Genomic DNA, 288,358 nt, shown 5'->3' with positions numbered 1-288,358 from the left:
GTCAAGGGATAAGGCCTCAATCACTGATTGCTGCTCCTGGATGATCTCTGTAAGTTCTGCATTTGTTGGTTCTGTATCTGTCTCATCATCATGGAGGAGAATGAATTTGGTCTCTCGTTCACCTGATGGCCCTTCCTCCTGCACTGGCTCCTTACCTCTGCCCTGCTCATGTGATGCCGATGTCGGAAGCGAGGCCCCTTCCACCCCGGGTGGAGATAACACTCGCTTTGCTACTGCAAACAAAGGTCTACTGCCTTTCTGATAGGTGATGTATACTGGCATAGTAGCAGTCTCATGTCGCTCATACTGATGAGATGGGCCACCTATCTCATGCTCTGCCTCTGATACTACCTGTGGAGTGCTAAAGAAGTCACGGGAGATGAAGTCCTCCCAAGCCATACCCTGCAATCCCAACTGATGATCTACCAAAATATGGATGAGAGCAAAGTGATAAACACTGTTAAGTTGCTGTCGAGGGGTCTCGTGTTGCATTCCGCAGATGAAAAATGGGAGGTTCATCATTCTCACCCTGGTAAAGTGCATGAGCAACCTGATGTGATAGGCATAAAGGCGAGAAAACCTCCCCTCACAACTGAAGTATTTCATGATCAGTTTCTAAGCGGATCATACTCATCTCTCAAAAATTTGAACAGGAAAACTATCGTGAGCTGACTCAAACAACTGGCCTTAATGTAAGGCTCATAATGATGCCTCTCCACCTTCTTCTTCTTATGCCACTATTCTCCAACTTTTGGTATGCATGTTGCCACTGATATGGCTTCGGGTGTCAATGTGAAAGTTACCCCAGCCAAGATAGACTGACCTCCATGTAGGTGAAGTGCAAAAAGACGGGCCAACTCATGATGAACTCTAACATTTGCAACCATTTGAAAAAATTCAAGACATGCTAAATGCTGGAAACATGACATAGCAAGAGGGCATGCCTGCAACTCGGTGAGGGTGTTTGGCTCATCTCTAACATGTTTGCCACTCCGGTGATGTCTCCTGGGGGCCTGTTCTCCTGAAGCTGTATCACTGTGGGTTTCCTCCTCATACTCTGATGAAACCTCGGATGCCATGACTACTGTTTTATAAACTAAATTTAGGCTGCCCCTTTGATGATGATGAAAGCTAGGTTGTTTTGATAATCTTGCAAATAGATGAGCTCCACAAAGATTTGAGGTGATTTGGTGAAGTTCTGGGCGTTTTGTCCCTGTGCGTCGCGCACAAAGACCAGTGCGCCGTGCCTGTGGAAAATTTGAACTACGGGCAGGCTCTGTGTGCGCCGCGCCCGGTGTGTGCGCCGCGCCCTTGTCTGTGTGCGCTGCGCACCTTCAAACTACCTCCAACTCTCTCAAACACTCACGATGCACACTCGCACCCTTTGCAATGTTTCTCCAAGGCTTGGATTAGCACAATGCCTTTGATTTTGATGAAAACTTGTATATATAGCCTTGAAGGTCATGTTTTAAATTTACTTTTTAAAAAACCCACTTTTCTAATGTCCTGTTCAACACTTTTTCACTGATTTTAATATAACCCTGATTTTCACTTTTCCTCTGAAATTTTGGCTCAAACGATGAAATTTTCGACACTTTTTGCAGGGATTTCATGACAGAGCATCTGGTAACGGGAACCATGACTGCACCTGAAGAAGTCAACTGTTGACTCTTTTCGAAAATTTTGTCACAAATGACACTATTTGACTTTTCTTTAAAACAGAGTTTTGAAGAATAGTCGAAGTCTGCCAATATGATGGTGAAACTCTGCGGATCATTACTTTGCAAGAGCATCCCTCTGGCTTGCATGGCTTTACTGGACATATTAAAGACCAAATTGGTCAATCCCTAGACCTAATGACCAAAAATGACTTTTGTCCATTAAAGGACCAGACCTTGACTGTTGTGGACTTTTTGATTGTTTGACACAAAGACATAAGCCAGCAGGAGCCAGACATGAGGGGAAATGACTAGCATGACTTTCTCTATCATATCATGGCATGCCCCTAGCGGAATGCAGCTGAATGAATGGAGCGGGACACCTAAACATGAAATGCATAAAGAGTTTTGATCTCTGATGGAGGACTGACCAGACCGACTCTAACATTGGCTCCAATGGGGGATGGTAGCTCCAGCTCCTTCGAGGTGCCAGGAACTGCAGATCTTTGGGTGCGCAGACAATGCCTTCATCCATTGGGCTATGGAGTTAAAACACGGAAACTGACATTATGTAGATAAACTCTGACTGAAGACTCAAACTGAAAACCATAATAAAACCAGACATCACTAAATCCTAACTAATAAACTGAAAATATGCTCATATTTGAGCTTATTCAGCAAACATACCCTAATTACTCTTTCCACCACTTGGTCAAGTGAGATGGAACAGCCAATGCAACTCGGTAAGCATTATGGCTTATATTTGATTTCTTCCCAAATGCTTTCTGATGCGCAGGAAAAGGGAAGAATCGAAAGGTAGCTCCCATGGAAACTTGGAATCAAGTTCACTGCTGACAAACTTGCAAAGCATGAATTGGCTGGATGACTTCAAGAATACTGCAAAAGGATCTTCATAAGCATCGCCATTGATTTCCATTAACACATTACTACTCTGGTCCAAGTAATCTTCATAGCTGGATATTATACTTTTCCTCACATCTGCATCGTCTTTCTCTGATGATTGCAGCAAGCGGTCAAAAGGATCCTGAATTTCGTGAAGAACCAAACTTTGTTGTTGATTCCAAACAGAACCAAAGCCTCCTTTATTAATCTCCTCATATGACTGCAAAATTTGTTATGGGCTATGAAACGAACAATCTTTTAAACAAGACAATGAAGGTGACCCTTGAAACAAATGATTATCAACATTCTCTTTTGTCTCCTGGTTGGCTGATGGAGAAGAAGTTTTACAACAAACAAAATATAACACATGAGCAGAAGGATCATCAAAAACTTTAGGAGACTGCTGCGATGTATCTATTGAAACTGTATGACATCCTATTGGCTGTTCATCCTTTTCTTTAGAGATATTACGAAGATTCTGCCTTATAAACTGAAATGCTTCATAACACAAGGGTACAGAATCCTCTTGCATCATTAAATCATGTATTTCGACTGCCTCACCTTCATTTGTAATATGATCTTGAATTGTGTTTGGTGGCTGCAAATATGGTTCCGTATCCAAAATGATTTCATAAATCATTTCAGGGGAAGATTTCTTATTAATGACCCGCTCAAAAATTTCGCCATCTATCTCATCTTCAACATTAAAACTGAGAGATTGTTGATTTCCTTCAAGCTTTTTATTTGAAGATTTACTATGCAATTCACCCCGCAAAAACTGAAATGATTCAAAACAGAGAGGTGAGGAATCTTCTCGTATCGTTTGATCATATAAGCCAGCTTCTATGTCTTCATGTGCAACCTGACTATTAATGGCATTTGGGGGCTGGAACTCTGAATATAAGAAGTCTGGGAAAAAGTTTTCATCGCCCTCAAGAGGATCCAAATCAAGATTTGTCAATAGCTGATGTCTGATTGCATGGAAATTATCTCTAATGAGCTGACATGAATCAAAGCACAAAGGCAAAGATCCTTCAGTTACTTCAAAATCTGCTGCACTTTCCTCATCGTTTCCATAGCTAATATGCCTTGGTTGATCACTGTACTCGAGCTGCTGTAAGCGAACTTCCTCGTCCCATAAACTAGCTGCTGATTTGTCTGCAAGATTAGCTTTTGTTTGGAGAGCATAATCATCATCATCATAATCATAATGATCAAACTGAGGCAAATCGTCAGTATAAAACACGTCATCAAGCATACATGTCATATCAACAGGTCTTTCTTCTCCAATATGATCTACAAAACAATCCTTATGACTACTGAGATAAGAAACAAAATGTTTTGGATCAGCCACTTGTTCATGAATGTCATTTTCATCTTTTGTAGTCATTTTCCTCACCATCTCTTCTACTGCACTCACCAAAATGTCAAGCGTTTCCTCTAAAGGTGTAGTTTTCTTTGGATCCACGTTTTTCATCTCTTCTTCTTTCAACCTTTCCCTTCTGATCAGCAAATGAGCCTCTACATTTATTGCATTGTTCTGCATCTCTTCAAGTGTTGCGACATTCTTTTCTCTCAGCTGAAACTCCATTTTCGGATCAAAGGCACTCGGGTAGTGCAAGAGAGCAGATCCAGGAGTGGGTCTTATATCAACCGACATTGAATAATAAACTTGATTAAATCTGGCTGAAAACTGTTGTACTGTCTCCCCTGGCAGTCTTTTCAACTGATTATACTCTTCTAGGATAAGGAAAATTTTCTATCCGATCCTCCATCTGTCAAGAAAAACTTTGATGAACTGTTGTAAATCTGTGATGCTCGCATTCGGCAGGGCTTTGAACCAACTCTTGACTTTGCCTTGCAAAGAAAGAGCAAAATGCCTTATACTGACATCTTCTTCATCAATTTCAAAAAGGTCTAGAAAAGTCTCAACATTCTGCACATGTTGCTCAGCATTGACATTCTTACATTCACCGTCAAATATTGGCAAGTATAGATCATAGTTTTTGGGGAAAGCATGAAGAACAGAAGGTAAAACAAGAGGTTTATACCTATCTGGGATTATAACAACTGTAGGGATATGTACAAGAGCTATGGGATCAGTTTTGTTTTCTTTAGGCTCATCACTTTGCAGAGAATCATCATAAGATGTAGGAAAAGTAAGGAGGCCAGGATCAAAGGGAAACTCACTATTTACACTTTTTGAATAGATTGAGTGAAGATTTTGATCACCTTTATCATACAACAAGTTCTGAAAACTTTTAGGGCAGCTTCAAGAACAGCGAAGAAGTAATTTACAAGAAATTAGAGTAGAACCTGAATACCATTCCACTTTGGATACCCGAACTTTGTGTAAGATCCTTCCATTTTCGCAGAGAAAGAGTTAGTCCTCCAGTGGAGTCACCATGAAGCACCGATTGCTGGGTTCTTCAGTGAATGGAGTTGCCAGGTGAATGATTTCAGCCATCTTCTGTCTGATCGTTGTCCACCATCAACCATCAGATCTGAACTTGAGATATGTCCTGGGGCAAGACAATCTACAAGCAAACCATTTTGTCCCCAGCGGAGTCGCCACTATGTTAGCACCTAAATCTTCCCTAGGCTGAAGGAAGGCAAGATTCAGGGTAACCACAAACCACGCTCAGTTTGGTAGCTAGCCCTACCAGAAAAGGAGAGGGCTCTCTCCGAGTCACGCTCAGTGAATAGGTAAGCAAAAAACGGTCTGAGATGACTTACAATAAAATATTGATCTTAGGCTAGTAAGTGAATATGGATACAAGAAACAATTTTTATGAATGACCAAGCTTCTGGGATGGTATGGGACCAATGGTCAGCAAAGAATAGAGAATTTAATACAAAGGCACAGATTACTTCGTGAGGCAAGGTAGGCAGAAAGTGTAGCAATTTATTTTGGAATAATGCGGAACGTAGAGATTGCTGAGGAGTGTGAAAAGGGCATAGGAACATGAATCCTTTTCAATAGAAGAAGAACACTGAACATGAAATTTTCCTACAGGCAGAGCAATAAAATTGAATTCTACCTAATCTCACTCAGAAAATTTCACTGGAAATGAACATGAATTGAATTATGAAACATAACGAAATACATATGAAAACATAAGAGACACATTTGCTACACTCACAACCACAAGAATCTCATGAAATAGAGCCATTGCCTTTCATTAATTCTCTGTCAAAAATACACAGTGAAGAAACAAAGTTTCTTTCCCACAGTTTCCCAGAAGTTACAAACCAACCAACCCTTTGCAAATAGCTTGCATACAATATATATAATGTGCCATGAAGAGATAGAACACCCAAGGGTTAGGGAATTACTCGAATCATTACAAAATGGAGATGAAGAGCCAACCATCAGCTACAGGTGCAGCGTTATAAACATGACAAATGGCTTGGGTGACCATTTGCCTTCCTTCGCCACTTGGATAGAAGCCAATATGGGGAAAAAATACTTTAAATGCTGCCTTAGGTGCGAAAAAACTGAAGTGTAGATGAGCGGGCCCACTTGAAGAAGTCGCGAATCGAAATTTCGCGAAACGGAAGAAAATTTGGCAATTTTTCCTCTGTGCGTCGCGCCATTTTCTCTGTGCGCGGTGCTACTTTGGGGCCTGTTTTGGCAAACTTGTAGGTTTCCAAAATGTGCCCAAGTGGGCTTGTTGGAAATCCTGTCCTGTCTACTTTCTAATCCAATTGGAATTTTTGAATTTGGTGCTCATTTGCCCCTCCAAATCTTCATTCTCCCACGACTGCTTCCTTTGTGTCAAAAAAGGGGCAGAGAGGCCATTTTTTGGGTGTTTTTGACCTCTAGGAGACTCAGATCTTGCCCAAATTTCTTGTCCGGGCACCATTAGTCATGATTTTCCATGTTGAATCCAAAAATGAAAACCATTCCTCATTTGGAGCTCTAGATTTTTAGAGGGACAAAAACCCTGTGTTTTGCCCAAAAATTTGTCCTCTGACCAAAAATTCCCCAAATTTCTTGAAATTTGGGCTGGGGGTTCTTTATGGAGTGTTATGATGGGCCAAGGAAACCTCAGCCAAGATTCGAAGCCGATCTTTCTCTTTTGCCTCTTTTGTCTCTTTTGTTACTTTGCTCAATTTTGCCTTCAAGCTCCTTATCCGGGCCTTTGCACTCATGTTTCGTGTTCTGTAACGATAAGCCATGTGTCTCAGCAAGGCAAGGTCCTGATCGGCCTTATCCAACAGCCTCTCCAAGTGCATGTTCACGCTCTCGAGATGGGCCTCCCGATCCTCATTTATCTCTTGCTCCAATGATGTGAGCTCAACTCTTCTCCTTTGAGCAGCTTGGCGATGCTCACGAATGTTTTGCAGCTCCATAATCGCTTGTTGGTCCTCAAGCTACTTGTTTCTCTGCTCCAGGTACTTCATGTTCCACTTGGCCCTCTCCAAGTCAAGGGATAAGGCCTCAATCACTGATTACTCCTCTTGGATGATCTCTGTAAGTTCTGCATTTGTTGGTTCTGTATCTGTCTCATCATCATGGAGGAGAACGAATTTGGTCTCTCGTTCACCTGATGGCCCTTCCTCCTACACTGGCTCCTTACCTCTGCCTTGCTCATGTGATGCCGATGTCGGAAGCGAGGCCCCTTCCACCCCGGGTGGAGATAACACTCGCTTTGCTGCTGCAAACAAAGGTCTACTGCCTTTCTGATAGGTGATGTATACTGGCATAGTAGCAGTCTCATGTCGCTCATACTGATGAGATGGGCCACCTATCTCATGCTCTGCCTCTGATACTACCTGTGGAGCGCTGGAGAAGTCACGGAGATGAGGTCCTCCCAAGCAATACCCTGCAATCCCAACTAATGATCTACTAAAATCCGGATAAGATCAAAGTGATAAACACTGTTAAGCTGCTATTGAGGGGTCTTGTGCTGCATGAAATTTTTCATCCTCTCTATGTTCCCGCAGATGAAAAATGGGAGGTTCATCATTCTCACCCTGGTAAAGTGCATGAGCAACCTGATGCGATAGGCATAAAGGTGAGAAAACCTCCCCTCACAACTGAAGTATTTCATGATCAGTTTCATGAGCGGAGCATACTCATCTCTCAAAAATCTGAATGGGAAACTCTCGTGAGCTGACTCAAACAATTGTCCTTAATGTAAGGCTCATAATGATGCCTCTCCACCTTCTTCTTCTTATGCCACTGTTCTCCAACATTTGGTATGCCTGTTGCCACTGATATGGCTTCGGGTGTCAATGTGAAAGTGACCCCAGCCAAGATAGACTGACCTCCATGTAGGTGAAGTGCAAAAAGACGGGCCAACTCATGACGAACTCTGACATTTGCCACCCTTTGAAAAAATTCAAGACATGCTAAATGCTGGAAACATGACATAGCAAGAGGGCATGCCTGCAACTCGGTGAGGGTGTTTGGCTCATCTTTAACATGTTTGCCACTCCGGTGATGTCTCCTGGGGGCCTGTTCTCCTGAAGCTGTATCACTGTGGGTTTCCTCCTCATACTCTCATGAAACCTCGGATGCCATGACTGCTGTTTTATAAACTGAATTTAGGCTACCCCTTTGATGATGATGAAAGCTAGGTTGTTTTGATAATCTTGCAAATAGATGAGCTCCACAAAGATTTGAGGTGATTTGGTGAAGTTCTGGGCGTTTTGTCCCTGTGCGTCATGCGCAAAGCCCAGTGCGCCACGCGCTGGGTATGCGTCGCGCCTGTGGAAAATTTGAACTACAGGTAGGCTTTGTGTGCGCCATGCCCGGTGTGTGCGCCGCCCCCATGTCTGTGTGCGCCGTGCGCCTTCAAACTGCCTCCAAACCCCTCAAACACTCACGATGCACACTCACACCCTTTGCAATGTTTCTCCAAGGCTTGGATTAGCACAATGCCTTTGATTTTGATGAAAACTTGTATATATAGCCTTGAAGGTCATGTTTTAAATTTACTTTTTAAAAAACCCACTTTTCTAATGTCCTGTTCAACACTTTTTCACTAATTTTAATATAACCCTGATTTTCACTTTTCCTTTGAAATTTTGGCTCAAACGATGAAATTTTCGACACTTTTTGCAGGGATTGCATGAAAGAGCATCTGGTCACGGGAACCATGACTGCACGTGAAGAAATCAACTGTTGACTCTTTTTGAAAATTTTGTCACAAATGACACTATTTGACTTTTCTTCAAAACTCATAGTCGAAGTCCGTCAATATGATGGTGAAACTCTGCAGATCATTACTTTACAAGAGCATCCCTCTAGCCTGCATGGCTTTACTGGACATATTAAAGACCAAATTGATTAATCCCTATAACTAATGACCAAAAATGACTTTTGTCCATTAAAGGACCAGACCTTGACTGTTGTGGACTCTTTGATTGTTTGACACAAAGACATAAGCCAGCAGGAGCCAGACATGAGGGGAAATGACTAGCATGACTTTCTCCGTCAGATCATGGAATGCCCCTAGCAGAATTCAGCTTAATGAATGGAGCAGGACACCTAAACATGAAATGCATAAAGATTTTTGATCTCTGACGGAGGACTGACCAGACTGACACTAACACCACTAATCGCACAATAGACACACAGTAGTAACTATTGCATTTTATAAATCTCTCTAGTCTCAGTTATTGGTGTCCCTGTCACACTCGACCAATACAATCTTGCAGATCTATTTTTTTTATCATATCTTTATTTTTTGTTATTTTGTGTATTTAACTTTAGCACCATCCAAGAGTAAAGAGTTAGTGTCCTTTGGATTTGATCTTTGATTGGAAATGAAGTTGGAATTGATGAAGCTAGGACCTATTTCTTTTCACATAGATAGTGTCCTAGTATTAAATGATAAATAACTAATTTAAGAAGTCTAACTCTAAGAAACAATAGGCTTATTCAGGTACATGAAATTGTGTTGATGTCTAGCTCTGATATCTTAGAATATTTTAGCGGTTTGTTCGCTGCTTATTTAGAGGATTTTGTCAAGTTTGAAATTTTTGGTTTTTTTTGGTCAGATTTTTTTAGTTGCTTGACTCGTTTCATGCATAGATCGACAGATCTAGTTTTATTTTTATAATTATTGTTGTTTTCTTTATATATTTGGTGGTTTTTGGAAATATATTTGATTTCCTTTCACTTTGTGGCATGATTTCAGCATCTTCACCTTTTATAATATAGTAAAATATTATTCTTATTTTATGTTTTCTTGGAAAAGAATTATTGATATTTGGAAAGGGAAATAAGCCCTAGGTAGCTAAGCGAAGAGAAAAATGGTCTATGTACTAGGTTCATGTGCACTCATCGTAGGAGACCTATTGGCATGAGACCGAAATTCCTTTTATGCAATTACACTTTATCAAGGCGGAGTTGAGTTCGTTGACTTGGGAAGAACACTAACAGCTGATCATAATGCTAAGGATATTATAATGTTGGTTTCAAAAGCAGGATTATGAAAATTGTTTGAACTAGTTCTTCTTTTAGTCATATTTAATACCAAATTTGTGTCTTGCTGATTTTTTACATTTGTAATGGCCTTGTGCAGAGTTGGTTTGAAGAGCCCAATGTTAGAGTGAGAAGACTCTCTACAAACCACAAGGACTACATTGTCTTATAGGGCACTCGAAGTTCTTGGTGTTGCTGAGTCTCTTCACTCGAAGTGTAAATGGATACAATGGTATGGTCATAACATCGCTTAATTTGATCCTCTTTACTAATCTCCTAATATCATTTCAATACATCAAATTGTTTTGTTTTCATGGAATTGAGAGATACATCAATAATGTTATTTTGTCTTGGAAATACTAAATTATTTTGTTTTGATATCACCCAGTTTGAGTTGTTCTAACTGCTCCATGTACCCACATATGATATAAAATTTTTCATTTTTGGCTCGTTGAATATACAAAGAGAAAATTGCTTAACAATATTGCTTAATTTGACAACAGCTTTACTTTTATCTGATACAAGAGTGGAGGTAGTCTTAGATTTTACCTATTTCTTAGTAGTTGCTCTCCTTCGGCAACAACATCATCCTTCAACAAATACATTCCAGCTTGTACAGAGGAAAGCTGATGTTTAGTAGAAGGCTCATAAGAGATCCTCTAATGGAGGTGCAGTTGTTTAGTAGGATCATTGGATAAGGCACATGTATGAATGTATTCTATTCAATTAGGAAGGCACAATTACCCATCTACTCTACTGGGTCTTGTATTTGAAGCAGTGTTGTCCACATGTGATGGTCATATCCACTAGGTTCATTAGGGTTAGGGTTAGCGATATCCGATGAAGCCAGATTCAATGGGCCAAGTCCTATAAAAGCTAGATTGACAAATTAGAAAGAAATGATTGGACACACATCTCACTCAAAAAAGAAGACTCAAAATCCCTATGGAACCTTGCGATATGTTGTTATGGATAGTGCTTACCTATGACTTTATACCTCTACAACCTTAGCCGAGTTCTATATGGGGGAATTATAATTTCCCCTAGTGCTAATTCCCCCTACTACTTGACCTCATGGAAGATCTGCTTAGATAGTGGAGCACGAGGCTTGAGGTGGGGTGAGGTACCTTTTATGCACACATGTGAACCCTTAAAAATGTCATTCCTTGGCTAGGGTGGAACATTGTATCTAGAATAGGTTTCTTGCTAGTTTTACACACTTACCTCATGCTATTCTCAGCCTGAGCTGCCATTCTAATTAAAACAAGAATCTCCCAAATATATTTCATTGCATGTATATCCTAATATTGGAAGGTTAACACTCCTCACAACCACCTAGTCTAGCCCCAATTTTCAATTTTTTTTGGAATATATATCTTGGCTCTTCCTCTCATTCTGAGGTTGGTATCCAGGGTAAACCCAAATTATTTGGGGCACGAGGAAATCAACAATACATTCATTAAGAGGTCAACACGTCACTTGTGAGAATTGGTCGTGGGTGTGGAGGGATAACATTCCCCCTTAATTCCTTGGGCTAGACCCATTTGACTAAAATGCTTTTTGCAAAATATATCCTGAGAAAACCCAGGGAACTTTGCCTCATTCTGAGGATGGCACCCGGGCTTAAGAAAATTCCTTAGGGCCAAAGGCCATATCAACATGTCATTGGTGGGAATAGAACCATTGTAGGGAGGATAACAATCATTCCACGTAACCAGTGGAGCTAGACCCAATTGACATCAGATGTGTTTGCAGTTAGACAAAGGTGTAGGAATTTTGGAAATGAGTTTTTTGATGTTTCTGGATGCATCACTGCTTGTATTGCTCAGGAGCAGGAGTATTTCAAAGATCTAAGTTTTGTACCCTGACCTGTATATTAGTTGTGGGGATAAAAAATATTATTGGCTTGTTGTAGCGTAGCTTGCATCATCTCACTAGTGATTTTCTCTTTGGATACTGGTAAAATAGATGGAAACATGTATAAGTAACATGATCAAGTATACCATGTTTAAAAAAAAACTATTTTGCCACATTTGCTAAGGATTTGCACCATTGGTGTAGCTGGATTGTGGTGGTTCTAATTCTTCAAGACTATTGAACAAAAATTTATTTGGAAATTAAGTTGTTTACGATTGTTAAATATGACCGATCATTTGAAATTCTTTGCCATCTGTTGTTACTGACAAGGTATTTTATAATATTGTGCAATATGGTTTTCTATGCTTTACAGTGCGAGTATTTACTTGTTATGTTGATGTGTAGAGGATATGATATTCAAGTGGTTTTTATGTTGGTTTTGATGATAACATCTCAATGGTGATGGAACCCTTGCTTTCAATCATGTAAGGTTCCAATGGTGAACTGTGAAAGAGAATGCTTATATTGGATTCTAACCACAAAAATTTTCTCAAAAGTCCGGCCCATAGAAAAAGGTGAAATGTTGTATATAAATGATGTTTGTTTTTGAGCAAGAAGTCTTGTTAAAATTTGCAATATGATATATACTAGTGACTCTGTTTTTGAAGCATGTTTTTTGATTGTGAGACATAGTTTTTTTCCAGTTATAATTCAAAATTTAAACCTGCTTGTTCTTGATGGTTTTACAAAGGCTTTTAGTGACATTGTATCCTTGTTGAATTAATGCTAGGGGTGCCTTGTTGAGAATAAGGGTATATTCTATGATATTGATGTCTTTTCTTTAATGGATTTCATGCACCATATGTTTGCATTGATGATGAAGTAACTCTATGATTATCTTGATCTACATAGATAGCTCATTGTTGGTGTTGTTTTCTCATGGGTAGCACTACGTTTTTGAGCTCTTTGGATTAACGATCGTGATGATCCATTCTCATTGCTTCATGTGATCATGTGCTTCTTCAGAAGAGGTTGGATAAGTAGTTGATCATTGTTTTTCCAAAATAGATTTAGCATTCTCTTGTTTGTGTAAGAAATTATGCCTGAATTTAGGTTCTTACATTGTTTCATTGGTGAATGACATGTCTTCTTGCTAAATTTGTTTTGGTTATGATCAAGTTTTGTGAAGTTTTAACAGCGTTGACCCTCTTATTTTCTTTGTGGTTAGGTGCATGTTCCAAGTCTTGAGCCAACAGGAATTGATCTTCTCTCGGTGAGCACAAATATTATCTTTTTTATCTTGAATATGATCAAAGGATGTCTGGTAACAATTTTTCTTAATGCTCAAAACTTTATTGTTTGTTTCTTTGTTTTTATGCCACAATGTTCCCTCCCAGAAAATGTTGTGCCTGGAGCCCAGTAGACGCATCACTGATCATAGCGCTCAGGAGCATGAGTATTTCAAAGATCTAGGTTTTGTACCTTGATCTGTATGTCACAGAATTTCAGGAGATGGTAGAAACCTTTTTCACATTTGGAGGATCCTAGAACTCATCAATTGCTGATACAGACCATGTAATCTTTGAATCAGTGGGTAATGGATTCATAAGCACCTTGTTCCTTGTTGCAGCAAGAGAATAAGAACGAGAATGGCCGCACAATGCAATCACCAATAAGATTCTCTGCAATAAATTCCTTAGGGAAACCTTGGTGGAACAATACCTAACACTAATAATCGTAAGGGTTTCATATAAATAGTCTCTCCTTTGTTTTTCCAGCACTGAGTTATGAGAATAGTAGCTCATGTGGGTGGATTATTTCCATCCCCCCCCCCGCCCCTCTTCCCCGCCCCACCCTACATTTGCACTTGGATATGCATATTAAAATGTACACAAATGAGAGACCCCTCTTGCAAAGTACATTAGCACCACGCTAAGAACTAGTTGAAACTTGATACACATAAGGAGAATGTTATTTTATTGTAGAAGAGAATTCAGATAAAACCTTTGTAAGATTTTTCTCTATCCATTTGTAATTCGGAATTTTGTCGAATGAAATAACTTCTGAGTAGAAAAGATCCAAACTTTTGGAAAAGGGGTTTTATGGTTTGTCTAAGTTACGATATATCGTACATACAAATTTGTATATGTGTGGAAAACATTTTTCTAGGTGCACCATTTTGAACTTTATTTGCAGGTTTATGGATGTCAAAGTCAATATAGGCCTATAGAAGAGCAATATTGCTCCATTGGAAAGGATTAACGTGTAGTTTTTCCCTCCATTTTCCAAATTCCATTTGTGTTAATTTCCTTCAAGATGAAAACATTAGGGTTATGACATCGCCTCATATAGTGCCTTTATAGATAGTCTTTGATAGGGGCCACCATAAGTTGTTCCCTTGAGTAGTGAATCTTAAGTAGTCACTCTCAACCATCAGACTTGTAAGTCTAGTAACCAAATTAGGGCTACTATAGATTGTGTTACCTTGTCTGCTTATAGCCCCTAATCCTTCTTTAGATTCTCCCTTTAACATAAAATTTGTGCTCCCATAGCCCAAACATGATAAGGTACTGATATTGCGTGTTATCCACTACCTCAAAACATAGAATCCAAAAACATTTTTCCTTTTTTGTTTTTGTTTCTATGCTTTCTCTTGTTCCCACTTCATACTACAGACATTGAGTTGAGTCAACCATAGGAAAGCTCCACTAGGTTTCACCTAGTCTGAAGTGAGAAAGGCAAGGTTATTAAAGTGGTAATGGATAGCTTGTGTAAGTTTCCCTTGGGGTCTCAGACTTGTGATTTAGACTTTTGTACCAAGTGAGAACTTGGGTGGTACTAGTAAATACTCCCTAGTTAATGTACCTTCTTGAGTACAATACATACCCTCCCTAGGTACATTACATAGGGAAACTTGGTATTTTGTGAAACCTGTGCCATTATGTGAACAATTTAAAATACTTATACAAGAAATCCTAAGGCTCATATGTCTAACTATATTTTAACATTTTTTTTTGGTATTAATGGAATTTTTTATTTAAAACAAGACAAGTTGTTGCTCCACATATTAAGACATACTACATTGTTAAAGTTAATCCTTTTTGTTGAGTAGGTTTGAGACTAGCCCTTGTTAATTAGAAGACAACTATTGTCCCTTTTTAAATCACATTAGTGACTCTTCCATTTGACCAACATATTCCATTAGGATCATTTTTCATCTTATCTGTTTGATCCTCTAATTTTTTTTTACAACATGGCAAGTCTTCTTTAACTAACAATAATCCATAACTTGATATCTAATTGCAAAAATTAGAGTCAGTTTGGCCACCTACCATCACTACAGAGAGTGCCATATTACAATATTTAGGTAAATATTTGAGTGGAATGCATTTACAGTTTCTTTTCATAGGGTCTATGTGGTTGAGTCTTAATTATTTGAACTTTGCAGATTGCATGACGAGAATATCCTCATCCAAGGCATCTTTATGAAAAATTTTCCTTCATAAGTACATTGCCTCACAGACATTGTGAAATGGTAGGTTTTTGTAGGATCTAGTTCAAAATTTTTGGCTTGTGCTTTTACTACATAACATGGAAGGTTAAGTCTAATTTTGTTAACCTATTTCATTTTATATGGTTTATTCCTAGCATAAAGACTATTTTCTCTGGATCTATTTTAAAGAGCATGCAAATGTAGAATGTTTCTGACATGTCAATGATGCAGTGCCACTATTATGTATGTAATATGCCTGCTCCATGTTCATCTTGGAATAGTCACTGCCATGCTTCAAACAAGGAATCCAGTTGGAGATATCTGAGGCAATATTTTAGGACGAAACATGTTCCTAAGGTTTGACTATCACTGAGTATGATTGGCTCCACGGTTAAGATCATCAGAAAAAATGGGTGCAATAATTTTTGCATTTATGATGCTCAACTGGATTATACTGTACTATAAGCCAGTTGGGATCCACTTGGATTCCAACGCACTTCTATGCTTATTGTTCAGGAGCTTACTTAACTCCCCTTATTATCTTAGACATGCCAGGATAAAACTGTGATGTGAATTTTAAAGGTTTACTTAAATTCTTCTGTTATACCACTATGTGCCATGCCAAAAAAAATTATTCACAGTGGAAATGGGATAATGCTATTATCTCACATTCAATTATGTATTTGAGTATATTTAGGAAGCGCCAAATTTTTTGTTAAATACTATTCTTTTTGGTGTCCTAGACATTTTTTTTCAAGGTAATGGCATTCTCCAAGTAACCTTGCATAAAGGGTTTGATGTTAATTGTCATTTCATATTCAATTTGTATTGGATATGCTTCATCCATCTCTGTTTGAAAATGTTAGATATTCTGTTACAATTATGAAATTTTATACAGAGTTTTTTTGTGAGTTTTCATCAGTTCTGCTAATTCTTGGACGCACAAATATTGAAATTGAAAATATGTTCCTGTATTATAGTTAGTTTTAACTTTGTTGGTTGTACATGTTTATCCTAGGAAATTGCAACTGATATAGGTATATTTTGGTTATTTTCAGCTTCACATATTAGACGTAATCAAATGAAAATGTAATATGAAAATTTAAGGTTTTTCTAGAAATCCATATTAGCAATATTGGTTTTAGAGAGATTTAATAATAAAGTGGTTGCTTCATCTATAGGAACTGATTATCTCTATGTATAATGTGAAAGCCTCATTCTAGGTGATAGGTAAGACTTTCAGAGGCTTTTGCATTATTGGACTTGCTATTCTAGAAGCCAACCATATATCTATGGAAATTTTGTATTCTCTCATTTACAAGTGGCATTAATTCTGAGTCTTATCAAGAAAGGTTCACAATATCAAAATCTTAGTTCATCATTCCTGTCAAAATAACAGAAAAATTGAAGAAAGGATTCATGTCTTGTTTCAAAGGCAGATGCAATCTAAGCATCTGAACTAGTTGAATTAGGTTTTAGGGCTATATAGATCTAATATACATTCTAGAATAGAGGAAGATATAAAGGATGGAAGACTAAAGAACATAAAAGTAGTGAAAAAGATTGGAAATATGGAAAATGGTTCAGGTAGAAAGAAATGTTTGGTGCAAAGTAACCAAACTCATCTCTTTGAATGATTTAGGTAGGTACAAGCATAAGAGTTGACTTGGACTTGGGAAAAAATCGAGAGATGAATTTAGAACTAAAACAATTAATGATACACTAAATTTAAGGGAAAATGATATTTTCATTAATATGAAAGATCTAAATTTTCACATAATGAAATTTTTTAATAATAACTTGTTTCAAAGTTCAAAGGTGACATTGCATACAACAAACACCACGGGCTTTGGATAACTGACAGGTCTGTTGGTTTCCTATTATAAACCTGGGCCAGGAAAACAAACAAACAAGTATTCCTTTTTTCTTTCTGTATCTGTTATAGAAATACGATTGACGTAGACTCATTAAGTCAATCTGACTTGTTTTATTTGGGATTTTGAATCATATTAAGGGATCAAAATCGTGAGTATAGACTCAGATATGCTAAGGTGATTCCATTTCCTCAAAGAGAGTCAAAGTCAAGAGTCAAATTAGACTCGGGAGAGTATGCTAAAAATGGTTTGGGGATAATCTCATCTAAGGGGTTCATTGAAAAGATTTCAGGGTCTCAAGGGATTGAAGATATATGAGATATATTCAAAGTTAGGAGTCAACTTGGACTTGGGAGAGTCTGACAAAACTAGTTTGGGGATAATCTCATCTAAGGTTTCTTTGAAAACATTTCAGGGCCTCAAGTGATTAAAGATATCTAAGATGTATTCTTGCCCTGGAGTTCAACAAAAAAGTGATCTGGTAGAAGAATGATTAAACTTTGTCCCTGTTTGTCATAAACCCTCCTAACATTGGCTAAAAGTTTAGAACATATTTTATACTTGTTGTGTATAGAATAAGCATGTTCTTTGTAGCTGGAATTCTGTATTGGTCCAAGTTATGCAAAAAAACAAGAAAAATACTATATGTACTAAATATAGATGTTATGGGCCGAGTCTCTGTTAAACAGGTTCTCAATTTCCTTAATTTTAATGGAGCAAGATTTTCCTTTATCCCATCCATGTGATTTTTCCCCTTTCATATATTTTTCCTCTGCTCCTTGTTATAGAGTTATGTTGGCTTCTAAGTCTGGTGCAATAGGGTTACAGTCGTATGCCAATTTCCTAAAATATGATTTGTTCCAGTATACAGAAATCTGGAAACTTGATTGAAACCTTTCTTGTACCACCTGTTTATTTCAATTCAGATGGATCTTCAAAGTTTTCGTACTCCACAGTTTTTTTATGTATGGGTCAACACAAGAAAGAAGCACCTTTCCCAGTATGAAAATTTAGTACAATGAAGTTCCTATGTTTCACATGCTTAGTCAGCCATTCTCTAACAAACGGAAGTGACTAGAGGTTATCCATTTCTCCAAATTCACCCAGGACTTGCAACTGAGATCAACTGCAAAAAACAACCCTCAAACACAAGCACACCAACCCATGTGGGGTGAGCATGTCTCTGGGAGGATTTGAACCTTGGTGGGAGGCATTGCAATTCCCTCACTTTATCAACCACAACCCAACACAAGCAGGCAACACTTTTACCATTATGAGAATTCAGTACAATGAAACACCTATGTCTCACATGCTTAGTAAGGTATTCTCTGACAAAGAGCAGCTGGGGATTATCTGTTTCTCCAAAGTCACTCGGAAGTTGCACCTGGGATCAACTGCAACAAACAACCCTCAAACACATGCATGCCAGCTCATGAGAGATGAGCATGTATCTTGGGGGATTTGAACGGTGATGGGAAGGATTTTAACGCCCCCAATTTACCAATCAAGCAAACTCACATTGACAAACTCAACACATTTTTGCAGTAGCTCTGAATTGTTTTTTCGAACTATCAATATAAACTACAGATTATTATGTATATATTGTCACTCTTTACACAACTTCAATATCCTTTTAATTACACTTCTTATGGTATTGTTGTTCAAAAAATTCAGTAAATTTTTCTGTTCAGTGAATTTTCCTATGAGGAATAGAGGCTTGTAGATCTATTTATCGATATTGCTTCTATCTCGCTTCATAGTTCATGGTAAAGTTATCTATAGATATCACAATAGCTAACTCTATAGACCAATTCCTCATTAGAGTTTGACTTATATAAGGATTGAATAGGAGAGTTTGGAAATATGCTTATTATTTCTTTTTCGATGCAACAGTTTAGAGGCCCAACCTGTTGTTGAAGCCATGAATCTGATCAGTAGGGTAGACGACATATATTAACCTTTTACCTTACCCCTTATGCTACATGTTAGACCAGCCAAACGTATCTTTATTTACTTAGCCTTCACCAAACAACCTTATTTATGGATGGAGTACTGGCCCTTACTAATCACTTACTTCACTTAGGAGAAAGTAGCTTCTATTTTATCATTGTTCAGAAGTGCAATTGTGCATTTTCGCAACTCTTCCAATTTACAGATTTTGATTTTTTCCTTTTTCATTTTTTTCTTAGATTTGGTATGAGACTGCTTTCAATATTTGGGTTCTTTTCTTGCCCCACCATTGCTATGAGGTTCAGATGTTCTGATAAGATAATCTTGGAATGCTACAATTTTCCTGTAAGCGTGCTTTGAAATAATGGTGTTTCTTTTCCATGTTGTTAATGCAAATAAACACTCCAACTAGTTCCATTATTTAGATTATGTATTGACATCCAAGTGGTCTTGTAATTATGTAGTCATTTCTTTCTAGTGTCAAGTATTAAGGAAATCTAAATGTTTCTTCCTTCTGTGTAGTTGTTTATTCTATATCGTTTCTTTTTCATTCACTATGTCTGGCATATAAAGTATGTATAAGGTAGTAGGAAGATGGGCAAGTCTGGTGATCCTTCAACTATGTTACCAGGAGGAGACCTAAGGGAGCAGGGTGGGTGCATCCCCACAAAGAGGTCACATATATCAAAACTTGTCCGGGCTAGTTCCTTCAGCTAGAAAATTTCTTTTACCTTTGTATTAACAGTGCACCTGGAGAGGAAGCTAGTCTTGGCTAGTGCCTTGAGCTACAAAATTTCCTTTACCAAGGAGCACAAGAACCCATAAAAAAATATATGTGTACAATAAAGAAATATAGTGACAACTTAAAGCAGTGAAACGAAACATTTTCATGAATATTCAAAAGCTCAACAAGAAATCATGCATAGCTTCAAGAGATTTTACAGTAAGGCATCAATGTTAGTAGAAAAACTAGTTGATCTAGAATTTATAGACTCGAAGAGGAGACAGAGCCACCAGAGGCTATATAGGTGGACTAGCATACTGATTAAATGTTGCTTGTAGTCACAATTGCCTTTTCTTGCACTTGTAGTTTTAGTTCTACTTTACATCATGAAGGAACTTAATCATTCATTATATGTAACTATTTTATAGTTTCATAATTGATAGCCTACATGATACTATTCATACTATTTTCCCGGCCTAAATCTTTTCCAGAGACTATATAGGTGGACTAGCATACTGATTAAATGTTGTTTGTAGTCACAATTGTCTTTTCTTGCACTCGTAGTTTTAGTTCAACTTTACATCATGAAGGAACTTAACCATTCATTATATGTAATTATTTTATAGTTTCATAATTGATAGGCTACATGATACTATTCATACTATTTTCTTGGCCTAAAGTTTTTTTCTGTGTTATTGCTTCGGTTCTCCAAATGAGCATAAATAAACCTCTATGTGCATCTTCATTGATATGAATTAATATATAGAATAGTCCTTGATATATATATATATATATATATATATATATATATATATATATTCCCTTGTATTAACAGTGCATCTGGAGAGGATTCTATATCTTTTTAGAATCTCTCGCAGGGACTTGTTGCTTTGCAACATTTCTTGTTCTTTAAAAAACTCAAAATGTAATTTTTTTTTAAGATGCCTAAATAAAAAGTTAATTTTAATCTTCTAAATTGGAGCTTATGAAGTTCTTATAGTACACTAACTTTGTTCGATTCTCAAACTATCAATTACACTACAACTTCACATTAATTTTAATTATTATAGTACTTTGGGTAGTCTCAATAGTTTAAAGAGACCTCCCATGACTATCATTTAATGTTTAAGCCAAGAATCAATGCCCCTACATCACCCTCTCTTATGTCTTGTTGATTTTCATTTCTATTTGAAGCAATGCTAGGAATCCTTTGTGTTTATGTTGATTTTTTTGTGCTTGTAATTAATTAGCTAAACATAGCCTTATTATTAATAGATGAAAGCCCATACTCTAAGATAATATTTCGGTATGGAATATTGTTTTATAATTTAAGATTTTATTAGTTATAAAAAAATTCTAGATTTGATTGATTTTATCTAAATTCAATCATGACAACTTCCAATGTTATAATGATATAAGATCAATGGATGAAAGGCCGACCTCTAAAAGAATATTTGGATATGGAATATTGTTTTATATTTAAGATTTTATTAATTATAAAAAAACGTCTAGATTTGATTGATTTTCTCCAAATTTCTTTGAAAATGTGACAACTTCCAACGCTATAATGATATAATATAAATATCATAACAAGCATATTAAAGAGGATACTTTTTTTCTTCCCAAAACCATAGATTTATTTTCCCACAATTGTTCTTAAGGCCAAATAAGAGATTTCAATCTCCATTAATCATTCTTTCCATATTATAGCTCAAATTGAGCTTGTCATATAGGTGAACTTCAATATATTTGTACAAAATAATTTCCTCCTTGATTTTATTGTTATACAAAAACTTAGGGTAGAGGATGTGCATGGATTTGTTGATCATGTTGTCAATTCACTAACATCACAAAACTAGCTTAAAAAATATTTAAGAATTCTTAGTTTTTTCCAAAATTGGAGGGGATCCTTTCTAAATGAATAAGTACATATGCATAAAGAACAATGATGATTATTCTACTGAAGGTAGCTCCAACACAACTTGATTTCTCTAAATACACTTATAACTCATCAATATTGAGGCCAAATGGAGTAAGGCATAAATAACATCCTTGATTAACCTCTAGATTACAATAGGTTTCTATTAATAAAAATTCACTATTCTTGAAATTAGAATACAACCTTACTACAAAAAATCCTAATCCAAAAAGAAACTTTATATCTTCCATTATCTTTCATATGTTAGGCACAATGTCAAATTTTTTCATAAAGTCAACAAAACAAAACAAAAAATAATTTTATTTTTTCCACATGCTTCTATGAAAATCGTAAGAGTAATCAAGTAGTTTAAAGTTAGATGATAGCTTTAAACACTTACTTGACCTTCATCCTCTTTGTGGCTTTCCAACCAAATTAGTATTATCAACACTAATTTCATACACATTGATTAAAAGAGAGATATTCATGTGATTTGACAATTAGATGGAGTTTTATAGTGACTTTTTAATCAAAAGATAACCCCATCTATTCTATACCATGATCCATGCATGTCCTTTACATAACAAACATAATGCCCGAAAAAGGAGGCATTTAAAATCTTGAAGTGCACAACAACAAAAACATCAAGCTTGTATATATGCAAGCCATTTCCCTTTCCACACACCTAAGGTGACAGATCTAGTGTTTCAAGGAATGTTACACTCTTGTTCAACTTGCCAAACCTCCCAATCTGAATATTCATAAAATGTTCTTGTAAGAACTAAAGATTAAAGTCCATAAAAAAGTTATGAATTGTATGAACCAGGATAACATTAGGACAATGTGCAAACATGGATTAAGTTATGGTGGAAAATAGAACCTGGAATCGTTTCAATGCAATTGTAAGAATATTATGAGCCTGATGGATAGTAAGTTTTTTTAATGCCTTCACGTAAGCATCACATTTGCAATCATAGTAAGTTAATAATCATTACCATTTTTCAATGAATAAAAGGATCTGTGTACGTTTCTTAGTTTCATAATCACAGTTGTAGGGGAAAATATCATACTATATCAATTTATAAAGGGTTGTTCATAAAAAAAACCTTAATGATAGAATAAGGTGAAGTTTTACAAAATGGCCTAATTTGTAAAACTAAGACTTGTTAACTAAGCCATGTATCATGTGTGTCTAGTGACAAAATAAATTACACAGATTTCACTACATCTCAAACCTCTTGCAATGAGATGTTAAGCATCCATGAAAACATGCAACATCCAAATGCTTCACTTTAAGCCCTACGACAGGGAAAGGACCATTGATGGTTTATGGAAATAAACTATGTTATTGACTAATTAAACTTAACATTCTAAATAAAGTCCCACAATTTACCTTTCCTATGTTCCCTAGAACTAAGATTTTTTTTTGTTTGTGGCCTTTCATTGTCATAGGCCATTTCCTAGTAGCTCCAGATTCAAAGCCAGTTTTTCTATGGCTAACATGACATAGTGTATTTTCCCAATTTATCTCCCCATTTTCCTTGATAGTGAACATAATTTCCCTCATTATCTTGTTGCCTGGCCTTTCCTATCCAATTTGTTAGCTACTTCATTGACGATAGCAAACATATCGACATCCTCTTTGTCCATTTTCCTTGATCCGTTAGGAAAATCAATAGTCTCGGTACTAAGCTCACAAACTATGAATGAAAAAAGGTGCGGGGCCATTAAGAGTTCACAATGTTAAGATTCACTAGGACTTTACAAATTTTTATTATTCAGTGAAAGATTCGCCAAGATCTTACAAGATTTTATAATTTAGTAAAATAAGTGCCATGATTTTAAAAGATAATATAATCTGGTGAGAGATTCGCCAAAAAAATTATATATACATATTATATTATTGATAAATCGCCTTCCATTTTTCATATATACCATGGGGATTTTCCCATTTATTATACATATAAATTCACGGGGGGTTCTTAAAATTTTCCCTGACAATGTCTGAACTGCTTGAACTTTTGTTGGATCAATCTTGACACCTTCAACAAAAACAATATGTCCTAGAAGCTTGCCTTATTCTAGAGAAAACTATGACTTCTTTGGGTTCACAGAAATTCCAAACTATCGGCACTTTAGAAACACCTTCTTCAAATGTTGCAAACCATCCTTGTGAGTGCTAGAAAATACTGTTACGTCATCAAGGTAAATAAGGACAAACTTGTCGTTCTCCCCCACAAAGGTTATGTCCATGGCCCTCTTAAAAGGAGCCCCAACATTCATCAATCCAAAAGGCATCTTGGAGTACATGAAAGTGCCCCAAGGAGTAGTGAAGGCGGTCTTTTCCTGATCTTCTGGATGTATAACCATCTGATTGTAACTTGAAAATCCATCTAAGAAAGACATGACTCTAGCCCCTGAAACTTTTTGTAGCAAGTGTTCCATCTTAAGTAGGGGGTAGTTGTCTTTTTTAGAACATTTGTTCAGATTCCTGAATTCAACACAAAGCCTGATTTCTCCATTCTTCTTTCTTACTACCGCAAGGTTAGCTATCCACTTTGAATACCTTAGGGGAACTATGATCTTGGCATCCAACAGCTTCTTGATTTCCTTCTCAATCAAAGGCAATAAGAGAGGGCTAATAGGTCTTAATTTCTACTTAAAAGGGATGGCGCTTTTCTCTAGCGGAATCTTATGCTAAATGATGTTTGTGTCATAGGTCTTAAGATCACTGTATTTCCAAGAAAAAATATCAGCAAATTGTTTCATTAGGGTGCAATACTTGAAACTCTGGGCATAAGACAAATGAGTGGACAGATTTATGTATTTTGGATGGGCTGGACTCCCTACGTTATGTTTATGAACAACATACTGTTTTCCTTTTTGGCAGGCTTATAAGGTACATCGTTATGATCAAACAACTTCCCTAGGGGCACCAATCCTTTAGGTTTATAGTTACTAGGTAGCTAGACAATGCTTTCGCGACCAATATTGTCCTTTAGCTTGGACTAGTTGCATTCTTACATGGTTTCGTTTTCTTGGTCGATGTGCGTTTCAGAAAATTCATCAACGACTTGTAAAAACCTGTTAATTTCATCATCGTCTTCAAAAACTTTCTAGTATTTGACATTGTTAGGAAAATATGGTTTATATTTCACCTGAATGTCATAAGTCAATTTAGGAGGCAAGGGAGGAATAAATATGCTAGCAGACACAGCAAGGGAATCAACGAGCTAGTTCTTCATTCTGGGGATGTAAGAAATGCTGAAAAATATTAAAAGCATCCTTAATCTTCCATACCTCATCTCTGTATGCTTTCAGCCTTGGATGCTTTTCTTGGAAAGTTTTGTTGGCCTGCTGAATGATAAGGTTTGCATCTCCACACACTTTCAGACCTTTGATGCCCATTTCTTTAGCAGTGTTTAAGCCCAATATCAAGGCTTCATACTCTGCTATGTTATTTGTGACCTAAACAGTTAATTTGAAAGATAAATGAATGCAATCCTATGTGGGGCACACAAGGACTACACCTACCCCTGCAGCTTCCTTAGAGCAAGTCGCATCAAAGAACATGTCCCAAATCTGTGGGCCTTCTTCCTCTGCGATCTGGAAAAATGGTTTCTTAAGCTTCGTGGAGGCCAACTGGGATTCTTCAATCTGAAGAATACAAGCCCCAGAATCAGTGTCGACTACATAGATGGGATGATTAGTGGGATTCTTCTCATCACTGATGATATAAGCCAACTAAGCCTCTTTGTATAATCTCTTACTCTCACATCCAAAAACTGGGACAGTAGCATAGGACAAATCATTTTGCAATGTTCCACTTAATCTCTTAACGAAGCCTCTGGAAAGCAACATGCTAAACTTGGATGGTGTATCTGCTACCACAATATCCATCATCATGCTCTTCATGGGCTGTTGAGACAAGGTGATGGCTAGGTCTTTGATTAATCCCAAACATTTCACTTTTCTAGAGTAAAAAGAAAACAGGTCATGATAATGCTTGGTAATGTCAAGACCCAACTCATCCATGACAGCCTTGGGCATTAGATTATGACTGGCGCCAGTGTCCAGAAGGTAGTTATGAAGAATTTTGTCATGAATAGTCAGTGAGACATAGAAATATGGGGAGTTGTCTTCACAATTTTCAATAATTGGGCTGAGAATAACAGTTGGTTTGTCACCTTGCAGATTTACATAGTTAGTGGAGGCTTGGATGGCTTTAGGTTCAAGGGCCTCGAGGATGGATTTTTTGAAGGAATCATTCTTCAATAGTTAAATCAGTGGTATAGGTATTCTTAGCTTCTGAATTTCTGATTGAAAACTAAAAGGAGAAGGAGACTTGTCAAGGCCTCTTACCTCATGAGCTGGAGCTTTGAGCATGATGGGACCAATTTCCGGTCGCTTATGCTTATTAGCTTTCTATACTGTAGGGACAACAACCCTTTGAACAAGAGTTTCCTTGGCATTATTCATCTTCGACCTTAGATCATATTTGTGTTGATCTTCAGTTTGCAGAACAACTTCACCATCCCATTCTTGGTTGATCTGGTCATTGAATAATGACTTTTCATAGGCAGCTGAGGTCAAAAAGGAGGCATTGCCTTTGTCTTCAAGACAATGGATATCATCATCTTCTTCAAAATGTTATTCTTCCATGACTACATTCTGGAAAGGGGTATTCACCCTTTGGTCTTCATTGGCATCTTTGCTTCTTTGCAAAATTTGCAACTGCTCATTAGCTCTTCTATAAGTATTTGGATTTGTAGGAGCAAAGGTATTAGGAACTCTTCCTTTTTCCAGGGTGCTGCTCAACCTTTAATTTGGAGATTTCATAGGCTAATGACTCTATCATCTTAGTCATTTTATCTATCTTGGGATTCAAAGATGATGACGACTCACCCCTCTGTTTCCTTCTATCAACATTTCCCTTGAGCTTCTCTGTAGCCCTGATGTTTGATTCTACTTCCAAGGCTACATCTTGCATATCAGCAAAAGTAGCACATCTCCTCTCCCTCAATAGTAGATAGAAGTCAGAATCAAAAGCACTAGCATAGGTGAGTTTAATAGAGGTAGTGGTGGGTTTTACTTCAGTTGGTATTTTGCTGTACATGCGGTTAAATCTCTTATTGAAATCAGACAATAACTCACCATTTTTCCTGTTGAAGTTCCGAAACTTGGTGTGGTAGTAGAGTAGATCCTTCTTATCCCCCCAATGCTTTACGAATGCATCATCTAAAGCCTCAATATATTCTATAGATCTTGGGGTCAGTTTTCTAAACCTAGCCTCTCCATCTAGGCTTTGGACAAAGACTCTCATCCACACATCATATTCACTAATGTCCAGGTTATCAACATAGCTATAGAATGATTTAAGATGTTCTTCAGTTGTAACACCTTGAGTCCCAGCGAACTTAGGCCTATACTTTTGATATTCTCCAGTAGGCATGGCATTTAAAGGAGTGGGCAGTACTAGAGGCCCATACCTAGCAGCTATGATTCTTTCCATTTTGGTAGGTGCTTGTGGACCTGGCATAGCTATGGTGGCTATAAGAGTACTGGAAGTCTGAATGACAGAGGGTTGAGGAGTGACTGATAGGACTAAAGGAGTATGACGGATAGGAGGTGAGGTTTCCTTGGGGCTTGCAACAAAAGGAGAACCTAAAGAATAAGGAGATTTATGAATCTCTAAGTTTTTTTCTTCACTGCTAGTATTAGATGCTATACTCTCAACATGTATTTATTCTATTACAGGATTTTCTTGAAGAGATATAGAATATTGTGTAGAGCTACCTGAACCAGATGCTCCTTTCTACAATGCCTTTGTTTCTTTGATGATTTTTTCAGGGTCAAATATTGGGTCAGCTTATGGCTTCTGAGGATTTATCTGAGTATGCATCACAAACTGAGCCAGAACTATGAAGTGGAGTCGCCAAAAGGTTCGGCCTCCAGTAGAGTCACCAGATAGATGATTGCAACTAAAAAAAGTGCCCAGACTTTGTCTACCATCAAAGCTGGATCTGTGTCATCTCCTAGGGAAGCTGAGCTTTAATTTCCTCTCCTCGGAAATGGTGCCAATTATGTTATCACTCCAGGAAGCTCTCCTAGGTTGTAGCTCAGAGATTCCTCGTAACATATAATCTTCAATGTTGTTCTCTGAACTGTTGGAATGGATGATGGTTTGGATCAAGTCATCTGACTATTTCAACTCTATTTTCACTCAAGACATGCATGAACACCCTCATCTTTACAAGGCTTTAGACCACTAATGCTCAATAGTTTATAGATTCAATGGATAAATGGATAATACTGACTGTACCAGCAGATGCATACATAAGCACATATGAATGGCTAGCTACAGGAAGTAAATGAAACTTGCAAATCTAATTTATCAATGTAGAGATAAGATGACAGTTATTTGGCATTAGACACAGAAGGAAACATGAATAACCTATTCAAGTGCAAGCTTAGAATAGAAGAAAACATGGGAATTGAACATGTAACAACAAAATAAGCTTATATTGCTGGAATGAAGATGAGAAGCTAGAGGAGCAGAGTCTCCACAGTCTCCAAAAGTTGAAACCCCTTTACTCTTAATTTTCAATTATTTATAGGCCCCTTACAATGCTCTCGAGCCTTTTGAGGTTTGAGAGGTCTTAATCTATCCCCTATGTCCTTTGTTTAACAACTTTATGCCATGACCAGACACACAGGAGCTCAGAGGCCTCTTTTTTCTAACAGCAGTAACCAATTTCTAGTAATTTTCTGCACTGTCAGGGAGCTCGCTCATGCCAGCGATGCTCCATGATCTCTTTGGGTTGATTAAGTTGCATCATGCTGGGACTTTTCCCCTTTTTGCCTCTGTCCGCCGGCAGTTGTCTCCCGGCCAAATCCTTCTTCCGGCGTCAGCAATCATCACTAGATGCTTCTAGAGATATGTTGGCCACTTGTACCTCTATTGGAATGGCTATTGGGCCTATGAAATCCTTGCAACGACCCCTTTTCTATTTTACACAGAGAAACGCTACCATACTGTGAAATTCCACCAAAACCTTGCTCATCTGGACTTCAAAAGTCCTTAAATATGGTTTATTCTCCCATCGGGTCCGCTTGTGATTGCTTATCGCAATTCGCAATGCCCCTTTCATGGCTTCCCTTTGGATTTAGAAAATAAGTTAAAGACGTTGAAAATATCACAAAGATGGATTTATGTGGACTTGAAATAATATGCATTAGCCTTAAGGACCCTTTTGGGTCCGGCTTATCGCATCGGCACTTCATCCCTTTGTATTTTGTTTAATAAATGAAATACGCAAGTACAAAGTAAAATGACTTTTCTGTGGATCTCAAAATCTATTCAATGAGGTTTATATAGCCATCGGGTCTGCCTGTGATCGCTTATGTATGACATCTTTTCTCTTTGCAATGTTCTGATGCGATATTGCGATGCGACTTGTCGCAACACATATCTCCCAAGCACGAGGTGTTTCCATATAACATGGCCTATGTCCCTGCCGATTGCGATCTGTCGATATTGGAGATTACGATATCACATCGGCCTGGTCCTATCGTGCGTCCGCCTCCGATATCCTCCGACTGCCTTAGCTGATTGTGATTTGCCGATCAGATCTAGACCGTTGATCGGCCAGATCTGATGGCTCCTGTTCATTGACTGTTGCCACCACCGATAGCTCTGGTTTTTCACTGTTTTCTTGGGTTTTTGCCTCCCGATAGTGTTTTTACGCCCTTCTAAGGGATCTTCTCATGTAGTTGTTTTGATCTTTTGAATGATACTTAAGAATATTTTGAAGACTTTGGAAGTGTTTTGGATCCATTTTGGGCCACATGCCAACAGGGCTAACAAGACCAACATAAATAAAATACTAAATCACCATGAAACATATACCAAGCCATCATAAGCAAATACCAAACTACCATATCAAGTTGCTTTGCCTCAACTGGAAAACAAGGAAGGATGCATATCCCACATCTGATCTACAATCTCCCATGTATCTTCATTGGGCCCAAAGTACGTCCATTTCACATTAAATTTCTCTATTGCCTGATTCTGGAGCATGAGCACCTTTTTCTTCAATAAACACTAAGGCTTCGGCTAGAATTCTCCATCTAGTTCCATTTGTAATGTAGACCATTCAATCACATGATCAACATCTTTAACATACTTCTTGATAAATGAGACATGCCAAACATCATTGAATTTCATTATCGTAGGCAATGTAGGACGATATGCTACTAGCCCAATCCTCTCGGTGATACTGAAGGGTCCACAAAACCGTGGTGCCAACTTGGCACATGATCCAATCTACAAGGAACTCTTCTTCAGTTTGATGCATAAGTACACATGTTCCCCAACCTAGAACTCCTTGAACAACCTATTGATATTAGCATAGCTCTTTTGCCTATCTCGTGCTTCCTTAAGGTTCTTCTTGATCACCTATGTCTCATTTTCCATGTCTGCCAACATATCTGGTCCATCAATATCCTGCTAACTGAATCACTCCAACTGGTGGGAGTGTTACAACTCCACCCATTGGAGAAAACTAATAATAAATCACTCATGCAATAAATAGCATAAATATAGAAAAACTATACATGGTGGAAAAGGCCTCAGCGTTACTGTATTCCTCACATTCTCATTCCTAATCAACAAAGAATGATAATAGTACAAATAAATACATGAGGAAGTTTGACTCAAGATAGTGCGTCTATCTTGAACAAACTTGGTTGAGATAATATCTCAACAACGCACTAATCTAGGAGAACTAGTTGGAGAGAATCTCTCATCCTAACTAAACTCCCTAGCTTGAGGAACTAACTCCTAATTCTCAAGATTTGATTTATTTAATTATGATTTTTGGATTTATAATTGTTTTATTATGAGAGTGAGGCTAACACCCATTCAATGCCTCAAAAGGACTCATCCTCAATGACTCTTGATAATCTTTGTAGTATGCAAACTCGACCAAAGGGAGATACTCTTCCCACTTTCATTGTTGATGCATCACATACATCCTCAATGTGTCCTCTAAAATCATGTTAACCCTCTTTGTCTGTCCATCTGTCTACGAATGATAAGTTGTGTTGAAAAACAACTATGTGCCTAGACCTACAAATAACTCCCAAAACTTGGAAGTGAACTTCGCATCCCTGTCTGACACAATCCTATTTGGAACACCATGTAGTCAAACCAAATCTCTAACAAATACATGTGCCACATCACTAGATGAGAATGTAGACTTTACTGGAATGAAGTGTGCAACCTTTGTTAACCTGTCCACAATGACCATGATGGAATCATGTTGCTTCATTTTCTTTGGCAACCTTGTGATGAAATCCATGGAAATGACCTCCCATTTCCACTAAGGGATAAAGATTGGTTGTAGCAGTCCACTTGGATTTTTTCACTCTACCTTCACTCGCTAACAATCAAAACATCTATACATAAACTTTGCTACATCCCTCTTCATATTCGACCAATAATAATATATATTCACCTCCGTGAGTGTGTTCTGATAACTTGGGTGACCTGAATATGGTTTCGCATGAAACTCCCTCAAGATCACCTTCTTGATCTCATTGTTATCTAACACATATCTATCTCAAAACCTAACCAATCCATCTACCGTAAGACAATAATCCAAGTCCTGTGCACCTACACCTGTAGCCATTCCTAAACCTGCACTGCCACCTATACCTGTACCACTACATGTACTTGTAATTGCACCTGAACTTGTACATGTACCATGACTTGTACTTGTACCTGTACTATCATCCTGCTGCAACCTGTCCACAATCTCCAAATATCTGACATCCTGCTTTCCTGCATGCAAGATCCTATCATGAAAATATGTCCCATAAGAGCTCATAGTTGCTAAGTGATTCACCCATACTTGCCTGCTAAGAGCATCTTCCACTCGGTTCTCCTTGCCTTTGATATATTTGATCTTGAAGTGAAACTCGCTGATCATGGCCAACCATCTAGCCTGCCCGGAATTCAGATTCTACTGGGGTTGTGCTATTCAACAACCCCCCATTTGTTAATAGTAGTAATCAATATTACATTAATAAATGTTGACCCCTAAAAAAAAAATCTTTCCAAAATAAGTTTAGCATTAAAGAATTTTCTTTATTAATTTTGGAATGAAACAAGATATCAATCAAACCCCTTTCCAAAAGAATTATTAAATTCTTGCCTTTCCCACATATCATATGATTAAGCATGATTGAAAGCTTTACTAACCAACGAAATCTAGTGAAAAGAAATCAAATAATGACTTTGTGCTAAAATGCTTTGAAACTACTAAGTTTCTTATATCAACTAGGTCCTTAAGTATTTCTCATCAAAACTAAGCACCGCATCACATCTTGAGCATTTCAAAGAACACCACAAACTTACTGCCCGTCGAAATTGCGAAATGCGATCAAAGCCCAAACCCACTCCTGACGTGCATTACCAACAAATGTTTAAGTCCACCACTTAGTAAAAAGGTATTTACGTCGAAAACCTAACAAATGAGCTTTCTCTTAGAAATAATAAACGAGCCTCTCGCATCTCGCAGAAACGTAAGAGACAATAAGAAAAGAAAAATGGCATAATGCGATAATGCGATCTACGATATTGCTTCGCAAATTGCAAAATTTGTATTATCGCAATTCGAAGGCTCGCCACCCTAGAAGCTCTTTTCTCGACTTATGATGCAGACATTTATGAGCATTAAAGCTAAGAGATAATGAACATTAGTGGGCATTTAGTGAAGGTTAATGGCATTTATGTGTGAAAAGCCATTTAACATGATATGATATCTTCTTATGTGCATTAAAATAAAACTCCTTTTATCACCTTTACAAGTTATTTATATCATTCCATTTCACATTCATTATTATCTCTGTATATCCGATCGTTGTTGTTTTTCTCTACTTTCAGGAACAATCCATAGAACAAATCTTTGGGAGAAATGGTGAAGAAAGGCAAGGCAGTCACACCTGAAAAATTAGAAATGACTCCCCTATTTTCAGATACTACATGCAGTAGAGTTTGAGGAACCTCTACATGGGAAACCATGTATAATATCTTGGAAGAAGAGGAACCAAGACTCCTGGAAACAAAGATCATAGTTGATGGTAGTGATTCCTCAGATGCCTCCATTTTTGAGACAACATGCTCATTTTTTCATCGCATAGTTGTGCGGCCAAAGATAATCCCTTATGAAGATATGGTTAAATGAGTTATTGATGAGGCCAATATCTCAGATAGAGAATTCAGGACCAGAAGCTAAGAGGTTATGGGATCTTTTTCGCTGAACAACCTACGGCTTATGTACCACCTACCAGAGGCACAAGTCATCTACAACAAGTAATTCATTGAGAAGTTTGCCAAAGAGAATGAGTAGCCAGTAGACTGCACCCAGACTTGGTCAAATAATGAGGGAAAAATAAAAAAAGATAAGAATGGTATGCACTCTACTGCGTCTATTTGTCACCCTGACAGTTTTGTAGCGGCCATGCTATGTAGGATGTTTGGCAAGCTCGATAGTACTAAATTTTCCCAAGAATGGCTACCATTCATAGATGCAGCCGTAAACACAAATATAATGAATTGGGCCCAAATTTTTTCTCATAATTTAGTGAAGGCAATAGTCGATTATAGAAGGAAAAGGAGTGTCTCGATGAGGGTTTACCTTCCATTTTTTATGAGTGCCTATGTAATGGATGTAATTTGTTTTGGTTTGAAATTTCCTGTCATGGGATGGAAGTGGATTGTCCAATATCCACTTCCCATTCATATATACCATAAAGACATGTGGGAATCTCAGTTTCAACCACATTTTTACAAAAAAATTCATGGAGTCACGCTCCCTATCCACAAACATATTTACAATCGAGATGCCCCCAGGTTTTCAAAGGAAGTCGAGGTATATATCCTCTTAGTGGCCAAATGGTTTGGGGAGGAAACATTCACGTATATCAGGGTATTTGGCAACATTACCCCACCACATGTCCTCCCATACTATGTCCCAAATAAATTGATGGCTAGAGAGATAGCCTATCAAACAACTAGTGAGGGTGGGCTGAGCAAAGCATTGAAGGAAGAAAAAAATGCCATTTGGCCTACATTCCCTTTGCAGTGTGGAGAATTTGCACTACATGATTTGGGGCATGCATTTAAAGAAGAAGAGATCATGTTATCTCTACAATTACCTAAATTCCCAGGTAGGTAGTATGACCCATTTGGCACTGCCAAAGACTTCACTACCATGGTAAAAGTGAAGGTATTCAGTCATGAGAAAGATCCATTTGATGACATCTTCCTACAGAAAGAGACATTCACAAAAGTGAAGCACATGTCATCACTACTTTTTGACCAAGAAGAGCTTGAGGCCTTTCATCAATATAGATAAAGGAGATTGTTAAAGGTCCCATTGGACCAATTGTGGATTGAACCAATAAGGGAGCCGACTCCTAGCGTAAGCCTAGAAGGTAGTTCTAGAGGAAACTCTAGAAATGATTCCCAAGCAGAATCCTAAGAGAAATCTACCAAGGAATCATAACATTCAGAACAACAATCACAGAATAGGAGAAGCAAAAGCAAGGAGTCAGAAAGAGATACAACCTAGTCTACGAAAAAGATAACTGAGTAAATTTCAGTTAAAAAATAGGCTGAAATTCATTCCACCTCCACTCAGCCAATAAAACCCTAGTGATTGATTTAGATGAAGAATGGGAGCACTTTAATAAAAATCTCGATGCTGAGAAACAAATGTTAGAGCTACAAACTCCATAGCACAGAACAACTCAAGAATTACGGTAGAGAAAACTGTAAATACTCAAGAGGTAGAGCACATTCACATCACTCCTACCTCTTAAATTGTTTTGAGGATTGATGAGATTCCTCCTTTATATGTATTCTATATTCCTACCCACAAAGCCGTTGTTAAAATACAAATGAATAAAATGAAGTTGGATTCTATAGCTACTACTACTCTTGATAATGAACTGATGGATATCATCTGGAAAGACTCACCCATCGACCCATCCGCCAACCATACTAGGCTGTCGCAGTTTTCTGGGGCCTATGCTACAACGACTATCGATAAAAGAACAGAGGTGCAAATGTTGGTAAAGGAAATGGAAAATAAAATCTTGCTGTTAGAACAACAGCTACAGCAAGAAAAGTCTAACAAGCAAGCAGAATCACAGTTTGATAAGCTCCAACAACAATTCGAGCAGATGCAAATAAAAAATCAAGCGATCTTAGCAGAGAAGGAAGCACAAATACAAGGAATAACTAATTTGCATAAAGATGATCTAAAAATTGATCAGTTTATTACTGAAGCGCTTAGCCTTAACTCCCAATTGATGCACCGAAAGGAACTATTATGCCAGAAGATCTCGCAATGGAATTCCTATTGCGAGACAAGTGACAAATTGACGAGTCAAGTCATTGAGATGAGATTCGAATATGATGAAATCTTCAAGAGAGTTTCTGACTTCATTACCTGGCATAATTCAGAAGATGGAGAAAGGCCGACTTTCCTAAACTGGAGGAATCATGCAAGGAAATTTTATTTGCAGACTGGGATGCTAGGCTTAGATAGGAAGAAAGGGCAATAGCAGATGCAACAGTGGCAGCAAATAGTGTTATCGAGAGCATCAATGAAAATTTACATAGTGCCAACCTAGTAGTAGAGTCCACTCCAGGTTTTCTTTTGAATGTCAAACAACTTGAACAACAGTGGTTGCAAGCAACAGAGGAAAAAGGAGAAGCAATTAGGAAAATGACCAGGTTAAACTGGGAAGCATACTGGCGACATTTAGTGAAGTCTCATAGCCATTGGATGACCCTGCGATACCTAAGCACTTCTATGGAGAAAATGGTGCCAGCACTGACCGATGTTGTGTTCACTGGGCAGTTGAAATCTGAAATTGCCCGACCATCATAGCTTAAGCTCATGACAGACATCTGCGATCTTAAGGATCAAGCACAAAGGAGTTAGTCACCATCTTCATTTCTATTTTTCCTTTATTTTTGCATAATTTGAGGAAGGTCGTTTAAACCTCCTCAACTATTTTTTTGTAATAATCTATTTTTAGTTTTATAGTTTAGTATTTAAACCCCTTTCATGCATTTAGAGAGGGGTCCAGAATTTTATCAGAAACAATCTTAAAAATATGCACTTCTATCCCTTTGAGTAATTTCTGGTGAAATGAATGGAACGAGATTTATTTTTATCTTATCTGGCATCTTCTACTGAAATTGCACTTTTGCACTCTAAGATGGTGTTGGATTGATTGGAAGTAGATCAATATTGCTGAATCACATGAGCAGGACTTATTACAAATGGTATTTTTATCTCGTAATTTTGTTTTACTTATGTATTAAGCAATAATTTCTCTTCAAGTTATTTACGTATGAAAGTTTAAATCTTGGTTATGATTTATTACACTTTTGTATGGTGATGGCCTAAATTTTATGCTGAATAAATGAATAATTTCTTATGCGATATATATTTCAAAATCGTTTCGTCTAACTATTTATCTGAAACGATTATTGTTAAATGATTTCATTTTTTATTGCAATTGAATGATCTTTATTACCAATTTCTTTTGGACATTATTGTAGATCGCATACTTCAAATTTATTCCCGGGTATAGTCATATATAGATAGTGTCTACATTAGGATATATACATGTGATTATAAGTTTAGATTAGATTAATTTTATCTTAAACATTACTCTAGATATCACATATCACCCCATCAACACTATCATAAATTAGATTGGGAAATGGGTCCCATTATCCCCAGTCCGAGCCACTACACCAAACAGAAAAGAAACTGCCAACCAAGGGCTGCACCAGGTGGGTTTCCCCCATGTTGTAAGCAACGATTTTCAAGGCTTCAACATTTTGGCACTAGAAGGAGGGCCTAACTATGAATGGCAAGTAATTCCAAATCAACAGGCCATTCTAAGAGTAAAACTCCCTCACCATCACCTCCAACTTCTCGATTGCATTCCAAATCTCTTGATCCTAAGCGAGAAGTTGCAAAGAAAACTACAGAACACACTGCTAAAATCCCAAAAAAGCCAGATCATTCTTCTTCTACTGAAGCCCTTGAAGTCCAATCTTTGATCCATAAATTACAGGGGATTTTGTTATCTCAAGAAGAACTTGAGTTATCCCAAGATAGTGTTGCCTCTCAGTTTCCCCATCTCAATGGTTAACTAGATCACATAGTGAAAAACTTTGAATCCCCCTATTTGAATTCCCTCTACCAAGCCGTAAGAAAGCTAAGAGAACACCATCCAAATCTCACAACGAGGTTCTCTCATCGACACAATCTTCATCTTCATTCATTTCGTTTATACCATCACAAGATCAATCATCCACCTTGCCACTCCAGATCGTGATTCACACAGGTATAGGAACTACATCCTCCTATACCCAATCACCTTCAACCACTGCCACACCTTCTCCTACTCACATACCAACAATGGTACAAAATCCTCCAAGGCAATGGACAACTGGTTATTTGGAGTGAATCGTGATATTAAACAACCCCCCATTTGTTAATAGTAGTAATCAGTATTACATTAATGAATGGGGACCCTTTAAAAAAATATCTTTCCAAAATAAGTTTAGCATTAAATCATTTTCTTTATTAATTTTGGAATAAAAAAAGATATCAACCAAACCCCTTTTCAAAAGAACTAGTAAATTCTTACCTTTCTCGCATATCATATGATTAAGCATGATTGAAAGCTTTACTAACCCACCAAATCTAGCGCAAAGAAATCAAAGAGCGAATTCGTGCTAAAATTCTTTGAAACTACTAAGTTTCTTATATAAACTAGGTCCTTAGGTATTTCTCATCAAAATTAAGCACCACATAGCGTCTCGAGCATTTAAAATAACACTGCAAACTTACTGCCTGTCGAAATTGCGAAATGCGATCAAAGCCTAGACCCACTCATGACAGACATTACCAACAAATGTTTAAGTCCGCCGCTTAGTAAAAAGGTCTTTACGTAGAAAACCTAACAAATGAGCCCTCTTAGAAATAATAAACGAGCGTCTCACATCTCGCATCTCGCATCTCCTAGAAACATAAGAGACAATAAGAAAAGAAAAAAGGTATAATGCGACCTGCGATATTGCTTCGCAACTCACAAAATTGGCATTATTGCAATTTGAAGGCTCGCCACCCTAGAAGCTCTTTTCCTGACTTACGATGCGGAGATTTATGAGCATTAAATATAAGAGATAATGAACGTTAGTGGGAATTTAGTGAAGGTTAATGGCATTTATGTGTGAAAATCCATTTAACGTGATATGATATCTTCTTACATGCGTTCAAATAAGACTCCTTTTATCACCTTTACAAGTTACTTGTATAATTCCATTTCATGTTCATTATTATCTCTGTATATCCAATAGCTGTTGCTTTTCTTCACTTCTAGGAACAATCCACAGAACAAATCTTTGGGAGCAATGGTGAAGAAAGGCAAGGCAGTCGCATTTGAGAAATCAGAATTGAATCCCCTATTTTCAGATACTACATGCAGCAGAGATGGAGGAATCTCTACGTGGGAAACCATGTATAATATCTTAGAATAAGAGGAACCAAGACTCCTGGAAACAATGATCACAATTGATGGTCCTGATTCCTCGGATGCCTTCATTTTTGAGACGACATGCTCATTTTTGCATCACATAGTTGTGCGCCCAAAGATAATCCCTTATACAGATATGGTTAAATGGGTTATTGATGAGGCACATATCTTAGAATGATAATTCAGGACCAGAAGCCAAGAGGTTATGGGATATTTTTGGCCGAACAACCTATAGCTTATGTACCACCTACCATAGCCACAAGTCATCTACAACAAGTAGTTCGTTGAGAATTTTTCCAAAGAGAACGAGGACCTAACAGACTACACCTGCACCTGGTCAAATAATGAGGGAAAAATAAAAAAGACAAGAACGGTATGTATTCTACTGCTTCTATTTGTCCCCCTCATAGTTTTGTAGCGGCCATGCTATGTAGGATGTTTGGCAGGCCCGACAGTATTAAATTTTCCCATGAATGGCTTCCATTAATAAATGTAGTCGTAAACGCAACTATAATGAATTGGGCCCAAATTTTGTCGCATAATTTAGTGAAGGCAATAACCTATTATAGAAGGAAAAGGAGTGTCTCAACGAGGGTTTACCCTCCATTTTTTACGAGTGCCTATGTAATGGATGCAATTTGTTTTGGTTAGAAATTTCTTGTCATGGGATGGAAGTGGACTATCAAAGATCCACTTCCCATTCATATATACCATAAAGACATGTGGGAATCTTATTTTCAACCACATTTTTACAAAATTTGTCATGGAGTCATGCTCCCTATGCACAAACATATTTACAACCGAGATGCCCACAGGTTTTCCAAGGAAGCGAGGTAGATATCCTCCTAGTGGCCAGATGGTTTGGGGAGGAAACATTCAAGTACATCAGGGTATTTGGTAGCATTACCCGACCACATGTCCTCCCATACTATGTCCCAGATAAATTGATGGCTAGAGATATAGCCAATCAAACAGCTAGTGAGGGTGGGCAGAGCAAAGCATTGAAGGAAGCAAAAAAGGCCATTTGTCCTACATTCCCTTTGCAGTGTGGAGCATTTGCACTACACGATTTGGGGCATGCATTTAAAGAAGAACAGATTATGTTATCTCTACAATGACTTAAATTCCAAGGTAGGCAGTATGACCCATTTGGCACTGCCAAAGACTTCACTACCATGGTAAAAGTGAAGGTATTCAGTCATGAGAAAGATCCATTTGATGACATATTCCTATAGAAAGAGACATTCACATAAGTGAAGCACGTGTCATCACTACGTTTTGACCAAGAAGAGCTTGAGGCCTTTCATAAATACAGACAAAGGAGATTGTTGAAGGTACCATTGGACCAATTGCAGATTGAACCAATAAGGTAGTCGACTCCCAACATAAGCCTAGAAAGTAGTTCTAGAGGAAAATCTAGAAATGACTCCCAAGCAGAATCCCAAGAGAAATCTACTAGGGAATCAGCAAATTCAGAAAAACAATCATAGAATGGGAGAAGAAAAAGTAAGGAGTCAGAAAGAGATACAACCCAGTGTACAGAAAAGACAATTGAGCAAACTTCAACTAAGAAAAAGGATGAAATTCATTTCACCTCCACTCAGCCAATAAAACCCCTGGTGATTGATTTAGATTAAGAATGGGAACACTTTAATAAAAATCTTCATGCTGAGAAACAAACGCTGGAGCTATAGACTTCACAACACAAAACAACTCAAGAAATTACAGCAGAGAAAACTATAAATACTCAAGTGGTGAAGCACATTCCCGTCACTCCTACCTCTGAAATTATTTTGAGGATTGAGGATATTCCTCCTTTAGATGTATTCTACAATCCTACCCACAAATCCACTGTTAAAAGACAAAGGAAGAAAAGGAAGTTGGATGCTACAACTGCTATTACTACCGATAATGAATTGATGGATATCGTCTGGAAAGACTCACCCATCGATCCATCCTCCAACCTTACTAGGTTGTCACAATTTGCAGGGGCCTATGCTACAACGACTATCAATAAAACAACAAAGGTGAAAATGTTGCTAAAGGAAAGGGAAATAAAATCTTGATGTTATAACAACAGCTACAGCAAGAAAAGTCTAACAAGCAAGCAGAATCGCAGTTCCCTAGGCTCCAACAAGAATTCGAGTAGATGAAAATAAAACATCAAGCCAGCGTAGTAGAAAAGGAAGCACATATACAAGGAATAACTGGTCTTCATAAATATGATCCAAAAATTTATCAGTTTATTACTGAAGTGCTTAGCCTTAACTCTTAGTTGATGCACCAAAAGGAACTATTATGACAGAAGATATTGCAATGAAATTCTTATTACGAGACAAGTGAAAAATTAATGAGTCAAGTCATTGAGATAAGACTCGAATATGATGAAATATTCAAGAGAGTTTCTGACTTCATTACCTGGCAGAATTCAGAAGATGGGAGAAAGGCCGACTTGCATAAACTAGAGGAATCACATAAGGAAATTTTATTTGCAGACTAGGATGCTAGGCTTAGACAGGCAGAAAGGGCAAAAGAAGACAACAGTGGCAGCAAACACTATTATCAAGAACATCAATCAAAATTTACATAGTGCCAACCAGGTAGAAGAGTCCATTCCAGGTTTTCTTCCGAATGTCAAACAACTTGAACAACAGTGGAGGGAGGCAACAAAGGAAAAAAGAGAAGAAATTAGGCAAATGACTAGGTTAAAATGGGAAGCACATTGGTGACATTTAGTGAAGCCTCATAGCTAGTGGATGACCCTGCAATGTCTAACCACTTCTATGGAGAAAATGGTGCCAACACTGACCGATGTCATGTTCACTGGGAAGTTGAAACCTGAAATCGGTCGACCATCACAGCTTAAGATCATGACAAACATCTACGATCTTAAGGATCAAAGACAAAGGAGTCAATCACCATTTTCATTTCTATTTTCACTTTATTTTGCATAATTTGAGGAAGGTCATTTAAACCTCCTCAACTATTTTTTGTAATAATCTATTTTTAGTTTTATAGTTTAGTATTTAAACCCCTCTCATGTATTTAGATAGGGGTCCAGAAATTTTATCTGAAACAATATTCAAAACATGAACTTCCATCCCTTTGAGGAAGTTCTGGTGAAATGAATGGAACAAGATTTATTTTTATCTTATTTGGCATCTTCTACTGAAATTGCACTTTTCTACTCTTAGATGGTGTTGGATTGACTTGAAGTAGATCAATATTGTTGAATCAAATGAGAAGGACTTATTACAAATGGTACTTTTATCTCGTAATTTTGTTTTACTTATGTATTAAGCAATAATTTCTTTTGAAGTTATTTATGTATGAAAGTTTTAATCTTGGTTATCATTTATTGCACTTTTGTATGGTGATGGCCTAAATTTTATGTTGAATATATGAATAATTTCTTATGTGGTATATCTTTCACAATCATTTTGGCTAACTATTTACCTGAAATGATTATTGTTAAACGATTTCATTTATTATTGCAATTGAATGATCTTTATTACCAATTACTTTTTGACATTATTGTAGATCTCATACTTCAAATTTATTTTTGGGTATAGTCATAGCTAGATAGTGTCTACATTAGGATACATACATGTGATTATTAGTTTAGATTAGATTGTTTTTAGCTTAAACATTACTCCATATATCACATATCACCCCATCAGCACTATCATAAATTAGATTGGGAAACTGGTCCCATTATCCCCAGTCGGAGCCACTACACCAAATGAAAAAGGAATTGCCAAGCAAGGGCCATACTGGGTGGTTTTCCCCCATGTTGTAAGAAGCAATTTTCGAGGCTTCAATAGCTGGTCAAACAAATACCTCAACCCAATGTTGTCACTCATAAGCACAAATCACCTTCCAAGAAGGTAGTGTCTCCACTTCTTCAATGCATGTATAATCGTTGCCAACTTGAGATCATGTGTGAGATAGTTTTTCTTGTGCTCGTTTAGTTTTCGAGACTCATAGTAGACCACCTGTCCATCCCTCACAAGGACTCCATCAAGCCATCTCTTGCAAAAATCTGCACATTCTACAAACCCTTTGTCTGGATCTGCAATTTTTAGTATTGGTGCATGTGTCAGAAACTACTTAAGCTGCTCAAATCTAGCCTCACACTCCTCAGTCCATTTGAACTTATAACCTTTCCTCTATAATGATGTAATGGGATAAGAAATCTATGAGAAGTTGCTGATGAACCTCCTATAGTAGCCTGTTAGACCCATGAGAGATCTCACCTCATCCACACTCTTAGGAGCTACCCACTCCATGATGGCCCTTATCTTCTTTGGATCCACTGTAATGCCCTCCTTGGAGACAACATGTTCCAAGTAGTGTATCTTGGTCTGAAAGAAACTAAATTTTTTGAGCTTAACATACAACTGGCATTCTCTCAATAACCTCAACATTGCTACTAAGTGATCGACATGCTCTTCCTCATTTTAAGAATATACTAGTCTTTCATCAATGAGCACAATAACAAAATTATCGAAAAATGGACGCAACATACTATTAATCAAACACATGAACTTAGCTGGAGCATTAGTTATGCAAAATGGAACCACAACAAACTCATAATTCCCATACCTGGTCCTGAATGTAGTCTTGTATATGTCGTCCTCTTTGAGGCATACCTGATGGTATCCAGATCTCAAGCCAATCTTCGAGAACACTACTACTCCCTTCAATTGATCGAAAAATTCATCAATCCTCGGCAAAGGCTACCTATTCGTGATAGTGACTTTGTTCAAATGCATATAATTAATGCATAATCTAAGGATACCATCTTTCTTCCTCACAAACAATATCAGTGCACCCCAAGGTGATACACTTGGCCTAATGTATCCCTTTTCCAAAATCTCCTTCAACGACACTTTTAACTCAACCAAATTAGGTGTGCTCATCCTGTAAGGTCGTTTCGATGTTCGCACTACCCTTAACACTAACTCAATAGAAAAGTATACCACCCTATGAGGTGGTAACAATGTAATGTCCTCAAGAAATACATCCCTGAACTATTGTAAAACTGGATACTTATTGAACACATCTGCATCCTCAACCTCCTCACCCTTTCCTGTAGCTATGCTTTGTTTGCATAGTTGTCACCATCCTAACTGATGTGTATTTCTTCTTACCTTGCAATACCCTTGGTTCTCCATTTTCATCAACACACTCAATAGATTTGTCATAGTAGTCAACCTTGGTTGCATGTAAATACAACCAACCCATGCCCAATAACATATTGTATGAACCCAACGGTAATATATTTAAATTTTCTAGGGTAGGCATGCCATTCAGATAAATTGAAAAATATCTTACCTAATGATCAACTCACTTCTTTGTACCTGTAGGAAACTGCACGAAGCAAGACTCTACATGCAACTCCTTATTCAAACCACACTTATCCACAAAGTCAGGACTAACATAGTTATAATTAGATCTAGGGTCAATCAAAATAGAAATAACTTTATCACAAAGCTTATTTCCCATCTCAATGATAGATGCTTGATGCTCACACTGCCTATTGTCCACAACTGCATAGATATGAGGAATACTCTGGCCTACATCTCCAATAGTCTGCGCCTCTTGTGCGCTATATATTTGAGGTCTACCACTATGATGATGCAGACAATCTCTCTAAGGTGGTCTTTGCCACAATTCCAATAACGCACAGGCTCCTTACTCCGCTCCTGAGTCTGATGTCCATGTCATCTATATAATGCAATGAACTTGTTAAGCGGTGCAAAATTCTCCTTGTTATCTGTACTCCGTCGCCTTGCTCGCTTTTATACCATTTTCCTTTGTTCTTTACATCACCTCTCCATTTTGACTTAGTCTCAATTCTGCGCTTCGATTGTTCATAGAAATGTCTTTGATTTCGAATGGCCTCCTCCAATGATATAGGGTCATCAAACTTGATAGTGTCTTTGAATGCAACCAGTAATCCACTAATGAACATATGAATCTTGGCCTTTTCCTCAGTAAGATAAGGCACATACCTCAGAAACTCTGAGTATCTATTAGTGTACTCATCATCTGTCATGGAACCCATCTTTAGTTCATAAAAATAATTTTCCTTGTCATCAAAGTACCTTTATGAAAATTACTTATTCCTAAATAGCCGCTCGAACTCACTCCAAGATAAATCTTGCTCATGAATATTGATGTGCTTCAGTATTGCAACAAGAATACTGCAACTCCCAAAGCTACTGACTTTAATTATCAACCAAGGGTGTGTACAGAATTTAGAGGTATCGACACTATATGTGCAGCATACAATGTGTCCTTCCTCTGCTTTTATGATGTAATGGAGTGCATGTACTGAAATCAAATCCTAAACTAATTGCAGAAAATGAACTGCTCGAAATGGAAACCCTAACCTATTGCAAGAAATAAAGTACAAGGAAAGAAACCTATTCTAACTACATAAAGATCATGAATTAAATGTAAAATAAACCTTAATTAACCCTACTTATCACATGTGATGATTTAAAGTAACTAAGAATGGAATCTGATCTAGGGAGTATTAATTGTTGCATGCATGTGCTAACTAAGAAATAAAAAGAACTATTTTTCTTTATATTTTCATTTTATAAATGCAAATGCTAATCTTTCCTTGTTCTTTGGCATGGGATACAGGTGTGGAGGAAGAGGTTTACAATGGTTTTGATGGCTTGGAGGTCAAGTAGAGGCCTAATCCTAGCCTAAATGATGATTTTTCTCAATTCGGGCCCAAAACATGCCACTACAAGATTTCCTACAGATGTACTAGTCCCTACAGGATGTCCACATGATCCCCTGTTTTATTATAAAAAATAGGCCGAAAGCTTAGGAAGTGGTCTAGAAGGTGGAATGGAGCTTGGGAAAGGTGGATACTAGAAGAATAAGGCATGGAGGTGGCAGAAACTACGTAGAACTCAAGAAAGGGCTTCAATATGGGTAGATTTGCTCAATGGAAATGGCAGTTTTTGCTTATAAAACAAGAATTCAGATTGAGATTTTAGTGGATTTTGGTGACATGGGTGGACAAGACTTGGATGAGATGAACGAGATGAGGTCTACCTGTAATGTAGAAGCTCCTGAAACAACACACATTATTGTATGCATATATCCACAAATTCATCTATACATGTGAAAGATTTATTAAATAACGAAAAATTACTAGTCTAAAAATCAGAAATTCGAGAACTAGTGAGCTAGTAAATCTATCAAATGCCTAACCTAATCAAGTGAAAATGAAATGGGGTAAATTTTGTTATTAAATAGTATTTTTTTTGTGATTTAATTCAAGTGGAGCAAACTTGATTGAATCTTTTTAGCATGCTCTAAAAAATAGCATAAATTTAATGTTCTTTGCTACAATGGAGTTCCAAAAATCTAGATTTGGGAATAAGAAGACTAATCCAAGTAACTCAATGATTAATATGACCCTCCAAATATTTTCCAAGGATGAAATGATTCTTGTGATCATGCAAAATAACTTACATCAACCATTTAACCCAATCCTACAACAAGAAATCATTAATACTAAACGAAGAAATAGAAAGAAACAAAAACAAGAGATGCATGTGAATAAGAAGTGAAAAGAAGGAAAGAAAATGACACAAAAGGCCTCTGAGGTTCCTGGGATGGCCAAGCCCAAGGAAACTCAGAGACCTATGGAGGAGAAGAACATTTATAAGCTGAACATGACACCAATCTTCATTATTTTCATCAATACAATTACATCCCTGCAAGAAAATACAATGGAGCTGCAAAAAGACGAGTTCTCCACAAGAAGACTAATAAAAATATATACCTAGAGGGAAATTAGACTTGGTACGTATACAAAATGATTAGGAATCATTCCCCATGAAAAGAGGAAGCTTTCCCCATCAAAATCCATTGATTAGTGGATCTCATTCCCAATACTAGGAATCTGCATTAGATGAGAAGGAACACATTCCTAGATTTTCTCAATCATAGGATATCCACAACCTATGCCATAATTCCACAATAACTTGTTGATTTATTATTTAATACTGATCTTTCTGTAGTAGTTGGATATCCACAGTCTATGCCGTAATTCCATAATATCTTGTTGATTTATTATTTAATATTGATCTTCCTGTAGTAGGGAGTAAGAACCTAAATTATCTCCTCCTCCAAATCTTCATAATCTACCCAATATTTTCATAATATTCCACAAAAATAAATAATATTAGGCACAAATATGCAATTATTCATAAACCTTCCTAATGAATATATTAAATTTAAAAGTACATCATCTAATGCAAAAAGAGAGGTTTAATGTGCTGAAGGATAGTCAGATGGGCTTTAATTTATGTTTAATTCAGAGGCATGGGCCTTAATTTATGTCTAATTTAGAGGCCCATCATCACCCCCTACTGAAAGTGTTGCTCATCCTCTGAGAAACTTAGTCACATCATTTTTCCTCATTCATGGCCCTGGTGGCCTCTCTCTTGTGAATTCCTTAGTCCTTGCTATTAAGAATTTTGTCTTTAAGTTCTACAAGGACAAGCCCAAAAATCTATTTGTGCATAGAAAAATCATTGTTTCTTGATACCATTAGCTTTCCTTCTTCTCCTTATTACAGATGGTTTCATGAATATTTTTCAATTTGTCAAGGTATTCCACATCCTTATCAACCTTCTACTACCTTGTTCCACCATTTGGACATCTATGAATCCTTCAAAATGCATTTAGACGAGAGCTAGGACCTCTTGTAGTAATTCCTATCAAAACTACATGAAACCCTGTTAAAACTATAGGAAACTTGATTTGAGCATAAATGATAGTCTGAGCCTAGGCTAGGCTCTCAACTTGACTTCCATGCCTTTCTCCCATTTCTATAACATATTTTAGGCCTTGGGAAAAAGCTAAAAAGAGATTAGAGACCTCTTGGAAAGCCTATTTTCATGACTACAGTTTGAGTTTTGTTTTGATGGTCAATACATTATTTCCTTTTGTTGCCTTCTTCTTTTGTTTTGTGGTGTAGATGATTTCCTATTAGCCTTTGGGTTCTCTGTTTTTATTAGGCCTCTCTTAGGCACTCCTGTTTTGGGGTTTAGCATAATTTGTTCATTTATTCCTTCTTGTAGCAACCTTTTTCCTTCCTTTAGCTGGCATGTCATTCCTCCTCTTTCAGGTTCTTCTAATTGTATGGGACTGATGACAAATGATGAAGAGGGCTTGGATGAAGATTATATGGATTAGAGGGAGTAGCGTAGTTATGTGAAAATGGAGAGGATGTTTTGTTTGTTTGTTTTTAAGAAATTTCAGGGTGAGACAAAGTGTAGGGTTTGTTCTTGAAATTATGAAATGGAATGGATGAATGATGGATAGATAGTGGATATGATGTGTATGGAGGGATTCGAGTGTTGTGGTGACTTGGACTTTGCAAAAATTTCTTCTTTTAACTGTTTTCCCAATTTCTTGAAATCATCACCCTTCATAATTTTGACTTTTTAACATTTCACGAGAAGGCAAGAGCTGCAATTAACTAGTTGAGGGAAACTAAGACTGTTGACCCATCCTTAGCTTATAAAACCTCATCTCTCATGTGTTGATTTTTTTTTATATACTTGTAATATTCTCAAGAGAAGTGGTCAATAATATTTCATACATGTACCTACCTGATGGTTGTTGGAGAGACATGCATCATTCTGCTAAGTTGATGTTGTTGTCCTGATAATGACTTAGGTACATCTTCTTAACTGCCTTTTTCTTTTTTGTTGATCTCATTTTGTTGATGGATTGTCTTATTGTTGATGTGTAGGTGTTGGGGGGCCTATATCAACCTTCCATAAATAATACCTGAACTTTTGACCCATTTTTCCATCATATTGCCTCTTGTAGCTTCTTCTCCGCCTTCCTGTAGAGATCCTGTAGTATTTCAAGACAACCTCTTATAGCAGACTTGTTTTGTCCATATCTCCCAGATTATAGAATGGATTGGCTGAAAATTTTTTGAGAATGTTTCCATCATCATTGTGCACCTCCCCATAAAAAATATTGACCAATGGATGCACGGACCTCCAGAAAAACCAAAAATGGCTGAAGGTGATGAAAGTCAATTTCTTGGAAACCGTGCACTAGAATTTGTTGAAATTTCTTGAGAATGTTACCATCATCCATATGAATATCCCCATGGAACATTTTGGAAAATGGATGCATGGTTTGCAAGATATGCCAAAAATATTTTTCTTCTCTATGTATTTATGTTTCCTCTAGAGACCTTTTAGTAATTCAAGACAATAAGGAAAATGAGTAGTAGAAGCTTGGAAATGATGAGTGGATGGTGAAAATAGATGAGGGTGATGGATTTGCATGGCCTTGGTCATGTTGGGGCATTTGATCATAGGAGGAGAATGTCAAAATTTGACTTCTTTTCACTAGGTTTGACCTATTTTTTCTTTTCTGGTACCAACCTGTTTTTGTTGCTTGTAGATGTTAGAGAGTACATGCATTCATCAGAGAGATACATGGAGCAAAGATTTTTTTTTTTTTTTTTTCTTCTAGGCTTACTAGCTACCTCAAGGAGGTTTTGAACTAGTAGGTCTGCCTAGGCACCTCAAAGGAAGTTTTCCCCTACGATCTTTTCTTTTTTCTCAACCCATTGACCACCTCCTGGAGGTTTTCAATCAATGAGACAATGTCAAGCGTATGAAAGGAGGTTTTTACCTAAGATTTTTTTTCCTCTTATTTTTCATTTTTTTTTTGTATTTTTTTACCCTACCCTACTCAAAAAACAAAAATACTTTCAAGTATAAGAATACTTCCAATGGAGCCATGTGCACATCAAGATGACAGATAAACTGATGTGTAGGTTTGCAATATATGATTTGACATGTACGTGGATTTCAGAGACCAAATGATTTGACTTTTAAAGGTTCAAGAACAGTTGAAGAAGAGAGTGTTGCTGCGAATTAATGACTATATGGAACCATATTTCAATGTAGTTGTGATGCTCATGGTCCACTTGCTGATTTGGATCATCTTGGATGTCTTCTTCTTCCATGACCTTCAAATCTTCCTCTTTTTGCTGATTGTTTTCTTCAACACATGGAGGATTTGATGGTAACCATGAGGGAGATTTCTCAATCATCAAGTGCAGTCCATGATTCTTTGATCATCTCTTTTGAATATTCTTTTTCTGCATGTTTTCCTTCAATGGAATCAAAAGAATCTATTTTTTTGAATATTCTTCCTGAGCTGGATGAATACCATTAACATCGAAAGGAGATATTTGGAAGGTTTGTACCTCAACATTGTGAGTGGGCTAAGCTACTTCATTATGTGGGTTTGGAAATGGTGGTATAAGTAGTTGAGTGGGAGTGGATATTTGAGATGGATGTGGTTGGGGTTGTGGTTGTGGTGGAGGTGAATGGTAGGGATAAAATGGAGGTGGGTATGGAGGATATTAAGGAAAATATTGAGAATATTGTGGATGGCTCCCATAAGTTCCTTGCCAACCTTGTTGCCAAGATTGGTTTTGGGGTTGAGATGGCCAATGTTTTCAAGGAAAGGGTGTGTTCCAATTACTTTGAGATGGATGTGCATAATCATGAAATTGTGAATTAGGTTCTTGCATATATTAGGTTCAATAGGTTGTGTTACACTGAATTTTGTTACTGTCCCCGTAATCCTCGTTCCTAAATCCTGGAGGACCTCTATAGTGCCCCTCATATGTTCCCCTACCATGAGGAACATGTCCTCACATCCCTCTTCATCTGCAGAACATTTCCCTCTTACATCATTTCCCAAGAATAATCCTTCAAACTCAGTTTTCAAGACCGACGCTAGCACTCAGTTTCTTCCCTGTGCCGATTTACATGGTCTAACACTAGGCCTAGCACCGAACGATGCTACTAAGCCATTCAAAACCCACACCGACCCTCTTTTTGAAAGTTTTTAAAAGTGGAGTTGAAGCTTCCAGGTCTAGAAGCTTCGTGAACGGAAGTCTAGTAAATGGTTGAGGAAGATAGAGCTGCAAGAGACCATTTGGGCTCCTTTCCCCTATTAATATGGAACAAACCAAAAGGGGTAAGGCCTCTCCTATTATAAGAGAATCCATTTCCCCTCTATCAAAGCTATATAGACTCCTCTTTTACCAAACGTCAGTTAGCTAATGAAAGGGGTAGAATAATCTGCAAATCTTGATAGCCATCTTGAGAACCTTAGCCTTCTAGTTTCTGTTTGTGAAGGGAGAATAAGCTTGTAGTGTTTGGTTTGGAGAAAAGAGGAAGAAGCCTTGAACTTCCATTGTTTTGAGGGTGAATCATGAGATGCTAATAGTGGTGCTAGAACCTGGACACGTCGAAGGAAACCTGCAATGCTAAGGCAAAGGTTGTACTTTCCTTTTTGTCTTATTAATAAAAAAAATGATATTTTGTTTCCTATATCAATTGCATATGTTAGTTGGTAGCTTAAGAATCCTTAGCCTCTTAAGTAGCTTGAATATTTTGTATTCTATCATGTGTGCTTTGGTTTCTTGTCTCATTGTTTCAGGTGCTTGATTGACATTAAGGAGCTGATCTCTGGAGCAAAGGAGCAAGGACTTCATCAAACAAGGATTAGAGATACAAGAGGCAGGATCTTAACAATCCTCAATCCAAGGTAAGTTATATTATATTGTCTTGTTTGTGGCTAGACCCTCTCCCCTGGGCTAGAGGGACTGTCTTTGTCTGAAGAGAGAATCTTCCTACTCCACAAATTGTCGTTCTTTGCCACGTTGGAACTACTATATGTTTCAAGGCTCACAAATGATCCTATCCTTCATTTGCCTTATGGGCCTCTAGTTCCAACGAGATTTCCGAGTGATTTCCTAGAATTTGAGGGAAAAGAAAAGGAGGATCCACAAGCCCATGTGATGACATATCACCTCTGGTGCTCCTCCAATTCGTCCGTTGATGATTCTATCCATTTACGACTTTTTCAAATAACTCTCACAGGGGATGCAGGGAAATGGTACATCGAGTTTCCTTGAGTTACCTATAGTGACTTCAACACTCTCACTATGGCTTTCCTCACTCATTTCCAGCTGCTGGTTCACTATGAAACTGGCACCTATATGCTTATATCACTTAAGAAAGGCACCACGACCCATATCTCCTATCACATCCACAAATGGAGAGGTCGATGTCGCCTGATCAAGATTGAAATTGTGATCAGTTGTTGACCAGAACGATTAACAAAATCATTTGCCAAAAAAATTGCTAAGGACATAGCCATGGGTGGATGTGTCACTGAGGATCAAGCCATTGCTCGTGCTCGGTATTTAGACCTCGTTTACTCGCAATCTGGCACATTGTATGAGATGTTACCCAATTTTCTAAGACCATCATCTGATTTGATAACATCGAAGTCTCCAGATACGCCACCTGTTGATGGAATGATTGGTTCTGTGTCTTAGACCCTCGTGAAATCTTCTTCCAAACAAAAATCAGTCTCGAACACTGGTTCCAATGGTCCCTCTCGAAATTCACTTGGTCATGGTAAAACCTCTGAGATTCACGTTGTTCAGTATACCACAGCGGACAAATCCTCTAAAGGTAAAAAGAATGGCAAAGGAAAGGCCAAAGATGATGCCCTGAAACAGGGCCCTCTTAAGTCGTCTACTCACGATGCTTCTCAAAGAAAGTTGAAGCATCCATGCCTCATCTGTGAGGAGGATCATTACACTAAAGATTGTCCCTGATGATCTCAAGTTAGTCACTTGATTAAACGGACCCCGACTGTCTTAAAAGAACCCTTTCCATCCTAGCAGACCCAAATGGTAGACCAGCCTCAATCTTCTGCTCCCTCGGGTTCCCAAGTGTTTATGATGAACATGCCTATAAATGTGTCTACCAGATCTAAAGATTATCAAACCTCGACGGTAGGGAAAGAGAAAGAAAGTACCCCTTCCTCCTCTATCCCGTCAACCTCCAGTCCTCTCCATATAGAGCAACCTAATCCTGATTCCACTATTTGACCATCCTCTCGAGGTGTGATGTGAAACTCCTCATATAATCCAAACACTCGAGCTGCTCATCAATATAATATTGTTGAGGACTTGGCTCAACCTCCATAATCTATGTCTACTCTCGAGGTCCTTCAAAGTTGTCCCTCTTAGCAGAAGGCATTACTGTTGGTCATCGAAGGTGTTGATCCATCTGATTCAAACCTTTTTTGCTTTGATCTAGAAAACCATGTTCCGCGCTTACCTCATCAAATTGCCTTTCTCATTCAAGTGATCATTAATGAAAAGACAATTCACAGGACCATCATTGATGAAGGTGCTTCTACCTACATCATGTCCATGTCTTGTTGGAAATAAATTGGTTCTCCTACCCTAAACCAATCAACTGACTTGTTGGAAGCCTTTAATGGATGTGATTCTCGACCATTCGGTCTCCTTCCTAATATTTCCATTACCTTGAAAGGTAAGACAATTAATTTCGAAGTAGAAATTGTTGATGCAAATATTAACTATAATATTCTACTCGAGTGGAGTTGGACCCATGACATGCATGCCGTAGCCTCCTCTCTATTCCGCGAGCTTTGATTTCCTCATCAAGGGAAAATCGTCATGGTTGACCAATTGTCTTTCTTTGCCTCATCTTCCTCGAATGATAATGTTCCTTACGTAAAGCATACCGATGCTCCATATGAGAGTGTGGGGGCTGGATTTTTCAAAGAACCCACCATAATGGGTATTTTTCCTCTCCCACCTCTACATGTTGCCTCAGTCAACATGATCTCGGTTAAGTATGATCCTTGGGTCATTCCTCGTCCTGATTAAGTTGATGCATAGGGTTATGTCATGCCATTAAGACTTACCGAGATTAATTATGTGGAGATTGTTTCTGCTTCGGCCTTGGTATCTACTAATCACACTACTTTGGGTACGTCTCTTGACGTGTATTCTCATTCCCCTTGGCTTGGATCTTTAGATTCTTCTGATCCCTTAATCGAGATGTTTCCTACTGATGAGAGTCTCATGGAAATTATGTCTCTTGAGGAAGCACATTGGAATTATACTCATCATCGTTCCTCGTTCTTACCCGGCCAGGGAGTCATGTCTAACTGTCTTGAGAAGTTCTCTTCTTGTTTCTCAACCCAGCCACTTCAGGCACCTATCATGACCTATGAAGTTTGGTCAGAAGGGAACATGGGTAACATTACCCAAACGATGCCTATTGACATTTCTGTTAAGTCTGGTATCATTGAAAACATTCATATTAGGGTAACTTGTTCTCTTGCTGAGATCAAGCTTTCTACTCGTCTTTTTCAATAGTTTCAAGATGTTTTTGCATGGTCGTATGAAGAAATGCCCGACATTGACCCAAGTATAGTCGTCCATTAAATTCTGACTTATCCTAATGGGAAGCCCGTTTGTCAACGGCTTCGTCCTATGCACCCTAGAAAAGCGAATGCCATTAAAGGGGAAGTTGAAAAACTTCTTAAAGCTAGATTTATTTATCCTATTCCTCTAATAGATTGGGTGTCCAATATTGTATCAGTGTCTAAGAAGTAAGGCACCATTCGGGTATGTGTTGATTACTGTGACATTAATCGTTCCTGTCTAAAGGAAAATTATCCCACTCCTTTATAGACCAGATTATAGATGAATGTGATGGGAGTGAGATTTTCTCCTTTATGGACGATTTCTATGGTTATAACTAGATAAAAATTACACCCACTGATCAAAACAAGACTGCCTTTATCTGTCTGTGGGGGACTTTTGCATATAAAAATCTCCCTTTTGGCCTTAAGAATTTTGGGGCTACTTTCGAACAAGCAATGTATTATGCTTTTCATGACATGAAAAACATTGTTCAATATTATTTGGATGATCTTCCTGCTCATTCACATAAGTGTTGTGACCATCTTGATCCCTTTAACAAATCTTTCTTCCCTGTCGACACTATAACATTTGGTTTAATCCGCATAAGTGTGTCTTCTGCGTTGAGTTCAAACAACTCCTTGGTTTTATTGTTTCGAAGGATAGTATTCATCTTGATCCTCTCAAAGTCGAGGCTATTGTTAATCTACGCCCTCCCTCTTCATTGCATCAATTACAGATTCTGCAAGGGAAAGAGAATTTCCTTCGTTGCTTTGTGCCTAACTATGATGAGATAGCTTTAGGATTCACTCGATTACTTAGAGCGTTTGTCCAACCAAGGCTCCAGGACTAGTAACTAAACCTAAGTTGTTATAGGCCTCAAGAGATTTTGTCCAACCAAGGCTCCCGAAACTTATAACTCAACCCAAGCTAAGGAATTATGAGAACCAACTAAAACAAAACAATGAAATAAACCCATAATCACCATGGCTATCCATGAAATGGAAAGGCTAGGTAATCCATTGTCAATCTAGGTAATCCTCCATGCCAATGACAGATCATGACCAAGAATTCACATGCATATGCCATGCATGTCCAAACTAGTGAAGAAATCATACATGCAACTCGACACCTGTAAGCAAATATGATGTAGTTGCTGATGGTGATGCCTTCTTGAACTTCCCTACTCTTCCTTTGCCTTCTTCCTCTAAGAATCCATGTATGCCACACCCTCCAAGACTGCTCCAAGAAAACTCGAAGTATCCAAGAGTATGAGAGAGCTCCAACACTGAACTAAAAAAAGGTTACCAACTAATCCTCAAAAGTATTTTCATGAATGAGACCTCTATTTTCTTCATTTTCCATTATTTTCCTTCATTTTCCTCCTCACATGAAACCTGTGACCTTTCACCTCCTTTTTCTCCTAATTTCCATTATTTTCATAAATAATTGTGCAAAAATGCCTTTTAATGCCTTAGCCTTTGCCTTTGCCAATTTCCTTAGCCATAAGCAACCAAATGAACACTCCCTAGGATGTCCTGCCCAACATTCAACTTGGAATAAGTGTTTGAGTCATCCATGGTTATTTTCTTTAACATTTGTTACATGGAATTTTCACATGGTTGTTACAGAACGCTCCCCCTTGGGGGACACCATCCTCGGTGTTCAATCAAACCTATACCTTAACAACCTGTTGAAAGAAGACATACTGCTTATGGAGCTTTATAAAATAGCTCAATGAAATATTTACAATAAAAGATCTACTCAAGACATAACATCATGACACCAGGACAACATACCGCATAGTGGAGCTTTATAACACAACTCGTTATGGTATTTACAATGAAAGTCCTGCTCAAGACAAACTCATATGACATCATAACATCATGATAACATAACCACATGATAGGATAATAACATATCACCCATACAGCATAGTGGAGCTTTATAACATAGCTCGTTATGGTGTTTACATCCATACATTGGTGTACATATCGAAACATCATCAAAATTTTATATACCAAACACATATGCCAAATCATATACCAAAACATATATCAAACATATACCAACATCATATATAAGCATATATCAAAAACATCATATAACATATATCAACCATCATAAAGCATATATCAATTTCCATAAAGCATATACTAGACCTGTTATCACTCTAGGAAGCTCTCCTAGGTTGTAGATTGGAGATGCTTGATAACATATAATCTTCAATGTTGTTCTCTGAACTATTTGAATGGATGATGGTTTGGATCAAGTCAGATAACTGTTTCAACTCTATTTTCACTCAAGACATGCATGAACACCCTTAGCTTTACATGGCTTTATACCACTACTGCTCAATAGTTTATAGATTCAATGGATAAATGGAGAATACTGATTGTACCAGTAGATACATACATAAGCACATATGAATGGCTAACTACAGGAAGTAAATGAAACTTGCAAATATAATTTATCAACGTAGAGATAAGATGACAATTATCTGGCATTAGACACATAAGGAAACATGAATAACCTATTCAAGTGCAAGCTTAGAACATAAGAAAAAATGGGAATTGAACATGTAACAACAAAAGAAGCTTATATTGCTGGAATGAAGATGAGAAGCTAGAGGAGCAGAGTCTCCATAGTCTCCAAAAGTTGAACCCTATTTACTATGACTTTTCAAATATTTATAGGCCCTTTACAAGAAGGTTCGAGAGGTCTTAATCTATCCTTTTTGTCCTTTATTTAACGACTTGATGCCATGACCATACACGAAGGAGCTCGAAGGCCTCTTTTTCTAACAACAGTAACCAATTTCTAATAATTTGATGTGTTGTCAGGTAGCTCGCTTGTGCTAGCAATGCTCCATGATCTCTTTGGGTTGATTTGGTTGCATCGTTCTGGGCTTTTTCCCCTTTCGGCCTCTATCCACCGGCAACTATCTCCTGGCCAAATCCTTCTTCCGGCATCAACAACCATCGCTAGATGCTTCTAGGGATTGTTGGCCACTTGTACCTGCAATGGAATGGATATCAGGCTTATGAAATCCCTTCAACGGCCCCTTTTCTGTTTTACATAGACAAACGCTGCCATACAGTGAAATTCTGCCAAAACCTTACTCATCTGGACTTCAAAAGTCCTTAAATATTCTTTATTCTCCCATTGGGTCTGCCTGTGATCACTTATCACAAGTCGCAATGCTCCTTTTGTGGCTTCCCTTTGGATTTAAAAAATATGTTAAAAAAGTTGAAAATATCACAAAGATGGCTTTATGCGGACTTGAAATAATATGCATTAGCCTTAAGGACCCTTTCGGGTTTGACTTATCGAATCGTTGCTTCATCCCTTTGTATTTCGTTTAATAAACGAAATATGCAAATACAAAGGAAAATTCTTTTTTTGCGGATCTCAAAATCTATGGAATGAGGTTTATATCACCATCGGGTCCACCTATGATCGCTTATGTATGACAATCTTTCTCCTTTGCATTGTTCTGATGTGATATTGCAATGCGACTTGTCGCAATCGCATATTGCCCAAGCTGGGGGTCTTTCCATATAACATGGCCTATGTCCCCGCCGATTGTGATCCACCGATATCGGAGATCGCAATATCACATCGACCTGGTCCTATCGCGCGTCTGTCTCCGATATCCTTTGACTGCCTTAGCCGATTGCAACTTTCCGATTAGATTTGGACCGTTGATTGGCCAGATCCGATGACTCCTATTCATTGACTATTGCCACCGCTGGTAGCTTTGTTTTTTCACTGTTTTTTTGGGTTTTTGCCTCCTGACAATGTTTCTACACCCTTCTAAGGGCTCTTATCATGCAGTTGTTTTGATATTTTGAATGATCCTTAAGAATATTTTGAAGACTTTGGGAGTGTTTTGGATCCATTTTGGGCCACATGGCAATAGGGCTAACACTCACTCCTTCTGGGGATGAAAGCCTCCCCGTGAGGTTTCAAGAACTGCAGAATAATGCCATTCCTGTAAAACCAAAATCAAATCTACCTCCTAGTGTTTCATTGGGCATGGAATCTATTTTGCATAAAAATTAAAACTGAAAAACATATTTACAGTATCAAGGCTTTAAAGCCTTAAATGAAATAAAGTTTTAAGAACCACCCATTGACTGGGCCACTGAAAACATCTCCTCCTTCCAGACAGTGCAGAATAAAGGTATTTTTCTGCTGAATTTGAGTGATGACAAACGGACCTGTCCATAAGGAGTCAAACCTACCATGATTACCTTTCTTTTCCTTCAATGCATCCCATTTAAGAACCCAGTCACCAACTTGGAAATTGTCCACTTTTTCCTTCCTGTCAAAGGTTTCTTTGATTTTCTTCTGATCAACTTTTGACTTCTCACCCAGCTGCTCTCTAATCCACTGTAATTCAACCAGGTTATTAATTCTCCTTACCATGTCATTTGTTTCATCCTTTTCTTCTTGAAAGAATTTGGCCACAGGGAGAATCAGTTGGATAGGAAAAACAACATCAGTGCCATAAACTAGCTTAAATGGAGAATTTCCTATGGACTCCTTGATGGTAACTCTGTTAGCCCACAATGCAAACTTCAACTTGGAATCCCAGCTCTTTTTGTTGTCCTCCAAAAGTTTTTTGATTATCCTTACAAGACTCTTGTTAGATGATTCTACCAGGCCATTGTCTTGAGGATAATATGAGGTAGAATGCACCAATTGAATGCCCATGGATTCAGTCATGTCCACCAATTCTTTTTCCTTGAATGTTGCTACATTATCAGTGACTAGTTTGGTTGGGAAACCAAATCTAGTGAAAATGTTCTCATTCAAGAACTTTATGACAACTTGATGATTAGCATTCTTAGTGGGTATAGCATCAATCCACTTAGTGAAATAATTAGTGGCTACCAAGATCCATTTGTGATGGTCACTGGAATATGGATTAATCTCACCTATGAAGTCTAGGCCCCACTGCTGGAAGGGACCGTTGATTTGTATTGGCTTTAAGGGCAGATATTTTAGCTGTTGTCTTCCTGCAAACCTCTGACTTTTGTCACAAGATTTCACAAAAGAAAACACATAAGAGAACAGAGAAGGCCAATAATACCCAGCTCTCAGGATCTTGTGGGCCGTAGTTTTCCAATAATGATGTCCTCCATAGATGCTAGAATGGAACTGGTGCATGAATTCCATAGATTTTCCTTTGTCTAGACATCTCAAGAGGATCTCTGATGGGTCTTTCCAATAGAGCAGGTTTTCATTAATGCAGAATTTGGCCGATATGAGGTTAGTGGCCCAGGCTTGACTTGAGCTAAGCCCTGGGGGGACTTCTAGCTTCTGCAAAAAATGAACTATGCTGGAATACCAATCACAGGTGGCTAGATTTTTAGCCAAGGACTGATTCTGCTCTTGCTCTTTTGCTGCTTCCTATGTATGCTCACCACCTGAATTTTCACCCACGCAATTTATGTCTAACAAGCTGTAATTTTCCTTAGCCATAAGCTTAGCCAAGCCCTGGCCTTTGACAAGCTTGGTGGGCTTCACCTCTGTGTTGAACTCTATGAATTTTGCAATCCATTTAGCTCTCTTTCCATCAATATCTGGTTGAGTTAGAATGTCTTTTACTGAGGTTGATGGTACATATGCAGTAACCTTGGAATGTAGAATATAAATTTTGAATGCCTTTAAAGATTTTATGAGAGCATAAGCTTGTTTTTCAATAAGGTCATATCTTAGTTCAGCGTCCCTCAAAGTTTTGCTGAAAAAGGCCACAGGGTGTTCTACGCCTTCATCATTTTTCTGCAGCAGAACTGCTGCAAGTGTATCATTTGAGGCAAAAGAGAAGATATAAAACTCATTGGTGTAATCTGAGCTAATTAGAGTGGGAGCTTCCATGATAGCTTGTTTGATGGCTTCAAAAGAGCTTCTTGTAGCATCTGTCCATTTTATTTATGATCCTTTCTTCAGCATGGAAGTGATGTGCTTCACTAGCTCTGCAAAGTTTGGAATGAACCTCCTTACAAAGTTAATCTTACCCAGGAAGGATTGAATGTCCCTTTTGATCTTGGGATAGACAATGTCCATGGTAAATTTTAGGGGTGCATTATAGCCCAAAGGTGAAATTTGAGGGTTTTTACATTTCAAGAGGGCGAATTTTTTATTAAAAACCCTTTTCATATAGTTAGCCCCAATTTTATTTAAAAAATAATTAATTTTTTGATTTTAGCCCAAAATAAAAAATCAGCGGATAAACTAACCAAACCTTCATTTGGCCCGATTTGCTGGTTTTGGGAAATTGTATTCCCTTACAATCACCAAATTTTGATATTTTCCCCTGATTTGGGAGATTAAAATCGCCATATTTCAGATTTACAGTTTGATTTTTCTAGTTTGGGAGTGGTTTGTGAGGGCCGATTTGGTCATGGGAGGTTAGATTTGTCTTCAAATGGAGGGTGGCTCCCTGTTTTCACGAATTCAGCCCCCTGTTTTCACGAATTCCGGATTCATCGTGTATACGGCTCCCTGTTTTCATGGATTCATGGTGTATATGGCTCCCTAGCTCCCTATTTTCACGAATTCATCCTGTATAAAATTGTTTTGAAATAGGGATTTTGATCATAGTTCACAAATCCTAATTTTCTAGTTTCGGCGCGAGCAACAGCAGTGTCTATATTGGCAGTGCTATTTTCGGTGTGAGCAACAGCAATTTCTATTTTGATTGTAATATTCTTGCATTTTCAATCCACTGATTCTTCTCTTGTTTTGATATCCATGGTTTCTTGGATCCAAACATCTCATGCCACTGCAGCAACAACAACAGCAACTGGTACTTGACAGAATTCTTGGTTGAGCACCAGAAATTAGGCCCCTTTATGTAGGTCCTGCCCATCTGTAGTCGGCTTTTGAATCAGGGTAAGTTGGCTTCATATTCCTTGTTTTTCTTCAAGTTTGTTGCCATTCTTCCATGTATATGTATTGGTTTTCCACAACACGCTTATGCGTTCGTATAGATTCTGTTTTTGGATTATTTCTTTCAAAATTTGCTGGAAAAATTCATTTTCTAATTTTGATGGTACAACGGAATTTATAATATGAAATATACATTAACGTGTTTAGAAATGGATAAATGAATCAATAAAAATTTGCTTTTATCTCGTGGTTCCGAGACTAGCAACACTCTTAATTTGGGTCAGTCCACTCGACTAGAGACTCGAGAGAACTGCTTGTACTAATGTGTTAACACATGTATGATGGTTCAAAATTTGCTCCCATTTATGGCATAAAACCTTACTGAATACATTTGCAGTCAATGAAGTTTAAATTGGTTCACTTTCATAATATGAAATTTGATCTTGTATGACAGCTTTAATTCTATTCATGCATAGATGAACTTGTTAGATCTTTTACTTGCCACTCAAGCACTGTCATATGATTTTAACAAGTGAATGTTTAGATTGATTTTGAGTAAACTTTCTTCACAATTCATGCTCTCTTATTGAACTTCACTCGAATTTAGAGGCACATTACACCTGTGGCTTTCTTTCTTTAAGGTTGTAATTATGGGCACCTGTGCTGAATGACTTTCTATCTTAATGTTCCAATAAACTGTTCATATTGTTACAACAGAAAGATGAATTGGATCTCGCATATGGTTTTATCTTCATGAATAGATGTTCAAATAACTCAGAAAGCATATGAAATAATTTTATCCTCTTGCTGCTATAATGAAGTCACATGCATTTCAACAGTGCTCTAATGGTTAGCATTTTACATGAGGATGATATCATTTCCTTGCTTCTGTAACAATTTTCAAATTATCTCTTGAATTAGTCTAATCCATTTTAAACTTGAGTAAGGGTTTTAAGTCTTTGATCATCAAATTGCATCCAAGTCACCATTTCGGTTTGGACCCACCCTTGGAGATCGTTCTCATTGTCAAAGACTTTAGGACTGGCATCTGTAGGCTTGGGATTAGTTCAGGGAATCCCCTTGGCTAGGATTTTCTAAAGCCTAAAGAGTGAATTGAATCACTAAGTGACAGATAGTGACCCACTTGATAGTTTCCTTAACCATTTCCATTGAAATGAAGTTAGGAATTTTCCTTAGGACGTGTGTAAGTGATAACAATATCTCTATCACAACTTTGGTTCTTATAATTCTATAAAGCAACCTTGCAAGATGCATATGGTGTTGGGAAAATATTCTGGATAATCTTGCTCTTTGGAAACCATGATACATGGTAGATACGGTTTTGTTTAATTTTTATTCTTAGGTTTTTTGGCTAAGGTACAAGATTTCTTTAGATATTTCTATTATAGATCTGCGTCATCACCATTTTCTAGGATTGGATTCTTGGTTCTAATTGTCTGGATCATCCAGGTTCAATGTGGATGATTATTGTTTTCATTTGTGCCATAGCTATGAGGTTATCAATAGTTATGGATGTATTCTGCTTATAGTTTCTAAGGCTCTAAGCATTGCCTTGTCTTTGACTATGGTGTACATAGTTGTGTATGTTGTAAGTTTTTCATCTTGAGTGCAATGATATTTTGGATATTCATTGATGAGACCAAGCTATCTCCATTTTCTTAATGCTGGATAAGATTTGATATATATTTGGGTTGTATAACCTATTCCAAGGGCTCAGAATATACTGGTCCTCTTTTGCCAACACACCATGTGAGCAACATTACTTTGATTAGATTGTGTTTGATTCTTCGGAAATAAGCTGGTGGGCTTTAGGTAGATATTCAATTATGCATTGCTAAAATTCTTCCTTTGTAGCTTCATTTTGTATGGTATAAATGTTAACTATCCCTAGAGTATTGCGATGCAGGCTTAACAAAATCCATCGTGGTCACTGTGTGGGATCATCATCCCAAATTATAACAAAAAAATGAAATTTGGGTGAAGGAAGGATGGCAATACCAACTTTACCCACCTCTGGGAAAGTACAGAAAGGATTTGCATTTGGTCAAATAAACAAAGTAGTAGTCTGTGAACCTGTAACTTTTATTTCTTGTAAACAAAGAATATCACCAAAGGGAGATAGACTACTAATTCTTCTAACTATACATTTTTTTCAAGCGTCTGTCCACCCTCTAAGTTCTAGGATCCAACTTTCTTGATCATGAAATGGAGAAGATTTCCACATTCACATTCATATTTTACATTCATATTCTCTCTCTTCAAGTCCTTTAGAACCCTAAATGGATTGGTGGATGTTAGGTTATTGGGTTTAATTAAGAAATATGGAAGCGATGAAGAATAACCTCTTTACATTTTGGGTTGTTAGGGCTCTTGTCAAGAGGGATTCCTTTGGGAATTTAGTAAGTTGGCGGCAATGGTTCAGAGCCAAGACACTACAACAACTAATATCTTGATAAAGGTTCAAATTGATGAGTGAATCATTTATGTGAAGCCATTGGTCCTATAATATAATACCTTTGTATAACAAATTTTGTTTGTTCATAGGGTATCTAGTTTTTTGTGTGATGCATTATTTTAGAATCATCACACTGTCTGCTTTATTTACCCAGAATATAAGTGATGTCCCAATAGGGGGCTTTATGAAAATTTGAAAGTAGGGGGTACTTAGTAGCCTCTTAGTTCCAGTACCATCCTTGAAACCGCAGGGCAAGACTGTTTCAGGTATGCCTTTCCCGGAGCTTTGATTGAACTGGAGGCAGGGAGCCTGTGACTTGACCACTGTTGAGCCGAGACAAATTTACCCGCCCATAGAAACCCACCTAGAAATGACCCTGCATATGTCTTTAACAAAAACTACTGCCAGAACAAGAGCAAACCAGGCCTGCACTCCTCTCTGGGAAGCAGAAGAAACAACCCCAAGATTCCCATTATGTAGAAAAAAATCGTGAGCCAAGAACAAGAACCCTAAGTCTGCACCATTAATGATCCAGGAATGTTTCTGGGGAGAAAAAACAAGTGTTTCCGCAGTAGGACCAAAACCCCCGTCATTGAGGAGCTCCCTGGTCTTCCGTTAAGGTAAAGATAGAGAAAAATATGCCTGAAATGGCATAATACTACCCCATCCATTACTCGGTCCACTCTGAAAGGCATTTTGGCCTTGGACACCATCCCTGCATGTCGTGGCAAGGAACCCTAGCCTCGCAGCGGCACCATTCGAGCAGAAGCCAGGGAGCAAAAACCTATTTCGTTCTCCGTCCTGAGACATTTTTTGTTCTGATTGCATAAGTGATGTTGTTTCAATGCTATACAAATGAATTATTATATTTTATGTTTTAAAATTTAGTAGTTTCCCATTATCATTGTTAAATAACTTTTGTGAAATTCCATTTTGCCTCAAAATTCAATTTCTGATATATGTTCTTTCAATGTTGACTCAACAATTCTTTTGCAAAGTACAATTCTATTTTCTATGAACAAGTGAATTTATATGAAGCATATCTCAACGCTTGGAAACTGTTGATGCAGGTTTGCAGATCGATTTCAAATTTTACTTGTGGAATATTCAGTGAGATGTCAAAAGATAATCATGGGAAGAAACCATCAAGGCAAACAGATGTATTATCATACTTTCAAAAGGCTCCATCCAAAAATACACATTCTCTTCATGATTCAAGCTCCTTTGAACAATCTGTTACTGAGAGAGAGGTTAACTCTTGTGGAAATGCATTTGATATCCATATGATGGATGAAATAATAGGTTGCTCAAGTGGTCAGGGTGAGATAAATGTAGTTTCAATAGAAATTGGTGATGAAAATATTAAATAATTTTCCTTGGAAAGTGATACAATCCATTCGCGAAAAAGGAAAAGAGGCCAGTGGACCATAGGGAGACGATTCCAAGAAAATTGGGTCTCAAGTTTTTCATTTATTGAAGAAATACCTCCTATAAATGAGAACGAGGTTTTCTGACAAGTTAGATGTATTGCATGTAGTTTGAAAACTAAAAAGGTAGTGAAATTTTAGATGAAGCTAGATACGGTACAAAAGCATGCAGGAAAGGTGTATGAAAAGAAAATTGTAAATGGTAAAGAGAAATATATTGTTAGATGGAAATATTATGAGGAGTGTAGACATGTTGAATATGCAGAAGAATATTAAAAATATTTAATAAATAAGAGGAAAACTGAGGCAGGTAGAGGAACCATCATATCTCTATTTGAAAGGATGATGGAAATAAGTTTTTTATCCAAGACGATACAATTGAGCACTGTATTTCACATCTTATATAAAAGTCGTCCTATGACAAATTATCCAGATCACATGAAACTTCTATCTTTTCTTCAAGTGCCAAACTTTGCATCTTCTCATTGGTCTATAACCAGTGATTGGGGATGGGTAGGACATGTAGCTCAAGTAGGAAAGGATGATTTCTAAAGAGAGGATTACAAATGCTATGTTTTTGGCATTGCCTTTAGATGAGGTTACGACTATAGATAATACTTCATGGATTTGCATGAACATTTATATGGTTAATGACCATATTAGGCATTCCTATCTACTTGGGATTAATAAGACGAGAGAGACTTCTACAACTGAAAATATTTATGAACTTGTTCTTAATGGATTGAAGGAAAGTGGTATGGATCAATTAATGATTGCAAAAAAGTTTGTATGTGTTGGAGCAGATGGAGCAGCGATAATGCAAGGACAAAGGAATGGCCTTTGTGTTAGGCTACAACTATCAACTTCACCATATATGCTTAATATTCATTGTATGGCTCATAGGATGAATCTTGCATTTAAAATAGTAAGCAAGTTTCAATTAGTTTCAAAAGTTGAAGATCTTGTACGTGAGACTCATGCATACTTTTCTCGTAGTCCCAAATGATATTTAGAGTTTCAACAATTTCCAAATGGTATTACGGATGGAAAAAAAAAATATTGAAAGATGTTGATACAAGATGGATCTCATTAAATGAACCAGCTCAAAGACTATTTAATGAGTTCAAATCTTTGGTAGGGTTGATGTATGAAAATCGCTATAATGTAGAAAAAGCTTAAGATCTTCTTTCTCGACTAACTAATATAGAGACATTATTGACATTGGCTGGAATTCTTCCTATGCTACATGAAATGAATGTCCTCATGAAAATGTCTCAGAATTACACAATGTATACTGCGGAATATACAAATGGGAGAAAGTCAGCATGTCTTGCATTGGATAATTTGTATATGATGCCAGACTCTTTTACTAGTCCAGAGTTTAAAAGTTGGACTCAGATCATCAACATAGAAAATATTGAAATTTTTTTGACGTTTGATGAAAAAGGGATACTATGTATCGCAGTGCATGGGTATATGGTTCCATTTCATTATATTAGTAAGACAGGACGAATCACCAAAGATTGCCCCGTGTCAAGAGACCAATTTGATAATATTGTGATTTCAGTGAGACAAAATTTGATAGAAACTGCAAGATCACTATCATTAGAGATAAAAGAATGATTTCCTTGAGATGAATTATTGGAGGCCATGTGTGTGGTATACCCTCAATATTGGAACAATTGTCAATGTCCAAGAACTTTAAAAGATGATTTTCAAAAAAGATTAAAAGTTTTAGTAGACCATTTTTGCAAGAAAGTCTCGATACATGGAGAACAAATTGAAGGTATTTTAGATTCATCAAAATTGTATCAACAAGGTGGATGCTCTGCTGAAACAATGTGGAAGAAATATCCTTTTTTGGATAACCCTAATGAAAATGGTGCTATAACAAGATTATGGACTACTTTAAGTGCTAGCCAATACCTGCAAGAAAACATATCAGAATATTTCAAATCAGCAGATTTGTGTCAAACCATGATTTTGGGATTAGTGGAGGATGAGAGAATGTTTAGTGCATTATCATTCTTGAAGTCGAAGTTGCAGAACAAGCTTGATAAACATGTGGATACATGTTTAAGATTATATGTAACAAAGTATGACATTGACAATTTTCCATATGAAAGAGCGCTAACTCTTTGGAAATCCGATTGTGATAGAGGGGGAGAAAACAATATAACAAATATCTCTAATGAACTTGATATAGAACATAATTTTTTGGAGGCTCATAATGATAGTTCATTTACAGAAGATCATGTTCACAATTTAGAAAATGAGGACCAAGATGAGAACTAGGAAATTGAAATACCCTAGGACTCTTATTTTTGTATACATGTTCCATTGATCATGCAAGATTACTATATGTCAACTTTAGGTAAAAATAGGTTCTATATTTGTATTTTTCATTGTAAAATTGCAGCAACATTACTTTTTTGTGTGTTATTTTAAGATTGATGTTTCATATTTAATCATTACATTGTTTGTTTCTTATTTGTGACAGGAAATAAAGTTGGATTTGGTGAGGTTGGGACCTATTTCTTTTCACATAGATAGTGTCTGACTATTATTAAATGATAAATAACAAATTTGACAAGACTTTCAAGTCATTTGTTAGCCATTTCTTGTCAGTCATTTGTCAGCCATGTTTTCAAGTCTTTCAGGTACTAAGTTGTTCGGGTCCCCACATGTCCTTAGGACCACTAAGGGATGAGATAACATGAGTCAGTCCAACTCATGCCCCGAATTTACTTTTTACCTATTGATGTAAGTGTTTTGTTATCACTTATCACCAAAAAAATTCTACCATAAAATAAACCAACTTGAAGACAACACTTCTCATCTTCTTTTTACAGGAATGCTCTATGGCTCTCCTTACTATACTTTCCTGAGACCAACGTCCCTTCTTGGTAGGTCTCTCCACCATACCACTTGTTAGCACCTAAATCTGCCCTAGGCTGAAGGAAGGCAAAATTCAGGGTAACCACAAACCACGCTCAGTCTGGTAGCTAGCCCTACCAGAACAGGAGAGGGCTCTCTCCGAGTCACGCTCAGTGAATAGGTAAGAAAAAAACGGTCTGAGATGACTTACAATGAAATATTGATCTTAGGCTAGTAAGTGAATATGGACACAAGAAACAATTTTTATGAATTACCGAGCTTCTTGGATGGTATGGGACCAACAGTAAGCAAAGAACAGAGAATTTAATACAAAGGCACATATTACCTCGTGAGGCAAGGCAGGCGGAAAGTGTAGCAATTTAGTTTGGAATAACGTGGAGCAGAGAGATTGCTGAGGAGTGTGAAAAGGGCATAGGAACATGAATCCTTTTCAACAGAACAAGAACACTGAACATGAAATTTTCCCACAGGCAGAGCAATAAAATTGAATTCTACCTAATCTCACTCAGAAAATTTCACTGGAAATGAACATGAATTGAATTATGAAACATAACAAAATACATATGAAAACATAAGAGACACATTTGCTACACTCACAACCACAAGAATCTCATGAAACAGAGCCACTGCCTTTCATTAATTCTCTGTCAAAAATACACAGTGAAGAAACAGAGTTTCTTTCCCACAGTCTCCTAGAACTTACAAACCAACCAACCCTTTGCAAATGGCTTGCATACAATATATAGAATGTGCCATGAAGAGATAGAAAGCCCAAGGGTTGGGGAGTTACTCGAATCATTACAAAATGGAGATGAAGAGCCAACCATCAGCTACAAGTGCAGCATTACAAACATGACAAATGGCTTGGGTGACCATTTGCTTTCCTTCACCACTTGGATAGAAGCCAATCTGGGGAAAAAATACTTTAAATTCCGCCTTAGGTGCCAGAAAACCGAAGTGTAGATGAGCGGGCCCACTTGAAGAAGTCGCAAATCGAAATTTCGCAAAACGGAAGCAAATTTGGCAATTTTTCCTCTGTGCGCCGCGCTACTTTGGGGCCTATTTTGGGGCACTTTCAGGTGTCCAAAATGTGCCCAAGTGGGCTTGTTAGAAATCTTGTCCTGACTGCTTTCTAACCCAATTGGAACTTTTGAATTTGGTGCTCATTTGTCCCTCCAAATCTTCATTCTCCCAAGACTACTTCCTGTGTGTCAAAAAAGGGGCAGAGAGGCCATTTTTTGGGTGTTTTTGACCTCTAGGATACTCAGATCTTGCCCAAATTTCTTTTCCAGGCACCAGTAGTCGTGATTTTCCATGCTGAATCAAAAAATCCAAACCATTCCTCATTTGGAGCTCTAGATTTTTAGAGGGAGAAAAACCCCGTGTTTTGCCCAAAAATTTGTCCTGTGACCAAAAATTCCCCAAATTTCTTGAAATTTGGGTTGGGGGTTCTTTATGGGGTGTTATGATGGGCCAAGGAAGCCTCAGCCAAGATTTGAAGCCAATATTTCTCTTTTGCCTCTTTTGCCTCTTTTGTTGCTTTGCTCAATTTTGCCTTCAAGATCCTTATCCGAGCCTTTCCACTCATGTTTTGTGTCCTGTAACGATAAGCCATGTGCCTCAGCAAGGCAAGGTCCTGATCGTCCTTGTCCAGCAGCCTCTCCAAGTTCATGTTCATGCTCTCGAGATGGGCCTCCCGATCCTCATTGATCTCTTGCTCCAATGATGTGAGCTCAACTCTTCTCCTTTGATCAGCTTCGCAATGCTCACGAATGTTTTGCAGCTCCATAATCGCCTGCTGATCCTCAATATGCTTGTTTTTGTGCTCCAGGTACTTCATGTTCCACTTGGCCCTCTCCAAGTCAAGGGATAAGGCCTCAATGACTGATTACTCCTCCTGGATGATCTCTGTAAGTTCAGCATTTGTTGGTTCTGTATCTGTCTCATCATCATGGAGGAGAACGAATTCGGTCTCTCGTTCACATGATGGCCCTTCCTCCTGCACTGGCTCCTTACCTCTGCCCTGCTCATGTGATGCCGATGTCAGAAGCGAGGCCCCTTCCACCCTGGGTGGAGATAACACTCGCTTTGCTACTGCAAACAAAGGTCTACTGCCTTTCTGATAGGTGATGTATACTGGCATAGTAGTAGTCTCATGTCGCTCATACTGATGAGATGGGCCATCTATCTCATGCTCTGCCTCTGATACTACCTGTGGAGCACTAAAGAAGTCACGGGAGATGAAGTCCTCCCAAGCAATACCCTACAATCCCAACTGATGATCTACCAAAATATGGATGAGAGCAAAGTGATAAACACTGTTAAGCTGCTGTCGAGGGGTCTCGTGTTGCATTCCGCAGATGAAAAATGGGAGGTTCATCATTCTCACCCTGGTAAAGTGCATGAGAAACCTGATGTGATAGGCATAAAGGCGAGAAAACCTCCCCTCACAACTGAAGTATTTCATGATCAGTTTCATGAGCGGAGCATACTCATCTCTCAAAAATCTGAACAGGAAAACTCTCGTGAGCTGACTCAAACAACTGGCCTTAATGTAAGGCTCATAATGATGCCTCCCCACCTTCTTCTTCTTATGCCACTGTTCTCCAACTTTTGGTATGCCTGTTGCCACTGATATGGCTTCGGGTGTCAATGTGAAAGTGACCCCAGCCAAGATAGACTGACCTCCATGTAGGTGAAGTGCAAAAAGACGGGCCAACTCATGATGAACTCTGACATTTGCCACCATTTGAAAAAATTCAAGACATGCTAAATGCTGGAAAGATGACATAGCAAGAGGGCATGCCTGCAACTCGGTGAGGGTGTTTGGCTCATCTCTAACATGTTTGCCACTCCGGTGATGTCTCTTGGTGGCCTGTTCTCCTGAAGCTGTATCACTGTGGGTTTCCTCCTCATACTCTGATGAAACCTCGGATTCCATGACTACTATTTTATAAACTAAATTTAGGTTGCCCCTTTGATGATGATGAAATCTAGGTTGTTTTGATAATCTTGCAAATAGATGAGCTCCACAAAGATTTGAGGTGATTTGGTGAAGTTCTGGGCATTTTGTCCCTGTGCGTCATGCACAAAGCCCAGTGTGCCGTGCCTGTGGAAAATTTGAACTACGGGCAGGCTCTGTGTGCGCCGCGCCCGGTGTGTGTGCCGTGCCCTTGTCTGTGTGCGCCGCGCGCCTTCAAACTGCCTCCAACTCCCTCAAACACTCACGATGCACACTCGCACCCTTTGCAATGTTTCTCCAAGGCTTGGATTAGCACAATGCCTTTGATTTTGATGAAAACTTGTATATATAGCCTTGAAGGTCATGTTTTAAATTTACTTTTTAAAAAACCCACTTTTCTAATGTCCTGTTCAACACTTTTTCACTGATTTTAATATAACCCTGATTTTCACTTTTCCTCTAAAATTTTGGCTCAAACGATGAAATTTTCGACACTTTTTGCAGGGATTGCATGACAGAGCATCTGGTCACAGGAACCATGACTGCACCTGAAGAAGTCAACTGTCAACGCTTTTCGAAAATTTTGTCACAAATGACACTATTTGACTTTTCTTTAAAAAAGAGTTTTGAAGAATAGTCGAAGTCTGTCAATATGATGGTGAAACTCTGCGGATCATTACTTTGCAAGAGCATCCCTCTGGCCTGCATGGCTTTACTAGACATATTAAAGACCAAATTGATCAATCCCTAGACCTAATGACCAAAAATGACTTTTGTCCATTAAAGGACCAGACCTTGACTGTTGTGGACTTTTTGATTGTTTAACACAAAGGCATAAGCCAGCAGGAGCCAGACATGAGGGGAAATGACTAGCATGACTTTCTCTATCATATCATGGCATGCCCCTAGCGGAATGCAGCTGAATGAATGGAGCGGGACACCTAAACATGAAATGCATAAAGAGTTTTGATCTCTGACGGAGGACTGACCAGACCGACTCTAACATTGGCTCCAATGGGGGATGGTAGCTCTAGCTCCTTCGAGGTGCCAAGAACTGCAGATCTTTGGGTGAGCTGACAGTGCCTTCGTCCATTGGGCTATGGAGTTAAAACACGGAAATTGACATTATGCATATGAACTCTGACTGAAGACTCTAACTGAAAACCATAATAAAACCAGACATCACTAAATACTAACTAACAAACTGAAAAGATGCTCATATTTGATCTTATTCAGCAAACATACCCTAATTACTCTTTCCACCACTCGGTCAAGTGAGATGGAACAGCCAATGCAACCAGGTAAGCATTATGGCTGATATTTGATTTCTTCCCAAATGCTTTTTGATGCGCAGGAAAAGGGAAGAATCGAAAGGTAGCTCCCATGGAAACTTGGAATCAAGTTCACTGCTGACAAACTTCCAAAGAATGAATTGGCTGGATGACTTCAAGAATACTGCAAAAGGATCTTCATAAGCATCGCCATTGATTTCCATTAACACATTACTGCTTTGGTCCAAGTAATCTTCATAGCTAGATTTTAAACTTTTCCTCACATCTGCACCGTCTTTCTCTGATGATTGCAGCAAGCGGTCAAAAGGATCCTGAATTTCGTGAAGAACCAAACTTTGTTGTTGATTCCAAACAGAACCAAAGCCTCCTTTATTAATCTCCTCATATGACTGCAAACTTTGTTATGGGCTATGAAACGAACAATATGTTAAACAAGACAATGAAGGTGACCCTTGAAACAAATGATTATCAACATTCTCTTTTGTCTCCTGGTTGGCTGATGGAGAAGAAGTTTTACAACAAACAAAATCTAACACATGAGCAGAAGGATCATCAAAAACTTGAGGAGACTGCTGCGATGTATCTATTGAAACTGTATGACACCCTATTGGCTGTTCATCCTTTTCTTTAGAGATATTACGAAGATTCTGCCTTATAAACTGAAATGCTTCATAACACAAGGGTACAGAATCCTCTTGCATCATTAAATCATGTATTTCGGCTGCCTCACCTTCATTTGTAATATGATCTTGAATTGTGTTTGGTGGCTGCAAATATGGTTCTGTATCCAAAATGATTTCATAAATCATTTCAGGGGAATATTTCTTATTAACGACCCGCTCAAAAATTTCGCCATCTATCTCATCTTCAACATTAAAACTGAGAGATTGTTGATTTCCTGCAAGCTTTTTATTTGAAGATTTACTATGCAATTCACCCCGCAAAAAATGAAATGATTCAAAACAGAGAGGTGAGGAATCTTCTCGTATCGTTTGATCATATAAGCCAGCTTCTATGTCTTCATGTGCAACCTGACTATTAATGGCATTTGGGGGCTGGAACTCTGAATATAAGAAGTCTGGGAAAAAGTTTTCATCGCCCTCAAGAGGATCCAAATCAAGATTTGTCGATAGCTGATGTCTGATTTGCATGGAAATTATCTCTAATGAGCTGACATGAATCAAAGCACAAAGGCAAAGATCCTTCACTTACTTCAAAATCTGCTGCACTTTCCTCATCGTTTCCATAGCTAATATGCCTCGGTTGATCACTGTACTCAAGCTGCTGTAAGCGAACTTCCTCATCCCATAAACTAGCTGCTGATTTGTCTGCAAGATTAGCTTTTGTTTGGAGAGCATAATCATCATCATCATAATCATAATGATCAAACTGAGGCAAATCGTCAGTATAAAACACGTCATCAAGCATACATGTCATATCAACAGGTCTTTCTTCTCCAATATGATCTACAAAACAATCCTTATGACTACTGAGATAAGAAACAAAATTTTTTGGATCAGCCACTTGTTCATGAATGTCATTTTCATCTTTTGTAGTCATTTTCCTCACCATCTCTTCTACTGCACTCACCAAAATGTCAAGCTTTTCCTCTAAAGGTGTAGTTTTCTTTGGATCCACGTTTTTCATCTCTTCTTCTTTCAACCTTGCCCTTCTGATCAACAAATGAGCCTCTACATTTATTGCATTGTTCTACATCTCTTCAAGTGTTGCGACATTCTTTTCTCTCAGCTGAAACTCCATTTTCGGATCAAAGGCACTCGGGTAGTGCAAGAGAGCAGATCCAGGAGTGGGTCTTATATCAACTGACATTGAATAATAAACTTGATTAAATCTGGCTGAAAACTGTTGTACTGTCTCCCCTGGCAGTCTTTTTAGCTGATTATACTCTTCTACGATAAGGAAAATTTTCTGTCCGATCCTCCATCTGTCAAGAACAACTTTGATGAACTGCTGTAAATCTGTGATGCTCGCATTCGGCAGGGCTTTGAACCAACTCTTGACTTTTCCTTGCAAAGAAAGAGCAAAATGCCTTATACTGACATCTTCTACATCAATTTCAAAACGGTCTAGAAAAGTCTCAACATTCTGCACATGTTGCTCAACATTGACATTCTTACATTGACCGTCAAATATTGGCAAGTATAGATCATAGTTTTTGGGGAAAGCATGAAGAACAGAAGGTAAAACAAGAGGTTTATACCTATCTTGGATTATAACAACTGTAGGGATATGTACAAGAACTATGGGATCAGTTTTGTTTTCTTTAGGCTCATCACTTTGCAGAGAATCATCATAAGATGTAGGAAAAGTAAGGAGGCCAGGATCAAAGGGAAACTCACTATTTACACTTTTTTAATAGATCGAGTGAAGATTTTGATCACCTTTATGATACAACAAGTTCTGAAAACTTTTAGGGCAGCTTCAAGAACAGCGAAGAAGTAATTTACAAGAAAGTAGAGTAGAACCTGAATACCATTCCACTTTGGATACCCGAACTTTGTGTAAGATCCTTCCATTTTCGCAGAGAAAGAGTTAGTCCTCCAGTGGAGTCACCATGAAGCACCGATTGCTGGGTTCTTCAGTGAATGGAGTTGCCAGGTGAATGATTTCAGTCGTCTTCTGTCTGATCGTTGTCCACCATCAACCATCAGATCTGAACTTGAGATATGTCCTGGGGCAAGACAATCTACAAGAAAACCATTTTGTCCCTAGCGGAGTCGCCACTATGTTAGCACCTAAATCTTCCCTAGGCTGAAGGAAGACAAGATTCAGGGTAACCACAAACCACGCTCAGTCTGGTAGCTAGCCCTACCAGAAAAGGAGAGGGCTCTCTCCGAGTCATGCTCAGTGAATAGGTAAGCAAAAAACGGTCTGAGATGACTTACAATAAAATATTGATCTTAGGCTAGTAAGTGAATATGGATACAAGAAACAATTTTTATGAATGACCAAGCTTCTGGGATGGTATGGGACCAATGGTCATCAAAGAATAGAGAATTTAATACAAAGGCACAGATTACTTTGTGAGGCAAGGTAGGCAGAAAGTGTAGCAATTTAGTTTGGAATAACGCGGAACAGAGAGATTGCTAAGGAGTGTGAAAAGGGCATAGGAACATGAATCCTTTTCAATAGAAGAAGAACACTGAACATGAAATTTTCCTACAGGCAGAGCAATAAAATTGAATTCTACCTAATCTCACTCAGAAAATTTCACTGTAAATGAACATGAATTTAATTATGAAACATAACGAAATACATATGAAAACATAAGAGACACATTTGCTACACTCACAACCACAAGAATCTCATGAAATAGAGCCATTGCCTTTCATTAATTCTCTGTCAAAAATACAAAGTGAAGAAACAGAGTTTCTTTCCCACAGTTTCCCAGAAGTTACAAACCAACCAACCCTTTGCAAATAGCTTGAATACAATATATAGAATGTGCCATGAAGAGATAGAACACCCAAGGGTTAGGGAATTACTCGAATCATTACAAAATGGAGATGAAGAGCCAACCATCAGCTACAGGTGCAGCGTTATAAACATGACAAATGGCTTGGGTGACCGTTTGCCTTCCTTCGCCACTTGGATAGAAGCCAAAATGGGGAAAAAATACTTGAAATGCTGCCTTAGGTGCCAAAAAACTGAAGTGTAGATGAGCGGGCGCACTTGAAGAAGTCGCGAATCGAAATTTCGCGAAACGGAAGTAAATTTGGCAATTTTTCCTCTGTGCGTTGCCCCATTTTCTTTGTGCACTGCGCTACTTTGGGGCCTGTTTTGGGGAACTTGTATGTTTCCAAAATGTGCCCAAGTGGGCTTGTTGGAAATCCTGTCCTGTCTACTTTCTAACCCAACTGGAATTTTTGAATTTGGTGCTCATTTGCCCCTCTAAATCTTCATTCTCCCACGACTGCTTCCTGTGTGTCAAAAAAGGGGCAGAGAGGCTATTTTTTGGGTGTTTTTGACCTCTAGGAGACTCAGATCTTGCCCAAATTTCTTGTCTGGGCACCATTAGTCATGATTTTCCATGCTGAATCCAAAAATGCAAACCATTCCTCATTTGGAGCTCTAGATTTTTAGAGGGAGAAAAACCCTGTGTTTTGCCCAAAAATTTGTCCTATGACAAAAAATTCCCCAAATTTCTTGAAATTTGGGCTGGGGGTTCTTTATGGAGTGTTATGATGGGCCAAGGAAACCTCAGCCAAGATTCGAAGCCAATCTTTCTCTTTTGCCTCTTTTGTCACTTTTGTTGCTTTGCTCAATTTTGCCTTCAAGCTCCTTATCCGGGCCTTTGCACTCATGTTTCGTGTTCTGTAACGATAAGCCATGTGTCTCAGCAAGGCAAGGTCCTGATCGACCTTGTCCAACAGCCTCTCCAAGTGCATGTTCACGCTCTCGAGATGGGCCTCCCGATCCTCATTTATCTCTTGCTCCAATGATGTGAGCTCAACTCTTCTCCTTTGAGCAGCTTGGCAATGCTCACGAATGTTTTGCAGCTCCATAATCGCTTGCTGGTCCTCAAGCTGCTTGTTTCTCTGCTCCAGGTACTTCATGTTCGACTTGGCCCTCTCCAAGTCAAGGGATAAGGCCTCAATCACTGATTACTCCTCCTGGATGATCTCTGTAAGTTCTGCATTTGTTGGTTCTGTATCTGTCTCATCATCATGGAGGAGAACGAATTCGGTCTCTCGTTCACCTGATGGCCCTTCCTCCTACACTGGCTCCTTACCTCTGCCCTGCTCATGTGATGCTGATGTCGGAAGCGAGGCCCCTTCCACCCCGGGTGGAGATAACACTCGCTTTGCTGCTGCAAACAAAGGTCTACTTCCTTTCTGATAGGTGATGTATACTGGCATAGTAGCAGTCTCATGTCACTCATACTCATGAGATGGGCCACCTATCTCATGCTCTGCCTCTGATACTACCTATGGAGCGCTGGAGAAGTCACGGATATGAGGTCCTCCCAATCAATACCCTGCAATCCCAACTGATGATCTACTAAAATCCGGATAAGAGCAAAGTGATAAACACTCTTATGCTGCTGTTGAGGGGTCTTGTGCTGCATGAAATTTTTCATCCTCTCTATGTTCCCGCAGATGAAAAATGGGAGGTTCATCATTCTCACCCTGGTAAAGTGCATGAGCAACCTGATGCGATAGGCATAAAGGCGAGAAACATCCCCTCACAACTGAAGTATTTCATGATCAGTTTCATGAGCGGAGCATACTCATCTCTCAAAAATCTGAATGGGAAAACTCTCGTGAGCTGACTCAAACAATTGGCCTTAATGTAAGGCTCATAATGATGCCTCTCCACCTTCTTCTTCTTATGCCACTGTTCTCCAAAATTTGGTATGCCTGTTGCCACTGATATGGCTTCGGGTGTCAATGTGAAAGTGACCCCAGCCAAGATAGACTGACCTCCATGTAGGTGAAGTGCAAAAAGACGGGCCAACTCATGATGAACTCTGACATTTGCCACCCTTTGACAAAATTCAAGACATGCTAAATGCTGGAAACATGACATAGCAAGAGGGCATGCCTGCAACTCGGTGAGGGTGTTTGGCTCATCTCTAACATGTTTGCCACTCCGGTGATGTCTCCTGGGGGCCTGTTCTCCTGAAGCTGTATCACTGTGGGTTTCCTCCTCATACTCTGATGAAACCTCAGATGCCATGACTGTTGTTTTATAAACTGAATTTAGGCTGCCCCTTTGATGATGATGAAAGCTAGGTTGTTTTGATAATATTGCAAATAGATGAGCTCCACAAAGATTTGAGGTGATTTGGTGAAGTTCTGGTCGTTTTGTCCTTGTGCGTCGTGCGCAAAGCCCAGTGCGCCACGCGCTGGGTATGCGCCGCGCCTGTGGAAAATTTGAACTACAGGTAGGCTTTGTGTGCGCCACGCCCGTGTGTGCGCCGCGCCCGTGTGTGCGCCGCGCCCCTGTTTGTGTGCGCCGTGCGCCTTCAAATTGCCTCCAACTCCCTCAAACACTCACGATGCACACTCACACCCTTTGCAATGTTTCTCCAAGGCTTGGATTAGCACAATGCCTTTGATTTTGATGAAAACTTGTATATATAGCCTTGAAGGTCATGTTTTAAATTTACTTTTTAAAAAACCCACTTTTCTAATGTCATGTTCAACACTTTTTCACTAATTTTAATATAACCCTGATTTTCACTTTTCCTTTGAAATTTTGGCTCAAACGATGAAATTTTCGACAATTTTTGTAGGGATTGCATGACAGAGCATCTGGTCACAGGAACCATGACTACACCTGAAGAAATCAACTGTCGACTCTTTTTGAAAATTTTGTCACAAATGACACTATTTGACTTTTCTTTAAAACTCATAGTCGAAGTCCATCAATATGATGGTGAAACTCTGCAGATCATTACTTTGCAAGAGCATCCCTCTAGCCTGCATGGCTTTACTGGACATATTAAAGACCAAATTGATTAATCCCTAGAACTAATGACCAAAAATGACTTTTGTCCATTAAAGGACCAGACCTTGACTGTTGTGGACTTTTTGATTGTTTGACACAAAGACATAAGCCAGCAGGAGCCAGACATGAGGGGAAATGACTAGCATGACTTTCTCCGTTAGATCATGGAATGCCCCTAGCAGAATTCAGCTGAATGAATGGAGTGGGACACCTAAACATGAAATGCATAAAGATTTTTGATCTCTGACGGAGGACTGACCAGACTGACACTAACACCACTAATCGCACAATAGACACACAGTAGTAACTACTGCATTTTATAAATCTCTCTAGTCTCAGTTATTGGTGTCCCTGTCACACTCGACCAATACAATCTTGCAGATCTATTTTTTTATCATATCTTTATTTTTTGTTATTTTGTGTATTTAACTTTAGCACCATCCAAGAGTAAAGAGTTAGTGTCCTTTGGATTTGATCTTTGATTGGAAATGAAGTTGGAATTGATGAAGCTAGGACCTATTTCTTTTCACATAGATAGTGTCCTAGTATTAAATGATAAATAACTAATTTAAGAAGTCTAACTCTAAGAAACAATAGGCTTATTCAGGTACATGAAATTGTGTTGATGTCTAGCTCTGATATCTTAGAAAATTTTAGCGGTTTGTTCGCTACTTATTTAGAGGATTTTGTCAAGTTTGAAATTTTTGGTTTTTTTTGGTCAGATTTTTTTAGTTGCTTGTCTCATTTCATGCATAGATCGATAGATCTAGTTTTATTTTTATAATTATTGTTGTTTTCTTTATATATTTGGTGGTTTTTGGAAATATATTTGATTTCCTTTCACTTTGTGGCATGATTTCAACATCTTCACCTTTTAGAATATAGTAAAATATTATTCTTATTTTATGTTTTCTTGGAGAAGAATTATTGATATTTGGAAAGGGAAATAAGCCCTAGGTAGCTAAGTGAAGAGAAAAATGGTCTATGTACTAGGTTCATGTGCAATCATCATAGGAGAACTATTGGCATGAGACCGAAATTCCTTTTATGCAATTACACTTTATCAAGGCGGAGTTGAGTTCGTTGACTTGGGAAGAACACTAACAGCTGATCATAATGCTAAGGATATTATAATGTTGGTTTCAAAAGCAGGATTATGAAAATTGTTTGAACTAGTTCTTCTTTTAGTCATATTTAATACCAAATTTGTGTCTTGCTGATTTTTTACATTTGTAATGGCCTTGTGCAGAGTTGGTTTGAAGAGCCCGATGTTAGAGTGAGAAGACTCTCTACAAACCACAAGGACTACATTGTCTTATAGGGCACTCGAAGTTCTTGGTGTTGCTGAGTCTCTTCACTCGAAGTGTAAATGGATACAATGGTATGGTCATAACATCGCTTAATTTGATCCTCTTTACTAATCTCCTAATATCATTTCAATACATCAAATTTTTTTGTTTTCATGGAATTGAGAGATACATCAATAATGTTATTCTGTCTTGGAAATACTAAATTATTTTGTTTTGATATCACCCAGTTTGAGTTGTTCTAACTGCTCCATGTACCCACATATGATATAAAATTTTTCATTTTTGGCTCGTTGAATAGACAAAGAGAAAATTGCTTAACAATATTGCTTAATTTGACAACAGTTTTACTTTTATCTGATACAAGAGTGGAGGTAGTCTTAGATTTTACCTATTTCTTAGTAGTTGTTCTCCTTCGGCAACAACATCATCCTTCAACAAATACATTCCAGCTTGTACAGAGGAAATTTGATGTTTAGTAGAAGGCCCATAAGAGATCCTCTAATGGAGGTGCAGTTGTTTAGTGGGATCATTGGATAAGGCACATGTATGAATGTATTGTATTCAATTAGGAAGGCACAATTACCCATCTAGGGGAGGGCATGTATGAATGTCTATTTTGTGAATGGTACAATTTTCTAAGTGTGTTGGGTGCATGAGTTCATGCGTTCAGTCTACTCTACTGGGTCTTGTATTTGAAGCAGTGTTGTCCACACGTGATGGTGATATCCACTAGGTTCATTAGGGTTAGGGTTAGCGATATCCGATGAAGCCAGATTCAATGGGTCAAGTCCTATAAAAGCTAAATTGACAAATTAGAAAGAAATGATTGGACACACATCTCACTCAAAAAAGACGACTCAAAATCCCTATGGAACCTTGCGATATGTTGTTATGGACAGTGCTTACCTATGACTTTATACCTCTACAACCTTAGCCGAGTTCTATAGGGGGGAATTATAATTTCCCCTAGTGCTAATTCCCCCTACTACTTGACCTCATGGAAGATCTGCTTAGATAGTGGAGCACGAGGCTTGAGGTGGGGTGAGGTACCTTTTATGCACACATGTGAACCCTTAAAAATGTCATTCCTTGGCTAGGGTGGAACACTGTATCTAGAATAGGTTTCTTGCTAGTTTTACACACTTACCTCATGTTATTCTCAGCCTGAGCTGCCATTCTAATTCAAACAAGAATCTCCCACATATATTTCATTGCATGTATATCCTAATATTGGAAGGTTAACACTCCTCACAACCACCTAGTCTAGTCCCAATTTTCAATTTTTTTTGGAATATATATCTTGGCTCTTCCTCTCATTCTAAGGTTGGTATCCAGGGTAAACCCAAATTATTTGGGGCAAGAGGAAATCAACAATACATTCATTAAGAGGTCAACATGTCACTTGTGAGAATTCGTCGTGGGTGTGCAGGGATAACATTCCCCCTTAATTCCTTGGGCTAGACCCATTTTTCTAAAATGCTTTTTGCAAAATATATCCTGAGAAAACCCAGGGAACTTTGCCTCATTGTGAGGATGGCACCCGGGCTTAAGAAAATTCCTCAGGGCCAAAGGCCATATCAACATGTCATTGGTGGGAATAGAACCATTGTAGGGAGGATAACAATCATTCCACCTAACTAGTGGAGCTAGACCCAATTGACATCAGATGTGTTTGCAGTTAGACAAAGGTGTAGGAATTTTGGAAATGAGTTTTTTGATGTTTCTGGATGCATCACTGCTTGTATTGCTCAGGAGCATGAGTATTTAAAAGATCTAAGTTTTGTACACTGACCTGTATATTAGCTGTGGGGATAAAAAATATTATTGGCTTGTTGTAGCATAGCTTGCATCATCTCACTAGTGATTTTCTCTTTGGATACTGGTAAACTAGATGGAAACCTGTATAAGTAACATGATCAAGTATACCATGTTTAAAAAAAAACTATTTTGCCACATTTGCTAAGGATTTGCACCATTGGTGTAGCTGGATTGTGGTGGTTCTAATTCTTCAAGACTATTGAACAAAACTTTATTTGGAAATTAAGTTGTTTACGATTGTTAAATATGACCGATCATTTGAAATTCTTTTCCATCTGTTGTTACTGACAAGGTATTTTATAATATTGTGCAATATGGTTTTCTATGCTTTACAGTGCGAGTATTTACTTGTTATGTTGATGTGTAGAGGATATGATATTCAAGTGGTTTTTATGTTGGTTTTGATGATAACATCTCAATGGTGATGGAACCCTTGCTTTCAATCATGTAAGGTTCCAATGGTGAACTGTGAAAGAGAATGCTTATTTTGGATTCTAACCACAAAAATTTTCTCAAAAGTCCGGCCCATAGAAAAAGGTGAAATGTTGTATATAAATGATGTTTGTTTTTGAGCAAGAAGTCTTGTTAAAATTTGCAATATGATATATACTAGTGACTCTGTTTTTGAAGCATGTTTTTTGATTGTGAGACAGTTTTTTTCCAGTTATAATTCAAAATTTAAACCTGCTTGTTCTTGATGGTTTTACAAAGGCTTTTAGTGACATTGTATCCTTGTTGAATTAATGCTAGGGGTGCCTTGTTGAGAATAAGGGTATATTCTATGATATTGATGTCTTTGCTTTAATGGATTTCATGCACCATATGTTTGCATTGATGATGAAGTAACTCTATGATTATCTTGATCTACATAGATAGCTCATTGTTGGTGTTGTTTTCTCATGGGTAGCACTACGTTTTTGAGCTCTTTGGATTAACGATGGTGATGATCCATTCTCATTGCTTCATGTGATCATGTGCTTCTTCAGAAGAGGTTGGATAAGTAGTTGATCATTGTTTTTACACCATAGATTTAGCATTCTCTTGTTTGTGTAAGAAATTATGCCTGAATTTAGGTTCTTACATTGTTTCATTGGTGAATGACATGTCTTCTTGCTAAATTTGTTTTGGTTATGATCAAGTTTTGTGAAGTTTTAACAGCGTTGACCCTCTTAGTTTCTTTGTGGTTAGGTGCATGTTCCAAGTCTTGAGCCAACAGGAATTGATTTTCTCTCGATGAGCACAAATATTATCTTTTTTATCTTGAATATGATCAAAGGATGTCTGGTAACAATTTTTCTTAATGCTCACAACTTTGTTGTTTGTTTCTTTTTTTTTATGCCACCATGTTCCCTCCTAGAAAATGTTGTTCCTGGAGCCCAGTAGACACATCACTGCTCATAGCGCTCAGGAGCATGAGTATTTCAAAGATCTAGGTTTTGTACCTTGATCTGTATGCCACAGAATTTCAGGAGATGGTAGAAACCTTTTTCACATTTGGAGGATCCTAGAACTCATCAATTGTTGATCCAGACCATGTAATCTTTGAATCAGTGGGTAATGGATTCATAAGCACCTTGTGCCTTGTTGCAACAAGAGAATAAGAACAAGAATGGCCACACAATGCAATCACCAATAAGATTCTATGCAATAAATTCCTTAGGGAAACCTTGGTGGAACAATACCTAACACTAATAATCGTAAGGGTTTCATATAAATAGTCTCTCCTTTGTTTTTCTAGCACTGAGTTATGAGAATAGTAGCTCATGTGGGTGGATTATTTCCATCCCCCCCCCGCCCCTCTTCCCCGCCCCACCCTACATTTGCACTTGGATATGCATATTCAAATGTACACAAATGAGAGACCTCTCTTGCAAAGTACATTAGCACCACGCTAAGAACTAGTTGAAACTTGATACACATAAGGAGAATGTTATTTTATTGTAGAAGAGAATTCAGATAAAACCTTTGTAAGATTTTGCTCTATCCATTTGTAATTGGGAATTTTGTTGAATGAAATAACTTCTGAGTAGAAAAGATCCAAACTTTTGGAAAAGGGGTTTTATGGTTTGTCTAAGTTACGATATATCATACAGACAAATTTGTATATGTGCAGAAAACATTTTTCTAGGTGCACCATTTTGAACTTTATTTGTAGGTTTATGGATGTTAAAGTCAATATAGGCCTATAGAAGAGCAATATTGCTCCATTGGAAAGGATTAACGTGTAGGTTTGCCCTCCATTTTCCAAATTCCTTTTGTGTTAATTTCCTTCAAGATGAAAACATTAGGGTTATGACATCGCCTCATATAGTGCCTTTATAGATAGTCTTTGATAGGGGCCACCATAAGTTATTCCCTTGAGTAGTGAATCTTAAGTAGTCACTTTAAACCATCAGACTTGTAAGTCTAGTAACCAAATTAGGGCTACTATAGATTGTGTTACCTTGTCTGCTTATAGCCCCTGATCCTGCTTTAGATTCTCCCTTTAACATAAAATTTGTGCTCCCATAGCCCAAACATGATAAGGCACTGATATTGCGTGTTATCCACTACCTCAAAACATAGAATCCAAACACATTTTTCCTTTTTTGTTTTTGTTTCTATGCTTTCTCTTGTTCCCACTTCATACTACAGACATTGAGTTGAGTCAACCATAGGAAAGCTCCACTAGGTTTCACCTAGTCTGAAGTGAGAAAGGCAAGGTTATTAAAGTGGTAATGGATAGCTTGTGTAAGTTTCCCTTGGGGTCTCACACTTGTGATTTAGACTTTTGTACCAAGTGAGAACTTGGGTGGTACTAGTAAATACTCCCTAGTTACTGTACCTTCTTGAGTACAATACATACCCTCCCTAGGTACATTACATGGGGAAAATTGGTATTTTGTGAAACCTGTGCCATTATGTGAACAATTTAAAATACTTATACAAGAAATCCTAAGGCTCATATGTCTAACTATATTTTAACATTTTTTTTTGGTATTAATGGAATTTTTTATTTAAAACAAGACCAGTTGTTGCTCCACATATTAAGACATACTACATTGGTAAAGTTAATCCTTTTTGTTGAATAGGTTTGAGACTAGCCCTTGTTAATTAGAAGATAACTATTGTCCCTTTTTAAATCACATTAGTGACTCTTCCATTTGACCAACATATTCCATTAGGATCATTTTTCATCTTATCTGTTTGATCCTCTAATTTTTTTTTACAACATGGCAAGTCTTCTTTAACTAACAATAATCCATAACTTGATATCTAATTGCAAAAATTAGAGTCAGTTTGGCCACCTACCATCACTAGAGAGTGCCATATTACAATATTTAGGTAAATATTTTAGTGGAATGCATTTACAGTTTCTTTTCATAGGGTCTATGTGGTTGAGTCTTAATTATTTGAACTTTGCAAATTGCATGATGAGAATATCCTCATCCAAGCCATCTTTATGAAAAATTTTCCTTCATAAGTACATTGCCTCACAGACATTGTGAAATGGTAGGTTTTTGTAGGATCTAGTTCAAAATTTTTGGCTTGTGCTTTTACTACATAACATGGAAGGTTAAGTCTAATTTTGTTAACCTATTTCATTTTATATGGTTTATTCCTAGCATAAAGACTATTTTCTTTGGATCTATTTTAAAGAGCATGCAAATGTAGAATGTTTTTGACATGTCAATGATGCAGTGCCACTATTATGTATGTGACATGCCTGCTCCATGTTCATCTTGGAATAGTCACTGCCATGCTTCAAACAAGGAATCGAGTTGGAGATATCTGAGGCAATATTTTAGGACGAAACATGTTCCGAAGGTTTGACTATCACTGAGTATGATTGGCTCCACGGTTAAGATCATCAGAAAAAATGGGTGCAATAATTGTTGCATTTATGATGCTCAACTGGATTATACTGTACTATAAGCCAGTTGGGATCCACTTGGATTCCAACGCACTTCTATGCTTATTGTTCAGGAGCTTACTTAACTCCCCTTATTATCTTAGACATTCCAGGATAAAACTGTGATGTGAATTTTAAAGGTTTACTTAAATTCTTCTGTTATACCACAATGTGCCATGCCAAAAAAAATTATGCACAGTGGAAGCGGGATAATGCTATTATCTCACATTCAATTATGTATTTGAGTATATTTAGGAAGCGCCAAATTTTTGGTTAAATACTATTCTTTTTGGTGTCCTAGACATTTTTTTTCAAGGTAATGGCATTCTCCAAGTAACCTTGCATAAAGGGTTTGATGTTAATTGTCATTTCATATTCAATTTGTATTGGATATGCTTCATCCATCTCTATTTGAAAATGTTAGATATTCTATTACAATTATGAAATTTTATATAGAGTTTTTTTGTGAGTTTTCATCAGTTCTGCTAATTCTTGGACGCACAAATATTGACATTGAAAATATGTTCCTGTATTATAGTTAGTTTTAACTTTGTTGGTTGTACATGTTTATCCTAGAAAAACTGCAACTGATATAGGTATATTTTGGTTATTTTCAGCTTCACATATTAGAAGTAATCAAATGAAAATGTAATATGAAAATTTAAGGTTTTTCTAGAAATCCATATTAGCAATATTGGTTTTAGATAGATTTAATAATAAAGTGGTTGCTTCATCTATAGGAACTGATTATCTCTATGTATAATGTGAAAGCCTCATTCTAGGGGATAGGTAAGACTTTCAGAGGCTTTTGCATTATTGGACTTGCTATTCTAGAAGCCAACCATATATCTATGGAAATTTTGTATTCTCTCATTTACAAGTGGCATTAATTCTGAGTCTTATCAAGAAAGGTTCACAATATCAAAATCTTAGTTCATCATTCCTGTCAAAATAACAGAAAAATTGAAGAAATGATTCATGTCTTGTTTCAAAGGCAGATGCAATCTAAGCATCTGAACTAGTTGAATTAGGTTTTAGGGCTATATAGATCTAATATACATTCTAGAATAGAGGAAGATATAAAGGATGGAAGACTAAAGAACATAAAAGTAGTGAAAAAGATTGGAAATATGGAAAATGGTTCAGGTAGAAAGAAATGTTTGGTGCAAAGTAACCAAACTCATCTCTCTGAATGATTTAGGTAGGTACAAGCATAAGAGTTGACTTGGACTTGGGAAAAACTCGAGAGATGAATTTAGAACTAAAACAATTAATGATACACTAAATTTAAGGGAAAATGATATTTTCATTAATATGAAAGATCTAAATTTGCACATAATGAAAATTTTTAATAATAACTTGTTTCAAAGTTCAAAGGTGACATTGCATACAACAAACACCACGGGCTTTGGATAACTGACAGGTCTGTTGGTTTCCTATTATAAACCTGGGCCAGGAAAACAAACAAACAAGTATTCCTTTTTTATTTTTGTATCTGTTATAGAAATACGATTGACGTAGACTCATTAAGTCAATCTGACTTGTTTGATTTGGGATTTTGAATCATATTAAGGGATCAAAATCGTGAGTATAGACTCAGATATGCTAAGGTGATTCCATTTCCTCAAAGAGAGTCAAAGTCAAGAGTCAAATTAGACTCGGGAGAGTATGATAAAAATGGTTTGGGGATAATCTCATCTAAGGGGTTCATTGAAAAGATTTCAGGGTCTCAAGGGATTGAAGATATATGAGATATATTCAAAGTTAGGAGTCAACTTGGACTTGGGAGAGTCAGACAAAACTAGTTTGGGGATAATCTCATCTAAGGTTTCTTTGAAAACATTTCAGGGCCTCAAGTGATTAAAGATATCTGAGATGTATTCTTTCCCTGGAGTTCAACAAAAAAGTGATCTGGTAGAAGAATGATTAAACTTTGTCCCTGTTTGTCATAAACCCTCCTAACATTGGCTAAAAGTTTAGAACATATTTTATACTTGTTGTGTATAGAATAAGCATGTTCTTTGTAGCTGGAATTCTGTATTGGTCCAAGTTACGCAAAAAAAACAAGAAAAATATTATATGTACTAAATATAGATGTTATGGGCCGAGTCTCTGTTAAACAGGTTCTCAATTTCCTTAATTTTAATAAAGAAAGATTTTCCTTTACCCCATCCATGTGATTTTTCCCCTTTCATATATTTTTCCTCTGCTCCTTGTTATAGAGTTATGTTGGCTTCTAAGTCTGGTGCAATAGGGTTACAGTCGTATGCCAATTTCCTAAAATATGATTTGTTCCAGTAAATAGAAATCTGGAAACTTGATTGAAACCTTTCTTGTACCACTTGTTTATTTCAATTCAGATGGATCTTCAAAGTTTTCGAACTCCACATTTTTTTTATGTATGGGTCAACACAAGAAAGAAGCACCTTTCCCAGTATGAAAATTTAGTACAATGAAGTTCCTATGTTTCACATGCTTAGTCAGCCATTCTCTAACAAACGACAATGACTAGAGGTTATCCATTTCTCCAAATTCACCCAGGACTTGCACCTGAGATCAACTGCAAAAAACAACCCTCAAACACAAGCACACCAACCCATGTGGGGTGAGCATGTCTCTGGGAGGATTTGAACCTTGGTGGGAGGCATTGCAATGCCCTCACTTTATCAACCACAACCCAACACAAGTAGGCAACACTTTTCCCATTATGAGAATTCAGTACAATGAAACACCTATGTCTCACATGCTTAGTAAGGTATTCTCTGACAAACAGCAGCTGGGGATTATCTGTTTCTCCAAAGTCACTTGGAAGTTGCATCTGGGATCAACTGCAACAAGCAACCCTCAAACACATGCATGCTAGCTCATGAGAGATGAGCATGTCTCTTGGGGGATTTGAACGGCGATGGGAAGGATTTTAACGCCCCCAAATTACCAATCAAGCAAACTCACATTGACAAACTCAACACATTTTTGCAGTAGCTCTAAATTGTTTTTTCGAACTATCAATATAAACTGCAGATTATTATGTATATATTGTCACTGTTTACACAACTTCAATATCCTTTTAATTACACTTCTTATGGTATTGTTGTTCAAAAAATTCAGTAAATTTTTCTGTTCAGTGAATTTTCCTATGAGGAATAGAGGCTTGTAGATCTATTTATCGATATTGCTTCTATCTCGCTTCATAGTTCATGGTAAAGTTATCTATAGATATCACAATAGCTAACTCTATAGACCAATTCCTCATTAGAGTTTGACTTATATAAGGATTGAATAGGAGAGTTTGGAAATATGCTTATTATTTCTTTTTCGATGCAACAGTTTAGAGGCCCAACCTGTTGTTGAAGCCATGAATCTGATCAGTAGGGTAGATGACATATATTAACCTTTTACCTTACCCCTTATGCTACATGTTAGACCAGCCAAACGTATCTTTATTTACTTAGCCTTCACCAAACAACCTTATTTATGGATGGAGTACTGGCCCTTACTAATCACTTACTTCACTTAGGAGAAAATAGCTTCTATTTTATCATTGTTCAGAAGTGCAATTGTGCATTTTCGCAACTCTTCCAATTTACAGATTTTGATTTTTTCCTTTTTCATTTTTTTCTTAGATTTGGTATGAGATTGCTTTCAATATTTGGGTTCTTTGCTTGCCCCACCATTGCTATGAGGTTCAGATGTTCTGATAAGATAATCTTGGAATGCTACAATTTTCCTGTAAGCGTGCTTTGAAATAATGGTGTTTCTTTTCCATATTGTTAATGCAAATAAACACTCCAACTAGTGCCATTATTTAGATTATGTATTGACATCCAAGTGGTCTTGTAATTATGTAGTCATTTCTTGCCAGTGTCAAGTATTAAGGAAATCTAAATGTTTCTTCCTTCTGTGTAGTTGTTTATTCTATATCGTTTATTTTTCATTCACTATGTCTGGCATATAAAGTATGTATAAGGTAGTAGGAAGATGGGCAAGTCTGGTGATCCTTCAACTATGTTACCAGGAGGAGACCTAAAGGAGCAGGGTGGGTGCATCCCCACAAAGAGGTCACATATATCAAAACTTGTTCGGGCTAGTTCCTTCAGCTAGAAAATTTCTTTTACCTTTGTATTAACAATGCACCTGGAGTGGAAGCTAGTCTTGGCTAGTGCCTTGAGCTACAAAATTTCCTTTACCAAGGAGCACAAGAACCCATAAAAAAATATATGTGTACAAAAAAGAAATATAGTGACAACTTAAAGCAGTGAAACGAAACATTTTCATGAAAATTCAAAAGCTCAACAAGAAATCATGCATAGCTTCAAGAGATTTTACAATAAGGGATCAATGTTAGTAGAAAAACTAGTTGATCTAGAATTTACAGACTCGAAGAGGAGACAGAGCCACCAGAGGCTATATTGGTGGACTAGCATACTGATTAAATGTTGCTTGTAGTCACAATTGTCTTTTCTTGCACTTGTAGTTTTAGTTCTACTTTACATCATGAAGGAACTAAATCATTCATTATATGTAACTATTTTATAGTTTCATAATTGATATCCTACATGATACTATTCATACTATTTTCCTGGCCTAAATCTTTTCCAGAGACTATATAGGTGGACTAGCATACTGATTAAATGTTGTTTGTAGTCACAATTGTCTTTTCTTGCACTCGTAGTTTTAGTTCAACTTTACATCATGAAGGAACTTAACCATTCATTATATGTAATTATTTTATAGTTTCATAATTGATAGGCTACATGATACTATTCATACTATTTTCTTGGCCTAAAGTTTTTTTCTATGTTATTGCTTTGGTTATCCAAATGAGCATAAATAAACCTCTATGTGCATCTTCATTGATATGAATTAATATATAGAATAGTCCTTGATATATATATATATATATATATATATATATATATATATATATATATATATATATATATATATATATATATATTCCCTTGTATTAACAGTGCATCTGGAGAGGATTCTATATCTTTTTAGAATCTCTGGCAGGGACTTGTTGCTTTGCAACATTTCTTGTTCTTTAAAAAACTCAAAATGTAATTTTTTTTTAAGATGCCTAAATAAAAAGTTAATTTTAATCTTCTAAATTGGAGCTTATGAAGTTCTTATAGTACACTAACTTTGTTCGATTCTCAAACTATCAATTACACTACAACTTCACATTAATTTTAATTATTATAGTACTTTGGGTAGTCTCAATAGTTTAAAGAGACCTCCCATGACTATCATTTAATGGCTAAGCCAAGAATCAATGCCCCTACATCACCCTCTCTTATGTCTTGTTGATTTTCATTTCTATTTGAAGCAATGCTAGGAATCCTTTGTGTTTATGTTGATTTTTTTGTGCTTGTAATTAATTAGCTAAACATAGCCTTATTATTAATAGATGAAAGCCCATACTCTAAGATAATATTTTGGTATGGAATATTGTTTTATAATTTAAGATTTTATTAGTTATAATTTTTTTTTAGATTTGATTGATTTTATCTAAATTCAATCATGACAACTTCCAATGTTATAATGATATAAGATCAATGGATGAAAGGCCGACCTCTAAAAGAATATTTGGATATGGAATATTGTTTTATATTTAAGATTTTATTAATTATAAAAAAACGTCTAGATTTGATTGATTTTCTCCAAATTTCTTTGAAAATGTGACAACTTCCAACGCTATAATGATATAATATAAATATCATAACAAGCATATTAAAGAGGATACTTTTTTTCTTCCCAAAACCATAGATTTATTTTCCCACAATTGTTCTTAAGGCCAAATAAGAGATTTCAATCTCCATTAGTCGTTCTTTCCATATTATAGCTCAAATTGAGCTTGTCATATAGGTGAACTTCAATATATTTGTACAAAATAATTTCCTCCTTGATTTTATTGTTATACAAAAACTTAGGGTAGAGGATGTGCATGGATTTGTTGATCATGTTGTCAATTCACTAACATTACAAAACTAGCTTAAAAAATATTTAAGAATTCTTAGTTTTTTCCAAAATTGGAGGGGATCCTTTCTAAATGAATAAGTACATATGCATAAAGAACAATGATGATTATTCTACTGAAGGTAGCTCCAACACAACTTGATTTCTCTAAATACACTTATAACTCATCAATATTGAGGCCAAATAGAGTAAGGCATAAATTACATCCTTGATTAACCTCTAGATTACAATAGGTTTCTATTAATAAAAATTCACTATTCTTGAAATTAGAATACAACCTTACTACAAACAATCCTAATCCAAAAAGAAACTTTATATCTTCCATTATCTTTCATATGTTAGGCACAATGTCAAATTTTTTCATAAAGTCAACAAAACAAAACAAAAAATAATTTTATTTTTTCCACATGCTTCTATGAAAATCGTAAGAGTAATCAAGTAGTTTAAAGTTAGATGATAGCTTTAAACACTTACTTGACCTTCATCCTCTTTGTGGCTTTCCAACCAAATTAGTATTATCAACACTAATTTCATACACATTGATTAAAAGAGATATATTCATGTGATTTGACAATTAGATGGAGTTTTATAATGACTTTTTAATCAAAAGATAACCCCATCTATTCTATACCATGATCCATGCATGTCCTTTACATAACAAACATAATGCCCGAAAAAGGAGGCATTTAAAATCTTGAAGTGCACAACAACAAAAACATCAAGCTTGTATATATGCAAACCATTTCCCTTTCCACACACCTAAGGTGACAGATCTAGTGTTTCAAGGAATGTTACACTCTTGTTCAACTTGCCAAACCTCCCAATCTGAATATTCATAAAATGTTCTTGTAAGAACTAAAGATTAAAGTCCATAAAAAAGTTATGAATTGTATGAACCAGGATAACATTAGGACAATGTGCAAACATGGATTAAGTTATGGTGGAAAATAGAACCTGGAATCGTTTCAATGCAATTGTAAGAATATTATGAGCCTGATGGATAGTAAGTTTTTTTAATGCCTTCACGTAAGCATCACATTTGCAATCATAGTAAGTTAATAATCATTACCATTTTTCAATGAATAAAAGGATCTGTGTACGTTTCTTAGTTTCATAATCACAGTTGTAGGGGAAAATATCATACTATATCAATTTATAAAGGGTTGTTCATAAAAAAAACCTTAATGATAGAATAAGGTGAAGTTTTACAAAATGGCCTAATTTGTAAAACTAAGACTTGCTAACTAAGCCATGTATCATGTGTATCTAGTGACAAAATAAATTACACAGATTTCACTACATCTCAAACCTCTTGCAATGAGATATTAAGCATCCATGAAAACATGCAACATCCAAATGCTTCACTTTAAGCCCTACGACAGGGAAAGGACCATTGATGGTTTATGGAAATAAACTATGTTATTGACTAGTTAAACTTAACATTATAAATAAAGTCCCACAATTTACCTTTCCTATGTTCCCTAGAACTAAGATTTTTTTTGTTTGTGGCCTTTCATTGTCATAGGCCATTTCCTAGTAGCTCCAGATTCAAAGCCAGTTTTTCTATGGCTAACATGACATAGTGTATTTTCCCAATTTATCTCCCCATTTTCCTTGATAGTGAACATAATTTCCCTCATTATCTTGTTGCCTCGCCTTTCCTATCCAATTTGTTAGCTACTTCATTGACGATAGCAAACATATCGACATCCTCTTTGTCCATTTGCCTCGATCCTTTAGGAAAATCAATAGTCTCGGTACTAAGCTCACAAACTATGAATGAAAAAAGGTGCGGGGCCATTAAGAGTTCACAATGTTAAGATTCACCAGGACTTTACAAATTTTTATTATTCAGTGAAAGATTCGCCAAGATCTTACAAGATTTTATAATTTAGTAAAATAAGTGCCATGATTTTAAAAGATAATATAATCTGGTGAGAGATTCGCCAAAAAATATATATATACATATTATATTATTGATAAATTTCCTTCCATTTTTCATATATACCATGGGGATATTCCCATTTATTATACATATAAATTCACGGGGGGTTCTTAAAATTTTCCCTGACAATGTCTGAACTGCTTGAACTCTTGTTGGATCAATGTTGACACCTTCAGCAGAAACAATATGTCCTAGAAGCTTGCCTTATTCTAGAGAAAACTGTGACTTCTTCGGGTTCACAGAAATTCCAAACTATCGGCACTTTAGAAACACCTTCTTCAAATGTTGCAAACCATCCTTGTGAGTGCTAGAAAATACTGTTACGTCATCAAGGTAAATAAGGACAAACTTGTCGTTCTCCCCCACAAAGGTTATGTCCATGGTCCTCTTAGAAGGAGCCCCAACATTCATCAATCCAAAAGGCATCTTGGAGTACATGAAAGTGCCCCAAGGAGTAGTGAAGGCGGTCTTTTCCTGATCTTCTGGATGTATAAACATCTGATTGTAACTTGAAAATCCATCTAAGAAAGACATGACTCTAGCCCCTGAAACTTTTTGTAGCAAGTGTTCCATCTTAAGTAGGGGGTAGTTGTCTTTTTTAGAACATTTGTTCAGATTCCTGAATTCAACACAAAGCCTGATTTCTCCATTCTTCTTTCTTACTACCACAAGGTTAGCTATCCACTTTGAATACCTTAGGGGAACTATGATCTTGGCATCCAACAGCTTCTTGATTTCCTTCTCAATCAAAGGCAATAAGAGAGGGCTGATAGGTCTTAATTTCTACTTAAAAGGGATGGCGCTTTTCTCTAGCGGAATCTTATGCTAAATGATGTTTGTGTCATAGGTCTTAAGATCACTGTATTTCCAAGAAAAAATATCAGCAAATTGTTTCGTTAGGGTGCAATACTTGAAACTCTGGGAATAAGACAAATGAGTGGACAAATTTATGTATTTTGGATGGGCTGGACTCCCTACGTTATGTTTATGAACAACAGATTGTTTTCCTTTTTGGCAGGCTTATAAGGTACATCGTTATGATCAAACAGCTTCCCTAGGGGCACCAATCCTTTAGGTTTATAGTTACTAGGCAGCTAGACAATGCTTTCGCAACCAATATTGTCCTTTAGCTTGGACTAGTTGCATTCTTACATGGTTTCATTTTCTTGGTCGATGTGCGTTTCAGAAAATTCATCAACGACTTGTAAAAACCTGTTAATTTCATCATCGTCTTCAAAAAATTTCCAGTATTTGACATTGTTAGGCAAATATGGTTTATATTTCACCTGAACGTCATAATTCAATTTAGGAGGCAAAGGAGGAATACATATGCTAGCAGACACAGCAAGGGAATCAACGAGCTAGTTCTTCATTCTGGGGATGTAAGAAATGCTGAAAAATATTAAAAGCATCCTTAATCTTCCATACCTCATCTCTATATGCTTTCAGCCTTGGATGCTTTTCTTGGAAAGTTTTGTTGGCCTGCTGAATGATAAGGTTTGCATCTCCACACACTTTCAGACCTTTGATGCCCATTTCTTTAGCAGCGTTTAAGCCCAATATCAAGGCTTCATACTCTGCTATGTTATTTGTGACCTAAACAATTAATTTGAAAGATAAATGAATGCAATCCTGTGTGGGGCACACAAGGACTACACCTACCCCTGCAGCTTCGTTAGAGCAAGTCGCATCAAAGAACATGTCCCAAATCTGTGGGCCTTCTTCCTCTGCGATCTGGAAAACTGGTTTCTTAAGCTTCATGGAGGCCAACTGGGATTCTTCAATCTGAAGAATACAAGCCCCAAAATCAGTGTCGACTACATAGATGGGATGATTAGTGGGATTCTTCTCATCACTGATGATATAAGCCAACTAAGCCTCTTTGTATAATCTCTTACTCTCACCTCCAAAAACTGGGACAGTAGCATAGGACAAATCATTTTGCAATGTTCCACCTAATCTCTTAACGAAGCCTCTGGAAAAAAACATGCTAAACTTGGAGGGTACATCTGCTACCACAATATCCATCATCATGCTCTTCATGGGCTGTTGAGACAAGGTGATGGCTAGGTCTTTGATTAATCCCAAACATTTCACTTTTCTAGAGTCAAAAGAAAATAGGTCATGATAAGGCTTGGTAATGTCAAGACCCAACTCATCCATGACAGCCTTGGGCATTAGATTATGGCTGGCGCCAGTGTCCAGAAGGTAGTTATGAAGAATTTTGTCATGAATAGTCAGTGAGACATAGAAATATGGGGAGTTGTCTTCACAATTTTCAATAATTGGGCTGAGAATAACAGTTGGTTTGTCATCTTGCAGATTTACATAGTTAGTGGAGGTTTGGATGGCTTTAGGCTCAAGGGCCTCGAGGATTGATTTTTTGAAGGAATCATTCTTCAATAGTTCAATCATAGGTATAGGTATTCTTAGCTTCTGAATTTCTGATTGAAAACTGAAAGGAGAAGGAGACTTGTCAAGGCCTCTTACCTCATGAGCTGGAGCTTTGAGCATGATGGGACCAATTGCCGGTCGCTTATGCTTATTAGCTTTCTATACTGCAGGGACAACAACTCTTTGAACAGGAGTTTCCTTGGCATTGTTCATATTTGACCTTAGATCATATCTGTGTTGATCTTCAGTTTGCAGAACAACTTCACCATCCCATTCTTGGTTGATCTGGTCATTGAATAATGACTTTTCATAGGCAGCTGAGGTCAAAAAGGAGGCATTTCCTTTGTCTTCTAGACAATGGATATCATCATCTTCTTCAAAATGTTCTTCTTCCATGACTACATTCTGGAAAGGGGTCTTCACCCTTTGGTCTTCATTGGCATCTTTGCTTCTTTGCAAAATTTGCAACTGCTCATTAGCTCTTCTATAAGGATTTGGATTTGTAGGAGCAAAGGTATTAGGAACTCTTCCTTTTTCCAGGGTGCTGCTCAACCTTTAATTTGGAGATTTTATAGGCTAATGACTCTATCATCTTAGTCATTTTATCTATCTTGGGATTCAAAGATGATGACGACTCACCCCTCTGTTTCCTTCTATCAACATTTCCCTTGAGCTTCTCTGTAGCCATGATGTTTGATTCTACTTCCAAGGCTACATCTTGCATATCAGCAAAAGTAGCACATCTCCTCTCCCTCAACAGTAGACAGAAGTCAGAATCAAAAGCACTAGCATAGGTGAGTTTAATAGAGGTAGTGGTGGGTTTTACTTCAGTTGGTATTTTGCTATACATTCGGTTAAATCTCTTATTGAAATCAGAAAATAACTCACCATTTTTCCTGTTGAAGTTCCGAAAATTGGTGTGGTAGTAGAGTAGATCCTTCTTATCCCCCCAATGCTTTACGAATGCATCATCTAAAGCCTCAATATATTCTATAGATCTTGGGGTCAGTTTTCTAAACAATTTTCTAGCCTCTCCATCTAGGCTTTGGACAAAGACTCTCACCCACACATCATATTCACTAATGTCCAAGTTATCAACATAGCTATAGAATGATTTAAGATGTTCTTCAGTTGTAACACCTTGAGTCCCAGTGAACTTAGGCCTATACTTTTGATATTCTCCAGTAGGCATGGCATTTAAAGGAGTGGGCAGTACTAGAGGCCCATACCTAGCAGCTATGATTCTTTCCATTTTGGTAGGTGCTTGTGGACCTGGCATAGCTATGGTGGCTATAAGAGTACTGGAAGTTTGAATGACAGAGGGTTGAGGAGTGACTGATAGGACTAAAGGAGTATGATGGATAGGAGGTGAGGTTTCCTTGGGGCTTGCAACAAAAGGAGAACCTAAAGAATAAGGAGATTTATGAATCTCTAAGTTTTTTTCTTCACTGCTAGTATTAGATGCTATACTCTCAACATGTTTTTATTCTATTACAGGATTTTCTTGAAGAGATATAGAATATTGTTTAGAGCTACCTAAACCTGATGCTCCTTTCTACAATGCCTTTGTTTCTTTAATGATTTTTTCAGTGTCAAATATTGGGTCAGCTTATGGCTTCTGAGGATTTATCTAAGTATGCATCACAAACTGAGCCAAAACTATGAAGTGGAGTCGCCAAAAGGTTCGGCCTCCAGTAGAGTCACCAGATAGATGATTGCAACTGAAAAAAGTGCCGAGACTTTGTCTACCATCAAAGCTGGATCTGTGTCATCTCCTAGGGAAGCTGAGCTTTATTTTCCTCTCCCCGGAAATGGTGCCAATTATGTTATCACTCCAGGAAGCTCTCCTAGGTTGTAGCTCAGAGATTCCTCGTAACATATAATCTTCAATGTTGTTCTCTAAACTGTTGGAATGGATGATGGTTTGGATCAAGTCAGATGACTATTTCAACTCTATTTTCACTCAAGACATGCATGAACACCCTCAGCTTTATAAGGCTTTAGACCACTAATGCTCAATAGTTTATAGATTCAATGGATAAATGGATAATACTGACTGTACCAGCAGATGCATACATAAGCACATATGAATGGCTAGCTACAGGAAGTAAATGAAACTTGCAAATCTAATTTATCAATGTAGAGATATGTTGTGGGGAAAAGTATCCGATGCGGATGACCCTATCCCTACTCTAAAGGTGACAGTCTTTAGCAACAACTGAAAGTAAAGCTTTGATGTTTTCCTTTATGAAAGTACAGAGAGAAGGAAAAGAAGGTCAACCAACCTGGTGTCTTTCGCTTAGTCGATCCTTGTCCTCTCTCTTTGTCTCTTGTTCCCAGCTCCTTACTCTCTTTGCCGGTCCAGCTACACATAGATCCTGCACAAAACAAGAGAGGAAACTACAAGATACATGTACTCATAACTGAAGCATGGATTAGGGTGAATCAAATATACATGTAAATACAATACATCAATGCAATACAAGTATATAGGAGAACATGCAAAACTTTATTGATAGAAGTAACAGGGTTCTGAGAAGGTTACAACCAATGATGGCTCCAATCCAGCAGCACCTCCCCAGCAGCAAGAACTCTCCTCTTCACCTCTAGTAAAACAATCACCCAATAGCTCTAACTGTAAACCAACAGCACCTCCTTGCTTTACACAAAATTCCAGCCTCCTTAGACCTCATAGAAGAGCTCTATATATAGGAGAGAAGAAGAGAGGATGAGTCAGCTTGAGACTGACATGAAGCTGCCTTGTGTCCTCTCCCTCTTTAGTTAATCTTCAGTTCTTGAGTCCACTTGGAGATCCTTGCTTACACATGGTGATCAAGTACCTCTTACTCATCACAGGGCGAATCTCGTGAACCAAGTGTCAGTTTGGAAGCTTCCTAGGCAGTTGACACCTTGCAGGATGACTGTGCCACTTGGCCAATCTCGCCCAGCGCAGGTAGCCTTCATTAAATTTGACTTCCAGCGCAGGTACAAGGAGGGACAGTTGCATTCCAGCGCAGAAGCTCAGTGGAGCAGCTGACATGATCCAAAATAAGCCTGTTTTGAAGTGTTTTCAGGTGGAGAACTGATTGGAAGTGCTGTTGTTTGATGACCTTGTTCTTTTAGGGGTAAGAACAACATGTTTAGGGACTGAGGATCCCTGTAATTATCGACATTTCATGCTCCATGATGCGAGGCACAAAAATGTCTATAACAGTTGCCCCCTAAAGTATGAGGCCGTTTATCGGGTGAAATGCTTTAGCTAGAGGGTCCGAAGTTCATTCCAGTGCTGAGGAGGCGCCCTGTAATACAATACAATACAATACATTATTTTTCATTCTTTTTTCATGATCTAGCTGAGGCGGGCATTCCCATGCTCGGCTTTTATAAATACATTTTGGTACATATGACAGACGATCGTCTGAAGGTAGACTGATAATTTTCTGCTGAAATTATCATCCTTTGAATAGGATGATCATCTGCTGCAATGATGTACATGGCAAATGCTTTTATATTTCCTGAATATATATCGCAGCCCGGATGGATGAAACTAGATCCGGGGTCTTCAAACTCGTTCGATCTTCACTCTAAGTACAAGTCGATCCATGTGAGAATTTCGCTGAAGTCGAACATGGAAAGACATCGCTTGATTACCGGTCAATAATGAAAACCGTTAACAAGCGCGAGAGGAATCACCAATAATGACGATGACCCTCAAGGTACTGCAGCACAATTCACGTGGCGTGAATAAAGGACTTGGCGTCGAACACCACGCAAAATCTTCTGGTCGAAGGTCATTGATGTATACCTGTCGCCGGAAGTGAGAAACTTGCCATTGAGGCATGCAAGCTTCAAAGTACTGGGGGGGGTGTTCCTAGATCAACTTCTTGGATAATGAGCTGAAGTCGACAAGAAGCGATCCGTCAAAGGAGGGCCTTAATGAATCCCACATCAATGACACGGAATGGAGCTAATGATTTTAGTGGAGGTGAAAACAAACTGTGACATATGATTCAGGGTGGCGATCATGAATGGATGAAGGATAATGTATGGCAGTGGATGGGACACGGTTGACACTTTCAGAATGACCCCTCTTGAACATATAACGACACTGATGCGATGGATTGGTAGCATTACCCCAAATGTGGATGGTTTGGCAAGGACCATGGTGATGAGACCGGTGAATGAAACAACCCAACCCGATGTGGTACGGAGGAAAAGTGTCATGTTCAAGAGTGACTTGCTACCATTAAACTTTGATGTTCTCCCAATTTTTCCCCAGTCATTTCTGACCAGTACCTCTTTATTTTTGTCAAGCTTGAGGAGGATAACATATGCTTGTTCTATAACCTGCCCTTCGGGCAAGCCCATTGCTAAGATTTAACGAGCCTAGCGATAGGGAAACTCGTTCTCGTCTAAAGACAAGTTTGTCGCTATTTAATCATTTTAACGAGTCTAACGACAAGGAAAACTCGGTCCTTTTCATTTTTAGAGAGTCTGAAAAGGTACAGAAAGTCAACTCCATAATTCCTTTTTCGTCATCTAATCCCTTAAGTCCGAAAAAGTATAAAACAATACAGAAGGGATGGCTATTCGGTACTTTTACGAGCCGAACAAGACAAGCACTCGATCTTTTTGTGCAATAATCCCTCAGGTCCAAAAAGATTAAAATCTAGAGGAGGGATAGCGTTCCGATCGTTTAACGAGCTGGAAGGCCAAAACTCGGCAAACTTTTCATATTTTACGAGTCAGTGAAAAGAGCTCAAAGAAGACTCGTCTTTTGAGGAACGAGTGATAAACAGGGATAGCAGCAGATTCCAGGTACAAATCGGAATTTTCCAATCACGGTAATGTCGCAAGGATGGCTAGGTGAAATCACTCTTCGCAGATGTCCCTCAAAATGGGTAAACACACATATGGGGGTGAACGATCGGCCAAATGACAGTGGAGGTGATGGATGAAAACACGACCAAGGTTTTTAAGGCTGATAACTTTACGATCGCAATGGTTGTTTACCGGGATAAGTTTATTTTTTAATGAGCTTGGACTCTGCTGGAAACTTTGCTCACACTTTTCTATTTTTTAACGAGCATGAATTTCATGGTAAAACTGCTCGATTCATGGTCAAATTTAATTTTTTATTTTTACTAGCTTTTCTCTTTTCAAATGTAGTGCCTCATCTTCAATTGCTGCAACAAACTTAGTTAGAAATGGACAATATTTGCATGAAAATGAGATTATAGCCCTAATATTTAACTCTTAAACTGTGTAAAAAGTCCTAAAAAGGGGTTTTTACCTCTCATTTACCATTTCATTTGCATTTTGCTTGTTGGAGCTCTGGAGTTGCCTCTTCTTCCTTGATTTTCACCAGCTGATTCCGAGAGATTCTGTGGACGATTTTCGGCGCCGTTTGGATCAGGTAGGAGCTAAACCTTAGCCCTTCACTTTCATGGTTTCCTTTTTCAGTTTCATGCATGTTCTTCAGGGTTTCTGGGCCCCAGGGGTTTCATCAGGGCGCCCTGGCATCAGCGCAGGTTCCCCTTTCGAAACTTGCGCTGTATTTCAGGTAGCCTTAAGGCAGACTGCGCTCCAGAGCAAGGGGGAGACTCTCTGCCTGCGCTGGGCCTAGAAAAGCTGATTTTGCATGAGTTTTTTGATGATTTTTTGCCAGATTTTCATCAAAATCAGGAACTTACTCCTTCTCTTGTTTGATTGCAGGGAACTTTGAACAAAATGTCCCTTACATGGCGAGAACGAGAACATGAAGAAGAGGACATGGTTGCACTCCATGACCCAGTCACGGTGAACGCGCTTCGGAACTGTGGCCTGCTGAAGTTCTTCCGTATCTCTAGCATGAGAGCACAGATTTCTTTACTGCAGTATATGCTTGATGCTTGGGATCCTGTTTAACCAAGTATTCCAGATTAGGGGGAAAACCATCCCCTTGACCATAGAGGACATGTACTTCTTGACTGGGTTGTCAAGGCGGGGTGCCCCCATTTCTTTGTCAGGTACGGTCCGAGGGACTAATTCCACCAGAGATTACATTCGTCAGTATTGCCGGGAAGGTTCACAGCCGAGCAAAGACGACAAGATCAATATCCGTGACATCACTGACAGGTCTCTCAGGTCCATTATGTTTACCATTGGTAGGATGGCCGGTAGCGCAGCTTTACATGTTGCCAACAGATCTTATATGCAGCACGCCTTGGAGTGTCTCCAACCGAAAGTGTTTAACTGGTGTGATGCAGTACTTGTTCAGATGAAAAGTCAATTGACCAAGGTAAAGGACGGGGGGCTGAAGAACTTTGGATTTGGTTCTATTCTGACTGCCTTTGTCTTGGAGAAAATCCCATTGATGCAACCTCAGTACATCATGCTTGATTTGCCTTCTCCGACCGAGCCACGCATGCAGAGGTGGGTTGACCATATGTCCCGGCATGCCGGTCAACCTCATATTACTTTCACTGAGTCCTTCTTTAGGTGGTTCGAGCGTCAAGAGATGGCATTTTCAGAGTATCCATACATGGGTATGGACTACCGAGGTGATCCAGACTTGGTGATTCCGGATGGCGAGCAATGGGGCGCTATTGGTAAAATCTCTGACCATATCACTGTTTAATGTTTTTATTCATGATGTTACTATTCAAAACTGATCAAACTCTTGGGTGCATGCAGATGTTGGTCCTTTTCGTCCAGTAGCTCGTCCACGATCGCGAGTTGCTGCCCCAGCAGCAGAGCCTGCTAGGAGAGTTGTTATTCGCGACCTTGGTGATACTGAGATACTTACAGCTGTGCAGGAGCAGGTTGAGAGCCTTACTCGTGGTCTTCCGGATGTACAGATTGACGAGTTACCTTTACAGTTGCAGCGGCACACTATTGGTGTGCCTAGACGATGGACTCGTCTCCTGCGCATGATCGCACAGACCGTGACGTACTTTCATGAGCACCACTAGGCTAGGGTGCCCCCTAGCATCTTTTTGAGTTCTAGGTCATATGACCAATTTTGTTTTGATTACAGCACATTATGTACAAACTATAAACAGCTTTATATATTTTGATTTTTGGAGTTTATTTCAGTTTATTGGTGATCCACTTGCATAGCACTGATGCATCTCTTTTTATATATGTTGTAAATGTCTATCTAATACATAGTTTGCTAATGAATCTGTTAATGTGTTCAAGTTTCTGGAAATATGTTGGTATTGAATTAAATCAAACTCTCTTTCCAAAATCTTAACCCTTAGAAACATACGATAAATAGCTGGATTGCGGACCGAATATATACCAGTGAGTTGTAGTATCACAAGCTGTGAGTCTAGCCTAACAATTAGTCGGCGTATACCATGAGTGATGGTATCAGAGAGGAGTTCAATCAATGCACTATACTCAGCGATATTGTTTGTTGACTGTCCAATACACACACCTCTGAAACTCACTAACTCGCCGCTTGGATCAAAAATGGCCCAGGCTGCGGAGGACAAATTCCGCGTACTACGACTCGCTCCGTCGACATATCCCACATATGTATCAGAATAATTCGACATCTGCAACAAACGAGAAGGGTGGATTACCAAACCGAAACAAACACTTTAGCGAAAACAAAATACAACAAAAGCACTCAGGTTACTATTTAGGCATAGTAACGCTTGAGGTACAACCCGTTACGGGGTTGCGCCAGTGGTATTCCGTCATAATCCATTAACTCGTAGGCTCCTTTTGCTAACACCCTTTTAACAATATAGGGACCCATCAATAAGGACTGAAATTTTCCTGCTCCTAATTTGTCGGATTCTTGGTCGTAAAGCAAAACCAAGTCACCCTCAGAGAAGATGCGAGGTTTGACATTCTTGTCGAACTGTGCTTTGACTCGTTTCTTATGGGCCTCATTCGCCAAAGCGGCGTCACGACGGTTTTCATCCAATTGGATTAATTCCAAGAAACGAGCCTCTTCTTCTGAGGTTCCGGGGAGGAGGTCAATTGCGAGTTTAAGAGACGAAATTTCGCACTGGATCGGTAAGACTGCCTCCAGGCCATACACCAATTGGAATGGTGTGAACCCAGTGGCGTTCTTTACCGAGGTTCGGTAAGCCCATAATGCTGAGTACAGGATTAGATGCCATCTTCTCTTGTGAACCCCTATCATCCTTTGCAACATACGCTTCAGGACCTTGTTGATTGCCTCAACTTGTCCGTTGGCTTGTGGATAATATGGGGTAGAGCTGTCGTGAGATAGCCCTAGTTTGGCAGCTAATTCAACCATCATGTGATTGTGAAAATGCGATCCATGATCTGTCACTATAGCTTGCGGAACGCCGAACCTGGCGACTACATGATTGAAAAAGAAAAGGGCAGCTGTTTCACCAGTGTTATCCAATGTAGGCATCGCCTCAGCCCATTTGGTAAAATAGTCAACAACGACTATAATATACCCATGCCCCCCGGTCGAGGTGGGGTTACATTGCATGAAATCGATGCCTCACTTGGCGAAGGGCCCAACAGCAACTATCGGCTGTAAGGGTGCGGGCGGTCTTCTGGTTTTGCTATCAAAGGTCTGACATGCATGGCAACTTCTGACAGCTATTATGCAATCTTTAAACATAGTTGGCCAGAAATATCCTGCTCGTAAGATTCTTTGTGCTGTTGCATATCCAGATTGATGCCCCCCGCACGCGCCTGAATGACAATCATTCAGGGCTTTTTCGGCCTCCTCATGGGTAAGGCACCTCCTCAGAACCGTATCGACACCACGACGGTAAAGTGTATCACCGACGATCATGTAGTCTTTAGATTGGTATCGTATACGCTTCCGTTCCGAGTGTGAGGTATTAGGCCTAAATTTTTGGGTTTGGAGATAAACAATGATGTCTCCATACCACTCATCGCTTACTGATATCAGAAACAAATTTTCATCTACGATTGACTCTTCTGATGTTTCATCGTTGGACGACGATGGGAGATCGCATAATAATTCCGCGAAAACTAGAGCTTTCTTTGATTTGGATTTTACAAAATCTAAATCAAACTCTTGAAGGATGGCTATCCATTTTGAATATTTGCCCCCAAGCAACTGTCGCGACAGTATATATGTCATGGGATTGCAATCTGACAGAACGGTAGTTTTCCTAAAGAGGACATAATGTCGAAACCTTTGAATCGCTTGAACAGCAGCAAGCGCTAGTTTTTCAACATAGGAATATTTACTTTCTGTGTCATTTAAGTTTTTACTTAAATAATAAATAGGATGTTCAATTCCATTCACCTCTTGCACTAAGACCATTGCAATGGTCGTATCTGCTGCAGCTAGATACAGGTTAAAATCTCTTTGATAGTCCGGGGCGTACATTAATGATGCTCTTACTAGAGAATCTTTCAGAGCGTCAAAGGAAGCTTGCGCAACCTGGTCCCAGACAAAAGGTACATCCTTTTTCAAAAGACGAGTATAACCCTTGGCAAGTTCTGCGTAATTTGGAATGAACCTCCTCAAAAAGTTTGCTTTCCCTTGGAGTTTCTGAATCTGAAGCAAATTTGAAGGCGGAGGCAAATTAATGATTGCCTGAACCTTACAGGGGTCGAGACGAATCCCATTGTTAGAGACAACAAAGCCAAGTAAACGACCAGAACCGACGCAAAACACACACTTGTGCGGATTGAGTCTTATCTTGTAATGTCGACAACGTAGAAATATTGCTCTCAAATGCCGCGGATGATCAGTCCGCTTCCGCAAATGAGCCGGAAGATCGTCGAGGTAAGGTTGAACAATGTTCTTGATGTCATGGAAGGCATAATTCATTGCCCTCTGAAACGTCGCCCCTGCGTTCTTTAAACCAAAGGGTAATTTTCGATAAGCGAATGTGCCCCACGGACAAATAAATGCAGTCTTAGACTGGTCCTGTGGGCAGATATTTATTTGATTATACCCGGAAAATCCATCCATAAAGGAAAATATTTCACATCCGGCGCATTCATCAATTATCTGGTCGATGAAGGGTGTAGGGTAGTTGTCCTTTGGACAAGCTTGGTTTACATCCCTATAGTCGACGCACACTCTTATCATCCCTTGCTTTTTCATAACAGGAACAATATTCGATACCCAATCGGTTAGAGGAACCAGGTAGATGAATCCAGCATGGAGAAGTTTTTCAACTTCTGGCTTAATGGCAGCGGCTTTCTTCGGATGTACCTGTCGAAGCCGTTGTCTTACTGGTTTGACATCAGGATACATTTTAATCTCATGTTCAACTATTCTCGAGTCAATGCCTGGCATTTCATCATATGACCATGCAAAGACATCTCTAAATTCACGAAAGAGAGCACTATATATTTCCAGTTCTGAAGGGGAACAACTTTTGCCGACATGAATATTCTCAACAACATCAGATTTTGTCGAGATGTTTATGGCTATGGTTTCTTCAATATTGGATAGGTTTCTCTCTGAATCCACCGTATTTACAGTATTTGTTAGGAATTCAAATACTGAAGGATGATATAGGTCGTGATGAGTTTCTTCTTCACACTCTGGAAGAAGGGAACGATGGTGGTGATCATTCCATGGTGCCCCCTCAATCATCATTGATTGTAAGATTCCTTCATCAGTCCCATGAACTTTTGACCATGGATCTAATGGGGTACCATATTCTTCGGACCTATCTACCTAAACGCTTGACGAGCGTTCATTTGGGCTCGCCTCCCATGCCTGAAACATTGATTGCTACAATATTTCAATAGGGCTAGGTGGCAATACCACTTGATGATCCATGACGACTTTGTCTTCTGTGACCTTCGATGAAGATACCATGTTGCATGTTGCTACAAACGGGATATCCACTATATGGAAAAGAGGTGGCAACACGAAAGTTCCCATCATTGTGGGATCTTTTAGCAAGCCTACTCCGATATCTTTTATCGAATGGTCGCTCCCATGGATCAGGGGAATGCTTCCAGTAACTTGTGAACTATTAGGGAGGAAATTCTGTTGGTCGACGATCGTAATCCCCCCTTCAAACGGGAATGCGATCTTCCTAAAATATGTCGACACTACAGCTGCCATGGCATATATCCATGGTCTTCCCAGTAGGATGTTATAGTCAAGATTGCCATCAATGACTTCAACATCAATTTCCACTGTTTTTCCTCCTAGTTCAACCTTAAAGCTATTTAGGATACCGTACGGAGTGTACGACCTACCGTCAAATTCTTTCAATGTCGTCGAAGATCGCGACAAGGTTGGAGATCCAAGAGTTTTCCAGCAACTCATCGACATGATACATGTCGATCCTCCCTCATCAATAATCGTTCTATGAACAATTTTGTTGAGTGCTTTCACTTGAATAAGGAAAGCTAATTGCGCTGGTAACTGAGGATCATATCCTTTGTGATCAAAGGATACAAGATTGGAATCTTTAGGATCCACTCCACCAATTGCTGATAACAATGCCTGTCTTTGGGATGGACAATTTTGTAGTACCTCAAGAGTTGACATAGCAGATGGCGATTGGGCCAAATCCTCCACTATATTATAGTGTTGCACCGCTCTGGCGCGAGGGTTGAATGTCGACTTGTGGACTACTCCCTTAGGTGGCTTTATTGTTAATTCATGCGTGAGGGGGGGTACAACTTCTGCCGAAGTTGTTGTCGAACTACTGGGTTGATCTTTCCCTTTGTCGTTCGACACCGGCGGATTCCCATAATCTTTATTCCTAGTCGAGATCAAAGCATCATTTTGCTTAGAAACCGACAACATAAGCACTTGAGACGGGGAAGCATTTCCACTATCAACCATATTTTGACCTGGGGCGGGAAAATGATCAGTCAACACAGCTGAAGTTTGGGAACTCTTTAGGAACCTCTTTAACTCAGCTTTGAACGGACAGTTCTTTGTTGAATGATTTTCATCGCATATTTGACAATGGAGGAAATTGTTTCCTTTGCCCAGGAGGGTTTGAAGAAGTTTTTTGAGGGGATGACCCACCTTGTTTCTTCTTCTTCCCTTTGTTTTGTTTCTTCTTGCTTCCTGGTTGATTGGAGTTTTTGTCTTTATCTGTAGATACAACATTTACCTCCGAAGCAAGAATCTCTTGATTTGCTTTTTGATTCGAAGTCTTACGGGCTTTCTTATTCGAATCCCTTGTCGACTTAGCGTTTGCAGTTCCAATCTCGCCATCACCGGCATGAGAGTCACTATTCGATCCGGGAGGAGGAGGGATTGGAAATTCCGGTCTGGGGGCATCAGGTATTTTATCATAGAGCGTGCCCGACTGAGTATACACTAAGTCCAAATATTGAGCACGAGCAATAACTTGCTCCTCTGTTACGACGCCTCCCTTGGCCACATCTTCTGTTATTGCCGGCAGAAGCGAATTTATAAACCACTCAGCTAATAGTTGATCCGGAACATAGGTTTTTACCATTCTGCGACGACGACGCCACTCATGTATATGATCAGATATATGTGTGGCTGTTGTCTGCTTGAAATTGGTCAAGATCTCTGTTCCAGTTTCGTACCTTATAGGTAACTGAAAGTGTGTTAAGAAAGTCGTGGCTAGGGAACTAAAATTGTCGAAAGAGGCTCTAGGTAATTCAATATACCATTTGGCCGCCGGACCAGTCAATGTCCTCTGGAAAAGACGAAGCCTTATCGAATCATCATTCAAGGTATTCGACGAACACCACAGATGGAATGTCATCACATGATTCGACGGGTCTTCGCCCGGATTTCCATTGAATTTAGGAATGTCCGAAGGAAGTTTGTGAGGAATCGCTGGCCACCAATGGGCATAGGCGATTGGATCGTTCGTCAATCGATGTAAATCTGGTAATTCTAGTGTCGCCACGAATGGCAACTGCTGATTCAGGTTTGGCGAGGCGTACCCAGGATACGATGGAATCGCCTGAGCAGTAGGCCTTTGCACACCAGCATAATGCAACTGATGTTGATATGACTGATATGGTTGGTGGGCTTGGCCACTGTAAAGTGGTTGATTTAACCCGTTCTGAATATAGGGTTGCCCACTATTCGCAAAGATCTGTTGCTCAGATCCTTGGTACACCTGTTGAAACTGAGGTTGTTGGTATTGCACCATCCATGGTTGTGAAGCCATGTTTTGCTGTGCGACACTAACCGACGGACCAAGATGCGGGGTTATAGTTCCCGTTTGTATCTGTGTTGTCCCGGCAGTTGGCGATTGTGGTTGTGTTGCAGGGTCAATAGGCTGTTGCATTACAACTTGGGGTTGACATACAACAGGCATCGATTGAACTTGCGACACTGTTACAATTGCTGGCGTCGTCGGGATACTGGACATAGGTACACATTGTTGCATGGAATATACAACTCTTGGTTGTTGGGGTAACATAGGTACCCAACCACTCGTCGTTACTTCAGTCAAACCTGAATGTGGTTGAAAACTGCCGTATGGGTATCCCCCCGGAAGAGGAAGTGAAAGGGCATATTGCCCCCCATACGGTGACAATCCGGAGCTCAAGGGTATAGATGGCCTTTGAGGACTGGATGGCCCAAACTGATTCCCAAAGGGATCAATTTGTCTAGTTTCAACATAAGAATTACCGGGTATTATACCGGAAGAACAAACTGGAACAGACCAAGTTGTCATAATAGTCCCTGGGTGGACTCCTTCTAGCTGATGAGAGCTAGTCGGGACGGCTGGTATGCCGGCAAACATCGTTGGATTGGCAGCAGGAGCTTCTGCTGTCGCTGTGTCGTTTGGCACAGTTCTAGATGTCGACGGTTGTCCAGACATTTTAAGTCTATCCAATAAACTTCCTAACGATTCTTCAGGAACTTCCAGTGGCGATGGACAAACTTCTGATGCAGAAGGAAAAAGAGTGGTGCCTACTCCAAAATGAGTTGGAGTATTTGCTTGCTGGTCCTCTACGATTTCCTCTATTGCGATCAGACTAGGAGGAAGAGGAAGACCGTCAGGTCCGTAAAAGATTTCTGGTGCCGAAGAAGGGGTTGCTTCGACAGCGACAGTTGTTTGAACAACAAGACTCTGTGGACCGGTTTCAGATGGAACTGGTTCAGTTATGCAAGTACTTGTCTTCAGACTAGGATCAGTACAACTATCCTTCTGTTGCTGTTGAACTTCTTCAATAGAGGCAGGGATTCCAGAAATATTAGGAGTTACCAGAATCTCAGATGTTGTTGGAACTTCCGTTCTACCTTTAAAAGGAGATTTTGACCTGGTCCAGCGAGTTCGCTTTGCCCGTACTACTCTCGGTTCCAGAGACAAAGACGGTTGACTCGCAAGTCTCCCCGAACGACGGAGTTTTAATTGACTTTCCTCCACGGTTGCGGATTACTTGATCAACTAAAATACAAAAAGGGGAATTATGTTTCCGTATTGAATGAATTTTATTAGACGCTTTTAGACACAACTTTGCTTTTTCATGTTTTAAGAGTCGCGAAAAAGCTAAAGATGACTCTAGTCGCCTTCGATGTATTAACGAGCCCGAAGTGACAAATGCTCGGTTGGACCTTTTCAGTTATAGAGTTTGAAAAGGGCCAAAAGAAACTGCTCTGGAGATCTAGGCAGAGGGTGTGCCAAACCTTTCGCGAAACCACAGAATACGTTTTACGGTACGGGTGGTCGATCTTCGTGAATGCTGTGTTCACTACATCGCGATCAGTAGGGCGGTCGACACGGATTCCTAAGGATAAAGGATAATTGCCTATAGGGGTCTCCCAATATGCGCGACGATACGCGGGAGCTCAAGTCCGTATTAGTGCTATCGTCCCTCAGGAGGAATCACCCACCTTCGTAGAGATCGACAGTCACTACGTTTAACGACGCCGGAACACGTCTCTACCTAGACCTCTATTGTGAGCGTTATGTTACAATGCGTTTTTAGATTCATTCAATATATTTTAAGTTGATCTTGTTTATCAGTTTGTCTTTCAGGATCACCACGAGATGTATTGGTACAAATTCCTAAATGCAGCTAAAATGATAAGCAAGCTTTCACAATCTTTTTAGCTTTGAAAATCCTAACTACTGAGGGGAGAGAAAAAACAATATCTTTCCACACAGAGCACAAAGCACAAAATAATGCACTTTCTCCTAGATCAGACACCCAAACTTATCAAAAACGCAAATGCAAGATGCATGTATTTCTTTTCTTTTCCTTTAATGTTGATGTAGACAAAAGGAAATTGTTGTATAATTTTCGAATTCAATTTGAAGCGTAAACAAACAAGTTTCGTCTAAAATGAAAGACACCTTACAGGTACTTGTTTCAACACTAAAAATGTATGAATTCAAACCATAAAAATGAAAAGCAAACAAACTCAAACAGCCATGAACATTAATGAAACTAGCTCATAAGATCACACAGACACTTTTACAGTTCAGGATCTAAGAGGCCACAGCTATACTGGTTCGCTTTTCACAATGGGAAACTGTAATTGAAACAAGAAATACTGAAAGAACATTCACAGTTTCATCACACAACTGAGGCGGAATAATGTCAAGGAGAATGGTTTACAACAAGTACAATGACCAGCAAGCAATCAGCAAGAAAATCAGTGAAAACAGGGCCAAGACACAAAGGGAAAGCTGAGCTAGACAATGGCTAACTGGACCAGCGCAGGTTCTAGTCTGCCAGTTTGACTCTCAGCGCAGTTCCCGAAGGGAGCACCTGCGCTGTAATGCAGACTGCCTGTGGACAGCCTGCACTGACACACGAGAGTTGCGTCTACAAAGAATTCCGGGTCATAAAAAGCTCAAAAATGCACTGTTTTTGCTGAAATAAAAAGCTATAGGTCAAGTACAGGCTAAGGGATGATCAAGAGGATGAAGATCTATCACAAAGAGTAAAGAGTCTTTTGTAGATAAGCTCTTCAAATCTTGAATTTGCTCAGCAAATGAGCAAGAGTAGCAGTCCCTCTACTTCGCTTTTGATATAGTCAAAAGCTTTTCGATTTGGTACTCTTTTCTTCAAGAAATGAATAGCAAAATACTACAAACACCAACAAGATACTAGGCTCCCTAGTGGAGTGCCAGTTTGTTGTGGGGAAAAGTATCCGATGCAGATGACCCTATCCCTACTCTAAAGGTGACAGTCTTTAGCAACAACTGAAAGTAAAGCTTTGATGTTTTCCTTTATGAAAGTACAGAGAGAAGGAAAAGAAGGTCAACCAACCTGGTGTCTTTCGCTTAGTCGATCCTTGTCCTCTCTCTTTGTCTCTTGTTCCCAGCTCCTTGCTCTCTTTGCCGGTCCAGCTACACACAGATCCTGCACAAAACAAGAGAGGAAACTACAAGATACATGTACTCATAACTGAAGCATGGATTAGGGTGAATCAAATATACATGTAAATACAATACATCAATGCAATACAAGTATATAGGAGAACATGCAAAACTTTATTGATAGAAGTAACAGGGTTCTGAGAAGGTTACAACCAATGATGGCTCCAATCCAGCAGCACCTCCCCAGCAGCAAGAACTCTCCTCTTCACCTCTAGTAAAACAATCACCCAATAGCTCTAACTGTAAACCAACAGCACCTCCTTGCTTTATACAAAATTCCAGCCTCCTTAGACCTCATAGAAGAGCTCTATATATAGGAGAGAAGAAGAGAGGATGAGTCAGCTTGAGACTGACATGAAGCTGCCTTGTGTCCTCTCCCTCTTCAGTTAATATTCAGTTCTTGAGTCCACTTGGAGATCCTTGCTTACACATGGTGATCAAGTACCTCTTACTCATCACAGGGCGAATCTCATGAACCAAGTGTCAGTTTGGAAGCTTCCTGGGCAGTTGACACCTTGCAGGATGACTGTGCCACTTGGCCAATCTCGCCCAGCGCAGGTAGCCTTCATTAAATTTGACTTCCAGCGCAGGTACAAGGAGGGACAGTTGCATTCCAGCGCAGAAGCTCAGTGGAGCAGCTGACATGATCCAAAATAAGCCTGTTTTGAAGTGTTTTCAGGTGGAGAACTGATTGGAAGTGCTGTTGTTTGATGACCTTGTTCTTTTAGGGGTAAGAACAACATGTTTAGGGACTAAGGATCCCTGTAATTATCGACATTTCATGCTCCATGATGCGAGGCACAAAAATGTCTATAACAAGATAAGATGACAGTTATTTGGCATTAGACACAGAAGGAAACATGAATAACCTATTCAAGTGCAAGCTTAGAATAGAAGAAAATATGGGAATTGAACATGTAACAGCAAAAGAAGCTTATATTGCTTGAATGAAGATGAGAAGCTAGAGGAGTAGAGTCTCCACAGTCTCCAAAAGTTGAACCCTCTTTACTCTTAATTTTCAATTATTTATAGGCCCCTTACAATGCTCTCGAGCCTTTTGAGGTTTGAGAGGTCTTAATCTATCCCCTATGTCCTTTGTTTAACAACTTTATGCCATGACCAGACACACAGGAGCTCGGAGGCCTCTTTTTTCTAACAGCAGTAACCAATTTCTAGTAATTTTTTGCACTGTCAGGGAGCTCGCTCATGCCAGCGATGCTCCATGATCTCTTTGGGTTGATTCAGCTGCATCATGCTGGGACTTTTCCCCTTTTGGCCTTTGTCCGCCGGTAGTTGTCTCCCGGCCAAATCCTTCTTCCGGCGTCAGCAATCATCACTAGATGCTTCTAGAGATATGTTGGCCACTTGTACCTCTAATGGAATGGCTATTGGGCCTATGAAATCATTGCAACGACCCCTTTTCTATTTTACACAGAGAAACGCTACCATACTGTGAAATTCCACCAAAACCTTGCTCATATGGACTTCAAAAGTCCTTAAATATGGTTTATTCTCCCATCGGGTCTGCTTGTGATTGCTTATTGCAATTCACAATGCCCCTTTCATGGCTTCCCTTTGGATTTAGAAAATAAGTTAAAGACGTTGAAAATATCACAAGGATGGCTTTATGCGGACTTGAAATAATATGAATTAGCCTTAAGGACCCTTTTGGGTCCGGCTTATCGCATCGGCACTTCATCCCTTTGTATTTTGTTTAATAAATGAAATACACAAATACAAAGTAAAATGACTTTTCCGTGGATCTCAAAATCTATTCAATGAGGTTTATATAGCCATCGGGTCTGCCTATGATCGCTTATGTATGACAGCTTTTCTCTTTGCAATGTCCTGATGCGATATTGCGATGCGACTTGTCGCAATCGCATATCTCCCAAGCACGAGGTGTTTCCATATAACATGGCCTATGTCCATGCCGATTGCGATCTGTCGATATTGGAGATTACGATATCACATCGGCCTGGTCCTATCATGCGTCTGCCTCCGATATCCTCCGACTGCCTTAGCCGATTGTGATTTGCCGATCAGATCTAGACCGTTGATCGGCCAGATCTGATGGCTCCTGTTCATTGACTGTTGCCACCACCGATAGCTCTGTTTTTTCACTGTTTTCTTGGGTTTTTGCCTCCCGATAGTGTTTTTACACCCTTCTAAGGGCTCTTCTCATGTAGTTTTTTTGATCTTTTGAATGATACTTAAGAAGATTTTGAAGACTTTGGAAGTGTTTTGGATCCATTTTGGGCCACATGCCAACAAGGCTAACAAGACCAACATAAATAAAATACTAAATCACCATGAAACATATACCAAGCCATCATAAGCAAATACCAAACTACCATATCAAGTTGCTTTGCCTCAACTGGAAAACAAGGAAGGATGCATAGCCCACATCTGATCTACAATCTCCCATGTATCTTCATTGGGCCCAAAGTGCGTCCATTTCACATTAAATTTCTCTATTTCCTGATTTTGGAGCATGAGCACCTTTTTCTTCAATAAACACTAAGGCTTCGGCTAGAATTCTCCATCTAGTTCCATTTGTAATGTAGACCAGTCAATCACATGATCAACATCTTTAACATACTTCTTGACAAATGAGACATGCCAAACATCATTGAATTTCATTATCCTAGGAAATGTAGGTCGATATGCTACTAGCCCAATCCTCTCGGTGATACTGAAGGGTCCACAAAACCGTGTTGCCAACTTGGCACATGATCCAATCTGCAAGGAACTCTTCTTCAGTTTGATGCATAAGTACACATGTTCCCCAACCTAGAACTCCTTGAACAACCTATTCATATTAGCATAGCTCTTTTGCCTATCTCGTGCTTCCTTAAGGTTCTTCTTGATCACCTGTGTCTCATGTTCCATGTCTGCCAACATATCTGGTCCATCAATATCCTACTAACTGAATCGCTCCAACTGGTGGGAGTGTTACAACTCCACCCATTGGAGAAAACTAATAATAAATCACTCATGCAATAAATAGCATAAATATAGAAAAACTATACATGGCGGAAAAGGCCTCAGCATTACTGTATTCCTCACATTCTCATTCCTAATCAACAAAGAATGATAATAGTACAAATAAATACATGAGGAAGTTTGACTCAAGATAGTGCGTCTATCTTGAACAAACTTGGTTGAGATAATATCTCAACAACGCACTAATCTAGGAGAACTAGTTGGAGAGAATCTCTCATCCTAACTAAACTCCCTAGCTTGAGGAACTAACTCCTAATTCTCAAGATTTGATTTATTTAATTATGATTTTTGGATTTATAATTGTTTTATTATGAGAGTGAGGCTAACACCCATTCAATGCCTCAAAAGGACTCATCCTCAATGGCTCTTGATAATCTTTGTAGTATGCAAACTCGACCAAAGGGAGATACTCTTCCCACTTTCATTGTTGATGCATCACATACATCCTCAATGTGTCCTCTAAAATCATGTTAACCCTCTTTGTCTGTCCATCTGTCTAGGAATGGTAAGTTGTGTTGAAAAACAACTATGTGCCTAGACCTACAAATAACTCCCAAAACTTGGAAGTGAACTTCGCATCCCTGTCTGACACAATCCTATTTGGAACACCATGTAGTCAAACCACATCTCTAACAAATACATGTGCCACATCACTAGATGAGAATGTAGACTTTACTGGAATGAAGTGTGCAACCTTTGTTAACCTGTCCACAATGACCATGATGGAATCATGTTGCTTCATTTTCTTTGGCAACCTTGTGATGAAATCCATGGAAATGACCTCCCATTTCCACTAAGGGATAAAGATTGGTTGTAGCAGTCCACTTGGATGTTTTCACTCTACCTTCACTCGCTAACAATCAAAACATCTATACATAAACTTTGCTACATCCCTCTTCATATTCGACCAATAATAATATATATTCACCTTCGTGAGTGTGTTCTGATAACTTGGGTGACCTGAATATGGTTTCACATGAAACTCCCTCAAGATCACCTTCTTGAGCTCATTGTTATCTGACACATATCTATCTCAAAACCTGACCAATCCATCTGCCGTAAGACAATAATCCAAGTCCTGTTCACCTACACCTGTAGCCATTCCTGTACCTGCACTGCCACCTATACCTGTACCACTACATGTACTTGTAATTGCACCTGAACTTGTACATGTACCATGACTTGTACTTGTACCTGTACTATCATCCTGCTGCAACCTGTCCACAATCTCCAAATATCTAACATCCTGCTTTCCTGCCTGCAAGATCCTATCATGAAAATCTGTCCCATAAGAGCTCATAGTTGCTAAGTGATTCACCCATACTTGCCTGCTAAGAGCATCTTCCACTCGGTTCTCCTTGCCTTTGATATATTTGATCTCGAAGTGAAACTCGCTGATCATGGCCAACCATCTAGCCTGCCCGGAATTCAGATTCTACTGGAGTTGTGCTATTCAACAACCCCCCATTTGTTAATAGTAGTAATCAATATTACATTAATAAATGTTGACCCCTAAAAAAAAAAATCTTTCCAAAATAAGTTTATCATTAAAGAATTTTCTTTATTAATTTTGGAATGAAACAAGATATCAATCAAACCCCTTTCCAAAAGAATTAGTAAATGCTTGCCTTTCCCACATATCATATGATTAAGCATGATTGAAAGCTTTACTAACCAACAAAATCTAGCAAAAAGAAATCAAATAATGACTTCATGCTAAAATGCTTTGAAACTACTAAGTTTCTTATATAATCTAGGTCCTTAAGTATTTCTCATCAAAACTAATCACCGCATCACATCTTGAGCATTTCAAAGAACACCACAAACTTACTGCCCGTCGAAATTGCGAAATGCGATCAAAGCCCAAACCCACTCCTGACGTGCATTACCAACAAATGTTTAAGTCCACCACTTAGTAAAGGTATTTACGTCGAAAACCTAACAAATGAGCTTTCTCTTAGAAATAATAAACGTAAGAGACAATAAGAAAAGAAAAATGGCATAATGCGATAATGCAATCTACGATATTGCTTCGCAAATTGCAAAATTTGTATTATCGCAATTCGAAGGCTCGCCACCCTAGAAGCTCTTTTCTCGACTTATGATGCAGACATTTATGTGCATTAAAGCTAAGAGATAATGAACATTAGTGGGCATTTAGTGAAGGTTAATGGCATTTATGTGTGAAAAGCCAATTAACATGATATGATATCTTCTTATGTGCATTAAAATAAAACTCCTTTTATCACCTTTACAAGTTATTTATATCATTCCATTTCACATTCATTATTATCTCTGTATATCCGATCGTTGTTGTTTTTCTCTACTTTCAGGAAAAATCCATAGAACAAATCTTTGGGAGAAATGGTGAAGAAAGGAAAGGTAGTCGCATCTGAGAAATTAGAAATGACTCCCCTATTTTCAGATACTGCATGCAGCAGAGTTTGAGGAACCTCTACGTGGGAAACCATGTATAATATCTTAGAAGAAGAGGAACCAAGACTCCTGGAAACAAAGATCATAGTTGATGGTAGTGATTCCTCAGATGCCTCCATTTTTGAGACAACATGCTCATTTTTTCATCGCATAGTTGTGCGCCCAAAGATAATCCCTTATAAAGATATGGTTAAATGAGTTATTGATGAGGCCGATATCTCAGATAGAGAATTCAGGACCAGAAGCTAAGAGGTTATGGGATATTTTTCGCTGAACAACCTACGGCTTATGTACCACCTACCAGAGGCACAAGTCATCTACAACAAGTAATTCATTGAGAAGTTTGCCAAAGAGAATGAGGAGCCAGTAGACTGCACCCAGACTTGGTCAAATAATGAGGGAAAAATAAAAAAAGATAAGAATGGTATGCACTCTACTGCGTCTATTTGTCACCCTGACAGTTTTGTAGCGGCCATGCTATGTAGGATGTTTGGCAAGCTCGATAGTACTAAATTTTCCCAAGAATGGCTACCATTCATAAATGCAGCCGTAAACGCAAATATAATGAATTGGGCCCAAATTTTTTCTCATAATTTAGCGAAGGCAATAGTCAATTATAGAAGGAAAAGGAGTGTCTCAATGAGGGTTTACCTTCTATTTTTTATGAGTGCCTATGTAATGGATGTAATTTGTTTTGGTTTGAAATTTCCTATCATGGGATGGAAGTGGATTGTCCAATATCCACTTCCCATTCATATATACCATAAAGACATGTGGGAATCTCAGTTTCAACCACATTTTTACCAAAGAATTCATGGAGTCACGCTCCCTATCCACAAACATATTTACAATCGAGATGCCCCCAGGTTTTCAAAGGAAGTCGAGGTAGATATCCTCTTAGTGGCCAAATGGTTTGGGGAGGAAACACTCACGTATATCAGGGTATTTGGCAACATTACCCCACCACCTGTCCTCCCATACTATGTCCCAAATAAATTGATGGCTAGAGAGATAGCCTATCAAACAACTAGTGAGGGTGGGGTGAGCAAATCATTGAAGGAAGAAAAAAATGCCATTTGGCCTACATTCCCTTTGCAGTGTGGAGAATTTTCACTACACGATTTGGGGCATGCATTTAAAGAAGAAGAGATCATGTTATCTCTACAATTACCTAAATTCCCAGGTAGGTAGTATGACCCATTTGGCACTACCAAAGACTTCACTACCATGGTAAAAGTGAAGGTATTCAGTCATGAGAAAGATCCATTTGATGACATCTTCCTACAGAAATAGACATTCACAAAAGTGAAGCACATGTCATCACTACTTTTTGACCAAGAAGAGCTTGAGGCCTTTTATCAATACAGATAAAGGAGATTGTTAAAGGTCCCATTGGACCAATTGCGGATTGAGCCAATAAGGGAGCCGACTCCTACCGTAAGCCTAGAAGGTAGTTCTAGAGGAAACTCTAGAAATGATTCCCAAGCAAAATCCCAAGATAAATCTACCAAGGAATCATAGCATTCAGAACAACAATCACAGAATAGGAGAAGCAAAAGCAAGGAGTCAGAAAGAGATACAACCTAGTCTACGAAAAAGACAACTGAGTAAATTTCAGTTAAAAAATAGGCTGAAATTCATTCCACCTCCACTCAACCAATAAAACCTTGGTGATTGATTTAGATGAAGAATGGGAGCACTTTAATAAAAATCTCGATGCTGAGAAACAAATGTTAGAGCTACAGACTCCATAGCACAGAACAACTCAAGAAATTACAGTAGAGAAAACTGTAAATACTCAAGAGGTAGAGCACATTCACATCACTCCTACCTCTTAAATTGTTTTGAGGATTGAGGAGATTCCTCCTTTATATGTATTCTATATTCCTACCCACAAAGCCGTTGTTAAAATACAAATGAATAAAATGAAGTTGGATTCTATAGCTACTACTACTCTTGATAATGAACCGATGGATATCATCTGGAAATACTCACCCATCGACCCATCCGCCAACCATACTAGGCTGTCACAGTTTTCTGGGGCCTATGTTACAACGACTATCGATAAAAGAACAGAGGTGCAAATGTTGGTAAAGGAAATGGAAAATAAAATCTTGCTGTTAGAACAACAGCTACAGCAAGAAAAGTCTAACAAGCAAGCAGAATCACAGTTCGATAAGCTCCAACAAGAATTCGAGCAGATGCAAATAAAAAATCAAGCGATCTTAGCAGAGAAGGAAGCGCAAATACAAGGAATAACTAATTTGCATAAAGATGATCTAAAAATTGATCAGTTTATTACTGAAGTGCTTAGCCTTAACTCCCAATTGATGCACCGAAAGGAACTATTATGCCACAAGATCTCGCAATGGAATTCCTATTGCGAGACAAGTGAAAAATTGACGAGTCAAGTCATTGAGATGAGATTCGAATATGATGAAATCTTCAAGAGAGTTTCTGACTTCATTACCTGGCATAATTCAGAAGATGGAGAAAGGCCGACTTTCCTAAACTAGAGGAATCATGCAAGGAAATTTTATTTGCAGACTGGGATGCTAGGCTTAGATAGGAAGAAAGGGCAATAGCAGATGCAACAGTGGCAGCAAATAGTGTTATCGAGAGCATCAATGAAAATTTACATAGTGCCAACCTAGTAGCAGAGTCCACTCCAGGTTTTCTTTTGAATGTCAAACAACTTGAACAACAGTGGTTGCAAGCAACAGAGGAAAAAGGAGAAGCAATTAGGCAAATGACCAGGTTAAACTGGGAAGCATACTGGCGACATTTAGTGAAGCCTCATAGCCAGTGGATGACCCTGCGATGCCTAACCACTTCTATGGAGAAAATGGTGCCAGCACTGACCGATGTTGTGTTCACTGGGCAGTTGAAATATGAAATTGCCCGACCATCATAGCTTAAGCTCATGACAGACATCTGCGATCTTAAGGATCAAGCAAAAAGGAGTTAGTCACCATGTTCATTTCTATTTTTCCTTTATTTTTGCATAATTTGAGGAAGGTCGTTTAAACCTCCTCAACTATTTTTTTGTAATAATCTATTTTTAGTTTTATAGTTTAGTATTTAAACCCCTTTCATGCATTTAGAGAGGGGTCCAGAAATTTTATCAGAAACAATCTTCAAAATATGCACTTCTATCCCTTTGAGTAATTTCTGGTGAAATGAATGGAATGAGATTTATTTTTATCTTATCTGGCATTTTCTACTGAAATTGCACTTTTGCACTCTAAGATGGTGTTGGATTGATTGGAAGTAGATCAATATTGCTGAATCACATGAGCAGGACTTATTACAAATGGTATTTTTATCTCGTAATTTTGTTTTACTTATGTATTAAGCAATAATTTCTCTTCAAGTTATTTACGTATGAAAGTTTAAATCTTGGTTATGATTTATTACACTTTTGTATGGTGATGGCCTAAATTTTATGCTGAATATATGAATAATTTCTTATGCGATATATCTTTCACAATCGTTTCGTCTAACTATTTATCTGAAACTATTATTGTTAAATGATTTCATTTTTTATTGAAATTGAATGATCTTTATTACCAATTTCTTTTGGACATTATTGTAGATCGCATACTTCAAATTTATTCCCGGGTATAGTCATATCTAGATAGTGTCTACATTAGGATACATACATGTGATTATTAGTTTAGATTAGATTAATTTTATCTTAAACATTAATCCAGATATCACATATCGCCCCATAAACACTATCATAAATTAGAATGGGAAATGGGTCCCATTATCCCCAGTCCGAGCCACTACACCAAACAGAAAGAAACTGCCAACCAAGGGCTGGACCGGGTGGGTTTCCCCCATGTTCTAAGCAATGATTTTCAAGGCTTCAACATTTTGGCACTAGAAGGAGGGCCTGACTATGAATGGCAAGTAATTCCAAATCAACAGGCCATTCTAAGAGTAAAACTCCCATACCATGACCTCCAACTTCTCGATTGCATTCCAAATCTCTTGATCCTAAGCGAGAAGTTGCAAAGAAAACTACATAACACACTGCTAAAATCCCAAAAAAGCCAGATCATTCTTCTTCTACTGAAGCCCTTGAAGTCCAATATTTGATCCATAAATTACAGGGGATTTCGTTATGTCAAGAAGAATTTGAGTTATCCCAAGATAGTGTTGCCTCTCAGTTTCCCCATCTCAATGGTTAACTAGATCACATAGTGAAAAAATTTGAATCCCCCTATTCGAATTCCCTCTACCAAGCCGTAAGAAAGCTAAGAGAACACCATCCAAATCTCACAACGAGGTTCTCTCATCGACACAATCTTCATCTTCATTCATTTCGTTTATACCATCACAAGATCAATCATCCACCTTGCCACTCCAGATCATGATTCACACAGGTATAGGAACTACATCCTCCTATACCCAATCACCTTCAACCACTGCCACACCTTCTCCTACTCACATACCAGCAATGGTACAAAATCCTCCAAGGCAATGGACAACTGGTTATTTGGAGTGAATCGTGATATTCAACAACCCCCCATTTGTTAATAGTAGTAATCAGTATTACATTAATGTATGGGGACCCTTTAAAAAAATATCTTTCCAAAATAAGTTTAGCATTAAATCATTTTCTTTATTAATTTTGGAATAAAAAAAGATATCAATCAAACCCCTTTTCAAAAGAACTAGTAAATTCTTACCTTTATCGCATATCATATGATTAAGCATGATTGAAAGCTTTACTAACCCACCAAATCTAGCGAAAAGAAATCAAAGAGTGAATTCGTGCTAAAATGCTTTGAAACTACTAAGTTTCTTATATAAACTAGGTCCTTAGGTATTTCTCATCAAAATTAAGCACCACATAGCATCTCGAGCATTTAAAATAACACTGCAAACTTACTGCCTGTCGAAATTGCGAAATGCAATCAAAGCCTGGACCCACTCATGACAGACATTACCAACAAATGTTTAAGTCTGCCGCTTAGTAAAAAGGTCTTTACATAGAAAACATAACAAATGAGCCCTCTTAGAAATAATAAACGAGCATCTCACATCTCGCATCTCGCATCTCCTAGAAACATAAGAGACAATAAGAAAAGAAAAAAGGTATAATGTGATAATGCGACCTGCGATATTGCTTCGCAAATCACAAAATTGGCATTATTTCAATTCGAAGGCTCGCCACCCTAGAAGCTCTTTTCCTGACTTACGATGCGGAGATTTATGAGCATTAAATATAAGAGATAATGAACGTTAGTGGGAATTTAGTGAAGGTTAATGGCATTTATGTGTGAAAATCCATTTAACGTGATATGATATCTTCTTACATGCGTTCAAATAAGACTCCTTTTATCACCTTTACAAGTTACTTGTATAATTCCATTTCATGTTCATTATTATCTCTGTATATCCAATAGCTATTGCTTTTCTTCACTTCTAGGAACAATCCACAGAACAAATCTTTGGGAGCAATGGTGAAGAAAGGCAAGGCAGTCGCATTTGAGAAATCAGAATTGAATCCCCTATTTTCAGATACTACATGCAGCAGAGATGGAGGAATCTCTACGTGGGAAACCATGTATAATATCTTAGATAAGAGGAACCAAGACTCCTGGAAACAATGATCACAATTGATGGTCCTGATTCCTCGGATGCCTTCATTTTTGAGACGACATGCTCATTTTTGCATCACATAGTTGTGCACCCAAAGATAATCCCTTATACAGATATGGTTAAATGGGTTATTGATGAGGCCCATATCTTAGAATGATAATTCAGGACCAGAAGCCAAGAGGTTATGGGATATTTTTGGCCAAACAACCTATAGCTTATGTACCACCTACCATAGCCACAAGTCATCTACAACAAGCAGTTCGTTGAGAATTTTTCCAAAGAGAACGAGGACCTAACAGACTACACCTGCACCTGGTCAAATAATGAGGGAAAAATAAAAAAGACAAGAATGGTATGTATTCTACTACTTCTATTTGTCCCCCTCATAGTTTTGTAGCGGCCATGCTATGTAGGATGTTTGGCAGGCCCGACAGTACTAAATTTTCCCATGAATGGCTTCCATTAATAGATGCAGTCGTAAACGCAACTATAATGAATTGGGCCCAAATTTTGTCTCATAATTTAGTGAAGGCAATAACCTATTATAGAAGGAAAAGGAGTGTCTCAACGAGGGTTTACCCTCCATTTTTTACGAGTGCCTATGTAATGGATGCATTTTTTTTTGGTTAGAAATTTCTTGTCATGGGATGGAAGTGGACTATCCAAGATCCACTTCCCATTCATATATACCATAAAGACATGTGGGAATCTTATTTTCAACCACATTTTTACAAAATTTGTCATGGAGTCATGCTCCCTATGCACAAACATATTTACAACCGAGATGCCCACAGGTTTTCCAAGGAAGCGAGGTAGATATCCTCCTAGTGGCCAGATGGTTTGGGGAGGAAACATTCAAGTACATCAGGGTATTTGGTAGCATTACCCGACCACATGTCCTCCCATACTATGTCCCAAATAAATTGATGGCTAGAGATATAGCCAATCAAACAGCTAGTGAGGGTGGGCAGAGCAAAGCATTGAAGGAAGCAAAAAAGGCCATTTGTCCTACATTCCCTTTGCAGTGTGGAGCATTTTCACTACACGATTTGGGGCATGCATTTAAAGAAGAACAGATTATGTTATCTCTACAATGACATAAATTCCAAGGTAGGCAGTATGACCCATTTGGCACTGCCAAAGACTTCACTACCATGGTAAAAGTGAAGGTATTCAGTCATGAGAAAGGTCCATTTGATGACATATTCCTATAGAAAGAGACATTCACATAAGTGAAGCACGTGTCATCACTACGTTTTGACCAAGAAGAGCTTGAGGCCTTTCATAAATACAGACAAAGGAGATTGTTGAAGGTACCATTGGACCAATTGCAGATTGAACCAATAAGGCAGTCGACTCCCAGCATAAGCCTAGAAAGTAGTTCCAGAGGAAAATCTAGAAATTACTCCCAAGCAGAATCCCAGGAGAAACCTACTAGGGAATCAGCAAATTCAGAAAAACAATCATAGAATGGGAGAAGAAAAAGTAAGGAGTCAGAAAGAGATACAACCCAGTGTACAGAAAAGACAATTGAGAAAACTTCAACTAAGAAAAAGGATGAAATTCATTTCACCTCCACTCAGCCAATAAAACCCCTGGTGATTGATTTAGATTAAGAATGGGAACACTTTAATAAAAATCTTCATACTGAGAAACAAACGCTGGAGCTATAGACTTCACAGCACAAAACAACTCAAGAAATTACAGCAGAGAAAACTGTAAATACTCAAGAGGTGAAGCACATTCCCATCACTCCTACCTCTGAAATTATTTTGTGGATTGAGGATATTCCTCCTTTAGATGTATTCTACATCCTACCCACAAATCCACTGTTAAAAGACAAAGGAAGAAAAGGAAGTTGGATGCTACAGCTACTATTACTACCGATAATGAATTGATGGATATCGTCTGGAAAGACTCACCCATCGATCCATCCTCCAACCTTACTAGGCTGTCACAATTTGCAGGGGCCTATGCTACAACGACTATCAATAAAACAACAAAGGTGAAAATGTTTCTAAAGGAAAGGGAAATAAAATCTTGATGTTTTAACAACAGCTACAGCAAGAAAAGTCTAACAAGCAAGCAGAATCGCAGTAACCTAGGCTCCAACAAGAATTCGAGTAGATGAAAATAAAACATCAAGCCAGCGTAGCAGAAAAGGAAGCACATATACAAGGAATAACTGGTCTTCATAAATATGATCCAAAAATTTATCAGTTTAATACTGAAGTGCTTAGCCTTAACTCTTAGCTGATGCACCAAAAGGAACTATTATACCAGAAGATATTGCAATGAAATTCTTATTACGAGACAAGTGAAAAATTAACGAGTCAAGTCATTGAGATAAGACTCGAATATGATGAAATATTCAAGAGAGTTTCTGACTTCATTACCTGGCAAAATTCAGAAGATGGGAGAAAGGCCGACTTGCATAAACTAGAGGAATCACATAAGGAAAATTTATTTGCAGACTAGGATGCTAGGCTTAGACAGGCAGAAAGAGCAAAAGAAGACAATAGTGGCAGCAAACACTATTATCAAGAACATCAATCAAAATTTACATAGTGCCAACCAGGTAGAAGAGTCCATTCCAGGCTTTCTTCCGAATGTCAAACAACTTGAACAACAGTGGAGGCAGGCAACAAAGGAAAAAAGAGAAGCAATTAGGCAAATGACTAGGTTAAAATGGGAAGCACATTGGTGACATTTAGTGAAGCCTCATAGCTAGTGGATGACCCTGCAATGTCTAACCATTTCTATGGAGAAAATGGTGCTAGCACTGACCGATGCCGTGTTCACTGGGAAGTTGAAACCTGAAATCGGTCGACCATCACAGCTTAAGCTCATGACAAACATCTACGATCTTAAGGATCAAAGACAAATGAGTCAATCACCATTTTCATTTCTATTTTCACTTTATTTTGCATAATTTGAGGAAGGTCATTTAAACCTCCTCAACTATTTTTTGTAATAATCTATTTTTAGTTTTATAGTTTAGTATTTAAACCCCTCTCATGTATTTAGATAGGGGTCCAGAAATTTTATCTGAAACAATATTAAAAACATGAACTTCCATCCCTTTGAGGAAGTTCTGGTGAAATGAATGGAACAAGATTTATTTTTATCTTATCTGGCATCTTCTACTGAAATTGCACTTTTCTACTCTTAGATGGTGTTGGATTGACTTGAAGTAGATCAATATTGCTGAATCAAATGAGAAGGACTTATTACAAATGGTACTTTTATCTCGTAATTTTGTTTTACTTATGTATTAAGCAATAATTTCTTTTGAAGTTATTTATGTATGAAAGTTTTAATCTTGGTTATCATTTATTGCACTTTTGTATGGTGATGGCCTAAATTTTATGTTGAATATATGAATAATTTCTTATGCGGTATATCTTTCACAATCATTTTGGATAACTATTTATCTGAAATGATTATTGTTAAACGATTTCATTTCTTATTGCAATTGAATGATCTTTATTACCAATTACTTTTGGACATTATTGTAGATCTCATACTTCAAATTTATTTTTGGGTATAGTCATAGCTAGATACTGTCTACATTAGGATACATACATGTGATTATTAGTTTAGATTAGATTGCTTTTAGCTTAAACATTACTCCATATATCACATATCACCCCATCGGCACTATCATAAATTAGATTGGGAAACTGGTCCCATTATCCCCAGTCGGAGCCACTACACCAAATGAAAAAGGAATTGCCAAGCAAGGGCCAGACTGGGTGGTTTTCCCCCATGTTGTAAGAAACAATTTTCGAGGCTTCAATAGCTAGTCAAACAAATACCTCAACCCAATGTTGTCACTCATAAGCACAAATCACCTTCCAAGAAGGTAGTGTCTCCACATCTTCAATGCATGTATAATCGTTGCCAACTTGAGATCATGTGTGAGATAGTTTTTCTTGTGCTCGTTTAGTTTTCGAGACTCATAGTAGACCACCTGTCCATCCCTCACAAGGACTCCATCAACCCCTCTCTTGCAAAAATCTGCACATTCTACAAACCCTTTGTCTGGAACTGCAATTTTTAGTATTGGTGCATGTGTCAGAAACTACTTAAGCTGCTCAAATCTAGCCTCACACTCCTCAGTCCATTTGAACTTATAACCTTTCCTCTATAATGATGTAATGGGATAAGAAATCTATGAGAAGTTGCTGATGAACCTCCTATAGTAGCCTGTTAGACCCATGAGAGATCTCACCTCATCCACACTATTAGGAGCTACCCACTCCATGATGGTCCTTATCTTCTTTGGATCCACTGTAATGCCCTCCTTGGAGACAACATGTTCCAAGTAGTGTATCTTGGACTGAAAGAAACTAAATTTTTTGAGCTTAACATACAACTGGCATTCTCTCAATAACCTCAACATTGCTACTAAGTGATCGACATGCTCTTCCTCATTTTAAGAATATACCAGTCTTTCATCAATGAGCACAATAACAAAATTATCGAAAAATGGACGCAACATAGTATTAATCAAACACATGAACTTAGTTGGAGCATTAGTTATGAAAAATGGAACCACAACAAACTCATAATTCCCATACCTGGTCCTGAATGTAGTCTTGTATATGTCATCCTCTTTGATGCATACCTGATGGTATCCAGATCTCAAGCCAATCTTCGAGAACACTACTACTCCCTTCAATTGATCGAAAAATTCATCAATCCTCGGCAAAGGCTACCTATTCTTGATAGTGACTTTGTTCAAATGCATATAATTAATGCATAATCTAAGGATACCATCTTTCTTCCTCACAAACAATATCAGTGCACCCCAAGGTGATACACTTGGCCTAATGTATCCCTTTTCCAAAATCTCCTTCAACAACACTTTTAACTCAACCAAATTAGGTGTGCTCATCCTATAAGGTCGTTTCGATGTTGGCACTACCCTTAACACTAACTCAATAGAAAAGTATACCACCCTATGAGGTGGTAACAATGTAATGTCCTCAAGAAATACATCCCTGAACTATTGTAAAACTGGATACTTATTGAACACATCTGCATCCTCAACCTCCTCACCCTTTCCTGTAGCTATGCTTTGCTTGCATAGTTGTCACCATCCTAACTGATGTGTCTTTCTTCTTACCTTGCAATACCCTTGGTTCTCCATTTTCATCAACACACTCAATAGATTTGTCATAGTAGTCAACCTTGGTTCCATGTAAATACAACCAACCCATGCCCAATAACATATTGTATGAACCCAACGGTAATATATTTAAATGCTCTAGGGTAGGCATACCATTCAGATCAAATGAAAAATATCTTACCTAATGATCAACTAACTTCTTTGTACCTGTAGGAAACTGCACGAAGCAAGACTCTACATGCAACTCCTTATTCAAACCACACTTATCCACAAAGTCAGGACTAACATAGTTATAATTAGATCTAGGGTCAATCAAAATAGAAATAACTTTATTACAAAGCTTATTGCCCATCTCAATGATAGATGCTTGATGCTCAGACTGCCTGTTGTCCACAACTGCATAGATATGAGGAATACTCTGGCCTACATCTCCAATAGTCTGCGCCTCCTATGCACTATATATTTTAGGTCTACCACTATGATGATGCAGACAATCTCTCTAAGGTGGTCTTTGCCACAAGTCCAATAACGCACAGGCTCCTTACTCTGCTCCTGAGTCTGATGTCCATGTCATCTATATAATGCAATGAACTTGTTAAGCAGTGCAAAATTCTCCTTGTTATCTGTACTCCGTCGCCTTGCTCGCTTTTATACCATTTTCCTTTGTTCTTTACATCACCTCTCCATTTTGACTTAGTCTCAATTCCGCGCTTCGATTGTTCATAGCAATGTCTTTGATCTCGAATGGCCTCCTCCAATGATATAGGGTCATCAAACTTGATAGTGTCTTTGAATGCAACCAGTAATCCACCAATGAACATATGAATCTTGGCCTTTTCCTCAGTAAGATAAGGTACATACCTCAGCAACTCCGAGTATCTATTAGTGTACTCATCATCTGTCATGGAACCCATCTTTAGTTCATAAAAATAATTTTCCTTGTCATCAAAGTACCTTTATGAAAATTACTTATTCCTAAATAGCCGCTCAAAATCACTCCAAGACAAATCTTGCTCATGAATATTGATGTGCTTCAGTATTGCAACAAGAATGCTGCAACTCCCAAAGCTACCGACTTTAATTATCAACCAAGGGTGTGTACAAACTTTAGAGGTATCGACACTATATGTGCAGCATACAATGTGTCCTTCCTTTGCTTTTATGATGTAATGGAGTGCATGTACTGAAATCAAATCCTAAAGTAATTGCAGAAAATGAACTGCTCGAAATGGAAACCCTAACCTATTGCAAGAAATAAAGTACAAGGAAAGAAACATATTCTAACTACATAAATATCATGAATTAAATGTAAAATAAACCTTAATTAACCCTATTTATCACATGTGATGATTTAAACTAACTAAGAATGGAATCTGATCTAGGGAGTATTAACTGTTGCATGCATGTGCTAACTAAGAAATAAAAAGAACTATTTTTCTTTATACTTTCATTTTATAAATGCAAATGCTAATCTTTCCTTGTTCTTTGGCATGGGATACAGGTGTGGAGGAAGAGGTTTACAATGGTTTTGATGGCTTGGAGGTCAAGTAGAGGCCTAATCCTAGCCTAAATGATGATTTTTCTCAATTCGGGCCCAAAACATGCCACTACAAGATTTCCTACAGATGTACTAGTCCCTACAGGATGTCCACATGATCCCTTGTTTTATTATAAAAAATAGGCCGAAAGCTTAGGAAGTGATCTAGAAGGTGGAATGGAGCTTGGGAAAGGTTGATACTGGAAGAATAAGGCATGGAGGTGGCAGAAACTACGTAGAACTCAAGAAAGGGCTTCAATATGGGTAGATTTGCTCAATGGAAATGGCAGTTTTTGCTTATAAAACAAGAATTCAGATTGAGATTTTAGTGGATTTTGGTGACATGGGTGGACAAGACTTGGATGAGATGAACAAGATGAGGTCTCCCTGTAATGTAGAAGCTCCTGAAACAACACACATTATTGTATGCATCTATCCACAAATTCATCTATACATGTGAAAGATTTATTAAATAACGAAAAATTACTAGTCTAAAAATTATAAATTCGAGAACTAGTGAGCTAGTAAATCTATCAAATGCCTAACCTAATCAAGTGAAAATGAAATGGGGTAAATTTTGTTATTAAATAGTATTTCTTTTTGTGATTTAATTCAAGTGGAGCAAACTTGATTGAATCTTGTTAGCATGCTCTAAAAAATAGCATAAATTTACTGTTCTTTGCTACAATGGAGTACCAAAAATCTAGATTTGGGAATAAGAAGACTAATCCAAGTAACTCAATGATTAATATGACCCTCCAAATATTTTCCAAGGATGAAATGATTCTTGTGATCATGCAAAATAACTTACATCAACCATTTAACCGAATCCTACAACAAGAAATCATTAATACTAAACGAAGAAATAGAAAGAAACAAAAACAAGAGATGCATGTGAATAAGAAGTGAAAAGAAGGAAAGAAAATGACACAAAAGGCCTCTGAGGTTCCTGGGATGGCCAAGCCCAAGGAAACTCAGAGACCTATGGAGGAGAAGAACATTTATAAGCTGAACATGACACCAATCTTCATTATTTTCATCAATACAATTACATCCCTGCAAGAAAATACAATGGAGGTGCAAAAAGACGAGTTCTCCACAAGAAGACTAATAAAAATATATACCTAGAGGGAAATTAGACTTGGTACGTATACAAAATGATTAGGAATCATTCCCCATGAAAAGAGGAAGCTTTCCCCATCAAAATCCATTGATTAGTGGATCTCATTCCCAATACTAGGAATCTGCATTAGATGAGAGGGAACACATTCCTAGATTTTCTCAATCATAGGATATCCACAACCTATGCCATAATTCCACAATATCTTGTTGATTTATTATTTAATACTGATCTTTCTGTAGTAGTTGGATATCCACAGTCTATGCTGTAATTCCATAATATCTTGTTGATTTATTATTTAATATTGATCTTCCTGTAGTAGGGAGTAAGAACCTAAATTATCTCCTCCTCCAAATCTTCATAATCTACCCAATATTCTCATAATATTCCACAAAAATAAATAATATTAGGCACAAATATGGAATTATTCATAAACCTTCCTAATGAATATATTAAATTTAAAAGTACACCATCTAATGCAAAAAGAGAGGTTTAATGTGCTGAAGGATAGTCAGATGGGCTTTAATTTATGTTTAATTCATAGGCATGGGCCTTAATTTATGTCTAATTTAGAGGCCCATCATCACCCCCTACTGAAAGTGTTGCTCATCCTCTGAGAAACTTAGTCACATCATTTTTCCTCATTCATGGCCCTGGTGGCCTCTCTCTTGTGAATTCCTTAGTCCTTGCTATTAAGAATCTTGTCTTTAAGTTCTACAAGGACAAGCCCAAAAATCTATTTGTGCATAGAAAAACCATTGTTTCTTGATACCATTAGCTTTCCTTCTTCTCCTTATTACAGATGGTTTCATGAATATTTTTCAATTTTTCAAGGTATTCCACATCCTTATCAACCTTCTACTACCTTTTTCCACCATTTGGACATCTATGAATCCTTCAAAATGCATTTAGATGAGAGCTAGGACCTCTTGTAGTAATTCCTGTCAAAACTACATGAAACCCTGTTAAAACTATAGGAAACTTGCTTTGAGCATAAATGATAGTCTGAGCCTAGGCTAGGCTCTCAAAGTGACTTCCATGCCTTTCTCCCATTTCTATAACATATTTTAGGCCTTGGAAAAAAGCTAAAAAGAGATTAGAGACCTCTTGGAAAGCCTATTTTCATGACTGCAGTTTGAGTTTTGTTTTGATGGTCAATACATTATTTCCTTTTGTTGCCTTCTTCTTTTGTTTTGTGGTGTAGATGATTTCCTATTAGCCTTTGGGTTCTCTGTTTTTATTAGGCCTCTCTTAGGCACTCCTGTTTTGGGGTTTAGCATAATTTGTTCATTTATTCCTTCTTGTAGCAACATTTTTCCTTCCTATAGCTGGCATGTCATTCCTCCTCTTTCAGGGTCTTCTAATTGTATGGGACTGATGACAAATGATGAAGAGGGCTTGGATGAAGATTATATGAATTAGAGGGTGTAGCATAGTTATGTGAAAATGGAGAGGATGTTTTGTTTGTTTTTTTTAAGAAATTTCAGGGTGAGACAAAGTGTAGGGTTTGTTCTTGAAATTATGAAATGGAATGGATGAATGATGGATAGATAGTGGATATGAAGTGTACGGAGGGATTCGAGTGTTGTGGTGACTTGGACTTTGCAAAAATTTCTTCTTTTAACTATTGTCCCAATTTCTTGAAATCATCACCCTTCATAATTTTGACGTTTTAACATTTCACGAGTGAAGGCATGAGCTGCAATTAACTAGTTGAGGGAAACTAAGACTGCTGACCCATCCTTAGCTTATAAAACATCATCTCTCATGCGCTGATTTTTTTTTTTTTATACTTGTAATATTCTCAAGAGAAGTGGTCAAGAATATTTCATACATGTACCTACCTGATGGTTGTTGGAGAGACATGCATCATTCTGCTAAGTTGATGTTGTTGTCCTGATAATGACTTAGGTACATCTTCTTAACTGCCTTTTTCTTTTTTGTTGATCTCATTTTTTTGATGGATTGTCTTATTGTTGATGTGTAGGTGTTGGGGGGCCTATATCAACCTTCCATAAATAATACCTGAACTTTTGACCCATTTTTCCATCATATTGCCTCTTGTAGCTTCTTCTCCGCCTTCCTGTAGAGATCCTGTAGTATTTCAAGACAACCTCTTATAGCAGACTTGTTTTGTCCATATCTCCCAGATTATAGAATGGATTGACTGAAAAAATTATGAGAATGTTTCCATCATCATTATGCACCTCCCCATAAAAAATATTGACCAATGGATGCACGGACCTCCAGAAAAACAAAAAATTGCTGAAGGTGATGAAAGTCAATTTCTTGGAAACCGTGCACTAGAATTTGTTGAAATTTCTTGAGAATGTTACCATCATCCATATGAATATCCCCATGGAACATTTTGGAAAATGGATGCATGGTTTGCAAGATATGCCAAAAATATTTTTCTTCTCTATGTATTTATGTTTCCTGTAGAGACCTTTTAGTAATTCAAGACAATAAGGAAAATGAGTAGTAGAAGCTTGGAAATGATGAGTGGATGGTGAAAATAGATGAGGGTGATGGATTTGCATGGCCTTGGTCATGTTGGGGCATTTGATCATAGGAGGAGAATGTCAAAATTTGACTTCTTTTCACTAGGTTTGACCTATTTTTTCTTTTCTGGTACCAACCTGTTTTTGTTGCTTGTAGATGTTAGAGAGTACATGCATTCATCAGAGAGATACATGGAGCAAAGATTTTTTTTTTTTTTTTTTCTTCTAGGCTTACTAGCTACCTCAAGGAGGTTTTGAACTAGTAGGTCTGCCTAGGCACCTCAAAGGAAGTTTTCCCCTACGATCTTTTCTTTTTTCTCAACCCATTGACCACCTCCTGGAGGTTTTCAATCAATGAGACAATGTCAAGCGTATGAAAGGAGGTTTTTACCTAAGATTTTTTTTCCTCTTATTTTTCATTTTTTTTTTGTATTTTTTTACCCTACCCTACTCGAAAAACAAAAATACTTTCAAGTATAAGAATACTTCCAATGGAGCCATGTGCACATCAAGATGACAGATAAACTGATGTGTAGGTTTGCAATATATGATTTGACATGTACGTGGATTTCAGAGACCAAATGATTTGAATTTTAAAGGGTCAAGCACAGTTGAAGAAGAGAGTGTTGCTACGAATTAATGACTATATGGAACCATATTTCAATGCAGTTGTGATGCCCATGGTCCACTTGCTGATTTGGATCATCTTGGATGTCTTCTTCTTCCATGACCTTCAAATCTTCCTCTTTTTGCTGATTGTTTTCTTCAACACATGGAGGATTTGATGGTAACCATGAGGGAGATTTCTCAATCATCAAGTGCAGTCCATGATTCTTTGATCATCTCTTTTGAATATTCTTTTTCTGCATGTTTTCCTTCAATGGAATCAAAAGCATCTATTTTTTTGAATATTCTTCCTGAGCTGGATGAATACCATTAACATCGAAAGGAGATATTTGGAAGGTTTTTACCTCAACATTGTGAGTGGGCTAAGCTACTTCATTATGTGGGTTTGGAAATGGTGGTATAGGTAGTTGAGTGGGAGTGGATATTTGAGATGGATGTGGTTGGGGTTGTGGTTGTGGTGGAGGTGAATGGTAGGGATAACATGGAGGTGGGTATGGAGGATATTAAGGAAAATATTGAGAATATTGTGGATGGCTCCCATAAGTTCCTTGCCAACCTTGTTGCCAAGATTGGTTTTGGGGTTGAGATGGCCAATGTTTTCAAGGAAAGGGTGTGTTCCAATTACTTTGAGATGGATGTGCATAATCATGAAATTGTGAATTAGGTTCTTGCATATATTAGGTTCAATAGGTTGATTGGAATGATACTCATCATCGTTCCTCGTTCTTACCCGGCCAGGGAGTCATGTCTAACTGTCTTGAGAAGTTCTCTTCCTGTTTCTCAACCCAGCCACTTCAGACACCTATCATGACCTATGAAGTTTGGTCAGAAGGGAACATGGGTAACATTACCCAAACGATGCCTATTGACATTTCTGTTAAGTCTGGTATCATTGAAAACATTCATATTAGGGTAACTTGTTCTCTTGCTGAGATCAAGCTTTCTACTCGTCTTTTTCAATAGTTTCAAGATGTTTTTGCATGGTCGTATGAAGAAATGCCCGACATTGACCCAAGTATAGTCGTCCATTAAATTTTGACTTATCCTAATGGGAAGCCTGTTTGTCAACAGCTTCGTCCTATGCACCCTAGAAAAGTGAATGCCATTAAAGGGGAAGTTGAAAAACTTCTTAAAGCTAGATTTATTTATCCTATTCCTCTAATAGATTGGGTGTCCAATATTGTATCAGTGTCTAAGAAGCAAGGCACCATTCGGGTATGTGTTGATTACTGTGACATTAATCGTTCCTGTCTAAAGGAAAATTATCCCACTCCTTTATAGACGAGATTATAGATGAATGTGATGGGAGTGAGATTTTCTACTTTATGGACGATTTCTATGGTTATAACTAGATAAAAATTACACCCACTGATCAAAACAAGACTGCCTTTATCTGTCTGTGGGGGACTTTTGCATATAAAAATCTCCCTTTTGGCCTTAAGAATTTTGGGGCTACTTTCCAATGAGCAATGTATTATGCTTTTCATGACATGAAAAACATTGTTCAATATTATTTGGATGATCTTCCTACTCATTCACATAAGTGCTCTGACCATCCTGATCCCTTTAACAAATCTTTCTTCCCTGTCGACACTATAACATTTGGTTTAATCCGCATAAGTGTGTCTTCTGCGTTGAGTTCAAACAACTCCATGGTTTTATTGTTTCGAAGGATAGTATTCATCTTGATCCTCTCAAAGTCGAGGCTATTGTAAATCTACGCCCTCCCTCTTCATTGCATCAATTACAGATTCTGCAAGGGAAAGAGAATTTCCTTCGTTGCTTTGTGCCTAACTATGATGAGATAGCTTTAGGATTCACTCGATTACTCAAGCAAGGAACTCCATTTCGTTAGGATGACACTACTAAAAAGTCTTTTGATGACTTGAAATTTGTCCTCATTAATGCTCCTTTATCGCACCCTTCGAACTATCATCATGATTATTTCCTCTATCTCGTTGCAGCTTCTATCACTATTGCTATGGTTTTTGTGCAAGATGATGATGAAGGTCATGAACATGTCATTTATTACCTTTGTCACAATCTCCTTGATGTTGAGACCCATTATGCTCATGTCGAGAAGCTGGATTTGGCTACTGTTTAGGTTGTTCAAATCTTTCGGCATTATATTCTCCTCCACACTACAACCGTGATTTATGATTGCAACCACATGACTTGTATTTTGACTTGCCAGTTGCTTGGGGGCAAAGATTTCGAGTGGATTTTCATCCTCCAGGAATTCGATTTGGTGTTTACTACTACCAAATCGAAGAAATAAGTTGTATTTGCTCAGTTAATTTGCTCCTTTCCCTCCACCTCTCTCCTTAATGGTGCCAATGAGTAGTTACTTGATGAGACTCTCTTTCTGATTAACACTCTCGATCCTTAGTATGGTGATATCATCGTGTATCTCCAAACTTATAATTTTCGGTTTGCATTGTCCAAGCATGATTGCCGACGTGTTCTTCATCAATCCCAACCTTACCGCATTATTGGGGATACTTTATACCGCGTTGGTGTTGATTCAGGCCCTTGCCAATGTTTAACTCTCGATGAGGCTGAAAGAGTTTTAAATGACTGTCATTTTGGTGCATGTTGTGGTCATCCATCTGGCTATGCCACTACAGAAAAGATCCTATGTGTTGGTTACTTCTGGCCCTCTATTTTTAAGGATTACATTATTGCTCTCCACAAATGCCACCAGTGCGATATTTTTCAGCGGAAAATGCGTGCCCCACCCGCTCTCCTTAACCCCATTATTACTGTTGGTCCCTTTCCCAAATGGGGCATTGATTTTATGACACGTAACCCTCATTCGGCTGGGGGGGAATGGTTATATTATCATTTTCGTGGATTAGTTCACCAAATGGGCTGAAGCGATGCCTACATATTCAACTGATGGTAAAACGGCGATGCAATTTCTATTCAATCATGTTATTTCTAGGTTTGGAGTGCCTCAAGCCATTGTCACTAACCATGGCTCCCATTTTTGTGATTATATGATGGCCGAGCTGACTTCAAAATTGGGCTTGCGCCACGATAGCTCAACTCTGTATTACCCTTAGGCCAACGGCGAAGTTGAAGTAGTGAACAAATTTTTAGTTACTATGCTTTAGCGCACCATTACGATACACAAATCTAATTGGCATCTCATTATTTTTCAGCTCTGTGGGCATACCGAACCTCGACTAAAGAGACACCTAGATTCACACCTTTCCAACTTGTCTATGGTCTGGAACCTACCCTATCGATTGAATTTGAAATTCCCTCACTCAAATTGGTTGTTGAAATACTCCCTGAAACCTCATCTCAAGAAGAGCATGTCCTATATTTGTAACAATTGGATAAAACCCGCCGTCTCATTGCTTTCGTCATTGAAGCTCAACAAAAGCGAGTTAAATCCCATTTTGATCAGTTGGTCTCTCCTCATGCTTTTTTCTGAATGTGATTTGGTCTTGTTGTATGACCAAGTTAACGATATGCTAGGGGCATGTAAATTTGAACCCATGTGGCATGGGCCCTATATTGTCAAGCGTGTATTACAGAAAGGGGCATATGAGCTAATTGATTATGAGGGTAACCCTTTGAGCAAGCCCCACAATGGGCTGTACCTCAAAAAGTATTATGCATGAGTCATCTCACATGGCTACTTGTGTACATAAGTGTGTTACTCATTTTTGTGTAGTTTGGTTTGGTGTGTCTTTTCAAGCATCTTTCATGCTTATTATGTCTTCACCTGCTTTGCATATGTCTATGACTCCTTATGTCGGTTTTGCTGATGGTACTTGCCATAGTACCCATAATATATCATCTGCGACATGGGCTATTCATGCCCCTCATGGTGAGTTTACTGATCTTCAAGGTATTTTTTTGGGTCAAACAACTAATAACATTGATGAATATAGCACAATTATCGAACTCTTGTCAGAAGCCGTTTCTCTTGACATTCGAGAAATGGTTGTCAACCTTGATTCACAACTTGTTGTTCTTCAGCTCAATGGGAAATATTTTGTCAGAAACCCTCAGATATTGAAAATGTATTTGCGTATTCATCTATTGGAAAGAAATTTTGATTATATCACATTTCATCACATTCCTAGTCATATGAATACAATAACAGATGCATTGGCTAATTATGTTTTAGACAGACATTTACACAATATGTGAAAAAAAATTATATCATAATAAATAGGAAATATAACATATATATATATGTATATATATATATATATATATGTCTATAATGTTATATATATATATATATATATATATATATATATATATATATATATATATATAACATTATAGACATATATATATATATATATACATATACATATACATATACATATACATATACATATACATATACATATACATATACATATACATATACATATACATATACATATACATATACATATACATATACATATACATATACATATACATATACATATACATATACATATACATATACATATATATATATATATATATATATATATATATATATATATATGTCGATAATGTTTGAGTGTGATACATCAACATCCAAAAAATAATATATGTGTTCTGAATACATCCGTGGCTCACAGGCCTCAAAACTATAAATGCTAAACTATGGACTATTCTACGTTTTGATCATGAAAACATGTTACTTCTTGTACTACACGAGTCAGCAATCATCGAATCTGATCTGACACTCCCACTATGTTCTGCTGATAATGGCATGGAATGTCCTCCATCCGTGCATACTCTATGATGCCTCTGGTCAAGCCCTCCAGATTCTGTGCAATCTTCTCCTCACTGTCAACTCCTTCCTGATAAGGAGCGACCTCAAATTGTCGAGCCACACATCTAGCAATTGGCTTTGGTCCCACATTTGCAATTACAAGATCAAGGTGTTACGAATACATATATTTCAAAAAAAATAAAAAAATAAAAAACAAAGCTATTTTTCTCACCTCTATCATCAAAATCTTCTCCCTCTCGGAGCAGCATGTCCGGACCACCACGAAAATCAGTCCCATTGTATATCCAGTCCTCCACCATAATCAGCTAACGCCAAAGCCACACAAAGGAAGCGAGCTTGTATGACATATGTTGGCCCCCTCTAGTTCTAGGCATCATATCACTCCGTCGGACCATACGTGGATATTGTGGCATTGGGGGATCTACCTCTGCCAGCTGATAATAGAACAATCTGATTCATTCTAGGAAGGAAGTTACCAAAATGGTGCCATATCCAAATTACCTTAGATTCCCTGCCTTGCATTTGGATAATTGTCTCTTCATGTTTACCTTCATGGCTTCCACCTAGTTGAAGATAGTGGGAGTCAAGCAATCGGCCGCATACTAGAACTTATATTTGTTGGAATCGTGTAGTGCTTGAGCCCCAGCCACTCAGTTGATGGTTAAGAGTATCACCTTCAATACAAGAACGTTTATGGTCATGCTATTGATCTTAATGCTCGTAGATTTTAGAGCTCCCGGACAATGTTCGGCAAGGAGCATGTTTACACTCGCCCCAATGGGCCTGCCCTCATACAAATGGATTGGTTCCCCTTTGTGGGATAGTCCAATAATGAAGTAAATGTTTGAAGTCTCTAGCTCCAACTCTCGGTCATGGATCACAAATACCTCTCATCCAACATCCCATAGACTAATTAGGTATTGTAGTATCTCAGGTTGAGCGCGTAGGCCTTTTGTAAGAAAGAACTTAAGGAGCCCACAATTCCTCAATGCATCTAGATAGTTTGGATCTTCCAGTGCCAATGCATCTATTCTTTCACGCTCATGTTATTTCCACTCAATCACCATCTTTATTGTTGTGATTTTCCTACAAACACCTCACATTCAACTTAGCATTAGTCTTTGACACATAAATTTCGGATTTGAAGCAATGAAATCAGTCAGAATTTGAAAAAATATGGTTCTCTGCACCAGTGCGACTATTTTTAAAACATGTGTGCCAATGGCGTGAGTGCTCATGTTAAAAACCCCCTATCGGCATGGTCCTGCACTAACCGAGGGCATATTGTTTTTGCAAAAAATCCCTCAAAAACCCTGAAAATACGGTTAAATGCATGAAAAATAGGCATCAATACAAAGAGTAGGGCCACAACTCTTACTTACAATAGATGGTTTGTCGAATAGCCTCCTGGATCCACAACAATCCACTCCTGAAGATTTAGGGCACAAGTGGGTAAAAATTGCTCCAAATGAGGTATAATAGGTAAATGGTAAAAAATGTTTTACTTTTTCCCTTCTTATAAACTTTTCACCATGTTTTAGGGTTTTCAAAGCATTTTTCGCCATTTTTCCTAGAAACAGATAATAAGTTTGCTTCTTGTACAGCGACAGGTGATGATTTGCCGGTGGTGATGCTAAACTGGAGTCATATTTAAGCTCTTTTCTCGACTCGTAAAAAATAAAATGAAAATATTGCCAAGTATTTTTCCCTTTTTTACGCGTTAAAGAAAATAAAAATGGGGAGTCCGCTTTAAGCCCTTTTCTGACTCTTAAAACACGAAAAGATTGTCGAGTTCTTGTCATTTTGACCTCATAAATGGTTTCGAAATGTCATTTACCCAGTATACGTTTACCCCTTTTTCAGGTTGGGATAAACTATTTACGAAAAAGGTACTCCTTGGCTGACATGGTCAAGAGGTTCTTTCGAGTATTGTTTTCTACATTTTTGGGCTTAAGAGGCAACTTTACGAAAATGGCGCTTTTGGGGTTTTCTTTTCCATTTCTTTTTAAAAATCTTTAAACATGAAAAAGATACTGAGTTTTCCGTTTTTCAAACTCGTTAAACTTTAAATGACATCAGATTCATCACCATGACGGACACGAGCTCCTCTTTCCTAGAGATCGTTAAAATTACTAGGTCGGATCTATCCGAAGGATGGACTTACATTACAAAAATATGTTATCCCCTTCAAGCTTGTGATAAAAATAATTGGGGTACCTACTAGAAATGGTGGAGGAAAATGGAAAATTTTTACTAGTTGTGTCAGAATCTTGTCACTCTTGAACATGACACTCTTTTGCTTCGTAACGGGTTGGGATATCCTCACTTAATATTTGAGCTTCTTGGCTTTGGGCCGCCATTTTTTTCTTTTCCATATGATTTCTATGACGTCATCATGACCTCCGATCCTATGGAGCCAAAAGCAGCTAGGCTCTAGAGTCCTGTCGCCATTATGTTCAAGAGTTAATCCTTCTGTAGTTTATACTCCTTCCTAATTCTTTGTATCAAGCATAATCATTGCATCCCCTGTCTCATGTCGATGATGTGGGATACATCATGGCCCTCCTTCGACAAGGTCACTTCTTATCGACTTCAACTCATTATTCAGGAAGTTGGCTGAGGGACTCCCTTCTAGTACCTTAGAGCTTGCATGCCCCAACGACAAGTTCTTCTCACTCAATGACTAGTTCTCATTATTGGCTTTCAATCGAGTGACTTCAAGGGTGTTTGAATTTAGTTCCTTATTAACACTCCTTGAATTTTGTTGCAGGTACCTTGAGATCCATTGTCACTATTTGTGGTTTCTTTTTCGCTTGTTAACAATTCACATCATTGACTGGTAATCAAGCGATTTTTAAGCATGTTCGACATCAACACATATATTCGCATGCTATAATTCATACTTGGATTAGGTCATATTGGAGCGTAAGACCCTGGGCTTAGATTACACAAGTCCAGGTTGTAGAGCAATGTGACATGATCATGCTTACATACATGTCTCTTTCAGATGGATGGTTGCAACCATACCATGAGTCTGTCATATGTGATCCTTCTCATTATTGGATGGCAGTGACCATACCTTGGGTTTGATATGATCCTTCTTACTGGATTGTTGCACCTATACCTTGGATCCGTCTACATGATCTTCTTCTGGATGGCTACATCAATACTGTGTTTCACGTATTAGAGATTCCAGTGATGTATATGTATCTATGTGTGCTTGTAGGTTTTTCGACAAAAGTCTTCGATTCCATGCATCTACTCATAAATCATTTCACCCCTCACTCTTTTTCGACCTTCATGCTTTAGGGGGCATCTGTTACACAACATTTTGTCACTTTCCCCGTACTCCTCGTCCCTCGATGCTAGAGGACCGCTACAGTGACCCTCATATGTTTCCCTACCATGAAGAACATGTCCTTACATCCCTCTTCATCTGCATAACATTTCCCTCTTACGCCATTTCCCAAGAATGTTAATTCAAAATCAGTTTTCAAGACCGATGCTAGCACTCAGTTTCTTCCCTACGCCAATTTGCAGAGTCTAATCCTGGGTCTAGTGTAAATGGAGTTGAAGCTTCCAGGTCTAGAATCTTTGTGAATGGAAGTATGGTGAATGGTTGAGCAAGATAGAGCCGAGAGAGACTATTTGGGCTCCTTTCCCCTATTAATATGGAACAAACTAAAAGGGATAAGGCTTCTCCCATCAGAAGAGGACCCATTCCCCTCTATAAAATCTATATAAACTCCTCGTTTTCCAAACCTCAACTAGCTAATGAAAGGGCTGGAATAATCTGCAAATCTTGATAGCCATCTTGAGAACCTTAGCCTTCTAGTTTGTGTTTGTGAAGGGAGAATAATATTGTAGTGTTTGGTTTGGAGCAAAGAGGAAGAAGCCTTGAACTTCCGTTTTTTTGAGGGTGAATCATGAGATGCTAACAGTCGTGCTGGAACCCAGACACGTCGAAGGAAACCTGCAACGATAAAGCGAAGGTTGTACTTTCCTTCTTGTCTTATTAATAAAACAATTGATATTTTGTTTCCTATATCAATTGCATATGTTAGTTGGTAGCTTAAGACTCCCTAGCCTCTTAAGTAGATTGAATATTTTGTATTCTATCATGTGTGCTTTAGTTTCTTATCTCATTATTTTAGGTGCTTGATTGACATTAAGGAGTCGATCGCTGGAGCAAAGGAACAAGGACTTCATCAAACAAGGATTAGCGATACAAGAGGTAGGATATTAACAATTTGCAATCTAAGGGAACTTATATTATATTGTCTTGTTTTTGGCTAGACCCTCTCTGCTAGGCTAGAGGGATTTCCTTTTTCCGCAGAGAGTACCTTCCTACTCCACAAGCTGCCATGGTCCTCTCGGAGCTACATAACATAGCTTCATTGGTAATTGACTTGCTCCATTGCCCTCTTGGTAAAATTCCTTCAACCTTGGTAATGAAGGAAATAAAGTATCAATATTATTGTGCTTGGAAATTAGTATAATACGAAAAAGCTCATTTCCTTCCCTCTCATAATTTCCATTATCAATAGATTGTGAATAATTACTTCTGGATGCTTCAGAATCTTTACCTTTAATACCTGTGGCTGTATTGTTGTTTCATCACCTGAATCCGATCCCAAGTGTTAAGGGAATAAGTCCCCTACGGCTTTGGGATAGAACCCTATCAGAGCAGGAGTAATCTACAGCAAGAAACACGCATACAACTCAAGCAAAATGCTTAAACAAACTAACTATGCGAGGATGAACATACCCGGATGTCCTTCGTTTGGGTAGTTCTAGCCAGGGTCCAAACCCTCTACAACTCCTAATAATCTTCAAACATGAAAATCAACCAACTCGAATACACATAGCAGCATATATAAAGCATTTTAGTGAAATCAACTTTATATCATATAAGTAGATGGTCAGCTATACATTGAAATAGTCATTCATATATAAACCACAACAATAACATCTGATGCATAAACAAAGTCGATCTCAAGAACAAGACATCATTTCTTTTTATTGTAGAAAACTATAGTAAACATGGAAAGAGTTCACCTGAGTCTTCCTCTTCCGGCTGTGAGCGGAACCGTCCTCCAAGTCCGTCCAGTCCCATTCTTCAACAACCTCCTTCCATAACCAAAACCATGATATCTCCAACAAGTGAAAGAATATCAACACTCAAGGAAATAAGGGTTTCCTGAACTTGAGGAAGTGCTTGAAGCATAGGGATACTTCAGACTTGATCAGGGGATAATATCACTATAGTAATTATATCATTTCTCTCCTCTTTAAGGCCTTCCAACTAAAGTCTTTTTATACCTCTCCCAAATTAGTTTTTTAGTTGGGAAATAGTTGGCAATAGTTGGGCCACGAGCACTAAGAGGTAATCAACAGGTAAAACCTATGATCTCCACCCATAATTAAGGAAATTATTTTTTTTTAACTGTTTTAACACATATACCCGGGTTACATATATACTGACCCATGTGTACACGCTTTTATCACAGGGTAAAGTAGCGTATAAGGAGTAAAACACTGTTTTTAAAATATTTGGACCAAGTTTGGAAGGAGGGGTTGCCCTAGGCCATAAACCAAGCATCACAAATACCAAGGGTGATATTTGGAGCTATAACAGGTGCCCCATAATATATGAGGTCAGAAGGGGTACATGATGGCCGAAATGTATTAATTATATGGAAAGGAAACCTGTAAAAAACTGAGAAGGACTTCACTAGATTTCAGCCTGCCAAGCTATCAAAAAGAAGATCAGAAAGAAATAACTTTCTGAGGTGGGCACACCCATGCTCAAAGAAAGTAAAGCACATTTGCATATCAAATACAAGAATATCCACTATATATACAAGTATAAAGAGTTGGAAGTACATAATGGATCATCTAATCGTGATCGAACAAGTACATGTCGAAATATCACATATAAGAAGATGATCAATGAAGCTGACCACTGATCTCAAAAATTGATCCCAATAGTACCAAATGAACATGATGGAATAAGATGTTACTACATCGCAACTTGGATGCAAAAATATAAGATGTCTTTGTGAAGGACTGCAACATATAATGTGGAATGGTATAACTAGTAGCAACAAGAGCAACTGACAAGTGAACCAAGAATGCTGATGCAACCTGAGGTCTTCATCGACCGCTGTGGTACATTTCTACACAATGGGAATAAATGATCTAAAGTTGACCATGTGAGAAATCATTTGATTACCAGTCATTGGTGTATACCATTAACAAACATGAGACTACTCATTGATAATGATAATGAGAGTCAAGGTACCCAGTACAATCTAACAAGTGCGAATAAATGAGCTGAGGTCAAACACATGGAAGAATATACCAATCAGGGGACAATGATGGTTTCCCACTATCAATAGCGAAGGATCTGACACGAATGATTGCAAATGTTTGGCACTATGACATAGATGTTCTCCTTGATGGCATCTCACTCAGATGGCAGATCACAGTTCAGGCTCTCAGAATGAAGGAAAAAGAGATATATGCAGTTTCCTCGTAACCAAGCCGTGTATACACGCGGGTTCATCGATCAAAAGGCGCGTATGCATATGCACGCACTTTCATGCAAGGAAAAGTGCATACATGTGGGAAAACTTGTTTTTAGTCCATGATATTTAGTCCCTGGTATTTGGACCTATGGTTTTGGACCATGGTATTACGTCCGAAGTGTTGAACCCAGGTATTGGGTCCCAAGTATTGGTTCTAAGTAGTTTTGGAGCATGGTATTGAGTAAGGCCTAAGACTATAAAAAGGGGAAGGAGATCATTAGGAAAATGTATTCACTCAAGTATTGAATATCTAATGAAGAGCATGATATAGAATACTGGTGATTGGGTTGTGGTGCATAGCTGGATCTGAATCAAGGAGGAACCTAAGTGCTAGAAGATGGATAAGTCCTATTGATGGGTCAAGATCTCAAGGCTTGAAGAGAAGTATCTTTGTGTGATTTTGATCTATTTGGCGCATGACTTGATCTATAAATCTGATAATCTGGATATAGCTAATGTCTGAATAATTGAAAAGGGTAAATTATCGTCTATAGATCTGTATGCAGGTTTGGCATAGCGAAGGCGCGTATGCACGCTGGTTAGATAATTCAAAACAACGTATACACAGGTTTGCCTTAAGACAACAATGTATGCACGTAAGTTCTTCATCTTGAAGTAGCGTATGTCTCTTAAAATATGTTTTAGGTACTTTTGTTTATTGCTGCAGTATTCTGGGTTCAGGATTGGTGTCTGGTTACTGTTACTGTATTCTGGTTACAGAATTCAGAGAAGTGATTGATTGGTTCAGTTTTGGTTGGTGCTAAGGGGATTGGTTGATGTAGTTACAATTGATCTTTGATTGATGTTATTTATGGATCCAGTCTGAAAATTTATGAAACGTGGTCCCTGAAGAAAAGAGAAGGTTGTAGCCTTCTATAGGTCAGCACCTACGTACTAGTACATCAGCTAGTACAAGAGCTAAGGGGGGTTGTAGCTCCCTTCCAGGACAAGCTGGAAAATGAGAGAAGGTTGTATCTTTCTATAGGTAGAAGCCTACATACTGGTATAAGACTACACGAGTACAAAAATATTGTAAAAAAAAAGTTTCTTATAAAAGAAAGATAGAGACGAATTGCAGCAGGTGGTTTTCACCCACATTGGGTTTCCACCTTATATCTTGTGTTCATGTGTGTGATGATCTGTTCTATTTTACTGCACCTGTTTACTGTTCTTATGGTTAATGAAGTTCTGATGCACTGATTTAAGATCAACATTTAATGGATTAACTGAATCATAAGTTTACTAGATATACGCTAGTTGCTTTAGACACAGTTGCATATATACGTGGGTTCCCATAACTGAAGTAGCTTATATATATATCTGGGTATGAAAATGAAAAAGTGTTTGATTTGATAATACTGATTCACCTCTGCTCTCAGTATTATTTCCAATAATTGGTATCAGAGCAGGTCCTTCAGAAGAAGCTTGATCGCTTGAAGGAAGATCTATCATCATGAGCAACTACGAAAAAGAGGCATCTATCAGGCCACCAATCTTTGATGGGAGCAACTTCGTCTATTGGAAGGTAAGAATCACAGCCTATCTTCAATCTCTTGGTACAGAATTTTGGGATATTGTGGAAGCAGGATACACATTTCCATCAGCAACTCCTACAGATACAACTGGTAAGAAGCAGTATGAAACAAATGCAAAGGCTGTCAATACTCTATTAGGGAGTTTATCTCAATCAGAATTCGTCAAGGTTATGCAGCTCAAAACCGCAAAAGAAATATGGGACAAGATCGTTCTAAGCTATGAAGGAGACAATCAGGTAAAATGTGCAAAACTACAATCTCTCAGAATTCAATATGAAAATCTCAGAATGCACAATGATGAAAGTGTGGCTAATTATTTCTTACGTATAGATGAGATTGTTAATCGTATGAAAAACTTGGGTGAAGAGATAAAAGAAGTTACTTTGGTTGAAAAGGTTCTAAGATCTTTGTCTTCTAAGTTAGAATCAAAAGTTTCTTCCATAGAAGACAACCAGAATCTCTAGAGCATTACCATGCCACAGTTGCACAGAATCCTAACTTCTTTCGAAATGAGAAAAGGGGGACCATCAGATAGGAGGGAAGACGCATTCAAAGCTTTAGGAAACGGAGATTACAATGAGTCAGGACATATGTCAAAAGGAGAGGAAGAATCAAACTTTGTCAAGAACCTTCAACAGGGTTCTGGAAGATTCAGAGGTAAGCTACCTTTCAAATGTTTTGCTTGTGGAAGAGTCGGTCACTATGTAGCCAAGTGTCCTCATAAAGATAAGCTTGACAATGGTAAGGAGCCAGTTAGATGGAACAGAAAACATAATGTAAGTAAGAAGAGCTATTATACACATGAAGATAGTGATGGATTTTTAATTAGTGATGAAGATGAACAATGTAATGATTATAGGCTTTTGATGGCTTTTGAAGGTGATGATTTCTTGGATGCTATAGATGAAGATGATCCCTATGAAGAAATTTCTAAACTTAAAATCTGTTTAGAAGAAAAGAGTATGACCATAGATACTCTGACATTCCAACTTGCTAAAAGGGAAAAACACAATGAAAAGTTAGAATGTGAAATTGTGGGACTTAGAAAAGATATTGAGAAAACAAAAGCTCTTAATCTTATAATTGCTAAAGGATATGAAACTTTAGATGAGATTATCAAAGTGCATTGTTCTCCTCTAATCAAGACAGGTCTTGGATATTCTGAAGAAGCATCTCAAGCATAGAAGCCATCCACCTCCAAAAGTTATCTAGATGCAGAAAGGAGAAGTGAACAGGTTGACAATTGACAACAAAGGAATAAAGCATATCACTAGGTAAATCAGGGTCAATCTACTTCAAGGATGAACATAGATCACCAAGTAAATCAGGGGAAATCTACTTCAAGGATGAACATAAGTTACAACCAACCGTAGGTAAATCATTCTCAATTTGCCTATGGAAACTACAATCACCTAGACGGTAGGTTTGATAATCGTAGGAATTTCTTCATTGGCCAATGTTTCTCTTGTCATAACTTTGGACACAAAGCTACTCAATGTTTTTCCTACGAGACCATCATGAATAGAGAAGCACGAAATCAAAGGAGTGTGATTGGGATCATGAAAAGGACCTACAATAACTTTTCTACTCTTGAAAATGAAATAAAATGTTCTATTTGTAACAACTTCGGTCATGAAGATTCTGAATGCAGGAGTAGGTTTCGGCAAACAACTCAGAAGGAGCAAGCTTCATTGAGTCCCAAAACATGGAGAAAGGAGGAACCACAACTAGAAAGATTTGGTATAGCCTTATATGCAGAAGGATAGGAAAATCAGTGGTACATCGACAGTGGATGCTCGAAACATATGATAGGTGATAAAGAAAAACTTCAGTCATATAGTGCCTTAGAAAAGGAAAGGAAGGTCTTAATTGGAAATGACACCCCTGCACTCATAAAAGGTAAAGGTTCTGTTCTTTTGAAAGAAAAGGTCAAAGCTAGAAATGTTATGTATGTTGATGGCTTAAAGCATAATCTATTAAGTGTCAGTAAAATGTTTGATCAAGGAAATGAGGTAATTCCATCAAATGGATGTATTGTTCGTGAGCTTGATACTGGAGAAACAGTGATCAAAGGCATATGAACTCCAAATAATTTATACATACTCAAGGGAGGACAACAACAATGCTATCTAAGCAAGAATGATGAACACTAGCTATGGCACAGAAGATTGGGGCATCTAAGCTTCTCTCAGATAAGGAAGGCATGCAAATATAAGGCGGTTCATGATCTCCCTGACATCAGAATTCCAGACAATACAATATGCAAATCATTTCAGTTTGGCAAGCAAACCAGAACTAATTTCCTTGTGAAGGAAGGATCAACTAGTAAGCCACATGAACTTGTCCATACTGATGTATGTTGTCCATCCAGGAAAAGGTCACCTCGATGTTGTGGGGAAAAGTTTCTATTCAGAACGACCCTATCCCACTAAGGTGTGACAGTGCCTTAGCAACAAACAGAGAAAACTACTTTTGTATTCTTCTTTATGAACTATAAACGAAGAGGAATAGGATGAACCAACCTGTGTCTTGTGCTAGTCCTTTGATCCAATCTCTCTCCTCTTTGACAGCTTCCAGCTACCTGCTCCCTTACTTGCCCAGCTTCACCAAGTTCCTGTAAGATCACAGAAGAAGAAAACTACACAAAGACATGGATTTATATTCATAAATAGCTTAGGATGAGATTTAAGCTAAACATACAAATATAACAAACATCAATGATACACAAGCATGTAGGAGAAACTCAAATAGTTTTATTGATATAACAAGAAGATCCAGCAGGAGATACAACCAATGATTCCCGATCCAGCATCAACCTCCCAGCAAAGGAATCCCTTCTTCACCTCCAACAAAGCATAAATCACCCAATACACTGATATCAATCTCAAAACCAACAACAATTCTCTGCAATGAACAAAATTCTAGCCTCCGGATCTCTGGGATGAGGGATCCATATATAGATGTATGCAAAGAGGATGAGTCAGCTTGTCATCTGACTAGTGTCTTCTCTCTATCAGTTCTTGCTTCCACTTGGAGACTGAGAGCCTCTTACTCATCCTTGGTCGAACTCAGTGAGGCAAGTGTCATAGGGGGAGATTCTGGAAGTTTCCATTGTCTTTCCACCTCGCGGAATGGCACTGCCATTTGTCATTTCCTGCTCAACGCACCCTGGTAGTGCATTTAGGTGCGTTGCAACGCACCTAGCTAGTGTATTGGGGTGCTATGCAACGCAGGTAGCTAGTGGAGCAGCTGAAATGATCCTGGTTTGACTGATTCTGAGCAGTTTCTGGTGGAGAACTTCTGGGAGAAGCTGTAATTTGTTGACCTTGTTCCTTTAGGGGCAGGAACAACACTTTTAGGGACTTAGGATCCCTTGGTTTATGGACATTTCATGCTTAGAGTTGTAAGGCACAAAAATGTCTATAACAGTTGCCCCCTAAAGTATGAGGCCATTTATCGGGTGAAATGCTTTATTAGGAGGATCCGAAGTTCTTTCAATGCTGGGAGGAGACCTGTAATAAGATACAATACAATACATTATCTTCATACTATTTTTCATGATCTAGCTGAGGCAGGCATTCCCATGCTCAGCTTTATAAATTCATTTTTATGTACATAGGACAGACAATCGTCTGATGGTAGACTGATGATTCTGATAGAGCCATCATCCTTTTGGTAGGATGATTATCTGTGCTACAATGTTGTACATTTCAATGTCTTTATTTTCCTAAATATATATCACAGCCCGGATGGATGAAACTAGATCCAGGGTCTTCAATGTCGTCCGATCTTCACTCGAAGTACAAGTCGATCCATGTGAGAAATGTTTTGAAGTCAAACATGGAAAGACATCGCTTGATTACCAGTCAATGATGTAAACTGTTAACAAGCGCGAAAGGAATCACCGATAATGATGATGACCCTGAAGGTACCGCAGTACAATTCACGTGGTGTGAATAAAGGACTTGGTGTTGAACACCATGCAAAATCTTTCGGTCGAAGGTCATTGATGTATACCTATCACCGGATGTGAGAAACTTGCCATTGAGGCATGCAAGCTTCAAAGTACTGAAGGGGGTGTTCCTAGATCATCTTCTTGGATAATGAGCTGATGTCGACAAGAAGTGATCCGTCAAAGGAGGGCCTTAATGAATCCCACATCAATGACACAGAACGGAGCAAATTATTTTGATGGAGGTCAAAACGATCTGATGATATATGGTTCAGGATGGCGGTCATGAAAGAATGAAGTATAATGTATGGTAGTGGATGGGACACAGGTGACTTCTCTGGATGACTTCTCTTGAACATATCGGCGACACTTATGGGATGGATTGGTAGCATTTACCCCAAATTTGGATGGTATGGCATGACCATGGTGATGTGACCAGTGAATGAAACAACCAAACCCGACTCCGGCACGAAGTGGAAGTGTCATGTTCAAGAGCGACTTGCTACCAATAAAGATTCTTTGAGTTTTTCCCAATTTTTCCCCAGTAATTGCTGACCAGTACCTCTTTATTTTTGTCAAGCTTGAGGAGGATAACATATGCTTGTTCTATAATTTGGCCTTCGGGCAAACCCATCACTATTTTTAAACGAGCCTAGCGATAGTGAAACTCGTTCTCGTCTAAAGACAAGTTTGTCACTATTAATATTTTTAACGAGTTTAACGAAAAAGATAACTCGGTCCTTTTCATTTTCAGAGAGTCTGAAAAGGTACGTAAAGGTAACTCCGAAATTCCTTTTTCGTCATCTAATCCCTTAAGTCCAAAAAAGTATAAAACAATACAGAAGGGATGAATTTTCGATAGTTTTAACGAGCTGAACAAAGCAAGCGCTCGATCTTTTTGTGCAATAATCCCTCAGGTCCAAAAAAGATTAAAATCTAGAGGAGGGATAGCACTTCCTGTCGCTTTAACGAGCTGGAAGGCCAAAACTTGGCAATCTTTTCATTTTTTACGAGTCAGATGAAAAGAGCTTAAAGAAGACTTGTCTTTTGAGGAACGAGTGATAAAATGGGTAGCAGCTGATTCCAGGTAAGGTTTGGAATTTTCCAATCACGGCAGTGTCACAAGGATGGCTAGCGAAATCACTCTTCGCAGCTGTTCCTCAAAATGGGTAAACAATCAAATGGAGGTGAATGGTCGGCCAATGGAAAAGTGGAGGTGACGGTGCAAACACGACCAAGGCTTTAATGGCTGAAGTACTACATTCACGGTGGTTATTTACCGGGGAATAGTTCATTTTTTAACGAGCTTAAACGCGGGTGGAAACATTTGCTCGGTGCGGGTTTATTTTTTAACGAGCTTGAACCTTGCGGTAACACTGCTCGATGCGGGTTTATTTTTTAACGAGCTTGAACCCCGCAGTAACATTGCTCGTGATAAGTTTGCAGGCCCCCAGCATAATAATGCAAATCGAGGTGTGTACCCCCCAAGCTTCATTGCATTCAACTCGGTGGTTGGAATGAAGGTTTACCTTTGAGATTTGGAAAGGGGATTTGTTTCATTTTTTAATGAGGTTGACACAGTAAAAGAACTGTCCTCGGAATTCACCATATATACAGTATTTGATAGAATATCAAAAATTGAAGGATGATTAAGGTTGTCTTGAGTATCTTCTCCACAATCCAGGAGAAGGGAACGATGATGGGAATCATTCCATGGTGTCCCCTCAATTACCATTGATTGGACAATTCCTTCGTCGGTCACATGCGCCTGCGACCAAGGATCTGAAGGGGTACCATATTCTTTAGACCTATCTATCCAAGCGCTTGATGAGCGTTGATTTGGGGTTGCCCCCCAGGCCAAGAAAATTGATTGCTATAATATTTCTAAAATGGCGATGATCCATGCTGACAAAATGTTCAGGAATCTTTGGAATCCATTAGATATAGAAGATTTCATATTGTGGGTTTCCACTGTGGCCACTTCCGCCAGATTACTCGGAGGCGGTAGGGAAAAAGTACCCATTAAGGCAGGGTCTTTTAGGAGACCTAGTCCAATATTTTGAAGCGAATGATTGCTTCCATGGATCATTGGAATGCTTCCCGTAACTTGTGAACTGTTGGGGAGAAATGTTTGTTGGTCGACTATTGTAATTTTCCCTTGGAAGGGAAATGCAATCTTCCTGAAGTAAGTCGACACAACCGCGGCCATGGAATATATCCAGGGCCTTCCCAGTAGGATGTTGTAATCGAGGTTTCCATCGATTACTTTAAAATCAACTTCTGTTGTTTTGCCCCCCAGTTCAACTTGCGAGTTACTTAAAATCCCGTATGGAGTGTATGATCATCCATCAAATGCTTTTAATTTCGTTGACGATCTAGACAAGGGTGGTGAGCCTAAATTTTTCTAGCAACTCATCGACATAATACATGTAGATGCCCCCTCATCAATAATTGTTCGATGAACAGTTTTGTTGAGGGCTTTCACTTGAATAAGGAAAGCTAGTTGAGCTGGTAACTGAGGGTCGTATCCTTTATGATCAAAGGCCACAAGATTGGAATCCATTGGGTCAATTCCACCTATTGTTGATAATAAAGCTTGCTCTTGGGAGAGGCAATTGCGGTACCTCAGGTGTCGACATAGTGGACGGCGATTCAGCCAGGTCCTGTATTATATTATAATTCTGTGCTATTTTTGCACGAGGATTAAATGTCGATTTGTGTACTACTCCCTTTGGTGGCTTTATCATAGGTTCAGGAATGATGGGTGGCACAACTTCGGTCAAAGTTGTTGTCGAACTACTAGGTTGTTCATTAGCCTTGTTATTCGATAGCTGTGGATTCTCGTAATCTTTATTCCTTGTCAAAGAATCATTTTGCTGCTTTGAGATAGACAACATAAGCACTTGGGATCGTGAAGCATTTTGGTTAGCAACCAGTTTGGTTCTCGGGTTTGGAAACGGATCAGTCAATACTGCTGAGGTTTTTGAACTCTTAAAGAGTTTCTTAACTTCAGCTTTATGTGGACATTCTCTTGTCCGATGATCCTCATCGCATATATGACACCCCGCAGGGGGTTTCCTTTGCCCAGAAGGGTTTGTAGAAGGTTTTCCAGGAGATGACTCATCCTGATTCTTTTTTATCCCTTTCTTTTTCTTCTTGCCCCCTGGTTGCTTCAGTTGTTTGCCCTTGTCATTTGACACGACATTTACTTCCGAGGCAAGAAGTTCCTCATTTGCATTCTGACTAGAAATATTACGGGCCTTTTTGGATGTAGCCTTTGTCGATTTCGTGTCTGTTGCATCAATCACGCCATCGCCGACATGAGAGTCATCATTTGATTTAGGAGGAGGAGGAATTGAGAATTCTGGTCTAGGAGCATCAGGTATTTTATCATAGAGCGTGCCGGACTGAGTGTAAATCAAGTCCAAATATTTTGCACGAGCGATAACTTGCTCTTCTGTGACGACTCCCCCTTTTGCCACATCTTTCATAATGGAAGGCAGCAATGACTTAATAAACCATTCAGCTAAGAGCTGATCAGGAACATACATTTTCACCATTCTACGACGACGTCGCCATTCATGTATATGATCAGATATGTGAGTGGTCGTTGTCTGTTTGAAGTTGGTAAGAAGTTTTGTTCCCGTTTCGTACCTTATTGGTAACTGAAAATGGGTTAAAAAGGTTGTGGCTAAGGTACTGAAGTTGTCGAACGAAGCTCTAGGCAATTCGATGTACCATTTTGCTGCCAGACCAGTTAACGTCCTCTAAAAAAGGCGAAGCCTAATCGAATCATCGTTTAGGGTTTTTGATGAACACCACAGATGAAAGGTCATCACATGATTCGACGGATCTTCACCCGAATTTCCATTAAATTTAGGAATATCTGATGGAAGTTTATGCGGAATCACCGGCGACCAAGGGGCATAAGCAATTGGATCATTCGTCAGCCGGTTTAGATCTGGTAATTCTAGAGTTGCTACAAAGGGCAACTGTTGATTCAGGTTAGGCGAAGCATACCCAGGATAAGATGGAATCGCCTGAGCAGTGGGTCTTTGCATACCAGCATAATGTATTTGATGCTGGCAACTTTGACAAGGTTGATGGGCATAACCATTATAATATGGTTGTTGATAACCGCTTTGGAAATGCGGTTGCCCATTACTTACAAAGACTTGTTGCTCAGGTCCTTGATATGATTTCTGGAATGGCAGTTGTTGAGATTGAACCAGCCATGGTTGTTGGACCATTTGCTGATGCCCAATGCTGGATGGTTGACCAAGATGAGGAGTCACAGTACTTGTTTGAGCCTGAGTCGCTCCAGATAAGGAGGCACTAACCTGAGGTTGTGATTGAGATGTCGAGACAAGAGGTTGTTGTATTGGAACCTGAGAAACTTGGGGTTGACATACAACAGGTAGCGCTTGTACTTGCGACGCAGTCACCACATCAGGTATAGTGGGAATATTCGACACAGGGTGGACTGGTTGCATTGAATATACAACCCTTGGTTGCTGAGGTAGTATTGGTACCCAACCGCTGGATGTAATTCCAGTTTGACCTAAACTTTGTTGTAAACTCCCATATGGTTGTTCTCTAGGAGGGAACAATGAAAAGGCATACTGCCCTCCATATGGTGGTAATCCAGTACTTAAAGGGTAGATTGGCCTTTGAAGACACATTGGATCAATTTGTTGAGTTTCAACATAAGAAATACCAGATGATAATCCGGATGAAGAAATAGGAACTAACCATGTCGTTGTCCCTGATTGGACTTCGGCTTGTTGTTGATAACTTGCCGGGACAGATGGTATACCGGCGAACATTGTTGGAGTAGCAGCAGGAGGTTCTGCTGCTGTTGTGTCAGATGACACAGTCCTAGATATCGACGGTTGTTTAGACATATTTAGTCTATCCAAAAGATTTCTTAGCGATTCTACAAGAATTTGTGATGAAGGGAGACTAACTTCAAAGATCAACGAGGGAAAGGTGATGATTATTCCGTTTAAAAAAATTAATTTTAGACGCTTTGACACAACTTGTTTTTTCAATTTTAAAGAGTCGAGAAAAAACAAAAGATGACTCTAGTCGCCTTCGATTTTTAATGAGCATGAAGTGACAAGTGCTCAGATGGACCTTTTCCGTTCAGGAGTCTGAAAAGGAACGAAAGGGACTACTCGGGAGATCTAGGTAGAGGGAGTACCAAACCAATCACAAAACCGCAGAATACGTTTTACGGTACGGCAGTCAATCTTCCCGAATGTTGTGTTCGGTGCATTGCGATCAGTAGGGCAGCCGACACGGCTTCCTATGGATAAAAGGTTTTAAGCCTATAGGGGTCTCCCAATATATACTCGACGGTACGTGAGAGCACAAGTACGTACTGGCACTTATCGTCTCACAGTGGAGGAATCACCCAACCATCAGTGAGGACAACAGTTACCAGGCTTTACGACGCCGGAACACGTCTCTAGCCTAGACCTCTATGTTGTGCGTTAAGTTCCAAAGCGTTGTTAGATTCATTAAATTTATTTTAAGTTGATCTTTCTTATGAAGTTTGCCTTTTTTGGTTCACCACGAGATGTAGATCTAATTCGTAAATGCAATCTAAAGATGATAAGAAAATCTTTTATCTCTTTTTAACAATGAAAATCCTAGCTACAAGGGGAAAAGAAAGACACAATCTTTTCTCAAAGAGCACAGAGCACACTGTAAATGCACTTTTCCTAAATCAAGCCATACAAACTATCAATATGCAAATGCACATGTGCATGTATTTGTTTTTCACTTTCTTAATGTTGATGCCTAAAAAGAAAGTTGATGTACAAATCTGAATTTGCTTTCAAGTGAAAAACACAAACAAGCTTTTTTTCGAAATCAAAAGGTAGAGATGATTACGACACTTTATGATTTTGAAATAAACACTCGTTTCGACACTAGAAAGTCACAAATTGAAACCAAAGGCAAAAGTAAAAGCATAATCGACTGTCAACAGCAAATTAACTTTCTCCTAAGACCAAAATCGACAGCTACGACAGATCTAAATCAAAGGACGACAGTATGACTATTTTACTTTTGCAATGGAAAACTGTAAATGATGCCACAAACACACAAAAACACCTACAGTATTTTTGTACAAAGAAGGCAGAATTAAGGCAAAGAAAAGGAGTTTTCAGACAGGTACACACACTGATCACAGGCTGCAAAAATCAGAGACAAAACTGGAAAAAATGAAGCAAAGAACCTCAGCTGCACAAGGCAAAGCTGATCAGCGCACCTGTTACACAGAGAAACTGAATTGTAGCGCAGGTAGCACTCTCGGGACCTGCGTTGAAATGCAAAACCTCTTCATAGAGCTTGCGTTGGGGCAGAAACGGAACTTCTATCCGGGTTCTGGGTCACGGTTTGCAGTTTAATCTATGGTTTTTGGCCGAGTAAAAGCAATCAGTAATGTACAATCAGAGGGATGATTTAAAGGAGGTCTAAGAGCTATCACAAAGGGCAATCAGATCATTTGTGAATCCACTGTTCAAATCATAAACAGATCCAGTGAGTGGATTGAAGTAGCAGGTGTCTTCTTTGCATTTGTAAATGGCAAATGCAGTTCGATTGCTACTTCTAAGTTTATGAAACAAACAACAAGAGAAACACAAATAAACTAATTAGACACGATCCCCAGCGGAGTCACCATTTTGTTGTGGGGAAAAGTGTCTATTCAGAATGACCCTATCCCACTAAGGTGTGACAGTTCCTTAGCAACAAACAGAGAAAACTACTTTTGTATTCTTCTTTATGAACTATAAACGAAGAGGAATAGGATGAACCAACCTGTGCCTTGCGCTAGTCCTTTGATCCAATCTCTCTCCTCTTTGACAGCTTCCAGCTACTTGCTCCCTTACTTGCCCAGCTTCACCAAGTTCCTGTAAGATCACAGAAGAAGAAAACTACACAAAGACATGGATTTATATTCATAAATAGTTTAGGATGAGATTTAAGCTAAACATACAAATGTAACAAACATCAATGATACACAAGCATGTAGGAGAAACTCAAATAGTTTTATTGATATAAAAAGAAGATCCAGGAGGAGATACAACCAATGATTCCCGATCTAGCATCAACCTCCCAGCAAAGGAATCCTTTCTTCACCTCCAACAAAGCATAAATCACCCAATACACTGATATCAATCTCAAAACCAACAGCAATTCTCTGCAATGTACAAAATTCCAGCCTCCGGATCTCTGGGATGAGGGATCCATATATAGATGTATGTAAAGAGGATGAGTCAACTTGTCATCTGACTAGTGTCTTCTCTCTGTCAGTTCTTAATTCCACTTGGAGACTGAGAGCCTCTTACTCATCCTTGGTCGAACTCAGTGAGGCAAGTGTCATAGGGGAAGATTCTGGAAGCTTCCACTGTCTTTCCACCTCGAGGAATGGCACTGCCATTTGTCATTTCCCACTCAACGCACCCTGGTAGTGCATTTAGGTGTGTTGTAACGCACCTAGCTAGTGTACTGGGGTGCTATGCAACGCAGGTAGCTAGTGGAGCAGCTGAAATGATCCTGGTTTGACTGATTCTGAGCAGTTTCTGGTGGAGAACTTCTGGGAGAAGCTGTAATTTGTTGACCTTGTTCCTTTAGGGGCAGGAACAACACTTTTAGGGACTTAGGATCCCTTGGTTTATGGACATTTCATGCTTAGAGCTGTAAGGCACAGAAATGTCTATCACACTCGAGGAGAAGAATACTTCATATTGTTCATTGACGACTTTTCCAAGATGTGTTGGATAGGATTTCTGAAGCATAAAGACGAAGCATTCAAAAAGTTCAAAGCATTCAAAGCCTTGGTTGAAAACGAATCAGGTCGTAGAATCAAATGCCTCAGGTCTGATCAAGGAGGGGAATTTACCTCGGATGAATTTTTTTTATTTTTGTGAAGAACATGGAATAAGAAGGGAATTCTCTACTACAAGGACTCCTCAGCAAAATGGAGTAGTGGAAAGGATGAACAGAACGGTTCAACAAATGGCTCGTGCTATGCTTGATGAGTTTGGAACTCCCGCAACCTTCTGGGCTGAAGCTGCATTTGCTGCAGTTACTATTCTCAACAAGACAAACATCTGGGGGAACAACACTCAAACTCCTCATGAACTTTGGTATGGTAAGACCCCTACGGTAAAATACTTCAAAATTTTTGGAAGCAAATGTTACATCAAAAGGACTGATGAAAACCCTGGAAAGTTTGCACCGAGAGTAGATGAAGGCATTCTCCTTGGTTACTCTTCCCAAAGCAAAGTATATAATTGTTACAATAAAAGACTTGGAAAAATTGTTGAAAGTATTGATGTAGTGGTTGATGAAGAAGGAAACAATCCAAGGCAGATAAAATCTGAAGATTTCGAAGATGATGAGGACTATCCTTCCACATCAAATTAGACTTATGGAAGAAGAAGCCTATGAGGCACCAAAAGAACATATAATAGTAGAAGAAAAGACTCCATCCAGGTACGTTCTGAAGAATCATCCAGAAACTCAAATTTTGGGGCAGAAAGAGGCAGGTGTACAAACAAGAAGAACTATTTTAGAAGCTTCAAGCTATCTAGCATTGCTCTCCTCCACTCAACCATGAAATGTAAGTGAATCATGTAAAGATGAATGCTGGGTCAAGGCCATGAATGAAGAACTTGAGAAAATTGAAAGAATAACACTTGGGAATTGGTTCCTAGACCTAATGATAAGAATGTCATAGGGACCAAATGGATATTCAAAAATAAGCTAAATGAAAATGGAGATGTTATTAGAAACAAGGCCAGACTTGTTTGTAAAGGGTATGCTCAACAAGAAGGTATAGACTTTGAAGAAACGTTTGCACCAATTTCTAGACTTGAAGCCATAAGAATGTTCCTTTCTCTTTCTAGCTTTCAGAAGTTCAAAGTGTTTCAAATGGATGTGAAATTTGCCTTTTTAAATGGAGACTTAGACAAAGAAGTGTATATTGAGCAACCAGATGGATTCATCCTTGGAAATGATCCAAAACTTGTATGCAGACTTAAGAAGGCACTTTATGGTCTTAAACAGACTCCAAGGGCTTGGGATTATCGTCTGGACAAATACCTCCATCAACAAGGTTTTTAAAAAGGATCAGCAGATAGAAATACATATATAAAAATTGATAATGATAAATTTCTAATACTTGTTGTGTATGTTGATGATATCATCTTTGGTAGCAATGAAGAAGCCATGAGTCAAAACTTTGCTTTGGTAATGCAGAAAGAATTTGAAATGTCCTTGCTTGGTGAGCTGGCATATTTTCTTGGTTTACAAGTCCAACAAAATAAAGACAATATCTTTTTATCACAAACCAAGTACCTCAAGCAGATCTTGAAGAAATATGGCATGGAAGATTCGAAACCAGTATGTACCCCTATGGTAACAGGATGCAGCCTCAACGCAAATGACGATTCAGTAGCAGTACATCAACCGACCTATAGATACATGATTGGTAGTCTGCTCTATCTGACAGGCACCCGACTAGACACCATGCATGCAGTGGGAATAGTTGGAAGATTCCAGGCAAATCCAAAAGAAGCACACCTTCAGGCGGTTAAAAGGATTTTCAAATATCTTCAAGGAACACAAAATTATGGCTTATGGTATCCTAGAGATATAGATCTCACACTTCATGCATATACAGATGTAGATTGGGCAGGAAGCATGGATGACAAAAAAAGCACTAGTGGTGGTGCATTCTTTATGGGTTCCAGATTAGTATCTTGGTTCAGCAAGAAACAAAGTTCAATAGCTTTATCTACAGCTGAAGCAGAATATGTGGCTATTTCATCTTGATGCACACAACTCCTTTGGATGATGCAAACTTTGCAAGATTTTCAAATCACTTGTACTCCACCTATCTCCATTTTATGTGATAATACAAGTGCAATCAATATTTCAAAGAATCTTGTCATGCATTCAAAGACCAAGCACATACCTATCAAATATCATTTTCTCTGAGAACAAGTGCTTGAACAAAAGGTCAAATTGGAATATGTTCCCTCCAAGGAACACGTTGTTGATATACTCACCAAACCACTACCCAGGGAGACATTTGAATACCTCAGACAGAAGTTGGGAGTAGTTGATGCATCATCTTGCTGTTGAAACTTGTCTGTTTCAAAGAAAAGTGCTTGTACGTGAGTTTCATGGGGAGCATCCACGTACTTACGTCGGTTTCTGTGGATACAATCATGTATATGTTGGTTCTAAGACAAACAGTGGGCCAGGCTCAGGATGAAAAGAGTCTGATATGGGTCTGACAGAGACCATCTGGCACAAGTTCAGGGGGAGAATATATACTTCTAATAATGCATTTTTGGCATTATCTTAGGAGATCTTGGTTCAAGTTCATAGTTGTTTTTGGTTTCAGGTGGAACAGGTGCAGAGGGAGAACATGGTTGCTGGTCTGAATGATGATTGACAGATGTTGTTGATGATAGTTGTTGATGACTATCATAGTCTTATTTTAGATACTTTGTCTCTATGTCATGTATATATTTTATCATCAAGGTCATGTAATGACCTATTTTGTTTCCCCACTATGCCTGGGATGGATGATGTAATGTTCTTGTTTTATCATGTGTAATCTTTTGATGTATCTCGACTTGGTTGGGTGGATGAGTCAATATTGGTATATCCCAAGTTGGTTGGGAGATGGATGTATGTATGAGTATTTGGTGATAGGAAGGTCATTCATGATATATAACGTCATGTTCTTTCTTGTAGAACATATTTTTGTAGACCTTGCCTATAGTTAGGGGGGCATAACCCTTTTCCCTTGATGTCAAAGGTGGAGAATTACTTTGAGTGACTTGGGGTTTCCGTCAAGTCAAAAGGGGGAGATTGTTGGCATTATGACACAGGTTTGGCACTATGACATAGATGTTGTCCTTGATGGCAACTCACTCAAATGTCAGATCATAGTTCAGGCTCTCAAAATGAAGGAAAAAGAGATATATGCAGTTTCCTCGTAACCAAGCCACGTATACATGTGGGTTCACCAATCAAAAGACGCGTATGCATATGCACGTACTTTCATGCAAGGAAAAGCGTGTACATGCGGGAAAACTTGTTTCTAGTCCATGGTATTTAGTCCCTGGTATTTGGACCTATGGTTTTGGACCATGGTATTGCATCCGAAGTGTTGAACCCAGGTATTGGGTCCCAAGTATTGGTTCTAAGTGGTTTTGGACCATGGTATTGAGTAAGGCCTAAGACTATAAAAAGGGGAAGGAGATCATTAGGCAAATTTATTCACTCAAGTATTGAATATTTAATGAAGAGCATGATCTAGAATACTGGTGATTGGGTTGTGGTGCATAGCTGGATCTGAATCAAGGAGGAACCTGAGCACTAGAAGATGGATAAGTTCTATTGATGGGTAAAGATCTCAAGGCTTGAATACAAGTATCTTTGTGTGTTTTGATCTATTTGGCGGATGACTTGATCTATAAATCTGATAATCAAGGTATAACTGATGTCTGAATAATTGAAAAGGGTAAATTATCTTTTATAGATCTGTACGCAGGTTCGGCATAGCGAAGGCGCGTATGCACGCTAGTTAGATAATTCAAAACAACGTATACACAGGTTTGCCTTAAGACAGCGGCGTATGCACGCAGGTTCTTCATCTTGAAGTAGCGTACGTCTCTAAAAATATGTTTTAGCTACTTTTGTTTATTGCAGTAGTATTCTGGGTTCAGGATTGGTGTCTAGTTACTGTTATCGTATTCTGGTTACAGCATTCAAAGAGGTGATTGATTGATTTAGTTTTGGTTGGTGCTAAGGGGATTGGTTGATGCAGTTACAATTGATGTTTGATTGATGTTATTTATGGATCCAGTCTGAAAATTTATGAAATGTGGTCCCTGAAGAAAAGAGAAGGTTGTAGCCTTCTGTAGGTCAACACCTACGTACTAGTACTTCAGCTAGTACAAGAGCTAAGGGGGGTTGTAGCTCCCTTCCAGGAGAAGCTGGAAAATGAGAGAAGGTTGTAGCTTTCTACAGGTAGAAGCCTGCATACTAGTATAAGACTGCACCAGTACAGAAATATTGTAAAAAAAAGTTTCTTATAAAAGAAAGATAGAGATGAATTGCGATTGGTGGTTTTCACCCACATTGGGTTTCCACCTTATATCTTGTGTTCATGTGTGCGATGATCTGTTCCATTTTACTGCACCTTTTTACTATTCTTATGGTTAATGAAGTTCTGATGCACTGATTTAAGATCAACATTTAATGGATTAACTAAATCATAATTTTACTAGATATACGCTAGTTGCTTTAGACATAGTTGCATATATACGCGGGTTCCCATAAATAAAGTAGCGTATATATATATATATATATATATCTGCGCATGAAAATGAAAATGTGTTTGATTTGATAATACTGATTCACCCCCCCCTCTCAGTGTTATTTCCAACATGGTATTGACTAGTAGCAATAGGAGCAACTGACAAGTGAACCAAAGAATGCTGATGCAACCCGAGGTCTTCACCGACCACTGTGGTACATTTCTACATAATGTGAATAAATGATCTGAAGTCGACCATGTGAGAAATCGTTTGATTACCGGTCATTGGTGTATACCGTTAACAAACGCGAGACTACTCACTGATAAAGATAATGATAGTCAAGGTACCCAGTACAATCTAACAAGTGCGAATAAATGAGCTGAGGTCGAACACATGGAAGAATATACCAATCAAGGGACAATGATGGTTTCCCACTATCGATAGCGAAGGATCTGCCACTGATGACTGCAAACCCCAAGGTACTCCCAAATGGACTCTAGATCTTTACCCCAGAGAAATGAGTCGTAGTCTATAGGAAAAGATTCGCTAGAAGGAAGGCGTTAAGGCATAACAATGTAAACTTTGAAACGGGAACTAATATTGTTACCCGTTTCGTAGAGATAGCAAAAAAGTGACCTGATTTTGAACAGGGGTGATGTAGAACATACATGTTTTTTTAGAGCATAAGTTTTGGCACTTTAATTTTTTTTATGTACATTACGTTTTAGAATGGTAGTGATTTTCATGCTGATTTAAAAAAGTGGATATTCTGCATCAGACCATTTTTTTAAAAGACCTATTTTTTGGCTTAAAATTTTCTAATGTATGAAATGTAAATAATTATTTTGTAAATTTGATAATTTTTGAAGTGGTAATTTTCTTCAAATTTTTGTGTTTTTTATTTTAATTTTTTTTTTTTTTGTAGTGAGGTTTTTATTGTTTTGCATTTTTTAATTAGAAGGTCGATATTTTGAACTTTCGATATTCTACATATTTATACATCCTTAATCAAGTTTTCAATCCACATGAAATAATTGTTTCTAAAAAACAATGTTTTTTAACAATGGACATAAAAATAACCATTTTTAACATAAATATAATTAAAAAACTACACGTTTTGATAATTTTTTGCTAGAATTGACATGTCAAAATCACAATTTTTATACAAAATTTTTAACTAAAAATGGTTAAATAATAGTTTTTCTTATGAATTTGATGTCAAAAAAATAATAATAATCACTTTTTTTTCAAAAAATAATGATTAACTTAAAAATCAATGCGAAAATCACATATTACAAATATTGAACGCATAACAACCTTAATTGAGTGTTTATTCTTCTCATAAAATGTTAAAGTCAAAACATTGCAAAGCTTGATTTCCAAGCATAACTTAAATTTAATCAACAATGTCACGTAATCCAAACTCTTCGTCCTCTAGAGTTTCATCATTGTCTTCTTCCACAATATTTTATGCTTCCTTTTGCTCATTTTCCTCTTCTAATGGATCTTTGAATCAGGCGTGAGTGGGTGGGTGGCTGGTTGGGTGGCCGGGCGAGGAAGGGGAGGGCGGGCGCACAGGTGGGCCACCGGGGTGGTGTGGCCAGGGCTGGCACCACCCCGGCGGTCCGCCCGGCTGGTGGCTGGGCGATTTCGGTCGCCGGGGTGGCGCCAACCTGTGTGGGTGGGTGGCTGGGCAGGCTGGCCGCCGGGGTGGCATGGCCAGCGCTGGTGCCACCATAGTGGCTCGCCCGCCCGCCCGGCTGGTGGCTGGGCGATTCTAGCCGCCGGGGTGGCGCCGACTTGTGCCGCGCCACACCGGCGGCCCGCTCGCCTACCCGACTGGTATCTGGTCGATTCCTAGCTTCACCCAACCACCAGCTGGGCGGGCGGGCGGGCCGCCGGGGTGGCGCGGCTGGGCTGAATCCACCCAAGTGGCCTGTCCGCCTGCCCGGCAGGTGGATGGGAGATTCCGGGCCGCCCGGCTAGTGACTGGGCGATTCTGGGCGTTGTTCTGTGCCGCACCATCCCAGCGGCCCACCTGCCTACCCGGCTGGTGGCTGGGCAATTCCAGGGAATCGCCCAACCACCAGCCACCAGCCGGGCAGGCAGGCGGGCCGCCAGGGTGACATTGGCCTGGCCGTGCCAACCCGGCGACCCGCCCAGGAATTGCCCAGCCACCAACCGGGCGGGTGGACGGGCCGTCGGGGTGGTGCGGCCTGGGCTGGCGGGCCGCTGGGGTGGCACGACTTGGGCTAGCACCACCACGGCGGCCCGCCCACCCGCAGTGGACTCGCCCGCCTGGTTGGTGGTTGGGCGATTCCCGGAATTGCCCAGCCACCAGTCAGGCGGGCGTGCGGGCCGCCGGGGTGGTGTCAGCCCAGGCTGCGCCACCTTGACAGCCCGACGGCCTGCCCGACTGGTGGCTGGGCGATTCCTGGAATTGCCCAGCCACTGGTTGGGCGGGCGAGCAGCCGACGGGGTGGTGCCAGCCCAGGCTACGCCACGCCGACTTCCCGCTTGGCTGGTGGCTGGGTGATTCCAGGAATTGCATGGCTGGTCGCTGGGAAATTCCGGGAATCGCTCAGCCACCAACTGGGCGGGCAGGCGAGCTATTGGGGTGGCGCGAGCCTGGCGCCACCCCGGCGGCCCACCCGCCCGCCCGGCTGGTGGCTGGGCGATTCCCGGAATCACCCAACCACCATCTGGGTGAGCGTGCGGGTTGCTGAGGTGGTGTTAGCTTAGGCCACGCCACCCCAGTGGCCCACCAGCCGGGTGGGCGGGCGGGCCGCCAGGGTGTCACCAGCCCTGGCCGTGCCACCTCAGCAGCTTGCCCGCCTACCTGGCTGATGGCTGGGCGATTCTCAGAATTGCCTAGACACCAGTCGGGCGGGCGGGCGGGTCCCCTGGGTGGCACCAGCCCTTGCCGCGCCACCCCAACGGCCCGCCCACACGCTCGGCTGGTGGCTGGTGTCTAGGCGATTCCTGGAATCGCCCAACCACCCCAGGCTGCGCCACCTCGGTGGCCCGCCCGCCTACCCAGCTGGTGGCTGGGCGATTCTAGGAATCCCCCAGCGACCAGCCGGGCGGCCGGGCAAGCCGCTGAGGTGGCACGGCCTGGGCTGCGCAACCTCAGCAGCCCAATGGCCCGCCTAGCTGGTGGTTGGGCGATACTCGAAATTGCCTAGCCACCGGCCGGGCAGGCGGGCGGGCCGTTGGGCAATTCCCGGAATCGCCCAGCCCATTAGCCCCAGTTAGTGGCTGGGCGATTCCCGGAATTGTCCAGCCATTAGCCGGGCGGGCAGGTGGGCGGGCTTCCATGGTGCCACAACCTGGGCTGACGCCACCTAGGTGGCTCGCTCGCCTACCCGGCTGGTGGGCGAGCCGCCGGGTTGGCGATTCCTGGAATCGCCCAACCATTAGCCGGGCGAGCAGGTGGGCCACCGAGGTAGCGTAGCTTGGGCTGGCGCCACCCAGGTGGCCCGCTTGCCTGCCTGGCTGGTGGCTGGGCAATTCCCAGAATCACCCAACCACCAGTTGGGCAGGTGGGCGGGCCACCCGGGTGGCGTGGCCAAGGCTGGCGCCACCCTAGCGGCCCACCCACCCACCCGGCTAGTGGCTGGGTGATTCCCAGTATCACCCAGCCACCAGCCGGGCGGGCAGGCGGGTGGGCCGCCGGGGTGGCGTGGCCTGGGCGGGCCGCCGGGGTGGCGCAGTCAAGCCCGCGCCACCCTGGCAGCCCGCCCGCCCACCCGACTGGTGGCTAGGCAATTCCCGGAATCACCTAGCCACCAGCTGGGACGGCGGGTGGACCGCTGGGGTTCCTAGCCACCAGCCGGGCGGGCAGACGGGCCGCGCCACCCCAGTAGCCCGCCTGCCCTCCTGACTGATGGCTTGGTGATTCCGGGAATCACTCAGCCACAAGCTGGGGTGGCGCGCCCCACTGGTGGGCGTGGGCATATGAGGGGGCGGGTGAGGGGGTGGGGCGGCCGTGGGTGTGGGCGATGGCAGGTGAGGGGGTGGGGCGGGTGGGTTATGGGGTGGGGTGGGCGAGGGCGGCTGAGGGGGCAGGGTGGGTGCATGTCCGAGTGCAGGTGAGGGGGTGGGGCGGGTGTGGGCATCGGTGAGGGCAGGTGAGGGGGCGAGGGTGCGGGCGAGGGCGGGTGAGGGGGAAGGCGAGGGTGGGTGAGGGGGCGGGTGAGGGTGGGTGAGGGGTGGGTGGATGTGTGAGGGGGTGGGCGAGAAGGGGGGGAGGGTGTGTGTGAGGGGGGGGGGGAGGCTAGGTGCGTGTGAGGGGTGAGGGAGGGTGTGTGAGGGGGTGGGGGAGAGGAGGGGGTGGGTGTGTGAGGGTGTGGGTGAGAGGGGGGAGGATGGCTATGAGGGTGGGTGGGTGTGAGGGGAGGGGTGGGTGACAGGGGGTCCAGGGAGGGTGCGTGTGGGGGGGGGGGGGGTTGGGTGTGAGGGGGTGGGCGAGAGCGGGGGGGGACGGTGGGCGAGCGGGGGGCGGAGGTGGGTGTGAGGCTGGGGGTGCATGTGAGGGGGGAGGTGCATATGGGTGTGTGGGAGGTCGGTGGGGGGGCGAGGGAGGGCGGGGCGGTTGCGTGTGAGGGGGGTGCATGTGGGGGGAGGTGGGTGTGAGGGGGGAGGGGGCCGGGGTGAGGGTGTGGGGGTGGGGCAGATGGGCTAGCAGTCCCCCCACCTGCCGCGGGGGTTGGGCGATTCTGAGAACCGCCCAAGCCCACTCGCCCACCCAGAAAACATGTTGAATTTATACTTAGGAAAGAAAAATGATATTCTACCAAAAACATTAATGTGTTTTTTTCCTCATAAACAACTTTGTTTGGCACATAAAAATTTGGTTTTACTAGCATTTTTTAAAAATTTTGAAAATTGACCCTAAAAAAAAAATCATTGTTCCAGTATCATCACTTTCGTTTTGAAGCTATATTTTGCACGAAAATTTCGTAGTAAATTTCATAGTCACTGCCATTTTTAAAACATGTTCGAAATTGACCCCTAAAAAATAAAATCATCGTTCTAGTATACACGCTTTTTGTTTTTAGCACTGTTTTTGATGTTTTTTCAGGGTTTTTTGGCCAGAGTTCTCGTTTTGTGTTTATAGTTCCCGTTTCAAATTTTACATTGTTGCATCTTTCATCAATCTAGCATGACTGTAACCCATAGGCTAATAATGTGGAAGGAATCGGACCAAAAAAATATGTAGTAACTTGACTGAAGCACGTTTTTGGCGTACACAAGATGTAGCTAGCGCACGATAGAAACCCTCTAAACCAACCAGTAAAGGAAGCTGACATAGAGGCAAGGAATCCACCAATAGGGTCAAATGGAAACGAAGGCACTGCATGAATCCCAATGTGTGATAATGAAAGATGATGTCAAACACAAGGGAAACCACACAGTCGAAGACCCATGATACTGATCAATGTTGAGCACAAGGTGACCAATCAATAATGAAAATAGGGCCAGGGTGCAGCTCTAGGCCTGCCCTCAGAGCAATATGTTGTCATTGATAAGGACAAGACCCGCCAGCAAGAAGTCAATGGAGACCTTCTCAAATTGGCACGAGTAAAGGACCAATATAAATGATGTGATGAAAAACAAGACACTGACAACCAGGGATGGCCGACTGAAAAATAGGTCAAGAGACACTGTAGAGAGGCTAACTCAAGCTTACTTCCCTTAAACAAAATCACGACTCAATGATGACTATGTGGTAGCATATGATAACTTTGTATAAGTTCGTCATGTAGGAGGCACAAACGAACTCTCCATATGATTGGAAGAGATAAACAACCTGAGGAGAACTAACTCAATAACAAGGTTAAGGCATACCTAAGTCAAACTAAATCCCACCCAAATGGAGGAGAGACTTTCTTTTGATTACTTTGTTCAAGGGCAACACAACTAACTCTAGCTGCCAACAATATATGGAAATGTTGTCCCGTTCCGACTCGTTTTTGGAATATATATATATGTTTTTGTTTTTTTCTTTAAGTTGGAAAAATAACAAAAGAATGCTATAGTACAGTGGAAAGAACGAGTGTCAGTGAAACAGATGATCTAGTTCCTGAGATGGGAACAATCCTATGCTCAATGCAGGGAGGTGAAACTGGTCAAGGACACTCAAAGGGATGTTCCTTCCATGGGTTTGAGGGTGTCTCAAGTTGCAGAAGCTAAGGTATTGCAAGTTTGAGTTTGCAGAATACATGGTCAAAAAGTGGCTTAAACACGAGTCTAAGTGAATTTGGCTCAAGGCCAAAAGGTGCAAATGGTCAAAATGCAATTCAGTAGTACAACTCAACACAAAGGAGCCTCTAGGGTATAAGGCCAAAATGAAGTGATGAAGCAAAGAGGAATGAGTCTTCAATGCACAAGTCATGGCGGGACTAGAGAGGACTCCCGAGCCTACTCAATAAAACAACATGGGCAACCAATGTCAGTGAGGTGCTAACTACAATGCCCATGTAAAGGATGGCTCTACCATTGTGTCATGATTTAAAAATTGGTGAGTGAATATGGTTTATTAACCATAACATGATGGGATTGACGCTATGGCAAGTGTATTGACAAATGGAGGCTAGTATGCAAAATGCAAAGGAAAAAAATGGTTTCCCTAACCTATATGCCAGTGAGTAAACAATACCTACCATGATGGGTTAGCAGTCATGGAACCGATGTGAAATTTCTAAAGAAGCGTCCAAAATGTCCTGAAAAAACAACCTATTCCAAAAAATCCAAGCTCACAAGTTAAAAGATTCATGAGATGAAAAAATCAAGTTTTGAAAAAATTTAACATTTTCAAAGCTTATAAAATGAATTTTTGACTCACCATTTATGTTGAGAGCAAAATTTGTGGAGGAAAAAGAGCAAACTTGCCCCCCAAATAATTGGACCATTCAAATTGGATCAAAATCATCAGGTAATCCCCAATTCAAGCTTGCATTACTTTATTATTGTTTTTAGGAAATTTAATTGAGGTTTGACGGTAGGAATTTATGTTAAAAATTTCAACGCCGCATATACGCGGGTTGGATATTATAAACCCGCATATACAATGGCCCTACATGCGACTGTGTATGAAAGGGACCCGCGTATACGCAGTTTGAAATTTCAAAACAAAAATATAATGGTTGAAATCAAATTTTCTTTCAGGATGAAAATCACATGGAGAGAGAGGGAGCATACTACCATTGATAATGAAGTTATGAATGATCAGTAGGCCTTAGATGCATTGAGGGGATGTGGCTTGTTGAAATTTTTCAAAATGCCCAATATGAAGGCCAACACCTGTTTGCTTGAAATGTTAATCCACTATTGGAGTATCGAAGATGATGCATTTATGATTGATCAAATGCCTTTGAGGATAGAGGTAGAGGATATTTACTTTATCATTGGTCTCTCCCGGAGAGGAGAAGTTGTTCATTCAACTGGCAAGACACGAGGTAGTCTTTCAGTGGAACACTACGTACAAATATACTATCCTGGGAATCCGGAGAAAATTGGAAGCCAGATTCCAATAAAACATGTGGAGAGCTTGTCCCTGAGGATCTTACTGTTCACCATAGCTAGGATAAACGAATGAACCTCATTACACCAAGCGTCACGAGCATCCATGAGCTTGGCCGTGGAGTGTCTCACCACTATTTTTGATTGGTGTAGACCTCTTCTTACCAATATGAAGAGCTAGTTGTCCTCCATTCAGAAAGGACAGAACAAAAATTTCGGATATGGAACCATTTTGTGCTACTTCTTCTTGAAGGTTCCTGGGCTGCACCCCAGAGTATCAATCTCTATCAGTAGCCCCTGATATCCTCGGATTGGTAGGTGGGCCGACCTGATGAAACTCCTTGGAGGCAGGGATGTGCTGAGGACTGCTTTCGATGATGTGTTCTTCTCCTGGTGGGAAAAACAAATCATTGTTGTGGACGACTATCCCTATGTTGGCATGGATTTCAGAGGAGATCCAGAATTGATGTTGTCACCACACGAAGCATGGGGAGAGATAGGTAACCGTTTTTTAAGTTTTATCAATTTTAAGATTTTTTTGTGTTTTTTTTTAAATATGAAAATGAACTTAAAGATATTTTTGATGGGATTAAAATACTGATATAATGATCAAGTTTCCGGATGTGGGTCCGATACAGCCAGATGGATTTCCACGACACAGGCGTCGTAGAAGAGGTGCTGAAGAGGCGGTTGCTGAGACAAAGAGAGTCTAATATGCAGTCCAAAGAAACTTGGTGAGGTTGACTCACCAGGCACTGATGGTGGCCATAGAAGACCTACCTAAGGAGATGCAGCACCACGTTCTTCAGCGTGTGGCCAATGCAGTGGTCACCTTCTTAGCTGCTCATCCTGAGCCGGGTCATAGATAGATTGGACATGATTATGGGCATTTAGTCCCGATTTTGTATATTATTTTTGAAACACTTTATGTACACATGGGAAGCTTTATGATATATATATATATAGATATATATATACAGTTCCAAATTTTTTATGTTTGTTTTTATCTTGATGAATGAATGATATGCCAATCTAATGCTTGATTAGTGATAGAATCCGCTAATGAATTGTCAGATCGTGGAATGTGAAAATAAGTAATAAAAACAAATGATCTTTGCAACACCCTCACTCTAAAAAATTGATGATATAAATAAGGATCCCGAACCCGATAAATGTTATTCAATTGTGACACTACCAGCTGTGAGTCAAGATACACTACCAACGAATCAATTCCATAAGAAATAGCTTCGGATAGTAAATTAATGATGGCAGTATATTCGGCAATATTATTTGATGTAGAACCAATATATACTCTCCTTGACATCATCAGCTGACCAGTTGGATAATAAATCACCCAAGCTATGGAAGCAAGATTCTGAATGCGCTGACTAGCACCATCAGCAAATCCGAAATAGACCAAGTCACCCATCAACACCTGCCAAAACAGATCAAAAAATTGTCGATATCAAAAAAACTCTCAATAAAATATGTACGAAAATACAAAATATACAAAGAAGCCATTTGTTTGGTTGTAACCTAAGCAAAGTACTTCTTGAGGTAGAGCCCATTTTGGGGCTCTGCCAACTTGTTCCCTTCAAAATCGACTAATTCATAAGCCCCTTTTCCTAAAACTCATTTCACTATAAAGGGACCATACCACATAGACTTGAATTTTCCTACCCCCAAGGCGTCTTTATCTTGGTCATAGACCAAGACAAGGTCACCTTCAGAAAAGACTCGAGGATGGACAACTTTATCGTACTGAGTTTTAACCCTTTTCTTATGAGCCTCATTGATTATGGCAGCATCTTGACGCTGCTCATCGAGATGTTCCAAATGAAGGAGGTGCTCTTCGAGACTAGAGGTCTCTAGAAGGAGCTCAACAACCAGCTTAAGGGATGGAATTTTGCACTCAATAGGAAAAATAGATTCCAGCCCGTAAACTAACTAAAAATGTGTAAAACCGGTGGCAGTCTTTATCGAGGTTCGGTATGCCCAAAGAGCCGGATACAACATGAGATGCCAATTGGAGTGATTTTTGTCAATTGTCCTTTGCAGGATCGTCTTGGGGGACTTATTCATGACTTCAACTTTCCCATTGGCCTGAGGATAATATAGAGACAAATGCTACTGTTGGAAGCCCAACTTAAAAACCAATTCAGACATCAATTGGTTCTGGAAATGACTGCCATGATCAATGACAATCTCTCTCGGGATACCAAAACAAGAAATAATATGATTGAAGAGGAACAATGCTACTATTTCACTATCATTTTTATAAGTGGGCATGGCCTCAACGCACTTCATAAAGTAGTCTACGACCACAATAATGTACTTGTGATTCAATGTTGAAGGTGGATTACAAGTAGTAAAGTCAATACCCCACTTTGTAAAAGGACCGACAGTGATAACAGGGAAAGAGGAGCTAGATGCACGCACATCTTTTGAGTATAGACTTGACAAGGGTGGAAACATTTGACCGCTTCAATACAATCTTTGAAAAGCGAAGGCCAAAAGTAGCCAACACGCAAGATTTTTTGGGCTGTTGCAAGCCCAGATAGATGACCACCACAAGCTCCACTGTGGCAATCATTAAGCACAGACTCTGCTTCCTCTAAGGTTAAACAACGCCTAAGGATTTAATCAAACCCTCGATAGTATAATGTATCACCAATGATGACATAGTTCTTAGCTAGCTGACGTAATTTTCGACGTTCATCCTTGGAGGAAGCAGGAGGGAACTTTGAAGTCTGGAGATAGATGATGATATCTCCATACCAGGGGTCTTGTGAAGAGATGAGGAATAGATGTTCATCTGGGAAACTTTCCTCATAAACAGTATCTTCTCCACAAGGCAGCTCAGAAATTAATTCCACAAAAACCAATGATTTCTTAGACTTGGCTAACAAGAACTCGAGATCGAATTCTTGTAAAATAAAAATCCATTGATTGTATTTTCCCCCAATCACTTTCCTATTAAGGACAAATTGGAAAGGATTGGCTGCCGCTAAGACAAATGTTATGCGTAGCATAATATAATGGCGAAGCCGTTGGACATCATGGATCGCTGCCAAAGCCAATTTCTCAACTGGAGAATAGCGTAGTTCAGAGCCTACCAAGCCTCGACTCAAGTAGTAAATCACATGCTCTGTGAGAGCATCATCTTCCTGAACCAGAACCATACCTATGGTTGATTCTGTGGCTGTAAGATATAAAAGGAAATCTCTGCCATAATCTGGTGGACTCAAAAGTGGGGCAGAGATTAACACCTGCTTTAAGGCATCAAAATATTGTTGTGCAAAGTCATCCCATAAAAATGGAACTGCTTTCCTCAGCAAATGCATAAATCCTTTAGTTATCTCAGCATAGTTTTCTATAAACCGTCTTAACAAATTTGCCTTCCCTTGAAGACTTTGAAGTTGTCGGATGGACGACGGGGGAGGCAACTAAATTATTGCCTCCACCTTGAAGGGATCAAATAGAATCCCTTCAGTTGACACAATGAACCCTAACAAATGACGAGATGTAACTACGAAAACACATTTATTTGGATTCAACCGGATCTTGTAAAATCGACATCTCTCAAAAACTAACCGAAGGTGACTGGGATGATTGATCCTCTTTCGAGAAAGAGTAGCTAAATCATCCAAGTATGCTTTGATGACATGCTCGATGTCATGGAAAGCGTAAGACATGGCCTGCTGAAACGTGGCTCCAACATTTTTAAGACCAAAAGGCATCTTTTTATATGCAAAGGTACCCCAGGGACATATGAAAGTTGTCTTATGCTGGTCTTTTGTACGGATAAATATTTGATTATAACCAGAGAATTCGTCCATGAAGGAGAAAATCTCATTACCCATACATTCATCAACTATCTGATCAATAAACGATGTGGGGTACTTATCTTTTGGACAAGCTTTGTTCAAATCCCTAAATTCAATGCACACGCGGATCGTTCCTTGTTTTTTATCAACTAGGATTGGATTAGAAACCCAATCCGTTAGAGGAATGGGGTATATAAAACCCGCCTTGAGCAGCTTTTCTACTTCAGCTTTAATAGTTGCTACTTTCCTAGGATTGACTGGCCAAAGATTTTGATGAATCAGCTTAGCATTTTCATACATCTTGATCTCATGCTGAATGATGGATGGATCAATACTAGGAATTTCTTCATAAGACCAAGTGAATACATCCCGAAACTCTTTTAAAAAGGTCGGTGTAAATTTGAATCTCTTCAGTGGAACATTCAGCTTTGATGAAGACATTTTCTATCACATTAGGGTTCCTAGAGATGTTTATCAGAACGGTTTCTGAAATGACTGACATATTACCTTCGGCATGGATGTGTGTTGGAGACAAAGGGTTTGAAACCATACAAACAATGCTAGTAAGCAGATTGGAGAACCTGGATTTGACTTCCTGCAATGGGGGAAGAAAATATGAATGATGGTGTAAGTATTCCCAAGGTTGATCAACACCCATCATTACTTCTAAGATTGCTTCCTCAGATGGTAAAACTGTATCTATGCAATCCATAGTAGAAGTAGAGTCAAGGGTTCAAGCTAGGGCCACATCACCATCTAACTCTTCCTCTGAAAAAGGACTAGGATGGTCGTCTACAGAGTTAACGATAGACTGATATCTAAGCTCTGTTGCAAACATAGGGAATGCCATTCCACCGACTTGTCCTTCATCTAATGTGGTTGTAGGCGAAGGAAAGGTCTAAGGGTCTGAAAAATAACAAGTCCGCAAGAACTCTTCCTGTGAAGACTCTTTGGAGGACAAAATGGAATTGATTCTAGCTATACGAGTGGGAAGATCAAATGTACTCCTCAATGAAGAATACATCTCGACTCCTAGGTTCTCGATAGGTTGATGGGGGTTATCCACCAATGGAACAGTAGAATTCGAAGTTGCGTGAGGTTCAACTAGAGAATAATCCAATTGATCAACTTTAACAATTCTCCCCTCATGAGGAAAACAAAGGATGCGAAACAGAGTCGAAACCACAAAATCCATTTCTAAAATCTAATTCCGTCCTAAGAGAAGATTGTAATCGAGGTTGGAATCAATGATTTCTACTTCGATATTAACGACCTTTCCTCCAACATATATAGGAAAGGCTAGGATAATCCTGTGTGGCCTATGAGAATGCCCGTCAAATGCTATTAAGAGAGTGGGTGAAGGAATAGCTAAAGGTCATACAATGGCCTTCTAACATGACATAAACATTACACATGTGGAAGCTCCCTCATCAATAACTTTTTGAAAAATGTTAGTCTTCCAGTAAGTAGACTTTATTTGAAAATCCATATGATGAGGAAGTCTCTTTTTGACATTGAGCATATCAAAAGAGAGCACTAAAGAATTGTTTAGATCAACTGCCTCGATCACTGAAAGCAAAGCACTTTGTTGAGCAGGACACGACTAGAGTACCTCTAAAGCAGACATAGCACAAGGACTTTGAGCTAGGTCCTCGACAATGGAGTAATTCTGGGCTGCCCTAGCATTAGGGTTGATAGTGGTGCGCTTGGTGGAATCTTTCGGTATCCAAGGTATAGACTCAAGAGAGGGTCGCTCAATATGAAGTGGATCCATAGTTCCAGGAATAGATTTATCCTTAGATGTTTCTACTTCACCATAATCTCGTGGCTGTGTAGCCACATTGACATTAGAACTCATGATGAAAATATTTTAGGAATTGTCCCCCTCCTGGTTGTCCCCTGCTGAGGTACCAGGATTTGAGTTCGCGCCAGCAAGTACCTGCTGCCCTTGGGGGAAAGGGTTAGTTAAGACAGCTTGAGAGCTAGAAGACCCTTGCTGCACTAACAAGCACTGAGCATATTGAGTTTTTGGGTAGAGATGAGTCAAATTGTCTCCACTGCATATCTTGCGTGGAAATTTAACTTTTTTCTTAGACTCTTTTCCACCCTCACCAGCACCATTTTCGAGCTTGTTCACATTACCTTTCCCATCTTGATTCTTCTTTTTACCTTGTCCCTTCTTCTTCCCATCAGAATTTTGATTTCCTTTGGAGTTAGAAGCCTGAACAACATATACGGAAGAAGGATGGGAAGGCAAAGGAGTAGATGGTGCAGCCTGATTGGAAGAAGCAGTTTGTAAAGACAACTGTTGCAATTGGCTCAAAAGGTTGACCACATTTGCATCAATCGATCCAACAATGCCACCAGCATGAAGGCTTGGCTTCGGTTTTCCTATATCAACCGTGGATCTAGGAGCATCATGCAATATTTTCTGAAGAGTCCCAGACTAAGAATATATCAGTTCTAACTGCTGGCCATGAAAGATATCCTGCTCTTCCGAATAAACACCAGACATAGAAACATCCTTGGAGATCTTGGGTTGTAATGATTTTAAAAACCATTCGAGATCGAATTGAGGTGGAATTTCAGATTTGATGAGCCTCTTTCACCGTCTCCATTCCTGGATATGATCTGAAATGTGAGTAGATGTGTCCTGATGAAAATTGGCCTGAAGTTCAGTTCCGACTTCGTAACGGACAGGAAAATGAAAATGGTTTAGGAAAATGTTAGCCAAATTGGTGAAAGACGTAAAGGTGCCCCCTGTAAACTCGATATACCACTTAGCCGCATTCCCAGTTAAGGTGTGCTGAAATAATCTCAACCTGATCAAATCATCGATCAAGGAGTTAGATGAGCACCATAAATGGAACGTTGTTACATGGTTGCCCAAGTCCTCACCACTCTTCCCTTCGAATTTCGGAATATCCTATGGAAGTTTGGTTGGGACCGAAGGCCAGGCCGAATTGTATCTGATTAGATCGTTTGTCAACTTAGTCAAGTATGGTAGATTAAGCGTGGCCAGAAATGGAAGTTGTGGAGGAACTTGGGGATTCCACCCAGAATGGGCGAGGTTCCCAAAAGTCTGAAAAGAATGACCTATATTTTGAAAGGCACCAGGTTTCCCAAAGTAATTGGTAGAACCTACTGAACCAAAAGGTGGCCCTTGTGGTCTAGCAAAACTCGGAGTTTGACCAACTCCAGCCAAAAAACCTCCGTAACCTTTAAAGTTTCCCCTTAATGAATTATTGTAAGGAGATGAGAGCCTCTGGTAAGGGTTCCAAGCATTAGCTAAGGGTGGAAAACTTTGAAATGAATTCACTGAGGAATACGACACATTCCCTTGTTAGCTGAAAAAATGATTCCTAGTTCCTATCCCATTAACCATAGGGTTTGTCCAAATCTGGAAGGGATTACTACCTTGACCTGTGAAAGGAAAAGGAATAGACCCTACTGTCGGATTGGAATGTGGTATATGACCACTTCCAAATTGGAAACCCTGAAAAGAGGCTGATCCACTCATCATGGACATGGAGGCAGTTAATGGTACATTTAATGGAACTGAAGGAATACCTTGAGAGGGCATTCCAAAAGGGAAGAATCCAAACCAGGATGCATTGGTTTGAGAACTTCCACTCATCGACGAAATGGAATTAGGCCCAAATAAGGATGTGCTAGCAATACACCCAAATAAGGATGTAGAGGGCATGGAAACAGTTCCTTCCCCTTGCCCTGACATAGGAGTCTGCATACTCGTAGCACTTGTGGTGGATGCCATGCTTCTAGCAGTGGTCATCGAAGGGATAGATGTGTGTGGACTCGGGCTTGAAGGCCTATGAGTCAGAGTTCCAACGTATAAAAATATGTCTGGATGATCAAGAGGTAGAGGAGAATTCAGAGCTGCAACCAACTCTGAAATATCTTCCACTTCAATACTATCTTTCCGACTGGAAGAGTACTCGAGAAATAACTGGTGTGTTCGTCTCTAACTCTATAGTAGTACCAGGTCTATCTTGCGAACTAATGCCCCTAAGTGGAGGATCAATCTCTGATTCACCTGCTGCTAGTGATTGGAAACCACTGGCAAAATCACTCCTACACCTTCTAGGAGAAGGCTTTGGACTTGCAGGTGAAAGCTCGTGAAGTCTACAGGACCGCCGAGGTGGTCGGTTAGCCACTTTGAATTATCTTTATAAGCTCTACTTAAAGGCTCAAGAAAATTGAAAGCTAGGTCGACTAGGAGCACATAACACTCACTAAAAATGTCCCTAAAGAATTCAACAAACAAAAAAGTTCAAAGTATTTCCGCTCCAGGTGATTAGGACCAGACACCAGAATATAAGAAAGTTAATAATAAGGGCCTTCCGAAAATAGACTGGGGTAATTACGCCTTAGGTCTACTAGCAAAGGTATCAGAGGTAGTTACGTTGACCTCTAGACAACAGCCTTTGGTGGTGCAAGCCCTCAAGCTTCGCAAGGTTGCCCTCTAGAAGTACTGTTGAATATGATGCAACGTCAACCTCAAGTGCCATGGGATTCCCCTTCGGCTATGTAGATCCCTAGGATAGGAAACTAAAGATACCAACTCATGTTAGAAGTCGGGCAGAACAGTCGTGAGGTAAGATTCCGTTTGAAATAATACTGAGAGGGGGGGGTGAATTAGTATTATCAAGTCAAATATTCCCTTTTTCAAATCTAGATCATATACGCTACTTTAGTTAATGAAAACCATGTATATACGCAACTACATAGAAGGAAACCCGTGTATACGCTGCAAACTTATAATTTACTTTATCTTATAGATGTTGATTATTAATCTGTGTATCAGAATCAAATAAACAGTAAAACTGAGCAGAAGACAATCACACACAAGAACACAAGATATAAGGTGGAAATCAAATGTGGGTGAAAACCACTTGCTGTAATTCATCTCTATCTTCCTTTTAATTAGAAACTTCTTTTTACAATGATTCTGTACTGGTGCAGTCCTTTACCAGTATGCAGGCTGCAACCTGCTGAGAGCTACAACCCTCTCTCGTTCTCTAGCTTCTCCTGGAAGGGAGCTACAACCCCCTTAGCTCTTGCACTAGCCAAGATACTAGTACGTAGGTGCTGACCTACAGAAGGCTACAACCTTCTCTTTCTTCCAGGGACCACGTTTCATAAATTTTCAGACTGGATCCATGAACATCAATCAATCATCAAGAATTTCTGCATCAAACAATCTCCTTTTCACCAATTAGAACTGAATCAAGTAGACACTTCTCTGATAGCTGTACCCAAAACACAATAACAGTAACCACACACCAAATTCTGAACCCAGAACACTGCAACAATAAACAGAAGTAGCTAGAACCCAACTCAAGAGATGTACGCTACTTCAATAACCTGAAACCTACGTGCATACGCTTCTGTGTTTGGACCAACCTGCGTATACACTATTTTTATTCACTGAACCAGCGTGTATACGCGCCTTCGCTTCACTGAACCTGCATATAGATCTATAAAGGATAATTCACTCTTTCAAATATTCAGACACTAATTAACCCAGATTATCAGATTTATAGATCAAGCATGCGCCACATATAACAGATCAAAATCATACAAAGATACTATTATTCAAGCCTTAAGATTATGACCCATCAATAGAACTTATCCTTCTCTTTGCGCTAAGGTTCCTCCTTCATTCAGATCTAGATATGCACCATAACCCCAATCACCAATATTTCAGATCTAGCACTTATTAGATATTCAATTAATTCAGATGATCCTTTGCCAAATGATCTCCTTCCTCTTTTATAGTCTTAGGCCTTTCACAATACCACGGTCCAAAACCATAATAAAACAATACCATGGACCCAATACTTGGGATCAACACTTCTAATGAGATACCATGGTCCAAAACCATAGGTTCAAATACCAAGGACTAAATACCACGGACCAAAAGTAAGTTCTCCAACATATACGTGATTTTCCTTGTGTGAAAGTGCGTATATACGCATACGCGCCGTTGTAACATCTAACCCGCATGTATACGCGTCTTCGTCTAGGTGAACCTGCATATATATCTTTTCCTTCATTCTGATATCTGTCACCAAAATGAGTTGCCATCAAGGACAACACCTGTGCCATAGCTCTAAATCAGTGCCACAATGCCAACAAATTCGACAAGTAAGAGAGGGGGTATCTCTCGTCCTTATCTTCACAAACCTCGTGCTTAACTCCTAGTCACGGAGCTTTCCCGGTCTCCCTAACGCTATTGGATTTCACTCTTTAATCAGAATTCTATGTTTTACAGTTTAGAATGGCCTTGGAGAGTTTACTCTCCTCTCGCCTAATCGAAGGCCCTAAATAAACCTAAAACTTGTTGGTGTATCTGATTGACAATATAAAAGGTTCTAGTTTATTTTATTAAGCACTTGATTTTAAGTGGTTGTTCTTTTAAGTCAAGGGACAATATGGAAATGAAACCGATTGTGTTTTTGTGAGGCAAAATAAATTAATGAAAAACTAACTTATATGCAATGCACTTGTTTGTTCTTCGATGAAAAGCAACTTCTACTTGGGTTCTAAGAAACTCCTATAAAGAAATTTTTTTTTCCTTTACTTTTCTTATAGCAGAGTTCACACTCACAAAAACTAAAAGACTATTGATTCTTTAATAATGCAAAACTATCTTAATGCAAGGTGTACATGATAATGAGAAATTCTAGATTACTCTAAAAAGAGATGAAAGCAATTGTTTAAAACTTTTTAATAAACCAACTTAAATGTTTGAACAGAATGCAAGTTTCAAATACAAATTTTCCTCCAAATAAGCAAGGTAAATCTCGAAATATCACAATTCACATTCACAAAACCAAAGAAACCAAAATCAAATTCGGAAAAAGAAAGCAAAAACAATGTTTTTGAAGAACTTTTCTTTTTCAAGAAGTAATGAAAACAACTTTTCAAAAGTACTCAAAATGCCACCAAAGACTCAAAGATCGAAAGCAAAGCACAAGGAAACTCTGTAAGTTACCAATTCAACACGAATGAAAACTTCAACAAATAGGGTGTTTCAACATGCACTAAACTATCCAAAAGCAGAAAAGAGAATTTTGATAAACTGATCAAGAAATTAGGAAAGACAAACTTTCAAATTCATCAACAAGAAACTTTCAAAAAGCAAGAAAAAGTGTATGGCCACAAAAATGATGGGAAGCAAAGCAAGCAGACCAATAATGAAGTTTGACACAAAGATTGCAAACAATCTTCTGTTCTGGAAGACCAGAACAATCAAGAACCTCTATAAGAAGCCTTGTGTGTTCAAACACAAATCATAAAACTCACTCTAATGCAAACCGAGGCCAAAACTTTTCAAAGCAGGAGAGAATTCAAAACAGTAAGCTCACTAAATAATTAAAATCTAGAGACAAAAACTGACCACTCAGAAACCACATAGACCAAGAAACAAATCTTTCTGGGTAGAAATATTTGAAAAAAGCATGCAAAAAATTGTATACGCAACTGTGTCCCTACATAGGTACGTGTACATGCGCTTCTGGCAAAAGAAACTCATGTATACGTGGTTTCAGTTCATAGAAACTAGAATGTGTACGCTTTTGTAAATAGACAAAGGTGCTTATATGAAGTTTTACAAGAAAAATTAAAAATGAGGCCTGATGAAAAAGATCAGACTTGAAGTCTGAGTTCCTATAGGAGCAGGCAATACTGCCATAGCAAGCAAACTAAGAACTGAGCCCTGATTGACACTGAACAACCCAAACTACGAATAACAAGATTGTTATCCCTAGTGGAGTCGCTAATTCTGTTAAGGGAATAAGTCCCCTAGGGCTTTGGGTCAGAACCCTATCAGAGCAGGAGTAATCTACAGCAAGAAACACACATACAACTTAGGAAACATGCTTAAACAAACTAACTATGCAAGGATGAACATACTCAGATGTCCTTCGTTTGGGAAGTTCCAGCTAGGGTCCAAACCCTCTGCAACTCCTAATGATCTTCGAACCTGCAAATCAACCAATTCGAATACACATAACAAGATATAGATAAATAATTTTAGTGAAATCGACTTTATATCATATAAGTAGATGGTTAGTTATACATTGAAATAGTCATTCATATATAAACCATAAAAATAACATCTTATGCATAAACAAAGTCGATCTCAGGAACAAGACATCATTTCTTTTTATTGTAGAAAATTATAGTAAACATGGAAGGAGTTCACTTGAGTCTTCCTCTTCCAGCTCCAAGCAGAACCGTCCTCCACGTCTGTCCAGTCCCAGTCTTCAACAACCTCCTTCCATAACCAAAACCATGATATCTCCAACAAGTGAAATAATATCAACACTCAAGGAAACAAGGGTTTCCTGAACTTGGGGAAGTGCTTGAAGCACGGGGATACTTCAGACTTGATCAGGGGATAATCTCAGTATAGTAATTCTATCATTTCTCTCCTCTTTAAGGCCTTCCCATTGAAATCTTTTTATACTTCTCCCAAATTAGTTTTTTAGTTGGGAAACAGTTGGGAACAGGTGGGCCATGGGAACTAGGAGGTAATCAAAAGGTAAAGCCTGTGATATCCACCCATAATTAAGGAAATTATTATTTTTAAGTGTTTTAACACATATACGCAGGTTGGGTATATATTTACCTGTGTGTACACGCTTTTATCACAGGGAAAAGTAGCGTACGGGGAGTAAAACATTGTTTTTAAAATATTTGGACCAATTCTGGAAGGAGGGGTTGCCCTATGCCATAAACCAAGCATCACAAATACGAAGGGTGATATTTGGAGCTATAACACCAAGTCCTGCTAAATAGCAACAACAATCTTTCTCTCCTTACCACCGAACTTCTTAGGTTTTCATTCTAGATGCAAAGACCATCAGTGTGCCTCATCGTGTCCTTCTTTTTGATAATGAGTGCATGAAGGTTTATCCTTATTTACATTGTTTGCTTTCCTCTCCTTCCATTTCAGTTTCTTCTTTTCCTTCTTCTTGCTTACATAATATTTAGATTATTTTCCAACCTCTAGGTTTACATTCTTACCTCTAGCTTCTAGATTTGTGGCTTGAACTGATACATCATCTAAGCTAGTGGGATTAAACATGAGAATAGTATGCTTTAAATAGCTATGAAGACCACCTATATACTTCAATAAAGTCTCAGGTGAGTCTAACGACATACCTAGAGTTAAAGCTCTCTTTCTGAATTCCTGAATATTACTTTGTACACTTTGACCCTTCAACTGGTGAAGATTTTTCCAACTCATCATTGCCTGCTGCATGTAAGTTAAAGGATAGAATTTCTTTTTGATGGCAAAAACAAATTCATTCCAGGTAGAAATGATTTTACCATGTTTTTGCAGATCAACTTGTGTCTTGCCTTCCCACCATACTAGTGTAGTTCCTCCAAGTCGAAGGCTAGCCAGTTGAATCTTCTTCCTTTTTGAATCAATGTTCTGTACCCTATAATATACATCAATTTTTCTTCTCCAATTATCTATCTTTTTTCCATTGAGTTATCCATCATAAATTGGCAAATGAAACTTCACATCTAATTTGATTAAGGAAGTTTTCTTCTTCTTCCTAGAAGAGCTAGTGTTATGTGAAGAAGATGATGAGGATGACGAAGGTGATGATGGAGGAGATGGTGGAGGAGGAATTTCCCCTTTCCCTTTGCCTTCTGGAGGGGCAACTAGAAAAGGCTCGTCTTCTCCTTTGTCTGGTTTAGGTGTTGAACTGCTTTCAGCTCGACCCTTCTTCAACTCTAGATAAATCTCTTCTACCATGGCTTGGAGTGTCTTAAAACTTTCTAAAAATTGAGATTTTGATCCCTATGGAGCTTCTTCTGCCATTATCCTCTGAGAAAAGACTCTTCCAATCTCTGGATTATCCTCAACAAGTTCTCCTTCTCCTAGTCTGAGCTTAAATCTAGTTAGCATTCAAAATCCAGCACAAGCTTGTCTAACGTTAACAAAACCAAAACTGAAAGATCTGGTACCACTTGATCCGAAACAGATACAAAATCAAGAACGGAAGTTATTACAGACTCATGTGCAGGAATGCCTATATTATTTAGTGAAATATATCAAAAAGATTCTGAATAGTATAGACAATGAATAGTAAGGGAACATAATAGACACAAACATCAACACAACAAATAATCAAGGAGTTCACCAGACCTCCTGGCTACGTATCCTAGTCCAACTTTCAGTGTTGACCTCTATATTAAGTCTTCAAGAGTAGATTATTACAAGAGCGAGCTAAAAAACAGAGTCTCAACCAATAGTGACATCAAAGAGGGATCTGCTCGAAACCCTCAAGTCTAAAAGAGTGCACAGACTCTCCCTCTGTCCTGTTCCTCTATTCGATATGCCTCAATATGATTGACTGACTATCTTTATGTGACTATCTTCAACTGACTTCCCTCTATTCTCTGTTCTACCATTGGATGGCTTTTAAGCCTTTCAGCGTAGTCTGTTCACCTCCATTTCAGGCTCTTTGGCTCCCAAGCGCTATCCCTTCATCTCCCTATTGAGTGTTTAAACAATCATTGCAAAAATGTTTAAGGCATTGAGGCCACCTGTTTACAAATGGAAAGGACCGGGCGCGGGTGAAAATCTCCAGGAATACACTTCTTTGTTTACATAGAGAAATACACATGAAATACTCTAAAATAGTGGAAAGTCTGACCAAAATGCCAAAGCCAGACTTCAAACAATATAAGGTCTATCCTATAATCCTCTTGGGTCCGCCTCAGTCGCATTTGCAAGTCGCATTGGCTACAGGTCATAATCCCTTTGTATTCCACATTGTTGATCCTCTTTCAATCTGACGGTTCACATCCAACCCGAAACATCAAGTAGTCCGCTCAATCTTCACCGTTGATCCACGATCTCCAATCCAAAAACTGTCAGCCCTTTGAGGTGGCCCACTTGCACAGAGATTACCTGCCCAAAAAAGTGGTTTTCTCTCTCATGCGGCATGCTACATGTCCACTGGCATATGGAATCAGCTAAAGCCCACCCAAAATACCGTTTACCACGAACTCGAATCCTTCGTTGTTTAATTCATAACTCCTTCGGGTCTGCTGAAAGACTTCCGCATGTGTTGAGTCTTTCCTTTAGGGATCTATGATGCGATATCGGTAATCTCTGTCGTTGATCTACACGCTCAACCAACGGTCCACGTTAAGTTGTAGATCGTAGTCATATTTCCCTTAGGGCTGCCTCTGATATACTCCGCTCGCCTCTTCCGATGCGATATCCTGATTTAATCTGGGCCATTGATCTATCTAATCTGACGACTCCTATGCAACGAGACTTTACACTCCACTTCACTCTATTTTCTGCCATTCTTAGTGTTTTTATTCTGCAATAGTGTTTTCTAATTTTACATATATATATGAAGACTTACTTAGAGGTCTGATACAAGATCCATTTGTATGCCCTTCTTATATCTTATGACAAGATGAAATTGCTGTAGAAATCCCATCCACCTATAATGTGTTGATTGCTGCAATTTAGTTTGTGAGTGCAAATATTGAAGTGGTTGATGATGTGTATGTATGATTGTTTCTTTACCCATTAGGTAATGTTTCCACTTTTTCACACTTTGTACTAATGCATACAATTCATTATCATATGTAAGATAATTAGCTATTGCAAAAGTAAATGTCTCAGAATGATAGCATATGGTTTTCCGTGTTGCATCAACATTGCCCCCATGGCGTAATCATTGGCATCTATCTCAATCTCAAATGGATGTTGAAGATCTGGTAGTGCTAGTACTGGTGTTGTACTGATTTTTTTCTTTAAGGTTTCGAAGGCTTTCTGTTGTTTGCCTCCCCACTTAAACACCTGTTTCAATTCGATTAAAGCATGTGATGGAGCTGAAATCAAAGAAAAGTTAGCAATAAACTTTCTCCAATATTGTGTTTACCCTAGGAAACTCCTAACCTTTGTAGCATATTTGGTTTTAGGTCAATTCACAATGACTTCAACCTTAGAGGGATCTATCTTCAATTCACCACCCCCTACAATATAACCCAAATAATTTAAAGATGTTCTGCCAAGTTCACATTTTGATAGTTTTATAGAGATTTTCTCTTTTTAAAACATCTAAAGTCTGCTTCACATGCTTTACATGGTCTTCCCATGTCTTACTAAAAAAAAGAATGTCATCTAAATAAACAATTACAAAGTCATCAATAAATGGTCCGAGTACATCATTCATGACACTCATAAATGTAGCAAGAGCCTTAGTTCAGCCAAAAGGCATAACCAACCATTCACACAGTCCTTGCTTTGTCTTGAAAGCAATCTTCCATGCATCCTGTTCTAAAACTTTGACTTAATGATAACCACTTCGCAAGTCTAACTTACAAAAGTAAACTGCTTCTTTCAATTGATATAATAAATCATCAATACGAGGAAGAGGATAACGATTCTTGATCGTTATTTTATTTAGTGCTTTATAATCAATGCACATTCTCCATGAACCATCTTTCTTTCTCACCAGCACGATTGGAGATCCACATGGTGATGTGCTTGGTCATATAAACCCTTTATTGAGCAACTCCTGTACCTGCTTCTTTATCTCTGCATTCTCTAAAGCTAACAACTTGTACATTCGAATGTTAGGTAATGGAGCATCTTGCTAAAAATAAATATCATGTACTATTTCTCACTTGGGTGGCAGGCCTTTTGGTTCTTGAAATAGAACATCATATTCTGAAACAACTTTAACTAAATTAGCTTTCTGTTTAGAATCACAACCTTCAAATGCATTGGATTTTTAAGAATCCTTTGCCTTTACAACCATTAGTAAAAATTGCTTACTTGAACTCACAATTCTTTTCATCTGCCTTGAGTTTATGAGAGAATAGTTACCTTTGATTTTATGAGCTCTTACAATGTATTCTATTCCATTTTTAGTGAGTTTATACTTATTCTCAGCTCTATAGAAAATAAATTTCCTATCATACAAGTGTAGACTTCCCAAAACAATACCACATATATCCAATGGAAGTATATCTAATTCAACCTCATCTACAAATGTTGATCTAATAGAAAACCTAAGTTTACATTGTCTCGTTACTTGTAGCTTTGTTTTATCACACACCCAACCTAATGGATATGGCTTCTCATGAGGTTTTGTTTGTAATCCCAACTTCTTTACAATTGTTTCAAAAATAAAATTTACTTGTGATCCACTATCAAATAAAGTATCAATCCTATTGTGCTTGGAAATTACTCTAATACGAAAAAGCTCATTTCTTTCCTTCTCATTATTTTCATTATCAACAGATTGCGAAGAATTACTTGTGGACGCTTCATAATCTTTACCTTTAATACCTGTGGCTGTAATTGTTGTTTCATCGCCTGAATCTGATCCCAAGTCCTGCTGAATAGCAACAAAATTCTTTCTCTCCTTCCCTCTGAGCTTCTTAGGTTTCCATTCTGGATGCAAAGAGAAACAGTGTGCCTCATCGTTTCCTTCTTTCTGACAATGAGTGCATGAAGGTTTATCCTTCTTTATAGTGTTTTCTTTCCTCTCCTTCCATTTCAGTTTCTTCTTTTCCTTATTCTTGCTTACAAAATATTTAGATGATTTCCCAACCTCTGGGTTTACATTCTTACCTCTAGCTTCTAGATGTGTGGCTTGAACTAATACATCATCTAAGCTAGTGGGATTAAACATGAGAATAGTATGCTTTAAATAGCTATGAGGGCCACCGATATACTTCAATAATGTCTTGGGTGAGTCTAATGATATACCTAGAGTTAAAGCACTCTTTCTGAATTTCTGAGTATAACTTTGTACACTTTGACCCTTCAGTTGGCGAAGAGTTTTCCAACTCATCATTCCCTGCTGCATGTAAGCTAAAGGATAGAATTGCTTTTTGATGGCAAAAACAAATTCATTCCACGTAGAAATGATTTTACCATGTTTTTGCAGATCAGCTTGTGTCTTTCCTTCCCACCATACTAGTGCAGTTCCTCGAAGTCGAAGGCTAGCCAGCTGAATCTTCTTCCTTTCTAAATCAACATTCTGTACCCTACAATATACATCATTTTGTCTTATCCAGTTATCTAGCTTTTCTACATTGAGTTCTCCATCATAAATTGCCAAATCAAACTTCACATCTAATTTGATTAAGGAAGTTTTCTTCTTCTTCCTAGAAGAGCTAGTGTTATGCGAAGAAGATGATGAGGATGACGAAGGTGATGATGGAGGAGATGGTGGAGGAGGCATTTCCCCTTTCCCTTTTCCTTCTAGAGGGGAAACTAGAAAAGGCTCCTCTACTCCTTTGTCTGGTTTAGGTGTTGAAGTGATTTCACCTCGACCCTTCTTAAACTGCAAATACATCTCTTCCACCATGGCTTGGAGTGTCTTAAAAATTTCTATAAATTGAGATTCTGATCACAATGGATCTTCTTCTGCCATTATCCTCTTATAAAAGACTCTCTGAATATTTGGATTAGCCTCAACAAGTTCTCCTTCTCCTAGTCTGAGCTTTAATCTAGTTAGCATTCAAAATCCAGCACAAGCTTGTCTAACCTTAACAAAACCAAAACTGAAAGCTCTGATACCACTTGATCAAAAATGGATACTAAATAAAGAAGGAAAGGTATTACAAACTCATGTGCAGGAATGCCTATATTATTTAGTGTAACGGATCGAAAAGATTACGAATAATATAGACAATGAATAGTCAAGGAACATAACAGACACACACAACAACACAACAAATAATCAAGGAGTTCACCAGACCTCCTAACTACGTCTCCTGGTCTAGCTTTCAATGTCGAACTCTATATTACGTCTTCAAGAACATATTATTACAAGAGTGAGCTCAAAGACAGAGTCTCAACCAAGAGTGACATCAAAGAGGGATCTGCTTGAAAACCTCAAGTCTAAAAGAGTGCAAAGACTCTCCCTCTGTCATGTTCCTATATTCAATCTGCCTCAATCTGACTGATTGATTGTCTTTCTATGAATGTCTTCAACTGTCTTCCCCATGTTCTCTGTTCTGCCATTGGATGGCTTTTAAGCCTTTCGGCGTTGTTTGTTCACCTCCATTTCGGGCTCTCTGGCTCCCGGCCGCTGTCCCTTCATCTCCTTGCCATGTGTTTAAACAATAATTGCAAAAATTCTTAAGGCATTGAGGCCACCTGTTTACAAACTGAAAGGACCGGGTGCAGGTGAAAATACCTTGGAATACACTTCTCTATTTATAGAGAGAAACACATAGGAAATACTCTAAAATAGTGGAAAATCCGACCGAAACACCAAAGCCAAACTTCAAATGATATAAAGTCCATCCTATAATCCTCTAGTGTCCGTTTCGTTCTTAATCGCAAGTCGCATTGGCTACGGTTCGTAATCCCTTTGTATTCCACACTGTTGATCGGCCTTCAATCCGACGGTTCACATCCAACCTAAAACATCAAGTAGTCTGCTCAATCTCCATTGTTGATCCATGATCTCCAATCCAACGGCTCTCAGCCATTTCGAGTGGTCCACTTGCACGGACATTACCTACCCGAAAAAGTGGTTTTCTCTCTCATGTGGTGTGCTACGTGTCAGCTGGCATATGGAATCGGCGATTCCAATACCACTTACCGCTTGAAGCCCAACCAAAATGCCATTTGCCACAAAACTCAATTCCTTTGTTGTTTAACTCATAACTCCTTCGGGTCCGTTGAAAGCCTTCCACCTATGTTAAGTCCTTCCTTTAGGGATCTGCGATGTCATATCTATAATCTCTACTGTTGATCTGCGTGCTCGATCAACTGTCCACTTTAAGTCGCTGATCATAGTCGCATTTCCCTTAGGGTCACCTCCGATATACTCTGCTAGCCTCTCCCAATGTGATATCCCGATTTAATCTGGGTCGTTGATCTATCCGATCCGACGGCTCCTATGCAACGAGACTTTATGCTCCACTTCACTCTGTTTTCCACCATTCTTAGTTTTTTTCTTATGCGATAGTGTTTTCGATATATATATATATATATATATATATATATATATATATATATATATAGATATATATAGATATATATAGATATATATATATATATATATATATATATATATATATATATATATATATGAAGACTTAGACTTAGAGGTTTGATACAAGATCCATTTGTATGCCCTTCTTATATCTGATGACAAGATGAAACTGTTGTAGAAATCCCATCCAACTATAACGTCTTGATTGTTGCAATTTAGTTTGTGAGTGAAAATATTGAAGTGGCTGATGATCTGTATGTATGATTGTTTCTTTACCCATTAGGTAATGCTTCCACTTTTTCACACTTTGTACTAATGCATACAATTCTTTATCATATGTGGGATAATTAACTACTGCGGAAGTAAATGTCTAAGAATGATAGCATATGGGTTTTCCGTGCTGCATCAACACTGCCCCCATGGCATAGTCATTGGCATATCTCTCAATCTCAAATGGATGTTGAAGATCTGGCAGTGCTAGTATTGGTGTTGTACTGGTTTTTTTTCTTTAAGGTGTCGAAGGCTTTCTGTTGTTTACCTCCCCACTTAAACACCTGTTTCAATCTGGTTAAAGCGTGTAATGGAGCTGCAATCAAAGAAAGGTTAGCAATAAACTTTCTCCAGTATTGTGCTGCCCCTAGGAAGCTCCTAACCACTGTAGCAGATTTGGGTTTAGGCCAGTTCACAATGACCTCAAACTTAGAGGGATTTATCTTCAATTCACCACCCCCTACAATATAACCCAAATAATTGAAAGATGTTCTACCAAATTCACATTTTGACAGTTTTACATAGAGATTTTCTCTTTTTAAAACATCTAAAGTTTGCTTCACATGATTTACATGGTCTTCCCATGTCTTACTAAAAACAAGAATGTCATCTGAATAAACAATTACAAAGTCATCAATAAATGGTCTTAGTACATCATTCATGACTCTCATAAATGTACCAGGAGCATTAGTTAAGCCAAAAGGCATAACCAACCATTCATACAGTCCTTGATTTGTCTTGAAAGTAGTCTTCCATGCATCCTATTCTGCAACTTTGACCTGATGATAACCACTTTGCAAGTCTAACTTAGAAAAGTTAATTGCTTCTTTCAATTGATCTAATAAATCATCAATACGAAGAAGAGGATGACGATTCTTGATTGTTATTTTATTTAGTGCTTCATAATCAATGCACATTCTCCACGAGCCATCTTTCTTTCTCACCAGCACAATTGGAGATCCACATGATGATGTGCTTGGTCATATAAACCCTTTATCAAGTAACTCCTGTACCTGCTTCTCTATCTCTGCATTTTCTAAAGATGACAACATATACATTCCAATGTTAGCTAATGGAGCATCTTGCTGCAAATAAATATCATGTACTATTTCTCGCTTGGGTGGCAGACCTTTTGGTTCTTGAAATAGAACATCATACTCTGAAACAACTTTAACTAAATCAGCTTTCTGTTTAGAATCACAGCCTTCAAATGCATTGGATTTTTTAGGACCCTTTGCCATTACAACCATTAGTAAAAATTTCTTACTTGAACTCACAATTCTTTTCATCTGCCTTGAGTTTATGAGAGAATAATTACCTTTGAGTTTATGAGCTCTTACAATGTATTCTATTCCATTTTTAGTGAGTTGATACTTATTCTCAGCTCTATAGAAAATAGCTTTCCTATTAGACAGGTATGGACTTCCCAAAACAATACCATACATATCCAATGGAACTATATCTAACTAAACCTCATCTACAAATGTTGATCCAATAGAAAAACTAAGTTTACATTGTCTCCTTACTTGTAGCTTTGTTTTATCACATACCCAACCTAATGGATATGGCTTCTCATGAGGTTTTGTTTGTAATCCCAAATTCTTTATAATTGTTTTAGAAATCAAATTTACTTGTGATCCACTATCAAATAAAGTATCAATCTTATTGTGCTTGGAAATTACTCTAATACGAAAAAGCTCATTTATTTCCCTCTTATTATTTTCATTATCAACAGATTGTGAAGAATTACTTGTGGATGCTTCAGAACCTTTACTTTTAATACTTGTGGTTGTAATGGTTGTTTATTCGCCTGAATCTGATCCCAAGTCCTGCTGAATAGCAGCAGCATTATTTCTCTCCTTACCACCAAACATCTTAAGTTTCTGTTATAGATGCAAAGACCAGCAGTGTGCCTCGTTGTGTCCTTCTTTCTGACAATGAATGCATGAAGGTTTATCCTTCTTTACAGTGTTTTCTTTCCTCTCCTTCCATTTCAGTTTCTTCTTTTCTTTATTCTTGCTTACAAAATATTTGGATGATTTCCCCACCTTTGGGTTTACATTTTTACCTCTAGTTTCTAGATGTGTGGCTTGAACTAATACATCATCTAAGCTAGTGGGATTAAACATGAGAATAGTATACTTTAAATAGCTCTGAAGACCACCTATATACTTCAATAAAGTCTTAGGTGAGTCTAATGATATACCTAGAGTTAAAGCACTCTTTCTGAATTCCTGAGTATAACTTTCTACACTTTAAACCTTCAACTGGAGAAGAGTTTTCAAACTTATCATTGATTGCTGCATGTAAGCTAAAGGATAGAATTGCTTTTTGATGGCAGAAACAAATTCATTCTAGGTGGAAATGATTTTACCATGTTTTTGCAGATCAACGTGTGTCTTGCCTTCCCACCATACTAGTGTAGTTCCTCCAAGTCGTAGGCTAGCCAGTTGAATCTTCTTCCTTTCTGAATCAATGTTCTGTACCCTACAATATACATCAATCTATCTTATCCAATTATCTAGCTTTTCTGCATTGAGTTCTCCATCATAAATTGGAAAATCAAACTTCACATCTAATTTGATTAAGGAAGTTTTCTTCTTCTTCCTAGAAGAGCTAGTGTTATGCGAAGAAGATGATGAGGATGACGAATGTGATGATGGAGGAGATGGTGGAGGAGGCATTTCCCCTTTCCCTTTTCCTTCTGGAGAGGCAACTAGAAAAGGATCCTCTGCTCCTTTGTCTGGTTTAGGTGTTACAGTGCTTTCACCTCAACCCTTCTTAAACTCCAGATACATCTCTTCCACCATGGCTTGGAGTATCTTAAAACTTTCTATAAATTGAGATTCTAATCCCAATGAAGCTTCTTCTGCCATTCTCCTCTAAGAAAAGACTCTTCTAATCTCTTGATTAGCCTCAACAAGTTCTCCTTCTCCTAGTCTGAGATTTAATCCAGTTAGCATTCAGAATCTAGCACAAGCTTGTCTAAACTTAACAAAACCAAAACCGAAAGCTCTGAGACCACTTGATCCGAAAGGGATACTAAATCAAGAAGGAAAGGTATTACAGATGCATGTGCAGGAATGCCTATATTATTTAGTGCAATGGATCGAAAAGATTGTGAATAATATAGACAATGAATAATCAGGGAACATAACAGACACACATATCAACACAAAAAATAATCAATGAGATCACCAGACCTCCTGGCTACATCTCCTGGTCTAGCTTTTAGTGTCAACCTCTATATTAAGTCTTCAAGAACAGATTATTACAGGAGTGAGCTCAAAAACAGAGTCTCAACCAACAATGAAATCAAAGAGGGATCTGCTCGAAAACCTCGAGTCTAAAAGAGTTCACAGACTCTGCCTGTCCTATTCCTCTATTCAATTTGCCTCAATATGATTGATTGACTTTCTTTCTATGATTGTCTTCAGCTGACTTCCCCCTGTTCTCTGTTCTGCCATTGGATGGATTTTAAGCCTTTTGGCACTGTCTGTTCGCCTCCATTTCAGGCTCTCTGGCTCCTGGCTGCTGTCCCTTCATCTCCCTATTGAGCATTTAAACAATCATTGCAAAAATGCTTAAGGCATTGAGGCCACCTGTTTACAAATGGAAAGGACTGGGTGTGGGTGAAAATCCCCGACAATACACTTCTTTGTTTACACAGAGAAATACACAAGAAATGCTCTAAAACAGTGGAAAATCTGACCGAAACGCCAAAGCTGGACTTCAAACGATATAAAGTCTGTCCTATAATCGTCTCAGGTCCGCCTCGATTGCAATCACAAGTTGCATTGGCTACGGGTCATAATCCCTTTGTATTCCACACCGTTGATCGGCCTTCAATTCGATGGTTCGTATCCAACCCAAAACATTGAGTAGTCCACTCAATCTCCACCATTGATCCACGATCTCCAATCCAATGGCTATCATCCATTTTAGGTGGCCCACTTGCACGGAGATTACCCACTCGATAAAGTGGTTTTCTCTCTCCTGCGGCGTGCTACGTGTCCGCTGGCATATGGAATCGGATGAAGCCCTTCCAATACCACTTACCGCCTAAAGCTTGCTCGAAATACCGTTTACCACAGAACTCAAATCCTTTGTTGTTTAATTCGTAACTCCTTCGGGTCCACTGAAGGCCTTCCGCTTGTGTTAAGTCCTTCCTTTAGAGACCTGTGATACGATATCTGTAATCTCCACCGTTGATCTGCGCGCTCGATCAACAGTCCACGTTAAGTTGCTGATCACAGTCGCATTTCCCTTAGGGCCGCCTCCGATATACTCCACTAGCCTCTCCTGATGCGATATCCCGATTTAATCTGGGCCGTTGATCTATCCGATCCGACGGCTCCTGTGCAACGAGACTTTATGCTCCGCTTCACTCTGTTTTCCGCCATTCTTAGTGTTTTTCTTCTACGATAGTGTTTTCTGATTATATATATATATATATATATATATATATATATATATATATATATATATATATATATATATATATATATATATAAATGAAGACTTAAACTTAGGGGTTTGATACAAGATCCATTTTGGATCACATTCACTCCGCATGTGACCAAAACCATTAACTGATAACATTTAATTGTTAACTGCGCAGATGAAATGGAGTTTAGCAGGAATTAAAACATGTTTATCCACTTATTAAGAGCTTATGCTAATTGTGTGCCATTAATGCGCTGAGTGGGATTAACCCTTAATTAACTTATGATTATTTTGAATTAATGGTGGGTTTAACTTGACGGGTATTATGGTAGGGCCGATAATTCAGCATTAACTCCAAATTTGTCCGAGTTAACTCGAGTTTTCCTAGGGAAAATGGAAAAGGCCATAACTTTGGAAGTTTTCAACAAATTTTGGCTCAAAAAGAGTCATTTCCCTGTTATTTGGATGCTCAACACAATGGAATAGGTTACGGAGGCAGAAAGACACTTATGTATGGGATTTTTCTACGTTGAAGTTTAAGGAAGCCTAGGTCCACCAAGAGAGGAGGTCAAGTCTAGATCAACTAAAGTCCAATTGTAGAGCTTGGAAAGTTATTTTTGGAGTTTTTGGGTCTTATAAATCCAATGGAGCAAGTTGCAAAGCCATTAGATCACTGCAATTCCATGTAATCATAGAATTGACCATAAATCAAAAGAGGGCCTAGACATTGAAGCAGGTCTAAGGAGATGTAGCCTAGGAGGGGTGAACTCCTTTTTCAGCTTTGTGTTATGAGTTTTTTGTGTTTAATTTCTCTGCAATTTAGTTGTTTCATATATGTTTTAGATAGATAATTAACCTCATAATTTTATCATGAAATACACTCAATACTTGACACATAATTCCTCACATTTTGGTTAAAATGAGACGATCCTAAACACATTTTTTTAATACTTATGAGGGAGCTTTCATAACATCAACAAGTTTGTCCAACATTTAGATCAAGTTGGTACCAGAGCACTGTTAACTCATTTTAACCCTAAGATGGTTTGCCAAGGTTAGCTAGAAAAATAGCTATTGGTTTTGTATTTGTGCAAGGAGAATTTAACTGTGAAGAAGTTTATGTGTGTAAGCTAAAGAGGGGAGATGCTTCTTTGTTGAGAATTTTTTTGAGGTTTTGTGAATCTTTTTGATGCATTACAAGTGTGATTCCAACTTCAACAAGACTTGATGCTTCTAATCCATCTTCCTTAGCAAGACTCTTTGATGAAGAGATGTTGCAAGAGCTTATCATCATGAGAGATATGGTGCAAGGGTTGTATGAAGATAGGAATTAGAACACTTTAGTTCAAGAGGAGTTGATGACCACGAAGGAGGAGAAGCAAGAGCTCTTTAAAATATGGATGCGATGGAGATTCAACTCCATGATGCCAAGGAAACCCTAGTCAAGTATGTGCATCAAAATGAGGTATGCAATTCAATTTTATCTTCAATTTCCTCTCAAAATGAATTTTTTTATTCTTTTGAAAGACACACTAGAGGAATAGGGTCCAAATTATTGATGAAGATGGGCTATGAAGGTAAAGGGTTAGGCAAACATGCACACGACATAGTTGAGCCAATTGTTAATGAGGAAAGGCCTAGGTATTTGGGTCTTGGTTATGGAAAAAATGACAGAGAATGCTCCAAAGCCAAGGAGGCATATGAAGTTGCTCCAAGAAGGACTTTCATTACATTTTCATTACCTCAAGCTTGTAAAGTTTGTGTTCATGAGGAATGAAAAAGTTTTATACCCACTTTGCAAGAAGATCCTCATAAGCATGAAACTAGTGGAAATGGCAAACAAGAGGATGTTGAAAGCTCTATGGTCATTGAAACCATTGTTGGTATTCTAAAGAGAGCCACTACCTCATCAAATTCACCTCTTCAAGGCAACAAAGGTGAATGTGCAAGGTATAAATCTGCCTTTAGTTTCTTTTGATTATGATAAACATGGTAAATCTTCACATAAGATTTGGAGAAAAGTTCCTTTTGTGGTTTGAATACCCATATTGTTTCGAGGTGTTGGAAGAGGATAGCCATACAAAGGAAACTTTCAAAACAAAAGAGAAAGAAGGACAAAGGTCCATTGGATAATGGAAACCATGTTGAAAATAAGATGCAATTATTTTGCATTCATTGCCATAAGTAGGGTCATCTTGTAAACAAGTGTTGGACTTTGCATCCAACAAGTCATCCATGACATTTGAAGAAGGTGGAGAGATATTTTGGAAAGAATGGAAAAGAGGATTCCATAATTGATGTGAGTTAGGATGGTACACATGATGAAGTGCAGCTGAAAGAAGCACCATTGAAATGGTTTTGAAAGAGATGGTTAGATTCCTTAACCAAATAAGGTCTTGCATTTCTTTTGATAATTGATGCAATTTTTTTCCTTATTGATGGATTTCTTTTCTCCTAAAAGTTTGTTGCATATTGCATGAAGCAAGATGTTGGAAAAGTATATTTATGTTGACTCACTTATATGCATCAAATATGGCAATTTGCAACTATAAATTTGCATGCATGTTGCATTCTTGAACTTGCATGTTTACGCCAGGAAGGTGTTCAAAAGTGGAGTATGTTGACTCACTTTCTTGTAGAAAATTTGGTCATTTCAGCGAGGGAAAATTTTAAGGATGGAAAAGTATCTTGAAGTTTAAAAACTTTGGTGAATATCAGTACTCCCTAATATGCAAACTATAAAATGTTTATTGATGTATTTGTAAAATTATTCAAATTTACAATGATTTTATATATACTCTCTATATAATGTTGGCGATTTTTAAGGTAAAATAATTTTATATTGTAAAATTTGGGCGAATCATTTTTACAAAAAATGGAAATTGGCAAATCCATTTTTTGGGAAAATCATGGAAAATTAGCCAACCTGCAAATATTAGCCCCTAAATTTTTCCATGATTTCAACTCTTTAAGTACTTTTACATACCAATGGGATTCTTGTACTTGTGATTGTACTTGTGAGAGAGTTGAGAATTGTTATACATGCATGAGAGTTTGTGTGTGTGAATAGTGGAATTTTTTATAGTTTCATTGTGCTCGAACATTCATGATTGATTGACTTGTGTTGGTTGATTGCTTTGTTAACATGTATGTTGTCAACTTGAGAATTTTGATCATTTGCACATGCATGAGTGTCGGCTTATGTGGTCTATTGATTGTTACATGTATGTTTATTGACTTGGAAGAGTTGATTTTGTCTCCAAAGATGAAAGGGAGATGTGACGAATTGTTTCATGAGAATGTGGAATTCTTGTTGTAAATCATCAGGTTGTTGTAAAGGATTTTGCTTGATTCAAAAGTCAGTTGTTCAAAGAAGCATTTTTTGTCGACTTGTTTTTATTCAATGGTTTATACACCAAGATATAAGAGTACATGGTGATGTTCACATGATGTGACATTTGTTGCTTTGAAGAAGCAAAAGGAAGATGTCGTCAAGTTATATTCTTGCATGAGTGTTTTTCAAGGTTAATGGTGTTTCTTGTGACAAGATGTTGCAAGAGTTTGGAAGGTCCATGCTTAAGAAAGAGGCTCGTGATTAGCCTTCATTATCAAACCATGACACGAGCAACATGTTAATACTGGAGGATGATGGAATCAAGAAGAAAAAGTGGAAACAAATGCCAAAAAAATTTGCATCCCTCGTAAAATATCAAATGGTCTACAATGCAATTTCATGTGTTTACATGAAGAAGCGAAAGAGATGGTGAATGCATTCTTTCATATCTAGAATTTAGAATCGCGGAGGTAAAATAATGGTCATTCCTTTTCTTGTTATTAATGATATTGGAACTCATTTCTATAGTTCACTCAGATGGGTTTAACTTGGAAAAATGGTTTCCAAGGAGAAGCTTGCATCGAATGCATGTGTTGCAAAGGCAGAACATGATTCTCAGTGGGAAGGCCATCAATCAGATTTCCAAGAACTGAGGGATCTCTTTGGTACAATAGGGTGTTTAATCAGCAAGCAACCAACAAGTTTGGGATTGGGTAAGCAACAAAAGGAGAACATTCATTGATGTGCCAAGCCATTTGCAAGGTAAGGTATGCCAGTGGACCCAAGTGGTTGTCATGGATATTTTTCCAAGTAGAATCAATTGATAGAACTTGGGAAGGAGAGGAGTATTCAACTCTCATTAGATAACCAACTTTTGTGGGTCCAAAATCCTGTCAGTGGGAAGGAGTGATCAAAATCTGGATTAGGGGCAAAAATTTACTCCAAAATCAAAGTTCTCGGAATCAATCAAAACCTAAATTACGACGTTCGTCTTGGTGATACGATACCAATGCAACTAATTTCACTCAAAACGAAGTTTGCATGAGGAAAATATGGAATTTTCTCCACTTTGCGAAACAGAGGAATTCTTCAAAAAAAAATATAGTCACTACACAGTTAGCAGTCCACACCACTAACATGGCAGGTGGCTGTGTAGATCAAAGTTTGGTCAAAGCCTAGTAAGGTCATGCCAAGTGGTGCTTTCTCTTTGGTTGACGGTTTAGTGAGTTGGAATTTTTTCATTGGAGGGGAAAGGACCAATGAGAAGGGTACACGTGGCAAGCCCGGAGATCACCATGTTCCCTATCCAAAGGCTTGGAAGTATCAGCATGCAATGAATTTTTGTTTTTTGCAGGTCAGTGGAGTTGAACCTGCGACCTTGTTTGCACAAGACCAACGTTCCACCATTATACCGCCACCTTATGTCTTAATAAACTATGGTTGCGCCTTCCATTTAAAGTTTAAACCATGGCGATTTGGGGGAGGTAACTACTAGTGTTCACTTCGCATGTGACAAAAACCATTAACCGCTAACATTTAATTGTTAACCACGTGGATTAAATGGAGTTTAGTGGTAATTAAAACATGTTTATCCAATAATTAAGCACTTATGCTGAGGCATGCCATTAATGCGCTAAGTGGGATTAACCCTTAAATAACCCATTCTTATCTTTAATGAATGACAGGTTTATCTTGGCGGATCTTTTGGCAGGGCCAATAAATTTGGCATTAACTCCAAATTTTGCAGAGTTAACTGGAGTTTCTCTAGTTTTGGTGGAGTTTTCCTAGGGAAAACGGAAGAGGCCATAACTTTTGTAGTTTTCGACAAATTTTGGCTAAGAAAGAGTCATTTCCTTGTTATTTGGATGCTTTGAGCATAATGGAATAGGTTCCGAAGGCAGAAAGATACTTCTGTATGTGATTTTTCTATGTTGAAGTTTAAGGAAGCCTAGGTACACCAAGAGAGGAGGTCAAGCCTAGATCAGTTGAAGTCTAATTGCAGAGCTTGGAAAGTTATTTTTGGGGGTTTTGGGTCTTTTGAATGCAATGGAGTAGGTTGCAACTCCATTGGAGCAATGTAGGTGCATGTAATCAAATAATTGACCATTAATCCAAAGATTGTCTAGCCATTGAAGCAGGTCTAAGGAGATGTAGCTCAGGAGTAACTCCTTTATCCTCTTTGTGTTATGAGTTTGTTGTGTTTTATTTCTCTACAATTGACTTGTTGCATATGTGTTTTAAAAAACTAATTAACCTCATAATTTTCTCATGAAATACACTAAACACTTGACACATAATTCCTCACATTTTGGTTAAATGATATGATCCTAAACACATTTTTTTAATACTGATGAGGGAGATTTCATAGCATTAACAAGTTTGCCCAACATTCAGATCAGATATCGATGACGATCATGGTGCCTATCTGAATCCAAACTAGAATCATACATGTGTCTATCTCGTCTCCTCTCTGGAGTGTCCAACAATTTGCCATCTCGGATGGTGTCAGACCGGTCTAACCTGTGTCTGCCACAAGACCTGCTGCCATATCCCCCATTAGTTTTGTCTTCATGCTCATGACTGATCAGGTGCTAAAAAAATAGCTTAAATTTCAAAGTTATCAGATTGGTGTGGAACCTAGATGACCGCGTAATGCTCCTAATCTTGAATTCAAAGCAACTTGTTTTGCATGAAACGAACTCCGTATGACTCCAGAAACAAGTTCTTTTCACTTTCCTAAACAAGCAAATTTAAAAAAAAAAGACAGCCTAGTTAGCAGTCTATACTGCTTACATGGCTTTGATTACGTAGGTGATGTGGACGTTGACTTGGTCAATAGGCTCCTCGAAGAATTATATCGTGCCAAGTGGCATATTTTGAATGGTTGAAATTTCACGTTTTCTATTGGTTGGAATGATGGCCAACCACAAGCTGACAAGTGGCCCAGTGAGAGGCTGCCACATGGCAGCCAGGAGGTCACAAAAAACATTGGCCATAGTTCAAGTGGAGGTAGCAAGGATCGAACTCGCGAACTCCCAACACCAATACAAAGCTTTCACCAATACACCATACATAATGCTTCTTAACCTTATAGTTTGCAGATTATATTTAAGTGTCAAATGCCATGCTATTGGGGGTAGGGTCAGCCCTTGGTCACATCACCATGCATGTTACCACCATGGAGTTAGGAGGTTGGGCCAGCCATGTGGGGCCAACCCATAGACTAAGCGCCCATGTGAACACCGCACTAAGCTGCCAATATTTTATGCGACTGCCAGAGGAAAAGCGGCCAGTCCCGGGGGCTAGCCCGTAGTTCCATGGACCTCATATGACCTAATCTCTTAATTTTTAAGCCTGGATGACCAAAATATCCATCCAACAAATCCGACTAGATTTCGGCGGATTTGGTGGCCCGCTAGCGGAAATCAGGGCGAAAATGAGGGTTCGGTGCCAAATTTTGGGCAATTTGTGGTGCAAATAGTTGAGAAACTAGGAGAGGTCATAACTTCAGTTTTTGACCAAATTCGATGCAAAAGGAGGCTAGGTATCCATTTTTTGACATTCTAGACTCATTGGAGTAGGTTTCAGAAGCATTTACGCATTGTAAACACATCTTTTTACACATTTGAGCATAATAGAGAGACCCAAGCCATTGGAAGCTAGACCAAGGAAATGTAGCCCAGGATGGGTAAACTCCTTTATCATGTTCTTGTCATGATGTGTTGTTGGTGATGTTCTATATATTTATATGATACTATTCAGTTTCTTATTTATGTTAAAATTTCTCATAAAATAAACATAAAAACTCATTTTCACTTGCAATAAACTCATGAATCCTTAAGCACATGAATAACAGTTTGTTTATAATCTGAGGAGGATCTTAGAACAAAAAAACTAATATTATTAATCAGATCATTTTGGTATTAGAGCACTAGGTTTTCTTTGTGCAAGAAGGATTTACCTGTTTGCAAGTTTATGTCATGCTTGCAAGGTTAAAACTCAAAAGAGGAGAAGGGAAGCTGGTTAAAAGCCCTGGAGTTGGGTCAAGGGGAAGGAGGGAAAGGTTTCCACAATATCCAACACCAGTTCTTCCTCAAGTTGTAGTTGAGACTCCAGCGAGCATGTCTCATGAAGGAGAACCTACAAACATGATAGAAGATGAGAAGGTATTCAAGAAGGCTTTCTTTGATATGAAAAAGATAGTGAAGGTCCTCTATGAAGAGAGGAATACCAGAATGTAGGGTGAAAGCTCCAAACCTCCAAAAGGAGAAAGTTCTTCAGGAGGAGGTAATGGAAATGGAGGTAAACTTCCACCTTCTCCACCATCTTCTTCGTCTTCCTCTTTAGAGAAATCTTCACTGTCTTCCACTAACACAACCCTTACTCATACTCATCAACATACCTCAAAAGGAACCTGTAAATCACCTCTATTAAAAGTTTATGTTAAATTTGAGTTTCCCATGTATAATAGTGAAGTGAATGTAGATAAGCTTGATAATTCGATTCATTAGTTGGAGGTCTATTGTAGAATTCAAAACCTTCAAGAGGATGACATAAAGATTTAGTTCGCTTCCTTGAGAATGGAGGGTGAAACACTAGTATGGTGGGAATCAAAGACACAAGAGGAGATAAAAAAACGTGGTAAGATATCAATTTCTTGGTCTGATTTCATTGCTGCAATTAATATACAATTCTACCCTCTAGCTTATGTGAAGAAATCCATCATGAATTGGCAGAAATTTAGACAACGTAAAGGTCAAAATGTGCAAGATTACACCCAAGAATTGAGAAAAAGGTCTCTAATCTTAGGTGTAGATTTACAATCACAAGACATGTTGCTAAATTACATAGGGGTTTTACACAGTTATCACAGGCATACTATCTTAATGCTTAATCCCAATATCTAGATGATGTGTGTGTGCAACCCACTCATATTGAGGAAAGAGGTAAAAACACTCCAGAAGAAGGTAGTAAAAATTCATTTAAGGCTAAAGAGAAAGAAACCGGTTTCAAAGGAAGGAAAAATTCATCCATTAAAAAGGAAGGAGAAAAAAAAATATGTAAACATTGTTCCAACAAAGGTCATGATGAAGCTAATTTTTGGAAGCTTCATCTCGAGATGAAACCAAATAAATTCAACAATAAAGGAAAAGAAAAGAAATTTTTCGTCATTCAAAAGGATTTGGATCTGATTAGGGTGATGAAACTAAAATTACATCCATGGGTATAAAAGGAAAAAAATTCATTTCTAGCACTAGTATATTAAACGGTCACACTAGCACTCCAAATGAAGAAACAAGGATTGAATTCTTTCATGTGAGGGTAATCTCAAAACATACAAAAATCGACACACTTTTTGATAGTGGATATCAAGCCAACTTGATATCTGACGACTTAGTCAAAATACTTAATCTTGAAACCATTTTACATCCTAATCCATATCCATTAGGTTGGCAAGGACACAAACTTACATCTTACAAGGAAATGTATTCTTTACTTTGCAATCGCAAAAAACTTCATTAATGAAGTTGAATTAGATGTTGTACCATTTGATATATCAAGAATTGTATTGGGTAGTCCTTACCTTTATGATAGAAAAGTAATCTTATATCATGATGAAAACAAGTACCACTTGTTCAAATATGGCGTGGAGTATATTGTGAGAGATCATCACAAGAAACTAAATCTTTAATTAGTTAATGCAGGGAAAATGAAAAGAGTAGTGAATTCGAGCAAGAATTTAGTGCTTCTTATGATAAAACCCAATGTTGATGTTGATTATGAAGCATTTGATGGTTGTAATTCAAAACTGAAAACTGATTTGGTTGATGTAGTTAACCATGATGATGGGGTGTTTCAGAAAGAAAAGGAATTTCCTTCCAAGAGGAGAATCCAACATGAAATACCATTGCGAAAAAGGCGTTTTCCTTCTAACAGTGACATGCATAGGATGTTAAGAAGGGAAAGTGCAGAAATAACAAAGAAAATCCAAGGATTGTTGAACAAAAGGATCATCCGACCATCTCCTTTACCATGTGGTGTACCTCTTGGTTTGGCGCCTAATAAAAATGGTAAGAATTTCATCAAATGGGACTCAAGGAGTGGCTATCATCAAATTAGATTTGTTGAAGGAGACATATGGAAGACGAAATTAAAAACCAAGCAACGTTTGTCTGAATGGCTTGTTATGATTTTTGGTATTTTCCATGCTCCTACTACTTTTATGCATGCGATGAATGATGTAGTGAAGCCATTTCTAGACATGATAGTCTACCTGGATGACATTTTCATTCTCAGAAAATTTAATTATGAATATGTCATGTGTGAGAAAGAATTACTTGATGTCGTATGTCAAGAAAATTTGTTATTGAAGATGTCAAAGTATGTGTTGGGTAGAAATTCTTAGATGTATTTGCGTCATAATATTTGAGAAGGTGAGCTGAAGCTAGACCTCTCCAAGATTGTTTCCATTATGGATTGGTCAATGCTGAAGATAGTCATTTGGGTAAGAGGTTTTTTTGGGAGAAGAACAATGTTGGACGAAATATTTTGTTAATTTTTCTTCTATTGTAGCTCATTTGCATCCTTTGGCAGTTGTGAAAAAGGACTTCTAGTAGGGAGGAAAAAAATGAGAGTCATTTGATGCTTTGAAACAAAATATCAGTGCAACCTTTGTACTTGTTCTTCTACACTTGAAAAATTCATTTGAGTTTTAGGTTGATGTAATGTGACTATGCTATGGGTGTAGTATTTATGCAATATCATAAGACCATTTCATTTCATTCATAAATTTACAATGGTACAATGTTTAAGTTGCGGTGATGAAGGAAATTTCATTGGATGGGTTTTCTTATACTATTCCACTTGGCTAATAGGAGTAAGAAAGGTATAACAAGTTTGTTGATGTACTTTCTAGCCATATAGTTTGTATAGCTTGCATCATTTTGTTGTACATTCAAGCTTGAGTCAAGGGAATCAAGTAGAGAAACTTGTTTACCATTTGCATCATAATGTGTTGTATCATCTTAGTAATAAGGATGTTACTACTGATAGTATCATGGACAAAACCAAAGATTTCATTGAATGTCTACAAATGGTACATCAAACAATGAAAGATCAGCTTGAAAAGAGAAAGGGAAAGTACAAATCAAGGCACAACAAGTGTCGGGTAGATCATAAGTTCCAAGTTGGTGATGAATGGATCGAGATTGGAAAGGTGAGGGAACTGTACCCTCACCTGCTTGACAACTGAAAGTGATATTTTGAGGTCCAAAAGGCTTCGAGTGGGGAGGAATGATCAAGTGATAAAAAAATAGCACAAATTTCAAAGTTGTCAGATTGGTGTGGAACCTAGATGACAACGTAGTTATCTTCATCCTAAATCTAGCACAACTCATTTTCCGTGAAACGTACTTCATATGACTCCAGAAACAAGTTTTGTTCACTTTCACAAACAGACGAATTTCAAAAAAACAAAAAGGACAACCCAATCAGTAGTTCTTACTACTAACATGGAGTTGACTAGGCAAGTGATGTGGGTGTTGACTTGGTCAATGGACTCCTTGATAAATTATATCATGCCAAGTGGAACATTCTGAATGGTCAAATTTCATGTTTTCTATTGGTTGGAATGATGGCCAACCACACGCTAACACATGGCCTAGACAGAGGCCGCCACATGGTAGCTCGGGAGGCCACCATAATTTTGGCTATAGTCTAGGTGGAGGTAGGGGGTGCCGAACCTATGACCTCCTAACACCAATACAAATATTTCACCAATACACCATACATAATGTTTCTTAACCTTATAGTTTGCGGGTTATATTTAAATATTAAATGTCCCACTATTTGGGGTAGGTCCAACCCACGGGGCCAACCCTTAGTCACTTCAATGTGCATGCAACCACCACAAACTTAGGGTTTTGGGCCAGCCATGTGTGGCCAGCTTGCAAACTAACCACCCATGTGAACACCACACTAAGCCGCCAACATTTTATGCAACTACCGGAGGAAAAGGGGATAGCGTCAGAGGCTAGCCCCTGGGCACATGGCCCTCATATGACATAATATCTTGATTTTTAGGCCTCTGCAGCCAAAACATGAGAAATAACATCAAGTATTTTATTATTCAGAAAGCAATGTTCACTTGCCTCTTCGAGGGGGCAACCTCCAATAGCGCTGAGCTCAAATACAAAATAATACATGATGCTCCTCAAGGGGAGTCTCTATCCTTTATATAGGATTCATACATGCAATACCATGGGGAAATACCATGGTTCTTATTAATACCATCTATCTAATACCATGGCCCATTTGCAACTAACTGTGGCCCCTTCATTAAATGCGGGTTAACCACTTACAATTATTAATATGGGATTTATTAACTCTTTACTTGACTATAACTATGACTCGATCCTATTACATAAATAAGGGGGTGAGGCTTGGAACCTAACATGCCCTCCCCCATAAGAATAGCCTTATGCTCAAGGCTGAAGCTGCGGAAACTACTGAAGGATAGTAGCTGGTTCCCAGGTTGCATCCTTCGAAGAGGTGTCTTTCCACTTGACGAGGACTTCCTTGATCGTGCGGCCACATAGGTGCTGCTCTCGTGTGTTAAGAACTTGTTCAAGTTGGAGCCAGATTAACCCTTCTTCTTCCACTTCAGGTAGACTGGTTTGAATTCTACAATGGTTCCCAATTACTTTCTTGAGGCATGAGACATGGAAGACTGGATGCATTTTTCAGTGGGTGGCAAAGCTATCTTGTATAAAACTTCTCCAATGCGTTGAAGTACTTGATACAATATGTAGAATTTTGGAGATAATTTTTGACAAACCTTGTCTTTGAGTGATGTCTTCTTATATGGTTTCAACCTCAAAAATACCTAATCCCCTTCTTGAAATTGGCATTCTGAGTGATGTTGATTTGTGTGTTGCTTCATGCAGTTTTGGGCTTAATGAAGATTCTCTCTAAGGTGGGCCAACATGGTTGTGTGGTTCTATAGGAGTTGATCCACTGCTTGTACCTTCGAGCATCCCTTGATATAAGAAGTAGGAGAAGGAGGGATTTGACCATAAACTGCTTCATATGGAGTCATTTTGGTGGTGGCATGATAGTTGGTGTTATATCACCATTCGGCTAGAGGTAACCACTATACCCAGAGATGTTGCTTTTCTAAAGTGAAACACCTAAGGTAGGTCTCTAGACATTTTTTGACTACTTTAGTTTGACCATCAGTTTGTGGATGATAAGAAGTACTGAGTTGTAGTTGGGTACCTTGTAGCCGGAAGAGTTCCTGCCAAAAGTTACTGGTGAAGATTGGGTCACGATCAGACATAATGGAAGTGGGCATGCCATGCAATTTGAAGATCTGATCCATGAAAGATTCAGTGACCAAATTTGATGTAAAAGGGTGGGGTAGGGCGCAAAAATAAGCATACTTAGAAAGTCTGTCCACAACCACCATGATGAATGACTTGTTTCCTGACTTTGGAAGACCCGTAATGAAATCCATAGAATCCTCCGTCCATATTGAGGCCTGGGTGGGAAATGGCTGTAATGTGCCTGGGGATTTGACTGTTTCTCCTTTGTGGCACTGACAGACATCACATTCAGCTACAAAAGTAAGAATGTCCTTTCTCATTCCTGTCTAGAAAAATGATCTTCGAGTGCGAGCATACGTATTTTGAAAGCTTGAATGTCCTGCAGTTGGAGATGAGTGCAACTCTGCCAATATGCGGCTTTTGAAGGTGGATTTTGGTGATATTACGACTCTATCCTTGTATTGAAGAATCTCATCCTACCACAAGTAGCCCGCTGTGGAATTTGGATCCACCTATAGTTGATTAATGAGTTGGGAGAGCCATGGATGTGAAAACCATTCGTTGCAAGCCTCTGCAATCCATTCTAGAATGGGAAGGGAAATTGCGAGCAAGGTACCTTCCTACTCAAATTGGCAGGATAATGCATCTGCTACAATATTTTCGCGCCCTTTATTGTAAATTATCTCATAATCATATCCCAGAATTTTGGCGAGCCATTTATTTTGTTGTGGCAAGGAAATGCATTGCTCCAAAAAATATTTGAGGCTTTGATGGTCTGTGCGGACTTGGAAACGTTGCCCCAATAAGTATGGTTGCCAGGTATCTACTGCATGTAATATGGCCATCATCTCCTTCTCATAGGTAGATTGTCCTAGATTCTTCCCACTTAGTTGTTGGCTCATGAAGGCCAAGGTTCGAACTTCCTGCATTAAGACCACCCCAATACCCGTACCACAAGCATCACATTCAATGACAAAAGATTTGGTGAAGTCAGGTAATGCTAAGACTGGAGTGGAACACATGGCATGTTTGAGAGCTATAAAGACCTTTTGTGCTTCATCATTCCAGAGGAATGAATTTTTCTTGAGGAGTTGAGTGAGGGGCCTAGCAATGCGACCATAATTGTGGACAAATTTGCATTAGTAGCCTATGAGACCCAAAAATACTCTCAAGCTGTTCAAGGTCTTTGGTTGAGGCCAATCCTGCATTGCCTGGATCTTTTTGCGGTCCACCCTGAGACCTTCACGCCCCACAATGTGGCCCAAATAATCAACTTCTTCCATGCAAAAAGAGCACTTTGACATCTTGACAAATAATTTATGCTTGCGGAGCAGTTGCAAGAGCAGATATACATGCTGAAGATGTGTGGCCCAGGTGCGACTGTAGATGAGGATGTCATCAAAGAAAACAAGGACAAATTTTCTGAGATATGGTTTGAGCAGGTCGTTCATAAGGCTCTGAAAAGTGGATGGGGCATTACAATACCAAATGGCATGACTAGGAACTCATAATGGCCTTCATGAGTTCGAAAGAAGTCTTTGGAATGTCTACTTCTTTCATGTGAATTTTGTGATAGCCCGAGCGAAGGTCGAGCTTAGTAAAGAATTGAACCCCATTTAGTTCATCCAGAAAATCATCGACAAATAGGATGCAAAATTTATCTTTGACCATCAACTTATTGAGGGCCCTGAAGTCTGGACACATACGCCATTCCCCATATTTCTTGAGCACCATGACCACTGGCGATGAATAAGGACTAATGCTGGGATGAATGATGCCTGCTTCCAAGAGTTCCTTGATGATTTTTTCAATTTCATTATTTTGGGCGAATGGATATCTATATAGGCGCACATTTGGTGGTTGCGCCCCTGGTACCAAAGTAGTGCTATGATCATTTCCCGCTCTTGAGAGTGGAAGCTCATGACGCTTGTCAAATACTGGCAGATGGTTGTTTAAGATCTGTTGCATCTAAGGATGAATATGAAGAGAATTGGATTCGATGGCCTGGATGGAATTAAATTGGGCTATAACTCCATGGTGGCCCTTTTTTAACAATTTTTCCATCCAATGTGAGCTGATGATAGAGGGAGCTCCTGCCTGGAGTCCGCGGAGGGTATGTGTGTGGTTATTCTGCTTAAAGCTCATATATAACTCCTAGAAATCCATTGTGATTGGGCCAAGTGTGTGAAGCCATTCAACACCTAAGAAAATGTTGCACCCTCCCATATGTATGGCAAACATGTGGGTCTTTAACTGATAATCCCCCATTTGAAGTTTGACATTTTCACAGCGCCCTTCACATTTCATTGTCCTCGCTTCAGCAATTTGGAGCTAGAAGTTAGAAACTGCTCGGACAAAACAATGCACTGCTTTCGCAACTATTTGATGGATAAAGTTATGTGTACTGCCACTATCAATCAAGACTACTACTGGGCAAAGCATAATAAAACCTCTGATTTTGAGAGTTTGGGGAGAAGAAATCTCATCCAAAGCATGCAGCGAGATAATTGATTCTTCAGGTACATTGTCCTACTGGTTGTCCTCTTCTTCCTCCTCTGGTTCCTCAAGTGGTGGGGCTTCCTCTAATGAACTGTGATCAGTAGCATCAATTTGAAAGAATTTGGGCTCCTTGAATTTATGCCTGGGGGAGTATTTCTCATCACAGTAGTAACACAATCCTTGCTTTCTTCTTTCTGCCATTTCTACTGGTGACACCTTTTGAACCTTGAGTGTTTGGGTAGTGCGTTGAGCCTGGGTGGGGCGACCCTTGGATATGAAATTTGGGCGATTGGACTGGGCCACTAACGTACATTCTACTTCACAAGCTATCCTGCAAACATCCAGCCATGAGATAGGGTGTTGCAGTTAGACGTGGGCTTGTATGGCTTCTTTGAGAACACTGAAAAAACATTCCAAGTAGAACTGATCGTGTAGACCTCCTGTGCAGAAGGATAAGGCTTCAAAGGCTATAATATATTCATTCACTGTTCCTATCTATCGAAGATTAGTGAGACGACCCAAAAAGTTAGATTCACGGTCAAAGTGATCCATAAGAGCTTTTTTGAATGTCTGCCAAGTCAAGGGCCTTCCATAGCAACATTGATGCCATTGCCACCATTTCCATCTTTCATTGTCCAAGTACATGCTACCCACACTAAGCTGAGTCGCATCATCCATGAAGTGAGTCAGTGTGAAATATTGCTCCATTTGGCTATCCATGTGGCTGGGTGAGAGCCATCAAATTTATACAAGTCCAACTTGGGTGGTCATAGCTGGGATTGTTGGTGGGTGCCAAAGAGGTGAAGAGACTAACTAGACTCGCCCTCAATGTTTTCATTACCAATATATGCCTCCGCGTGTTCCTCCATCTTTCCCTTTGAGAGTGTTTCATTTAAGTTCTTTAGCTGTAACAGTGCATCTTTCAATTGTGATTCAAGGTTGTCAATCCTCTCATTGGCCATAGCTTGAGCTCAAGTTTGTACCATACACCGATTCGATGTACTTGAAATTTGGGACCACCTGAAAATTTTGGCATTAACAATTAAATGGTACCACCTTGCTTAGCTCATCGACCTGATTCTCATGGGCTAAGTCTCCAATAAGCGTCCCGGGGGGTCTCAGACCTTTTTTTTTATTTTTACTCTGAACGAAGTTTTACTCCTTGCTTAGGAATACTACAGTGGCTGAGTCCCAAAAAATTAAATGCTGCCCAAAGTCTTGCGAAAATCACGCCTAGGTATAGGAACCCACACAATTAGTTAGATTTGAATGGCGGATCTGATTGTTGTGATGGCTATAGAGCCCAAACTGCTAGATCTGGATGGTGGATCTGATAGATTTGAATGACTGATCTGATAGATCTGAACAACGGGACTGATTGCTGTTGTTGCAACAAAACCCCACCTGTGAGATCTGATCTAGCAAAGATTATGCGTGATCCAGAGATAGAGAAGGGAACTGTGGTCTCAAGGAGTGTCAGGTGCTACAGATCGCAATATACATAAGGGTCTGATAGTAGTACTCGGTCCAATATTTCAGGGCACTAACCAAGGAGGATCAACTGTACCCTTAGTCGTACAACCCAACTTCCCTATTGTACACGCGAGTAATCTCATCGAGTGTTGTTCTCGGTGTATTGTAGCAGCAAGATGGCTGATGGTTTATATATGGTGAGGTTTCAAGGGAGCTAGGGGGCTTCCGATATACCCAGAGGATACTTGGAAGACAGTCCGTGCATGGTTATGTCTAATCCGCTACTACTCGAAGGGGTACCCATAGAGGTTATAAGGGAGTCCAACAAGCGTGACCACCTCTTGTATTTCCTGCATGCATGCCTCCCCAAATCTATAGGTTTATGCGCTCAACGACAGATCTCGTGGTAGATGTGTCCTGATGAAAATTGGCCTGAAGTTCAGTTCCGACTTCGTAACGGACAGGAAAATGAAAATGGTTTAGGAAAATGTTAGCCAAATCGGTGAAAGACGTAAAGGTGCCCCCTGTAAACTCGATATACCACTTAACCGCATTCCCAGTTAAGGTGTGCTGAAATAATCTCAACCTGATCAAATCATCGATCAAGGAGTTAGATGAGCACCATAAATGGAACGTTGTTACATGGTTGCCCAAGTCCTCACCACTCTTCCCTTCGAATTTAAGAATATCCTATGGAAGTTTGGTTGGGACCGAAGGCCAGGCCGAATTGTATCTGATTAGATCGTTTGTCAACTTAGTCAAGTATGGTAGATTAAGCGTGGCCAGAAATGGAAGTTGTGGAGGAACTTGGGGATTCCACCCAGAATGGGCGAGGTTCCCAAAAGTCTGAAAAGAATGACCTATATTTTGAAAGGCACTAGGTTTCCCAAAGTAATTGGTAGAACCTCCTGAACCAAAAGGTGGCCCTTGTGGTCTAGCAAAACTCGGAGTTTGACCAACTCCAGCCAAAAAACCTCCGTAACCTTTAAAGTTTCCCCTTAATGAATTATTGTAAGGAGATGAAAGCCTCTGGTAAGGGTTCCAAGCATTAGCTAAGGGTGGAAAACTTTGAAATGAATTCACTGAGGAATACGACACATTCCCTTGTTAGCTGAAAAAATGATTCCTAGTTCCTATCCCATTAACCATAGGGTTTGTCCAAATCTGGAAGGGATTACTACCTTGACCTGTGAAAGGAAAAGGAATAGAACCTACTGTCGGATTGGAATGTGGTATATGACCACTTCCAAATTGGAAACCCTGAAAAGAGGCTGATCCACTCATCATGGACATGGAGGCAGTTAATGGTACATTTAATGGAACTGAAGGAATACCTTGAGAGGGCATTCCAAAAGGGAAGAATCCAAACCAGGATGCATTGGTTTGAGAACTTCCACTCATCGACGGAATGGAAGTAGGCCCAAATAAGGATGTGCTAGCAATACACCCAAATAAGGATGTAGAGGGCATGGAAACAGTTCCTTCCCCTTGCCCTGACATAGGAGTCTGCATACTCGTAGCACTTGTGGTGGATGCCATGCTTCTAGCAGTGGTCATCGAAGGGATAGATGTGTGTGGACTCGGGCTTGAAGGCCTATGAGTCAGAGTTCCAACGTATAAAAATATGTCTGGATGATCAAGAGGTAGAGGAGAATTCAGAGCCGCAACCAACTCTGAAATATCTTCCACTTCAATACTATCTTTCCGACTGGAAGAGTACTCGAGAAATAACTGGTGTGTTTGTCTCTAACTCTATAGTAGTACCAGGTCTATCTTGCGAACTAATGCCCCTAAGTGGAGGATCAATCTCTGATTCACCTGCTGCTAGTGGTTGGAAACCACTGGCAAAATCACTCCTACACCTTCTAGGAGAAGGCTTTGGACTTGCAGGTGAAAGCTCATGAAGTCTACAGGACCGCCGAGGTGGTCGGTTAGCCACTTTGAATTATCTTTATAAGCTCTACTTAAAGGCTCAAGAAAATTGAAAGCTAGGTCGACTAGGAGCACATAACACTCACTAAAAATGTCCCTAAAGAATTCAACAAACAAAAAAGTTCAAAGTATTTCCGCTCCAGGTGATTAGGACCAGACACCAGAATATAAGAAAGTTAATAATAAGGGCCTTCCGAAAAAGAAATTATTAGGAAAGGTATCAGAGGTAGTTACGTTGACCTCTAGACAACAGCCTTTGGTGGTGCAAGCCCTCAAGCTTCGCAAGGTTGCCCTCTAGAAGTACTGTTGAATATGATGCAACGTCAACCTCAAGTGCCATGGGATTCCCCTTCGGCTATGTAGATCCCTAGGATAGGAAACTAAAGATACCAACTCATGTTAGAAGTCGGGCAGAACAGTCGTGAAGTAAGATTCCATCAAGTCAAATATTCCCTTTTTCAAATCTAGATCATATACGCTACTTTAGTTAATGAAAACCATGTATATACGCAACTACATAGAAGGAAACCCGTGTATACGCTGCAAACTTATAATTTACTTTATCTTATAGATGTTGATTATTAATCTGTGTATCAGACAGTAACAGAAACAGTAAAACTGAGCAGAAGACAATCACACACAAGAACACAAGATATTAATCAAATGAAAAACTTGCTGGTCTCTATCTTCCTTTTAATTAGAAACTTCTTTTTACAATGATTCTGTACTGGTGCAGTCCTTTACCAGTACGCAGGCTGCAACCTGCTGAGAGCTACAACCCTCTCTCGTTCTCTAGCTTCTCCTGGAAGGGAGCTACAACCCCCTTAGCTCTTGCACTGGCCAAGATACTAGTACGTAGGTGCTGTCCTACAGAAGGCTACAACCTTCTCTTTCTTCCAGGGACCACGTTTCATAAATTTTCAGACTGGATCCATGAACATCAATCAATCATCAAGAATTTCTGCATCAAACAATCTCCTTTTCACCAATCAGAACTAAATCAAGTAGACACTTCTCTGATAGCTGTACCCAAAACACAATAACGGTAACCACACACCAAATTCTGAACCCAGAACACTGCAACAATAAACAGAAGCAGCTAGAACCCAACTCAAGAGATGTACGCTACTTCAATAACCTGAAACCTACGTGCATACGCTTCTGTGTTTGGACCAACCTGCGTATACACTATTTTTATTCACTGAACGAGCGTGTATACGCGACTTCGCTTCACTGAACTTGCATATAGATCTATAAAGGATAATTCACTCTTTCAAATATCCAGACACTAATTAACCCAGATTATCAGATTTATAGATCAAGCATGCGCCACATATAACAGATCAAAATCATACAAAGATACTATTATTCAAGCCTTAAGATTATGACCCATCAATAGAACTTATCCTTCTCTTTGCGCTAAGGTTCCTCCTTCATTCAGATCTAGATATGCACCATAACCCCAATCACCAATATTTCAGATCTAACACTTATTAGATATTCAATTAATTCAGATGATCCTTTGCCAAATGATCTCCTTCCTCTTTTATAGTCTTAGGCCTTTCACAATACCACGGTCCAAAACCATAATAAAACAATACCATGGACCCAATACTTGGGATCAACACTTCTAATGAGATACCATGGTCCAAAACCATAGGTTCAAATACCAAGGACTAAATACCACGGACTAAATACCACGGACCAAAAGTAAGTTCTCCAACATATACGTGATTTTCCTTGTGTGAAAGTGCGTATATACGCATACGCGCCGTTGTAACATCTAACCCGCATGTATACGCGCCTTCGTCTAGGTGAACTTGCATATATATCTTTTCCTTCATTCTGATATCTGTCACCAAAATGAGTTGCCATCAAGGACAACACCTGTGCCATAGCTCTAAATCAGTGCCACAATGCCAACAGATTCGACAAGTAAGAGAGGGGGTATCTCTCGTCCTTATCTTCACAAACCTCGTGCTTAACTCCTAGTCACGGAGCTTTCCCGGTCTCCCTAACGCTATTGGATTTCACTCTTTAATCAGAATTCTATGTTTTACAGTTTAGAATGGCCTTGGAGAGTTTACTCTCCTCTCGCCTAATCGAAGGCCCTAAATAAACCTAAAACTTGTTGGTGTATCTGATTGACAATATAAAAGGTTCTAGTTTATTTTATTAAGCACTTGATTTTAAGTGGTTGTTCTTTTAAGTCAAGGGACAATATGGAAATGAAACAGATTGTGTTTTTGTGAGGCAAAATAAATTAATGAAAAACTAACTTATATGCAATGCACTTGTTTGTTCTTCGATGAAAAGCAACTTCTACTTGGGTTCTAAGAAACTCCTATAAAGAAATTTTTTTTTCCTTTACTTTTCTTATAGCAGACTTCACACTCACAAAAACTAAAAGACTATTGATTCTTTAATAATGCAAAACTACCTTAATGCAAGGTGTACATGATAATGAGAAATTCTAGATTACTCTAAAAAGAGATGAAAGCAATTGTTTAAAACTTTTTAATAAACCAACTTAAATGTTTGAACAGAATGCAAGTTTCAAATACAAATTTTCCTCCAAATAAGCAAGGAAAATCTCGAAATATCACAATTCACATTCACAAAACCAAAGAAACCAAAATCAAATTCGGAAAAAGAAAGCAAAAACAATGTTTTTGAAGAACTTTTCTTTTTCAAGAAGTAATGAAAACAACTTTTCAAAAGTACTCAAAATGCCACCAAAGACTCAAAGATCGAAAGCAAAGCACAAGGAAACTCCTTAAGTTACCAATTCAACACGAATGAAAACTTCAACAAATAGGGTGTTTCAACATGCACTAAACTATCCAAAAGCAGAAAAGAGAATTTTGATAAACTGATCAAGAAATTAGGAAAGACAAACTTTCAAATTCATCAATAAGAAACTTTCAAAAAGCAAGAAAAAGTGTATGGCCACAAAAATGATGGGAAGCAAAGCAAGCAGACCAAAAATGAAGTTTGACACAAAGATTGCAAACAATCTTCTGTTCTGGAAGACCAGAACAATCAAGAACCTCTATAAGAAGCCTTGTGTGTTCAAACACAAATCATAAAACTCACTCTAATGCAAACCGAGGCCAAAACTTTTCAAAGCAGGAGAGAATTCAAAACAGTAAGCTCACTAAATAATTAAAATCTAGAGACAGAAACTGACCACTCAGAAACCACACAGACCAAGAAACAAATCTTTCTGGGTAGAAATATTTGAAAAAAGCATGCAAAAAATTGTATACGCGACTGTGTCCCTACACAGGTGCGTGTACATACGCTTCTGCCAAAAGAAACTCGTGTATACGTGGTTTCAGTTCATAGAAACAAGCATGTGTACGCTTTTGTAAATAGACAAAGGTGCGTATATGAAGTTTTACAAGAAAAATAAAAAATGAGGCCTGATGAAAAAGATCAGACTTGAAGTCTGAGTTCCTATAGGAGCAGGCAATACTGTCATAGCAAGCAAACTAAGAACTGAGCCCTGATTGACACTGAACAACCCAAACTAGGAATAACAAGATTGTTATCCCTAGTGGAGTCGCCAATTCTGTTAAGGGAATAAGTCCCCTAGGGCTTTGGGTCAGAACCCTATCAGAGCAGGAGTAATCTACAGCAAGAAACACACATACAACTTAGGAAACATGCTTAAACAAACTAACTATGCAAGGATGAACATACTCGGATGTCCTTCGTTTGGGAAGTTCCAGCTAGGGTCCAAACCCTCTGCAACTCCTAATGATCTTCGAACCTGCAAATCAACCAATTCGAATACACATAACAAGATATAGATAAATAATTTTAGTGAAATCGACTTTATATCATATAAGTAGATGGTTAGTTATACATTGAAATAGTCATTCATATATAAACCATAAAAATAACATCTTATGCATAAACAAAGTCGATCTCAGGAACAAGACATCATTTCTTTTTATTGTAGAAAATTATAGTAAACATGGAAGGAGTTCACTTGAGTCTTCCTCTTCCAGCTCCAAGTAGAACCGTCCTCCACGTCCGTCCAGTCCCAGTCTTCAACAACCTCCTTCCATAACCAAAACCATGATATCTCCAACAAGTGAAATAATATCAACACTCAAGGAAACAAGGGTTTCCTGAACTTGGGGAAGTGCTTGAAGCACGGGGATACTTCAGACTTGATCAGGGGATAATCTCAGTATAGTAATTCTATCATTTCTCTCCTCTTTAAGGCCTTCCCATTGAAGTCTTTTTATACTTCTCCCAAATTAGTTTTTTAGTTGGGAAACAGTTGGGAACAGTTGGGCCATGGGAACTAGGAGGTAATCAACAGGTAAAGCCTGTGATATCCACCCATAATTAAGGAAATTATTTTTTTTAAGTGTTTTAACACATATACGCAGGTTGGGTATATATTTACCTGTGTGTACACGCTTTTATCACAGGGAAAAGTAGCGTACGGGGAGTAAAACATTGTTTTTAAAATATTTGGACCAATTCTGGAAGGAGGGGTTGCCCTATGCCATAAACCAAGCATCACAAATACGAAGGGTGATATTTGGAGCTATAACACCAAGTCCTGCTAAATAGCAACAACAATCTTTCTCTCCTTACCACCGAACTTCTTAGGTTTTCATTCTAGATGCAAAGACCATCAGTGTGCCTCATCGTGTCCTTCTTTTTGATAATGAGTGCATGAAGGTTTATCCTTATTTACATTGTTTGCTTTCCTCTCCTTCCATTTCAGTTTCTTCTTTTCCTTCTTCTTGCTTACATAATATTTAGATTATTTTCCAACCTCTAGGTTTACATTCTTACCTCTAGCTTCTAGATTTGTGGCTTGAACTGATACATCATCTAAGCTAGTGGGATTAAACATGAGAATAGTATGCTTTAAATAGCTATGAATACCACCTATATACTTCAATAAAGTCTCAGGTGAGTCTAACGATATACCTAGAGTTAAAGCTCTCTTTCTGAATTCCTGAATATTACTTTGTACACTTTGACCCTTCAACTGGTGAAGAGTTTTCCAACTCATCATTGCTTGCTGCATGTAAGTTAAAGGATAGAATTTCTTTTTGATGGCAAAAACAAATTCATTCCAGGTAGAAATGATTTTACCATGTTTTTGCAGATCAACTTGTGTCTTGCCTTCCCACCATACTAGTGTAGTTCCTCCAAGTCGAAGGCTAGCCAGTTGAATCTTCTTCCTTTTTGAATCAATGTTCTGTACCCTATAATATACATCAATTTTTCTTCTCCAATTATCTATCTTTTTTGCATTGAGTTCTCCATCATAAATTGGCAAATGAAACTTCACATCTAATTTGATTAAGGAAGTTTTCTTCTTCTTCCTAGAAGAGCTAGTGTTATGTGAAGAAGATGATGAGGATGACGAAGGTGATGATGGAGGAGGAATTTCCCCTTTCCCTTTGCCTTCTGGAGGGGCAACTAGAAAAGGCTCGTCTTCTCCTTTGTCTGGTTTAGGTGTTGAACTGCTTTCAGCTCGACCCTTCTTCAACTCTAGATACATCTCTTCCACCATGGCTTGGAGTGTCTTAAAACTTTCTAAAAATTGAGATTTTGATCCCTATGGAGCTTCTTCTACCATTATCCTCTGAGAAAAGACGCTTCCAATCTCTGGATTATCCTCAACAAGTTCTCCTTCTCCTAGTCTGAGCTTAAATCTAGTTAGCATTCAAAATCCAGCACAAGCTTGTCTAACGTTAACAAAACCAAAACTGAAAGATCTGGTACCACTTGATCCGAAACAGATACAAAATCAAGAACGGAAGTTATTACAGACTCATGTGCAGGAATGCCTATATTATTTAGTGAAATATATCAAAAAGATTCTGAATAGTATAGACAATGAATAGTAAGGGAACATAATAGACACAAACATCAACACAACAAATAATCAAGGAGTTCACCAGACCTCCTGGCTACGTCTCCTAGTCCAACTTTCAGTGTTGACCTCTATATTAAGTCTTCAAGAGTAGATTATTACAAGAGCGAGCTAAAAAACAGAGTCTCAACCAATAGTGACATCAAAGAGGGATCTCCTCGAAAACCTCAAGTCTAAAAGAGTGCACAGACTCTCCCTCTGTCCTGTTCCTCTATTCGATATGCCTCAATATGATTGACTGACTATCTTTATGTGACTATCTTCAACTGACTTCCCTCTATTCTCTGTTCTACCATTGGATGGCTTTTAAGCGTTTCAGCGTAGTCTGTTCACCTCCATTTCAGGCTCTTTGGCTCCCAAGCGCTATCCCTTCATCTCCCTATTGAGTGTTTAAACAATCATTGCAAAAATGTTTAAGGCATTGAGGCCACCTGTTTACAAATGGAAAGGACCGGGCGCGGGTGAAAATCTCCAGGAATACACTTCTTTGTTTACATAGAGAAATACACATGAAATACTCTAAAATAGTGGAAAGTCTGACCAAAATGCCAATGCCAGACTTCAAACAATATAAGGTCTATCCTATAATCCTCTTGGGTCCGCCTCAGTCGCATTCGCAAGTCGCATTGGCTACAGGTCATAATCCCTTTGTATTCCACATTATTGATCCTCTTTCAATCTGACGGTTCACATCCAACCCGAAACATCAAGTAGTCCGCTCAATCTTCACCGTTGATCCACGATCTCCAATCCAAAAACTGTCAGCCCTTTGAGGTGGCCCACTTGCACAGAGATTACCCGCCCAAAAAAGTGGTTTTCTCTCTCATGCGGCATGCTACATGTCCACTGGCATATGGAATCAGGTAAAGCCCACCCAAAATACCGTTTACCACGAACTCGAATCCTTCGTTGTTTAATTCATAACTCCTTCGGGTCTGCTGAAAGACTTCCGCATGTGTTGAGTCTTTCCTTTAGGGATCTATGATGCGATATCGATAATCTCTGTCGTTGATCTGCACGCTCAACCAACGGTCCACGTTAAGTTGTAGATCGTAGTCATATTTCCCTTAGGGCTGCCTCTGATATACTCCTCTCGCCTCTTCCGATGCGATATCCTGATTTAATCTGGGCCATTGATCTATCTAATCTGACGACTCCTATGCAACGAGACTTTACACTCCACTTCACTCTATTTTATGCCATTCTTAGTGTTTTTATTCTGCAATAGTGTTTTCTAATTTTACATATATATATGAAGACTTACTTAGAGGTCTGATACAAGATCCATTTGTATGCCCTTCTTATATCTGATGACAAGATGAAATTGCTGTAGAAATCCCATCCACCTATAATGTGTTGATTGCTGCAATTTAGTTTGTGAGTGCAAATATTGAAGTGGTTGATGATGTGTATGTATGATTGTTTCTTTACCCATTAGGTAATGTTTCCACTTTTTCACACTTTGTACTAATGCATACAATTCATTATCATATGTAAGATAATTAGCTATTGCAAAAGTAAATGTCTCAGAATGATAGCATATGGTTTTCCGTGTTGCATCAACATTGCCCCCATGGCGTAATCATTGGGATCTATCTCAATCTCAAATGGATGTTGAAGATCTGGCAGTGCTAGTACTGGTGTTGTACTGATTTTTTTCTTTAAGGTTTCGAAGGCTTTCTGTTGTTTGCCTCCCCACTTAAACACCTGTTTCAATTCGATTAAAGCATGTGATGGAGCTGAAATCAAAGAAAAGCTAGCAATAAACTTTCTCCAATATTGTGTTTACCCTAGGAAACTCCTAACCTTTGTAGCATATTTGGTTTTAGGTCAATTCACAATGACTTCAACCTTAGAGGGATCTATCTTCAATTCACCACCCCCTACAATATAACCCAAATAATTTAAAGATGTTCTGCCAAATTCACATTTTGATAGTTTTATAGAGATTTTCTCTTTTTAAAACATCTAAAGTCTGCTTCACATGCTTTACATGGTCTTCCCATGTCTTACTAAAAAAAAGAATGTCATCTAAATAAACAATTACAAAGTCATCAATAAATGGTCTGAGTACATCATTCATGACACTCATAAATGTAGCAAGAGCCTTAGTTAAGCCAAAAGGCATAACCAACCATTCACACAGTCCTTGCTTTGTCTTGAAAGCAATCTTCCATGCATCTTGTTCTAAAACTTTGACTTAATGATAACCACTTCGCAAGTCTAACTTACAAAAGTAAACTGCTTCTTTCAATTGATATAATAAATCATCAATACGAGGAAGAGGATAACGATTCTTGATCGTTATTTTATTTAGTGCTTTATAATCAATGCACATTCTCCATGAACCATCTTTCTTTCTCACCAGCACGATTGGAGATCCACATGGTGATGTGCTTGGTCATATAAACCCTTTATTGAGCAACTCCTGTACCTGCTTCTTTATCTCTGCATTCTCTAAAGCTAACAACTTGTACATTCGAATGTTAGGTAATGGAGCATCTTGCTAAAAATAAATATCATGTACTATTTCTCACTTGGGTGGCAGGCCTTTTGGTTCTTGAAATGGAACATCATACTCTGAAACAACTTTAACTAAATTAGCTTTCTGTTTAGAATCACAACCTTCAAATGCATTGGATTTTTAAGAATCCTTTGCCTTTACAACCATTAGTAAAAATTGCTTACTTGAACTCACAATTCTTTTCATCTGCCTTGAGTTTATGAGAGAATAGTTACCTTTGATTTTATGAGCTCTTACAATGTATTCTATTCCATTTTTAGTGAGTTTATACTTATTCTCAGCTCTATAGAAAATAAATTTCCTATCATACAAGTGTAGACTTCCCAAAACAATACCACATATATCCAATGGAAGTATATCTAATTCAACCTCATCTACAAATGTTGATCTAATAGAAAACCTAAGTTTACATTGTCTCGTTACTTGTAGCTTTGTTTTATCACACACCCAACCTAATGGATATGGCTTCTCATGAGGTTTTGTTTGTAATCCCAACTTCTTTACAATTGTTTCAGAAATAAAATTTACTTGTGATCCACTATCAAATAAAGTATCAATCCTATTGTGCTTGGAAATTACTCTAATACGAAAAAGCTCATTTCTTTCCTTCTCATTATTTTCATTATCAACAGATTGCGAAGAATTACTTGTGGATGCTTCAGAATCTTTACCTTTAATACCTGTGGCTGTAATTGTTGTTTCATCGCCTGAATCTGATCCCAAGTCCTGCTGAATAGCAACAACATTCTTTCTCTCCTTTCCACTGAACTTCTTAGGTTTCCATTCTGGATGCAAAGACAAACAGTGTGCCTCATCGTGTCCTTCTTTCTGACAATGAGTGCATGAAGGTTTATCCTTCTTTATAGTGTTTTCTTTCCTCTCCTTCCATTTCAGTTTCTTCTTTTCCTTATTCTTGCTTACAAAATATTTAGATGATTTCCCAACCTCTGGGTTTACATTCTTACCTCTAGCTTCTAGATGTGTGGCTTGAACTGATACATCATCTAAGCTAGTGGGATTAAACATGAGAATAGTATGCTTTAAATAGCTATGAGGGCCACCGATATACTTCAATAATGTCTTGGGTGAGTCTAATGATATACCTAGAGTTAAAGCACTCTTTCTGAATTTCTGAGTATAACTTTGTACACTTTGACCCTTCAGTTGGCGAAGAGTTTTCCAACTCATCATTCCCTGCTACATGTAAGCTAAAGGATAGAATTGCTTTTTGATGGCAAAAACAAATTCATTCCACGTAGAAATGATTTTACCATGTTTTTTCAGATCAGCTTGTGTCTTTCCTTCCCACCATACTAGTGCAGTTCCTCCAAGTCGAAGGCTAGCCAGCTGAATCTTCTTCCTTTCTAAATCAACATTCTGTACCCTACAATATACATCATTTTGTCTTATCCAGTTATCTAGCTTTTCTACATTGAGTTCTCCATCATAAATTGCCAAATCAAACTTCACATCTAATTTGATTAAGGAAGTTTTCTTCTTCTTCCTAGAAGAGCTAGTGTTATGCGAAGAAGATGATGAGGATGACGAAGGTGATGATGGAGGAGATGGTGGAGGAGGCATTTCCCCTTTCCCTTTTCCTTCTAGAGGGGAAACTAGAAAAGGCTCCTCTACTCCTTTGTCTGGTTTAGGTGTTGAAGTGCTTTCACCTCGACCCTTCTTAAACTGCAAATACATCTCTTCCACCATGGCTTGGAGTGTCTTAAAAATTTCTATAAATTGAGATTCTGATCACAATGGATCTTCTTCTGCCATTATCCTCTTATAAAAGACTCTCCGAATATTTGGATTAGCCTCAACAAGTTCTCCTTCTCCTAGTCTGAGCTTTAATCTAGTTAGCATTCAAAATCCAGCACAAGCTTGTCTAACCTTAACAAAACCAAAACTGAAAGCTCTGATACCACTTGATCAAAAATGGATACTAAATAAAGAAGGAAAGGTATTACAAACTCATGTGCAGGAATGCCTATATTATTTAGTGTAATGGATCGAAAAGATTACGAATAATATAGACAATGAATAGTCAGGGAACATAACAGACACACACAACAACACAAGAAATAATCAAGGAGTTCACCAGACCTCCTAACTACGTCTCCTGGTCTAGCTTTCAATGTCGAACTCTATATTACGTCTTCAAGAACATATTATTACAAGATTGAGCTCAAAGACAAAGTCTCAACCAAGAGTGACATCAAAGAGGGATCTGCTTGAAAACCTCAAGTCTAAAAGAGTGCAAAGACTCTCCCTCTGTCATGTTCCTCTATTCAATCTGCCTCAATCTGACTGACTGATTGTCTTTCTATGAATGTCTTCAACTGTCTTCCCCATGTTCTCTGTTCTGCCATTGGATGGCTTTTAAGCCTTTCGGCGTTGTTTGTTCACCTCCATTTCGGGCTCTCTAGCTCCCGGCCGCTGTCCCTTCATCTCCTTGCCATGTGTTTAAACAATAATTGCAAAAATGCTTAAGGCATTGAGGCCACCTGTTTACAAACTGAAAGGACCGGGTGCAAGTGAAAATACCTTGGAATACACTTCTCTATTTATAGAGAGAAACACATAGGAAATACTCTAAAATAGTGGAAAATCCGACCGAAACGCCAAAGCCGAACTTCAAATGATATAAAGTCCATCCTATAATCCTCTAGTGTCCGTTTCGTTCTTAATCGCAAGTCGCATTGGCTACGGTTCATAATCCCTTTGTATTCCACACTGTTGATCGGTCTTCAATTCGACGGTTCACATCCAACCTAAAACATCAAGTAGTCTGCTCAATCTCCATTGTTGATCCATGATCTCCAATCCAACGGCTCTCAGCCATTTCGAGTGGTCCACTTGCACGGACATTACCTGCCCGAAAAAGTGGTTTTCTCTCTCATGTGGTGTGCTACGTGTCAGCTGGCATATGGAATCGGGTGAAGCCATTCCAATACCACTTACCGCTTGAAGCCCAACCAAAATGCCATTTGCCACGAAACTCAATTCCTTTGTTGTTTAACTCATAACTCCTTCGGGTCCGTTGAAAGCCTTCCACCTATGTTAAGTCCTTCCTTTAGGGATCTGCGATGTGATATCTATAATCTCTACTGTTGATCTGCGTGCTCGATCAACTGTCCACTTTAAGTCGCTGATCATAGTCGCATTTCCCTTAGGGTCACCTCCGATATACTCTGCTAGCCTCTCCCAATGTGATATCCCGATTTAATCTGGGTCGTTGATCTGTCCGATCCGACGGCTCCTATGCAACGAGACTTTATGCTCCACTTCACTCTGTTTTCCACCATTCTTAGTTTTTTTCTTATGCGATAGTGTTTTCGATAATATATATATATATATATATATATATATATATATATGAAGACTTAGACTTAGAGGTTTGATACAAGATCCATTTGTATGCCCTTCTTATATCTGATGACAAGATGAAACTGTTGTAGAAATCCCATCCAACTATAATGTCTTGATTGTTGCAATTTAGTTTGTGAGTGAAAATATTGAAGTGGTTGATGATCTATATGTATGATTGTTTCTTTACCCATTAGGTAATGCTTCCAATTTTTCACACTTTGTACTAATGCATACAATTCTTTATCATATGTGGGATAATTAACTACTGCGGAAGTAAATGTCTAAGAATGATAGCATATGGGTTTTCCGTGCTGCATCAACACTGCCCCCATGGCATAGTCATTGGCATATCTCTCAATCTCAAATGGATGTTGAAGATCTGGCAGTGCTAGTATTGGTGTTGTACTGGTTTTTTTTCTTTAAGGTGTCGAAGGCTTTCTGTTGTTTACCTCCCCACTTAAACACCTGTTTCAATCTGGTTAAAGTGTGTAATGGAGCTGCAATCAAAGAAAGGTTAGCAATAAACTTTCTCCAGTATTGTGCTGCCCCTAGGAAGCTCCTAACCACTGTAGCAGATTTGGGTTTAGGCCAGTTCACAATGACCTCAAACTTAGAGGGATTTATCTTCAATTCACCACCCCCTACAATATAACCCAAATAATTGAAAGATGTTCTACCAAATTCACATTTTGACAGTTTTACATAGAGATTTTCTCTTTTTAAAACATCTAAAGTTTGCTTCACATGATTTACATGGTCTTCCCATGTCTTACTAAAAACAAGAATGTCATCTGAATAAACAATTACAAAGTCATCAATAAATGGTCTTAGTACATCATTCATGACTCTCATAAATGTACCAGGAGCATTAGTTAAGCCAAAAGGCATAACCAACCATTCATACAGTCCTTGATTTGTCTTGAAAGTAGTCTTCCATGCATCCTATTCTGCAACTTTGACCTGATGATAACCACTTTGCAAGTCTAACTTAGAAAAGTTAATTGCTTCTTTCAATTGATCTAATAAATCATCAATACGAAGAAGAGGATGACGATTCTTGATTGTTATTTTATTTAGTGCTCCATAATCAATGCACATTCTCCACGAGCCATCTTTCTTTCTCACCAGCACAATTGGAGATCCACATGATGATGTGCTTGGTCATATAAACCCTTTATCAAGTAACTCCTGTACCTGCTTCTCTATCTCTGCATTTTCTAAAGATGACAACCTATACATTCCAATGTTAGCTAATGGAGCATCTTGCTGCAACTAAATATCATGTACTATTTCTCGCTTGGGTGGCAGACCTTTTGGTTCTTGAAATAGAACATCATACTCTGAAACAACTTTAACTAAATCAGCTTTCTGTTTAGAATCACAGCCTTCAAATGCATTGGAATTTTCAGGACCCTTTGCCATTACAACCATTAGTAAAAATTGCTTACTTGAACTCACAATTCTTTTCATCTACCTTGAGTTTATGAGCTCTTACAATGTATTCTATTCCATTTTTAGTGAGTTGATACTTATTCTCAGCTCTATAGAAAATAGCTTTCCTATTAGACAGGTATGGACTTCCCAAAACAATACCATACATATCCAATGGAACTATATCTAACTAAACCTCATCTACAAATGTTGATCCAATAGAAAAACTAAGTTTACATTGTCTCCTTACTTGTAGCTTTGTTTTATCACATACCCAACCTAATGGATATGGCTTCTCATGAGGTTTTGTTTGTAATCCCAAATTCTTTATAATTGTTTTAGAAATCAAATTTACTTGTGATCCACTATCAAATAAAGTATCAATCTTATTGTGCTTGGAAATTACTCTAATACGAAAAAGCTCATTTATTTCCCTCTTATTATTTTCATTATCAACAGATTGTGAAGAATTACTTGTGGATGCTTCAGAACCTTTACTTTTAATACTTGTGGTTGTAATGGTTGTTTATTCGCCTGAATCTGATCCCAAGTCCTGCTGAATAGCAGCATCATTATTTCTCTCCTTACCACCAAACATCTTAAGTTTCTGTTATAGATGCAAAGACCAGCAGTGTGCCTCATTGTGTCCTTCTTTCTGACAATGAATGCATGAAGGTTTATCCTTCTTTACAGTGTTTTCTTTCCTCTCCTTCCATTTCAGTTTCTTCTTTTCTTTATTCTTGCTTACAAAATATTTGGATGATTTCCCCACCTTTGGGTTTACATTTTTACCTCTAGTTTCTAGATGTGTGGCTTGAACTAATACATGATCTAAGCTAGTGGGATTAAACATGAGAATAGTATACTTTAAATAGCTCTGAAGACCACCTATATACTTCAATAAAGTCTTAGGTGAGTCTAATGATATACCTAGAGTTAAAGCACTCTTTCTGAATTCCTGAGTATAACTTTCTACACTTTAAACCTTCAACTGGAGAAGAGTTTTCAAACTTATCATTGATTGCTGCATGTAAGCTAAAGGATAGAATTGCTTTTTGATGGCAGAAACAAATTCATTCTAGGTGGAAATGATTTTACCATGTTTTTGCAGATCAACGTGTGTCTTGCCTTCCCACCATACTAGTGTAGTTCCTCCAAGTCGTAGGCTAGCCAGTTGAATCTTCTTCCTTTCTGAATCAATGTTCTGTACCCTACAATATACATCAATCTGTCTTATCCAATTATCTAGCTTTTCTGCATTGAGTTCTCCATCATAAATTGGAAAATCAAACTTCACATCTAATTTGATTAAGGAAGTTTTCTTCTTCTTCCTAGAAGAGCTAGTGTTATGCGAAGAAGATGATGAGGATGACGAATGTGATGATGGAGGAGATGGTGGAGGAGGCATTTCCCCTTTCCCTTTTCCTTCTGGAGAGGCAACTAGAAAAGGATCCTCTGCTCCTTTGTCTGGTTTAGGTGTTACAGTGCTTTCACCTCAACCCTTCTTAAACTCCAGATACATCTCTTCCACCATGGCTTGGAGTATCTTAAAACTTTCTATAAATTGAGATTCTAATCCCAATGAAGCTTCTTCTGCCATTCTCCTCTAAGAAAAGACTCTTCTAATCTCTTCATTAGCCTCAACAAGTTCTCCTTCTCCTAGTCTGAGATTTAATCCAGTTAGCATTCAAAATCTAGCACAAGCTTGTCTAAACTTAACAAAACCAAAACCGAAAGCTCTGAGACCACTTGATCCAAAAGGGATACTAAATCAAGAAGGAAAGGTATTACAGACGCATGTGCAGGAATGCCTATATTATTTAGTGCAATGGATCGAAAAGATTGTGAATAATATAGACAATGAATAATCAGGGAACATAACAGACACACATATCAACACAAAAAATAATCAATGAGATCACCAGACCTCCTGGCTACATCTCCTGGTCTAGATTTTAGTGTCAAGCTCTATATTAAGTCTTCAAGAACAGATTATTACAAGAGTGAGCTCAAAAACAGAGTCTCAACCAACAATGAAATCAAAGAGGGATCTGCTCGAAAACCTCGAGTCTAAAAGAGTTCACAGACTCTGCCTGTCCTATTCCTCTATTCAATTTGCCTCAATATGACTGATTGACTTTCTTTCTATGATTGTCTTCAGCTGACTTCCCCCTGTTCTCTGTTCTGCCATTGGATGGATTTTAAGCCTTTTGGCACTGTCTGTTCGCCTCCATTTCAGGCTCTCTGGCTCCTGGTTGTTGTCCCTTCATCTCCCTATTGAGCGTTTAAACAATCATTGCAAAAATTCTTAAGGCATTGAGGCCACCTGTTTACAAATGGAAAGGACTGGGTGTGGGTGAAAATCCCCGACAATACACTTCTTTGTTTACACAGAGAAATACACAAGAAATACTCTAAAACAGTGGAAAATCTGACCGAAACGCCAAAGCTGGACTTCAAACGATATAAAGTCTGTCCGATAATCGTCTCAGGTCCGCCTCGATTGCAATCACAAGTTGCATTGGCTACGGGTCATAATCCCTTTGTATTCCACACCGTTGATCGGCCTTCAATTCGATGGTTCGTATCCAACCCGAAACATTGAGTAGTCCACTCAATCTCCACCATTGATCCACGATCTCCAATCCAATGGCTATCATCCATTTTAGGTGGCCCACTTGCACGGAGATTACCCACTCGATAAAGTGGTTTTCTCTCTCCTGCGGCGTGCTACGTGTCCGCTGGCATATGGAATCGGATGAAGCCCTTCCAATACCACTTACCGCCTAAAGCTTGCTCGAAATACCGTTTACCACAGAACTCAAATCCTTTGTTGTTTAATTCGTAACTCCTTCGGGTCCACTGAAGGCCTTCCGCTTGTGTTAAGTCCTTCCTTTAGAGACCTGTGATACGATATCTGTAATCTCCACCGTTGATCTGCGCGCTCGATCAACAGTCCACGTTAAGTTGCTGATCACAGTCGCATTTCCCTTAGGGCCGCCTCCGATATACTCCACTAGCCTCTCCTGATGCGCTATCCCGATTTAATCTGGGCCGTTGATCTATCCGATCCGACGGCTCCTGTGCAACTAGACTTTATGCTCCGCTTCACTCTGTTTTCCGCCATTCTTAGTGTTTTTCTTCTACGATAGTGTTTTCTGATTATATATATATATATATATATATATAAATGAAGACTTAAACTTAGGGGTTTGATACAAGATCCATTTTGGATCACATTCACTCCGCATGTGACCAAAACCATTAACTGATAACATTTAATTGTTAACTGCGCAGATGAAATGGAGTTTAGCAGGAATTAAAACATGTTTATCCACTTATTAAGAGCTTATGCTAATTGTGTGCCATTAATGCGCTAAGTGGGATTAACCCTTAATTAACTTATGATTATTTTGAATTAATGGTGGGTTTAACTTGACGGGTATTATGGCAGGGCCGATAATTCAGCATTAACTCCAAATTTGTCCGAGTTAACTCGAGTTTTCCTAGGGAAAATGGAAAAGGCCATAACTTTGGAAGTTTTCAACAAATTTTGGCTCAAAAAGAGTCATTTCCCTGTTATTTGGATGCTCAACACAATGGAATAGGTTACGGAGGCAGAAAGACACTTCTGTATGGGATTTTTCTACGTTGAAGTTTAAGGAAGCCTAGGTCCACCAAGAGAGGAGGTCAAGTCTAGATCAACTAAAGTCTAATTGTAGAGCTTGGAAAGTTATTTTTGGAGTTTTTGGGTCTTCTAAATCCAATGGAGCAAGTTGCAAAGCCATTAGATCACTGCAATTCCATGTAATCATAGAATTGACCATAAATCAAAAGAGGGCCTAGACATTGAAGCAAGTCTAAGGAGATGTAGCCTAGGAGGGGTGAACTCCTTTTTCAGCTTTGTGTTATGAGTTTTTTGTGTTTAATTTCTCTGCAATTTAGTTGTTTCATATATGTTTTAGATAGATAATTAACCTCATAATTTTATCATGAAATACACTCAATACTTGACACATAATTCCTCACATTTTGGTTAAAATGAGACGATCCTAAACACATTTTTTTAATACTTATGAGGGAGCTTTCATAACATCAACAAGTTTGTCCAACATTTAGATCAAGTTGGTACCAGAGCACTGTTAACTCATTTTAACCCTAAGATGGTTTGCCAAGGTTAGCTAGAAAAATAGCTATTGGTTTTGTATTTGTGCAAGGAGAATTTAACTGTGAAGAAGTTTATGTGTGTAAGCTAAAGAGGGGAGATGCTTCTTTGTTGAGAATTTTTTTGAGGTTTTGTGAATCTTTTTGATGCATTACAAGTGTGATTCCAACTTCAACAAGACTTGATGCTTCTAATCCATCTTCCTTAGCAAGACTCTTGGATGAAGAGATGTTGCAAGAGCTTATCATCATGAGAGATATGGTGCAAGGGTTGTATGAAGATAGGAATTAGAACACTTTAGTTCAAGAGGAGTTGATGACCACGAAGGAGGAGAAGCAAGAGCTCTTTAAAATATGGATGCGATGGAGATTCAACTCCATGATGCCAAGGAAACCCTAGTCAAGTATGTGCATCAAAATGAGGTATGCAATTCAATTTTATCTTCAATTTCCTCTCAAAATGATTTTTTTATTCTTTTGAAAGACACACTAGAGGAATAGGGTCCAAATTATTGATGAAGATGGGCTATGAAGGTAAAGGGTTAGGCAAACATGCACACGACATAGTTGAGCCAATTGTTGATGAGGAAAGGCCTAGGTATTTGGGTCTTGGTTATGGAAAAAATGACAGAGAATGCTCCAAAGCCAAGGAGGCATATGAAGTTGCTCCAAGAAGGACTTTCATTACATTTTCATTACCTCAAGCTTGTAAAGTTTGTGTTCATGAGGAATGAAAAAGTTTTATACCCACTTTGCAAGAAGATCCTCATAAGCATGAAACTAGTGGAAATGGCAAACAAGAGGATGTTGAAAGCTCTATGGTCATTGAAACCATTGTTGGTATTCTAAAGAGAGCCACTACCTCATCAAATTCACCTCTTCAAGGCAACAAAGGTGAATGTGCAAGGTATAAATCTGCCTTTAGTTTCTTTTGATTATGATAAACATGGTAAATCTTCACATAAGATTTGGAGAAAAGTTCCTTTTGTGGTTTGAATACCCATATTGTTTCGAGGTGTTGGAAGAGGATAGCCATACAAAGGAAACTTTCAAAACAAAAGAGAAAGAAGGACAAAGGTCCATTGGATAATGGAAACCATGTTGAAAATAAGATGCAATTATTTTGCATTCATTGCCATAAGTAGGGTCATCTTGTAAACAAGTGTTGGACTTTGCATCCAACAAGTCATCCATGACATTTGAAGAAGGTGGAGAGATATTTTGGAAAGAATGGAAAAGAGGATTCCATAATTGATGTGAGTTAGGATGATACACATGATGAAGTGCAGCTGAAAGAAGCACCATTGAAATGGTTTTGAAAGAGATGGTTAGATTCCTTAACCAAATAAGGTCTTGCATTTCTTTTGATAATTGATGCAATTTTTTTCCTTATTGATGGATTTCTTTTCTCCTAAAAGTATGTTGCATATTGCATGAAGCAAGATGTTGGAAAAGTATATTTATGTTGACTCACTTATATGCATCAAATATGGCAATTTGCAACTATAAATTTGCATGCATGTTGCATTCTTGAACTTGCATGTTTACGCCAGGAAGGTGTTCAAAAGTGGAGTATGTTGACTCACTTTCTTGTAGAAAATTTGGTCATTTCAGCGAGGGAAAATTTTAAGGATGGAAAAGTATCTTGAAGTTTAAAAACTTTGGTGAATATCAGTATTCCCTAATATGCAAACTATAAAATGTTTATTGATGTATTTGTAAAATTATTCAAATTTACAATGATTTTATATATACTCTCTATATAATGTTGGCGATTTTTAAGGTAAAATAATTTTATATTGTAAAATTTGGGCGAATCATTTTTACAAAAAATGGAAATTGGCAAATCCATTTTTTGGGGAAATCATGGAAAATTAGCCAACCTGCAAATATTAGCCCCTAAATTTTTCCATGATTTCAACTCTTTAAGTACTTTTACATACCAATGGGATTCTTGTACTTGTGATTGTACTTGTGAGAGAGTTGAGAATTGTTATACATGCATGAGAGTTTGTGTGTGTGAATAGTGGAATTTTTTATAGTTTCATTGTGCTCGAACATTCATGATTGATTGACTTGTGTTGGTTGATTGCTTTGTTAACATGTATGTTGTCAACTTGAGAATTTTGATCATTTGCACATGCATGAGTGTCGGCTTATGTGGTCTATTGATTGTTACATGTATGTTTATTGACTTGGAAGAGTTGATTTTGTCTCCAAATATGAAAGGGAGATGTGACGAATTGTTTCATGAGAATGTGGAATTCTTGTTGTAAATCATCAGGTTGTTGTAAAGGATTTTGCTTGATTCAAAAGTCAGTTGTTCAAAGAAGCATTTTTTGTCGACTTGTTTTTATTCAATGGTTTATACACCAAGATATAAGAGTACATGGTGATGTTCACATGATGTGACATTTGTTGCTTTGAAGAAGCAAAAGGAAGATGTCGTCAAGTTATATTCTTGCATGAGTGTTTTTCAAGGTTAATGGTGTTTCTTGTGACAAGATGTTGCAAGAGTTTGGAAGGTCCATGCTTAAGAAAGAGGCTCGTGATTAGCCTTCATTATCAAACCATGACACGAGCAACATGTTAATACTGGAGGATGATGGAATCAAGAAGAAAAAGTGGAAACAAATGCCAAAAAAATTTGCATCCCTCGTAAAATATCAAATGGTCTACAATGCAATTTCATGTGTTTACATGAAGAAGCGAAAGAGATGGTGAATGCATTCTTTCATATCTAGAATTTAGAATCGCGGAGGTAAAATAATGGTCATTCCTTTTCTTGTTATTAATGATATTGGAACTCATTTCTATAGTTCACTCAGATGGGTTTAACTTGGAAAAATGGTTTCCAAGGAGAAGCTTGCATCGAATGCATGTGTTGCAAAGGCAGAACATGATTCTCAGTGGGAAGGCCATCAATCAGATTTCCAAGAACTGAGGGATCTCTTTGGTACAATAGGGTGTTTAATCAGCAAGCAACCAACAAGTTTGGGATTGGGTAAGCAACAAAAGGAGAACATTCATTGAAGTGCCAAGCCATTTGCAAGGTAAGGTATGCCAGTGGACCCAAGTGGTTGTCATGGATATTTTTCCAAGTAGAATCAATTGATAGAACTTGGGAAGGAGAGGAGTATTCAACTCTCATTAGATAACCAACTTTTGTGGGTCCAAAATCCTGTCAGTGGGAAGGAGTGATCAAAATCTGGATTAGGGGCAAAAATTTACTCCAAAATCAAAGTTCTCGGAATCAATCAAAACCTAAATTACGACGTTCGTCTTGGTGATACGATACCAATGCAACTAATTTCACTCAAAACGAAGTTTGCATGAGGAAAATATGGAATTTTCTCCACTTTGCGAAACAGAGGAATTCTTCAAAAAAAAATATAGTCACTACACAGTTAGCAGTCCACACCACTAACATGGCAGGTGGCTGTGTAGGTCAAAGTTTGGTTAAAGCCTAGTAAGGTCATGCCAAGTGGTGCTTTCTCTTTGGTTGACAGTTTAGTGAGTTGGAATTTTTTCATTGGAGGGGAAAGGACCAATGAGAAGGGTACACGTGGCAAGCCCGGAGATCACCATGTTCCCTATCCAAAGGCTTGGAAGTATCAGCATGCAATGAATTTTTGTTTTTTGCAGGTCAGTGGAGTTGAACCTGCGACCTTGTTTGCACAAGACCAACGTTCCACCATTATACCGCCACCTTATGTCTTAATAAACTATGGTTGCGCCTTCCATTTAAAGTTTAAACCATGGCGATTTGGGGGAGGTAACTACTAGTGTTCACTTCGCATGTGACAAAAACCATTAACCGCTAACATTTAATTGTTAACCACGTGGATTAAATGGAGTTTAGTGGTAATTAAAACATGTTTATCCAATAATTAAGCACTTATGCTGAGGCATGCCATTAGTGCGCTAAGTGGGATTAACCCTTAAATAACCCATTCTTATCTTTAATGAATGACAGGTTTATCTTGGCGGATCTTTTGGCAGGGCCAATAAATTTGGCATTAACTCCAAATTTTGCAGAGTTAACTGGAGTTTCTCTTGTTTTGGTGGAGTTTTCCTAGGGAAAACGGAAGAGGCCATAACTTTTGTAGTTTTCGACAAATTTTGGCTAAGAAAGAGTCATTTCCTTGTTATTTGGATGCTTTGAGCATAATGGAATAGGTTCCGAAGGCAGAAAGATACTTCTGTATGTGATTTTTCTATGTTGAAGTTTAAGGAAGCCTAGGTACACCAAGAGAGGAGGTCAAGTCTAGATCAGTTGAAGTCTAATTGCAGAGCTTGGAAAGTTATTTTTGGGGGTTTTGGGTCTTTTGAATGCAATGGAGTAGGTTGCAACTCCATTGGAGCAATGCAGGTGCATGTAATCAAATAATTGACCATTAATCCAAAGATTGTCTAGCCATTGAAGCAGGTCTAAGGAGATGTAGCTCAGGAGTAACTCCTTTATCCTCTTTGTGTTATGAGTTTGTTGTGTTTTATTTCTCTACAATTGACTTGTTGCATATGTGTTTTAAACAACTAATTAACCTCATAATTTTCTCATGAAATACACTAAACACTTGACACATAATTCCTCACATTTTGGTTAAATGATATGATCCTAAACACATTTTTTTAATACTGATGAGGGAGATTTCATAGCATTAACAAGTTTGCCCAACATTCAGATCAGATACCGATGACGATCATGGTGCCTATCTGAATCCAAACTAGAATCATACATGTGTCTATCTCGTCTCCTCTCTGGAGTGTCCAACAATTTGCCATCTCGGATGGTGTCAGACCGGTCTAACCTGTGTCTGCCACAAGACCTGCTGCCATATCCCCCATTAGTTTTGTCTTCATGCTCATGACTGATCAGGTGCTAAAAAAATAGCTTAAATTTCAAAGTTATCAGATTGGTGTGGAACCTAGATGACCGCGTAATGCTCCTAATCTTGAATTCAAAGCAACTTGTTTTGCATGAAACGAACTCCGTATGACTCCAGAAACAAGTTCTTTTCACTTTCCTAAACAAGCAAATTTAAAAAAAAAAGACAGCCTAGTTAGCAGTCTATACTGCTTACATGGCTTTGATTACGTAGGTGATGTGGACGTTGACTTGGTCAATAGGCTCCTCGAAGAATTATATCATGCCAAGTGGCATATTTTGAATGGTTGAAATTTCACGTTTTCTATTGGTTGGAATGATGGCCAACCACAAGCTGACAAGTGGCCCAGTGAGAGGCTGCCACATGGCAGCCAGGAGGTCGCAAAAAATTTCGCTATAGTTCAAGTGGAGGTAGCAAGGATCGAACTCGCGAACTCCCAACACCAATACAAAGCTTTCACCAATACACCATACATAATGCTTCTTAACCTTATAGTTTGCAGATTATATTTAAGTGTCAAATGCCACTCTATTGGGGGTAGGGTCAGCCCTTGGTCACATCACCATGCATGTTACCACCATGGAGTTAGGAGGTTGGGCCAGCCATGTGGGGCCAACCCATAGACTAAGCGCCCATGTGAACACCGCACTAAGCTGCCAATATTTTATGCGATTGCCAGAGGAAAAGCGGCCAGTCCCGGGGGCTAGCCCGTAGTTCCATGGCCCTCATATGACCTAATCTCTTAATTTTTAAGCCTCGATGACCAAAATATCCATCCGACAAATCCGACTAGATTTCGGCGGATTTGGTGGCCCGCTAGCGGAAATCAGGGCGAAAATGAGGGTTCGGTGCCAAATTTTGGGCAATTTGTGGTGCAAATAGTTGAGAAACTAGGAGAGGTCATAACTTCAGTTTTTGACCAAATTCGATGCAAAAGGAGGTTAGGTATCCATTTTTTGACATTCTAGACTCATTGGAGAAGGTTTCAGAAGCATTTACGCATTGTAAACACATCTTTTTACACATTTGAGCATAATAGAGAGACCCAAGCCATTGGAAGCTAGACCAAGGAAATGTAGCCCAGGATGGGTAAACTCCTTTATCATGTTCTTGTCATGATGTGTTGTTGGTGATGTTCTATATATTTATATGATACTATTCAGTTTCTTATTTATGTTAAAATTGCTCATAAAATAAACATAAAAACTCATTTTCACTTGCAATAAACTCATGAATCCTTAAGCACATGAATAACAGTTTGTTTATAATCTGAGGAGGATCTTAGAACAAAAAAACTAATATTATTAATCAGATCATTTTGGTATTAGAGCACTAGGTTTTCTTTGTGCAAGAAGGATTTACCTGTTTGCAAGTTTATGTCATGCTTGCAAGGTTAAAACTCAAAAGAGGAGAAGGGAAGCTGGTTAAAAGCCCTGGAGTTGGGTCAAGGGGAAGGAGGGAAAGGTTTCCACAATATCCAACACCAGTTCTTCCTCAAGTTGTAGTTGAGACTCCAGCGAGCATGTCTCATGAAGGAGAACCTACAAACATGATAGAAGATGAGAAGGTATTCAAGAAGGCTTTCTTTGATATGAAAAAGATAGTGAAGGTCCTCTATGAAGAGAGGAATACCAGAATGTAGGGTGAAAGCTCCAAACCTCCAAAAGGAGAAAGTTCTTCAGGAGGAGGTAATGGAAATGGAGGTAAACTTCCACCTTCTCCACCATCTTCTTCGTCTTCCTCTTTAGAGAAATCTTCACTGTCTTCAACTAACACAACCCTTACTCATACTCATCAACATACCTCAAAAGGAACCTGTAAATCACCTCTATTAAAAGTTTATGTTAAATTTGAGTTTCCCATGTATAATAGTGAAGTGAATGTAGATAAGCTTGATAATTCGATTCATTAGTTGGAGGTCTATTGTAGAATTCAAAACCTTCAAGAGGATGACATAAAGATTTAGTTCGCTTCCTTGAGAATGGAGGGTGAAACACTAGTATGGTGGGAATAAAAGACACAAGAGGAGATAAAAAAACGTGGTAAGATATCAATTTCTTGGTCTGATTTCATTGCTGCAATTAATATACAATTCTACCCTCTAGCTTATGTGAAGAAATCCATCATGAATTGGCAGAAATTTAGACAACGTAAAGGTCAAAATGTACAAGATTACACCCAAGAATTGAGAAAAAGGTCTCTAATCTTAGGTGTAGATTTACAATCACAAGACATGTTGCTAAATTACATAGGGGTTTTACACAGTTATCACAGGCATACTATCTTAATGCTTAATCCCAATATCTAGATGATGTGTGTGTGCAACCCACTCATATTGAGGAAAGAGGTAAAAACACTCCAGAAGAAGGTAGTAAAAATTCATTTAAGGCTAAAGAGAAAGAAACCGGTTTCAAAGGAAGGAAAAATTCATCCATTAAAAAGGAAGGAGAAAAAAAAATATGTAAACATTGTTCCAACGAAGGTCATGATGAAGCTAATTTTTGGAAGCTTCATCTCGAGATGAAACCAAATAAATTCAACAATAAAGGAAAAGAAAAGAAATTTTTCGTCATTCAAGAGGATTTGGATCTGATTAGGGTGATGAAACTAAAATTACATCCATGGGTATAAAAGGAAAAAAATTCATTTCTAGCACTAGTATATTAAACGGTCACACTAGCACTCCAAATGAAGAAACAAGGATTGAATTCTTTCATGTGAGGGTAATCTCAAAACATACAAAAATCGACACACTTTTTGATAGTGGATATCAAGCCAACTTGATATCTGACGACTTAGTCAAAATACTTAATCTTGAAACCATTTTACATCCTAATCCATATCCATTAGGTTGGCAAGGACACAAACTTACATCTTACAAGGAAATGTATTCTTTACTTTGCAATCACAAAAAACTTCATTAATGAAGTTGAATTAGATGTTGTACCATTTGATATATCAAGAATTGTATTGGGTAGTCCTTACCTTTATGATAGAAAAATAATCTTATATCATGATGAAAACAAGTACCACTTGTTCAAATATGGCGTGGAGTATATTGTGAGAGCTCATCACAAGAAACTAAATCTTTAATTAGTTAATGCAGGGAAAATGAAAAGAGTAGTGAATTCGAGCAAGAATTTAGTGCTTCTTATGATAAAACCCAATGTTGATGTTGATTATGAAGCATTTGATGGTTGTAATTCAAAACTGAAAACTGATTTGGTTGATGTAGTTAACCATGATGATGGGGTGTTTCAGAAAGAAAAGGCATTTCCTTCCAAGAGGAGAATCCAACATGAAATACCATTGCGAAAAAGGTGTTTTCCTTCTAACAGTGACATGCATAGGATGTTAGGAAGGGAAAGTGCAGAAATAACAAAGAAAATCCAAGGATTGTTGAACAAAAGGATCATCCGACCGTCTCCTTTACCATGTGGTGTACCTCTTGGTTTGGCGCCTAATAAAAATGGTAAGAATTTCATCAAATGGGACTCAAGGAGTGGCTATCATCAAATTAGATTTGTTGAAGGAGACATATGGAAGACGAAATTACAAACCAAGCAACGTTTGTCTGAATGGCTTGTTATGATTTTTGGTATTTTCCATGCTCCTACTACTTTTATGCATGCGATGAATGATGTAGTGAAGCCATTTCTAGACATGATAGTCTACCTGGATGACATTTTCATTCTCAGAAAATTTAATTATGAATATGTCATGTGTGAGAAAGAATTACTTGATGTCGTATGTCAAGAAAATTTGTTATTGAAGATGTCAAAGTATGTGTTGGGTAGAAATTCTTAGATGTATTTGCGTCATAATATTTGAGAAGGTGAGCTGAAGCTAGACCTCTCCAAGATTGTTTCCATTATGGATTGGTCAATGCTGAAGATAGTCATTTGGGTAAGAGGTTTTTTTGGGAGAAGAACAATGTTGGACGAAAGATTTTGTTAATTTTTCTTCTATTGTAGCTCATTTGCATCCTTTGGCAGTTGTGAAAAAGGACTTCTAGTAGGGAGGAAAAAAATGAGAGTCATTTGATGCTTTGAAACAAAATATCAGTGCAACCTTTGTACTTGTTCTTCTACACTTGAAAAATTCATTTGAGTTTTAGGTTGATGTAATGTGACTATGCTATGGGTGTAGTATTTATGCAATATCATAAGACCATTTCATTTCATTCATAAATTTACAATGGTACAATGTTTAAGTTGCGGTGATGAAGGAAATTTCATTGGATGGGTTTTCTTATACTATTCCACTTGGCTAATAGGAGTAAGAAAGGTATAACAAGTTTGTTGATGTACTTTCTAGCCATATAGTTTGTATAGCTTGCATCATTTTGTTGTACATTCAAGCTTGAGTCAAGGGAATCAAGTAGAGAAACTTGTTTACCATTTGCATCATAATGTGTTGTATCATCTTAGTAATAAGGATGTTACTACTGATAGTATCATGGACAAAGCCAAAGATTTCATTGAATGTCTACAAATGGTACATCAAACAATGAAAGATCAGCTTGAAAAGAGAAAGGGAAAGTACAAATCAAGGCACAACAAGTGTCGGGTAGATCATAAGTTCCAAGTTGGTGATGAATGGATCGAGATTGGAAAGGTGAGGGAACTGTACCCTCACCTGCTTGACAACTGAAAGTGATATTTTGAGGTCCAAAAGGCTTCGAGTGGGGAGGAATGATCAAGTGATAAAAAAATAGCACAAATTTCAAAGTTGTCAGATTGGTGTGGAACCTAGATGACAACGTAGTTATCTTCATCCTAAATCTAGCACAACTCATTTTCCGTGAAACGTACTTCATATGACTCCAGAAACAAGTTTTGTTCACTTTCACAAACAGACGAATTTCAAAAAAACAAAAAGGACAACCCAATCAGTAGTTCTTACTACTAACATGGAGTTGACTAGGCAAGTGATGTGGGTGTTGACTTGGTCAATGGACTCCTTGATAAATTATATCATGCCAAGTGGAACATTCTGAATGGTCAAATTTCATGTTTTCTATTGGTTGGAATGATGGCCAACCACACGCTAACACATGGCCTAGACAGAGGCCGCCACATGGTAGCTCGGGAGGCCACCATAATTTTGGCTATAGTCTGGGTGGAGGTAGCAGGTGCCGAACCTATGACCTCCTAACACCAATACAAATATTTCACCAATACACCATACATAATGTTTCTTAACCTTATAGTTTGCGGGTTATATTTAAATATTAAATGTCCCACTATTGGGGGTAGGTCCAACCCACGGGGCCAACCCTTGGTCACTTCAATGTGCATGCAAACACCACAAACTTAGGGTTTTGGGCCAGCCATGTGTGGCCAGCTTGCAAACTAACCACCCATGTGAATACCACACTAAGCCGCCAACATTTTATGCAACTACCGGAGGAAAAGGGGATAGCGTCAGAGGCTAGCCCCTGGGCACATGGCCCTCATATGACATAATATCTTGATTTTTAGGCCTCTGCAGCCAAAATATCTGTCAGAAAAATCTACATTGATTTCTGCAGATTTGGTGTCCCATTAGCGGAAATTGGGGCGAAAATGAGGGTTTGATGCGGAATTTTGGCAATTTGTGGAACAAATAGTGGAGAAAATAGGAGAGGTCATAACTTCTCCAGTTTTCAACGAAATTTTTATGCTCTTAACCTACAAGACGATACCCGAATACCAAATATGTGAAGAAATATACCCAGAACATTGAACAATGAGAAATAACATCAAGTATTTTATTATTCAGAAAGCAATGTTCACTTGCCTCTTCGAGGGGGCAACCTCCAATAGCGCTGAGCTCAAATACAAAATAATACATGATGCTCCTCAAGGGGAGTCTCTATCCTTTATATAGGATTCATACATGCAATACCATGGGGAAATACCATGGTTCTTATTAATACCATCTATCTAATACCATGGCCCATTTGCAACTAACTGTGGCCCCTTCATTAAATGCGGGTTAACCACTTACAATTATTAATATGGGATTTATTAACTCTTTACTTGACTATAACTATGACTCGATCCTATTACATAAATAAGGGGGTGAGGCTTGGAACCTAACATGCCCTCCCCCATAAGAATAGCCTTATGCTCAAGGCTGAAGCTGCGGAAACTACTGAAGGATAGTAGCTGGTTCCCAGGTTGCATCCTTCGAAGAGGTGTCTTTCCACTTGACGAGGACTTCCTTGATCGTGCGGCCACATAGGTGCTGCTCTCGTGTGTTAAGAACTTGTTCAGGTTGGAGCCAGATTGACCCTTCTTCATCCACTTCAGGTAGACTGGTTTGAATTCTGCAATCATTCCCAATTACTTTCTTGAGGCATGAGACATGGAAGACTGGATGGATTTTGCAGTGGGTGGCAAAGCTAGCTTGTAGGTAACTTCTCCAATGCGTTGAAGTACTTGATATGGTCTGTAGAATTTTGGAGATAATTTTTGACAACCCTTGTCTTTGAGTGATGTTTTATTATATGGTTGCAACCTCAAAAATACCTGATCCCCTTCTTGAAATACGCGTTCTGAGCGATGTTGATCTGCTTGTTGCTTCATGCAGTTTTGGGCTTGATGAATATTCTTTCTAAGGTGGGCCAGCATGGTTGTGCGGTTTTGTAGGAGTTGATCCACTGCTTGTACCTTCGAGCATCCCTTGATATAAGAAGTAGGGGAAGGAGGGATTTGACCATAAACTGCTTCATATGGAGTCATTTTGGTGGTGGCATGATAGTTGGTGTTATACCACCATTCGGCTAGAGGTAACCACTATACTCAGAGATGTTGCTTTTCTAAAGTGAAACACCTAAGGTAGGTCTCTAGACATTTTTTGAATACTTTAGTTTGACCATCAGTTTGTGGATGATAAGAAGTACTGAGTTGTAGTTGGGTACCTTGTAGCCGGAAGAGTTCCTGCCAAAAGTTACTGGTGAAGATTGGGTCACGATCAGACATAATGGAAGTGGGCATGCCATGCAATTTGAAGATCTGATCCATGAAAGATTTAGTGACCAAATTTGATGTAAAAGGGTGGGGTAGGGCGCAAAAATAAGCATACTTAGAAAGTCTGTCCACAACCACCATGATGAATGACTTGTTTCTTGACTTTGGAAGACCCGTAATGAAATCCATAGAAACCTCCGTCCATATTGAGGCCTGGGTGGGAAATGGCTGTAATGTGCCTGGGGATTTGACTGTTTCTCCTTTGTGGCACTGACAGACATCACATTCAGCTACAAAAGTAAGAATGTCCTTTCTCATTCCTGTCTAGAAAAATGATCTTCGAGTGCGAGCATACGTATTTTGAAAGCTTGAATGTCCTGCAGTTGGAGATGAGTGCAACTCTGCCAATATGCGGCTTTTGAAGGTGGATTTTGGTGATATTACGACTCTATCCTTGTATTGAAGAATCTCATCCTACCACAAGTAGCCCGCTGTGGAATTTGGATCCACCTATAGTTGATTAATGAGTTGGGAGAGCCATGGATGTGAAAACCATTCGTTGCAAGCCTCTGCAATCCATTCTAGAATGGGAAGGGAAATTGCGAGCAAGGTACCTTCCTACTCAAATTGGCAGGATAATGCATCTGCTACAATATTTTCGCGCCCTTTATTGTAAATTATCTCATAATCATATCCCAGCATTTTGGCGAGCCATTTATTTTGTTGTGGCAAGGAAATGCATTGCTCCAAAAAATATTTGAGGCTTTGATGGTCTGTGCGGACTTGGAAACGTTGCCCCAATAAGTATGGTCGCCAGGTATCTACTGCATGTAAGATGGCCATCATCTCCTTCTCCTAGGTAGATTGTCCTAGATTCTTCCCACTTAGTTGTTGGCTCATGAAGGCCAAGGTTCGAACTTCCTGCATTAAGACCACCCCAATACCCGTACCACAAGCATCACATTCAATGACAAAAGATTTGGTGAAGTCAGGTAATGCTAAGACTGGAGTGGAACACATGGCATGTTTGAGAGCTATAAAGACCTTTTGTGCTTCATCATTCCAGAGGAATGAATTTTTCTTGAGGAGTTGAGTGAGGGGCCTAGCAATGCGACCATAATTGTGGACAAATTTGCATTAGTAGCCTATGAGACCCAAAAATACTCTCAAGCTCTTCAAGGTCTTTGGTTGAGGCCAATCCTGCATTGCCTGGATCTTTTTGCAGTCCACCCTGAGACCTTCACGCCCCATAATGTGGCCCAAATACTCAACTTCTTCCATGCAAAAAGAGCACTTTGACATCTTGACAAATAATTTATGCTTGCGGAGCAGTTGCAAGAGTAGATATACATGCTGAAGATGTGTGGCCCAGGTGCGACTGTAGATGAGGATGTCATCAAAGAAAACAAGGACAAATTTTCTGAGATATGGTTTGAGCAGGTCGTTCATAAGGCTCTGAAAAGTGGATGGGGCATTACAATACCAAATGGCATGACTAGGAACTCATAATGGCCTTCATGAGTTCGAAAGAAGTCTTTGGAATGTCTACTTCTTTCATGTGAATTTTGTGATAGCCCGAGCGAAGGTCGAGCTTAGTAAAGAATTGAACCCCATTTAGTTCATCCAGAAAATCATCGACAAATAGGATGCAAAATTTATCTTTGACCATCAACTTATTGAGGGCCCTGAAGTCTGGACACATACGCCATTCCCCATCTTTCTTGAGCACCATGACCACTGGCGATGAATAAGGACTAATGCTGGGATGAATGATGCCTGCTTCCAAGAGTTCCTTGATGATTTTTTCAATTTCATTATTTTGGGCGAATGGATATCTATATAGGCGCACATTTGGTGGTTGCGCCCCTGGGACCAAAGTAGTGCTATGATCATTTTCCGCTCTTGAGAGTGGAAGCTCATGAGGCTTGTCAAATACTGGCAGATGGTTGTTTAAGATCTGTTGCATCTAAGGATGAATATGAAGAGAATTGGATTCGATGGCCTGGATGGAATTAAATTGGGCTATAACTCCATGGTGGCCCTTTTTTAACAATTTTTCCATCCAATGTGAGCTGATGATAGAGGGAGCTCCCGCCTAGAGTCCGCGGAGGGTATGTGTGTGGTTATTCTGCTTAAAGCTCATATATAACTCCTAGAAATCCATTGTGATTGGGCCAAGTGTGTGAAGCCATTCAACACCTAAGACTATGTTGCACCCTCCCATATGTATGGCAAACATGTGGGTCTTTAACTGATAATCCCCCATTTGAAGTTTGACATTTTCACAGCGCCCTTCACATTTCATTGTCCTCGCTTCAGCAATTTGGAGCTAGAAGTTAGAAACTGCTCGGACAAAACAATGCACTACTTTCGCAACTATTTGATGGATAAAGTTATGTGTACTGCCACTATCAATCAAGACTACTACTGGGCGAAGCATAATAAAACCTCTGATTTTGAGAGTTTGGGGAGAAGAAATCTCATCCAAAGCATGCAGCGAGATAATTGATTCTTCAGGTACATTGTCCTGCTGGTTGTCCTCTTCTTCCTCCTCTGGTTCCTCAAGTGGTGGGGCTTCCTCTAATGAACTGTGATCAGTAGCATCAATTTGAAAGAATTTGGGCTCCTTGAATTTATGCCTGGGGGAGTATTTCTCATCACAGTAGTAGCACAATCCTTGCTTTCTTCTTTCTGCCATTTCTACTGGTGACACCTTTTGAACCTTGAGTGTTTGGGTAGTGCGTTGAGCCTGGGTGGGGCGACCCTTGGATATGAAATTTGGGCGATTGGACTGGGCCACTAACGCACATTCTACTTCACAAGCTATCCTGCAAACATCCAGCCATGAGATAGGGTGTTGCAGTTAGACGTGGGCTTGTATGGCTTCTTTGAGAACACTGAAAAAACATTCCAAGTAGAACTGATCGTGTAGACCTCCTGTGCAGAAGGATAAGGCTTCAAAGGCTATAATATATTCATTCACTGTTCCTATCTATCGAAGATTAGTGAGACGACCCAAAAAGTTAGATTCACGGTCAAAGTGATCCATAAGAGCTTTTTTGAATGTCTGCCAAGTCAAGGACCTTCCATAGCAACATTGATGCCATTGCCACCATTTCCATCTTTCATTGTCCAAGTACATGCTACCCACACTAAGCTGAGTCGCATCATCCATGAAGTGAGTCAGTGTGAAATATTGCTCCATTTGGCTATCCATGTGGCTGGGTGAGAGCCATCAAATTTATACAAGTCCAACTTGGGTGGTCATAGCTGGGATTGTTGGTGGGTGCCAAAGAGGTGAAGAGACTAACTAGACTCGCCCTCAATGTTTTCATTACCAATATATGCCTCCGCGTGTTCCTCCATCTTTCCCTTTGAGAGTGTTTCATTTAAGTTCTTTAGCTGTAACAGTGCATCTTTCAATTGTGATTCAAGGTTGTCAATCCTCTCATTGGCCATAGCTTGAGCTCAAGTTTGTACCATACACCGATTCGATGTACTTGAAATTTGGGACCGCCTGAAAATTTTGGCATTAACAATTAAATGGTACCACCTTGCTTAGCTCATCGACCTGATTCTCATGGGCTAAGTCTCCAATAAGCGTCCCGAGGGGTCTCAGACCTTTTTTTTTTTTTTTACTCTGAACGGAGTTTTACTCCTTGCTTAGGAATACTACAGTGGCTGAGTCTCAAAAAATTAAATGCTGCCCAAAGTCTTGCGAAAATCATGCCTAGGTATAGGAACCCACACAATTAGTTAGATCTGAATGGCGGATCTGATTGTTGTGATGGCTATAGAGCCCAAACTGCTAGATCTGGATGGTGGATCTGATAGATTTGAATGACTGATCTGATAGATCTGAACAACGGGACTGATTTCTGTTGTTGCAACAAAACCCCACCTATGAGATCTGATCTAGAAAAGATTATGCGTGATCCAGAGATAGAGAAGGGAACTATGGTCTCAAGGAGTGTCAGGTGCTACAGATCGCAATATACATAAGGGTCTGATAGTAGTACTCGGTCCAATCTTTCAGGGCACTAACCAAGGAGGATCAACTGTACCCTTAGTCGTACAACCCAACTTCCCTATTGTACACGCGAGTAATCTCATCGAGTGTTGTTCTCGGTGTATTGTAGCAGCAAGATGGCTGATGGTTTATCTATGGTGAGGTTTCAAGGGAGCTAGGGGGGCTTCCGATATACCCAGAGGATACTTGGAAGACAGTCCGTGCATGGTTCTGTCTAATCCGCTACTACTCGAAGGGGTACCCACAGAGGTTATAAGGGAGTCCAACAAGCGTGACCACCTCTTGTATTTCCTGCATGCATGCCTCCCCAAATATGTAGGTTTATGCGCTCAACGACAGATCCCGTGGTTTAAAGACGCTGGAACACGTCTCTAGCCAATTTTTTTTTTTGCTAAAAATTGGAGATCCCATCGGCCCTAGAAAGCGCTCTGATACCACTTGTTATGCTCTTAACCTGCAAGACGATACCCAAATACCAAATATGCGAAGAAATATATCGAGAACATAGGACGATGGGAAATAAAAACAAGTATTTTATTATTCAGAAAGCAATGTTCACTTGCCTCTTCGAGGGGGAAACCTCCACTAGAGTTGAGCTCAAATACAAAATAAGAGACGATGCTCCTAGAGGGGAGTCTCTATCCTTTATATAGGATTCATACATGCAATACCATGGGGCAATACCATGGTTCTTATTAATACCATCTATCTAATACCATGGCCCATTTGCAACTAACTGTGGTCCCTTCATTAAATGCAGGTTAACCACTTACAATTATTAATATGGGCTTTATTGACTCTTTACTTAACTATAACTATGACTCGATCCTATTACATAAATAAGGGGGTTAGGGTTGGACCCTAACACAAATTGGGTGTAGAAAGAGGCTAAGTAGCCATTTTTGGACATGATGGACACATTAGAGAAGGTTGCAGAAGCATTTGAGCATTGTAAAGACATATTTTTACACATTTGAGCATAATAGATAGGCCCAAGCCATTGGAAACTAGGCCAAGGAGATGTAGCCCAAGAGGGGTGACCTCCTTAATCATGTTGCTGTTGTGATGTGTTGTTGGTGATGTTCTATACATTTATATGTTGTTTATCAGTTTCTTATTTATGTTAAAATTGCTCATAAAATTAACATAAAAACTCATTTTCACTTAGAATAAAATCATGAATCCTTAAGAAAATGAATAATATTTTGTTCATAATTTGAGGAGGATCTTAGCACAAAAAAAATAACATTCATAATTAGATCAATGAGTGATCCGTAGTGGTCCTTTTCGTTGCAAATATGACAAGCTCTGAAGTATTACTGCATTCACCTCTACTAACTTTTCCTCTGACCGCATGATTCTGTCATTATCCACCTTACAACTCCCAATCTATTCCTTGAAACTTCTTAGTGTCACTTCCAATTCAAAAGGGATCCCAAAACCATACTGCTCTTTAGATTCACAGGGAGAGTTTCTATAGTCAACCATATTTCTATCCATTTGATATTTCTTCATGCAAGGCATGGTATGTCAGATAAACCAACCACACTAAATCACATACCTTAGCATAACTTGGGGAGGATACCTTGTTTGCAGCATCATCAAATCATCATGAGACATGCATAACATAATCGTAACAACATATAGACATATGAAAGTAAATGTATCAACTGATAAACATTACTCTAACTAGGGTCTAATCACCAACGCAAGGCCATAAAAGTAATGGATGCTTTGAACTCATGCATGAAAACAACCATTATTCCTATGTACACATTACCGCATGCAACCAGTAGTATAAATAAGCAATGCCAAACCAACTACAAACATGCATAATCGCATGTAGTCAAATATACTTGATCAGTTCTTGTAATCAACTTGCAATACTGATGCATGTAATCAAAATATTCAAAATGTAACCTAACATACAAGGATGTAAGTAGGTACCATGAAATCAACATGCAATCCATAAACAATCAATAACATACTCATTTCAAATACATTTCATGCAATCAATAACAAATTCTCCATGATAACCATACTACAACCCTAATCAATCATCAAACAAATGTAACAAGTATATAAGTGTAAGGGGCACACATTCAATTGACATGCATGCATGACCAACACATAACCCATCTAGTCTGAGGGGTGAACCATGCTATGATACCACTCTATAACACCCTCCTCCCACATCTACCCAAGCAACCAACCAACCGGGGTAAATATACGATGAGAGGCCACTATGAAATGATTTGACCTCCTAAGTCACCTTAAGGAAGTGGAACCGACGGAAAAAACCCATACAAACATCTATTATCAACTATAGGACTCTTAGGAACCAATCCAATAGTTTAGATAGCTTGCGTTGGGGTCCCACTAAGATTTTGGACAATTTAAGGCTTAATCGCTCCCATGCTATAGGCATGAGGGTGACCAAAAACCAAAAGCTACTCCCATAGGCTTGCCTGCAAGCAATTAGAGACCCAAATTGTTAGTGTTGTGCCAAGAACTCTGCGATTTGAGCCAATTTTTGAGGCCCAGAGCCCATGTCACTGCCCATAACTAAACCATCTCTTCAGATTAGTAAATTAACATGGAAATGAGAACATTAAAGAAATTACTTGTTCAATACCTAGACTGGATCCATACTATCCATGACAGGCATTCCATTAAACATATCATTGACATGTAATCTACAAGTGTAAATAACATAGTTAAGTGTAGGGATCTCATACTTATATGAGAATCACTATGAACCATTGTTCACTTATACCATTTTCTACAATATCATCTATTAGGTCATAGAGACATTATCCATTCACATACAAGTAAAAACATGTTGAGAGCCATACATAGCTGCTATCATAAACTGTGCATACAACCATCATAATAGGAACACAAATACAATAAACATATCATCCATAAAATCCATATATATATTAGTACCTTTACACATGAAAATCAAGGGAATGGATTTTTCATTAATGAATGCAGTGAACCAACTGAAGATGGGAATACCACGTTCCCTGTGATTGTAGAATGGCTAAGCCAAATCTCTCTCTAGCTATTAACCCCTATGCCATATTCTAAGCATGAATGCGGGATCTTATATAACACATCAATCAAAACTCATCTAGGTTTTTTAGTGGCCATCCACCTCAACCCATCAAATAATAATTCCACCTCATGGTAAGACATCACGAAAACCATCACTAGATCGGTCTCTATCCTAGCCATCCAAGGCTCCAAATCCTTTGTTCCAACCAAGGCTCCAAGACTAGTAACTCAGCCCACACCTGCTGCCGGGCTCTAGAGAGTTTTCGCAACCAAGGCTCTAGGACTAGTAATTCAACCGAAGTTGTTACAAGGCTCTAAAGCATTTGTCCAACCAAGGGTCCAAGAACTAATAAGTCAACTCAAGTTAAGTAAACATGAGAACCAACCAAAATAAAACAATGAAAATAAACCCATAATCACCATGGCTATCCAGGAAATGACAAGGCTAGGAAATCCACTATCAATATAGGCAATCCTCCATGCGAGTGAAAAATATGGACTAATAATCCAAATGCATATGCTAAGCATGTCCAAACTAGTGAATAAATCATACATGCAACTCAGTACCTGGAAGAAAATATGATGTAGTTGTTGATGTTGATGCCCTCTTGCACTTTCCTTCTCTTCCTTTTCCTTCTTTCTCCAAGAATCCAAGTATTCCACACCCTCCAAAAGTATTCCCAGAAATCTCTAAGTATCCAAGAGTATGAGAGAAAGAGATAGAAAAAATGAGAGAGCTCCAACAATGAACTGGAAAAATGTTACCAACTGATCCTCAAAAGCCTTTTTATGAATGAGGCCTCTATTTTCTTTGTTTTCCATTATTTTCCTTCACTTTCATCCTCACATGTCACCTTTCACCTCCTTTTTCTCCTAATTTCCATTATTTTCGTAAATATGTGGAAAAATGCCTTTTAATGCCTTAGCCTTGGCATTTTCCAATTTCTTTGGCTATAAACAACCAAATGAACACCTCCTAGGATGTCTTGCCCAACATTCAGCTTGGAATAAGTGTTTGATTCATCCGTGGTTATTGTTTTTAACATTTATTACATGGAATTTTCACCAGGGATGTTACAAAATGGGATAACCTTTCCTCATCCCTCACATATACAAGCTCTTCAATTTGAAAGTGAAGCAAGGCTTTCCTAAGCCTTCGACACAAAGCCTTATTTTTCCTACCTTTAAAAGTGGAGATAAAATCATTCCCTCTAATTACAAAACTATTATTATTGGTGACATCTTAGCCAAGCTGTACAAAATTATTTTTGGAAAAAAGATTAACCTATGGTTTTTAAAACATGATAAAAGATCTAAAGGCCAAGCTGGCTTTAGGTGAAATCATTCAACTATTTACCATTTTGTTACCCTTAGGATGATTGCGAGGAATGTTACAATAATAAAATTGACATAGTTTATTATTTTGTGGACTTTAGAAAATATTTTGACATTGTTCCTAGGACAAAGCTATGGAAGAGGATAAAGGAGCTAATGGTTCCTCTCATGTTCAGGGTTATTGTGACATTGTTATACGAGAATGTTGTTTCTAAGCTTAAGACCACTAAGGGTTGGTTAGAAGAAACTAATTACAATATGAGAGTCATTCAAGGGTGTCCCATCTGTTTTTTTTCATTTACATTCACTAGTACGAAATGGCTAATTAGTGACTAAAATAATGACTAAAATTTGCATATAAATGACTATTTTTCAGTCGGTGACCAGTAGTAGCTAATTTACAGTATCTTATAACGCGACCAACTTTTAGTCGTTTTTAGCTTAGTCATTAATTGATTGTCTCAATTTTATCATCTAGTAGTATATTTAGTCGTAAATTTGGTCATTAATTTAGTTATTGATTTACTCATTAATTTCCACAATTAATGACCAAATATACAACAAAATATATTACTATATGATCATCTGAGAAAACCAATTAATGACCAAATAAATATGACCAAAATGTTGGTCGTGTTATAAGATACTGTAAATTAGCTACTAATAGTCATATATATGCAAATTTTAGTCGTCGTTTGAAACCAATTAATGACCAAAGAAATATGACTAAATTTTTGTCGCATTATAAGATATAGTAGATTAGCTACTAATAGCCATATATATGAAAAATTTAGTTGTCATTTGTAATGAAAAATTAATCATTTGCAGTAGTCATTTATATTTTTTTTGGTAGTTTCATATTCATTATATAAACGACTAATTTAGTAGTTTATATTCATTTCATTTATTTTCATTAATAATCATTATAAACGACTAATTTAGTCATATATTCATTTTATTTGTGTTCATCATTAATCAATATAAACTACTAATTTAGTAGTTTTAGATTGATTTTATGTGTTCATTATTAATCAACATAGATTAATTAGTATGATTTTGCGACTAAATTAAAAAACATCATACAATGTGAATTGGTTCATCTAATATGAAAATTCAAAATTACGTATGTTAGTTAAAATTCTAAACAATATCAAGTGCAACTATAAATAATTTCAACCACATAAATTATATTATATGAAATGTTGAGTATTACAATGCGAGTTTCCAACTTAACATTGGCTGGACTACAATTTACACATGAAATGTTGTTTCATCACTATAAACATTATCACTGTGCTGTCAAGTCATTGCAGGTGAATTCACCAACTATGAAGACTTGAACATCAGTCTCTATGTGTGTGTCTTATGCAAGATATTGGCTTTAAGGGTACCACTAGACTGGTTCTCTTCTCTCTCTCTTTTTGCATTTGTTGCTCCAGTGTTAGTGTTCTCCTCTTTCTTCAAATCTTGTTGCTTACCATAAATAGTGAGTTCCTTTTTTGAAAACAAAAGAACCTAGAATGCAGAGTGTAAGACATGAAAGACGATGAACACTAGAATATAAATGAAAGTAGACTATAAAGGATTTATATTACATATACCTCAACATCAACAATGTTAAAGCCATTCTTCCCCATAAGAGTAAGAAACTCGAACAATTTTTCTTCAGTTGAGTGATAGTGGCCACTATGTGGCGAGATGACCTATATAAACAAATTAAAGTCACCATAGAAAAGAACACCTTAGTAACTTAGTATTCAACCTTTGGGGAAAGCTTAGGCACAATCATGCCAACTAAGTTACATGCTAAAAAGCTCAAGCTGTAAATAACTTGTTAAAACAAATAATCTGAGGTGTGATGTCTAATCCTTGTCATTTTATTCACAACAACAATTTGTTGTCTAATGCATGAACTTGGTCAAGCATATAAACACCATGTTCTCAAATAAAAACATGAAAGTAAACTTTTCTAATAATCATGAAAATCTTTCAATACAAAACACTTGAAAGGATTTCAATCAATATTGTGTAATATTAATCTCATCTTCAAGCTTTGGTTGTTGTTTAAACAGACATAATACCAAGTACTTTCAATTTTTATATTTAAAATACAAAGAAAAATTGAAATAAATGTTCAAAATACAATGAAACAATAAAGAGAGGATATCATGGAATGAACATTGTAATTATAAAAAAATTGTTTACCTATCCATCGATATCTTATCACACATTCCTAAAACATTTGCTTGCCCAAAATAACCATGAGGTGAAAGAATCACAACATTAAACACTGTAGGAATACTTACTACAAACATTTCCAAATTTGATCGTGGAAGTTCCTGAAGGATCTCCAACAATAAATGAATCATATCCGAGACATGATCTCTATATTGTCTCCCCATCCTTTTTCCAATCACATTTCATGTAACCTGCCCACACCGGAGTTAAGTAACAATCAAATCAAGGAATTGACATTTGTTTTTATCTTTTATAGGTATAAACTTTGAATACAATTTGTTTTGGTAACATATTAATTCAAATTTAAAGCCTTCTTATCATGAGAATGTATCAATCAAGTAGAACATCATAAAAATTGACCTCAATGAGGTCCTCTAACAATATCTACAATATCAATATTGCTCTTGCTATGATATCTTGGATTAAAGAAAGAACATATCTGCAATCGAAAAATCCATATATTACTTATGTTCAAACTATGTATATGGTGTATTCTTAGGTAACTTTTTAAGATGTCCCTCTACCTTTACCAAAGCAGATTGTAGCTTGGTTAAACTCTTTACCCTTTCATTCAACATCCATTTCTGCAAGATAAATGTCAGACATGATTCTTTCCCATTTCTCAACATGCTAGATATGATAAATTGAAAGTCACTTAAAAGCAAGAGAAAACCATTCTCTAACCAAAACAAATAAACAAACAATGCCTCTCATAAAACTTCACACCTCATAAATTACTCTGCCACGTACTCAGACTAAAGGTGATATTCTTTGAATCATATCTAGGTCATATTTAATGGTATATTCATATTTTTACCATGATTTCAATTTGGTGCTAAAAGAAATATATAAATCCAGGTTATTATCAGTGTACTTCAAGTATAATTCAAAAAAATAATGCCATTATAAGGATTGGAGAGAGAAACATCTTCATAACTAGGATTCTCTATTTTAGTTTGGTTTGAGTTGAGTTGGTATTTGAATATATAGTTTTCTCTAATGAAGTGAAATAGAAAGATGAGAATCGAAATAACCCTGTGAATTTTTAATTAATTCATATTAAATATCTCTAAAACAACTAGGTCCTCCTTCTCTGCTATTTGATAGAGATTTATTTGCATAGAATAATAATGAATTAACTATCAAACACAATGATGCAATATATTAATGAAGGAAAGAAAAATGACATGGCTTTGGTATTTGTGTGGTCGAAGGAAATCCAACAATGGTTGTGTTCTTTCTTTATCATGAAATAGTTTTGAATACAAATGTTTCTTCAGAAATTGAACTCCATTACTAATAGGAGATCGTCGTGTTGGGTAAGGAAAGGATGAATTGAAGGGCCCAAGGTATAGCTCCAATACATAGTTATCCTTGTCACCACAAAATACAAAGTTGTAATAATTTTCTTATCCAAGTAAAAAGAAAAGTGAGTTTGTATTTGTGCTCTTATGATAGTATACGAAAAAGAGAGCACTAGTGGAAATCAAAGTGTGTTGTCCCATCATTCAACCTAACAGAAAACTTATATATTTAGTTGTTGACTACAATGGAAGTAAAATGTAATGAACTATTACAATAGAAGCATGATAACTCATAAACAAGAGATGATAAAAAATAATAATGGAACATTATTTCCTTCCACATAAATGGCGTGAATAACATTTCGACAGAATTCATCCAAAAAATGAGAAGAACTTATGGCAGAAGAACATATCATTAGTGTTTTGTACCCTCTTTGAGACATGTAGCTTAGGGAAGTAGAGGAGGCCAAATGTAGCAGGATTCCTATTGCGTGGGATATAGAAACAGAAATGTGGAAAAACATGCCTGCCAATTCACAAAATCTCATTCTAAATAATAAACATGTTAAGAATAGTAGTGATGAAAATAGATCATGTATTAAGATCAAGCCCCTTATTGGTCATCAATTAGCAAGGTGGATGGTAAGTTTTACTTGTAAAAAAAAATATCATAATTAGTGTAATGACTGTGTGGTTTTTTTGTGAATTTTTTTACATTTATATTATGTTGTCCTTGCAGGAGATAGTGATGAAAGTTCTCCAGGTTTGGTCAAACTTGTTTCTCCTTTCATATGTTTATGTGAATGGATGGAGAGCTACCTTTCCTTGGTTTAGAAATTCAGGTGTCCCTCCCTTTCATTCAATATGTGGAGATGCCAACCATTAAAGGACCTTGATAGTTCTGAATCCAATCTTACAGACATAATAGATGGATCTGATCCAAATCAAGATGTTGCTATGGTGATTGGAGAGGGAGTGACAACTCGAGAATTGTTTAGTATTCCTCTTGTGGAGCTTGAAATATAGTGTAGGAAAAATGGTTTATCTATTTGTGGTGGTAGGGAGGTAATGTTTTTCTGACTGCTTAGCTTAGAAGAAGAAGAGAAGCATAAGAACCAATATCAAGATGAGTACTTCAGGTATGGGTATAACTTTGCAATTGGAGGGAAGCATGCAAGAGAAACTGATGCTTATATACAATTGGGAGGGGGAAGGTGGAGCACGGGTGAAGAAAGAAAATCCATACTTTATGATGATAATGACTATATATCATTATCATCATCTAGGGAAAATGTTCAAGAAGAATCATATTTACGGTCATGGGTTGAGGAATGTGACTCACTGGATGCCTCTTGTAGTGGAACTTTACCATAAAATGTTGGTGTTGTGATGGTAGTGTCACATGATGTGCCCCCAAAAGTTAAAAATATTCTAGGTAATGTCAAGGAAAATTTCTTTCTCTAATCCTTAACTCATATTTCACCCCATCCACGTTTTGATAGCCCAATTATCAAGATCATAGAATGATCTTTTCTTTAATGAAGGATTCCAAGGGCTCACAATTTAAGGATATGATCAATCGTTTTTTAAAATGTACAGCCTTGTCTGACTTCCAAGGACTTGGGTGTCAAACTTGATGTCAAGCCAATGTTATTCACATGTCAAAATTTTGAGTATGACTTTGGGTTGAGTTTGAATGAGAGGATTTTTCTTAATACTGTTTAGTTAAGGAAAAGAACCAAATTCAGAGTCCATTTGAATTATGATTCATGAAGCATAGTGATAGAGTTCGTGAGCCTAATAGGGCTCATCCTTGTCTTGATTTGTTACATTTGAATGAAACAAATGCATGAATCTCAAAAGGCTGAGATATGACATAAACCTTGGGAAATTTTGACCAAATAAATAACCCAAACTTGATACTGGAGATATGATATAAATCTTGGGAAATTTTAACCAAATACATAACCCAAACCTTAAACCTAGTAGTGTGAAATCCATTGTTTGAAGTGTGGTTGCTGAAGACAAATTTCTTAAATACTTTTAAAAATTAACATACAAATAATTTATAAAAGCATGGAATTCCGTTGTCAATCAAATGTCAAACTGGATAACAATTAAAGCGATAACCCACAATGACAATCCCAAATCAACAAGGCATATTGGACAAATGTTAAAAACTCATTAGGAACATCCTAATCCTACAACCTACTCATCTAAAGCAACTAAAGATGTTACCTTGCCTGGGAAACATGGAATGTTAATGATATAAATGAAAAAATGATAAATAATTAAAACTGACTATTACAACTAGCACAAACAACGAATGCTAAACAAAATGAAAGAGGGGATAAATGTCACATACCCACTCCATGAGATTGCCATCCACTTCCATACTTAATGTTGTCCAAGACTAAGCAGGTCATTCCACTGCTTTCCACATCCTCGTATCAACAATAGAATTCATCCTCATATCCACATACAACCTACATTGGCCATACCCTTTCATAAAGAAAAAAACAAAAGAAAATGAAGCCCAAAATCCTTTTTATTGGTCAACGTTTTAAAGATTTTGAAGCATGTATTTAAAAATAATATTCTCATACCAATATCCTTGCCTGCTTTGAAACTCTCTTCAAATACATCACTTCCTCTAAAAACTTTACATATCGTGGATTGTCATAATTCAAGTCATCAATTAAACAAAGTTCTATCATCTCTAGAGTAGGGGTGCTCTGAAGAAAGCAACCTAATACACTGATTTCCCTATCATGAAATTCAGTTATGTCTACATAAACCTGTATATATAGAGATGAGAGAGTGGGGATTTGAGACGTCGAGGTATGGGATATTTTGAAAGCTCCTGCATTGCATTTCAAAACCAGAATAAGCCAACTATGCACTCATTTACGAGGTAAAAGACATAATTATTCATTATGAACATCATGGAAAAAATCCATGGAAGAATTTTATGGTATTTTCACATCTTATAGCAGGTTAACTTTTTTAATTTATATAGTGTAGATTTTCATTAAGGAATAGATATGAAACAAAGTCATTACATAGTTTTGTTTCATATCTATTGGATATACTAAATCTGCAAACAAGACATAATAATGAACCAAAACATAATAGTCAACCTAAGCTAAATCAATATATGCTTTGTGTAATATTTTTTTATGCTATACCTGACAACTAAGTAGCAAATGAAAACATTCTTAAACATTGAAACATGTTGTTCGTTGCACATGTAAACGAAAAGCATAAATTTTGTTTTTTATCAAGATAAAGTTGTCACCCATTAACAATCATCGGAGATTAGGAAGCCTCTTGAACAACAAATTGAGAAGACACATATTTATTTAAGAAAAGGCACAACACATATGACCAGCTCCTTTAATGATTTAAAGCTCCCCATCATCTCAATCAATATGTCCACAAACAAATTGTATGCATTATCGGGATATGAGTTCATTTCCAGTACAATCAAATTACCTCCACGTTGGATATTGAGTCTCAAGATAGAGCATGAAATCTCTTGAAACAATATCCCATTCACTCTCAAATATTTTATCATGTATGCCCATGCATACACATACAAGATAGCCTGCATTTACAGTGGTTTATATTTTATCCACATACAACTTGCATTTACACTGGTTTCATTGTAAAGCGTTGAAAGTAATAGTAAAATCTAGACTTACATGGCTGTAGTTTGAAGCAATGCAATTAAAGAGGTTTTGTCCATATCTAGCAGTTGTTTGATGCAAATTCAGTGATTCCTCTACTGAGGACCACAAACACAGGGAGTGCATAGAAGGTCGAATACTGACGATCAAATATTCTTTATGGTTTGGCTAGTCGAGTGGGGCATCTGATCAAATTGGATGAGCATACAACTAAGCTTCAAAAGGGGTCACATGCAAGTTCTTCTAAATGATATCCCTTGGAAGCTTCAACATAGTACTCAGTATCATCATACAAAGGACCACCCAAAAACAGACCATCTGATCTTGTCGAAGTTTGAAGAACCAAGTCACCCTTTTTCAGAAGACCATTGCTACTGTCATTTTGAAAAATTATTTTAATGTCAACACATGGGATCGCTGGCAGCACTGACCTTGAATGTAATTTCCTAGGCACCCCACAAAAGAAGGAATAATAGGTTGGTACCCATCAGTTTTAACAACAACCTGCCGACTTCTTAGATAAAACAAAACCTTTTCAAAACTATTTTTCTCACTAGCATTCCTTTTATCTCTCAGAACAAAGACCATTTCATCTTCAATATTGGCCCAGTGAGTGTACTGATATACAACAATGTTGCTTAGTCCATTAGCACTTGAAACAAGTTTGACATTATTGATCATATCTATAAATGCACCCTCCTCTTTCCATATGTCTACAATAATGCTTCGAGACAACTCATTTGCTTTGGGATAAGAAGTTGAATCAAGATGTATTTCACCACTCAGTAGATACTTTTCACTAGTCAAATATATAGGCTTATTGTTCAATACATTGAATTCTAATGAAGACATTCCAAAGAAAATGGACGAGTTGAAGAAATGAAGCATGTGCACACGAGAAGATTCTAAGTAGATTTGCTACCATCCTTTCTCAGTCAACAAATTCATTGGTTCTTTGTTTGGCTGTACGATGTAATAAGCCACAGGGTGAGTGGACATAATACACAACCAATAGCCTTCTTGGATAAACACTATCTTTGAATGATCAGAAACACCAATATTGACATTAATCACCTTTCTTTCCCAACACCACTCATCATCCCAATCTAAGAAATCAAATGAAGGTCCATGTTTTACCTTAAGACATAATGCATAATGTAGGACTTTCTCAAATATGAAGTCACTACTCTCATTTGTTAAAATTAAAGAGTTAAGCTTCTCTGAATCTAGAGTTCAACAGCTAGAGAAGTAAGTGATAGAGAAACTAAGGAGTCACATCCTTCCTTGCATATTATCGATCCACGGATATCAACAAAGGCCTTTATAAATTCAATTCCAAACATTAGTCTAGTTACTGTCACATCAATATGTGATGTTGAAAATTGAAGACTAGAATCATGTTCTGCTATTGTGGTCAGTGGGGATATTCGATATTAACATGGTTGAACCTTGAAGCAGATTTTTCCCATATCATCAATCCTCTTTAGTTGATGCTTAACATTGTCTGGCCCATGTGTCAAGCCAACTTGAAAGTTGCCATAATATCCATTTGTCACTAATTTTAGGGAACCACAAATATTATAATGTGTTTCTTCTATGTTTGGGATTGAAGCCATGTTTGGCACAACCATGAAATTCTCCAAACTGCTAAACTCAAAGTGATCCTTCTCAGCCTTGATTGTGTAGCATGTTGATGTTGCATGATCAAGTTTGTAATATCCCTGGACATTTGTTGTAGCTCTTTCTCGTCCATCAACTAATATCTTAACACCTTCAAAACAGACTCCTTCAGAAGTCACCACAAGTCCTCCAACTGAGAAACATGTGACCTGAAATCGCTGAGATATATTAACATGACTGTGCTCAACAAGAACCTCTATAGATGGAAGTGAAACATCAAATATTATATTCTCACCCTTGTAGAATTGAAACAACCTTTATTTTCCACATGGAATGAAATTAAAAGAAAATTTCTTATATGCATAAGATATTGCATGACAAAGCGCTTGATTTGGACAAGGAGCTTCTTTGAGGGCACTTCACCTTATGGAAATCATCTGAATAAAGATATACATGAAAATTTAAAACAGGGTTACCCTGAGAAACAACTAAGCCATCCATATCATAACTTGCGACATAAAATATGTCATCTACTACTAGATTTCCAAAGCCCAACTCCATCTGTAGACAACCTCTTTGGACAATTGTTAAGAGAACATGAGAATCACATATTTTAAAGATAATATTATAGAAATATACTCTATAAACCTCAATCATTGTACCTCATGCGTAGCGCCATCCTAGTTAGGATCGAAATTAGGCATGACCTTGTATCTTCTTCCTCTATTTCACAATTGGCTCACAGAGCCCGCTCTTTCCACTTCTTCATGTTTGATTTCATGCAGGGCTATTGTGTCCTCTGGACACTCATCCTTAAGGAATATCCAAACTTATTCTGCGTATCAAACGAATTCAAAGAGAGAAAAATATCATGGCCTTTCCTTTTTTAAAACAAATGTAGCGGGATTTGATATGACCTGATATTTGTATACTACTCGAGGATTGATGAATTCTATGTATTCATGATGGGAAGCAACCAGCCTATATTTCCTTGGAGTAATATTTGTAAATGTGTAATTGCCTCCCTACGATGTAGACACATCATTAATGAGATCGTTGCTGGTGGAAATGAGTTCAACGTTCACATTGGAACAACCTCCATTTATATCTAGACAAATTTTTGCTCCAACAACCCCCATCACTCTCCCAAAAATAGTGAACCCAGTGAAGTGAAAATTGATGTCTTCATGGCTATTGCAACCATTGTGATCCACTAATACATATTCACCCATTTAAGATATATTCATCAAGTCAGGGAATATGAATATTTCCGATGTAATTTTTCCACTCAATAATGTTAACATCAAATCTAAAACTGCCTTGTTCATCTTCACATCAAATATGAAATTGTCGCATTCATCTTCAGAGAGATATTGAAACAGTTTTTCAGAATTGTATCGAATCTGCACAAATATATTAAAAAAATTATTAATGTATGGTGCTTGATTACTAATCAAAATGTTTAAAACAATACAACACCAATAAATTTTTATTTCATCTCCATTGCACATAATTCACCTTCCTTATTAGAATTCATATTGCTTGTAGTAGGTGCTTCAATTGGTGTAACATATATTTTGTAGATGATGTTGATAGATGATCTTGATAACCCCGCTTTCTGCAATATCACTATCAACTTGCAATGATTCATTAGATATATATATATATGTTGAATCAATAATTCTTTAGATTAAATAACAAATCTACTCCTTGAACAAAGATTATATGCAAAAATTATATGGAAAGTAAAATTTACATGACTAAATTTCTAACTTTTCAAATTCCACTTCAATAAATCGAGAGTCACAATTTCCACTCATTCCTAATCATATGGACTATGAGAGCATCAGTGATGAAGGTTAGGATGAAGAATTTCCAATAAATCGAGAGTCATAGTTTCCAGTTAGTCCAAATCCTATGGACTATAAGAGCAGTAGTGATGAAGGTCAAGATGAAGAATTTCCAATAAATCAAGAGTCATAGTTACCACTTAGTCCCAATCCTATGGACTATGAGAGCAACAATGATGAAGGCCGGGATGAAGAATTTCCAATAAAGCGAGAGTCACATTTTCCACTTAGTCCTAATCTTAATGACTATGATAGCAGTAGCAACGAAGGGCAAGATGATGAATTTCCAATAAATAGAGAGTCACATTTCCCACCTAGTCCTAACCCTAAGGACTATGAGATCAGTAGTGACAAAGGGCAGGATGAAGCACTTAGTCATAATCCTAAGGACTATGAGAGCAGCAGTGACGAAGGCTAGGATGAAGAATTTCCAGTAAGTAAAGAGTCACATTTTTCACGTAGTCCTAATCCTATGGGCTATGACAGAAACATTGACAATGCACATGATGAAGAGTATCCAATAAACATCGAGTCAAATTTTCCATTTAGTCCTAATTCTATGGACTATGAGGGTAGCACTGATGAAGGGAAATATGAATAATATCCTCCAAGTCAGAATTTCAAAAGCACATATGATCATAGTGAGGATAATATTCCTCCTAATGATGATGAAAATGCTTATACAGATGATGATCCAATGATGGAGATGTTGCCAGCAAATATTGTATCGAGGAGTAGGAGTAGACCTTTTCGTATCAATCCAAGATGTTCTAGTTATACAAGGGGTAAAGCAGATTATCTCACAAAAAGAAGTTTTATCAGTGTTCTCATTTCAAGTGAACGTTTTCAAAAGGATTGCTTGAAACATATGTATTTCAAGTTTTCATTGGAGAGAAGGAAGAGATATTTGTCAATGAATAAAAGCATGCAAAATTCCTATTGAGTGGGGTGCATGGAATCTACATTATCAGGTTATCATTATCATATTGGGTCTTTATTTATCTATTGAAAGGCTTTCAAAATCTTTCATTCAATGGGTAATTTTTTTATGTCAAGAATCCATGAATATTTGGAAAAGGATCCCACATTTTATTCAGAAGTACGTCATAAGCGACAGTTTGGGCCATCATCAAATACCGTAATGTCGTGGATGAAAGACTTATTTTCAAAGCATGGAGAGTGTATGCCAAATAGAGAGACAATACATATTCCAGATAATTTGTCAAGATGAGAAATATACAACTTATACAAAGAATATGCAGAAGGTGTTGAAGGAGATGGTCGATTTATTACATATCAATATTTTTTGAATATATGGAAGAAAGAATTCAACAATGTTTGCATTCCTAAGAAGACAAGGATGGGAGTTTGCAATACATATGTTTTTCTTAAATAAAAAAGGAACAAATGTGAAGGGGTAGAAAGAGGTAATCATTCAAAACATTAATTTTTAAAATTGTATAATCATCAACCATGAAAATGTATTCATTAATGACTTTCTTTTATGTTGTGTAGATTCCATTGTTAAAGCGCTTCAAGAGCATCGTGAACAACAAACAAGTGAAAGGAAAGAGTTGTACAAGCATCAAAAGAAGTGTTATGATAATCGAAATAAATATTTGTGTTTGATAATTGATGGTATGGACCAGAAGAAAACAGTTCTACAGCATTTTGTTTGCACACCCAAAAATTTATAGGAGGAAAATTTTATTCAATATCACTTGGTCGGTTGTATGGTCTTCAATGGTAAAATGTTGCCAAGGGTATACTTCACAACTCCAAATATTCATAATGATGAAAATATAACAAGAACCATAATTCATGATATTCTTTCTCACTCGTCTGGTAATCTTCCTGAAGTTTTGCATCTACAATTGGAAAACACTTGTCATGAAAAAAATAAAATTGTTTTTGAATATCTAAACATGCTTGTTGAATTGAGAATTTTTCAGAAGGTACATGTTGGTTTCCTTCGTGTTGGGCACACTCATGACCATATTAATCAGATGTTCAGTCATTTTTCAGTGACATTGAGGAGGAAGGATGTTGGGAGCTTGCTATCATTAATTGAATGTATTAAGAAATCATACATGCTAGAGCCTATTTTTGATGTGTTGGAAGAAATTGTTGACATGCAAAGGTTTATGGTGGGATCACATGGTGAGGAGAAATGCATTAAACAACTTAATGACATTAGCTTCCAATGTCAATTTCGTATAAAAAAAAATGATGGGAAAACACTAATATGGTTCATGAAGTATTTAACTACTGCACAATGGTCATCATCATCAGGTTTTGAATTTTTTAAGTTCATTCCAGATCATCCAATATTTGAGTCAAATATATTTTTATTACAATCAATTGCTGAAGTTCATAATGCACGTAGGCAAAATAGAGATATAAATTATTTTGATTGCTTGGAAGAAATTGAAAAATGTATTATATATACATATTAGTGCTTTGATATTGTTGATTCAGTTTGGTGGGAGTCTTTTTTTAATAACCAAACTGATGTCATTTCAAGAACAACAAACGGAGAAAAAAATGTATCAAATGAACATGATGAAAGAAACATTGTTGAACAACAACAATCTCAAGGTATTATTAATTGTTCACAAGTACAGGAAAGAGAAATGTATATTGGTTCCAAAAGGTCTCATGGACAATGCGAAGCCATGGAAGACCTTTATAGGGGTTCAGTACAGGGTATTAAGGAAGGTTTCATGATCGCAGTGCTAGCATATGGATATGTCGATGGCTATCCATTCTGGGTTGCTAAACAGAAAATGAAGATGTTGCAGGTGTTGAAGTACATTGGTATGCCACAAATGCACACTCATTTAATGGTGTGTGCAAGCCAGAGATGGTAGTTGATGGTGGAAAGAGAAAAAGGAAGCGTACAAATATAAATTGCCATTGCAAAAACCTCTTCAAATTGGAGGATGTTGACATACTTGTTCATGACTTCAATTTAACAAAGAGAGAAACTCTTCACTTCAAGACGATAGATATTCTGAAGAGGTTGTTACCAAAAGAAACAACGTTGAGATGGGAGTATGATGAACCCAGTGGTAGATCTAGAAGAATATTTTGAAACTTGAAATGGTGGGCATGCATGTGGACTCAGATGGGGCACTAGTTGATGAAAGAGAAGAATATGGAACACCTTTATCTGCATCCATTCATTCATATGAAGATGTTAATTCTGATGGTGTGCAAGAAAATATGAGTGATTTTGAATAATTGTTTAAGACAATTTATATAACTGATGTTTGCATCATATCTTGAAACAAAAATTTTGATTTCCTTATGATGTTAAATGAAGTTATGAGTCATTTTTATGTTTGTTGGATTATATGTTTTAATTATGATGAGTTTTATTGTTTATAATATCCACAATGCAACAATAACTTAGAGATATAATTTATGCTTCATTCAATCTACAAGTATTGACATTTTGATGAATTTAGTCATGTAATTTGTTCATAACGTCATGGTTTAAATGTGTTGAAAACTTAGTGTTTTTTAAATCTATGGTTAAAAAAAATCATTTTTTTTAATCTTTAATGTTATGATTGAAAACAATTAGAATTTTAGTGATCTTTAGTGTCATGTTAATATATGTTTAACAACATGGATGAAAACTGATGGAATTTTAATGTGTTTCAGATCCCATTATTTTCTCTTTATCGTCATTACTAAAAAATATTGAAATTATACCTCAAAAAGAAAAATGTTATTCTACCAAAAACATTAGTGTGCTTTTTCATTTATTTTGTACAAAAAAAATTGGTTTTACTGCCATTTTTTAAATATGTTGAAAATTAACACTATAAAAACCATCATTCTAGACTACACTCTTTTCGTTTATAGCATTGTATTACATGTTTTTTTGGGGTTTTTTGGCTAGAGTTCCTGTTTTGAATTTGTAGTTCCCATTTCAAAGTTTACGTTGTTGATATTATTATAAAAAGGAATGTTTCTAAGCTAATTGATGAAGTTAAAGGTCAAATGTCAGAGGAGTTTGAGAGAAAGGCCGTGGTGAAATGCACTATTTCTTATGTCTTGAGACAATGGTTACATGGAGTAAGTATACTAGGGGGTTACTAAATAGATTCAAAATATACCAATGTGGGGCAATATCAATACCATTAGAACATAATGCCAAACTTTGCAATAATGATGGGACAAGAGAGGTTGATGGTACACTATATCATTTTCTTATGGGAAGTCTAAACAATCTAATTACAACCAAGCTAGATATAACATATTATGTCAATAATCTAAGTCAATTCATGGTCAAACCTCTTGAAAGCCATTGGGGAGAAATGAAGTGGGTTCTTTGGTATCTAAAAGGAATGGTAAACTTTGGTATGAAATATACTTATGACTTTAATGTTGATTTGGAAAGTTATTCTGATTTAGATTGGGTCGGAAATTTTGATGATAAAAAATCAACTTTAGGTTATTCATTTAGCCTTCGATTGTGGCTTGGAGAAATGAGAGAGAGCCAATTGTCTCTTTGTTATCCACTAAGGCCCAGTAAAATGTTTTGTGTATTGCTACATGTGAAGCAATTTGGCTAAGGTGAACTCTCGCTAGAGAGTTGCATCCATTCTTCAATTTTGTCTTTCTACTTTCTGTATTTATTGTCGAATGCTTCTCATTTCAACTTAACGTGGATGAGGATCTCTTGACTTTTTTTATATTTTTAATTGACAACCTAGATTGATTCTCAAGGGAATATAATCAGCATATCTTTATTCTGAATGTTTATCAAGAATTGTAGTGTGTTACAGAATTTGTTAGGTTGGATTGACTTTTAATAAATTTAAAAAATTAGATTTGTGCCAAGTGGCTTCTCACCCACCAATTTCCTATGGATTTGAGATTACTCCAATTCTAATAAGTTCCTTCATGATAAGTTCCTCATTATTATTTATAACATTCATTTATATATAAGCAAATTTTATTTAGCAAAATGGTCTATTTCACAATGAGATGTGTAATTCTTTTTTTTGTCAAGTTAATATTGACCCATAACCTTTTTATACATCTTCATGTTGGATTAGTTTTTTTTGTTATATTTATGAAGCCTTCGGCTATATCAACCACATTAATATTTTTAATGTGATTGTACTAGTAATGATATACATTATGAATATATTTGTAATGAGTGGAAATAATATCCATTAGTTAAATATTATTAATAAATAATATTAACTAATGCATCTATAACAATTAATTATGTCTACAATCATGTGTAAAATAGTACACACGAATTAAAGATTGATATTTAATTCTAGAATATTTATATATTTATTTCTCCTTTAATTAAATTTATTAATTAAAAAAAAATCATTTAAATAAATTTCATATTAAACGAATTTTGGTTTTTTTTCAGTGTATGGTATTGATAAGCCATAATATTAACTTTTGATATTTTAATAAAATTTTATTTATAAAATAAAAGTCTCCATAAAATTCCATAACTAAAAATATTATTATAATCATTCATTTGCTTAATTTTACATATATAAATAAATAAAACTAAAGTAAACTAGATGATGCAAAATAAAAATGAATCACCCCACCAAACACACTCATGTAAAATCACAACTTAAAGTAGATTATGTAACCCAAATCACCGAGTGAGGTAGACTATGTCACCAAAAGAAAACGAGCACGTATGATCATTCTGACTCTCTCCCAATCGAGCTATCCCTGCAAATAGGAGACAGGGAGCATTCTAGTTGACTTTTCACACTATGCGTGAAATAAGGCCGTACACAAACACCATTGACATATAACTGTTGCCCATTTCTTCTATTTCGTCGAAGCATGCAGCTGGGTCAAAAAGAAAGAGTCCAAAATAGAGGCGCATCAAATAAAGGTGAAATTTGAATTTCAAATGAATAGACAATTTGAAATGTGGCCAGTTTGAAATAAATAGACACTTTGAAATGTAGACAATTTCCACCGAGTTAAATGGAAAGAGAATGTAAGAGGAAACTAACAAATTCAACATCTGACACATCAATTAAAATCGAAAAACTATAAAAGGAAAAATGGATTTAATGCATTATTCAACTTTATTATTGTTCAGCCCTCGTGTAAGAGCAATGTGCTAATACATTTAATAATAAACACAACACGAATAACCTGTGAATGTGGTAAACCATAAGTTTCATGAGCCAAAGAGAACCACTCTGAAAAAGTGTTAACATTGTTTTTCGGGAAGCAGTTTTGTTGCATTTTATAAAACCTAGGCTTTTATTGGGCGAATAACAAGAAAGACAGTCCAAAATAGAGGCGCATCAAATAAAGGTGAAATTTGAATTTCAAATGAATAGACAATTTGAAATGTAGCCACTTTGAAATGAATAGACACTTTGAAATGTAGACCATTTCCACCGAGTGAAATGGAAAGAGAATGTAAGAGGAAACTAACCAATTCAACATGTGATTCACCCTCGTGGCAAAATTCTGCGCTATTATAAAAAATATAATGCATTTTCGATATTATTACAATCCAAAAAAATTATATACACCAAAAATATATCATTAGATAAATTCAACTAACAACTGTCACTGACAAGAAAAAGGTGTTGGCATACACCACACTCGACTATTTCTGTTCCAGAGCTTGGCACTTGAACCTGCAAGTGAACCGTGCAAGTAGGACAGGCAACCTCTCGTATCCTTGTTCCATCAGAAGTAAACTGACTAGACGGATGTGGGGATGAACCCATAGCAGTATCAGAGCTTTCCTTGCGATTTCTCCCCATTTCCTCCATAAGCCTTTCCACAAGATCATCATGACTTCGTTGCGCACTGGCTTTGCTTCTTGTCTTCTTCGTAGCAGTCAACCTTTGTGTAAGAACTTCTGCCAAACATTTGTCACAACTCTGTTGGGTATTTTTCACTAGGAAAATACCAAAACCAAACAAAAACTAACACCACAGGGGCAATGCTCTGTTTCCACTGTTCCAGGATCTTTTGCACAGAGAAGCTTTAAAACAAATATACTCATAACAGTCCATTACACAGCCATAAAAACTTTTCTATTCATTAAAATATAAAGCCTGAAACAACATTCATCCTCTTTCACTCAAAGGGATTTACCAAAATTACTTTCATTCTCCAAAACTCTGTTTTCACCTGAGAGTTTACTGTGCTGGGTTTACTGCTGTAAAACCCCTTTTTACTTTACTGGTGTAAAACTATTTTTACACATACTGCTGTAAAAATATTTTTCACATACTACTCTAAAACAAACTTTTACATATGCAGTAACTTTTACATTAGATTCACAATTTCAAAAATACCTGTGCGCTCTTTTCTTTTGCATTTCAATGCAAATCCAATACATAAAAAAAATTCATGCACTGCTGTGCAATATCTTCCCTGCTTCACGTGCGCTCCCTTTTTCATTTAATGGTGTAATAAAATTTTATACATCCTTCTGTAAAAATAATTTTACACCTCCCTGGTTCCTTTTGTTGCACTGTGCGTTATATGAAATACACTAGTCAACATACATAAAAGAAACTTACTTCAAACATATGCACTCATCCCTTTTTTTGTTCCTCTGGTTGTTTTTCGCTGCAGCGAACCAGGTTCCTTTTTTTTTTCTCTTGTGTGCCAAATGTTACCACACTCTCAACATTCTTTTCCTTGTTCTTTATACAACCTCCATGCGCTCTCATTTTACAAAAAATATGGTCAACACAATAAAAGGCTTAACCTTTTTCAATGTGTATGCCATACATTAAAATATAACACATAACGTGTATACCAAAGCAAAACAATACATGCCGTATAAGAAAAACTTAAATGGCTTACCCACTTTCTTAAATTTGATTTGACTCTTTTGCAGACAGGAGCGGCGGTCAACCAGACTTGTTTTTCTTTACTCCACGTAAACCTTGAATTGACGTTGATCGTATGCAGGTGTGCAGCTTTGGATGATCGACGGTGGAGGCAGCTTTGGATGATCGACGGTGGAGAGCGATGGAGTAAATCCGACGGTGGAAGAAAATATCGGAAGGTCGTTTGTCACGGAACTTTAGCTTCCGATATGTCAGAGTTGATTACGTCAGGTGAGAGCCACATGTCTTCACCAAATCGCATCGGAGCCAAGAATACGGAAACTCCTTTTCGCTGGATGGTGGTGCGATATGCTCTGGGCGGTTTTGTGGTTTCGTTCGGTGGTTTTTGGTGTTGCCATATTGTCCACATCCGCCTGTACTGTGTTGCGACCTGCAGTTGGAATTAGCATTTCAACACTCCCCTTTAATTTCAACTGCTGGGCATTCAGTCATACCCAGACACTTCCTCACATAGAGGGATTCACCAACTGCTTCTGATGCAGTTCCACAAACAACAAGATAGTCTTCCTCTTAATAGAGGGATTAACCTGAAACTGTGCTTAAGAGCACCTTCCTCATGACAGAGGAATTCACCTGTGACTATGCTGAAAAGCATCATCCTCTTGATAGAGGGATTTACCATGTGTATGCTAAAAAGCATCTTCCTCTCAACTGAGGGATTCACTAATGACAATGTGCTGAAAAGCACCTTCCTCTTTAACAGAGGGTTTCACCAAATGACTGCTTCAAATGCAGTTCCAAAACAAACAATCATTGCACTGCTGTGTGTGCAAACTCATTACATTGTTCTTTTATGCTGCTGCATATTCTCTGCTGCACTGTTGTGCCATCTTTTTTACTGTGTCTATCCCACACAGCTGTGTCTACACTTGCACTTCTTGTGCACTTTTCAAAGATAAAATACTCTGTCTTTTCTGGAACAATTACACTGTCCCAATTTACAAGTTTACACTGCTGTGTGTAAACATTTCTTACACTCACTGCTGTTGCATATATTGCATTTCAGTTCAATGAACAACAAATTCATTACATTTACCTTTACTGCTGTAAGGAAAATTTCTTTTGCATGTGCTGCTGTTCAAAACTTCTTGCTGCTGCATTTTTCACATTTGCATTTCTGTGTGCTTCTCCTTCTTGCCATCATGCTGCTGTCCATAACTTCTTGCTGCTGCATTTTTCATATTCACTGTTGTCCATACCCATAACCATAGACTGTCATCCCTGGGCTTTTTATTTGCTGCTGCGTTGCCTCTGCAATTTGCACTGTGGCTGCCTTTTGTTTCATCATACTGCTGTATGCCCATACACTAACTCTTGGCACTTCATTCTCCACAAAAAAATAACACAGGTTGCTGCCTTTTCTCATGCACCCTTGCTTCACACAATCTTAGTCTTCATTTTTTTAATTACACAATGCACTGTTGTGCAATTCCTTTTCGATTTTTTGCTGCCACACACATTCTCATTCACCCATGTGCACTAAAAATCTACTGTCCATGTTTTTCTTTAGGCATTACTGTGCATGTTGCATTGCATACAAAATAATATTACATTTTTCACTGCTGTGTGAAAAATTTCATTGCATTCTCAGCCACTGGGCATTTACGCTCTGCCGCGTTTTGCCTTCTTCTCATTTTCTTCTCACTGCTTTGCATTTTCATTCCCAATACAAAACATTTCCATCTGCTGTGTATTATACTCACTCTGCTGTGAGTATATTCTCTCACTTTATATAAAAGGAAAACTACATTCCATTGCTATGCATTTCAATGCATGTGCATCACAAAAAAAATTTAAACTACTGTTCATTCTAATCCACGTGGTCCAAAAAAAATTTCCAAACTGCTGTCTTATGTTCTAACTTCCCACTGCTGTGAGGGTCTCCATGCTTTGCATTTTTCTCTTATCTCGCTGCTGCTCTTTACATTTCAGCGCTGCCATCTTTTCTTCTTTATGCATTTCTGTGCATATTGCATAAAAACAAAGCAAAAACATTGTTGATTTTATCACTGCTGCATATTACCTTTCAGAGGGATTAACAAAGATTTCATTTGCAACTGCTGTGCTGCAATACATCCTCCATCAACAAATGACTGTTAATACAGTTCAGCAAACAACAAAAAAAATCAAGCTCCCCTTTAGTGTATGCTGGTCTTCTTTTGACAGACTCTTCTCAAAACAAATTTAGAACCACTGGGGAGTTCAAGGGGTTTTCAGATTGTCTTTCCTTCCTTCTCCATACTTGTGTAACTTTCTTCTTTTGCATGGGTCTAGCTTGCATAGGAGCCCATGTTAAGTTACAGTCTCGTGCCATATGCCCAATGTTATGACACTTGAAACATTCAACATTGTTCATGAATAACATTTCATGATTTCTTCTAAAATTGTTTCTTGGAGGTTGTCGAAGACCACAACATTTATCTTTATGAAATGCTCTACAGTCTTTTGCCATATGACCAAAGTTTGAGCAAGCATAACAATAACCATAAAATGAACTTTGGTACCTGGGAGATGGAGGTTTCCTTGATGTACTTCTGAAGCCTTGCTGCCTTGAGATCCTTTGATGATCACCATTGCCTCTTGCTTCTTTGACATCAACTACATTTCTTCTTGGAGCTAGTTTTCTGCTTGGAGCAGGATTTCTTCTATTGCAACCTTCATTTTTCTCCTTGCCTTTGCTGGAACTAGGAGCATCACCATCTCTTTCTGGCTTCTTCACATCTCCTTTGCTTAAAGCATCCTCATCCTTGTTTGAGGGTTCACCTATATACCCAAGTACTGATTTATCAAATGGAGATCTGTGATAGCTGAGCATGTCATCCAAAGTTTGAGAGCTCTTCATGATCTTGTTCATCCCGTCAACCTTCTTCCTGAGGAGGACAATCTCTTCTTCTAACTTTTCACATTCATTACTTTTCTTTGCTAGTTGTCCCTCAGTTTCTTCCTTGCTACGAGTAGCTTCAGCTGCTACTATTTTGAGGGAGATAATTTCTGTCTTCATTTTGGAGATTTCTTCATCTTTTGCTTGACTGCTCGTCATTTTCTTTTCAGCTCCTTGTGCCTGCTTCTTGGCTTCTTTTAGTTCGGACTTAAGGGAGGAGACCTCTGCTTTGTACTGTCCAATCTCTTCTACAAGCTTATTCACTTTCATGTGCCTTTGTTCAAGTTGACTTGTCAAGGCATCTTCCTGCTTCTTTGCTTTGTTCAGCTGATTTGTCATGGATATGACTTCTTCATGATGTTTCCTCTTGCATTGGTCAAGCTCCTTCTTAAGCTTGACTAGCTCTTCATCCCTTTATTTTACTTGAAGCTTGATGAGGTCAAGCTTTTCACTTTCAGCTTCTATGATGGGTTCTTCTTGACTCATTGTCATGGTCAGTGCTCCCTTTGCATGAAGGGCATGCAGTCTGTCCCATATATCCTTTGCTGATGAGTATTTTCCTAGATTCTTCTTCACAGAATCAGGCAGTCCATCCAAGATAGTCTTTGCTGCTTGTGCATCATACTCCATGGATTCTTTATCCATCTTGCTGTCATCAATCACTGACTCCCAGACTTCAATCCCCTCAGACATTAGGAAAGCCCTCATCATTATTTCCCATACATCAAAGTTTCCATCAAACTTTGGGGTTTCAAATAGAATGTATTCTAATGGATTGCCTTCTAGTTTAGTAGAAGGGGGAGACACATTTTTAACAGGCCTGGAGGCTTTCTTCTTTGACCTTGCCATTCTTATCTAGGCTTTAAATACTTGACTGTGTTTTCTTTTAAATCACTGACTGTTCCTTTAACAGTAACACAAAAACTTAAGAAATACCTGAATCCCTTTGGCTGAAACTTCACACTGCTGGAGAAGTTTGACTGCTGCAACCACACCTTCCTTCAGCTTCTTTCAGTCTTCAAAGAGCCTAGACTAGCTTTGATACCACTGTTGGGTATTTTTCACTGGGAAAATACCAAAACCAAACAAAAACTAACACCACAGGGGCAATGCTCTGTTTCCACTGTTCCAGGATCTTTTGCACATAGAAGCTTTAAAACAAATATACTCATAACAGTCCATTACACAGTCATAAAAACTTTTCTATTCATTAAAATATAAAGCCTGAAACAACATTCATCCTCTTTCACTCAGAGGGATTTACCAAAATTACTTTCATTCTCCAAAACTTTGTTTTCACCTGAGAGTTTACTGTGCTGGGTTTACTGCTGTAAAACCCCTTTTTACTTTACTGGTGTAAAACTATTTTTACACATACTGCTGTAAAAATATTTTTCACATACTGCTCTAAAAGAAACTTTTACATATGCAGTAACTTTTACATTAGATTCACAATTTCAAAAATACCTGTGCGCTCTTTTCTTTTGCATTTCAATGCAAATCCAATACATAAAAAAAATCCATGCACTATTGTGCAATATCTTCCCCTGCTTCACGTGCGCTCCCTTTTTCATTTAATGGTGTAATAAAATTTTACACATCCTTCTGTAAAAATAATTTTACACCTCCCTGGTTCCTTTTGTTGCACTGTGCGTTATATGAAATACACTAGTCAACATACATAAAAAAAACTTACTTCAAACATATGCACTCATCCTTTTTGTTCCTCTGGTTGTTTTTCGCTGCAGCGAACCAGGTTCTTTTTCCTCCCGTGTGCCAAATGTTACCACACTCTCCACATTCTTTTCCTTGTTCTTTATACAACCTCCGCGCGCTCTCGTTTTACAAAAAATATGGTCAACACAATAAAAGGCTTGACATTTTTCAATGTGTATGCCATACATTAAAACATAACACATAACGTGTATACCAAAGCAAAACAATGCATGCCGTATAAACTTAAATGGCTTACCCACTTTCTTAAATTTGATTTGACTCTTTTGCAGACAGGAGTGGCGGTCAACTAGACTTGTTTTTTTTTACTCCACGTAAACCTTGAATTGACGTTGATCGTATGCAGGTGTGCAACTTTAGATGATCGACGGTGGAGAGCGATGGAGTAAATCCGACGGTGGAAGAAAATATCGGAAGGTCGTTTGTCACGGAACTTTAGCTTCCGATATGTCAGAGTTGATTACATTAGGTGAGAGCCACATGTCTTCACCAAATCGCATCGGAGCCAAGAATACGGAAACTCCTTTTCGTTGGATGGTGGTGCGATATGCTCTGGGCGGTTTTGTGGTTTCGTTCGGTGGTTTTTGGTGTTGCCATATTGTCCACATCCGCCTGTACTGTGTTGCGACCTGCAGTTGGAATTAGCATTCCAACAGACTCGAACTGGTTGAGCATCCTTGTCTGCAGTAAGTGGAGCCCGCCCTTGTGTACACTTGTCACAAAATATATGACCACAGTTTCTACAATGATGCCTTCGGACAAATGCTCCTAAATTTGTCCCACATACTTTACAACTTGTCACAGCCTCATTAGGAACCCAATGTTGTTTTTCTTCTACAGATCTCTTCAATGTTTTCTCTGTGAGTTGGTCAGATGTTTTGTTTCTGTCACTATTATTTGTGTCATCCACCATCTCTCGAAGCTGAACACAAGCAGCTGCCACTGTGTCAAGAATTGTACTTGTGGTATAGCGGTTTGATTGTAACCTTATCCTCCTGGAATTAAGATCACCTGAACTTTTTGCCCAGAAAGTATACATTGAGGGATCATTCACCTCCCATTTCGTAATATTCTCAACCCGATAGGTTCTTAATGTTTTATTGAGCTTGGATCCATCATTCGAAGCCCATCCAGACCAATCTGGAAAAGTACATCCAAGGTACACTGAGAACCCGAATCTGGAAGTATCTTCACCCTGAATTTCTGCACACCGTTTCCTCCATCCTGCGTTTCAGCCTTTGGAACAGCCTTCGTAATCTTTGTCAAATTCCCATAATCATCAAACGCTGCTAGGGTTTTTGAACCCGCACCTGTACCTGTGCCGTGAGCACCATATGGCTCGGCTCGCTCCCCATCGTATTTATAAACTTCACCGCCAAAACCATCATCGTAAACATCAAAACCATTCTTGTCATAATCTGGTTCTTTTCCAATGGGGATCTCATAGTATTTCTGATCAAAACCAGGCGGCTGACAGGAACCTAGGCTTTCATAACCTCTGTGGCCGGGATACGCAAACCGCTGGTCATAAGCAGGGTTTTGGGTAGCGGCAGCGGAGTTATAAAGAGGTGCAGTGGGGTTACTACTATAGAAATAGTTACCATTAACATCCAGAGGAGTGGGCGAAGCTATGGGCGATTGGAGTGTGAATTGCGAAGCATTGGGAGGTGGGTATTGAAGAAATTGGTTTGGGTAATTGGCATTGATACTGTGGGGGTGATTGTAGCTGTAATTAGACGGATCGCAAACATGGGTAGCGACTACCTCAGGTTCGGGAGCCGGGGGGTAATACGCCGGAGCTGCTGCTTCTTCATAGGGAGGAGGTGAAGCCCCATCAAATGATGGATTGTCACTGTTGGATTGCTCTGCATTATAATAGCTTCTGCTTAGATAATGCATCCTTCGACTGCCCAAATTCACAACTAGTCGATCCTTTCCAAATAAACGTGCCGAACAATTGGAGACAGACTCTATGACACAGCTCGAAACCAAATGCCTTCAAATCCCAGCGAATGAAGACCAGAGAATTGGGTAAAAACTGTAGCCTCTGCTAAGGTACAAATAATTCCACCTTCGAAACCACAACACTTCTATTGAATTTCGTGCCAACCAAGGCGAGTGTCGTGATGCCAAACCAAATTGTATTTCGAACACGATTATTTCCAACCTATATACGGTGGATTGATGAATGAATCTTCGATTATTAACAATAAAAGTATGTCGGTTCTCCACCCTTTTTAATAATAAAAATGTGTCGGTTGTCCACCCTTTCCCACCAATATTTGGGTTCCATTGGATTCTTGATCTTCAATCGTTCATCATGGCCTCCATCTCCATGAAGTTATTTTATTTTATTTTATTTTTTTTCAAAAGAGTTGTTTATATTTCAAAATTTTTGGAGTGTTTTATGGATTTGAGGGTAGGATTTCATAAAAAAAAATTGTAGTATAATTTTGATTTGTGTTGGTTAAAATGGTTTTTTTATTGCGGTTTTAAAAACCCTTCTAAGGTACTTCCATTGTGAAGAGTTCATGTGTCAAACTTGTGATTTCAATGAATCCCTACGAGATTATAGACAGATTATATCAAAAAATAAATGGTAAAACTTTTCAAAAAGTCTCTCTTAAACATAGACAAAAATAATGGTCATTAAATCCATCCATTACTATTCACAATGATGTACATTTATACAAGTTCAATGACCCTTGGTTTCATATTCCAAGTGGTCTCTTGGACTTTGGTAAGTGTTCACATTCCACACCAACCCTTAGTGGATTAGGTGTCCAACATTCCTCCCCTTAATCTGAAAGGGTATGTATGAGTCCCAAAAGGGAGTTGTAATACAAAATGTGAAAAATGCATGGCAACACTATGTTGAATGTTCTCTCTGAGATGATGGCATAAGGTGGGAGAACTCAAGGTCTAAACCAACAATAGTTTAAGGATGACCACTAACACTGGAACGCTTAGTGCAGTTCCTGGAACTCTTCTAAATATGGCAATATGTTGAGGTCTTCTACTGGAGGAAGTGCTCCTTAATGCTTTGAAAATGGAGACCTTAGCCCTGAAAAAAGGGAGGCCTACAACTTATGGTGGTATAAGGAAGGCCACTAACCAAAGGAACACTCAGTGTGATTACCATAACTCTTCCAAATATGGCAAGAAGTTGAAGTCTTATGCTAGAGGAAGTGGCTCCCTAATGCTTTGGAGAGGGAGACCTTCAACCTCGAAAAAGGGAGGTCTGCAACCAACGGTGGTTTAAGGAATGTTTAGGGGCTTCTTTGTCTTTGGTTACAACACTAAATCTGGGAATCGTTGTCTTTGGCTATAGGCTTAAGCAAAAGGTTCAAGTGTTGGCTCAAGCTCACAATGATGTACATTTATACAAGTCCAATGACCCTTGGTTTCATATTGCAAGTGGTTTCTTGGACTCTGGTGATTGATTACATTTCACACCAACCCTTAGTGGATTGGGTGTCCAACATTCCCCCCCTAATCCAAAGGGGTATGTATGAGTCCCAAAAGGGACTAGTAATACAAAATGTTAAAAATGCATGGCAGCACTAGGGTGAATGTTCTCTATGGCATCAGGTGGGAGAACTCGAGGTCTCAACCAACAGTGGTTTAAGGATGACCACCAACACTGGAACACTTAGTGAAATTCCTAGAACTATTCTAAATATGGAATGAAGTTGAGGTCTTCTACTAGAGGAAGTGCTCCTTAATGATTTGGAGAGGGAGACCTTAACCCTAAAAAAAGGGAGGTCTACAATTTATGGTGGTTTAAAGAAGGTCACCAACCAAAGAAATACTTAGTGCAATTCCTCGAACTCTTCAAAATATGTCAAGACGGTGAACTCTTATGCTAGAGGAAGTTCTCCTTAATGCTTTGGAGAGGGAGCCCTTCAACCTGAAAAAAAAAGGAGGTTTGCAACCTGTGGCGTTTTAAGGAAAGCCACCAACCAAAGCTATGATTAGGGGCTTCTTTGTCTTTGGTTACAACTCTAAATTTGTGTATGGTTGTCTTTGGCTGTAGGCTCAAGCAGCAGGTTTGGGTTGTGGCTCGAGATCGCTTGATGTATCTTTGAGACTTGTAGAGGAACATCAATTCCCCCCTGTCAGATACAAAGTCAGAAGATGAGGAAAATTCAACTGCAAGACTTTTCAATACTCTAGAAAAATATCTGACATATGACCGCAATATCTTCTTGGTTGTTGAAGCCCATTGCTAAGAAGTGATCCATCCAAGGTGAACCTTTGTTCTTCCAAGAGGCTTGTTTCTTAAGCATATGTTTAAAGAATGAGTGTGCTAACCACAATGCTTGCATGGGTGAACATAAAAACAATGATCTTTCACATGATCAACTCTGTCACAATGTTGGTATTTCATAATATGTTGTTGTGGAGGAGGAGAAGAAATAGGTGAATATGTATCATCCTGAAGAAATCCATCACTTTGATATTGGAAGGGCTTTGAATAATATCAAGTATGAAGAGAAACCTCCTTGTCATATCCAAGACCTGTTTTACACTTATTGTCGGCAAGCTCTTCCCAAGGCCTAATCATTGGCTTGGGAAGTGCAAGTTGAATTTCCACACTTGTATGCAAATCTGCTCATGGATCAACCTCAACTTTGATGTCTTTACTATTTTATGCATGTTGATGGGAGTCAACTTGCGACTAAAAAATGGGATTGTTATGAACAAAAACAGGTTTTGAATGATGACTACGCTATTATAGATCCTCTTGTTGTCACTGAGATTCAAACTACAAAAAACCAATTTTGTCATGTACATTTTGCTGACAGATTCTAATGCCAAAAAGAGTGTCCTTGTTGATACTTACCATCTCATCTATAGTGGAATGTATTAGAGTATTCAACATATATAATACATCATCAAGTTTGGCCATTTTCAAGCTTACACAACGAATCAAAGAGCACTTATTCACGTGAGGCACCATGCATAGATAGCTAACACGAGCACATTGCATTAATCAAAATAGAAAAAGGGACATGTTCAAAATAGTATTGAGTAATTGACATCTTATTACGCAGCATATCACATTGCGGGATACGTTTACGCAATTGATCAGTTTGTAAGTTGATTTACATGTTTGTCATCCTCTAAAAACATGGCCATCATATAATATATATCATGGCTCCAATGCAAAGAAAATCAGTAAGGAATATTTAAAAAAATAAATCAACACACCATACACATTCCACGGTATAGTTGATTCAATGCACCACAATGAAGCAAAAGCAACATATTTCGGTGGAATCGTAGCAAGGTGTTTGAAGACAAGATTTTGGGATGGATTAAAATGAACTCAGAGTAGCCAATGTACACATCAAATTTAACCACACCAAATGCACCATATGCCTAATCAGTGCAGGGTTTTAATTCATTTCAACTCACACTATTTCAATGCACTATTCAACAATCTTCAACAGGATTGTGACTTGATGCATAGATTCTTCACACCTCCATGTTCAACCTCAAACCTCATGATGAAATGATTTTTTATCTAGTGATTTGAATGAGAGACCTCGTCCTATAGCCGCACCAATATCTCTTAATCCGAGGGAAACCAAATCACTATTTTATTAAGCCTCGAGTCAACACCATCTATTGTCCAACTATTCAAACGTTGAACTTCATGAATAATCACAATTTGGAATTCACTACACCGCTTTAGCTTGTTGAATGAAATTGATAATAGTGATCTAATAAAAGAAAATCACAATGAAGTGTTTCAAATCTTCCACCAAACTCTTTCTTGACCAAACAAGTCATTCCTCGAGATGGTAGACCTAGTCTTAAGGAATCAGATATGGAGGATGCATTTACTAATGGAGCATACAAAGTGCTACAGATCCTAATTCATGTCTGAATTCGACAAACCAAAAGGATCTACCAATATTGATTTTGAGGTTATATATTCCATTTACACACAATGTATACCCTCTTACTACATTTCATTCAATGTTTTTTTTGCAAGTTCAGGCATTTGAGTAGCAACGTAGGGAGTGTACATTACCTGCAGAAGTTGCGCACTAGAAAATATACCAATAATGGAATATCTTTCAGATAAGGGCTTCAACTATACATTGGAATGTTACAAATTCCAAAAAAGGTGGACCACTAAAGATGTCAATCCACACTCCAAAGGAAGCCTTTCTATTTATATGATGTTGATCTTCAACAACATCAACCCAACTCGTTGTATTGCTAACAAGAAGTTGCCTTCCCCATAAGTCTCAAATATGAACAAATGACTTCAGATATCAAAGAGTATTCAAGCTATTGTTGGGGATTTTTCTGTCAAAATCCCAAAAACACAATATAAAATGCACACAGAGACAATGCTCTGTTTCTCTCCAGGACTTTCACACAGCGGAAAGCTAAGAATTATTTATCAGAACAGAGTACTACATCCATAAACTAATATATGTATTCATTAAAATGAGAAGCCTGATACAAAATTCTTCCTCTTCTGCTCTGAGCGATTCACCAAAAAAAACACAGTGCTACTCTATTCATTCATATTCAAATTTCATTCTACGCTGCTGCGTATTACAAAAAACATTCACTTGCGCTGCTGCGCTTTTGCACCTTCTCTCACTCTCGGCGGACTACACCTCTATATGACACAAAACAAAGTTTTAATGAGTTAATGAACAAGGATGGAGCCCCATGCTATGGACTGCTCGAGGTTGTCCTTCTTGTCCTCGACTGAGTTTCATGCTTACTGCAATGGCTGAGAAATTCAATGTCTTCCTTCTCGGCCATACTATGAATTGAATGCAGTCGCCTACTGCGCTGTACTGCTCCATGCTTGCTTTAACTGACTCAGTGCCAATGAGAAATCCTGCCCATTTTTCTTTCAGAGTATAATGCTTGCAACACTTTTCTATCGGGTCCGGGCTTCATCGCATAGCACACAAAATATGAAAAGCCATGCACCATTGGTTTCCCCGATTGCGATATGCCGATCGCACTATGAGCCGATACCTCCGATCATATATATATATACTTGAAATACATTAAAAATGCCCTGAGCGCGGACTTGAAAATTTATCAAAAACCATTTATAATATTGTCGGGTCCGCTCCATCGCATCGCTACATAATTCATGTTAAAGGCCCGACCTTATGGCATTGCCGATAGCGATGTGCCGATGCGATATCGGCGATCGCTCATCGCACAATAACAAAACCACTTTGTAAGTCCTCCGCTGCGACTTCGCCGATGCGATATCGGCGATCGCTCATCGGGGATATTTCATATCGCTGCCGCCGCCTGCCTCCGATGCTCTAACCCGCCGATATGCCGACTTGCCGATACGCCGATACGATCTAGACCGTTGATCAGTTAGATCTGACGGCTGAGGTTAAAGCGGATCTTTAAGCCTGCAAATTTATTTTGAAGCGATTTTTCTCCCGATCCTTTGTGAAATGCATGGTTTATTGTCCTCATGCTCCTGCATGGCTCAACTCTATCGCAGTTGAAATTATATTTTCAACACTCCCCTTTAATTTCAACTGTCAGGCATTCAATCATACCTAAACACTTCCTCAAAAATTCAAAGCTTTTCTGATCCAAAGGCTTTGTCAAAATGTCTGCTACCTGTTCCTGAGTCCTGCAATGTTGTAAACTAATTTCTCCATTGCTTACCAATTCTCTGATATAAAGGAACCTTGTGTCAATGTGTTTTGTTCTTTTGTGAAATACAGAATTCTTGGACAGTGCAATAGCTGAGCTATTGTCACAATAAATCACTGTTGATTTTTCCTGCTCTTGGCCTAAGCTCCTTAACATTCTTCTCATCCACACTGCTTGACATGTTGCTGCTGTAGCTGCCACGTATTCTGCTTCTGCTGTAGACAACGCCACAATTGGCTGTTTCTTGGAAGCCCATGAAAGGGCTCCTGAACCCATGTGAAAAAGATAACCGGATGTGCTTTTCCGATCATCCACACTTCCAGCCCAATCGCTATCAGTATATCCAACTAAATCTGAACATTCTGAAGTAGTATATAATATTCCAAGTGTTTTAGTACCTCTGACATACCTCAGAATTCTTTTTGCTGCCTGCCAATGTGCCTCTTTTGGCCTCTCCATGAATCTGGAAATTAAACTAACAGCATACATTATGTCCGGCCTAGTTGCAGTTAAATACATAAGACTGCCAACTATGCTCTTGTACAAGCTAGGATCAAAATCCTTGCTGCTGTCCTCTTTGCTGAGTTTTAATCCCATTACTGTGGGAGTGATTGCTACTTTGCACTCTTGCATATTAAACCTGCCCAATACTTCATTTACATATCTTTCTTGAGAGATGAAAATTCCATTTTCATTTTGATCTACTTCTATTCCTAAGAAGTATCTCAGCAAACCCATGTCAGTCATCTCAAACTCTTCTTTCATGACTGATTTAAAATTTTCAATGAGGTAGTCATCATTACCTGTAAAAATCACATCATCAACATACAAGACAACTATTAAAATCTTACCATCGTTTTCTTTGATGTAGACAGTGGGTTCTCCCTCACATTTGTCAAATTCATTTTCCAGTAGATAGGAATCTATTCTACTGTACCACGCTCTTGGCGCTTGCTTCAGCCCATAAAGAGCTTTCTTCAATCTGCAAACCTTGTGTTCTTGGCCTTTCTTCTCATAGCCTAGAGGCTGCTCAATATAAACCTCTTCATTTAATACTTCATTTAGGAATGCCGACTTCACATCCATTTGGTAAACTTTCCATTTGTTTTGCGCTGCTATGGATAGCCCTGCTCTCATGGTTTCCATTCTTGCAACCGGTGCGAAAGTTTCCTCATAATCTCTCCCATATTGCTGCTTGTATCCCTTAACAACCAGCCTTGCCTTGTGTCTTTCAATTTTACCTTCAGCATTGCTCTTGGTCTTATAGACCCATTTGACTCCAATAACTTCATTACCTTTTGGTAGCTCAACCAAATCCCATGTCTTGTTTCTTTCTATGGCTTTCATCTCCTCATCCATAGCTTCTATCCATTTCTTATCTTTAATTGCATCTTCGAAATGAATAGGATCATCAACATGACAATACAAGGCAAATAAGGAATTCATTCCTTCATTATAAATGTCACTTAGATTCCTAAACTTCTTACCTCTTCCACTTAGTGTGCAAGTGCTTGAAGACGCACTTGAATCTCCTCCTTGTGGTGTGCTTGGAGAAGCACTTTCATTTATCCTCAAGGGTGTTCCTTGCTGTCCTTGTGTTGGCGCTGCTGTTTGGGGATGTAATTCAGCCACTTCCTCATCATCTTCATCATGAGATAAACAGTTTTTAGCATTAATTGGTTTCTCTATGCTTCCATCCCAAGCTTCCTCCTCAATGAACTGAACATCTCTGCTAACAAAAAATTTCTTGGAGGATGGGATATACAACCTGTAAGCTTTGGATTCCTCACTCTATCCAATGAAAATAAAATTTCTCCCCTTTGCTGTCTAACTTCTTCCTCAGCTGATCTGGAATGTGCGCATAGGCCACACATCCAAAAACTTTCATGTGGGTGACTCCTTGCTTTCTCCCACTCCATGCTTCTTCAAGCACTTTGTTCATCACAGCTTTTGTAGGACACCTATTCAAGATATATACAGCACAATTTATGGCTTCAGCCCAATAGTCATTTGGCAAATGCTTTGCCTTCAACATGCTCCTCGCCATATCCATAATGGTCCTGTTCTTCCTTTCAGCAACTCCATTTTTCTGCGGGGTATACCTTGTTGTAAACTGCTTGTGAATTCCATTTTCTCTACAAAATCATAGGAATTCCTTGGAGATATACTCACCTCCTCTGTCTATTCTCAAAACTTTGATGCGCAGCCCACATTGATTTTCCACAAGTGCCTTGAAATTTCGGAATTTTTCAAACACTTTAGATTTGTTCTTCAAGAAATAAACCCAAGTCTTTCTTGTGAAATCATCAATGAATGTTAGAAAATATTGGCTGCGAGCTAAAGATTGATTTTGCATCGGTCCACATAAATCCGAGTGGACAATCTCTAAGGGTGCTTTTGCCCTTACTCTTTTCCCGCTTGGAAAACTTTCTCTGTGTTGTTTTCCCAATATGCAACCTTCACAAAGTCTATCTGGTTTCTCTATCAATGGTAATCCTCTTACCATTCCTTTTCTGCTCAACAAATTAAGACCTCCAAAGTTGAGATGTCCAAATCTCAAATGCCACAACCAATTTTCATCTTTTGGTTGGCTTTGGAAAGCCTCTTGGGAAACTGCTGCAATTACTTCTTTGTTCTTTAAATCTGCCCTTATCCCGAGAGGGAACATCCTGTTCCTCGTCATCTTCACTTCAGAAATGCATCTTTTGCTGGGTGCTATATCCATGATGGTGCATACATCATTTACAAAGAAAACATTGTAACCTTTTTGGACAAGCTGTCCAATACTCAAGAGGTTACATCTCATTCCAGGAACATAATAGACATCTGCTATGGTTTTCCTTTCGCCTTTCTTTGTAAATATTTTAACTTCCCCTTTACCCATAACATAAATTTTTCTATCAGTCCCAAGTGTGACTTCTGATTTCACATTTTTATCTAGGGCAGAAAACAGGGCTAAGTTTCCTGTCATATGGTTGCTGCAACCTGAGTCTAAAAACCATATATCTTCACTGTTTGTTTAAGCCATATTACAAGCTAAAAATACATTACCCTGGCTGACATTTTCTCTAGTAATATTTGCATTAGATCTATTATTCACATCATGCTGCTTCTTCCTACATTCGCTGGCATAATGCCCATATTTTTTACAATAATAACATTGGACATTGGATTTTTCATACCTTTGTCCTTGAGCATGATGTTGTCCTCCTTGTTGGCTGCTTCCTTGACCTTGGTTCTGATTTGGATTGCTGCCTCTTCCTTGAGCATTTGCTCGACTGTTCCTTCCACCTCTATTCTGGCTTTTGCCTCTTTCTCTCTTGTTTCCTCTGCCTTGAACTCTTCCTCTTCCAAAGGACATTTGGGTCTTGAAGGCTTGCTATAGAGATGAGTTTTCATTTCTAATCAACCTCTGCTCATGTGTTATCAGTGATGCATGAAGCTCATCAACTGAGAAGTTTGAGAGATCCTTTGTCTCTTCAATGGTGGTGACAATCGCATCAAACTTTGACGGTAAGACCCTCAATATTTTCTCCACAGTCCTCCTTTCTTCGAGTATCTCTCCATGAGATCTTATTTTTGTGACCAGGCCAATTACTTGAGTGAAGAATGAGTCAATATTGTCTGACTCCTTCATGCACAGGTTCTCAAAATCTTTCCTTAGCAACTGTAGTTTTGTTGTCTTCACTTTCTCCATGCCTTGATACGTTGTCTTGAGAGTTTTCCATGCTTATTTGGATGTCTTAGCTACTGCTGACCTTGGAAACACACTTCCATGCATTGCCCGATACAAGAAGAAGAGGGCTTTTGAGTCCTTCTTCTTGTGACTCTTTAATAGATCCTTCTCTCCCTGAGTTAAAGCATTAAACTCATTTTCATCTGCTGGTTCTTTAAAACCATCTTCAACTATTTCCCATAAGTCTTGGGAAGAAAACAAGGCTTTCATTGTTATTGCCCAATAGTCATAATTTTTGCCATCAAATAGTGGGAGCTGCATAACCATGTTATTGCTGGTGCTAGTGCCAGCGATTCTTGCAATACTTGACTATGAATTAAAAATCACTTGAAAAGTACCTTGGATTCTTTTTCCTGAGCCTTCACTCTACTGGAGAGCTGCCGTAGCAAAGAAACCTTCTTTTAGCTTCTTTGAACCCTTCAAAGAGCCTGAACTAGCTCTGATACCACTATTGGGGAATTTTTTTGTCAAAATCCCAAAAACACAATATAAAATGCACACAGAGACAATGCTCTGTTTTTCTCCAGGATTTTCACACAGTGGAAAGCTAAGAATTATTTATCAGAACAGAGTACTACATCCATAAACTAATATATGTATTCATTAAAATGAGAATCCTGATACAAAATTCTTCCTCTTCTGCTCTGAGGGATTCACCAAAAAAAACACAGTGCTACTCTATTCATTCATATTCAAATTTTATTCTACGCTGTTGCGTATTACAAAAAACATTCACTTGCGCTGCTGCGCTTCTACACCTTCTCTCACTCTCGGCAGACTACACCTCTATATGACACAAAACAAAGTTTTAATGAGTTAATGAACAAGGATGGAGCCCCATGCTGTGGACTGCTCGAGGTTGTCCTTCTTGTCCTCGACTGAGTTTCATGCTTACTGCAGTGGCTGAGAAATTCAATGTCTTCCTTCTCGGCCATACTATGAATTGAATGTAGTCGCCTACTGCACTGTACTGCTCCATGCTTGCTTTAACTGACTCCGTGCCAATGAGAAATCCTGCCCATTTTTCTTTCAGAGTATAATGCATGCAACACTTTTCTATCGGGTCTGGGCTTCATCGCATAGCACACAAAATATGAAAAGCCATGCACAATTGGTTTCCCCGATTGCGATATGCCGATCTTACTATGAGCCGATACCTCCGATTATATATATATATATATATATATATATATACTTGAAATACATTAAAAATGCCTTGAGCGTGGACTTGAAAATTTATCAAAAACCATTTATAATAGTGTCGGGTCCGCTCCATCGCATCGGTACATAACTCATGTTAAAGGCCCGACCATATGGCATTGTCGATAGCGATGTGCCGATGCGATATCGGTGATCGCTCTTCGCACAATAACAAAACCACTTTGTAAGTCCTCCGCTGCGACTTCGCCGATGCGATATCGGCGATCGCTCATCGACGATATTTCATATCGCTGTCGCTGCCTGCCTCCGATGCTCCAACCCGCCGATATGCCGACTTGCCGATACGCCGATACGATCTAGACCGTTGATCGGTTAGATCTGACGGCTGAGGTTAAAGCGGATCTTTAAGCCTGCAAATTTATTTTGAAGCGATTTTTCTCCCGATACTTTGTGAAATGCATGGTTTATTGTCCTCATGCTCCTGCATGGCTCAACTCTATCGCAGTTGAAATTATATTTTCAACAGCTATATGCCGTCCACTTTGAATGTGATTTACAACCAATAGAATTCAACTTTCAAATCTTGTGCTTGCAAGAAGCTCAGCACGACAATGATTAATCAACACATCCAATCTATTAGAAAATCAACCCTAAGACACTTGGAATTTCACATCGTTCTCATTCAAGATAACACGGGAGAAAGGAGAATGAACCTGTTAAGAGAAAAGTAGGCCTCACAGATGAAATGTCTGAGAAAAATTAATAGTAACCGTCATATAAAACTTCACAGTGCATACCACTATTTCAACGTTATATACTGAGTAATGCTTCAACACAAGTATAAATAACTCAATGCAGCTGACCGAAATGAATGCAACATCTAAGTTCTCAATGTTGTCACATCATCCAACAAAATTCAATGTATACATCCCACATATCAAGAGCATCGTACATCATTTATTAAAAGGAGCATCCCTCTCAATGCCATAGAATATGCAACTCGTTCAACACAGAGTTCAGGAGCATAATTTTAGGGAATTAAATGCACACTGTAGAGTTTCTGTAAGTCGGTTTGGTGAGAAAAGGAAATGCTCCTGACTGCGAGAAAAAATGACATAACTGACACGTAGAAAATCCACAAAACCAGTTTATCAAATATGGGCAGGGAAGGAGTACGTCTTCTCTGACACCATATTAAACATAGAAAAGAATAATGGACAACAAATTAAGATAAGTGTTAAATCCATAACTATTCACAATGAT

The 288,358-nt window shown here is 38.4% G+C and overlaps 1 pseudogene; it reads right to left on the bottom strand.

Annotated features, from left to right (window-relative positions):
• Window positions 1-115,873: 115,873 nt before the first annotated feature.
• Window positions 115,874-276,429, bottom strand: LOC149231644 (protein FREE1-like; annotated as a pseudogene).
• Between the last annotated feature and the right edge of the window lie 11,929 nt (window positions 276,430-288,358).

This window comes from Pinus tabuliformis, chromosome J (genome assembly GCF_031772625.1).
Source record: "Pinus tabuliformis cultivar Carrire ecotype Pingquan chromosome J, CPIR1, whole genome shotgun sequence".
NCBI classification, from domain to species: domain Eukaryota; kingdom Viridiplantae; phylum Streptophyta; class Pinopsida; order Pinales; family Pinaceae; genus Pinus; species Pinus tabuliformis.
Note: the sequence above shows the minus strand (reverse complement) of the source record. Positions and strands in the feature narration are given on the sequence as shown.